At 47.1% G+C, this 280,990-nt stretch overlaps 4 protein-coding genes and 1 non-coding gene across 6 annotated transcripts; 1 reads left to right on the forward strand and 4 right to left on the reverse strand.

The window, feature by feature from the left end:
- Positions 1-21,922: 21,922 nt before the first annotated feature.
- Positions 21,923-84,627, reverse strand: TSPAN15 (tetraspanin 15). 2 transcript variants are annotated; one of them, XM_061181425.1, is made up of 8 exons: positions 84,439-84,627; positions 42,159-42,344; positions 40,813-40,887; positions 31,680-31,775; positions 28,992-29,108; positions 24,744-24,791; positions 23,114-23,230; positions 21,923-22,728 (listed from the first exon to the last, which is right to left on the reverse strand). In XM_061181425.1, the coding sequence occupies exons 1-8, from the start codon at positions 84,493-84,495 to the stop codon at positions 22,579-22,581; spliced, it is 846 nt and encodes a 281-aa protein (XP_061037408.1). In that variant the 5' UTR covers positions 84,496-84,627; the 3' UTR covers positions 21,923-22,578. The 2 variants fall into 2 exon arrangements, with proteins under 2 accessions (XP_061037408.1, XP_061037405.1); XM_061181422.1 differs by lacking the exon at positions 84,439-84,627 and adding an exon at positions 71,346-71,598.
- A 13,155-nt stretch (positions 84,628-97,782) lies between these two features.
- On the forward strand, positions 97,783-107,332 carry TACR2 (tachykinin receptor 2). Its single transcript, XM_061181417.1, is given in 6 exon segments — positions 97,783-98,174; positions 99,735-99,929; positions 103,247-103,259; positions 103,261-103,398; positions 104,012-104,208; positions 107,116-107,332. Coding segments are annotated over 6 exon segments (1,152 nt in total).
- A 2,019-nt stretch (positions 107,333-109,351) lies between these two features.
- On the reverse strand, positions 109,352-180,373 carry HK1 (hexokinase 1). Its single transcript, XM_061181432.1, has 18 exons — positions 180,168-180,373; positions 160,636-160,798; positions 149,796-149,944; positions 144,104-144,223; positions 140,425-140,520; positions 139,708-139,807; positions 139,411-139,594; positions 132,410-132,565; positions 129,771-130,004; positions 127,358-127,662; positions 125,828-125,976; positions 125,404-125,523; positions 123,953-124,048; positions 122,185-122,284; positions 117,859-118,042; positions 115,838-115,993; positions 111,897-112,130; positions 109,352-110,238 (listed from the first exon to the last, which is right to left on the reverse strand). Exons 1-18 carry the CDS (start codon positions 180,228-180,230, stop codon positions 110,094-110,096), a joined length of 2,754 nt encoding a protein of 917 aa, XP_061037415.1. The 5' UTR covers positions 180,231-180,373; the 3' UTR covers positions 109,352-110,093.
- On the reverse strand, positions 133,016-133,087 carry TRNAV-UAC (transfer RNA valine (anticodon UAC)). Its single transcript has one exon. It is a non-coding gene; the product is annotated as a tRNA-Val (tRNA).
- Positions 180,374-224,295: 43,922 nt separating the features above from the next.
- Positions 224,296-267,449, reverse strand: HKDC1 (hexokinase domain containing 1). The gene is made up of 19 exons (XM_061181436.1): positions 267,438-267,449; positions 266,643-266,823; positions 261,827-261,989; positions 256,019-256,167; positions 255,797-255,916; positions 252,045-252,140; positions 250,839-250,941; positions 248,452-248,635; positions 245,586-245,741; positions 244,234-244,467; positions 243,095-243,399; positions 241,338-241,483; positions 241,125-241,244; positions 232,357-232,452; positions 232,081-232,180; positions 230,503-230,686; positions 228,398-228,553; positions 227,661-227,894; positions 224,296-225,184 (listed from the first exon to the last, which is right to left on the reverse strand). Exons 2-19 carry the CDS (start codon positions 266,703-266,705, stop codon positions 225,037-225,039), a joined length of 2,757 nt encoding a protein of 918 aa, XP_061037419.1. The 5' UTR covers positions 266,706-266,823; positions 267,438-267,449; the 3' UTR covers positions 224,296-225,036.
- Between the last annotated feature and the right edge of the window lie 13,541 nt (positions 267,450-280,990).

Below are 280,990 nucleotides of genomic sequence, written 5' to 3' on the forward strand. Positions count from 1 at the left end.
CTTTGTTTCTCCTGGCTTGGGTGGGAGCCTAAACACACACACACACACACACACACACACACACACACACACTCCCTTCCCTTCCCTTCCCTCTCCCCCTCTTCCCCTCCCCTTCTCTCTAAGCTATGAGGCCCCTTCGGAGCCCCTTTGTAAGGTAATTGGATTTCTCCCCTTGTTAGTTTGCAATGAAAATGTCATCTATTCTGGGCCACCGCCAGGGAGGGGCGAGCTCCATTCAGCGAGCCAGCCCAGAGCTGTGAAGCTATTCAGGCCTCCCAGCCTCCAGCCGGGCAGCTGCGGTTCCCTGACAATGCACCCCTTCGCCTCTGCCCCACCAGCGTGCCCAGCTCAGAAGCGGCCTTAACAGGGCCGGGGCTGGGGGACTGGATTCTGAGGCTCCAAGATCACCACCACCCGCCCCCAGCAAGTAGGCACTGCAGGAATTTGATGTTAAGAGTATTCCCCTCACCTTGGCGGGGAGGTTCTGTAAGTTCTAAGGCTTTAGGGCCCTTACAAAGCAAACTGAGAGAGACTGCCAAGGGCAGATACTGGGACAGAAGGATGGATACCTTGACCTTCCCTAGGAGATCACTGTATGTGGTGGAGCCCACCAAAGCGGAAGCCATGGTGGAGTCTCAGAGCTACCCGAGCTCAGCTGGAACCACAGACAAGCACAAACTGCTCATCCTCACGGCTCCTAGTTAGAAAGATGAGACGGGGGGAATGGATCACAATGTATTCGGATATCCAGCAGAATACTCCCCTGGGACCATGCGAGCAAAGTGAAAAGTAGGGGGAAATGAGATGGAAAGGCAGTCACGTGAATCTGTAGCCTTGAAAGGCTTTCCCCAAAGGGAGAAAGATAAATCCCCCCATCCTTACCCTCGCTATTCAAATGTGGACACGGAACTCCAGACTGCGTTGAGTACTTGCTCAAAATTACACAGCTGACAAGTGGCCAAGAGGGGATTCCTGTGTGTCTGGATTGTTATGCTTACTGCTTCAAAGAGCAAACGCAACTTTGAATGGCATTAACATTCACACGAGGGCCAGGAGAGTGCCACAGCTGGTGCTCTGGTCACAGCCCAGCTGAACAGCAAGGATGCAAATCCCGTGTCTGCAGAACGGAGGGCTCTAGGGCACTTCCTCTCCATCTGGGGACACTGAGGGGCCACACTGGGCAGCTGGAGTCCAGTCCCCCAGAGCCTCAAGGAATAGCACAGAAGTTACCAGGAGACAGGTGAGGACTTGGATCAAGGAAGTACTTTCTGAGAAAAGATGGAACGGGTTGTCTTAGTGGGGAGCAGGGCTTGTGAATGGAGGCTGGACTACTACCAGCTGGGATTCAAAACCACTTTCGTCCAAAGTGCCATTTGGAACTCTGGAGCCAGCTAATCCCCCCTCCTGGTCCTCTCATCACCAGACACAACTGCAAGCTTCTCCATCCAGTTGGCCTCTCCCATGATCTCCCTGCACGATTTACCCTCCTCCCTCCAAAGCCTTCCTGGATAGCCTCTCCACCCTGAACTGCCCCCAGTGAGGAGTCTGCCGGGTGGAAGGGGGCACTGGCTCCTCTCGGCCCTCAGGACATTTCCAACCATCATTGCCCTTCCCCCTTTGTACGAAACCTTATCTCCCTTTGAGGCACACGGTCATCGTCATGGCCATCATGGAATGTTCTGATGACCCCATAATTTCAAGGACATCGGCATCTGGATCACACTTCCTCCCCCAACTCAAGGTCTGCCATTATTCTGGGGAACTTCAGCACCCCTTGGAATCTTCACCTGGCACCTCTGTTCCTCAGCCCAGGATGGTCACCTTTGAATCACTTTGGCCGCCCACACCCTGGAGCTTGGCATCTCCAGAGCCATCCCACTCTGAAGTTGGAGACTCACTGGCTGTAGGCTCCTGGTCTCCCAGTGCTCCCCCTGAACTTGGGACACATCCCGGTTGACCTCCTCTCATCTTCTCCAAGACCCACCCCACTCCCTCCCTCCCTCCCAGTCACAGGGCAGAAAGCAGGGAAACTGCAGATCCCAGATCCCAAGGTCCATCACTTAACATCTTTTGCCACGTGCCTAGATCCCCAGACACTTGTCCTCAGCCCACCTCAGAGCGCCCTGACCTTGAGCCAGCCATGCCCTCCAGCATGTGAACGCTGTTGGGGTAAACTCCACAGGCAGAGTGCTGCCCCTGTGGATACACGGAGCGCAGTCTCAGCCAGGCCTCCAGTGCCCCTTGGTAAGCCTCTCTCTGTCTCAAAGCAGCCTTGCTTCCCCTTCCTCTTAGAAAAGTTTAAAACCTCAAGTCCCTTGTTCAACTCTCCCACCACGTTACATAACTGGGGACCTTGTCTCGTAATTCACAGAGAGAGAGAAAAAACTAGAAGCCATCTGATTGAAATCTCCTCACTTTTATGCCCCCATGCCTATAACCAGTGGCAAAGATGACTAGCTATCCTCCCCCAAATCCATTCTCCCTTTTTCCATCTCAGGAGGATTATGAGCTATATATGTGGCCACCAGAATAAAGACTGCATTTTCTAGTCTCCCATGCAAGTAAGTGTGGCTGTATGCTAAGTTCTGGCCAATGGGAGATAAGTGAAAGTAATCTGTATGTTTCTGGGTCTCTTCCCCGGGGGTTTGACCTCTGATCCCTTCCCCTTTTTCTTACTAGCCAGAATGTGAACATGATGGCTGGAACAGTAGCAGCCATATTGGTCACGAGGTAAACTTGGGCCTGGAGGTCAGGTCATGCTGTAGATAGAAGAAATCTGGGCACCTGACCTCATTGAATCAGCCCAAAATTGATTCCCCCAGACTTCTTCAGCATGAGAGAGAGACTGTTTTGTTGAGCCCTGTTGCTTTGGATTTTCTGTTGTTTGATCTTGCGGTAGTGGCTGTGCCCTTCCTCTCCTTCACAGCTGTGCTCTGGGACATTTTCCTCCTCAAGGGTCCTCTTCTGCTGCTCATTTCTTCTCTCTCCTGTATCTTACACCCAGCTCCTTCTGGGAACAGATGCCCTTGTCTCATCCATCTTACAGGGGCTTTCAAGCTCTCCAGCCCGTGTCCCATTCTACCACCTGCCCTCCGGCTCCCTTCCTTTCAGAGCCTAGATTCAAAGAGCATCGTGCATCTTCTCCCCGCCACCCCCCCCCCATGCCCTCTTCAATCCACAGTGACAAGAATTTCTTGCTCACAACTCCTCCAGGAGGCTGAATTCACCAAGGTCACCAAGAACCTCTATTGGCTAAATTCGGGGGCCATGTTTCCGTCCTTATTTTCCTCCAAGTCTCTTCAATATTGGATGCTGTTACTCACTCCCTTCGCTGGGAGTCTCTCCCCTTCTTTGTTCTTCTACTTTCTCAGGCTAGTCGGCCTCAATCTTCTCACCGTGACTCATTTCTCTTTTCCTCCCACTGCACACTCCTGCTGGTGAGTTCACCTACTGCTACGGCTTTAACTCTCAGGCTGACCATTCTCTCCAGAAGCAGAATTCCTTTCCTCCCAGCTGCCCATGGAGCCTCTCTTGCTGCATCATCGTAATGATGATGATGATTGACGCGACTGAGTGCTTCCTGTGGTCCAGGCTGTCCTGGCCCTCTGCGTGGGCGCTTGCCCTCCATGGAATCTCCACTCCTGTGACTGAGGTACCGTCACTTCCCAGGAGGCACCGATGAGTTAAGGGACTTGCCCCAGGTCACCACAACTGGTAAGTGGGGCAGTCAGGATTCACACCCAGGCAGTCTGGCTGCACAGCCTGTGGCCAAAACCACTCAACGGCTTCAAAACAGACCTCCTGCTCCTCTGTCAGCCCTGAGCCTATTAAAGAGGCCACCATTCACCCCCTCAGAAAAGCTGGGGTCCTGGGAGTCATCCTCACCTCCCACTTCCTCCTCCTGCCCACATCCAGCCATCAGCAACCCTGTCAAGCGCCCCCCCCACCCCAGTACCTTTCAAATCCATTCTTGTTATGGACTGAATGTTCATGTCCCTCTGAAATTCATGTTGAAGTCCTAACCCCCAATAGGATGGTATTAGGAGCTGGGGCCTTTGGGAGGTAATCAGGTTTAGATGCGGTCAAGAGGGTGAGCCCTCATGATGGGATTAACGTCCTTTTAAGAAAAGGAAAGGACACCAGTGCTTCCTCTCTCAGCCATGTGAGGACACAGGGAAAAGGTGGCTTGCACTGGTGGTAGCAAGCCAGGAGGAGGGTTCCCACCAGACCTGGACCATGCTGACACCCTGCTCTCAGAGTTCCAGCCTCCAGAAATGTGAGAAATAAATCTCTGTTGTTCAAGCCACCAGGTGTGAGATGTTGTTATGGCAGCCTGAGCTAAGACAATTTGCTTCCTCCACTCCCAGGGTCCACACACCACTTTCGTAGCCTGGGCCCTCATCAGATCATGCCAGGATTACTGCCAGAGTTTCCTCTAGTGGGTTGAATTGTAATACCACTCTACAAAAAAAAATTCATATGTTGAAGTCCTAACCCCTCAGTACCTCAAAATGTGACTTTATTTGGAAATAGGGTTGTTGCAGATGCAATTAATTAAGATGAGGTTATACTGGAGCAGAGTGGGCCCCTAATCCAATATGAGTGGTATCCTTATAAAAAGGGCAGGCACGCAGGGAGAATGCATTGTGAAGATTAGAATTATGTTGCCACAAGCCAGCAACTACTAGAAGCTGGGAGCGAGACCTGGAATAGATCCTCTCCTAATGCCTTCAGAGGCAGCATGACTCCTGGATCTCAGACTTCTAGCCTCCATAACAGTGAGACAATAAACTTCTAATGTTCTAAGCTACCCATATTTGGCACTTTGTTACAGCAGCCCTGCCAAACTAATATACTTCCTAACTGGTTCCCCTGCCCACGCCTTGCTCCTACAATCCATCTCCTCACAGCTGCCAGAGGGATGGGGAGCAACATAGACCCGGCATTGTCACCCTCCTGCTTGGAAACTCATCGGTGTTCCCATCACCCTCAAGTCCCAATTCCGCAGTATGATTTAGCCCGGCCTACTGCTCCAGTGCCATCCACTGTTGGCCCCTTCCTAACATGCTGTGCCTCAGCCACCAGCTACATCCTGCATGTGCTATGGTGCTCTTCATACATCAGTGTCTACAAGGCTACAGAGCTCTCCCACTGCTGCTGGCCACTTGTTCTCCTGAAAGACACCTGCTCCTTGGTCTAGTGTCCCTCCTTTGTGAAACTTGCCAAGACTTCCCTCTCTGGACCCCACCGCAGTGTGTCTGTGCCTTTATTCCATTTATTCTACTTTTCTCTATGTCTGTTTCCTTGTCTGTAAAGTGGGCTAATAGTCGCAATCACCGCCAAGGCATTGTTGGAGGAGCCAATGGATTGGTGGTAGCTGGTCTCCGAAGACGGCTGCCAACGATCCACAGTTCTGGACAGTCCCCCCTCAGTGTTGAACCTGGGCAGGCCTGGGACTAAGAGGATGTGGAAGGAGGGTTGCTGTGCTGGTCCCAATCCCAGTCTTTAAGAGGACCAGCAGCTTCTGCTTTCCCCTCTTGGAAGGCATGGCCCTGAGCTGCCATGGAAGAAGTCCTGCTGTCCTGCTGGAGAAGAGGCCACCTGCACAGGTCACTTGAAGAGAGGCCCTGAGACGACATGGAGAGGGAACGAGGACCAGCCATCCCAACATCTGAGTGTCCCAGTCGAGCCACCAATTGACCCCAGGTCCACCTGTTATTTGATGGCAACTGCACAAGACACTCCAAGGAAGACCAGAAGAAGAACTGCCTAGCTGAACCCAGTCATCCTATGGAAGTGTATTAGGTAATTAAGCTACTAAATTTCCAGATGGTCTGTTATACAGCAAAGAATAATTAAAGCAGAGTTAAACAAGTAATATGCTTAGGACTGTACCACAGTAAACACTGAATTGCTGGTTCATTGTCAGTTGTCCTAGAATCCTTCTGGCTCCCACGTATGCCCAGCTCTCTGGGGTAGGGGCAGGAAGCCAGACAGGAGAAATCTGGAATCAGGAAAGGCTCCCTGGTGGAAGCAGTTCTTGAACAGGCTTGATTGGTGGGTTGATGCCTTGGTACTGCATACCGTGCAGCTGGGGTTTACCCTCTTCTGAAGTGGGGTAGAGGCTGGTCTCAAGGTCTCTCCCATCCTTATTGGCCACCATGATGCCCCAAGCCCCCCTCCCCAGTTGCATGCTCCTTTACTGACCCCAGCCCACCATATCCACCAGATTTGAGACTTTCTTTTCTAGGGGCCATATTCTGGGTATCTCCAGGCCTGTGGACTCTGCAGGGCATGTGCCAGCCTCCCTCAAATGCTCTGGTACCTTGGACCCAGGGCTGGTTTCTGATGGAGGCATTTTGGTTACTGAGCAAGCTAATGGGAAAAATGTTTTGTGGGGAGGAGGCCCTCAAATCACACCAGATATTCCATTTTATCAGCTGGAATAATTTTATAAAGCAATAACTCCTTTCATTTATTATTTGGTTACTCCATAGTACTAGTTATATAAGAAAAGCAGTATAAATGCTTATTTCCCTTTATTTATCAGGTTTTAAGATTGTTTCTCTGTCATCCAAAAGAGACAAATTAGTTTTGTGGAGTTTTTTCTTTTATTATCATTATGAACTCATGCATTAAACACTTGATAGATTTGAATTCATTATCATTACTATCCTCATTGAAGCTCAAATTGTCCCACTTTGGCCAGTGGAAGCCTCTTTAAGTTGGCTCCTGGGTCCATGTGACACAACTTTAGTAGCTTGATAACTTCCTCTCTATCTGGTATGAGAAGACATTCCAGATTAATCTTAGATGTTTCCTGTCCCAAACTGGAATCTTCTATTTTTCCAAAGCCCTGTTTTCCTTTCATGGGAAATGGCACTACAACATTTTAATAATCTGGGATTTTCTTAGCATTTCTCCTAGGAATACTCATTGCTGCTGGATCAGTCATTGTTTCTAGGTCTTTTCAGTGGGCAGGGATAGAAAATATAAATAAAAATATGTAAATATTTTAAGACGAAATACCTCAACAGTTCATTCTGGGTCTTCCAAATCAAGTCCAATATTACAGAGGTTTTTTTTTTTTTTAATTCTTTTTCTTCTTTTTTTGGCTGCACCACGCGGCATGGGGGATCCTAGGCATGCGGGATCCTAGTTCCCCGACCAGGGATAGAATCTGTGCCCCCTGCAGTGGAAGCGCAAATTCTTAACCACTGGACGGCCAGGGAAGCCCCTACAGAGTTTTTATGTAACCTCTAGTATATTACATCTATACCTCCTTTCTTTCAAATCGAGATTCCTGGTTACCAATACCAGGCTATGAAAAGATTAGAATACCCCATAAACACTCATTTGCTTTACCCCACTTTGTACACAAACAGTATCAGAATAGCAACACTAATACTACCACAACGGAGATAATGATTGAAAATGGTTACGCTCTCCCATTCTCCTCCAGCCCCTGTGATTTTGGGGACTGCACTATAATTACCCAGTCAGATTATATAGCCATTGCATTCTACAGATAACTATGTATTTAACATTCACCATCAGTCCTTATGCTGATCTGATGCCTCTCTGGTCATTCTGCTTGTCTGAAGCTCATTCTCTAGCAGATTCCCAGGAAGAGGTCATGGGAACAATACTCTCTGAGTTCTTGCATGTTGTTAACAGTTTGTCTCTGCTTTAATACTCTAAAGTCAGCTTTGCTGGATATAAATCCTTGGCTCACATTTTCTTTCCTCGAGTATCTTAAATATGGTACTGAATTTTCTTCTGTCCTAAAGTTTTGCTGTCTAAAGATCTGATCATAATCTAATTTTCTTTCCCTTCTAACGCACTTGATTTTTTTGCCTAGTTGACCAGATCATTTTTCTTTTTCTTCAAATCCAGTCATTTTTTTAGAGTATGTTTTGGTATAGTTCATTCTGGGTTGACACTCAGATATGTGGTGTACTCTTTCCCACACATAGCTTCTAATCTTTTTTTATTTCAAGAAAGTTTTCTTGAGTAATCGTTTTAAGTATTCTGTACCCTTATTTTGGTTTTCTTCTTCAGGGATATGTTGGATCTTCTTTTTCTGTTTCAATATTTGTCATTTCTGTTTCTCTTAACACATTATCTGTTGTGTTTATTCATTATGTTCCTTCTGTTTTAGTCTTCATTTATGAAGTGATGTTTTTCCTTTTATTTCTAATTCTTTCCTGGAGTTCTGCCATCACATTTCAGATTTCCCTAATTCTTAAGTTACTCTTTCATGTTTTATATCAGTTTCTTAATGTATTTTTTACCACTGAGATAATAGGTTACAGTTTTATACTTTTGGTATAGGTTTGTCTTTCTGCTATGCTTTCATTGATGTAGCAACAGTATTCTGCTCCTTATTCTCTCTTTTTTTCTTATAATAAATTTGAGTAAGATTTGACCTCAATATTTCTTGATTGTTTGTTTTTATGTGAACTTAGTTTTCCTGAACCTTACGAAGAAGGTATGGTTCAAGATGTTTTTACTACTGCACAAATCTCTCTTCTGTTGTTTTTACACAGTGTTAAAAATATGGTGGGTTGCTTACTCAGATTTCCTAGCTCTGTTTCCCTCACCCCATTTTTCCCTGGATCAGCTCTTTACTTCATCTCTATTGTGCCTGTCCTGAACAATTTTTATTCCACTCCAGGCCTTTATCATGTCTAGTGATAGTCTCTAACAAATGTTAGAGTTGTTATTAGGGATCACTATGGAATTTATCAGTAGTATTTTTAGCAATTATTGATCAAATTATGTGATCTTTGTCTTTTAAATTATTCTTCACTTATGTTGATAAATTTCCTAATTTTAAATTTTGTATACTCAGAATTTTTGCATCTATATTCTTAAGTGAAATTGGTCTATAGTTATGTGGTACCATATTCATCAAGTTTCATGATTAAGATCATGCTTGCTTACAAAGTGGATTGAAGGGGCTTTCGATCTTTTTCAATAATCTGGAATAGCTTGAGTAACAGAAACCTTCATTGTTTAAAAATTTGGTTAGCAAGACGGGAATAAAGACACCGACTTACTAGAGAATGGACTTGAGGATATGGGGAGGGGGAAGGGTAAGATGTGACAAAGAGAGAGAGTGGCATGGACATATATACACTACCAAAGGTAAAATAGATATCTAGTGGGAAGCAACCGCATAGCACAGGGAGATCAGCTCTGTGCTTTGTGACCACCTAGAGGTGTGGGATAGGGAGGGCAGGAGGGAGGGAGATGCAAGAGGGAAGAGATATGGGAACATATGTATATGTATAACTGATTCACTTTGTTATAAAGCAGAAACTAACACACCACTGTAAAGCAATTATACTCCAATAAAGACGTTAAAAAAAAAATACCAGTACTAAAATATCAAAAACAATACATTTGCTGAGTGAGGTTTAAGAGTTCTTTAAAGTTCTTTTTGTCCTTAGATTATGTCACATTAAGAAAAAAAAAAAAATTTGGTTAGAACTCAACATTTCTTCCTCCTGGGCCCACACTAGACCACATTTCTCAGCCTCTGTTGTTGTTAGGGTACCATGTGACTAAGTTCTGGCTAATGGAATGGGGCAAAAGCAGACCCCTTCCAGTCCTGGGCCAGAAAAACCTCCAATTTTCCATCCTCCTTGTACCATCTTCTTTTGCAATGACCTCAGAAGCTATCTATTGAAGATGGTGGAGACACAGGATGGAAGAAACATGGATTCCTGAATTACCACTGGGAAACAGCCAACAACCAATGAGGAATGCCTGTTTTGGCCTCCATGTGAGTAAAAGATAAACTTCTGTTGTGTTAAGCCCCTAAGATTTAAGGAGGGAAGTTATAGCAGTTAGTAATGCCTACTGATACCATAATCAACTGTAAAATCATCTAGACCTGATGCGTTTGTAAGTCATAGTTTTTTGTTTGTTTGTTTTTTAATTAATTTATTTATTTATTTACTTTGGGCTGCATTGGGTCTTTGTTGCTGCGCGCAAGCTTTCTCTAGTTGTGGCGAGCGGGGGCTACTCTTCGTTGCGGTGCGTGGGCTTCTCCTTGCGGTGGCTTCTCTTGTTGTGGAGCACGGGCTCTAGGCACGTGGGCTTCAGTAGTTGTGGCTCGCGGGCTCTAGAGCGCAGGCTCAGTAGTTGTGACGCACAGGCCTAGTTGCTCAGCGGCATGTGGGATCTTCCCAGACCAGGGCTCGAACCCGTGTCCCCTGCATTGGCAGGCGGATTCTTAACCACTGCGCCACCAGGGAAGTCCAGAGTCATAGTTTTTTAACAGCTTTATTGAGATATAATTCATGGACCATACGAGTCATCCATTTAAAGTGCATGATTCAATGGTTTTTAGTATATTTACAGATATGTGCAACCATCATCACAGTCACTTTAAAACATTTTTGACACCCCAAAAAGAAACCCTGTACCCTTTAGCTATCACCCCCTAACTCAAGTACCACTACCCCTAATCTTATGCAATCACTTATCTGCTTTCTGTCTCTGTAGATTTTCCTATCCTGGACATTCCATATTAATCAAATCACATAATTGCATGGTCTTCTGGGACTGGCTTCTTTCATTTAACATACTGTTTTAAAGGTTTATCCATGCTGTAGCATGTATCAGAATTTATTATTTTTTTTGACCAAATAACATCCTATTGTATGAATATAATACATTTTGTTTCTCCATTCATCTATTGATGGACATTTGGGTTGTTTCCACCTATTGGCTATTATGAATAATGCTGCCATAAATATTCATGTACAAGTTTTTGTATGGACATATGTTTTCATTTCTTCTGGGTATATACCTAGGAGTAAAATTTCTGGGTCATATGGTAACTCTATGTTTAATCATTTGAGGAATTGCCAAACTGTTTTCCAAAGTGGCTGCACCATTTTACATTCCCACCAGCAGTGAATGAGGGTTCCATTCTCCATATCCTGACCAACACTTGTTATTTTCTGACTTTTTGATTCTAGCCATCCTAGTGAGTGTGAAGTGGCATCTCATTGTGGTTTTGATTTGTATTTCCCTGATGACTAATGACATCGAGCATCTTTTCATATGCTTATTGGCCATTTATATATCTTCCCTTTGGATAAATGTCTGTTCAGATTCTTTGGTCATTTTTAAATTGGGTTGTCTTTGTATTATTGAGTTGTACTAAGTCATAGACTTTTTTTTAACATTTTTATTGGAGTATAATTGCTTTACAATGTTGTGTTAGTTTCTGATGTATAACAAAGTGAATCAGCTATCACACTTTAATCTTCACATGGTTATGGGTCTATCCAAGTTTTCTTTTCTTTTTGGATGAGTTGTGGTAATTTATACTCTTCTGAAAAATCATTCATTTCTCTAGTTCTTTAAATGTATTGCCATACAGCTACATATCATATTCATTTATAATTCTTTTCATCTCTTTCATATCTGTGGTTATATCATGTTTCTTGTTCTTAATGTACACTTCAGCTTCTTCTCGTCTACTCTCCCAATCTTATTCAGACTTGTCAGAGGTTAGCTTTTTTATCTTTTATAAAAGCTAAAGTTTGGTTTTGTTAATCTTTTTTTATCATTTTTTCTCTGTATTTATTTCAACTTTTGACTTCTTAGAAATTCCCTATGCTATCTTTTCTATTTTATTTCCTTTATTGTTCTTTATCCTAATGTAAGTTTTGATTCTGAAAAATAAAAACTTTAAGTCTATATGTTTTCTCTTGTGAAGAGTTTTAAATGTATCTGGTACGTTTTATATAATTTGTTTCCTTTGTGTTAATAATTTTAAATTTCCATTTTGATTTCCTCTTTGACTCAGTGGTTATTTTAAAAGTGTTTATTATTTTTTCAATTAGTTACAATCTTTTTAAAATAATCTTTTCACCATTCAATTATCATTCCAATGACTTATGATAAGTGAATATGGCCTAGAAAATCTCTATTTTTTGAAATTTATTAAGTTTGTCTTTTGACCAAGTGAACAATAAATTTTTGCTAGTGTTTAATATAGTTTTATATAAGACAAAATAATGTGAGATGAATATATATGTACATATAAGATGCATTTACATATATAAGATACATCTATATATGATGTTATTATTTTAATTATTCAAATCCTCCACTTCTTTGCCTATTTTTGTCTATTGAATTGTCAAAACCTGAAAGCTTTCTATTTAGATCACCCATATGATTGTGGGAGGATTTTTTAGTTCTTTATTTTTTAAGTTTTGTTTGTATTTTTGGAAGTTTTTGTTGCTGTGTAGTTTGGCAAATAAAAGTTTATGACTGGGCTTCCCTGGTGGCGTAGTGGTTGAGAATCTGCCTGCCAATGCAGGGGACACGGGTTCGAGCCCTGCTCTGGGAAGATCCCACATGCCGCGGAGCAACTAGGCCCGTGAGCCACAACTACTGAGCCTGCGCGTCTGGAGCCTGTGCTCCACAACAAGAGAGGCCGCGATAGTGAGAGGCGGGCGCACCGCGATGAAGAGTGGCCCCCGCTTGCCGCAACTAGAGAAAGCCCTCGCACAGAAATGAAGACCCAACACAGCCAAAAATAAATAAATAAATAAATAAAAAATAAAAATAAAGGAATTCCTTTAAAAAAAAAAAAGTTTATGACTGTTTTATGTTCTTTGTGAGGAAGAAGTTTTTCTTCTAGAGATGGGTATTGGATTTGATCTATTGACACAATATAACTAAATCTCCTAATACTGAACCATCAAGTGAAGCCACCCTGGCTTTGTTAATTTGTGGATAACCTTTATTTTTTACTTCTTTTCTTAGAGAATTCTTTATGACTTGCACTTAAAACCTCCACCAGGCTGTGGATTTCCTTCTTAAATTTTTGCCTAGTAAGGAGTAAATTCTGAGTCTACCCATCAGCCCTGTCCCTTTTCTTTTTTTTTTTTTGGCCATGCTGGCATGCGGAATCATAGTTCCCAGTCCAGAGAGCAAACCCACGTCCCTTGCAGTGGCAGCGTTAAGTCTTAACCACTGGACTGCCAGGGAAGTTCCCCTGTCCCTTTTCTTTTCATTCTTTCTTTCTTTTTTTTTTTTTAACATCTTTATTGGAGTATAATTGCTTTACAATGGTGTGTTAGTTTTTGCTGTATAACAAAGCGATTATACGTATACATATATCCCCATATCTCCTCCCTCTTGCGTCTCCCTCCCACCCTCCCTATCCCACCCCTCTAGGTGGTCACAAAGCACCGAGCTGATCTCCCTGGGCTATGCGGCTGCTTCCCACTAGCTATCTATTTTACATTTGGTAGTGTATATATGTCCGTGCCACTCTCTCACTTCGTCCCAGCTTACCCTTCCCCCCGCACACCGTGTCCTCAAGTCCATTCTCTACGTCTGCGTCTTTATTCCTGTCCTGTCCCTAGGTTCTTCAGAACCTTTTTTTTTTTTTTTTAGATTCCATATATATGTGTTAGCATACGGTATTTGTTTTTCTCTTTCTGACTTACTTCACTCTGTATGATAGTCTCTAGGTCCATCACCTCACTACAAATAACTCAATTTTGTTTCTTTTTATGGCTGAGTAATATTCCATTGTACACATGTGCCACATCTTCTTTATCCATTCATCTGTCGATGGACACTTAGGTCACCTTATCTTTGATAAAGGAGGCAAGAATATACAATGGAGAAAAGACAGCCTCTTCAATAAGTGGTGCTGGGAAAACTGGACAGCTACATGTAAAGGAATGATATTAGAACACTCCCTAACACTATACACAAAAATAAACTCAAAATGGATTAAAGACCTAAATGTAAGGCCAGACACCATCAAACTCTTAGAGGAAAACATAGGCAGAACACTCTATGACATAAATCACAGCAAGATCCTTTTTGACCCACCTCCTAGAGAAATGGAAATAAAAACACAAATAAACAAATGGGACCTAAGGAAACTTCAAAGCTTTTGCACAGCAAAGGAAACCATAAACAAGACGAAAAGACAACCCTCAGAATGGGAGAAAATATTTGCAAACGAATCAACGGACAAAGGATTAATCTCCAAAATATATAAACAGTTCATGCAGCTCAATATTAAAGAAACAAACAACCCAATCCAAAAATGGGCAGAAGACCTAAATAGACATTTCACCAAAGAAGACATACAGATGGCCAAGAAGCACATGAAAAGCTGCTCAACATCACTAATTATTAGAGAAATGCAAATCAAAACTACAGTGAGGTATCACCTCACACCAGTTAGAATGGGCATCATCAGAAAATCTACAAACAACAAATGCTGGAGAGGGTGTGGAGAAAAGGGAACCCTCTTGCACTGTTGGTGGGAATGTAAATTGATACAGCCACTATGGAGAACAGTATGGAGATTCCTTAAAAAACTAAAAATAGAATTACCATATGACCCAGCAATCCCACTACTGGGCATATACCCAGAGAAAACCATAATTCAAAAAGACACATGCACCCCAATGTTCATTGTAGCACTATTTACAACAGCCAGGTCATGGAAGCAACAACATAAATGCCCATCGACAGACGAATGGATAAAGAAGAGGTGGTACATATATACAATGGAATATTACTCAGCCATAAAAAGGAACGAAATTGGGCCATTTGTTGAGACGTGGATGGATCTAGAGACTGTCATACAGAGTGAAGTAAGTCAGAAAGAGAAAAACAAATATCGTATATTAACACGTGTGTGGAACCTAGAAAAATGGTACAGATGAACCGGTTTGCAGGGCAGAAGTTGAGACACAGATGTAGAGAACAAACGTATGGACACCAAGGGGGGAAAGCCGCGGGGGGGTGGGGATGGTGGTGTGATGAATTGGGCGATTGGGATTGACATGTATACACTGAAGTGTATAAAATTGATGACTAATAAGAACCTACTGTATAAAAAGGTAAATAAAAAAAAAACAATGACATCGTATTCTATGTATCATCATGCAGCTAGCTTTTCCATTCAACATTGCATTCTTAAGCTCTGATACGTAGAGCTTTGGTTCCTTCACTTGAAGTGCTGTATAATATTCCACTGGAAGAACATACCACCTGGTAGGGATTCGCTTCCTTTTGGCAAACACTCAGGCGGTTTCCCATTTTTCACTATTACAAACAGCACTGCAATGGACATCCTGGTCACCATTCCTAGCGCACCTACGTGCATGTCTAGGGCTCACCCATGTGCCATGGGTGGGCCACGGGCAGTGGAGATTCTGGTCTCCGAAGCCCAGGGCCTGGATGCCTCCTCCCTTTACCTAGAGAACTCATAAATATTATCACCTTCTCTATAAGCACTGGAGAAAGTGAAAGAAGCACCATAATTGCACATTTTTAACTTTACTGCGTCTTTTTCTTTTTTAATCAAGAATTTACTTCCTTTATAACTTTACTGCCTCTCTTTCCTTGTGTGTGTGTCTGTGTGTGTGTGTCTGTCTGTCTGTCTGGTGGGAGGCAGAGAATGCCTGTCCCTCGCATGAGGCTTCTGTGGCCCTTGTCCCTGTTTGTTCTCATAATGTTTTGTCCTTACCCTTTTCCTTTGCATCCGGGGAATGCCTCTCCATCTGGTCCTTTGTACCTCTCATTTGATTTTTGCACTTTCAGGTCTACTATTTATTGCAACCAATGCAAATTGTAACTCAGCTCCTGTATTTTTTGTTTACCATTGTCTCCTCCCATGAATTGCCCTCATTTAATAGAAGCTGTATTCTCTTGTACCTTATATAGAGCCTAAAGTACAAATATTCTAACTTTGCTGGTAAAATCTATTGCTGAGGAAGCTTATACTCTGAGTCACATATTCATTTGACATATTTATTGAGCATCTGCGTGTGTCTTGTGAGGTGCTAGAGCTACAGTGATTATAAGATACAGCCCCGGGCTTCCCTGGTGGCGCAGTGGTTGAGAATCTGCCTGCCAATGCAGGGGACACGGGTTCGAGCCCTGGACCGGGAAGATCCCACATGCCGCGGAGCAACTGGGCCTGTGAGCCACACCTACTGAGCCTGCGCATCTGGAGCCTGTGCTCCGCAACAAGAGAGGCCGCCCGCGATAGTGAGAGGCCCGCGCACCGCGATGAAGAGTGGCCCCCACTCGCTGCAGCTAGAGAAAAAGCCCTCGCACAGAAACGAAGACCCAACATAGCCATAAATAAATAAATAAATAAATAAAATTAAAAAAAAAAAAAAAAAAAGATACAGCCCCTGCCCTCTCGTCCTCCTTTCCCCTTGGCTGCATCTTTTTTCATAGGCCCATTTTTTTTTTCCTCGTGACTCTTCCTCTAATGAAGAGTTCTTTCTATGGGCCTTTGTTGGATGCATAGATTGTCCCAGCTCCCACTTAGGGCCCCCAGACCCAGATGGAATCTTCCTCACAGATCTAAGGTGGAAGACGTTGGGCTATGTGGTACCCAGCCAAGCCCTGGCCAATATTCTCCACGTGCTGGTTGCCCTTCTGGGTGTGAGACCCTGTTCTAGTTCTCCAGGCAACATGGCGCAGGAGGCTTCGGGTGGCTCTTCTCAAGCGAGTCAGTTTCTGAGACCCATCTTTGCTGCCAGCAGGGTCCAAATGATTCTAAAGGGGCCTCCACTGCCAGAGGCTCTCCAGCATCACCTTGGAGGGAGGACAGCAAAGGATAGTCATAAAAACCCCATCCGGGCCCTCACTAATGGCGTCTTAGTCTGGGTCCTTGCTAGAAGCTGCTACAAGAGCTGCCTCAAGTACAGGCTTAGTTTCTTAAGTTGATGCAGACATTTTTCTATTTGCAGCGATTTCACTGGGATTTGCCACTGGATACTGGAAGGGGGAGGGGCAGCCATGGCATGTTCACTTTGGCAGACGGAGGAGAGGAGCAGGGAGAAGGAGGGGGCGGTACAGCCATGACAGGGCAACAGGTGGCATTGCATGGCCACCCCCTGAGCCACCACACCTGGAAACCCTTAGATGCTCCTCTGAAGAGGAGGCGAGAGAGGCCCTTTGGGGGACAAAGACTTGACCAGGCTGACAGCCTGCAGAGCAGGGCAACACGCCAAACCTGGCCCTCTGGGGTTCACATGTGGGTTACAAGGGGCCCACTGAGTCCCGGAGCCCCGCCCAGCGCAGGTGCCCCGTGCTCCGGGCCACTTCCGTTCCCTCCGCCAGCAGCTGCTCACTGAGCACCCACCGCGCTCCCCCACCAGCGCCAAGTGCTGGGGAGACAGCAGTGCGCGGAGCAGGCAAAGTCCCGCCTGTCAGTGGGTCGGTGGGCGAGACTGATAACAGCAAAACCAATCAGGAAAATATTATAGATAATACGTGCGGTGGCCACTGTGTTACGGTGGTTGCTCGTCCACACGGCCTGCTCAGGCCTGCTCAGGGCCGGGGCAAGGGCTTGGGGCAGGGCTGGCTGCGGAGCCCTCACAGAGCAACAAGCGGACCTGCGTGGCTTCCTGTCAGCCCACAGCGACCCGCCGGGCAGAGGTGCTTAGCCTCCTTTCAGAGACAGACACTGCCCTCCAGGGCCCAGCTGCCCCACTGTTCCGCCACCCTCCCAGCCTCATTCGAGGCCCCTCTGCGGCTGTCCGAAGGCCGAGGCCTCCCTCTGGTGGTCGCATGATGCTGGGGGCTGAGGCTGTGCTGGCTGAGCAGGGTAGGGGGGTTTCACCCCGGGCTCCCGCTTGAGGTGGGCGAGGAGGCGGCACTGGACCAACGGGTGATCCCGATAGGATGTGGGCAGAGCGCTTCAAATCCGGGTTCTTCCCTCTGTTCCACGAACCCACCTAAGCCCCAGTTTCCTCACCCGCAAAACGGGAATAAAGCGCCTGCCTCACTGCTGTGACGACTAAAGAGGATGAAGACTAGAATGTGCTAAGCATGGTGTACCTCCGCCCCCCCCCCCCACACACACACGCACACGCACACGCACACACGCACACCACATAGCCAGCCACCTAGGGACAGTCAATAATAGTAACCTACTGTTAGTATCCAGCCTCCGTTTCCCAGTTAACGATCACTTATTGAGTGCCTACTATATGCAGATACCTATAGTATTTTAGACTCACCTTTTGGCCCGCTCCTTGGGGTACAGTCTGAAGGGCGCACTCCGGCGGCAGCCACAGCGCGAGCCCGGGCTCTGGTCGGGGTGGGGGGGCGGGGCGGGGTGGAGTTTGCGTTCTGGGCGCCAAGCCGCGGGCCGGCAGCGCCACCTAGTGGCAATATGCAGCCAGGCCAGGAGACGTGCTTTTTGCCTTCCTGGGATCTCAGGATTGCAAATCAGGCTCCCTCCAAGGGCTCAGACTGTGGGAAGCCAGCGCCGGAACCAGCAGCCCCATATTACTGTGCACGTCCCAGGCCCCAGGCGGATGGTAGGCAGGGCAGGGGCTTGGAAGGAACCAGGTTCTGGGGTTGCCGGTGGAGCCACTTGGAATACAATTTACTACTCTGGCCTCAGTTTTCTCCATCTGCAAAATAGGTAATCATAAAAATAAGTCTTTCCACACACAGAATTGAAGTGAAACTCAAAGGAGATGGGGAAAGGGAATATGGAAGAGTTGAGAGCTGGATCTTTCTCATGAGATGATAGGTAGAACCGTGCGAGCTAAGAATGAACTGGGTAAGCCCTGCTGACAGGAGCGAGGGTCACGGATGAGGCCAGAATGGTAGGTAGGACCTCCAATGCCAGGCTAGCACATGGGGGAGCAAGGGCCTTGGAGTTAGACATGTTCTCAAATCCTGGCAGTACCACTTACTAGATGGGGGACCCTAGGCACGTTCCTCAACCCTTCTGATCCCAGTTCCCTTTTCTATAACATGGTCATTATGGACAATCATTATAGGTGAAAATAGATGAGCATGGAGCTGGTGGTGCACAACAAGCATGAAAAAGGGGGGCAGCTGTTACCTGATTGATTCTGTGGGACAGTGGAGAGAGGTCACCCAAAGAAGGGGTCACCTTCTCAAAGACAGGGGTGGGGGAGGGATAAATTAGGAGGTTAGGATTAACATACACACACTACTATATATAAAATAGATAACCAACAAGGAGCTACTGTACTGCACAGGAAACTCTACCCAATATTTTGTAATAACTTATAAGGGAAAAGAATCTGAAAAGAATATATTTATATTATATTATATTACCAATATATTATCAGTTATAGATATGTAACTGTGGTGTATACCTGAAACACAACATTGTAAATCAACCATACTTCAATAAATAGAGAGATATATAGATAGATATATACACACATAGAAAAAAAAGGAAATGCAAAGTAAGACCACAACGATTTATCACCACACACCCATTAGAATGACCAAAATTTAAGAGACTGGCCATACCAAATACTGGCAGGGATGTAGAGGAACAGGGACTCTACACTACTGGTCAGGATATAAAATCATGCAACCACTTTGGAAAATACTTTGGCAGTTTCTTATCATATAAACCTAAACATACACTTACCATATGACCCAGCTATTCCACTCCTAGATATTTACCCAAGGGAAATGAAAGTATATATCTATACAAAGACAGGTACATGGATGGTCATAGCAACTTTATTTGTATTAACAACAACCAAAAACCTGGAAACAACACAAATGTCCATCAATAGGTGAACGGATAAACTATGGCAAAGCCATACAAAGGAATACTACTCAGCAATACAAAGGAATGGACTACTGATCTGGGCTAGGAAATGAATGAAACTCAAAATAATTATGTTAAGCAAAAAACGGCAGACAAAAAGAAGAGTCCATGCTGTATGAATCCACTTATATAAAATTTTGGAAAATATAATATATAGAGACAGAAAGCAGATCCATGGTCACCTGGAGATGGGTTAGCGGGTGGTGAGAAGGGCTATAAAGAAGGACTCCCCAAGGGGCAAGAGGAAATTTCTTTAGCATGGTGGGGTTGTTCATTATCTCGATCGTGATGATGGTTTGACTAGTGATATATTTGTCACGTTAAATATGTGTGGTTTATTTTAGGTTGAATATACCTCAATATACTGTTAAAATGAAGTTTGGAGAATACTGTTTGGAATTTTTATACTAACCCAGTCTTCCTTAATGCATTTTATTGTTTTGTTTTTCTTATAAATATATTAGAACCAAAAAAGTCCAAAATCAAAGCCTACAAATCTCCCCCAGCTTCACAAATATTGTGGGCTGCACTGATACCATCATTTTCTGTGTGTGCCACGGTGAGGGAAAATGACTCACTGTGAGGGTCATTCTTCCATCCTTGTGTGACAAGGGGTCAGGATGATGTAACTGCTTTTGAAGCACAAAGGGTGCAAAGCAGGGGCATCCCAACCGCAGGACTGAGAAAGGCCTCTCCATGGGTTCCGTTTGTTTTCCGGAGAGGTGAGTGGCTGAGGTTTGGAAAAAAAAAAAGAAGAGCTAAGTGTCCACGGCACTCAGCTACCTGTGGGCACCAACCTGTGATCCCTGGTGCACAGAAGCAGCAGTGGGAGGTAGAGGGGTGTTGGTGAGTGGTGGCGAGAAGAGGGAGGACAAGGTGACCAGAGGTTTCCAGGTTCCAGGGTAATGTGACTTTGGATAAGCAGCCTCAGTGCAGTCCTAACCCCTTCGGTGCCTCTGCCATCTTGCTGTCCCAAAGGCAGCTGCCACACCCTCTGAGCACAGAGAGAATCCTCAGAGAACAGCCAGAGCCAGAGTGCCACGAGGGCACCAGCCAGACACAGAGTTTGACCTGGCCTTGAATGCATTGGTCAAAATGGGGACCAGGCAGAGGCTCCAGCTGTGGCTTCAATGGCCACCCCATGGGGACAGCTACAGTAACAGCCATCCCAGGTTTTGCACGCTTAGTATCATGTGTCCATACGAGGCAACAGAATCAGTAGAAGAGAGGAGCTGCATGCCAGGGAGATTCTACCCAGGTTCACATCATGGCTTTGTCACTTACCAGCCGTGTGCTTTGGGCAAGTTACTTAACCACAATATGCCTGTTTCTCCATCAATAACATGGAGATAACAGGATTTACCACATACAGTTGTAAGGATTAAAGGAGTTAATATCTATGTTTAGACAAGTTCCTGAGACAGAGTGTGCTCACTGATGTGCTTGCTATTGTTGCATTATTCTAGCCTTTAAAAAAAAAAAAATCCCTCTTCTGCCCTTTCCTACACATCAGACAATGCAGGCTTGTACATATGGCCAACCAGGCATCCTACCTCTTGTGGGTGTGATGGGCAGTTCCTTTAACCCTCTTAAATTGAATTCTTCAGGTTTGGGGCTCATGCTGTTTATTTCTATTGCCCTGGCTACCAAGAACCTCACAGCAAATCTAGAACTCAAGTCTTGGGGCAGGAAGGCTTGGGTGGACTGATCCACGCAGGTCCTGCCGTCTCCAGCAGGGGGCGACCAGCACCAACCTTTGCTATGCAGTGAGCACCGTCCAGCCCCACCCCAGGCCCTGGAACAATGGGCTGTTTACAGTCCGAGAGTCACTCCAGTTCTATAGCCCAAAGGTCGAGGGTGGATCTGTGGGCACTGCTCCTTCCCGGACCCCTGACTTTCCTAGTTCCCATCTGCCCCACTTCCCCGAAGAGAAGACTCATGCCATTGTGGCTTGGCCTCAGTTTCCCAGTCTGTAAAATAGGTTGTCATCTCTGCCTCTTTCCCTGAGGTTTCCCGCAAGTGAATTCCTGGCAGGAAGGATGGGCACAGGAGGCTCCAGGCCCAGCCCACAAACCAAAGGATGAGAGAGGCCATTCCAAGCCGGGAACAGGCAGCCTCGGTTGATCCTCCTGGGCCTCAGTGTCCCAAACTGTCCCAAATCTTGGCCTCAGGGTGCCTCCCCTTTGATCTTTGCACCAACAAGGGGTTTCCAAGCCCAACTGGAGGTCTTCCTCACTCTCGACCCAAACAGCACAAACAAAAAACCAGCAAAAAAAAAAAACCATGTCTTTATTGTCTGATTAATAAACTGGCTTGGTGGGGGAAGAGGAATGGGGGGAACAGCTAGCTTTGATTAGTCGGAAACTCCTGTTAACTGTGTACAAAATGAATGTTATAAAAATCAGGTACAAAACAGGATCAACAAAGCAGCAGCCCTGTGGAGGGCTCAAGGTGCCCGGGAGGCTGAGAAACAGGCCCAACGTGGCCTCAGGGGTGAGGCCGAAGGACTGGGGCCTGGGGGCTGCACCCCTCCCCTCTGCTCCTTCACCTTGGGGCACACAGGCTCTCCTCCCTCCCTGATTACAAATCACTACAAAACTGCCCTCAAAGGGGCACAAACACCAAGGCCAAGGCACTACCAGAAATGAAATGGGTCCGGAGCCCCGCGCCAAGCTCCCCCTTCCCCAGCAGCCGGAGCCTGGAGGAGGGGTGCCCTGTTCCCCACGCCCAGCAGGGTGGGCTCGCACAGAATTCCGCGGCTGGGGAGGGGCTCCGCCCACCAGACAGGCGGTGGCCTGGGAGCCCTGAGCAAACACAGCTGGGGCTTTGGTCAGTGCCGAATGTGGAGAGAGGGGCCACAGTCCTATCCGGCCCCCACGACGTGGCCTGGGCAGAGCTGTCCTGTCACGGTCCTTCTGGAGCTGCCGCCCCAGGCCACGGCCCTAATTGGGGTAGCACATGCAGCACCCCGTGCCTGCTGCCTCCACGCTGGGTTTGTTGCCGGGGCCCAGGAGTCCATCGGTGACAGAGTGCTCCATGATGATGTCCTCCACCCGGGTGATGTACAGGAACGTCAGCAGCACCCCCAGGAACTGAGGAGAAAGGGCAGGGCGGGTGAGAGCCCGCTGGCCATCTGGGTGGCCCTCTCCGGCAGTCCCTAGCCCCCACTACCCCAATGGCCCCAGCCCGGGCCCTCCTCTGCCCCTGCCAGGAAATCCCAGAGACCCTCCATTCTGCGATTCCTATCCACCCCCCAGCTATGTCACTCACTTTCTAGGCCATTCACCCCCTCCTTCCAGCCCTCCAACCCTCCCAGGGTGAGCCCAGGTGGCTGGTCCAAGAGCCCTCTTCACCGCAGCCCTTTGTGCCTACTCTGCACTCTGTAATCACCAAGCCACACATCATCTGAAGCCACAGCCTGCCCACCCCATCCCCACCTCTAGCTCCCCTCCCTGGTGGAGGGGGGGACCAGCACACCTGAGGGAGCAGGATGCCTAGCAGGAGGCCCGCCATGATGGTGTAGTTGTCCATGAACCAGATGAGCACGGCGTTGGTGCAGCCCCGCACGTAGATGACATTCTGCACGCTGAGGCGCTGCCGGGGAGGAGCCTGGCTGAGCACTCGCCTGGGAGCCCTGGTCCCAACTCTGCCACTCAACCCAGGTCCAGGCGAGTCCCTCAGCCTCTCTGGGCCTCAGTTTCTCGTATACAATGCGATGAGAAGGTGGCTCTAGATCACTGGGTCTCAGCAGGCGGTACCGTTCCCTAGAGAGCACTGCGGACATTGTGGTGGCACTTCTGGTTATCACTGCGATTGGGGTTGGGGGCTGAGGGACTGTAGAGCTCAGGGCAATCCTACTCCATGGACAACTTCCCAGACTACCTGCCTCTTAGATGTCCCGTGGGCATCTGGATGGGTGAAAACCCATCCATAATTATCTGAGCCCAAAGCCTACCTCCAGGGACATAAAAACCAAAGTGTTTTCTGCATGTTTTTACTATGCACTGAATTCTGTAGAAAGAATATTAGATAAACTAAGGAATTATTATACTTTATTTTGTTTGCAACTTCATCAAGAATTGTTCACCATTTTGAAAAACCATGTCAATGGCAAAAATACGCCCATGGTAATGCAAGTGGTCCACACAACACCCCTCCCAAGTATCAGAAGCCCCTGTCAGTGTAAACACCCAACCACTTCGCTTTTTCTGTCTAGTGCCTGAGCATGTACATGTTGAAATATGGTATATGGTTGTAAATTGTTTTATCTTATTTCTCCTTTTATCTCAAATCATTATGTTACTTGTTTTGGAATTACGTGTGTAGGTAGGTTATATTATCTGTGAATTTCATTTTGGAATAATAAATAGGGCATTACCAAGTGTTTACTATAAAAACTGGCCATCGGGTTTGATGGCTGGAGAACCACTGCTAGTCTGTGGCTCTGCATGTTAAATGTGTGTCAGAATCACCTGATGGCGCCACCCCAAGAATGCCCGTTTCTAACAAGTTCCCAGGGCGGGGGGCTGGGGGGAAGGCGCTGCTGTTGCTGCTGGTCTGGGGACCTCACTTTGAGAACCACTGCTCAGAGGCACCTCAAGTCGCCATTATTTTTAGCTCCCTTCTCAGCACCACCCCAGCTTGTCTCCAAGTCCAGGAGAAATGCCCAGGAAGCTGAGCCAGGAGGGACCTTCCAGAGGCTCTCTTCCTCAAGGGACTCCTGGGTCCCAGGCTGAGGAAGCCAGTGTGTGTCGTCTGCAAATGGGCAGCTCCAAGGGCAGAGGCAGGCTGCTGCTGAGCGCGGCCAGGCACAGCGACATGCTGGGGGCACTGGCAAGGGCACGGTGGCCTCGGTGGCCTCACACTTTAGGTGCTCGGCACACCCTGGCAGCCAGCCTTTCCCAGCCTGGGGGGATTCTTGGCTCCCCGAGTCCTCCTGTTCTGGGTAGGGCAGAAAACCTGGGCAGTCCCTGGCTCCTTTTCACAGCCAGGAATGTTGGGACATCTCAGCAGCCAGGAGCCTCACCCCTGGTAGCCCCTCTGATCACCCTGGAGATGGGACAGGAAGGGCAACCTTTCTGGAGGAAAGAGATTTCAGAGACATTACCTCCTTGTCAATAGTTCTGTAGCCACACATGGTGTTGACAACTGCTGTCTGAAACAGAAATGTGTATTAGCTAACACTTACATAGTGTTTACTGTAGAAGACATGTATTCCCCCTGACCCCCATTTTATAGTGCACAGAGAGTTGCACTGTCCAGTATGGATGGAGCTGAGATTCCCATCCCGGCAGCCTGGCTCAAGTCTGCATCTTAACCTCCCGCCTCCAAGAAATGCACAGGGAGGACAGGCGGGAAGGCCAGTTCCGCGGCGCTTCGGTGGGAGGCCCACTGCCCCACCCGCGGCAGCCTAGGAACCCAGAGGAAAGGGCCCTGCCCCAGGCTCCCCCACTGCAGCTGCCCCGGAGCCCAAGCTTTGCTGATATGGTTATGCGTTGTCTGAGGTCAGGGCTGGGCCGCTCCCACTACGCTGGCTCTTATGAAAGAAAATCCCAGACCACAGCCAGGGCCCCGGCCAGCTGGGGTTTACCTGAGGGCAAAGCCAGGCCTCTGACCACACTTCCCTGCTCCTGCAGACAGCCACCCACCAGTGGAAGGGCCGCCCAACCTCCTTCCTGGGAAGAGAGCTGCTCTCAGGAACTCCCAGCGGCTGACTAATCTAGGCGCAGGGGAAGCTGTGGTCGGCCCCAGACCCAACAAATCTCTTCCCAGCAGACCTATATCACAGCACTGGCAGGGGCACTTCCCATCACTGCCTGAGCCCTTGTGTAGTTTCCTCTATTTTCTAGAAGGTGAGAGAAAGCTCGATGTCCCGGTCCCATCCCTTTACATCTAAGTGAAAGCTGCTGTGGGACCAGGGTGCCACAGGTTCCAGCAGTAATGCAGGACAGCAGTGTGGCCAGTGTGGTCTCTGGCATCACGTTACCTGGTCCAGGTCCTGCTCTGCCACTTAGGAGCTCTGTGACCAACCTTAGGTGGGTTGCTGAGGGACTGGCACATGCAGGCACTCAATAAGGATTTGTTGAATGAATGAATGAATGAATAGCTTCCCTGGTCTCTTTCATAAAGCAATGGTGATCTGAGAATGTACCCCACGGGGCTGTTTTGAATATAAAGTGAGATATACACATAAAGGGCTTATCCCAGGGCTGGGCACATGGCAGAACACAGACACGCTGGCTGGAGTGACTTTGGACACGATCCCAGCCCCTGGAAGGCAAGGAGGGCTGCCTACTCTCTTTCCAAAAGAGTGGGTTGAACCTCAGACGTCATCTAGATCAGTCTAAATGTCAGGGCCTGATGTGTGGGCAAAATAACCTTCCTCAGTCTAGACTGTCCCCCAGGCGCCCTCAGACCCCAAAACACCGAGCATCCACTTCATGTCGGTTGGCATTTGTGGCCCCTCCAGGCCAAGAACATGACCCCCAGGGAGAAGGTCAAGCCTGGGGAGCAAGTGCACGAGGGCATGATGGGAGCAGGTGCTTCCTACCTCATTTGTTCATTCATTCAGTCATTACTGAACAAATACTGAGCGCTCATTATGTACCATTCTCTGTTCTAGGTGTTGGGAATATAGAAGAACAAAAAAAGGTCCTTGCCTTCATGGAACTTTTATTCTAGGGAGGGAGATAGACAATGAACATAATACATAAGTAAACTATATGGTATGTAAGAAGGTGACAAGAATAAACTTACTCTTCAGTGTGCTTCCAGCCCTGGAGGTAGAACCACAGCTCCTGCCCCTGAGGCAACACACATGCAGCAGCAGAGGCCTCCCTAACCCTAGAGCCCAGAACTCTTCTCTAGGCCCTGGGGTGACGCACCTAGATATCTATGCAAACATTAATTCCGGGTGGTTTTTTAATGAGATTAACATTTAAATCAGTAGCCTGAGTAAAGCAGATTGCCCTCCCTAACGTGGGTGGGCCTCATCCAATCAGTCGATGGCCTGAATAGAACAAAAGGGCTGCCCTTCCCCCGAGTAAGGGAGAATTCTTCCTGCCTGACTTCAAACCTGAACCGAAACATTGGGTCTTCCTGGGCCTTGAGCCTGCCAGCCTTAAAACAGGAACTACACCATCAGCTCTCCTGGTTCTCAGGCCTGTGCACTCAGACTGGAACTAAACCATTGGCTCTCGCTTGCCGACTCACCCTGCAGATCTTGGGACTTGCCTGCCTCCATAATTCTGTGAGTCAGTTTCCTATAATAAATCTCTTTACACACACACACATCCTACTTGTTCTGTTTCTCTGCTGAACAAGCCAGCAAGTCCCTTCCGGGTGGGATACTCGTCATGTAATGCCTGGTGCATGTGGAGGTATGAAGACCTGTTCACCTTGCCCCAGTATGGGACAACTCTGAAGGATCATCCCAGGACATTCCCGGAGAGGCAGCTGAGGCCCCCATTGAGCCTGCATCATTGCTCAGCCTCTCCCTCTGCCCAGCCCAGCTTCCGTCACCTCCCTTACAGGTGTCAATCCTGAGCGCACCTCCTACTAAGCCTCCTGCTCACTAACCAGCATGTCAGAGCCCACTTCCTGGACAGCCGTAGCTGTGACACCTGGACCACTGCACTAGCCCCTAACCAGACTCCCCACGTCACCTCTGCTCCCACAGCAGACAGGGTGGTCCTGGTGAAGCCTAAGTAAGATCTGCTACTCAGCTACTAAAGGCCTGTCACTTGACTGCTTGTCACTCAAGGGAACCTAAGTCCTGACCATGGCCATCAGGGCACCCATGACCTCCCTGACTTTGTCTGCCACTCTCCTCCCCCACATTCACTCTGCTCCAGCCACACTGGTCTCTGCACTGTTTCTCAAACTCACCAGGGCAACTCCCACCTCAGGGCCTTTGCACTTGCTGTTCTGCCAGGAATTCCCATCCCCAGATACACATGGCTCACTCCCTCACTTCCTTCAGGGTTTTACTGAGAACCTACCTTCTCAGTATCTAAAATTGCAATCCTCCATGCCCCTGCTTTATTTTTCTCCTTAGCATTTATCATCTTCTAGCATACTATCTCTTTTACTTATTTATTTTGCTTGTCAGTTTTACCCACTAGAAAGAATGTCAGCTCCATGCAGGCAAAAGTTCTCTGTGTGTTTTCTGTATCCTCAGAATGTAGAACCACATCTGGCAGGTCTTCAATAAATACTTGTTGAATGAATGAATGAATACAAGTTGGGCTTCCACATCTCAACCTGGACCTTCTGGTGCCACTGCCTTGGGTGATGAAGTTCAGGGTCACCCCCCGTAGGCCTCCCTAAAAAACCCGGGCTCTTCCCCAGCACTCTGCTTGCACAGCAAGCTACCCTAAAATGGCAGCTACAATTTCCAAACAAGCCTCCCCTCCTGGCCCAGCCTTTTTAGGACTAATGCACTTGGCACTGGCTCCCTGACTCACTGGGTGAGGCCCCCACCCCTACCAGCAGCTGCTCGGTTTACAGAATCTGGAAGTGGGCACAGAATGGTGGAGCATCAGAAGAGAAATTTTCCATGACTCTTCAGGGTGTAATTGCAAAGCTCTCTGCCTCATTCCAACCCAGAAACCATGCAGTTTTTGGACACATTAGTCAAACAGAGGATTGACCAAGCCTCTCATTTATTAGCAGTGACAGCACAGGGCAGCCTCCCAAGTGGCCAAGGAGGCAATAGAGCTGCGAGGATCCCACTGGGGAGAGGCGGAGGCTGATGGTTACATCACCAGACCCCTTCCAAATGCCCTGTTGCTGATGGTCACCAGGACGTCAAGCCCAAAGTCCACCAGCAATGCCCAAAGTTCAGGCCCTGCTCTGGTCCTCTGGCTACGGCTGTCAAGCCGGCCACCCTGCTAAGCCCCCCGGCCTGGACCCTCTCTTACTCCTCGCCTGGCTTGCACAGGAGTCCAGGGAGCAGCTCCGACGATGGCTGCCTGAATTTCATCCCAGCCCCATCAACCTTGGGCAAAGCACCTAACCTTTTGGTTCCTCAATTTTCTCATCTGTACAGTGGGTGAAATAACGGTACCTACCTCACAGGGTTGTTGAAAAGACTAAATGAGTTAATACAACTAAAGAACCTAGAAAAGGCCAGCACATGGTAAGTGCTCAGTAGATGTTAACGACCGCTACTAATAAGACAAGACTTCCCCGCCCCCGCTCCCAGATTCACCCCCTTTAGTAGCCCTTGAGGCTCAGGAAGCCTCGACAATGACCACCACCTCCTGCCTGCCGCACCCAACCATCCCCACCACCCCTGTCCTGAAAGGTGAGAGAAGCGTTTGACCGGCCGGGAACCCCCAGGAGCAGTGGGTACCGTGTTTCTGAAGCAGCAGGTGTAGGGCACCCCGCAGGCCAGGGGTCCGGGGGCATTGCAGTCGTGGTACTGGTTTTTGCTCCAATCTCGGTAGTCTTCTCCGCCACAGCACTTAAACTGAGGGAGGAAGCAAGCGGGGAAGAGAGCTGCCATCACCGCCGGGGCCCCGGGCAGACGGCAGGGAGGGGCCCTGCCAGGGGATGGACGATGTGATTTATGATGGGGGTCACCCTGGTAGGGGGAGCTACAGGGAGCAAATGAGGCATCCGTTGTCGGGTCAGAGCTCGCCAAAAGCGGCATGGCTGCCCAGTAGGTAGTGAGCGCCCCGTCACTGGAGAGGCATGCAAAGCCAAGGCTGGGTAGCCTTTTGGTGGGATAGCGGGGTGGTGACTCAACACTGGAGGGATCGTCCTTCCTTGACAACTGGACTCCATCTTCACATCCCCAGGGCAGGCGCTCAACCCGAGGAGCTGGCCTTTAAGGTCCCAGAGACTAGGATTCTAGGGAAGCCCCACAACCCAGGGGTCCCTGAACCACACTGACCTTCTCCTCACCTGCCCCAGCTCTGCCTGTCCTGCCCTTAGCAAAGGGGCACACACCTCACACCCTGGCCTGGGCTCAGGACTGAAGCGATGGCACAGCTGGCATCATTTTCCCCTTAGCTTAGCCCCTCCCTGCATCTCCCCCTATACAGATGCCAACGCCTGGGGGAAGCAGTTACTCCACTGAGATGCTGGTGTGTGCCGGGCATTGTTCTGTGTGCCAGAGAGACAAGGGGGAGCAAAAGCACCACAGCCCTGCCCATATGGGACACATCTGCAGAGGGAGACAGAGAGGAATCACCGTTGTGAAAAGGGCAGTGAGGTAGTGCTGGGTACCAGGGATACGGCAAACAGGGGAAGGAGCAGGGAGCTCGGGAAAGGCCTGAGGAGATGTCATTTAATCTGAAACATGAACAACAGGAAAAAGCCAGTCAAGACATGCAAAGACCCCATGCAGAGACGAGGTAGTTATATTTCAGCAGCAGGCATGTCTGGAGCAGAGCCAGCAAGAATGGAGGACGTGAGGCCAGACCAGGAAAGCCTTGTCAGCCAGAACAAGCAGGGAGCTGGGATGGTATTCTGAGTGATGGAAGGTCACTGCAGGGTTTAACCAGGGGAGTGATATGGTCCAAGGTCTTAGTAAAAACACAAAGCAGATACCCTTTCAGAGTCCTCATAGAGATTTTTAGGTTATCAGTTTGAGGGATCTGGAAGTGCCTCTTTGGGGTACAGTGCAAAGGGCATTTGCTTTGCCATCAGACAGGCCAGAGTTCAAATCCTCACACTACCACTCCATGCTGTGTGACTTTGGGCAAGTCAGTGAGCCTCTCTGGGCCTCAGACCCTCAACTGTAAAGTAGGAAAAGCAATGCCAGCTTTTTGCACAGCTGAGCTGAGAATTACAAAGGGAAGCCATGCATGAGGCATTCAGCACCCAGCAGGGTGCCCAATGAGCATGAGTCATCCCGCCATTCCACCCTGGAAGAAATGAAAATTGCAAGCCAGCTGAAGATTGGTTCCAATAAAAGCATTTTGCTCCACTTGTTGGCCAGAGCTGGCAGGCACATCCCTGGCAAAGAAGGGCCTCCCAGAGGCTGCACCTGTTGTGACTACATCGAAGGCCTGAGCCAAGGGTGTGGCCACTACGGGTGGCCCTGGGTGTGGTGAGATGTTGGTCCCCACTGAGGGCTAGCACAGGGATCAGGCCAGCTGACGCCCCCAAGGTCATGTCCAAAGAAGCGCTGCCAGGGCTGAGTGGGCCCTCGGCCCTCAAACTCTGCTTGTCCTCACCTAGTAGGACATGAGGATGATGATCACTGCAGCTGACACTGACTTAAGTCTCATCATTTGCCTGGCACTGCTCTAACCACCTCTGAAATAGGTCAAGGCAATCTCACAATGACGCCAAGAGGAAGGGACCATTAGTATCCCCTTGAGGCAGATGAGGAAGCTGAGGCTCAGGACTAAGTGAGATTGATGTGTAGAAGCCCCCGAGGGCAGCAGCTTTCCCTGCAACTGCTATTATTATTACACCCACAGATTTGGGTGGACCTTGGGAAGAGGGATGACATCCCCAAATGACAATCATCACATTCAAAGAAGTGTCATCGAGGAAAAGGAGAAGTCTTGTTCTGTTCCCCCATGCAGGGGGAAATGGAATCGGGGAAGAGCTCTCTCCCCGTCGGGGCTGTCCTTGACTTGGCAAGGCAGTGAGCTCCCCGTCACTAAAGGGTCGGCAGAGGGAACTTTGAACTGGGTGGCTTGGAAGTCACTCCCACCTCAAAGAAGGAGGATCTTTACCCACTGGAGAGGGGCACCCTGAGACACTGCCAGGTGGCTTGTAGCTACCCCTGACCTTGTTCTTTTTTTCTCCAGGAGGGGAGGGTCCGTGTACCTGGAGAGGAACAGGTAGGGCAAGTATATTGTGGGCGAAGCACACGGGTAGAGAGCTGGTTGAGAAGGTCAGGCCCTGGCATCCCTACCCTTGGCGGCTGTCCATGGCCCACCCTTGCCTCCCAACTTGGCCAGCCACCTGCTTTGGGAATGGATAAGCCATGTGACCCTCACCCCCACCCTCTTGAGCAGGGTCCCCAGTAGGGGACAAAGGGCATGGGAGGCAGAGGTCTGACCCAAAGCGCCTGGCTCACCTCCTTCTGAACAAAGTCCATGATGTTTTTGAAGTCCAGATCGTCATAGTAGTTCTCGATTCCTCTTCGAATGTTGTCATTCAGAAAGTCGATGGTCTATTTAGACAGAGAAATTACAAAGGAAGAAGAGCACGCATCCCCAGAGTCCCACCCGAGATTTCCCAAAAGTCGGGATTGAACCAGAGTGCCCACATGCCCAGCTGGCCCCTGCCCCTACCTGCACAAAGCACCCCTTCCATGCCCCCGGTGCCCATCGGATGCAGGAATGGTGCACCCCATTACTTACAGATCAAACAACCCACCCAGGCCAGGGCTGGGACTCAGCTGCCCAGGTTCCTGGCCTGGTGCTCCTTCTACTACCAAAGACAGGCCTGTGCTGGAACCTTCCCTTTGCCCTCCAGGCCTCCTCTCCACTCTTCTCTCCTATCCAAGCTCTTGTTTTACAGATAAGGAGGCCCAGAGAGGGAGCTTGATTCTCCCCAGATCACCGAGCAGGTCTCAACTCTGGTTAGGGGCCCGGCCAGGACTGGAAACCAGGTCTCCTGACTCTCCTCCAGGCCTCTCTCTGTCACTGCAGGGAGATGACAGGGCCCACCTCCCTCTCGGGCTGGGACAATCCCCACCGGGAAGGGCGCTGGCAGGCCGCCCTCTCCCAGTCACACTGGGCCTTCTGGATCAACAGCCCGGCTGTTGTACTGGGATCCAGGAGCACAAAAGGCCCCACAGCAGGAAGGGATGGGGCGGGAGCGTGGGCAGCCCAGCTCCACACTCGCAGCGACAATCAGGGCTTTCAGAGCAGGGAGGCCCGTGTATCATCAGAGATTGTGCTGGCACAAAGGGTGCATTCTCAGCTCTGGAGCCGGACGAGTCCCAGGGGAGGCGCCCTCAGGGTACACGGGGACAACAGGGCCCTGGGTTCCAGGCCCCAGCCTGGGACTGCAGGCCCCATCACAGCTACTCCTCCTCTCTGGGCCTCAGTTTCCCACTTGTGAACCAACCCTGCAGGCCTATGTTTAAGACACCTTCGAGCTCTGAAGCTCGAAGACTAGGCTGCGAGGGGCTGTCAAGCCTCATGGTCAAGAACACTCCCTGCAGCCACGCAGGCCTCAGGCACTTCATTCAACTTCCGGGCCTCCATTTCTTCCTCTACAGAATGGGGGCTGGGGGTGGGGGAGAATCCTCTGCCTGGGAGGGGTTGGAGATTCAAATAAACTAAATCTACAAAAGTGCTCAGCAGGATGCCAGGCACATAGTAAGTCCTGCTGTTATTATGATAGGTCCTTCTTTTTCCAGGAGACACATACCCTATGGTATCACTTCATACCCATTATGTCATCAGTGGAAAATGGCTGATCCCAGAAGAAATTAAGGCCCTAAGTCTTGTCCAAGAGCTGGGCCCTAGCCTGGGACCCCTCACAAACACCCTGCAGCCCAAAGAGGTGATGTGATGTGTCCAAGGTCACCCTGCTGATCACTGGCAGAGAGATGCTGGAACCAAAGCATCAAACTCCCGGCCTGATACACTTTAAGAAGCCAAGATAAGTATCTGTAAAATTGATTCACTTTGCTTTACACCAGAAACTAACACAACATTGTAAATCAACTATATACTCCAATAAAAATTAAAAACAAAAACAAAAACTCTGTGTGGGGATAGGTTATCCAAGGTAACTCCTCTGTAAAATGAGAAACAATATTAACAATCTTAGACTCATAAAAGGTCATGTGTTACCAGTTATTAAAGTTAATATGGAAAACAGAAAAAAAAAATAGAAGCCAAGATAAGAACCCAAGGTTCAGATTGCGACCATCTCCTCAAACCATCTCCAGTATCAAAAAGAGAGGAATGAAGGATGTGACAGCCACCTTCTTCCTGAAATTCACACACTGCTCAAAGCCAGGGTGACAAAGGAGACTGGCTCAGGGAAACCTATCTCTGTGGCCAGAAGGAAAACCCTCTGCTGATGATAATCAGCCGCTCAGGAGAAGACCTGGGAGCTGCAGGCCTCGGGAGGCACAGGGCCAGCCCCCTTCCCATGTGAGAGGCTCTGCAGTCACCAGCCCTCAGCCCTGCCCAGGTCTGGCACTGGATCCCAGGGCAGGGGCTCAGTGGAAGAGCTGCTTGCTGGCCACTCGACCTGGGCAGAGCAGGAAGCTGCCTGGCCTCAGGCCACCCTTCCCAGAGGCCCCCAGGTGCTGCAGCCTTTCCGACCTTGGGTACCTGCTCCTCTGGGTGACGAAGGGACAGGCCAGCCAGCTGGAGCATGGTTGGGGGTGTCGAAGAAAACAGGACACCAGGCAGGATCAGTCTGTCACCCAGGGTAGGGCAAGGGAATGAGCTCGCAGCATTAAATGGCATGGTGTAAGGGGCCCTTGGCTGAACTGAGGTGCAGGGGCTGATGTCCAAGGTCAGGGACATGTCTAGGGCCACACTCATGGGAGGCGGGGTGGCTTCCTTCCACTCTCAAGGCACTGCAGACCGTCCCGGTCCACCTACCCCAGCCCACTGGCCACCTCCCAGCCCCTCCACCAGCTCACCCCTCAGCCCTCCCACTGCGTCACATGCTGTTAGGAAACAGGGTGGGATGAGGGCAGGAGGCCCAGGGCAGGCAGGAAGACAGGCGGCAGAGGGGACGCTCAGTGGCCCAAAGGGGAAAGGCTCTCCCTCCCTCTTTGGTGAGCAGCCCTGACCTCTCTCCCCAAACCACCTCAGTCTCTGAGCATTTTCCAAAGGCACGGACTCCAAAAGAGCCCTCATTGTGCAAATCAGGCCTTCCATCTGGTTAGCTGAACCGGGACCCTGTGGGGAAGGGAGGCCCCGCTGGAGGCCTCTCGGGATGGACAGGAGGAACAGATGGCCCCAGGCTCCACGGGCGGCAGCTGCCCCCAGTTCCCACCAGAGAGCTCTTTGGGTTGTGCTGGTTCTCGCACGTGTGCACTGCCTTCGGCACCGCGCATGTGCGTGTGCGTGTGCGTGCCCGCGCCAGGGAGGCGTGTAGAATGCTTGGGCGGTTCCTGTGGGGGTGGAGGTCGTACAGGTCATTAATTCACTCTAATTAACTGTAAAGCACGGTGCTATATCCCACGACGTTCTGAGGGACTGGGGGAGCCACTCAGAGGACGTGCCCTGTGGGAGCGTGGAAGGGAAAAGAGAATTCTGGCTTCCTCTGCTGCATCCAGAGGCCAAACGCACCCAGTGCCAGCCCCACCCTGCTCTAAACCAGGTCACACAGCAGGGGCAGCGCCAATGAGGACTAGAAAACCACCTTTCACAAATGGCTGGCATGGCCTCAGAGGCACGTGGCCCGGGCTAAATTAAGCAAAGAGTAAGCAAACATCAAAGGCCATGGGATTTTCAGAGCACATTGTTCAACCTACCAGACTCAAGCTACAAAGAACTGCCCTTTCTAGTTCTTTCTTTTAATCTAGTTTTAAAGATATCTGAAGCCTCTGCATCACTGCTCTCAGTGGAGGCACTTGGAGAGTTTTTAAATGAATGAGGAGAATAGCTAAGGGATGTCAGATTTCTTCTGGAGGTCATGAAAATGTTCTAAAATCGACAGTGGTGATGGTTGCACATATCTGAATGTACACTTTAAATGAGTGAATTGTATGGCATGTGAATAAAATATCAATAAAGCCTTTTTTTTTAGCCTAAATAAATGAGGAACTGGAGGGGTGGGGGGCGTGGGGCAGCAGCTCCCCCAGGACGGGAGGCCGAGGAGCAGAAAGGCAAGAGTGGAAGGGCTGGCAGCCGGAGCCTCCCACCAGGCCTCTGGGGACGGGGCTGTCCTAGTTTCCTACAGGCTGCCAGCCGGCTTCCATCGCTTCATGTCAGCTTCTGAGGCCCATGCTGGGGAGGCCCAATAGCTGGCAGCTCAGCTCTCATAACGCAGAGGCGGGTGCTCAGCCTAGGACTTCCCTCCTCCCTTAGTGCCTGGGCTGAGCCAGAATCTCTGGGCTCCCCTCAGTACCCCCAGAAGGTGGGGATTCATCCTCGTTGCCTCCAGACCCCAGCCTCTGCTCCAGCCCTGAGATGGGCCCCATCAGACAACCAACGGTTGAGAGGAACCCAGGGAGTGAGAAAGAAAGAGGTGCAAACTCTGCAAGGTTCTCTGGAATACCCGGCTGGAGGTCACAGGATTAATCCCCATGGTGGGGGAGGGTTATGCTTTGGTCTCCCAGGTGTTTGGGGCTCCAGCTGTCACTCCCACAGTGGGAGGCACCAGCTGTGGGAATATGTCCACATCAGTGCAGAACTTTCTCTACTTTCTTCTGGGTGGGAAGGATATATATATGCTCAGGTGCTCAGCCAAGCAGGCCATGCTATCTCCTTTCTCCCTGCCCTGACCTCATGGTCACACCCAGAGCCCACTAGTGGCAGTGCCATGATAAACAGGCTGGGTGCTGCCCATCATTCCATGGCCTGGTGTTGGGTGTGACCACAGCACCCTCTGGTCAAGCCCAGGAAAGTGGTCGCTCCCCTGACTGTTCTGGTGGTAGAGCGAAGGAGGTCGGGGATGGGTAAAGACGTACCAGCTACAGCCCAGTGCCCTCTGGGTGTCCCTACTCAGCCCTGCCTGGCCGGGAACACACGGGCAGGAGCTGCCCACCTCCAAAACCCCCGACACCCTCCAGAGAGGCTCGGGACAAGCTGGGGTGATGGCAGGTCAAGAGCGGTGAGACCCAGACAGCTGTGGCAGTCATTCAGGTTCTCCGCCCCCCACTGGGTTCAAGGTGCTGCACTTCTCCTGCTTCTAATGCCCGGGCCCTTGGGGCCACCAGCTCTGCACCCAGCTCTCCAACGCACAGTCACTCGACCCTGCACAAGCAGAAAAGCTGCTTCAGTCCAACTACTGGGTCATGCCTGGCAGCAGAAACCTCACCCAGGGGCAGCGGTTGGTGGAGAGTTTCTTCCTTACACTCGGGAGTCTGTTTATCTTTCCCTGCCTGGCAGTGGCCATGGTCTGTGCACCTTTCTGAGAACCCTGTGTGAAGTTATTAGCCTGATGACTTGTCCTCATGTGTCACCACAAGTGGATTCTTAGAGTTAAGAGGTAGCCTGCAGGGCTGGAGACTGAACTTGTTACATTGTGATTCAGAGAAATCTGTCTTCTCCTCTTGGTGAAGAAAAACTGGAGCTGGGAACTCACCTCCTCCTGGAACCTGACCTTGACTGTGCCTCACATCTTCCTCCATCGCACGCTGCCCCTTTCTGCCACCATCAACAGCCAGGCTGCTCCTTCCCTATCCTCACCATTGGCCCATTTCTCGTTTTACAAAATCGCATGGCATTACAGTTGGCAGGGACATTATTTTTCTTTATATGGTATTTTCCCCCTTGACTATAAAAAAAGAAAAAGAAAATTTGGGAGCTAGGGAAAAAAAGAGTCCCATCCCTCAGAGGAGATATGAATTAATATGTTAATATTTCTATTTCCTTCCAGATTTTTCCAGGCCTATTTTTTTCATTGTGGAGATCTTACTGCACTTAGTTTAGTATCTCATTTTTAAATTTTTTGAATTATGTATCATATGACATATGATACATAATTATGTATCATATGACAGCACAGCCCATCATGAGCCTCCAAAGAGCTGGGAGCCCTGAAGGTGAAGGTCCTTCCTGGGTTGCACACTGAGACCTTCCCCTGACAGGGCCCCATGAAGGGGACAACCCATCCAAGGGGAAGGAACACACTTCACCCCGTGGTGCCCTCAGGGTTTGGGGATAATGGAAACTCTCACCCCTGACCTCAGGCCCACAGTATCCTCAGCTGTAAGGACTAAGGGTCCCTGGAGGTTTCGTCTTAGCTCAGTTCTCTCCCTGGCAAGGAGTGGTGTCACAGCCCCTGTTGACCTACCCGGCACTGGAAAATAAGTCATCTGCCTTTGTGAAAGCACCTGGGAAACCAGAACTGCTGTTCACTTAGGGGATTGTTTATTAAACCACTGATGCTGCTAACCCTGGCCTGGACCTGGGCTCCAGTCAGTAAAGCACTCATAACTCTGGAAAGCTGTGGGCTGGCCAGGAGCCCTGCTGACTGCACAAAAAAGCATCTCCATTCGCAAATGGAATAAACATCTCTCTCCCCTCAAGGCTGCTGAAAAATGAACCAATACCCTGGAACTGCCAGTCCAGAGCAGATGGTCTGAAAAGTAGAAAAGAGAAAAAGGGAGGAACAGGTAGCAAAACTAGATTGGGAAGACAACCAATGGGACAAGGTAATCTACAGATTCAATGCAATCCCTATCAAAATTCAGATGGCATCTTTCACAGAAATAGAAAAAAAATCCTCAAATTCATATGGACCCACAACAAACCCCAATAGCCAAAGCAATCTTGAGCAAGAAGAACAAAGCTGGAGGCATCACTCTTCATGATTTCAATATTGCAAAGCTATAGTTACCAAAACAGTATGGTGCTGACATAAAAATAGACACATAGGTCAATGGAACAGAATAGAGAGCCTGGAAATAAACCCACACATATATGGTCAACTAATTTCCAGCAAAGATGCCAAGAATATACAACAGGGAAAGGACAATCTCTTTAATAAATGGTGTTGAGAAAACTGGAAATCCACATCCTAAAGAATGAAATTAGACCCTTATCTTATACCATAGACAAAAATCAACTCAAAACGAATGAAAGACTTAAATATAAGACCTGAAATTGTGGAACTCCTAGAAGAAAATATAGGGAAAAACTCCTTGACATTGGTCTTAGCAGTGATTTTTTGGATCTGACATCAAACATATAGGCAATGTCGCCTATAGCAAAAATAAATAAGTGGGACTACATCAAACAAAAAAGTTTCTGCACAGCAAAATAATCAAAAAAGTAAAAAGGCAAACTATGAAAATATTTGTAAACCATATATCTGATAAGAGGTTAATATTCAAAATATACAAGGAACCCTTACAACTGAATAGCAAAAAAAACAAATACAGTTGACCCTTGAACATTGCAGAGATTAGGGATGCCAACACCCAACACAGTTGAAAATCTGCACACTGCTATTTCTGCCTCAAAAACAAAGGAAATGATAAATAACTCACCCAAGGGCAGGAAGCTAAAACAGCTTAAATAGAATCAGGACTCAAACACTAGTTCTTTTGACTCCACATATTGTGATCTCTAACCGAACATAAACTTTTCCTCACACTTAGTTATTTAAAGATCTGTGAAATGAAATACGGGTACTATATTTATTGAAAAAAATCTGTGTATAAGTGGACATACACATTTCAAACCCATGTTGTTCAAGGGTCAACTGTAATCTGAGTAAAAAACAGGCAGAGAACCTGAATAGATATTTTTCCAGAGAAGACATACAAATGGCCAACAGGTATATGAAAAGATGCTCAACATCACTAAACATCAGGGAAATGCAAACTGAAACCACAATGAGATATTATCTCACTCCTGTTGGAATGTCTATTATCAAAAAACAAGAGACAAATGTTGGTGAGGAGAAAAGGGAACCTTTGTACACTGTTGATGGGAGTGTAAATTGGTACAATCATTATGGAAAACAGTATGATGATTCCTCAAAAAATTAAAAATAGAACTACCATATGTGGTACAATCCCACTTGCAGGTATATATCCAAAGGAAATGAAATTACTATCTCAAAGAGTTATCTGCCAGGAAAAGAACTCTCATGTTCATTGCAGTATGATTCACAATTGCCAAGATATGGAAACAACCTAAGAGTCTGTTGCCAGATGAATGGATAAAGATGTGAGATATATACATATATAGAGAGAGATACAGATATGTAGATATATATACATATATTCTCCATTGTGTGTGTGTGTGTGTGTGTGTGTGTGTGTGTATATATATATATGTATAAAATGTATATATAATGGAATATTATTCAGCCATAAAAAAAGAAGGAAAACCTGCCACTTGTGACAACATGGGTGAACCTCGAGGGTGTTATACTAGGTGAAATAAGTCAGACAGAAAGACAAACACTATATGGAGTCACTTATATGTGGAGTCTAAAAAAAAAAAAAAAAAAAAAAAAGTCAAACTCATAGAACCAGCGAGTAGAAAAGTGGTTGCCAGAGGATAGGAGGTGGGCAAAATACGGAGATGTTGGTCAATGGTACAAACTTCCAGTTATAAGATGAATAAGCTCTGAGGATCTAATGTACAGCATGCTGACTATAGTTAATAATACTGTATTATACATTTGAAATTTGCTAAGGGAACAGATCTTAAGTATTCTCACCAAAAAAAAAAAAGTTAACTATTTGAGGTGATGGATGTATTAATTAACTTGATTGTGGTAATCCTTTCACAATGTATACATATATCAAATCATCACACTGTACAGTTTAAATATATCACAATTTTATTTGTCAATTATTCCCCATAAAGCTGGGGCAGGGGAGAAAAAAAGAACTGAAAAAAAGATTGGAAAGCATCCCTGAGCTGCCTCCATCTTCCTGTGCACTCTTAGGAGGGCTTCTTAACCTCTCTGTGCCTCAATGACTCCATCAATATGATGGGAATCTCCCCTTCCATCATAAAACAGGAAGAAGACCCCTGGATTCCAAGGGTGTAGACATGCCTGTGGTTAAGGCCCACCCAGCTGGTCTCCCTACTGTCTACTCTCCATTCAGCAGCAAGTAAAATGTGAATCAGATCACATCACTTCCCAGCATAAAACTCTCCAAAGGCTTCCTACTGCCTTTAAAACAAAAATCCAAGGCCCTACCTGATCTGCCCTGGCCAGCCCTTCCAACTTCACCTTCTACCCGCTCCCCATCACTCACCTGTTTCAGCCAAGCGGCCTCCACACTGTGCACAAACCCGCCAAGCTCCCCTCTGCCTCAGTGGCTCCCTCCGCCTGGACCTCTGTTCCCTCTGAGCCTTAGCTGGTTGGCTCCTTTTCAGCAGCATCCTCCCCACCTCCACCCCAGGCACTCTGCTATCAGCCTGTTTTGTTTTCTTGTTCTCCGGTTTACCTGTTCAGTGCCCGTCGCCCCAGCCCAATGGATGTTCCACGAGGGATTATCTGCCCAGCTCTCTGCTGCACCCCCAGTTTGCAGCCCTGGGCACACACACAGTGGGTGACTAGCATACACATGGCTAATAAATGCACCAGAGGCCCACCTGGTTCCGGAAGATCAAGGCCACCACGCCACCAATAAGCTCGATTATGAGGCAAATCCCAAGGATGTACATAAACTGGAAAACAAAATTCAGAGATTCACCTAGAGGGGAAGGAGAAGTGCCATCTGCTCCGAGGTCAAGCGCAATAAGGAGAATCATCTCTCTCGGAGCTCGTATCGGCTCCTGGGCCTTTCGCCCCTTCCTCCTGTGAGGACACAGGATGTGGACAGACATTCCCGGGAAAGCCTGTCGCTGGAGCTAGTGGTCAGGAAGAGTGACTCAGCTGTCCCAGCCAGACTGTTATCAAGGTTTGTCCCCGGGGTCCTCAGCAGGGTCTAGGTGGAGAAACACGATCCCCTCCACCCACCCCCCACCACAAGCAGAGCTGGTCCTCGCTCTGGCTGACCCAGAGGGGACAGGCCTGGCTCGATGGGCAGGCTGGGCAGCATTTCCAGCTCTGCCTGCAGAGGCTCTCCACAGTGGCTTCCCAGACCCCCAGGGTGGGTGAGGGGATGCCTGAGGCTTAGAGGATACACCCCCCTTTATCACAGAAACAGGCATTGTCCAAACTGATGTCAATAACTTCCAGGCTCAGGCAGCACCGAGACTATCCTCATAGGGGCTTTTAGGGGCTTCCCGTGTGAAGGGGACAATGAGGTCAAACACACACGTGGATGCAGAGAAAACAGATCCTCCTGCCCGGCACCCCCCACTCTGGGGAGCCATCCATCTCCCGCCAGTAAGGGGGGAAGGGGGGTTGACCCCCCCTGACCCCAGGGCAGGCACTTGGACAAGCAGGCCCATCAGAGTCCTAGGACCTTGGCCAGAGTTACCAGGAAAGATTCCCCGGAATCAAGAACCATAAGGACTGTTGGCCTGAGGCTGCTGGCCACCACTGCAAAGAGAGCCTGAGAACAGCATCGGGCGTCCAGCTGGGAGGTGGCAAGAGAGAGAGCCCGAGGGTGGCGTCTAAACCCCTGACCCAGTATGGGCCTGCTGGTTACGTGAGCTACTGACTCACCAACAACAACTTTTCTTGGGTTTGCTTGCTCTCATTTGAGTGTGCTTTCTCCCACCTCCAATCAACAGTCCAGACCAACACAGGGTTTAAGTAAGAAGAACAGTATTCAAATCAGCCTTTCTACGCAGAAGTGGAGGAGGCTGGGCACTCTTGGGCCAACGTGCACAGACAGGCTGACCCAGGAAACCCTCTAAAAGAGCTGGTTTGAGGCAAGGACTGAATAACTGGGATACCCAAGGGCCCAGGGGTGCTCTCCCCAGCTCTCCTGGGGACGCCAAGGACCCCACCACCACCAGCGGCTGAGGGGTGCGTGGGGCGGACTCACCGCTTGGAGAAGGCACAGGTTGTCGCGAAGGGAAGCCAGCACGCCGATGAAGGACACGATGAACATGACAACCCCCAGGAGGATGAGGATGATGGCCGGGGCCAGAAAGGCACTTTCCAGGGTTTTGTATTTCTGCCTCTCGACCTCTGCATAGACCCCCACTGACAGGACCAGGCCCCCGATCAGCTGCAGCAAGAAAGCAAGGAGTGAGAGAGGAGAAAGACTGGCAGTCGTATGATTTTCCTACAAAGGGCTCGTCCGAGGGCTGTGGTGTCAGCCGTTAGAGGGGCTCACCTCAGGGGACTGGACGTGCGGGAACCTGTTATGGGCTGAACTGTGTCCCCCCAAATTCACATGCTGAAGCCCTAACCCCCAGTACCTCAGAATGGGACTGTACTTGGAGACTGAGGCTTTAAAGAGGTAATTACGTTAAAATGAGGTCTTATGACTAGGCCTTAATCCAATACAAATGTTGTCCTTAGAAGAAGAGGAGATTAGGACACAGACACACACAGAGAGAAGACCATGTGAAGACACAGGGAGAAGACAGCCATCTACAAATCCAAAGAGAGAGGCCTCAGAGAAAACCAACTCTGCCCACACCTTCGTCTTGGACTTCTGGCCTCCAGAACTGCAAGACAACAAATCTCTGTTGTTTAAGCCACCCAGTCTGTGGCACTTTGTTATAGCAGCCCTAGCAAACTAATACAGACCCTATTTGGAAATGCTGCTTTAGAAGAAGGTACTGGCGAGTCAGGGAAAATGCCACTGGCTAGAGGGTCAGAGAACCTGGGTTCGAGTCCCAGCTGTGCCACTTGCTAACCCTGGGCGTCGGACAGGCATTGGACCACATGAGTCTGTGTTCTCATCTGAAAAATGGCTGAAGTTTATCATTTCTGCCCTGCTCACCCCACAGGTTTTTGCAAGGCTTTTGTGAGATAAGGAAACTGGAAACACTGTTAAGTCTGAAAGCCTGGGGCCCCTGGGATGCGTATTACACAGGCAGGTCACCAAGGGAAATTTCAGAACTGCTCAGGGAGATGGGCATTTCACTCAGCACCATAAACATGGAATTTATCTTCAGAAAGACTATCGGGAAGGCCGAAAATTGGAGCAGGAGAGCTTTTCCGGGGAATTCTTCATCATCAACTTTCCTAACGGTGGAAAGGTGACCACTGTAACAACCCATCAGAAAAAACCGGGCAAAAAAAAGCCCTTGGGGGACCCCTTTTTTTGCTCTCAGCCTGAAAACTCTCATACTAAATCTTCAGGGAGACTTATCAGCTGACATCACCCCGAACCCTCAGATGAGTCTGTGGCTGCACTGCCACATTGCACTGGGATCCGCAATAGTGTTCTAACTGGCCCCCTTCACCCCGTTCTCCACACCAGAGTGACAGGCAAAACCTAATCAGGGCAGGCTGGTACTCTATGCGCCAAGAGTAAAAGCCACAACCCTAATCACAGCCTACACAGCCTGTCTGAGCTCACTTGTCACTCCCCCCACTTCCTCACTCTGCTTTAACTGCATGGGGCTCCTCACCGCTGGTCAAACACACGAAGTGTGCCACCCCAGGGCCTTTGCACAGGCTGTTCCCACTGCCTGGAATGCTCTTCCTCCTGATCTCCATATGGCTCTATGGCTCCCTCCCTCACCTCCTTCCCATCTTTGCTCAATTGTTACCTGCTCAGTGAGGCCTTTGGGGTCATCTTGTTTAAATGTAGAAAATCCCTCTCCTTGAAACTCCCGATCCCATTTTCCTGTTTTATGTTTTTCCTTTGTAATTGCAAGTATTTAACATACTACATTTTTTGTTTTATTTTTTAATTGTTTGTCTTCCCCACAAGAACATAAGCTCCATGCTAGGAGGGATTTTCGACCATTTCGGGCATCGCCAGCACCCAGAACAGTCCTGACATTTAGGAAGTACAACAGGCATTTACAATCAATGTCTGTCGAATGGATGCAAGCCAGGCTTCCCAACAGATCCCCTTGGGTTTGAGTCTGCCGCTGTCTACCCAGCCTCCTTCCCGTCCAAGGATTCTGACTTTCCGGGCCACACATTCCCGAGAGCAGATACGCTGGACTTCACAGAGCAGAAGGCAGTGTGGGAGAGGAGCTGGAAGCCATGGTGCTGTCAGCAAAGGTCTGAGTAAAGGAAATGAGGGATAATACAGACAAGATGTGGGCCAGATGTGCCATGAGCACAGCTACCCTAGAGTCAACATGCGGAACACTGAGGAGGTGTCGGCTCCTCGAGTTACTCCTGGTCTAACCCCCACCTTAAATTGGCTACAATGTGCCCTCAAAGTAGATCTCCTTGACTGCCTTCTAAAGAGCACCAAGACTGTCCTGGGTAAAGGGAAGTGCCTGCTTCTCCTAAGCTTTGACAAGTGGCGGGGATGCCAAAAGTCAAACAGACCAACCTTACTTAGAAACACTGGGTAACAGAGGATTACTGGGAAGCCATCTCCCTCGGGTCCAGGGTTCTGCTGTATTTCACAGCTAAGTGCCATTCCCCTTAGTTTGAAAGGATAATCTGGGACTACTGAGACCCACTCCCCTGGTCTAGAAGGAATGCCTTCCCAACACACATGGGCCAAAAGGTGCGAAAGGCATTGACAAACTTGGCCGTGAGCCACTTAACAAGTTGGCCATATCAGGAAAACCATGGGTGAAATGATGTCATCCAAATTACCCAGTTGGGTAAATTTTTAAATTTATAAGACAGGATACACACACACACACACACACACACACACACACACACAGCCCTCTATAGGAAAATGGGGACCACAGGAAATAAAATCTACCTTTGATAGAGAAAGATTAACCAGAGTTATTTGGTCAGTTCATGCTCCAAAACCCAGAACATGGTGAAATCATTGTTCAAGGCTGGCCTAAGCCCTGTGGGTCCCCTGAGAACAAGGGCAAGCAGCTTTAGAGAGCCAAATTCTCCCCTTCCGAATTAGTGCAATTACAAGAAATCACTCACTCAATCACCCACTCAACCCTAACCCTGAACCAGACACAGAGCCCAGAGATCCTTCCACCCCGGAGCTGGGGATGACGGTTAAAGAAGAACCCCACAAAGAGGTGACATCTTCAGAGCCCAGGCAGGAGTGCAGCCAATATGCAAGGCCATGGGGGCAACAGAGGTGGGGCTTTACCCTCTATCTTGGTGGAAAGTACGATTCTCAGGTTGTCACTGAACCAACAAGATAACATCTTAATATTTTCAGGATTGATTCCATATACTTTTGAGAGTTCTATGTTTCCTGTTGTAAAAAAAAAAAAAGCTCTTCTTGGGCAGGATGGACACAGGCCCTGACATCTTCCCAGTGCCCTAGCCTGTCCCCCTCCCTCCTTCCCGCTTGAGGCTATGCTTTTGGATTAAAGTACTGTAAACCATCTCCAAAACACCAAAGCTGTCATTGGCCTCCATTCTGAGCAGAATTGACCCCAGCCCTCTTTGTAAAGGCAGTCAGTGGCTTCTTCTATTTTTATAAGCTCCCTGGACACTCCAGAACAGCCTTGCCGGGAGGAAACAAAATTTCCTTTGGTCTGATCTCCCTCCTGTTACAAAAGATCACATTTTCCTTGCTAGTCAGCCTTGCAACATTTCCAGACCACTAAAGCCATAGGAAAGCTACTGTGGCAAACGCAGACCCAAACCTCTGGACTCCCGCACCACTGTGTACTGAGCCATCACAGGCTCGTGTCTCCTGGTCCAGCCCTCCCAGCGGCCAGCAGGCAGTCCCCAAGGCAGCTTGGCACACAGCACACGCTGATCCGGGCTCCTCGTTCAAGGGTTCCAGGGGCAGTAGGCACAGGGAGAGGCCGGCATACCCTTCCCAGGCACTTCAAGATTTCCAAATGATATTTACATCTCCAAGGACATCAGTTTATGTTTCCATGTGAGTATAAAATTAACTGTTGATGCTAGCGTGCAATCCCATCCACTCTTCTCTGCTAATTATAGTCTCTCTTCGGGGGCCAGCCACTCCAGCTCCAGCGCAGGAAGTAAATGGCCCATTTGTCAAGCAGGACAGCTTCAGCTAAACATGGCTAGGGATGAGGGGCACACGGCCATGCCCATTTGGGGCCAAAGAGGCAAAGAACATGCTGCTGGTAGCCCACGGGCCAGGACCAGAGCCCCAGACTTTGCAAGCCACATGGCATCTTCAACAGGCTGCATGGGAGCCCTGTCGCCCATTGTGAACCAGGCCCAAAGGTCCCCTCTGAGCTCTGCAGCCTGGAACCGGCTTCTTCCTCTGCAGGCTGAGGCCCAGCTTCACGCAGCTGCTGGGAAGCAGGAGGCCGTGTGAGGCATTCCAGCACCTGCGTCGTCCCCTCCTTCAGGAAGCATCTGGTCTCAGCTGGCTTACCCCCAGCTGGGGCAGGTCTGTACTTCGGAGGGGACCTGCAAGGCCTATTTTTACCCACAAAGGCACATGCCAGGCACCTATTGTGTTCCAGACCCTGGGGGTCACAAGGGGTCCCAAGACTAGACAATGGGCTAAGTCTGGAGGAGGGGAGATTAAGAGGCTAGAAATGATCTCTATGGCCTGATGGATGGAATTCAGGGGTCTTTGAACTGGGGATGGAGAAAAAAGTCAATATTTACTTTCATTAGCCTTTAACTGAAATGTTCCTGTCACGAAAAAAGAGGAAGAACCTCAGGTCTACAGGAAGCATGCTGCAATCCCTCCCATGGGGAAGGCTCTGGGAATTTGAACAAAACTGAAAGGGAGAAAGGAAACATCAGACAATCAAGGTGGGCTTCCTGGAGGAGCCAGTGTTTCCTGGAAGGCCCCAAGAACTGCTTCACTCTGAAACCATCTCATGGGTCACTCAAGACTCCAGGGTTCTGTGTGGCCCAAACAAAGCACTTTTCTGAGTTTTGAGCTTGAAAGGATGTGAGGAGTAGCTAAACTCCAAGGCCTGAGAGAGATTTTAAATAAGATGGGGCTAGCAGGTCCCCTGCATCCGGTCAAGAAACGCCGGGCTTCACATCCATCAGCTCTTCTGCCCCAGGACGAACCTGCCTGGCCCTAGGCTGAGCCCACCCTGCAGATAGCCACCTCCTACTCAGCACACTCTGTATCAGCTTCTCTCATGCACAGATTAGGGCTGGAAGGAGCAGTAGAGGCAGGATAAGAGATGGGAGTTGGCATTCTGGACCTTCATTTATTAGTTCGGTGCCCTTGGCCATGTCACTTCGCCTCTTTGACCCTCACCTTTCACCTGTAAAATAGTAAAGCCTGCCGCCAGGTACAGAGTGATTATGCTGTGCCAGCATCCTGCAAAGTGCTATACCAGCATGATCTCCCTTGACCATCACACATCCTTGCACATCTAAGAAACAGCCAATCACATTTTACAGACCAGTCTCAGTGAGGCTAAGAGTCACAAAACTTAACGAGAGGCAGAGCCAGGATGTGTGGGCAAAACCTGTCTGGCCTGCCACTAAGGCTACCAGATGGGCCTTTCACTTAGATCCGGGAGATAACTGGTCTGAAATGTCTCTGCAAAATACAAAGGTGCCAATAGCAGAGCAGTGCTCCCAAGAGAATGTTCTGTGATGACAGTAACGTCCAATATGGTAGCCACTAGCCATGTGTGGCTAGTAAGCTCTTGAAATGTGGCTTGTGTGCCTGGGGAGCTGAATTTTTAATTTTACTTCATTTAAAGTAGTTTAGATTTGATCACGTGTAGCTGGTGGCCACCGTATTGGACAGCACAGCTCCAGAGCAGCTCTCATTGGACGCTGCCCCTTACCATTCTCACCTTGCTCCTTTCTGATAGTACAGACCACCCTTATTAAAGAGTCAGGTGCCCTAACCATCCCGCCACTAGCTAGAGGAAGTTCAATTCATACTCACTGACTTCATTCAGGAGAAAGCAACCTCTTTTCCCACTTTCCCCAAGAAAGCTCAGTTCCTATTATCCCATCCCTCTTGCCCCTAAGGAAAGCAGGACACACCAGATCCAGCGCCCCCAACCCAAACTGATATAGGGCCTATTCTGTCTCCTGGGAAGGTGCCAGACCCACCTCCAGGACTACAAGGCAGTATTCTAAGCTCTGGGCCCCTGGACCCCAGCACTAAGTCCAGGCAGCCTGTGCTTGAGGAAAGGGGTTCCTCCCAACCCCAAAGGAAAGCCAGCCCTGCAGCAAACAGCAGAGACTGCCTCCTACTGCCAGCAAAAAAGCCAGCCTCTGGTCTTTGTCACTGATACTCTGCTGTCAACTCTGCCTTGACCCTGGACTTCTTTCTTTTTAAAAAACTGGACATCAATGCAGAGAACTTGGTTAACTGCAACACTTGGTCCATGACATCCTTTGACAGTCTGCTTTTGTTTGGAACGTAAGAAGCACCACATATTAACCAGTCCTCCTGTCCTCGCTGATGTGCTATGACTCTGCTGTCACACACTGACTCTCCCATCGGTCACTCAGTCCCGAAACGAACCTCCCTAGTGTAGTGACTACAGTTTTATAACACACCATGGCATCTGCTAGGCCACATCCCTCCTTCCTGTCTTCTTCAGAAGTGTCCTGGATATTCTTAGACCTTGACTCTTGTGTAGATATTTTAGAATCATTGCAACAAGTTCCATGAAAAAACCTGCTAAGGTTTAACTAGAACCGCATTGAATCTATAGATCCCTTCGGGGAGAATCGACATCTTTATCAGGTCTTCCTGCCCAAAAGCATGATTTATTCCTTCTTTATTTACATCACCTTTATTATGACCTCTCTAATAACAGTGCTCTCCACCTCCCTCAAGCCTTTCTGTGGCTGTCTAGGCAGATCTGGGGAGAGACTTGTGGAGGTCTTTCCCAGGTTGCCCCTCCAGCTAGGCCCAGGGTGGGAAACATGGCCTTTGGAAAACAAATCTCTCTAAGAAGCAAAGTGGATACACCAGTCTGTTTTGCTACCCTCCTGTCACCAACAGTTACAAACACTTGATTTAAAAGACTCCCACACGATAAATTAGGAGTTTGGGATTAACATACACACATTACTATATACAAAATAGATAATCAACAAGGACTTACTGTATAGTGCACAGAGCTCTACTCAATATTCTGTAATAACCTATAATAGAAAAAAAATCTGAAAAAGAATGGATATATGTATATGTATAGCTGAATCACTTTGCCATACACCTGAAACTAACACAACTTTGTAAATCAACTATATTCCCAAATTAAAATAAAAATTAAATTAAAAAATAAAAATAAAAGACTCCCACATGTTGTCTGTGCTCTATATTGTGAAGTTTTTTAGAGGTCTGCCTTGTCACTTTCTCTCTCACTAGATGATCGTCCACATTCCTACAGCTGGAAAAAAAAAAAAAAAAAAAAAGACTCCCACATGCACACAGCTCATTCCAGGCTGTGAAAGAGCTAAGCTGGGAGGTTTGCAAGCCCCAGCTACTCAACCCAGCTGGGGCAGAGTGGAATTTCTAATCACAAACCAGCACAAACATATGAAACACTGTGGGTAAGAGTTGACAGAGCCTGGACTCTTTTTTTTCTTCTTCTTCTTCTTTTTAAACACTTGGAGCAACTGCTCCAGACAACATTTACAAATAACTTTGTATCTTTAAATTTTATTTATTTATTTATTTATTATTTTTGGCTGTGTTGGGTCTTCATTTCTGTGCAAGGGCTTTCTCTAGTTGCGGCGAGTGGGGGCCACTCTTCATCGCGGTGCGCCGGCCTCTCACTGTCGCGGCCTCTCTTGTTGCGGAGCACAGGCTCCAGACGCGCAGGCTCAGTAATTGTGGCTCACGGGCCCAGTTGCTCCGCGGCATGTGGGATCTTCCCAGACCAGGGCTCGAACCCGTGTCCCCTGCATTGGCAGGCAGATTCTCAACCACTGCGCCACCAGGGAAGCCCCTGGACTCTCTTTAGGAAGAGTTTAGGGGCAGGCAAATAGGGAGTGGTGTAACAAACAAGTGGTAAAAATCTTCTGAGACAAGAGGCCTGGCAGTCACTTCCTCCTGGGAAATCAGAGCAGGCCCACTAGAACTGAGCCTTGGAGGATGCACAGGAGTTTGACTTCACACTACTGGACACTCCGTCAGCACAGGGACTGGCCTGATAGATCTGTCGGAGGAATGAATCTGAGAAATGCTATTGCTTCAGATGCCTATGAGCCCAAAGAAGAAACTAGTGATGCCATTCCAGAGTAGAGCCCTCTGAGGCTTAAGGATAAGATGACTTATCTGGTTAATCTGAAAACCACAGAAACAGCCAAGGGGCAAAGGAGAGTCAAGAGCATATCACCTCCACCCAACACACTCTTCTCCCTGGTTTTCTTTTCCCTTCTGTCTCTGGACCCCTTTCCTTCTCTCCACCTTCCATGTGTCTGAACCAAGAGAGTCAGAGCCCACCTCCCAGGGCTGTTTTCCCACGCTGCCTGGGTGATTATCTTCCCAGATCTCAGCCCAGGTAGGGCGCCCCTTGCTGGGGTACACTCAGCAGTACACCCTGTGCCAAACCACTGCTGGTCTCCCCTCCCTTCTTTCTCTAGCCGGGCTGGCTAAGGCTCCCTTGCTCAGAGCTGCAGGCCACGGGCGGGAGTGAGTAAGATGGCCCAGGTCTCCCCTTCCCTCAGACCCTCTAAAAGCAGACACAGGCTCACAGAGGTGACAAGGGGGCTTTGTCCTAGACAGCCTCCAGTTCAGGTCCCAGCAGCCTTTCAAAACCCTCAGCTGCCCACCAGGAACTGGGCCAGGCATCCCCCATTCCTTCCAAAGTGGCGGCAAGAGGAATTTCAGGGAAGGGGGCAGGAAGGTGGAGTCCCCCATGATCTCAACTCTCCCTGACCCTCCGGGCTGCTGAGAGAAGCCACAATAAAGAAGGGAGCTGCACAGAAGGGAACAGGAGTTTGGGGAGTAGACATGGGGGGTGCGGGGGGAGATGCAGGAAATTCCAGCCGCAGGTGCAGAAGGCAGTGAGGCCCCACAGCCAGGGCTGCCTTTTCCCCGGGGGACACCTGGCTGCGCTGGGCAGATATAAACTAAGGGCTGTCTCCACACAGTTTTGGCAATGACAGAGCTTACTGTTGTATGTTTCTTGTTTTTAATGTTAGATGTAGTTTTATAGCTAAGAAAAAATAAATCGAATTGCTATATATATATATATATATATGGCCCTTGGTTCATTCTTTGCACAAAATCCCACATCTGAACAGAGCCCTTTGTCCCTGAACGAAGGCTGGAAGGCAGAGGAGGCAATCAGACCACAAGTGTCAATGCCCGGCATGACAAAGAATATAAATTGCCCCCACTCCAAAGGCTCGAGACTCCAAAGAGGTCAAAGGGCAAAAGGGAAAAGGAGGCAGCATGACACACTGGAAGGAGAACTGCGGGGCGGGGCGGGGGGGGGGGGGCGGGGAGGATGAGAGGGGAGCCCTGAACTTTAATCCCAGCTCTGTCGCTAACTCCCATGCAACTTTGGGTAAGTCTCCCTTCCCCTCTCTGGGACTCAATTTCCCTGCTCCAAAAGGGAGATGTTTGGCCACAAGCCCTAGCATCCCTTCACTGCTCCGGGAGCCCATGGCAACTCATGCCCAGACAGCCCTTGTTAGAACCCTGGCCATGAGCAGACCGTGGGTGGTCCAAAGTCCTCTCCTCTACTGAGTCCTTCTCCATGGGTCTACCCCTGCTTTCCCACCTGGCCAGGAGACGTCACACTCCTGCATGAGAAAGGTCCTACAGGGGACAGAGATGCCCTTTCTGCCCTGATCAAGGCACACACCTCCCAGCCTCCCACAGCAGCCGTGGGAAGGAGACCAACTGTTTTTTGGAAATAACAAAGCTGAAAGAGGCTAATGCCCATCCCCCAAAGCTCAGTTCAAAGCCTCCTCCCCTGGAAAGCCTTCCTGGATCACCCCAGCTATAGAGATCTTTCTCCACTTGTGATCACCTATGAAATCACCCATGGGAAGCCCTCACTGCTACTGCTATTTACAATACTAACTATGCCCACTGAACAGATCATTCCGGGTATTTACTACCCACTGCATGCAGGGCGTGGTGGCAGGACCCAGCAACACATATACCATACCATCTCTGATCTCAACAACTTCACAGTCTGCATACATGATGCAAATGCATTAGTCCCAAAAGTTCACAGGAAGTTTAGCTTAGCTCCCAGACCACATTCTCCCCACAGAAGCCATATGGAAAGTGGTTACAGCCCAAGCCGGTTCACAGTGGCCTAATGAACCACAATGCCCCTGAAGCAAGATACCATGCAAAAGTTCCTGGCACCCAGCAGGTGCTCAATAAATGTTACTTCTCCTTTCCCAGTAAAGATGCAGTACTGTTGTAACCCTGACATTTCAAGACTCAAATCAGATGCCAGAAACCATTTCCCCTTTAGAGGCACTTTGGTCCAAGGATAAATCAGGGGAAAGAGAGTCCCTATTCTGAATTCTAAGGCAACACTCACTGATTCAGCATATATTTAGTAAGTGCCTAGTATGTACCAGGCACTGGGAATAAAAAGGTAAGACCTAGTTCCTGCCCTCAAGAAGCTCAGTCTGGTAAGACACACCTGCACACCAACAAATGCAGTGGAGTTGGGGAAACACTGGGGTAGAGGTAATTGTGCAGAGGCACTAGAGAATAGGAAACGCTAAATCATGGGCAAGGAAGGCTTCCTGGAGGAGGTGAGTTTGAACTGAGTCCATTTGATGCACGTAATGGATAAGTAAGAATTTCTGAAATGGACAAGGGGTCTCAGATGCCCATGAAGGTGCCATGGGGACAGCAGGTCAGCATAGCTAGAGCCAAGGACAGGCAGATGGGGGAGGGGAGGAGGCCAGGGAAGCTTGCAGAAGCCAGACCACCAAGGCGAGGTCTCTCAGGTTAAACCAAAAAGTTCATTCATTCATTCGACATCTCTTTACTGAGAGGTTGTGTAAGCCAGTGGTTCTCCAAGTTTTTGGTCTCAGGATTCCTTTTCACTCTTAAAAACTTTTGAGGACCCTAGAGTTTTTGTTTTGGGGGATTATATCAATTATTTACTACATAAGAAATTAAGACATATTTTAAATATTTATTAACTCATTTAGAAATAACAATAATAGATTTACATGTTAACATAAATATTTTTTGTTAAAAATTTTCCCCAAAAAATTGAGGGGGAAGAGTGGCATGGGCTTTACATTTTTGCAAATGTTAATATCTGGCTGATGAGAAGAACTGGTGGATTCTTAAATTTATTTTATTTATTTATTTTTTTGTCTGCTTTGGGTCTTTGTTGCTGTGCATGGGCTTTCTCTAGTTGCTGTGAGCAGGGGATACTCTTCGTTGCGGTGTGTGGGCTTCTCATTGTGGTGGCTTCTCTTGTTGCAGAGCACGGGCTGTAGGCATGCAGGCTTCAGTAGCTGTGGCACACGGGCTCAGCAGTTGTGGCTCATGGGCTCTAGAGCGCAGGCTCAGTAGTTGTGGTGCACGGGCTTCGTTCGTTGCTCCATGGCATGTGGGATCTTCCCGGATCAGGGCTCGAACCCGTGTCCCCTGCATTGGCAGGCGGACTCTCAACTACTGCGCCACCAGGGAAGTCCCAAACTGGTGGATTCTTGAAGCTGCTCCTCACTCAGTTTGCTGCCACATCACCATCACGAGCCCCTGAAATACTCCCTTGGGCACTCCTGACAGAATGAGAGCAGGAAAGCAAATAGTATCCTAGTATTATCATGAAAATGGTTTTGACTTCACAGACACCTCAAAAGAGTCCCCCCCTCCAAGGATCCCTGGAGCACACTTTGGGAGCAGCTGTTAGGAACGGGCTGCGGGGTGGTGAGTGGGGCCCAGCTAGCAGTGAACCAACCAAATACAAAAGTGTCAGCTTTGGTGGAGCTCACGTTCTAGTTGGGGAGAAACAAATAAATAAGAAAAGTATACGGTATGTCTTGGTTATAAGTGCTATGAAGACAAAAACAGAAAAGGAGGCCAGGGAGGCTGGTAGAGGGGGCTGTCATTTTAAATAGCACAGCCAGGGAAAGTGACACTGGAGTGAAGACTTGCAGTGGGGAGGGGTGAGCGTGGCTCTGTAGCATCCACGTGGATACACGGCCGAACATCCAAGCAGCTTCCAAGACCCTGGAATGTGCCCATGTGTTCAAGGAACAGCTGCTACAGCCTGATGGGGTGAGAGTGGAGGGGAGGAGGTGAGAGGGCAGGGGTGTGGGCTGCAGAGCAGGTGGACCCTTTGAAGCTATTGAGGGGACTCTGACTTTTGCTCTGAGTGGAAGGCACTACAAGTTTGCAGAGGAGTGATCTGATATGACTTTGATTTTTAAATGAGTTACTCTCACTGCTGTGCTGAGAACTGGGGGATGGAGGCATGGAGGTGGAATGGTCAGGAATCTACTGCAGTAACCTAGATCCTAGGTGAGAGTGGCCTGGATCAGGTGAGGGTAGCAAGAAGCAGGCAGACTGGATATATTTTGAAGTTGAAATTAGGAAAATCACTGAAATAATTTAAGCAGGGAGTCACATGCTCAGATTTGCTTTCAAAAGTTGTTTTACCAAACAGAATATGCACACAGCCCCAACTGTCATCCACGGTTTACACATTTGTTATCATAGGGAAATGCAGGCTTGCAATGGAGAGGGTTGGCGGTCAAGCTTGGCATGGTCAGCAGCCGGGAGGCTGGGCATCACGTGCCTCCTAAGGTGGCCTCCTGTACCCCCTCACCGCCTCCCCACACAGCGTTGGTGCAGGAAATGTGTGGCCTGAACCTAATTACAAGGAAACCATAAAGCAAATCCAGAACGCTGATGTTCTGCAGATCAAAGGCCTGGAGGCTTCAAAGGAATCAAAAGCAGTGAGGATAGTCTAGGTTAGAGGAGATGAAAGAGCCATGTCACAGTGAAAACAATGGATGGACCTTGATTGGATAAAATATCCACTACAAAGGACATTTGGGAAACAACTGGTGAAATCTGGATATGGACAGCATAGATGATGCTCTGTTTAATGGTGATTTGTTTTCAGATGGACAACGGCAGCCTGTGGGAGAACACCCTTTTCGGAAAGCTGGATGCTGGGGTATGTAAGGGTGAGGCCACAACGGCTACAGAAAAAAAAAAAAAGTGTTGTATTTATTGAGAGAGAAGGGCTCGGGGGAAGAAAGAGAGATTAAGGGAGAGAGATGTTAAAAAACAAAATGTTAACAACTGGTAACTCAAAGGCATGCAGGCGTTCTTTGAACTCTTCTTTCAACTTTTCTGTGGGTTTAAAAAATATTTTTTTAAGTTCATTTCCCCATCACAGCTTGATTAGGCACTACTTATTTAGTGCTCCCTGTCTTGCGTGAAAGAAGGGCCTCTGCCGCCCCCCCTTCCCCAAGGAACAAAGAGGCTCCGCCCCACACATCCCGACAAGCTGGTTGTCTGCAAACAGAGCATCTTTGAACAGATAACACCAGGGCGTGCTGGGTGTCCCCAAGCAGACCGTGGGCGGCGGGCCCCGGGTCTCGAAGCTCTTTAGAGCATCTCCCCGCATTGCCTAGCACAGGGCCCAGCACATGCCGTTGGTGACTGACAGTGGGCACTCAGGGAGTCCTGGGTCTGGCTTCCAGCCACTGAGCAGTTCTCCTTCCAATGGGAAGAGGGCTCATACAGGGTGGGAGCTCAGCAGCTCCACATGGATATCCAGGCCCAGCAAGCCTCTTCCTCTCTGCTTTCTGAATTTTCCTAAGCAACTAGAGGGCAAGACCCCAGTAGGTCTTGGTGGATCAGACAAATGCAGGCAAGTAACACATGACTGTCTTCCCTAGGACTCCAGAACCTATAACATTCAAGGCCTCAGAGGTCACCCCTCATGTTTCAGATGCACTGGGACCTTTTTCGTCAAAATGAGATCCACTGTAATGCATGAACTGTAATTCTGGATCCTGATTTTTTTTTTTTAATGCACTATGAGAAATATCTTAAGGATAACTGGAGAAGTTTTAACATGGACTTGGTATATAGTGGTGTTGTGGTTGTATCCAAGGACAATTTTGTTTAAGGAGATGCATCTGAGGATATTTGGGGTGAATTGTCATGATGTCTGCAACTTACTCTGACATGGCCAAATGTTAAAATTACTGATTCTGGTTAGTGGGCATATGGGTGTTCACTGCATCATTCTTTAACCTTTTTTATGTTTTATTTTTTATTTTTTAACAATAAAAACGTTGAAGCAGCAAGCAAGATCCAAGTTCCATTTCTTCTGAGAGGAGATCTGTTCACAGTCTGAGTCTCCCTTTGGCCTGGGAAGTCTCAGTAGCCACAGCCAGGGGCTGGCTCACCAGAGGCTCAGGGCAGGCAGCCTCCTCTGGCCTGGAATTAATGCCCTCACCAGATGTTTCACTAACTGCCAACTGGGGCTAAATATCGGCTGTGACGGGAACCTACCTATTATCCATCCAGCGAGCTCACTAGAAAACCGCACCCCGGGGGGCTGTAGGACACGCTTCTCCTTGTGCACGGGTTAGAGGCCTGGAGGAAGGGACAGAGAGGGTCACTCGTCACCTTCAATCCCATCCTTCTCTGCTTTAAGGAAATTAGGACAAGAGAAGATGCATACGACAAACCAACAATATGATAACAGCCGGTGCCAGCTGTGGGAGGAGGTAAGGCCGAGTGACCCACCGCTCCCTGAGGCTGGGCTGGTGGGACTGGCAAAGAGCACGTGCCAGCTGAGGCCCTCTGCACTTAGGAGCTGTGTGACCTTGGACAGATCACTTCCCTCTCTGAGGGTCGGCCGCCTCTGCTGTTAAACAGGAATGATAACACCCACCTAATGGTCACTCAAAGGACCTGGGGAGATGGGGAAACTCCTTTGTAAACTGTAAGGTGCTGTAACACATAATGAGAATCCCCATTCTTTCTTTAAAAGTCAGCAGATACAAAGACTGTTAAGTGCCTACACCTGACCGGGAGGTGCCACTATTTTTCTTTAAATTGACTGACTTTTCTTACTAAAATAAATATGGTCCTGGCCTAACCTAATCAACATCTATGACATCATAGATCTGAGGTATTAGTTATTTTCTTTAATACACATTACACCTAATGCACACGTATTAAATTTTAAAATGTTCCCCCAGGAACCACCTAAAATCGTCTTGTGGACCACCAGGACTAAGGAAATAGATGCTGTTCTGGCCCCACCCCCTTATTTTGCAGATGGGAATCTGAGGCCCAGAGAGAGGCAGTCACTCCCATAAGGTCACACAGTCCAGTGCTCTCTCCACTGCAAGCTGCCCTCCCTCATCGGGAACAAAGAGTTCTCACGCCCTGGCATATCCTCTCATAAAAGAAAAATAAAAAACCTGCTTCTGAAGGACGGTGATGCAGGCTCCATTTCCGCCTTCCTGCAGCTTCAGAGAGCCCGCTGGGACCTGGCCCAGGTGCCTTGTGCCACTTCAGGTCTGCTCCCGCCCTTCCACAGAGTATGACAGTCAGCCCACCTCCCTGGGGCCCTGGCCCCAGGAAGCTGGTCCCCACTCCAGGGCCCCTGCTCCTCTAGCAGCACCTCAGGGAGAACCAGAGGGCCCCCGTATGCCTGGGAAATGTTAGATGAGTGACTAAAGGACCGAACCAATGAACAAACAACCCATCCCCAAACAGCCCACCTCCCTTAAAAGCGTCCTTCTCTTAAGGACAAACACCTGGGATAGGAAGGCATCGAGAAATCCGCCAGAAGAGAGGGGATAAGGTTTTGCATTTATTTGCAAGTTCCCTAACCTCTCTGAGCCTCTCTTTACCTCAGTGTAGAATGGGGCAATAACCCTAAAACTGCCTCTGAGGGTTGCTGGAGGATTAAAGGAGAGAATGTCTAGGAGACAACTCAGTCCAGCACATAGGAAGGGCTCATTAATTGTTAGCTTTAAAAAAGACAAAGAGTCCAGTTATAAGGTCAATTAATGCTAGAGATGTAATGTACTATATGATAAATATAATTAACACTGCTGTATGTTATGTATGAAAGTTCTTTTTTTAAATATTTATTTACATTTTTGGTTGCATCGGGTCTTAGTTGCAGCAGCCGGGCTCCTTAGTTGTGGCTCGAGGGCTCCTTAGTTGCGGCTCGATGTCTCCTTAGTTGTGGCAGGCGTACTCTTAGTTGCGGCATGCGAACTCTTAGTTGCGGCATGCACATGGGATCTAGTTCCCCAACTAGGGATCAAACCCGAGCCCCCTGCATTGGGAGTGCGGGGTCTCAACCACTGCACCACCAAGGAAGTCCCTGAGAGTTCTTAAAAAGAGTAAATCCTAAGAGCTCTCATGACAAAGAAAACTTTTTCTTTTCTATTTCTTTAATGTTATATCTGTATGAGATGATGGATGTTCACTAAACTTACTGTGATAATCATTTCATGATGTAAGTCAAATCACTATGCTGTACACCTTAAGTGTATACAGTGCTGTATGTCCATTATATCTCAATAAAACTGAAAGAAAAAAATTAAAAAGACAGAAGAGGAGGAAGCAGAAGGCACAACCAGGCTAGACAGAGGGCAGCCAGGGGAGCTTTTCTAACTGGAAAGGGGAACGTTTAATTCTAAGTGAGGTGAGCACCAGAGGAGACTGCAGTGGAGAACCAAGACACAAACAAACAGGGCCGCTCCTGTCTCAGGACTGTGGGTCCCTGAACAATTCCTGTCCTCGTCTTCTTTCTGCTCTGATCCTGAGTCCACCCCCCCCTTGAAGATGGAAAGAGTCAAGTGGCTGCTGCCACCCCTGTGGGGAGCCCAGAGCCCAAGTCTCCACTGCTGACTAAGCGTCCCCACCCACCGGAGCCTCCTGGGAGCCGCTAGCCCACCCCACTCCAATCACAGAACATCTGCAGCTGTCCTGAGCACACTGCTAGGCCTCAGTGAGTGCCAGCTTCTCAAGGGACGGGGCTGGCTCATCTGTCCCCACCAACCCAGCACAGGGCCAGGCAAACAGTGCTCCCCGGTGGCACGCACAAGCGCTCCCGCTGCCTGAGTTCTTTCTGGCTCTGCAGAGAAGGCCAGTCTGTGATAAGTCACACATCAGGCCTCTGTCCCCAGGTGCAGCAGCAGGCCCGTTTACAGTAGGGACACCAATAATCCCAGCTGGAGAGCACGCCACTGGGGTGAAATCACTGAGCAGTGCCCACTGTCCCCTCTGAACGATGGAGGTATTAGAACCAGAGGCACTTGCCATGTGGTCTGGTCTCAGTTTCCTCCCCTCTGAAAGGAAGGCATTGCTGCACCAGATGCCCTCCACGGCCCTCTGAAGTTCGCCCAACTGGAACCCCACCCAACTAACTGCCCCAAGTGATGGGTGATACTCCTGTTCAGAAAGGTTGTAAGGGAATCACAGATATTTTACAGCCCCACTTAGAAAGCGGTTTCAATTTAACTCTTTTCAGAATCAGGAAGTCCTTCTTGAGAGCTAACTTATATTCCCTTCTCATGCTTTAACCTCTTTCTATCAGGCTTTCCTTGCAGAAATCAGTTGTAGAGCATAGCCTTTGACCTGTGTGGGCAGACAGTTGCTGGGAAGGGGCGGGGCCTGTGTAGGGCAGGCCGCTTGGGGCGGGGCTGCAGGAGGGGCGGGGCCACCAGCAGGGGTGGGACTGTGGGCCTTACCCTCTGCCAGCCCGGCTACTCTCCCCATCCCCACCCCTTGTCCTCTGTCTTCAGCACCCACAGAAAGGAAAGGGATACTCAGGGACCTGCTCAATTGGACCCCTCCCTAGCGAGGCAACCTGGTGAAGCAGAAAGGACTTGCACTGGTTTTCTGGGTTGCTGCAACAAATGACCACAAACGGCTTAAAATAACAGAAACATATTCTCTCAAAATTCTGGAGGCCAGAAGTCTGAAACCAAGGTGTTGCTGGACCATGCTTCTTCCAGAGGCTCTAAGGGAAAATCCTTCCTCGCCTTTTCCAGCTTCTGGTGGCTCCAGGCATTCCTTGGTTCGTCTGCCTTTGCGTTCACACGGCTCTCCCCTAGGTGTGTTTGTGTCTTCTCTTCTGTCTCAAAGCTCCCTCTGCCTTTCTCTTACAAGAATACTTGTCATTCAATTTAAGGCACGCTCAGGCGATCCAGGATGATTTCATCTCAAGATTCTGAACCTAATTATATCTGCAAAGACCCTTTTTCCAAATAAGGCCACATTCACAGGTTCTGGGACATGAACACATCTTTTTGTGGTGGGGGGGCCACCATCCAACCCACTACAGAGCTCACTGGTCAGAGTCAGAAGTCAAGTCCCCATCCTTCCACAAACTGGCCCCTAGCTCATCACTGTGACCCCAAGCAAGTTCATCACACCTACCTGGAACTCTGCTTCCCCACCACCTGCTGTACCTCCCCTACAGAGTCAGAACTGCAGGTCGCTGACACTCAATAGATCACAACCAGCTTTCCAACATGATGCCTACACATCAGCAGTTCTCAAACTGGAGACATAATTTCAGGGGGGGAAATTATCACAGCTCACCCCCTAAGTGTGTGAATCCCTGACTCAAGAAGCTCAAGTCTGGTTCTATAGAAACTTCTTCAAGTTACAAAGTTAACTACAGAGACGTGTTGCCTTTAGAGCAGATTAAAGGATGTTATAAAGATAACCAAAAGGAAAACAAACTTCTAGAACCATGGACACCCCCCAACCCCGACACATCTGGGTCCCCGGAAGAAGCCCAGCCTCCCACACGGTCACCCCCATCCCCAGGCTGGTGGTCTCCACACACCTCCGCCAGCCTAGACTAGCCCCGCCAATACCCCACCCAACACCCCCGCTCCTTCACCCCTGGCTAGCGCAGCCTCCCCTTCCAGGACGGCTCCCTCACAGTGAGCTTCTCCCAAATGTGCACAGTGACTTCCCAGCCCACGGAGACTGTCCAGATTGTCAGCGAGGTTGGGAAAAGGTTCAGCAAGGCAGTCAGGATTCAGGTAGAGAGAAAGTCAGCTTGGAAACCGGGCCACTCCCATCAGAATTCCCTCACAGACACCACCATGAGCTGCAGTTTCTACTCCAGCTGCACGTTAGATAGAATCACCCGGGGAAGTTTAAAAATTATAGGTGCCTGGGCCCCACCCTAGACCCATGCAATCAGCTCTGAAGATGGGGCTTGGACACATGCACTTGTGAAATCCTCAAGATGGGAGGCCTCAGAGGCCCAAGGCCCAGAAGGTCCTGTCTTTTGACCTCAGGAAGTGACCCAGTCTCCAAATTCGGTGCCAGCCTCAGAAGCCAGCACCCCACTCCACTCCAGCCGGGCGACTTGGCCCCGATCTGTGACGGCGCGGGCTGGGGGCTGCGTGCATCTCTGGGCCCAGTGCCCAGCCCACAAAGGGTGCACAGGAACTGACTGCCTGACCCCAAGCACCTCTGCGGCCCCCCCACACTGCACCCAGCACAGCCCATCCTCTGGTAGAGACGGAAACGGCACAAGGAGCCTTGTGACTTGTCCAAGGCCACACGCTGCATCCTGGGAGGGGCTCTCCAGCAGGAAGGGGGAGGGCTCTGAGAATGACCAGGCCAAGGTTGTTTTCCTTCTACCCTCTGGGCAAATATTTACTTCCCTGCAGGCCAAGATGCAAATGCCTCCACTGGTGCGGAAGTCTACTCTGGAAAGAATTAAACAAAACACAACAGGCACCACTTTCACAGTGAAACAGCTCTGGTCTCAGTGAAAGATGCAAATGGTGGATTGTGCCAGTCATGTCCCCCTCTCTAGGCCTCAATCTCCTCAGCTGTGAAAGGGGAAAGTGCCCAGCTCACAGGGTTGTTCTGAGGACCCAGAGAAGTGAAGCGATGTATGGTGATGCAAGTGCAAAGTGGAGGCTCCTCCCACCCTCCAGCCCTTCTCACCAACACCCAGCGAGCTGCCACCTGGCTCCCACCCAGCGATGCTTCTCCTCCCGGCATCCGATGCTTCTCCTCCCGGCATCCGCGCTGATGCTTACCGCACAAGACACCCCGCTAAGAGCCCTGGAGGCATCGCCCCATCCAAGCCTGGCCCCCTGTGAGGTACAACGATTACCCCATTTCCACAGACAAGGAAACTGAGGCACAGAGAGTTGTCCGTGACTTGTCACGTAGCCAATCAGACCTGCTCCTCAACCATCAACCAGGAAGTGCTCGTTCTCCTAACTTGCTGCGTGGTAGAGCTGGGCCTCCAGGCCTGGTCCTCTCAAAGGGTGTTTCTGACCTCAACATCCAGGCCCAACAAATATCCCATTCTGCAGTGACCCACCCTCCTCTCCCAAAGCTCATCTCCACTCCTCTCAGCCTGGCCTCCACGCCCTTCAAGCCTGGCTCCCACCTCCTGGAAGTCCTCCCCAGGGCTCCTCTGCAGTCACGGCCAGGCAGCCCCGCAGGAAACCACACGCTGCCTCCAACTGGCTGCTGCTGCCTGATTTCACCTTCCATCTCCCTCGTGGGCTGACCTCTTAGTCTTCTCTGTCTCCCCTCCCACAGGCCCAGGTGGGAAGGCCCAGCCTGGAGCTGAACAGTACACCTGTCCGACATTCCCTGGCAAGGGCAGACCCTGCCCCTGGGCTCCCAGAAGTGCTTCTCCCATCCCTCCTTCTCCAGGTGCTCTCAGAGCATTGAGGATACTTCTAGTTTGGCCTCCCTAGACCCACGTGCCCATCATGTGGCACACAGCCTCTGCTGGTACACCACTAAAGCCTAGGAACTAAAGGGTGGGAAGAACTCAGGCCCCAGAAGAGGCTGAATGCACTCCCAAGGGGTCAGACTTCTCCGCCCAAGGGCAAGGCCACAGCCACCTGCTCTAAGCAGGCAGAGACTCCCCAGCAGAAAGCAGCTTCCTCTGATAAGACAAATTCCAGAACTTCTCATCACATCTTATGTCCCAGCTTCCCCTGAGCTCTGTAAGGCTCCCCAGATAAGTCTCCATCCCCCCATGGACACCGGGCCTACAGTGTGCTGGGTGCTTCCACATCTCTCATTTAGCAGAGTCCTCCCCACAGCCCTCCGGGGTATCCGCAGAGAATCAGAGAGTTGGTCCTTCACCCAGCGTCACAGCAGAACCAGCACTTGATCCATGTCTCCAAATGGCACAGCCATCAGGTCCTGACAATTAAACCCCCCCTCTGGGCCACTCAGACCCCAAACTCCTCATATGACCAGAGTCTCTCCACCCACAATTTGGCCCTTAGGCTTCCTCATCTGCTGCAGCCATACCTGCCTATCTTGGCCCTGCGCACTTACCGCTCCCTCCGTCTGAGATGCTCTCTACAGGCCTTTTTTGTGGCTGGGTCCTTCTCAGTCTTTGACCTCCTCATAAAGGCCTTCTTTGACCACCCCATTTAAAGTAGGAACTCCCATCTCTTTCTTCCCACTTCCTCCCTAATTTCCTCCTTAGCACCTATCACAACTAGGTTTATTTCCTGGTTTGTCTGTCTTCCAGGGCTTGGACTAACCTGTCTCATTCATAGTTGTTTCCTGGTAACTATCACAGTGCCTGATATACACAGTAGGCATTAAATAACTATTCTGTTGACTGAATAAGCAAATGGTCCCCACCCTGGAGGGAATGGCAGGTCAAGACTGCAATCTCCTGCCTTCCACGAAGATGTCGATTCCAACCCACTCACATCCAGAGGTGCTCTCTGGGAAAGGTTTATCTTCTCAATCCCCTGTGTCCGGGCTTACCCAGAAGACATCTTTCCCCTGTATATGGAGCCAACTGGTATGGAAATTGCATTATCAGTCCCTAATCTGGTTGACTCTAAGCCCCACCCCAGGGTGGTGTTGTGAGTCACGGAGAGAGAAGAGGCACGGGGCAGGGGAAAGGAGAAGGGCAGGTAGTTACTCCTGCTTCTCAGGAACGAACAACCAAAGGCAGCGAGGTCCCAACCCACTCCTACAACTTAAAGCAACCCCTCTCTTACAGGAGGGGGCGGGTTCATGCACAGAAGCCTCGACTAAGCACAAAGAAACTTTCTCGGGGCCTTACTTGCTCATATGGAAAATGAGTGCATTAGAAGGTTCTCCAAATCCCTTCCGGGACTGCCTTCCTGATTCTCTGGATTTTAAAGGTCCCATGGCCAAGCTGGGGGAAGGGAGGACCTCTCTGGGCCTGAGGCCTGAGCCCAGCCCCAGATCATCTCTGACAGCCCATGGGGCATGGTAACCGCTTCTCCAGTGTGAAGGCTGCCTCACTTTCTGCTTGAGTTTCACTATTTTCTCTTTGAAATGCTTGCCTAGAACAAGAGGGAAACAGACCTGCCCAATCAATCAAACACAATAAAAAAATGTTAAATATGTACATATATGTACAAGGAGATGTCCAAATGGGTATTAACCCCAACAGTGGTTCTCTCTCAGTGGTAGAATCAAAGGTGACTTTTATTTTCGTCTGTGTACTTACCTGAATTGCTTGGAATTCTTTTTTAACTATGTGCACATATTATTTTCACACAAACAAAGCTCTTTTCAAAACTTAGAAATTCCTGCTATGGACTCCCCTGGTGGCGCAGTGGTTAAGAATCCGCCTGCCAATGGAGGGGGCACAGGTTTGATCACTGGTCCGGGAAGATCCCACATGCCACGCAGCAACTAAGCCCGTGCGCCACAACTACTGAGCCTGCGCTCTGGAGCCCGCGAGCCCCAACTACTGGAGCCCATGCACCCTAGAGCCCGCGTGCTGCAACTACTGAGCCCACGTGCTGCTACTACTGAAGCCCGCGCACCTAGAGCCCGTACTCCGCAACAAGAGAAGCCACCTCAATGAGAAGCCCGCGCACCGCAACGAAGAGTAGCCTGCGCACCGCAACAAAGAGTAGCCTCTGCTCGCCACAACTAGAGAAAGCCTGCGCACAGCAACGAAGACCCAATGCAGCCAAAAAAAAAAAAAAAGGAAATTCCTTCTGTGCTTAAGTGAGAGGCCAGGTATTTGACTCCTTCCAGAAATGCTGTCCTCCACCTACACCTTGAGCCCTGACATGTGGAGGGACTACCACGGGGTAGGGGCTGGGGGTACAATGGCTGGTAAAGGTCACAGTGACCCCATGAAGAAACTGAAGTCAGGCAACAGGGTCCTGGTCTGCGTCTGTCACTAACTTGCTGTGGGGTCTCAGATACTTGCTTCCTCTCTCCAGGCCTGTTTTCTCCTCAGTAAAACAAAAAGGTCACACTAGAGGTTCCTTCAAGGGCCCTTCTAATTCTCAGTGAGTACCAAGAAGAATAGAGAGGAAGGTTGGGAAAGAACAGCTAATCCTTAAGTAGCTGGTGTAGTGTTTATCATGTGCTAGGCATTGCTCTAAGCTCTTCCTATAATTAATCCATTTAATGGTCTCAGCAACTCTCAGGTAGGTTCTGGCGTCACCCACTTTACAGATAAGACAACTGAGGCAGATGGAGGTTAGTGCCTATGTCACTCAACCCGTAAGTGTCAGAGTTGGGATTTGAACCCAGATAGCTTGGTACAGAGTCCACACTCTTAACAATGAAACATTAGGGAAAAATAAAGCATCACAGATCAAACATGATAACGGGGCCCATCCTTGGAGAGGGCAAGAAGAGTTAATATTGCCTCCGGCATTTATAACCTTCATCACCTAACCACACCCACTTCCTTCTCAATCATCAACACCCCTCAGCCCTGACACCATTACCCAATTGAAAACCCTACCTCATTGTCAAGACAACAGGTGCTTTCTAGAGAGCCAGTGTCTCCATGATCAGTAAAGCCCACTTTGCAAATTCAAGGCGTCAGCAAACCTGACCGCTGCTGGCTACACACCCAGCTCAGCCTCTGATCCAGGTACCCATATCTCCAATCCTCGCTTCCAAGATGCAGGTTGGGACTCAACTGCCCCAATGCAACAAGCCTTCCCTGAGCACCTACTGTGTGCCCGGCCCCAAGACCAGCATTTGGAAGAGGATGTGAATGAGCTACACCCCTGACCTCCAGGAGCCCACAGTCCAGTGAGGAAAAACAGTCATGTAAACGGATCTCTAGGATACCCTGTGGTTGGTGCTATAATTAGAGGTGTGTCCCCAGTGGGCAAAGGGCACATGTATCAGAGTGATTCACCCATGTGGTGGGAAGAGGAGGCTCCAAGAGCCCCTGGGTGAGCTCATTTCTCACTGAACTGGGAATGAGGAGACGTGGGGGCTAGTGCCAGCTCTGCTCAGTGACCGTGAGACACACCCCCTCTGAGCCCCGAGGTCGCCCTCTAAAAATAAGAGGGCCCCCAAGTGTGGGACAAGAGATCACTGTAAGGGGTTCAAGGTCATATTCATATTGACTCACAGACTGAGAAGTTTTCATTGCTCATTTCCCTTCTGATCCTTCCAATCTCATCAAGGAGCAAATCTCAGCTTTGGTGTCGGTTTGTCTTTACGCCTCTCAAACACTTGCCAAACTGCTTTTGAACAACCAGGGCAAGCCTCAGGTTTGTAGCCTACAGCACCCACAGTATCAGGCTAGGATTAAATAACTTGTTTTGTTTTCCCTGCACTATATTTACTGTCATATTTACCTGCTATTTTTTTTAACATCTTTATTGGAGTATAACTGCTTTACAAAGTTTTGTTAGTGTCTGCTGTATAACAAAGTGAATCATCTATATGTATATATATATCCCCATATCCCCTCCCTCTTGCATCTCCCTCCCACCCCTCTAGGTGGTCACAAAGCACCCAGCTGATCTCCCTGTGCAATGCAGCTGCTTCCCACTAGCTATCTATTTTACATTTGGTAGTGTATATATGTCAATGCTACTCTCTCACTTCGTCCCAGCTTACCCTTCCCCCTCGCTGTGTCCTCAAGTCCATTCTCTATGTCTGCATCTTTATTCCTGTCCCGCCCCTAGGTTCGTCAGAACAATTTTTTTTTAGATTCCATATATATGTGTTAGCATACGGTATTTGTTTTTCTCTTTCTGACTTACTTCACTCTGTATGACAAGACTCTAGGTCCATCCACCTCACTACAAATAACTCACTTTCGTTTCTTTTTATGGCTGAGTAATATTCCATTGTATATATGTGCCACATCTTCTTTATCCATTCATCTGTAGATGGACACTTAGGATGCTTCCATGTCCTGGCTATTGTAAATAGTGCTGCAATGAACATTGTGGTACATGACTCTTTTTGAATTATGGTTTTCTCAGGGTATATGCCCAGTAGTGGGATTGCTAGGTCATATGGTAGTTCTAGTTTTAGTTTTTTAAGGAACCTTCATACTGTACTCCATAGTGGCTGTATCAGTTTACATTCCCACCAACAGTGCAAGAGGGTTCCCTTTTCTCCACACCCTCTCCAGCATTTATTGTTTGTAGATTTTTTTTTAAGTTTGTTTGTTTATTTATTTATTTATGGCTGTGTTGGGTCTTCATTGCTTCACGCAGGCTTTCTCTAGTTGTCGAGAGCGGGGGCTACTCTTTGTTGCGGTGCCCAGGGTTCTCATTGCGGTGGCTTCTCTTGTTGTGGAGCACAGGCTCTAGGCGTGCAGGCTTCGGTAGTTGCAGTGCGTGGGCTCAGTAGTTGTGGCTCGCGGGCTCTAGAGCGCAGGCTCAGTAGTTGTGGTGCACAGGCTTAGTTGCTCCACAGCATGTGGGATTTTCCCGGACCAGGGCTCGAACCCGTGTCCCCTAAATTAGCAGGCAGATCCTTAACCACTGTGCCACCAGGGAAGTCCCTGTTTGTAGATTTTTTGATGATGGCCATTCTGACCGGTGGTAGGTGATACCTCATTGTAGTTTTGATCTGTATTTCTACCTGCTATTTTTGATGAGGAATATTGGTTCCCCATTGGCAGTGGTGATATAAAGCCTCCTTTTAAAAATAAACTTACGTTTAAAAAGTGGATCAGCTTAAAGTAATATAATATTACATGTAAATAATATTATAATAGTTACAGCCTCTATGTATGGCTATTTTAACAACATCTATCAAAATTTTTAATGCACATACAAAAACAGGCGAAGCTGTTCTGTGCTATTAGACATCCCAATAGTGATTACTACTGGCGAGAAGGGGTAGCGACTGGCAGTGGACACAATGGGAGTTTCTGGCTTCTTCTGTCCATTCTGCTGGTTGACCTGGGGGCTGATTATACAGTGGTGTTCACTTTGTAAAAATTAATCAAGTTGTACACACTTATGGTGTGTGTATTTCTGTATGTATATTATATATTCATATACCCTTTTACCCAGCAATTCCACTTTTAGAAATTACCCTGAAGACATACACACATATGTGCAAAATGACACGTTCGAAGATGCTCACTGCGGCACTGCTTGCGGTAAGGAAAGATTGGAAACAACCTGAGTTCCCCAGCTGGAGACTGATTAAGTATATTTTGGCTTAGCCTACAGTGAATTCTATGCAGCCATCAAACAGAATGAGGCAGCCCCTAGCAAAGCTCCAAATTTTACACAGATTTAAATTTAAGTGAAAAGGTAAGGGCAGAGCTGTGTATAGTATGCTACTTTATGCAGCGGGAACAAAAAAGAATATATAACATATGCACATGTTTGTGCCTAGGACATCCTGTGCCTAGGATAGCATCTCAGAAAAGAATCATAAGAAACTCATAACAGAGGTCTCCTCTGGACAGGGCAGGCCAGGAGAGAGGGATAGGAGGAAGGCTTATCACTGATGACGACTCTTCTATACTTTTAAATTTTGTACAGTGTCCTTGCATTTCCTATTTGATAGTAAGTTTTAAAGCAAAAAGCCCTATAGAAGGTGCATGGCTATGGTAAAACATATGGCTCCTTAAATACTGAGATGAAAGTGTTGGCACTTTGGGCTTATAAAGCAAGTAACCCTTGGCCCTACTCCTCCTCCCAAGGGACGGAGATTATAGGCTCTCCTGTAATGGCTTCCAATTAACAGCAAACCCAGTCTAGGACAAATTACTTAAACTGGGCCTCCGCCCTGCAGTCAAATTCTGGCACCTGGAGTTGCCCTGGCAGGTGGCTGAGCTCTTGGCATGCATAGGGAGATGTTTAAGCACAAATACCTGCAAGGATGGGAAGTTAACGATTTGGTAAGGCAATCTCAGGTGGCTGGAAAGGAAAGATTCTGAGTTCTTGCAGATTCTGAGCACCCTGCTCCAAGAGAGACAAATATTCTGAGCACCCTGCTGCAAGAGAGACAAAGCAAAGGCCACAGAGTGGTCTTTTCTCAGGGCTGCAGGGGACAGTGACAGGACAAGGCCTTGAAAATTCGAGTTCCGTTTTAACTGTGCAACTTTCTTTTTTATAGCACTTGGTTTCCCCACATGTCACTGTTTCTCCACATCACTAACCCCAAAAACAATCCAATGAAGTGTGGGGCAGGGTATCAGTTATCCATTTTACAGATGGAAAAATGGAGGTGCGAGGAGGTTAAGAGACTGGTCAGTGATTATATATCAAGAGAAGGGGTGAAGCCAAAAAAGTAACCCCCACCTTCTGACTCCTGGTCTTCCCCTATTTTCCCACCTCCCCACCCATCAACCTTAGCCTGCTTTCTTTCAACTCTGACCTACAGAGAATGAGCTTCTGAGGCCAGACAAACAAGGAGAAGGCAACAAAAAAAACCCAGACTCAGAATCAAAGAGCCTACGAGACCATCTAACTCAGCTGTTTTTAACCCTGACCACACACTAGAATTACCTGGGGAGCTTAAATAAGTTTAAATAAATACATATGCCAGGGCCTAGGTATCTGTAGTGTTTTTAAAATTCTGTAGTTGATTCCGATGCAACTTTGAGAACCACTGAATGACAGCTCAAATCACCCCCATCCCAGTTCCACATAAAACCTTCTGCCTCCCTGGAGCCTCCATCAGTGGGTCTGTGCTCCATCCTCCGGCCCCCACACATACTGCTCTTCTCTCTTCCACGTTACATAGAGTCAGAGAATTGGACTGGGAGCTGGGCAAGTCAATTAACAGCTCCGAGGCCCCAAACATGGAAATGACTTGCCTAAGCTCTCCCAGTGATTCAAAACAGAGCAAGACTAGAATCTGGATCTCTTGACTACCAGGTAAGGTCACATCCACAGAGGGGTCACAAGGAAAGCCAGGCTTGATGGCAGATCTAACAGTTCCTGCCAGCAGAATAGACCCAGTGAGGGCTGAGGAGAAGACCAGGAGTGTACATGTGTTTTGAGGGGGAGGGGTGTCAGGTACCTGGGCAAGTCTGCCCTGTGGCATACTGGGGGTAGGGGGCTATTCTAGAGTGGCAGGGCTGGCACTGGCCTGTAGAAAGATGTCCTCATTTCTACGAGGGGGCCCAGCCTAGTCTGAAATCTCCATGAAGAAATCCAGTCTATTGGGTCAGCTTACCAGGAGGGCCCAGCTCCCTTGCCCATAATAATAATAATAAGCAATGTACTTGACCTGTTTCATTTAATTTCCACAACCATTCTGAAAGTTGAGTATAATTACTGTCTCCATTTGCAGACGGAGAAACTATGGCCTAGAGAGTTGAAGTAACTTCCCCAAGATCACCCAGCTGGAAAGTGGTAGTGGCAGGATTCGAAGCCTGGTTCGTGTCCAGCCACTACCACCCTGCCCCCAACAAGAGAGAGAGAAGGTTAAGTGCAGGGGCTTTTTTAAGTTACTGAGCACCTGGGAGCAGCCGGAGACCACACGTCTGGTGGAATCCTCCTTTTACCACAGAGGAAATCAAGGCACCTGGAAAAGCATCTTGCTCAGGGGCATCGGCAAGTAAATAGTGGGGACAGCATAAGGAGTTCAGGTCTCCCGACTCCGGACCACAAGCCTGACCACTTCTCCGCAGACGGATGGAGAGACGAACTCAGTAATACCCGGCAGGTGGGGTGAGCGCGGCCAAACGTGGTAACCACAGCCTACGGCACCAGCGGAAGCGCAGCGGACTCGCAGAACCAAACTGCTGGTCAGGTGCACACAGGTGAGCCAGGCGGAGCTCCTTCGTCGGAGCTCCTTCGTCGGAGCCGTTGCCACCAACCTCTAAGGCTCCGCACCGGGCGGCTGAAATTCAGGCTGAGCTGGAGCAACCATAATTTCCTAGTTCGCAAGGAGAGTGGGACGAGAATCCAGGAGTGCGCTTCTGCCCCTCCCTGGAGCAGACAAGCCTGGACCCAGCCCACCCCCACCGCCGGCTCAGCCTGTGGGTGAACAAGGGAGTGCCGACTCCCCCTCCCATGCCGGGGCCCGACTGGGGTCACTCACCCAGAACACCGTGGAGTAGATGACGAGCGAGAACTTGAGCCAGAGATACGAGAGGCGCGCGCAGTAGCGCACCTGCTCCGAGTCTCCGCGGGGCATCCTGGGGGGCTCCCGGGCTGGGTCCCTCGCTGCCAGCAGCCCCACCTGAGGCTGCCTGCCCGGCTCCGCGCCCCGCCACCGGCACTCACTCGGGGACTGACACCAGCGAGCCGCAATCACAGCCCCGGCCCGGGTCCACCCAGCCCCAGGGCCAATGGGCGCTCTGGGAGGGGGCGGGCCTGGGGCGGGGCAGCGGCCTGGACCCAGAGGAGGCCGAGGGAGGGGCGGGGGCAAGGGTTTTGCGAACGAGGTCGCGTGCAGCTCTGGAAGCGCCTGTGCTCAGGCACGTTGAGGGCCGTGGGAGAGTGTGTGCAGAGGGGCGCTAGGGAGACAGCTAGAGTGCTTCTTCATTCAGGGTACACAGAAATGCTCGCTTTCCACTGCTGTCAAGAGAGAAGACTATGGGAAAAGAGCAGTATTTACGGCTAATGTGTTAAAATGTGCAAATGAGTGTGCAAGGCATGAATGGAATAAGGAAGTGGAGTGCCTCAGCCTAAGGGGGTTGGGAGAGCCACATCTAGGAAGGTGCCGCAGACGAGGGTGCGGCTAGGGGCCCTCGTGGAGCTGAGGCCCGCAGTTTCCTTTTGTAACAGTTTGGAGGCTTTTCCCCAAGTCTCTGAGATTCCCCTTCTCTGCGGCCAGGTGAGATCCCAACCCTGCCCCAGTGGCCTCCTCCTATGAGAAGCCCTCACCCCCTCGCCCCAACTCAGGAGCCCCCTCCCTTGCACACACTCAGCCCAGGTCTGACCCAGCTTCTTCGCACCCAGCCTTTCCCCTGCCTGGGGTCAGAATCTGTCTTCCTGGCTGTGAGTCTGTCTCCCACAGCCCCTCCTTGACTCACTGCTATTTCCTTTCCCTGCAGGCCTAGCTCAGCCTGGGGCTTCGGAGGCCAGCAATCAGTGTTTGTGCCATTCAGGAATTAAATGTGTGGCCCAGAGGTTGTGAGCTCACAGCAGCGCTAGGTGGGGTCCCTGGTGGTGACTGCAGGAATGGCGCACTTGTCCCAGTCCCCTGCCCTGGACTCCCAAGCCTCCCAGAGAGAAATAGAGATCAGGCTGGCCCAGCCCCCAGGGCTCTGCCATAGAAAGAAGAAAGTAAGGTGGGGGTGGGGAGGGAGGCAATGCCCTGCCCAGGGAGTTAAAAAGAAGCCAGTTTCCTGGTACTAGGAAGCAAGCCTTGTAAGGTTGGGTAGAGACTTGGAACCAGGAACTGCTAAGGGTCACCTTCAAATGAATAACTGGGGGCTAAGAAGGCATCCTACCTAAAGGTTAGAAGTCATCCTTTCTGTCCTTTAAGGAGGAAGAAATTAACTCTTTACCCCTCTTTGAAGGACTACCTTCCCTCACCAGCCCCATAGAGCCAGGCTTACACCTACTCATGGAGGTGCTCATCTCCATCCCCAGGAGGGCTAGCTCAGCACCTTGCCCTCGGAGGGGTTGTCTGTCTCACTCTCCCTGGGGGTTCCCCTCCTATCCTCCTTCCCCACTCTGGTTTTCTTTCAGTTGCCCCCGCCTTAGTCCTGACCTCTCTAGCTAGCTGCACTCTCTCCTCTTTCAAATCTTCCCTAGTGACACGAACACATCTGAGTGGTCCCTCTCAGCTCTCCCTGAGCCCCTATACGATGACGCCCTGAGAGATGAGGCTGAGACCCCCCCGCAGAGGGAGCCTGGAGCTCTTTGGGGCTAGCACAGCCTTTCCCGGGCTCCTGAGCAACTTCGTTGTCCCTCCCACCCCCAACCTAACCCCAAGCACTATGGGCTGCTCCTCAGACACATCTGCAAATACTGAAATCTCAGAAGAAGTAATGACCTATTTTCAATTTTTCCCTCCTTTTGCCAGGAACTCTGGGCTGGGGGTCAGCAGGCCTGGTGCCAAGCCTGGCTTTGCCATTAACTTTGTTAGAATATGCGGCATAAATAGTATGACACAGAGGTGGGAGTGTGACCCTGGCTGCAGTTTCGAACCACGTGGTGAGCTTTAAATGTATCCTGATATCCAAGCCCCACCCCAGTCCAGTTAAGTCAGAATCTCCACCAACCGGGACCTGGGAATCAATATTGTTGTAAAGGTGCCAGGTAATTTCTAAAGTGCAGCTATGACTGAGTATCACCAAGTCTAGAGGTAGTCATGAGGGTGAGGTGGTCAGCCAGAATTTATCAGAAAGGCCACAGTCCAGAGGGCTCTAAGCTATCCAGTGGTGTGCTGGTCAATGTTTAATAACTGGCTCTCTGGTTGGTGGGATGGGCAGGGAGACCCTGTTGCCACTTTCCATACTGTAAATACTTCCACCATGTCTGAGATGTACACAGTCACACCCAATCAGCTCAGCACAGCCCTGCAGCTCTCCCTATCTCAATAATGATTAGCATAGAGAGCGCCATAATGAATGCATCAGTGAAATTCATGGCTTATTAATTAGCACAACAGGTATTAGAAATAAGCTATCTTTTGGTGAAATTACTGCCGGCATACCTTGGAGATATTGTAGGCTGGGTTCCAGACCACTACAATAAAGCCAATATCGCAATAAAGCGAGCGACATGAATTTTTGTTACCCAGTGCATATAAAAGATACGTTTATACTATACCACTGTCTACTAAGTGTGCAATAGCATTATGTCTAAAAAAGCAATGTATATACCTAATTTAAAAATACTCCACTGCTGAACTTCCTGATGGCGCAGTGGTTAAGAATCCGCCTGCCAATGCAGGGGACATGGGTTCAGTCCCTGGTCCAGGAAGATCCCACATGCCATGGAGCAACTAAGCCCACAAGCCACAACTACTGAGCCCGCGTGCTGCAACTACTGAAGCCCAAGCGCCTAGAGCCTGTGCTCCGCTACAAGAGAAGCCACTACAATGAAAAGCCCGTGCACCGCAACGAAGAATGGCCCCCGCTCGCCACAACTAGAAGACCCAGCGACGAAGACCCAACACAGCCAAGAAGTAAACTTTTAAAAAATAAAAATATAAACTTTTAAAAAAGGCTTCCCTGGTGGTGCAGCGGTTGAGAATTCGCCTGCCAATGCAGGGGACACGGGTTCGAGCCCTGGTCTGGGAAGATCCCACATGCCGCGGAACAACTGGGCCCGTGAGCCGCAACGACTGAGCCTGCGCGTTTGGAGCCTGTGCTCCGCAACAAGAGAGGCCGCGATAGTGACACGCCCGCGCACCGCGATGAAGAGTGGCCCCCACTTGCCGCGACTAGAGAAAGCCCTTGCACAGAAACGAAGACCCAACACAGCCAAAAATAAATAAATAAATTTATAAAAAAAAAAAAAGAACTTAAGCTTAAAAAAAAAAAAAGACAGGAGCTGCCCAGGAAATACCTTAAAAAAAAAAAAAAAAACTTTTAAAAAATAAATAAAAATACTTCATTGCTAAAAAATGCTAATCATCATCTGAGCCTTCGAGTCATAATCTTTTTGCAATAGTAACATCGAAGATCACTGATCACCATAACAAATATAATAATGAAAAAATTTGAAATATTGCAAGAATTACCAAAATGTGACAGAGACATGAAATGAGGCAATGCTGTTGGACTTGACACGGGGCTCCCACAAACCAATTTGTAAAAAAACGCAGTATCTTCAAAGCACAATAAAGCGAAGTGCAATAAAACAAGGTGTGCCTGTAGCATTCGAGATATGTAGATTGGCTAAAATGATGAAGGGCACCATCCATTCCTTCTTCAGAGTAAAAAAAAAAAAATCTCACTTAAGGATGATGCATTGGGCTAAATCCTTGAGGCATCCCAAATCCTGAGGGATTCTGGTTGCCTGATGTGACCATCTGTCTAGCTGAATCCTGCATCTAGAATGTTGTATCTTTCTTGAGTGGACCCTTCATGCAAGGTGACAGAGCACCTAAAAGGACAGAGGGCTGAGCCTTCACTGACTTTACAGAACAGACTGTATGAACCGGTTTTGTGGCTTCCTGCTAGTAAATGCTTGTTGTATACATATTTGTATGGGTAGCAGAATTTGTTCTGAGATCTATTATCATGATAACCTGGCAGGGAGATTGTAGGGGGAAATAACTAACCTCACCTTTAGCGGCTACTACTGCTTATGAAAAAGAAACCTACGGATTGTACACAATCAACTTGGCTCTCATAAGTTTGCATCCCTGCCTCTGCTTCCCCATCTGTGAAACCATGAGGCTGAACTGTTTTTCTTCTAGTTCTAACAATCTTAGCTACAGTCCTCACAGACAAATCAGTCAGCAAATGTACACTGAGCTTCTACTATGACTCAGGCCCTGCCCCAGGCTCTGGGGATACAGCTGTAAACAAGATAGACAAGAGCTTCTATTCTCTTCTACTGGGGCATGGGAAGGGGGAGTAGGGGGCGGGGGGGGGGCAGGGACATGCAACACGCATGACAACTACTACATGAAAAGGGTAATTTCAGGTACTGATATGTGCTAAAGATGCGGGAGAAGAGCTTCTAGTGGAAGAAGCAGCAGGTACAAAGGCCATGAGAGAAGAAGCAGCTTTGAGAGGGTCCATGTGGCTCATGCAAGGACCTCGGGAGCGTAGAACAAGGAGAGATCAGAGGCATAGGAAGAAGCCTCACAGCTTTCGTAAACAGTGTAGATTTGTTTCCAGTTTTAGTGAGGGCCACTGGTAGGTTTTAAGCAGGGACGTGATACTGAATCTGATTTAAGCTTTAGAAGATTGCAGCTGGGACTTCCCTGGTGGTCCAGTGGTTAAGACTCTGAGCTTCCACTGCAGGGGGCGCAGGTTCGATCCCTGGTCAGGGAACTAAGATCCCACATGCCGCGTGGTGGCCACAAAAAAAAATAATAAATAAATAAATAAGAAGGTTGCAGCATGGAGGACAGACAGGAGACAGGGCTGGGGGTGAGGAAGGCTGGTTAGGAAGCCCTCGCACAGTCTCAGTGCAAAAGGCTGTGGACCAGGGGTACAGCACTGGGAAGAGTGACAAGTGGCTGCATTGGGGATATATCTTGGTGATAGAACCAATAGAGCTTACTGACAGATTGGGTGTAGAATGTGAGGCAAAGAAAATCAAGATGCTCCCAAGTGCTTTTGCCTTGAGCAACTAAGTAAATGTTGCTGTCATTTACAAAGGTAAGGGAGGTCACAAAGAATGCTGCTGGGGGAAGTGGGTCAAAAAATCAATTACTGGGGACTTCCCTGGTGGCGCAGTGGATAAGAATCTGCCTGCCAATGCAGAGGACATGGGTTCGAGCCCTGGTCCGGGAAGATCCCACATGCCACGGAGCAACTAAGCCCATGCACCACAACTACTGAGCCTGTGCTCTAGAGCCCGTAAACCACAACTAGTGAGCCCACGTGCCACAATTACTGAAGTCCGCGTGCCTACAGCCTGTGCTCCACAACAAGAGAAGCCACCACAATGAGAAGCCCGCACACTGCAACGAAGAGTAGCCCCCACTGGCTGCAACTAGAGAAAGCCCGCGCGCAGCAACGAAGACCCAACGCAGCCAAAAATAAATAAATAAAATAAGTAAATTAAAAAAAAAAAATCAATTACTGGACTTCCATGGCAGCCCAGTGGTTGAGACTCCGCACTTCCACTACAGGGGGCACGGGTTCGATCCCTGGTCGGGGAACTAAGATCCCACATGCCGCATGGTGCGGCCAAAAAAAAAAGAAAAAAGCTTTCCTTTAAAAAAAAAAAATCAATTACTTTGTTTGGCCATTTAACTTTTTGAGCTGTCTTTTCAAAATCCAGGTGGAATTGTCCAGGGAACTCAGAGGTGAGGTTTAAGCTGGATGATATAAATTTGAGAGTCATCAGGTCAATTTAAATCATGGGCCTATGTGAGATCATCTAGGGAGAAAATGTAGCAAAAGTAGAGGGACAAAGACAGACCCTGGGGCCCCTTCCTCTGAGAGGAAGAGAGGCTGGCAAAGAAAACAGAAAAGGTACAGCCAGTGAGGTAGAAGGAAAGTGAGGCCAGAAAGGTGACAGGGATGCCTAGAGAAGAAAGGCCTTCAAGAAGTTAAGAGATGCTCAACAGCACTTAATGTCCTGGGAACCCCCCCTTAATATGCTGAGGCTTCAACTATGCTCTGAGAGGGCGGCGAGGGGTGGGTGGCGCAGAGCAGAGAACTGATCATCAGCTTTGCAAGATGCGGGTCACTGGTGACTTTGATAAGAGCTCTTTCAATGGAACAATAGGAACAAAATCCTGATTGGAGTGGTTGGAGGAGAGAAAGGAAGGGAAGAAATGGAGGAGGTAAGTGCAGACAACACGGGGAAGTGTACACTAGCAGGCAGGTGTACGAAGCCATTCACATGGGAGTGCATACATGGACTTCTTCCCAACCCACCAAACAGCCTCCCAGGCCAAATATGCAAGAGTTAGCACCTATGTGGAAGAGTTTCAATGGTCAGGAATTTCAGCAGCTTCTTCATCAAGAGATAGAATCTGTTTCCTTACCTCTTGAATCTATGCTGGCATTCTGACTTGCTTTCACCAACAAAATGTGACAAAAGTGAGGTTGGTTGAGTTCCAAGCCTAGGAATCAAGAGCCTTGCAGCTCCTGCTTTGGTCCCTCTTGGAATGACACTGCCATGGGAACAAGTATGAGCTAGTTGGAGAAACCACATGAGACAGAAGCAAGGTTCCTGGCTGGCAGTCCCCAACCACCAGACATGTGTGTGAAACCATCTTAGACCATCCAGCCCATCCATGCCACAGCTGACTATATCTATGTGAATGAGTCCAGGCAAAAGCAGCTGAACCCAGCCTAAATGTGCCAACTTAGAGAACCAACTTAGAGATTGTTGTTTTAAGGCACTAAATTCTGGCATGGTTTGTTATACAGCAGAAGCTAACTGGTACATTCTTAGAGCCAAAAAAATTTTTTAAACTCAAATACCCATCTCCTTTTTTCCTCTTCCTCCAATTCTTCCCCCAAAGTACTGCATTTTTGAGTCTATATATTTCTTCTTGAGGAGAGACTTTTGTTGTCCTTCAGGTTTTCCTTGACTCCTTTTAGTGCCATCTCGTGGCTCAGAATTTAGGCCACTTCTCCTTCCCATCGCATCTTAACTCTCAAGGATCTCCACTTATTCTTGACCAGTTATTTATTTAGCATCAGGCACTGAGCTGTGGGCCTTCACATAATCACCTCTTTTGTATTTTTTTATTTTTTTTTATTTTTTAGCTGTATTGGGTCTTTGTTGCTGCGTGTGGGCTTTCTCTAGTTGTGGTGAGCGGGGGCTACTCTTCGTAGCAGTGCACGGGCTTCTCATTGCGGTGGCTTCTCTTGTTGCGGAGCACGGGCTCTAGGCACGCGGGCTTCAGTAGTTGTGGCGCATGGGCTCAGTAGTTGTGGCGCACGGGCTTAGCTGCTCTGCAGCATGTGGGATCTTCCTGGACCAGGGCTCGAACCTGTGTCCCCTGCATTGGCAGGCAGATTCTTTTTTTTTTTTTTTTAACATCTTTATTAGAGTATAATTGCTTTACAATGGTGTGTTAGTTTCTGCTTTATAACAAAGTGAATCACTTATACATATACATATGTCCCCATATCTCTTCCCTCTTGCATCTCCCTCCCTCCCACCCTCCCTATCCCACCCCTCTAGGTGGTCACAAAGCACCAAGCTGATCTCCCTCTGCTATGCGGCTGCTTCCAACTAGCTATCTATTTTACGTTTGGTAGTGTATATATGTCCATGCCACTCTCTCACTTAGTCCCAGCTTACCCTTCCCCCTCCCCATATCCTCAAGTCCATTCTCTAGTAGGTCTGCATCTTTATTCCCGTCTTGCCCCTAGGTTCTTCTGACCATTTTTTTTCTTTTTTTTTTTAGATTCCATATATATGTGTTAGCATACAGTATTTGTTTTTCTCTTTCTGACTTACTTCACTCTGTATGACAGTCTCCAGGTCCATCCACCTCACTGCAAATAACTCAGTTTCGTTCCTTTTTATGGCTGAGTAATATTCCATTGTATATACGTGCCACATCTTCTTTATCCATTCATCTGTAGATGGACACTTAGGTTGCTTCCATGTCCTGGCTATTGTAAATAGAGCTGCAATGAACATTGTGGTACATGACTCTTTTTGAATTATGGTTTTCTCAGGGTATATGCCCAGTAGTGGGATTGCTGGGTCGTATGGTAGTTCTATTTTTAGTTTTGTAAGGAACCTCCATACTGTTCTCCATAGTGGCTGTATCAATTTACATTCCCACCAACAGTGCAAGAGGGTTCCCTTTTCTCCACACCCTTTCCGGCATTTATTGTTTGTAGATTTTTTGATGATGGCCATTCTGACTGGTGTGAGATGATATCTCATTGTAGTTTTGATTTGCATTTCTCTAATGATTAATGACGTTGAGCATTCTTTCATGTGTTTGTTGGCAATCTGTATATTTTCTTTGGAGAAATGTCTATTTAGGTCTTCTGCCCATTTTTGGATTGGGTTGTTTGTTTTTTTGATATTGAGCTGCATGAGTTGCTTGTATGTTTTGGAGATTAATCCTTTGTCAGTTGCTTCATTTGCAAATATTTTCTCCCATTCTGAGGGTTGTCTTTTCGTCTTGTTTATGGTTTCCTTTGCTGTGCAAAAGCTTTTAAGTTTCCTTAGGTCCCATTTGTTTATTTTTGTTTTTATTTCCATTTCTCTAGGAGGTGGGTCAAAAAGGATCTTGCTGTGATTTATGTCATAGAGTTTTCTGCCTATGTTTTCCTCTAAGAGTTTGATGGTGTCTGGCCTTACATTCAAAATCAAAATATAGAGTTTATTTTTGTGTATGGTGTTAGGGAGTGTTCTAATTTCATTCTTTTACATGTAGCTGTCCAGTTTTCCCAGCACCACTTATTGAAGAGGCTGTCTTTTCTCCACTGTATATTCTTCCCTCCTTTATCAAAGATAAGGTGACCATATGTGTGTGGGTTTATCGCTGGGCTTTCTATCCTGTTCCATTGATCTATATTTCTGTTTTTGTGCCAGTACCATACTGTCTTGATTACTGTAGCTTTGTAGTATATAGTCTGAAGTCAGGGACCCTGATTCCTCCAGCTCCATTTTTCTTTCTCAAGATTGCTTTGGCTATTCGGGGTCTTTTGTGTTTCCATACAAATTGTGAAGTTTTTTGTTCTAGTTCTGTGAAAAATGCCAGTGGTAGTTTGATAGGGATTGCATTGAATCTGTAGGTTGCTTTGGGTAGTAGAGTCATTTTCACAATGTTGATTCTTCCAATCCAAGAACATGGTATATCTCTCCATCTATTTGTATCATCTGTAATTTCTTTCATCAGTGTCTTATAATTTTCTGCATACAGGTCTTTTGTCTCCTTAGGTAGATTTATTCCTAGATATTTTATTCTTTTTGTTGCAGTGGTAAATGGGAGTGTTTTCTTAAATTCACTTTCAGATTTTTCATCATTAGTGTATAGGAATGCAAGAGATTTCTGTGCATTAATTTTGTATCCTGCTACTTTACCAAATTCATTGATTAGCTCTAGTAGTTTTCTGGTAGCACCTTTAGAATTCTCTATGTATAGTATCATGTCATCTGCAAACAGTGACAGCTTTACTTCTTCTTTTCCAATTTGGATTCCTTTCATTTCTTTTTCTTCTCTGATTGCTGTGGCTAAAACTTCCAAAACTATGTTGAATAATAGTGGTGAGAGTGGGCAACCTTGTCTTGTTCCTGATCTTAGTGGCAATGGTTTCAGTTTCTCACCATTGAGAACAATGTTGGCTGTGGGTTTGTCATATATGGCCTTTATTATGTTGAGGAAAGTTCCCTCTATGCCTACTTTCTGGAGAGATTTTATCATGCATGGGTGTTGAATTTTGTCGAAAGCTTTCTCTGCATCTATTGAGATGATCATATGGTTTTTCTCCTTCAATTTGTTAATATGGTGTAACACGTTGACTGATTTGCGTATATTGAAGAATCCTTGCATTCCTGGGATAAACCCCACTTGATCATAGTGTATGATCCTTTTAATGTGCTGTTGGATTCTGTTTGCTAGTATTTTGTTGAGGATTTTTGCATCTATGTTCATCAGTGATATTGGCCTGTACTTTTCTTTCTTTGTGACATCTTTGTCTGGTTTTGGTATCAGAGTGATGGTGGCCTCGTAGAATGAGTTTGGGAGTGTTCCTCCCTCTGGCAGGCAGATTCTTAACCACTGCGCCACCAGGGAAGTCCCTCACATAATCACCTCTTAATTCCCCACCACCCATGGAATTTGATGTGATGAATCCCACTTTACAGATGAGTAAACTGAGGTTCAGAGAAGTAAACTGACTTTTCTCCAGTGGGAAGTTCAAATACTCTGAGCCAGCAAATGATGTGCTTTCTACTGAACGCAGTTGTGGCCCCAGCTACACTAGAATGAAATGAGTTAACTATGTGCCTTAAAAAGCAACTAGAGGGCTTCCCTGGTGGCGCAGTGGTTGAGAATCTGCCTGCTAATGCAGGGGACACGGGTTCGAGCCCTGGTCTGCGAAGATCCCACATGCTGCGGAGCAACTGGGCCCGTGAGCCACAACTACTGAGCCTGCGCGTCTGGAGCCTGTGCTCCGCAACAAGAGAGGCCACGATAGTGAAGAGGCCCGCGCACCGCGATGAAGACTGGCCCCCAGTTGCCGCAACTAGAGGAAGCCCTCGCACAGAAACGAAGACCCAACACAGCCAAAAATAAATATAATAAATAAATAAATAAACAAATAAAATATTTTTAAAAAAACAAAACCAAACAAACAAAAAAGCAACTAGAAATAATACACAACAGTGCAAACATTAAGAGTTCAATACTGATCAGAGTTGAAACTTTACATAGCATTATTGTGTGTTTCTGCAAGATAGTAGTTCTATGAGCTTTTACGTGTTTCCTTAAAAAGGATCTATCAAAAAAGTCTGGGAAATGCTGCAGGACTTTTTCATATCCTTTAACATGAGAATGGATATTGTTTCTCTCCAGGAGGAAAGATGGGAGTGCAGCTTTTCCCAACTATATTTGACTGCACAATCCTATTTCCCCCAGACAACAGCTGTTAACATCTCAAGAACTAGTATCTATCAGTGGCTTGGGGCACATGGCACATTCAGTTTTAAAACTGGCACAGTCCCTAGAAACCATAACAGTTCACCTGGGACTGAGGGGTTTCCTGGGATATAGGAGTTTTGGTGCTAAAACCAGAAGAGTCCTGTGCAAAACCAGGACAAGATGGTCATCCTATTTCTTTCTACTCTTCCCATGATCTCACAGATGTTCAGAAGGGACCAGCCAGTGGTGAGAGGGCTTCAAACTGTGCCCTCAGAGGAAAAGTCAGAGAAAGAGGAAGGGAAGACTCAGGGGATAGGACCAGTGTCTTCAGCTATCTGAAGGTTATCATGGGGGAAAGAGGAAAACTCATTCTAAGGGATCCCTTGGGATAGGAGTGGGATGAAGGGGACCTGCTGAGGGTGAGTCAAGCTCCCTGAAGCAGCACAGCTTCATGAAAAACATTTGATTCACAGTCAGGGAGCAGGTTACATGCCAGACCTACCACGTGCAAGCCAACTCTGAATGAGGACACTGGGAACTTTCGTTACCCTCCTGGGACATCAATGCCATCTGTGAAATGGGACGCTTCAAGGTAACCAAATGAAATTATCAAGCACTGTACCTAGAACAAAACAGGTCCTAAAGAACTGAGTCAAATCTGCCCACAGCTGGCCCGCCTCTGTCCAGTCCAATGGGGACCAGTAGACATGGCGGGGGCCAGGCCTCGGAGACCACCAGCACCCCTTCCATCTCCTCACAGCCCAGGTGCTGGCCTTGAGCCTGGCATCCACCCTCCTAGGACATTTATCCTCTGGCTGGTTTTCTCCTTCAAAATTTTTGGAGCCACCTGCCAGCGCTGGGAGGTAGGCTGGATAGGTGTTTGTATGCCCAATTACAAATGAGAAAAGAGGGAGGTTAGGATATTTCCCCTGGCCACAGAGGGAATTAGCAGTAAATCAAGGCTGACAGTGGTGATTCAAGGAGTACCTGAGCTGAGAGGATCTTCAATTATCATTAGGTCCACCCCCCTCATAAATGGACAGAGGAACTCAAGCTAAAAAAGGCCAGAATCCTGCTCACAGTTACCTATTTATGCTTTATGCCCTTTTCTACATGTGTGCTATATTGCACAATAAATGTTTTTTAAAAAGAAAAATATTTCCTTTTATTTTGCATTTTCCTGATCATTAGTGAGGTCAAGTGTATTTTTACATGTTGATCAGCCATTGGTGGTTCTATAAATTTTCTGTTTTTATCCTTTGTACATTTTTAAATTAAGTAATAGATTCTTTTAAGTGGGCAATGCCAAGGGCTGACAGACTGAGAAAACACCATTCCCGTCTCTTCTCCTCATAAGGGAGGGGCCCTTCTGGAGGAGATTCCAGGCTGGCCTCACAGAGCTTTGACAAAGGAGAAGTCTCGGAGCCGGAGCCGGCCACCTGTAGGGGTTGGTCTCGCCGGGGCCCAGCCAGGCGTTCTGGGAAAGCAGCGTGGGAACACTGGCTGCTGGGCCAGGCCTGCGTGACTCACTGGGAGTGGTGAGTGCCAGGCATCATGGCGGCAGCAATAGCTCCACCTGTCACTCAGGAGGGCAGGGCACCTGCTTCTGGAATGCTGGGTGCTGCTTGGGGAGGGGAGCCTCAGAGGAGGTGGCTGGGTCCCCAGGGTGGTCAGAAGGTACCAGGAACAGGCCTTCGGGGACACAGAAGTGGGGTCTGGACTTGATCTTGCAGCTATTGAGGAAGGGGTGTAAGGTTTTACACTCATAAAACGTACATGGATCTGCTGGCCTATGCCAGGAAGGTTAATAGGCCACAGCATCCTGCCCTGTGCTGGTTGCTAGGGGACCCCCTTAAAGGTAGACTGCCCAGTTTACAGCTGACAAAGTGCTTTCACCCACATATTAGAACCCTCACCACCCCCCAGATTTACTTGGATATCGCCCCCCTCCCCACTGGGTTGTCGGCAGGGGCCATCTCACCACCTGGTATCTGGGGGCCTGGAGGGCGGTGCTGGGCACACGTAGCTGCTCATTAAACATGGAAGCCACAGTTCAGCTGTCCCTCGCCGTGCGGGCCGGCTCTGCCTGCAGCCCCGTTCAGACTGCAGGTTCCGTCCTCCCCCGGGCTCCCACCAGAAAGCCAGTCACACAGACATTTGAGGAAAACTTGTCCCGGGGGAAGCCAGTTCTCTTCTCCCAGAAACGCCGACTCCTTTCTCCTACTTCCGGTATTTTCCCTCAGGCCATTTCAACTTCCTCTTTCTTGTTTGCTGAGCAAATTCACATCAGCTGCAGCACCTACATTCTGTCTTACATTCGCAAGTCCCCCTCTGCCAGGCTCAGAGAAAACAAAAGGCCTTCCACTAGCAAAATGCCATTTTCTGCTACAAACATGTGTTGACTGAAATGTGGTTTTTTTCCTTTTCTGTGGGTCATCAGAATCGCTTTGTGTGGGAAACAAGACAAGGAGGATACTTCTTGCTTTACTCACAAGGAGACACAGTCTCGGAGTGTGCGCCCAAAGTCACACAGCCCTTCAGGGTCCGCGCAGGAACTCGGACCCGGGGCTAGTTTCCACCTCCTGCTCAGCCTCCTCAAGCTTCCCTCCAAACCCTGGAGCAATGCTGGCTCCCTCTCTGCCCCAGCAAATGGCCCCGAGATTTCATGAGGACTGCAGAGAAAGCAGGCTAGTCTGACTTCTGGAGGGTCAAGTAGGGGCTGGGGAAAAAACACCATGAGTTTAGGCTGCTAAATAGTAGTTAGTTCTAGTGTATCATAAATGCCATAGGAACTTGCATTTAAAGTCAGCTGGGGGCGCTTCCCTGGTGGTGCAGTGGTTAAGAATCCGCCTGCCAATGCAGGGGACACGGGTTTAAGCCCTGGTCCGGGAAGATCCCACATGCCGCGGAGCAGCTAAGCCCGTGTGCCACAACTACTGAGCCCTGTGCGCCTAGAGCCTGTGCTCCGCAACAAGAGAAGCCACCGCAATGAGAAGCCCAAGCACTGCAACGAAGAGTAGCCCCTGCTTGCCTCAACTAGAGAAAAGCATGCACGCAGCAACGAAGACCCAATGCAGCCAAAGATAAATAAAATTAAAAAAAAATTTTTTTAATAAATAAAGTCAGCTGGGGTGGAGGGAGTTATGGAATTCTTCTAGTAAAGGATCTCATCTTCCTCTAATTTTATTCTCTTGTGAAGCCAAAACAACTGTCCCCAGAACATCCTCCAATTCAACACCGCTTATACTTTTTTTTTTTTTTTTTTTTTGGCTGCGCTGCATGGCTTGTGGGATCTTAATTCCCCGACCAGGGATTGAACCCGGGCCACAGCAGTGAAAGCACGGAGTCCTAACCACTGGACCACCAGAGAATTCCCCTGCTGATACATTTTTCTTAACATGACCCAGAACTGTAGTTTACGTTACAGCCCAATGTACATACAAAACACACAACTGAGCAAAAGTTGCATGAAACAAACTCACCCTTGCCACAGGATGCGTTCTTATATTTTCTATACTGTCCCTTTTAACACTAATCATAACCCACTGTTTGAAATCACTAATTCAAACTCCTGACAAAATGCCTCCAGAGAAGCCCTACCAGGCCTGTTTTAGCAAACAGGTAAGTCGCACCTGGATTTATAACATTTGTTTGTACAGAAAGTACCCAGGTATTAAGCAAAAGCCAAACCTTTATAAACTGGGCTCAAGTGAATTCTGAGATTGCCTTGATTGAGCACTGATTGCACATCCCTTACCCCCTCCCCCTGCCTGCCACCCACTCTCTGCGTGACATAACCCGGAAGCCAGGAAGGAGCACCTGAGGCCGCAGGGAGCCCCTACATCTCCAAGGGCAAGAGCAGGTTTGGGGCTCCACCCTCCTGAGCTACAGCTGAAGGACCAGTGGTGGGAGAAGGGCCACAGCCTCCTTTCAGCACCAGGTAGAAGGGACTTTCTGGTTCCTAGAGGTCACCCGCCCCCCCCCCCACCGTGGAACCCTAACTCTTCTCAGGGAGGGGCTGCTTCTGCCTGCAGGCCGCGTGTGGTCCTGGGGGCCTGTGCCGCCCAGCTGACCACCACGGAGCGGGGGGCGGCACTTGTGGACTGATGGGTCGCAGGTGGCCAGCGAGCCTCTGGGGACGCCTAGAGTGGACAGAGGCGAAGGAGTGACTGTTTGCCAGACCTTTCCTTCGCCAAAGGCCCAGGAGAGGATAAACTGCTGTGTCTTCCACCGCTTACTGGCTTGGACCCTGTTCTAGACATGTCAACAGCCTGGCCTCTATGGGGACCAAGGGGGAAAAAATATGAGCAAGGAAAGAAAAATCACACCTATTTAAAAGGACTCAGTAAAATAAGGGAGGAAGCCCTAGGTGAGCGCGTTAAGTAGAACTAGCAAGAAAGAGAGGACTTCAAAGAAAGAAAAAAAGGTTATGGGAAGATGCAGTTGGAGGACACACAAAAAAATTCCTGCTAACTAAAAAATATGACTTTATTTTTTTTGTTTCTTTTGGCCGCGCTGTGCAGCTTGCGGGATCCTACCAGGGATTGAACCCGTGCCCTCGGCAGTGAGAGGGCACAGTCCTAACCACTGGACCGCCAGGGAATTCCCTAAAAAGTGTGACTTTCAAATATAACAATTTAATAGAGACAGTCAATGATGGGAATTGAGTCAGTCGTCTGGAAGACAAAGGGAGAGAAGTACCTCACAATTCAGAGCAAAAAATACAAAGAAGTGGAAATCAGAAGAAAAAAGATAAGAGATGCGGAGGCCAGATCCAGGATGAAGAAATGTAGCAGATGCCGCTGGCTGACTAACTGAACCCCGTGCCCAACCTCCTCCTCCCTTCTCTGACTCCACTACGGAGGCTGGACACTTATTACCAGCTTCCCTTGCTATATGACACCGTTCCAGCCCATGAGACATAAGCATCCAGAAACATTTTTGTCTTTTCTGCTATAAAATGCATATGCAATTAGTGCCGCACTTTTTTCTCCTTTCTTCCAAACTTGACTGCAAACACAGTGTCTGGAGCTGCGGCAACCGTCCTGTGACCACAAGAGAGAGGCCAAGAGAATTGAGGAGATACCAGCCCAAACCCTGACGTTGTCAAATGACAGAACCCAAGCCAGCAGCTGCCTACCCAGGGCCTTGTGAAATGAGGAAAATAAGCACCTATTTATTCAAGTCATTCTTTACTCAAATCTTCTGCTACTTATACCTGAAAACATTCTTACATAATATGAAAAGAAATAGAGAAATTATAGAAGAAAAGTTCCCTGTGAAGAAAAACCTGTGCTTTCAAACTGAAAGGACTCACTGAGTACCATATTTAAAACTGATACTCTTTCATACACAGGGTATAAATTGGCAAATTCCTGAATTCCACAGAGAAAAGAGAAAAAGCTACAGTCTTCCAGCAGAGAGAACAGGTTCCTTAAAAGAGTATCAAGCAAACATTAGATTTTTCATTTTTAGCTCTTGAATCTAGACCACAGAAAAGCAACATCGATAGATGATTGAGAGGAAATAACCATAATCTACGAATCAGCTTTAAATATGGTATTAAATATGGGGTATTTTCCATAGTCTCAAGGTCCCTCAGGAATTATTAGCTACGGCTTGGGCATTTCAAACAGAAAACAGGAAAAAACTGGCTTTAAGAGTATTAAGAACAAACATCTTTATATCTACATCCACATTTAAAGAGAAAATGCTTTTCTTTATGCTTCAAACACTGTAAACAGATAAACTGCAAAAATAAAAACCTGGGGCAATATTCAAAATCATAAGATTAATAAAACTTACCTCTCGTGTTGTTGTGAGGATTGGTTCCATTAATGTTTCCACTCAGTGAGGAAGTGGGTGGTGGTAGGGGGGGAAGGCAGACATTTGAAAAAGCAATAACAACACAGAGTGGTTAAGTGTCGAGGGGAGGAGCAGTTGCTTAGATCTGTCTGTTCCAGAAAGGCTTCCAGGAGGCAGCAATGTTAAAGAGAGGCCTGCAAGGGACTTCCCTGGTGGCACAGTGGATAAGACTCAGTGCTCCCAATGCAGGGGGCCCGGTTCGATCCCTGGTCAGGGAACTAGATCCCACATGCATGCCGCTACTGAGAGTTCACATGCCACAACTAAGGAGCTGGTGAGCCGCAACTAAGGATCCCTGGAGCCACAACTAAGGAGCCCGCCTGCCACAACTAAGGACCCACGTGCTGCAACTAAGGAGCCAGTGAGCTGCAACTAAGGAGCCCGCCTGCCACATCTAAGGACCCACGTGCTGCAACTAAGGAGCCAGCGAGCTGCAACTAAGGAGCCCGCCTGCCACAACTAAGACTCAGTGCAACCAAATAAATAAATTTTAAAAAAAGAGAGACCTGCCAGATTAAGTGGAAGCTGCCCAAGTGAAAGTGTGTGGAAGAGGGTCTCAGAACAAGGGAAGAGTACTTCCCAAACTTGGCTGCAAACTGGAACCACCTGGGGATTTCTAAAAAGCACTGATGCCTGCCTCCTACCCCCATACCTCCTGCCTTAATTAGTCTGAGGTGTGACGTGGCATCAGGCGTTTTCAAAGCTCCCCAGGTGATTCTAACATGCAGCAAAGTTTGGGAACCACAAGGCTTGAGGCAAGAGCCTGTGGCTCTCAGTACATTGAACGGGGAATTGGAGGGGGGAGGACAAACAGTGGGAATGGAGAGAAGTGGATGGGTTAAGATTTAGGATGTAGAATGGATGGGAGTAGGTGATAGTGGGGAGAGAGTGAGGGCAGAAGTTGCTGATGGTGATGCCCCAGTTTCAGGCTTGGGGAACTGGGTGGATGTGGTCAGTTTTCTGAGATGCAGAACACAGCGGGAGAAAGGGGTGTGTGTGGGAAGACCTGCTGATTAGAGATTATGCACACTTATTACAAGGAGGTTTGGCTCAATAAATCTTAACCCTGGCCATGGTTATCGTTATCATCATCATCAATCATCATTTGAGACTGAGAGGCTGCTTGAAGCCCTTGTGTTCACAAGGATTAAAGCAATGATGTTGTCCTCTAGTGTCGCCATCTGTGTATTACAGGCACTCAGGCAGCAGTTGACACACGTGCAGGGGACGGACCCAGGACCTTGGCCCAGGTAGGAACAGGGGGTGGAGGTGAAAGATCAGAGATGATCCCCCTTAGGACTCAGGCCAGGATCTCCCAGTGATCCCCATGCTCAGTCCAACTTGAATGAGGGTGTCCTTTGGATGAGCTGCTGTTTCTGCAAAGTGCTCACGTCATGGAGGGAGCCCTGAGGAAACGGCACTGCATGGGGAATTCGGAGGCTGGAGCTCCAGACACAGCTCTGTTAGTACTGGCTGGCTGACGTGGAGTGAGTGTCTTACCTGGGCATCAGTGTCCTTATCAGGACTAGGTGCCCCGGAGGGCTAAGACTGTATCTGTGTTGATGACCACAACAGTGGCCAAGACTGACATTCTCTGCCCTCCAAGGAAGAGACAAGGGGCAGCTCCCATGTCCTCCAGAAAAGCTGCCATGTGCCAGTGAGGAGTAGAGAGCAAGAATCCAGGGAGGCTTCCAGGAGGAGGCAGCATTCCATCTGGGCCCTAAAAGGATTCATACATAGTGTCTGTGGCAAGACACCCCACCCTTGGAACATTCAGGAGAAATTTGTCATCTCAGAGAAGCCCTGTGGTAGGAGAAGAAAGGGTGTGGACTCTGGAGTCAGACAGATCAGGCTTTGACTGTTGGCTCCCCCAACTGCATGACCTTGCGCAAGTTCTTTAACCCTTCTGAGCATATGTTCCCATGTGTGAAATGGGGATATAATGAAATAACAACAGCAAACTCTTATTTAGCCCTATGCACCAGGTACTGGCACAACAACAGTCCTATGAGATAGGACAACTAGTCCCATTTGACAAATGAGGAAGATGAGTCATGAAGAGGTTATATAACTTGTTCAATCACCAGGCACATGGGCACGTGGTTGGTGCACAGCTACTGCTGTGACCACAGAGATGATAGTTGATGGATTGTACTGGAACAGGTGAGCTCATTGGCAGAGCTCAGTCTCCTGGGCAGGCCAGTGTCCAGAAGAGAATTTCAAGAGATAGAAAGTAACATTCTCCAGCAAGCATTAAGAACAATGCATGATTTGTGACCACATCATGATACCCCATGGTCCCTGGGACTTCCTGAATATGGTACCACGTGGGTAAGGAAAAGCCAAGGGCTCTTAGAACTGGATTCTTCCCACCAGCCCCAGTGAGTCCCACAGTGCCAAAACCCAGTTGGGTCCTGAAGAAGGAAGACATTTCCTCTCCCAACTTCCCATGTAGCTAAGGGTGGTCATGTGACCTTGTTCTGGCCAGTAAGATATAAGGGACATCTACTGGGAGGGTCCTGGGAAAGATTTCCCTCCCTGACAAAAGAGAAAGACCTGGAAGGGGAGTTCTTTTCCTTCCTGCTCCCTTCCTGGGATGGGAATACTGTCACGTAAGGACATGATATTTGGAGCTGTTGCAGCCATCTTGAAGCCATGAGGTAAAGGCCAAGAAAAATCAAAATTCCCAAAGAGCTTTGAAACCATTGAGCTGTTTAGCATGGAATCACTGACCTCCAGACTTCTGGTTATGTGAGAAAAATAAGCCCCCATTTGTTTAAGTCACTGTTGCTTATAGCAAAAAGTATTCCTAATATTACACCCAAGCTGTTTCACTGTATTCGTTCACTTACTTAATCAGCAAATACCCTTGAGCATATACAATGTGTCCATCACAATGGGGGGAAGGGAAGATATGGCCATAATCAAGACAGACATGATTCCTGGCCTCATGAATTTCTTAGCTTGGCAGAGAAAACCCACTCTGAACAGATGTGATGGGTCAAGGTGTTAACAAGAAGGAAAGCACACAAATGCTACTGGAGTATAGAACAAAGACAGTTAACCTGAGTAAGCATCAAGGAAGTTCTTGAAGGATACTGTATTATGAAGGGTTAAGTGCTATAATAGAGCCCAACATGCAGTGCCTTAAATAAGAAAGAAGTTTGTTTTGTTTTCTTTTTCTTTTTCATGTAACAGCCCTGGGCTCTGCCAGCCATAAGACAGGGCTGCCCTCTCTGGATTCAAGACGGCAGCTCCTGTTGTTGCCATTTTCCAGCCAGTAGGAAGAGGGGAGTGGAAGTGAAAAGCAACCGGCTCCCTCTTTAAAGATGAGACCTTCAGAATGACCATCATTAAAAAGTCTACAAATAACAAATGCTGGAGAGGGTATGAAGAAAAGGGAACCCTCCTACACTGTGGGAATGTAAGTTGGTGTGGCCACTATGGAAAACAGTATGGGGGTTTCTCAGAAAACTAAAAGTAGAATTACCACATGATGCAGCAATCCCACTCCTGGGCATATATCCAGACAAAAGTATAATTCAAAAAGATACATGCACCCCTATGTTCATAGTAGCACTATTCACAATAGCCAAGACATGGAAACAAGCTAAATGTCCATCAACAGATGAATGTGGCTTCCCTGGTGGCGCAGTGGTTAAGAATCCACCTGCCAAAGCAGGGAACACGGGTTCGAGCCCTGATCTGGGAAGGTCCCACATGCCGCGGAGCAATTAAGCCCCTGCGCCACAACTACTGAGCCTGTGTTCTAGAGCCCAAAAGCCACGACTACTGAATCCCGCGCACCTAGAGCCTGTGCTCCGCAACAAGAGAAGCCACCGCAATGAGAAGCCCGCGCACCACAACAAAGAGTATCCCCCGCTCGCCGCAACTAGAGAAAGCCCGCGCGCAGCAACGAAGACCCAACACAGCCAAAAATAAATAAATAAATAAACAAATAAATTTTTAAAAAATAGCAAAAAAACAAAAAAAACCCCAGATGAATGGATAAAGAAGATGCGGTACATATACACAATGGAATACTACTCAGCCATAAAGAAGAACGAAATTATGCCATTTGCAGCAACATGGATGCAACTAGAGATTATCTTACTAAGTGAAGTCAGAAAGAGAAAGACAAATACCATATGATATCACTTATATGTGAAATCTAAAATATGACACAAATTAACCTATCTATGAAACAGAATCAGGGACATACAGAATAGACTGGTGGTTGCCAAGGGGGAGAGGGGTGGGAGAGGGATGGATTGGGAGTTTTGAATTAGCAGATGCAAATTGGTATATATAGAATGGATAAACAACAAGGTTCCTACTGTAGAGCACAGGGAACTATATTCAATATCCTGTGATAAACCATAATGTAAAAGAATATGAAAAAGAATGTATATATATATGTATAACTGAGTCACTTTGCTGTACAGCAGTAATTAACACAACATTGTAATTCAACTATACTTTAATAAAAAATAAATTAAAAAAAAAAACGAGACCTTGAAGTTGGCCGTATACACATATAAATCGCTTCTGCCCACATTCTATGGGCCAGATCTTAATCATGTGACCACACCTGGCTTGGAAGGGAGGCTTGGAAATGTAGTTGTTAGCTGGGCAGCCGGGTGACAGGTAACACCTGGGGAGGTTCTATTGCTAAAAGAAACAAGGGGAAAGTGGTCCTGAGGGAGAGTTAGCAGTCACACCTGGTAAAGGAATAGGGCTATTTTTCTCTTAACCCAGAGAGCAATGGGAAGTCATTGAAGGGTTTCAAGCAGGAAATGCATGGTCAGATTTGTGTTTTTAAAAGATCATGGTGGCAGAGGATGGAGTGGAGGGGGGACAGATAATACCGGGGGTAGTGAGTTCTCTCTGCTATTCCAGGACCCGGCTCCCCAACTTGGCTGGGAGCTTCATGAAGGTAGAGACATGACATTTTCTCCTAACTCTGGGCTGATCATCAGACCACCTGCCCAGTCGAGAGACCCACTGCAGGGCCCAGGACTCAGCCCTTTCAGTAGAAGCACTGACCCTTTGTCACCCCCCTTTCCTTACCTCATCCCCCCTTTCCTCACCACAGCACTTGCTGCCACATTTGCCAGCACCTGGGGCAGATACCAAGTCCCCTCTGCCTGCAACACCCGGGCTGCCTCTGGGATGACCCCAGTCATGCAACCAGCAAGCAGGTGTTAGGGTGTCCCCTCCTAGGGCAAGCCGCACCCAGTTCCTCCTCTGCCTGCCATAGATGGGCAGATTTTGCAGAAGCCTGATGTTGAGAAACGAACCCGTTTTGTGTTAAGAGCTTCTGAGCTCTGTGTACACCAGGACTACAGCAGATGTAAACACTCGCGGCCTCTCTTCTCCAGCTAGATAAACTTCAGGCTTTCAGGGGGAGGCACTGCCCCAGCACACTCACAGTGTTTAAAAAAGGTGTCAGCTGCAGCCCATGCTCTTGGCAGAGGGCAACTCTCCCTCTCCCAGCTGAAGTCCCAGATTCTGGGCCGCCGATGCTCAGGCCAGGGGGTGGAGGGCCCAGAGCCCATCTGCTAAAGGGGCCAGCCTGGGACCCTCTAGTCTGTGGACAAGGGGGGGCTATCTGTGAGGAATAAATCCTGGAATGCTGCGGAGATCCTAACATCCTCCAAAATCTCTGCCCGACCTACATGGACATGTTCTTTTAGTTTAAGCTTTAGATTCTGTGAAAATAAGAATGCTACTCCCATCATCCCTGACAGGGTGATGTTTTAAACTTTATTCATTATTTGTTATTCATTTATTCATCTGGCATTTATTGAGCACCTACTGTGTGCCACGCACCAGGCTTCATACTGCCCTGCCCACTCAAAGTTCCCTAAAATCCCACCATTAGCGCCAGTGCCATTAGTATAAGGCTTTCAGATATATATATTAGATATAGATAGATGATATATGTTACATATACAATTTATCATCCCTCACCCCTGAGTCATATTTTAAATTTTTTTCACCATTTTCATTCAATCAACATTTATAGTGCACCTGATATGCTGACTACTCTCCTAGACACCAGACATAAATAAGACACAATCCAGGCCCTGAGGAGCTCCCTGCCTGTGTGACAGGGAAGTAACCGGGAGGTGGCTTTGATGGGCCTCAAGCGAGCAGAGGCAGACAGGCCAGTGCAGGACGAGGGAAGCCCTCAGGAAGCGGCCCCCCTCAAGGGCCAGAGGACCCAGGGCAAGCCTTCCCCTCTCGGGGGCTCCCCCTCTCTTCTCCAAATGAGGAACTAGATCAGGGCTCCTGAGTCTCTGAATTTCATAGACCAATAAAATATCAAAAACCTAATTGAGGGAACCACACAGCTCACCAGAATGTTATTCCACTGAGTAAGAAATATTAGAGAAAAAGAAAAACCAGGAACACAGCTACCATCTGCCATCACCATTATTTCATGAAAGAAAGGACACTTTAACCCAAAAAGGAAGAAGGGCATCGTCTCAGAATGAAGGCTGAGCCTTCAAACGGGATTCATTTACCGGAATAAAAAGCTCAGTGCATCGTCCTCGTCCTCAATTTGCCCACAGCCCTGTGAACTTCGTGGTGACTAGATGACCCACAGCTGCATGTGACCCGCCGAAGCCAGGACCAAGGGCCCAAGCCCAGCCAGAGACACGGTCAGGCAACTTCCAAAGGCATCTCTGGGACACTGCTGAGGGGCACCCAGGCCACAACGCTTCCTGGAGCCCCTTTTCTCTCCCTTCCCTCATTCCTGCAGCAGCTCCCACCTCCTTCTCCTCCAAACTCCCTGAAACACAAATCACCTCCGACTCTTGTCTTCAGGATGCTCACTTCAAGACCACAATAGCACAAACCATGAGGGTAACTCTAACAGGCCATTCTAGCTCAGAGTGCCTCAACCCGGGGCTGTCCAAGGCCGCTGTCTCACCGTCACCGCTCAACTTCCTCTTCCGCCCACACCTGCTTCTTTCCCCTCCCTTCCCCAGGGGTTGATCCTATGCGCTCCTTAATAAACATCCTGCACTTTAAAGTCTGAACCAGAGTCATCTCCCAAGGGTACCCAACCTGCGCCATCACCTCAGCCCGTCCAGCCAGAACCCACGGGCAGCCTTCCCCTCCACTTCCTGGCGGAGGGAACTTCCCATATACATGCTCGAAGAGCAAACTGGAGTCTTGACGCGTCCATAGGAGCTGAAGGAATTTTGAATGTTTTTCTGATTTGACAAAGAGCAGCCTTCAAGGACATTGTTTAGCGATGAACTCAGCAGGCCAGCTCTGAGCGGCAAGGCTGATTGGTAAACCCTTTGTCCAGGGCGGGGCGGCCACCACCCTCTCCTTCCACGAGGCCACGAGCACATAGTTGGAAAGCCACAAGAGCACATGATTTAAGGGGGAAATAAAACTCTTAGATTCCACAGCTCCAAAACATAATCCTCACATACACAGTGGAGGTGGCGGGATGCTGCGGGGAGGAAGAAAGGGTACTATTTGGGGCTTCTAGGGCAGGTGACACAGCCTTGGGTGTCCCAGCCCTGCACTGTGCTTGCACCTGAAACTCAACGAATTCTGGCTGCCTGGAGTAGGAGGCAGAACTGCAAACAGAGAAGACTGCCCTGCAGTTACGTCCTTATTTCTATACATTCTACCTCCAAAACCCTGGTCAGTGGAGCATGAGACAAACAAGCCCTAAAGTTCAGTGGCTGCCGCTGCTACCACCAAAAGGCATCAAAGGCAGAAGCCCTTCAGCAAAGGGCAGACATCCAAACAGAGGCTGGTGGCCCAATCCAGACAAGGAACAGGCCTCTGCCCCACGGCCTGGCCAGGGCTGGAGCCAACTGTGTCTGAAGCTGACTCTGGGCGGGAGGAGGCCCAGGGCCCCACGGTACACATACCCACGGGAGGAGCAGGGGCCCCTGGAAGCAGCCCCTCCGCAAGGAACGGGGCTGGCTTCCCAGGAGACCAAGCACACACTTAGCACAGCAGCCCAGCAGGGCCACCAATGCTGGTGACTGAGAAGCCCTCCTCGGCTTTAATGAGGGACACGCCCTGCCCTTCTGAGCCTGCCCGGCCTTGAGGGTCCACACACCCACAGGTGTGCACAGGTGCACGAGTGTGTGTGTGCTTACACACGTCTGTCACACACACAATCACTCAGACACAGCATTGCAGCTTCAGGCAGCACCCAACACACATGCACACAGTCAACGACCAAGAGTAGTCTGTGCACAGCCCCTCGGGGTTTTCTGGAGCTCACAGAAGAGGCAGCGAGCCCTGCCCTTGTGCTAAGACAGTGGTGCTCAAAGTGAGGTCCCTGGACCAGCAGCACCGGAATCACCTGAGAACGTGTTAGAAATGCTTTGCGTTCTGCCTCGGCCGGCAGAGCCCTGGGCTGTCTGGGGGCCTCCCACAGGGCTACAACTCCTTGTCACGTTTTCTTACCTGCCAGCTCCTGTGCTAAATAGACTTTACGTACGTTATCTCATTAAAACTCACCAATATCTTGTGAGATGTGCACCGTATTGTTCCTATTTTTTTCAGATGGGAAAGTCGAAGCTGGGAAAGGTTAAAAGACTTGCCTGGAGTCCCTGGGGCTCCCAAGCCCGTGCCCCTAATCACATTCTAGATGTAGCTCCAGCCCCACTGAATGTAAACACCCTACCAAGGACTGTGCCCCCCCTGCCCGGCCCCACTGCTGCCACCTCCCATCTCCCCTGGGTCTCTCCCTGCCTCAGCAGCCAGTCCTAAATCTTTCCTCAAGAGACAAGGCCGGGCCCTCCACGCGGGGGTGGGACGAAGGGCAGGAGGCAGCCCCATCTCGTGAGCAGAAAACACCTCCGCGAAGGCCCTCACCGCCCAGCATGCCCCACCCGGAGAGCAGCAGGCGGGCAACCACGGGCTGGCAGCCCTGCCTGCACCCCAACGCCTGGAGAGAGAGCCTGCTGTGCAGTTGACCTGTAGAATCCAAAGACGGCTGCTGTGTGTGTGTCTGATCCAGAACATTCCCTGAATTGCATTAGGAGGGACCTGGGTTTGAGTCCTGGCTTTATCACCAACTTACTGTGTGACCTGGGCTGGTCCCCTCTTGGAATCTGTTTTTCCATTTCTGCAGCGAAGGGGTTGACTGATGATTTATAAGGATGTCTCTCGCTCTGAAAGCGTGTCTGGGATTCTAGATGTCCACATGACATTGGAGAAGTCTGGCCAGGACATGGGAATGTAAAATGCCAATGGCTCTGGACCCGGCTCTCTGCTCAGCCTAACTCATCTTTGCTTGAGACTTGGGAGTGCCCCCCGGCTCCCCAGATGTGCCTGGCTTTGCACAGGAGTGCTCCCCTCGCTCTCCCATACTCACGCACCAAAGAGGATTTGTCTTCTACGGCATATCCGGCAGGGCACCAGGGCCCGGAAGGAACCAAGGAGCTAGATTGTTGTCCCAGACCCAGAGGCAGCCATGGGAGCCTGTGCCATGGTGACTGACACCAACATCTCGTCTGGCCTTGAGAGCAACACCATGGGCATCACGGCCTTCTCCATTCCTGGCTGGCAGCTGGCATTGTGGGCAGCAGCCTACCCGGCCCTGGTGCTGGTGGCTGTGATGGGCAGTGCTGCGGTTATCTGGATCATCCTGGCCCATCGGAGGATGCGCACAGTCACCAACTACTTCATTGTCAACCTGGCCCTGGCCGACCTCTGCATGGCCGCCTTCAACACAGCCTTCAACTTCGTCTACGCCAGCCACAACATCTGGTACTTTGGCCGTGCCTTCTGCTACTTCCAGAACCTCTTCCCCATCACAGCCATGTTTGTCAGCATCTACTCCATGACCGCCATCGCCGCCGACAGGCAAGAGGGGGCAGCTGGGGGGAGTCGGCTCACTTTTCTGGGTTCACACAGGGCTGGTAACTTGCCCACAGTCACACAGCAAGTTAAGGGTAGAACCCAGTGAATTAATTGCCTCCTAACCTGATCATGATCCTAAACTATGCATCTGGAAGACAGGGGACTGTGGAAACGAAGCAAGTAAGGTTAAGGTTAGACACAAGGAAGAACTTTGCACTAGATGGCTGTTCAAGGCTACAGGGGAAGACCAACGGTGTTTTAGGGACCTTCTGAAGTGTTCTTCTCTGGAGTTGATCTTTGTTTTACTGAAAGGAAATTGCTTATATTGTCATCCTATTCCTAGATATATTATATGAGGGGAAATTTTAACACCACACGCAGTTACTATATAATTAAGATGGGGCCAATTACTTCCCTGATGCTGCTCTGTGGGGCTGCAGACTGTGACGTTCTGACGGGGATGGGGTGGGGGCAGGAGGGGTGGAGGGGTGGAGGAGTGATCAGTCGGCAGATCTGAAAGTCCCCTAAGACTTCCTTTTCATTCACTCGGGTATTTGAGGCACTGTTTCAGGCACTGGGGAATAAACACCAGGGGGAAAAGGGTCCCAAAATCATGGTCTCGTGGAACTTCCATTTTAAAGGCTGGGTGGAGGGTGGGTAGTACGGACTGTAGAGGGCAGGGTGGGAGCCAGGAGACCAGGCAGGAGGACACTGAGTAATAACCCAGGTGAGGGAGGATGGTGGCTCAGGTCAGGATGGTAATAATGGAGACTCGTCCATTCATTTCTTCATTCATTCTTATGTTCAATGCCTACTTATGTACAGATACTGTTCTGGGCATTGGGGGAAGAAACAGATAAAGATGCCTGCCCTAGTGAGAATTTAAATAATAAACACAAGACTAAATAAATTATATGTTGTATTTTGAGGTCATGAGTGCTATAGAAAAATATCAGGAAGTGGAAAGGGGATCCGAGGCACTAGGGTATGTGTGCTGGGGCAGGGCAGGTTGTAGTGTTAGATAGGGTGTCAGGATCAGCTTTATTGTGAGAGTGGGATTTGAGCTGCGTCCTATTGTTCTGGCCTGGTCTCACGGTTCAGATTAATCCCAGGGAGGAAGGCCCGGGGGTCATCTAGGACCAAAGCTGTTTAGGCGTATGTAAAGCAGTTCCTCCACTGCAGAAAGGTGGTGGGCAGCTGCTTTGGGCTTTGTCCAGGAGACCGTTGGGCTCTGTTAAGGTTTCTGAACAGAAGACAGGCTGTGTGGCTGGGGAACTCGGCAGGGCTGAGCTTCAGGACAAGGCCCCAAATGGACTGCCGGTGTGGCCACACCGCTCTCTTGTGGCCATCCGAGAGCACATCCGCGCTCAGAGGGAGGCCATGTGGTGGAAGGGGGTGGGGTGGGCTGGCGTTTAGGGCGCTAGTGTTCCACATGGCTGTGGGAGAGCACCAGCCCAGCTGGCTCTCTGCAGGTCATCAGCCAGGGTGCGGGGAATGGGACTAGCAGATCTGGGCTGGTCTGACGGGAGGGCACCCCCCACTCACACCGCCCTCTGCTCACAGGTACATGGCCATCGTCCACCTCTTCCAGCCACGGCTCTCGGCCCCCAGCACCAGAGCAGTAATTGCTGGCATCTGGCTGGTGGCCCTGGCCCTCGCCTTCCCCCAGGGCTTCTACTCCACCATCACCATGGACCGGGGTGCCACCAAGCGCGTGGTGGCCTGGCCCGAAGACAGCGGCGGCAAGATGCACCTTTTGTAAGGCCTGGGGGTGGGGGAGCATGGTGTGTGTGTGCGCGTGTGCATGTGTGTGCGTGCATGCACATATGTGCACGTACACATGTGCAGTGTGTATGCATGGGTGTGCACATGTGTCTGTGAGTGAACTGGGGATTATGTGAGTACAGTATCAACTAAAAGTAACACTTAGCACTTACTAAATGTCAGGTTTGGTCTAAGTACTTTACATATATGAACCCATTGGATTCTCCTAACAATATGGGTATGTATGTATTATTATTCCCATTTTTCAGATGAGGAAACTGAGGCACTAAAAAAAACCTAAGTAATGTGCCTAAGACCACACAGCTAGTAAGTGGTACATCGAAGATTTAAATCCAGGCAGTCCTGCTTCAGAGCCCAATCTCCTCACCACTCTTACTTAAATAAGGCACATGTCAGGTACCGAGACAGAAAGAAAGGGCAGGTGCCAGAGCCTGGGATGTTTTCAGGAGGAGCCTGGAGTGGACTTGAGCTGAGGCAGGCACCGTGGGCTGGGGGATGGGGGGAGAAAACAGAACTCAGGCATGGTGCAGCTGCTGGGTGACCCTGGGTAAGTCCTTTCCCTTTCTGGGAGTCAGTTTGCCCAGTTCTCACGGCGGGTGTGGCTTTGTCATCCCCAAGCACGGCGGGGGTTGGTGGTAGAGGATAAAGAATTGGTTGAGGTTCTGGAGACAGTAGTCGAGTTGGAGCCCTGCGCTGTACCCTGCTGGCCGGAGGACCCTTTGTAGTCACTTAACCTCTCTGACCCTTTGGCTCCTTCTCTCTTAAAGGGGATTAGTAAGAGAACCTTGCTCAGGGGTTGTTGTGAACACAGAAGAGAAAATGTACCTGAGGCAACTTAGCACGGTGCCTGGCACAGAACCGGAGCCCAGTAGGTGGTAGTTTAAACGGGGAACAAACGAAAACAAACCTGGCAGATTTAGTCCAAGAAAAGCCCAGCTGCCCCAAGCATGAGGATGTGCACGCTCTGAGCCCAGAGCCGCTAGATCACAGCGACAACTCAACTCCCTCTCCCGCCTCCTTTAACACTCCTCCCCCAACGCCCGCCCCTACCTGGTCTCCTCCCGTCCCGAGCACCAGCCAGAGAGCGCCACGCTGCGGCCTTCGGGGAAGGCGCCATTCCTCTGAGAAGCCTGTTCCTGGGAACTGCTGAGTTTCCCGGGAAACTGCTGCCCTGGGTCTCTGCCCTCATTCCGTAGCCCACGTTCTCGAGACTCACGGCTCCAAGGGCGGAGTCCACGTAGCGACCCGCCCCCTTCTTGGCTTTGGGAAGGGGCGGAGAGCAGAACATTTCCTGACTGGCCACTGCGGGGCGGTGTTTCTCCACCTTAACAGTGAGCTTTTCTCTCTGAGGTGGGGACCAGTAAGAACTTAAGGTACCAACCACCACCTTTCTGGGGATGGTGATTTCGGACTCTGATTCAGACAACAGGGGAAAACAGGAGGGCAGAGGTGGGCTAGGAAGGCCATACTTTGGTGCTACTTCGAATTCTGAGAGGATTTGGGGAAAAGCCTGGTTTCTCGTGTGTAAGAATATATTATTTGTTCTTGGGTTGGGGAGCTTCTGAGATTTAGACTGGGGGCTCCATCCGTACAGGCTCACATCCTGTGTGTGTAGGAATCTAGGAAAATGCACATATGCTCCCCAAACCAAAATACAAAAAAAGGCAGTCCAGGCTATGAGATTCTGGCAGGCCCTAGAAGATGGTTCCCAAAGCTCCTTGGCACTCCCTTCTGTGTGGGAACCTAGCCCAGAGTGAATTCCTATCCTGAACCGACCCAAGAAAGAATGAGGCAACAGAAAGGCGTCACTCATACTTGGGAAGGATGGTAGAGATTAACTCCTTGTTTTACAAATGGGGAAACAGACTGAGGGAGAGATCTGACTTGCCCAAGGTCACGCTTTAAATTAGAGGCTAGGCAAGAACCCAGTTCTTCTGACTCCACAGGGCTGACCCTCAGTGGAAGGGAAATCATTTGTGTGTTAAGTCCGTATAGAGCTGTTTCACAGGACACAGACTTCCTGTGCCTCTCTGAGCCTCATTTTCCTGCTCTGGATGCTGAGACAGGTGGCCCTGCTGATCCTCAAGGTCTATCTATCTCAGACACTCTGTGACCTCACAATGAAGGTAAGGTACAAGGGCCTGTCACCAGGCTGCTCCTCCCGCCTCACCTGCTCCACAGTAGGACAGATGATGATCAGGGAGTCGAGGAGCCCCCAAACCTTTTGTAATTAGCATGCTTGCCAAAAGAGCAAGCAAGCCGAATTCTAAACTCAGGCTTTAGGGAAGACATTTGCTGGAGCCACCTACTCCCCTCCCTCCAGGTGTCAGTACCTCTTGAAAGGTACCCAGCAAGGCTGGCACACGGGGAAGAAAGGAGGGGCTTGGGTACACCTCTGTTCTCCTAGAAAAAGGTCACATGACAGGGCCAGGGGTCTTGGGTCCATTCACCGGGTGCTCCTGCTTGGGCCTTGTCAGAGAGAGGCTATAGCATCGCTCAGAAACCAGAATGGGCAGCATGCATCTTTCCAAAAGGAAATGAGAAGGCCTCAACACAGCCCCGGGTGTCCTCCACGGGGACTGGATGAGCGCCATCAATGGTGTTCCGGGCCACTTGCTTACAGGTGGTGTGAAAGAGTATCTGCAGATGTGAGCCATGTTCCCAACCAAATGCTCATGGTCGGGAAGAGATGCTCCACTAGCATGTACAGTGTGGCCTGTCTCCACTGCCTCCTTCCCTGCTAGGGATGTTGGTGCAGGATAGAACCACATCGACTCTAGGAAATCTATCTGGACAGACAGATGCAGATATACAAGATATACATAATCTATCTAATACATATGTGTATATACATATACACATATATTACATGATTCTAGAAGAAATATTCCAAATCATTAACAGTGGTGTGGGTGAGATACATAATTTTACTTCCTCCTTTGTGCTTAACGGCATTTTAAATTTTAAACAAATGTATTACTTGGTTAACTTTTTCGTTCCTATTTATTTCCTTGTTTGGTAACTTGTCTGTCACTTGGAAGGACTCAGAGCTAACACAGGTGTCCTTTTTGCGTCAGGGGAAACTCTCATTGGGCACATATGCTAGCCAGTTTGCCCTTCTTTTTTTTTTACTCTTTTTTTTTTTTCAAACCAAGGCCTTGGGAGGTGGCCCAGGGTAGCCCGCCAGGAACAGCTCAGGGGCGTCAGCAAGGTCCTGGGGATTGAGTGCTGGTGGATGCTGGAGTCGCCCCCAGGTCGCCCCGTGCCCAGGCCCTTGACTCTCCTGCCAGGTACCACCTTGCGGGTGATCGCCTTCATTTACTTCCGGCCTCTCGTGGTGATGTTTCTCGCCTGCAGTGTCATCGGCCTCACGCTCTGGAGACGCACTGTCCCAGGGTACGAGGCGCATGGCGCCAACTTGCGCCACCTGCAGGCCAAGAAGGTGAACTCCGGGGGCGGGGGGCGGGGCCAAACTTCCGGCCCCGCCCCGGGATCAGCCATTCCGGGCACGTCCCCTAGAGGGCGCCGCGGAGGATAGACTCCACCTGTAACTTGCCCTTGTCCCAAGTCCCTGGCCAGAACATTCATTCTTTCTTCCCGGGCGGGAGGACTTGCTTTGGTCTTTGGGCTGTGGCGGACGCAGATTGCAGGGAGAGGGAGACCTCGGAACCCGTAGCTGGCATGGTCTCCTCTAAGGATGGGGTTAGGAACGAGAGCTCATCCACTCTCCAGGGAGGGGAGCTGCTCTGCTCTAAGAGGGATCCAAGACGCCTTTTAGAGGAGGTGGCCACCAAGCTGGGCTTTGAGGAGTGAGGACTTCAAAGGAAAGACAGCAGTGTGGACAGAGAGACCAGCCTGAGCAAAAGTCCCGAGGTGGAAGGCCCAGGAGTGTCTGGGTAGCAGAAGCTCTAGGGGCCTGAGCCTGTGGAGGTAGACAGGGCCTGCTTACTGAGGGCTTCTCAGGCTGGCATGAGAGGTGCCTCGTGCTTCCCCTCGGGAAAACTGGGGCTTGGGGCTTCCAGGCTGAGGAGTGACCTGAGTCTCTCCTGGACCAGTTTGTGAAGACCATGGTGTTGGTGGTGGTGACATTTGCCATCTGCTGGCTGCCCTACCACCTCTACTTCATCCTGGGCAGCTTCCAGGAGGACATCTACTGCCACAAGTTCATCCAGCAGGTCTACCTGGCGCTCTTCTGGCTGGCCATGAGCTCCACCATGTACAATCCCATCATTTATTGCTGCCTCAACCACAGGTGAGCCCTCACCCCAGCCCCTCTCTCAGCCTGGCTCCATCTGGACTCCCCTGCACAGCTTGAGCCTGTGCCCGTCCATCCCCGCCACCATGGGATTACCATCCTCCCAGGAAGCCCCCAACACAATCCTCCCTCGGGTCCAGGCCTAGCTTGAGCCCCACCTCCTCCCCGAAGCTTTGCCCCATTGCCCAGGCCACAGCTCTCATGTCTGCCTGCTCCTGCTCTGTCTTCTGGGGGCTGCATCTGGGACAAGGAGAAGAAAGGAGGGAGGGACAGAGAGATGGAGGGAGGGGGAGAGAGGAAGAAGGACAGCCAGAGAGGGTGGAAGGAAGGAGCCAGGTAGAGGAGGGAGGGACTGATGGTTTTAAGAGCTTCCTACACTGAGGAAGAACTGAGGACTGTCCCTGGGCGAGGAGAACAGCGCCAACCGCAGGAGAACGAAGCACTCAACCTGAGGCCCGGGGCCAAGACTAGAGGGGGAGCAGCTTGCTCCCTGGAAGATCACAGAAGGGGCTTTCAGGGCAGCTAGGAAGTGACCTTGGCAGTGACTGCCAGAAAGGAAGGAGCCAAGTTCTCACTTCCCCCCAACCCTTGTACTTCTAGAGAAGTGTAGTCCCAGAGAGGGGCTGGCATTTGCTCAGGGGCACTTGCACAGGTGAGGAGGTGCTGGGCCAGGCAGGAGCCCCAGCCCAGGAGTCCTGCTTGCAGAGCAAGTCGTTCAGCCTCAGAAAGCCTTGACGGTGGAGCCAGGTAAGAGGAGATGAGAGGTGGACACTGAGTCCTGGCCTTCACGAGGCAATGATGTGGGTGAGGTTGGCCCTGGGCATCTTTTATCACCTCCCTGCCCACATGTCCAGGCCACTCATAATGCCAGTAGGATCTTTGTTGCTCAGACATCCCACCCGGGGCAGGCCAGAAGGAAGTAACAGACTGTAATTTTTTTTTTTTTTTTTTTGACTGTTTAATGGCTGCCAGAACCCTCCATTGTCTCCTGAGAGGCAAGTATATAATGGGAGGGAGGTGTTATCCCCATTTTACAGATGAGGAAAGTGAGCCTCCAAAAGGAAGACTCTCCTAAACTCATGCAGCAGGAATTCCATGTGTCTCCAAGGCCTATAATCTCATCATTTCTCTTGCATGCAGTTGTAGGAGTGAGAACTTGGAGACAGGGACTGTCACATCAGGGAGGGGCTCCCAGCCTTCTGTGTCTGTGCATTGGTCACTCTCCTGCTACCCAAGGACACAGTCCCTGGGAGTCTGAACACCCCAGGGCTCTACAACTTCTGAATCGTTCAGTATTTGATGACACTAGATCTGAAGACTGGTATTCCTGGCGGAATTTTCATTCTTCCGGAAAATGTTCAACAGTGGCTCTGTGTGCCCGGCACTGTTCCAGGCCCTTGGGATACCCCGGTGAACAAAAACAGTGATTCCTATCCTCGGGGAGCTGACCCTCTAGTGGGGAGGTGGAGATAGACAATAAGCAAATGTAATGAGTAAATATACAGTGTGTATTAGGTGATAAATCCTATAGAAAAAAGAAAAACTAGAGCTGGGTAAGAGAGGACAGGAAGTGCTGGGGGAAGTAATGGGCATAAGGGTTGCGATTTTACAGGGTGGTCAGGGTAGGCTTTACTAAGGGGTCTTTTGAGCAAAGACTTGAGGATTGAGTGGGCCCTGTAGGTGTCTGGACAAGAATTCCAGGCAGGGGAACAGCCAAGGCAAGGGCCCTGTGGTCAAGGTAAGGACTTGGGCTGGTTCTCTGACATGAGGAGCCCTGCAGTGTTCTGAGTGGGGGAAACACATGCTCTGATTCCCTTTTAAAAGAATCAGTCTCGCAGCTGTGTTGGAACTGGACCACAGAGGGGCAAGGTGGGGGAGGCAGGGAGATGGTTAGGCAGGTGCAATAATCCAGGCGAGAGATGGTGGGTGTAGACGTGTGAGAAGTGGTCAGAGTCTGGAGATTGCTAAGGTAGAGCCAACAGAATTTGATGGAGAGGGAGTCAAGGATGACCCCAGGTTCTTGGCCTGAACTTGTGGAAGGACAGAGTGGTCAGTTGTCAGCAACTGAGACGAGGACGACTGGGGTGGTGTGGGGGGAAGAGGATGGGGATCTCGGGTTGGGACATGCTGAGTGTGGGCAAAGGCCATGAAGCTCCCATAATAAAGGCATTTATTGGGCTGCACCATGGAACCTTCAGAGCTACAGGGGGAGGAACCAAAGTCAGGCCTGCTCTTCTGAAACTCGGAACCCTGCGTCTCCTGGGAACAGACCATATGGTTCTTTCCCTCCCTCTGCATCACACAGGGTCTCATCTGTTTCTGCTTCTGACAGACCAGTGTCCTCTTTCTGCCAGCTCTTTCTCATTTCTTCCAGTCACTCGCTGCTTCCTCGGATCTCTAATTTACAGGTGGACCCTCTTTGCTGCCTTGGGGAAAGTTGTTTATTTTTTAAGCAAATGTACTAAAACTTAGTAGTTCCATGTGTATATTTTCTTTCAAAGCTGTCCCCTTGGGGGAGCATCCGTATTCTACCCAACATTGCCAAAGCCCCAAGTTTTTAAGACTCCTCTTTGCATACTCCTTTAGAAGCCAATTAACAAATCGAACAAGAAAATCTGTTGTGTCTTTATAACTGTACTTGGTTTATTTTTGTTTGTTTGTAATAGCAAACGGTCTCATTCGGCTCACTTCAGTCCTTGGACTTAGCTCCAGATTACTTCTGGTTGTTTCCAAAAACCAAATCCACTAGAGAACGTGTCTCCCCAGAGACCCTGAGCTCTTAGGAGCGAGGCAGCAACTTTCCTCTGGAGGAGAGATCGGCTCCTGGAGGTGGGAGCAGCCACAGGACAGTTCCCATAACTGTCGCCCTCACTCCGTTGCTCAAGATGACTCTCCATCCCCCAGGTTTCGCTCTGGATTCCGGCTTGCTTTCCGTTGCTGCCCATGGGTCACGCCAACTGAGAAGGACAAGATTGAGCTGACTCACACCTCATCCCTTTCCACGAGGGTCAACAGGTGTCACACTAAAGAGACTTTGTTCGTGGCTGGGGATGTGGCCCCCTCTGGGGCTGCCAATGGGCAGGCTGGAAGTCTGCAAGCTGAAGTGTCTACTGACCCCTGAACCCTTGTGCCTGGCTGCAGGGGGAGGCTTAGCACCCTGGAGAAGTAGCCAGTTGAGAGGACCACATCGGAAAGTTTGGCCCATGCCTCACCCTTCAGTACATCAATGGAAAAACAAGATGGGGCCAGGAACTCTGCAGTGGGTGCTGACTCTCCCAGCCACCCCTCTGACAATGCTTCAGGGGATCCAATAAGTCAAAGAAGACAGTGTGAGCCAACACTTATCTAATCCAGGAGTTGCAAGCTCGAATGCCTCCCTGGGGCATACAACATAATGAGTAAACTGAATCCAGTATAAAAGAAAAACTGTAGATATAATGATAAAAGGTAAGTGACTTCCAGTGTTGGGGCAAAAGGAAGGGTGGGGACTGTGGCAAACTGGAGAGCACAGGAATCCAAAGGGAACAACAGCCGATCAGCTCTGGACAGATGCTGCCATGCGGCTGGGAGCCCACTGTTGCCAGATCCTCCAAACCTTTCAAGAGAAGCCAGAAATCCAAATTTGTGAAACTTCCAGGTTTGTTAAATTGAGCTCACATTTTTCTAAATGTTGTATAAACCAAACCAAACACACCTGTCAGCAGCACCCAACCATGACACTGACCTATTATGAGGCTAAAGACACAAGGAAAGAAGCTTCTTGTTTTGCAAAGCTCCTAACCTGTGAGCCAATCCAGGGCTTCTCTGCCTTAGCATCTAAGAACCCAGATCCACCCTAGTGTAGATGGTGGTTAAAAGGAGCCTCAGCTGGGTGGCCTCAGACAAGTCACAATGACCTTCAGCTCCTTTCTCTTTCAATGGCAAAACCACCTCACAGGGATGCTGTGAAAATGATGGGAGTGATGCCTATAAACTGGCAGGCCCAACACAGGTGAAGTGCTTCATAAACAGCAGCTGTGACTTTTATTACTACCAGGGCAGCCGTTTGACCTGAATTCCGCAAGTCAGCGACACAGCCCTCACCCTTACTTCTGCTCAAGGAGGTGGCAGGCAGAGAACACCCACTGTCCCATCTCCCAGAAAGCTCCAGGCCCAGCCCAGTCCACACCTCACCCTGCTTGCTGACTCACCCTTCCCACCTCACGGCCCCTCCAGAAGAATCACGTAACACTGTAAATGCACACCTAGAGTTCAATGTTATCTGTGTTCTCCACAAGATCACTGTGTCATAGGCACCGGCAGTGACAAATAAAGGGACTCTGGTCTCACCAAACCAAGGGAGCATGCAGTCAGTCCTGGGAAAAGCCACCAGAAGTGTGGTCATGGCCTGGGAGACTCACATCGCACCTCAATCACAGGGTACAAGAATGTGGACTGATGTGGGGTCCACAGACAGGCTGGGGGAGAACCCAAAACGGCAGCCACAGAGTGGAACAGCACCCTCAAGACCGCGGTGGGGCAGGGGTGAAAGGGTCAGACAAGGGCCCACAGGAGGGGTTCGTTTATGATGGGGGTTGGGGAGAGGACGGCAACCCTGCTACCCTGGGCTGCTGCAAGGCTTCATCTGCTCAGGGCAGGGGATCTCTTCATCCTTCATCCTGGAGGTGGCAGAGAGGGTGATGAAGGCAGGACCTGCTCTAGCACAGCAGGAGGGAGGGCCAGTGTTGCCCTGTCCTCTCATGGGCTTCCAACAGCCCCCGCAAAGCCAAGCTGACTTTTGCTTTGTTCCAACTACAAGTGAGGAAGCCAGGCTATTGGAAGACGGAGGCCTTCCATCCCTTTACCTTCTGAGAGGTGTCAAGGCGGGGGCTGCAGGAGTCCCTCCCTGGGGTAGGCCCCCGGGGCTGGAGCGGGGAACTGGAAGGGCAGGTGCTAGAAGAAGGGGAGAGGCTACTTCTTGACCCTCTGCAGGGAGAGTACAGAAGTCCTCAAGCCAAAAGAAGGCTGCACGCTGAAGAACACAGCCTTCATTTCAAACTCTGCCCCTGACCCAGAAGGCCACAAAACCCCCCAGGGTTTGGTTTCTGCCACATCCCCCGATGTCCTCCCCACTCCCCAGCCATTAAGCATCACTCGGGTCTTTGAATTGGTACAAAGTTTACTAGGTCATACAACATGGCTCACAAAAGCGATGGGAAATTCCAATGAGCGTACTGTTTCTTGATTGGTTCGTTTTACCCAAACGGAGACAAGACACTTTCCCACAGGACTGCCCACCTCCCCTCCCCAAGACAGACAGAATGCAAGACTGTCACAATGTGGCTATGACCAGTTCCACAGACACACAGTTCAGTGGCATTGACACGCCCTGATGGGACACCAGACAGCAATGGGTGCGGGGCCGGGAGGAAGCGGTGGCTGAGGCACCCGTGGGAGGAGGAGTCCCGGCAGTGTCTGCTGGTGATAATACATTGCACACGGGGGACACATCCCCAAGGACGGGCTGCAGAGGCCCATAAGGCCTGTCAGATGGTGTGACTTTTCATCTTGGGCCAATAAATAACTGTTAGACGAATGCATAAGTTAGAAACGGACGCCACTAAACTTCACATGTGGGGAACGTACGACCAGGCTGAAGTCAAATCATGCAAAGTGGCAGGGCAGGTGAGGAGGGATCTGGAGGTCAGGGAGATTACCAACAGCACACACTCTATTTTGTACCCTACGTTATGCGCCAGTAGTTGGCTTCTGTTTTCCTTCCCGCGGTGGTGCTGGCGGGCTCTGGCGCCGGCGTCTCCCAGCACAGCTCGCTGGGCAGAACAGGGGGTTGCTGCTTGAAGAGAGAAGTGCTGGAAGGGCAGCAGGCTGGGGGTCCAGGACTCTTAGCTGCTTGTTTCTTGCCGGAGCCGAACGCCCACTGCCGTGATGAGGGCGGCTCCCTTGCCGCTACCGTCTTCGGATAAGAGGAAGGACACGTTACACTTTGGTGACAGTTCCTTCACGGTTTGGTGCATGATTCTGGAGAAGCTAAAAAGGACAAAAATAGAGAAGGGTAGGTAGAGGAATATGAGGAGAGACGCCAGACCCACCTGAAGATGCTGAAGCACCCTAACAAGGAGGGAAGCGAGATGGGAGGGGCTGCTTGGAAGCAGCTGCGGCTTACTGCGAATGGCTGGGAGAAAGTGGGTTTACAGCCAGTCCTGTTAACAATTTGCAGCAGGGAGGCACAACGGAGAATCCAAAACAAGCTGCTCTGTACACCTTCTGAGGGCTATGGTATGAGTAACACACCCAGACGGCTCCCATCCTCAAAGCCTGAGGCTCCGAGGGGACCGAAAACCAAGAAGGGGTGCTGGGGCCTGGTTGTGGACCACTGAGGCGGGCCAAGCTGGTCCGGCACTGGGTCAGCTCAGCAGGCTGCATGGAAACGAACATCACCGACCCCCAGCTGCAGCCCTCTGAGACCCCAGCCCAGCACCTGAAGCTAAGAGGGGGAGCCCCCCACCCCCATGAACGATAATCTCTAAATAAGAGATGACTCTGGGTTCTTGCATTTTGTGCTGAAAATGAGATAGCGCCAGGTTGAGGATGCTCAGGGCAGTGGGGCTCCTAGAGGTAATACTGACTGCCCTTTGTTGAGTACCTACTAGGTGTCCCACACTTTATATATGTAATGTCCGGCCTGCCGGTGGTCATTTTCCCATGAAGAAGAGGAGACTTGGCAGAGATGAAACCACTGAGCACAGCTCCTAAATGGTGGTACCAAGATTAAAACCAAGCGTGTCCATGTGCGGCTCCAAAGCCTAGCTCTAAACCACAGTGACAATGAGGACAGCTATGAAGCTGGAGAGACAGAGGTCGGGGTGGAGCCGAGCAGATGCTTTCATCCCAAGCCACGGCCATGACATAGGCAGGCAATGCCTACGCTGAGTTGGGTGAGGTTGCTTTTAAGTAGAGTGAATGGCCCAGTTTACTGGGGACAGTCCAGTGTGATTATTAGTAGCACTCTCTTGACTGGCAAAAGCACCTCCGTTTTCGACGATAATATGGTCACTCTATTCATAAGAGCCAAGCTTTGGGATGTGCGGTAGATCGAAGAGCGGACGGGCTCACGTCTCCTCCTCCAGCATGGGGTGTTGGACACCCAACCAAAATATCAGGGAGGTCACATCCCACCCGCCTCCCTGCTGCAAAGCCCGGGGCCAAAACCGCTCCTGCCTTCCAAGGCTCTTGACAAACTGATTTAGCAGGTGGACAAGACAGTGGGCCCTCTTCCCCTTTCCTTCACTCCCTCTTCCCGCTTACCAAACACAGCCTCCGGGCTTACCAAACACAGCCTCCGGGCCAGGCTGATGGGTAAGTCCACGCCCACCCTTACCTCCTTTCCTGCTCCCCACCTGGATAAGAGAGGCCCAGGGGGAGGGGAAAGCAGGAAATGCCAGGCCACAGGTGTGAGCTGGCCAAGTGAAGCCGCTCCTCCACCTCCCCAGGGATCCCAGGTAAACTTCAGAGCAGCTCATTTCCTCGTCCCAGACAAGCCCCACCCTGACCACACAGCCTGCAGGTTGGCTGTGTCCTGGCGAGGAATTTTCCTGGTGGGAATCACATCCTGATGTCCCATAGCCATAAAGGGGGCCTTGCCTGCCCAGGAAGCTCTGCCCATCCCCACGGGAAGCCCCACTCACTGCGGATGAAGCTTGTAGAGCGTCCCGTCCACGCCCACAGTCACGTTGAGGTGGTCCAGCCCCCTGTTCTCGCGGATCTTATCCACCACGGCAGCCATGCCCGCGCCGCACAGCTGCGCGGCCCTCTTGGACACTACCCCGCACACGGTCTTCACGAGGATGCTGTCGTCGCACGTGCTGTTCAGGCCAAGCTGCTGGAGGATGGCCCGGACCTGCAGCAGCGCTAATCGGTCGCTGTGGGGGACAAAAGCCAGGAGGCTGGATGAAGCGGGACCCACGAGAGCAGCACAGAAGCCGCCGACTCCAAAGGAGCCGGCCCCAAATCACTGCACTCATCCACGAAAAGGGGCATGGGGTTTTCTCTCCCCTTCAAAATAACATTTATTTGTCTATTTTTTTTAATGATCCCCAAAGTATTACATGTTAAGTTGTAGAAAAACTAGCAAATCTAGAAAAATAAAAAATTGGAAAATTAAAACTATCTACAATCCCAACACTGGGGAAAATACTATTAACGTTTAAATATATTTCCTTCCAATCTATTTTTCTTGGATATCATTAAACAATGTCTTTGTTCTGATATGTGAATAGGCTTGTTCTTTATTTATTTATTTTTAAATTTTTGTTTTATATTGCAGTGTAGTTGATTAACAATGTTGCGGGCTTGTCCTTTATATATGGTTTTCTTTCTTGCTTTCTTTCATGCTTCATACATCTGAGCAAGTTCCCACCTCCTTATCTGAGACCAAGATTGGTAAAAGCTGCCATAGTATTCTATTCTGGGGATGACCATAATTTATTCAGCCAGTTTAGAGAAATTTAAGTTGTTTGCAATTTTCTGCTAACATAAAGTAACACTCTGATGATGTTCCTCTTTATAAGTCTTTGTGTGCAAGTCAGATTTTTCCCTTAGGATAACACTTCTTGGTCAAAGGTTTTTTTTTTTTTTTTAATCAGTCATCAATTTTATACACATCAGTGTATACATGTCAATCCCAATCGCCCAATTCAGCGCACCACCATCCCCACCCCACCGCGGTTTTCCCCCCTTGGTGTCCATACGTTTGTTCTCTACATCTGTGTCTCAACTTCTGCCCTGCAAACCAGTTCATCTGTACCATTTTTCTAGGTTCCACATACATGCGTTAATATACGATATTTGTTTTTCTCTTTCTGACTTACTTCACTCTGTATGACAGTCTCTAGATCCATCCACGTCTCAACAAATGACTTAATTTCGTTCCTTTTTATGGCTGAGTAATATTCCATTGTATATATGGTACCACAACTTCTTTATCCATTTGTCTGTCGATGGGCATTTATCGGTCAAAGGTTTTTGATACATATTGCCAAGTGCCTTTCTGAAAGTTGTATCAATTTACTGTCTCTAACAGAGTATTTGGCCTTACTTGTCCCCAGTGGAAAGGGGCTTCCCAGGTGGCGCAGTGGTTAAGAATCTGCCTGCCAATGCAGGCAACACGGGTTCGAGCCCTGGTCAGGGAATATCCCATGAGCCACTACTGAGCCCACGTGCCACAACTACTGAAGCCCACACACCTAGATCCCGTGCTCCGCAACAAGAGAAGCCACTGCAATGAGAAGCCCGCGCACCACAACGAAGAGTAGGCCCCGCTCGCCTCAACTAGAGAAAGCCTGTGCACAGCAACGAAGACCCAACACAGCCAAAAATAAAAATAAAGTAAATTTTTTTTAAAAATTAGAAACACTGGACAATTTGGTAAGAATGGCATCACACTGGTTTAATCTGTGCTCCTCTCTATTAGTGAGGATTACTGTTTTTGTTTTTGTTTACTGGCCATATGAACTACCTTATACCAAAACTCTTGTTCTCCTGAGATATTTGTCTCCTCATTAAACTGAAAGAGTTGACAATGACTGATGATGAACACAACAGCAGTGGTAAGAGCAGTCAGCCTTTTTTGAGGACTTACTATGTGACACGTGCTTTATATACATTACCTCATTCCTCCTCCTAACAGCCAACTGATCCATGTATGATTATTCCCATTTTAAAGATGTGGAAATTGAGGCTCGGAGAGATCGAGTAACTCACCCAAAGCTCACAGCCAATGGGGTAGAGCAGGTCTCAAGACCAGACCTGCCAAAGCTCTTGCCCACCATGCCATGCTCTGCATCTTGCATATATAATGCAAATGTTTTCCTTAGTTTTCTGTTTGTCTTTTAAGCTTGATGGCTGATTTTGTTTTTAACTTATAGAAACTATGCAGCTAAATTTGGCAATTTTTTCTTTATGATCTCTCCCTTTGCTATCACACTTGAAAGGACCTTCCCCAGCACTTCACACCCATCAGGATAGCTATTATTAAAAGAAAAACAAAAACAGAAAAGAATAAGTGTTGGCGAAGATGTGGAGAAGTTGGAGCCCTTGTATATACTGCTGGTGGGATGTTAAAATGGTGCAGCCACTGTGGAAAACAGTATGGCAGTTCCTCCAAATAAATAAGTAAGTAAAATAATGATGTGATTCAGCAATTCCACTTTTGGGTATACATCCAAAAGAATTGAAAGCAGGGACTCGATCGTGTATTTGTACGCTCATGTTCATAACAGCATTATTCACAACAGACAAAAGGTGGAAGCAACCCAAGTGTCCATGGATGGATGAATGGATAAACAAAATGTAGTGTATACATACAAGGAATTATTCAGCCTTAAAAAGCAAGGAAATTCTGACACATGCTACAACATGAATACACCTTGAAGACATTATGCTAAGTGCAATAAGCCAGATGTGAAAGGACAAATGCTATATGATTCCACTTACATGAAGTCACTAGAGGAGTCAAATTCATAGACACAGAAGGTAGAAGGGTGGTTGCCAGGGGCTGGGGGGAGGGGGGAAATGGGGAGTTAGCGTTTAATGGGTACAAAATTTCAGTTCGGGATGATGAAAAAGTTCTGGAGATGGATGGTGGCGATGGCTGAACAACAGTGTGAATGTACTTAATGCCACTGAACTGTCCACTTCCAAAATGGTAACAATGGTAAATTTAATGTTATATATATCTACCACAATAAAAAAATGTTAACACGAAATATTCACTGATATTTTCTTCTCATTCTTTTCTGGCTCCTATTTTCCACACTTGGCTCTTGGGTGAACTTAGAATGAGGAGAGAAAGCAGTGGGGAACTTGGTTCCCTATCATGGTGCGCCCCCCCCTCCCTGCAGCTGTGAAATGCCATCACTCCACATGCTCAAGTCCTCCAGGGTCAGTGCCGCAGGGCCGCTGTCTGCAGCTAGCACTTCACCGCGTGGGTTCTGGTGGGCAGTGAGTTTTACCTGAAGGTTACAGACCCAGGCCTGGGCGAAAGCGAGGAGCAGACCCGAGCCGAGCCAATGTCAGTGCTGCTATCATGACCATTCTAAAATGAAGGTGGCTTTTGCACAAGCTCTTTTGCTGAGCACTTTTCCACCTCTTCTCACAGCTCACTGTGGAAGATGGCAAAGGCACAGATGAAATGTTCACTCTACATGAGAAAAACAGGAGGAAGACAGAAGCAGCTCGCTGTGGGGCACGGTGGGCGGTGAGCTATGCATCCTAGGCTGCCTTTCAGAGGAAAAGAGGGTGAGGCCAGACCAGGGGTGCTTGGCTCTTTTGGACTCAATGGTCCTTCAATACAAATATCTGTGATGCACCTTTCCTATCCTGAAATGTAACCTTACACACAGGATGATTTCAAACAAATCAATATAATGCCCTAACATACAGGATGAATAAAAGGGAATGATTTATAGTAAAATTATGGAACTTCAAAATGCAACTGCTCAGGGCCTACTACTCCAGAGGAAGAAGAAAACCCTCACAAATGGCCGAAATGTCCCCTATGTTGCCTACTGCCCCCATCACAGCCCCCTGGCCAGGTCCACCTCTAATAGGGAAGGCCCTGCCCACTCACCTCTCGATCTGAGAGAGATACTTGGTCTGAAAGATGCCCCGAGTCTTCAGCGGCTCAGAGATCTGCCCTCGGAAGAGGAATCCCCTCTTGGTGAAGTCAATCAAGATGTTGCGGACGATTTCACCCAGGTACATACCGCTGATCATCTTCTCATACCTGAAATGAGAGGAGGGGACTGGGTGTCTCTTTGAAGCCTGCGGTCTCACAGTAACCCCGGGCGCCTTACTGTGCCTCACGGTCATCACCAACCCGTGCACCCAGCCCTGTGCTCCCCGGCAGAGGCAGAGCGTGAGACCGGGAAGGACTGAGGAAGCCCCAACCCTCCCGGGATCAGACGCGAAAGTACCAGCAGAACCATCCTCTTCCTCACCTGACTCCCTGCCTTTGCCTGGCGAAACCCCACTCCAGCTCTCAGCTCTCAACTTGCCCAGCACTGCTTCAAAAGGTCTGTCCTCCCCCTGCCTATCTCAGCTCCCACGCACCCTCCCTCCTTCACAGCACACACAGGTCCTCCACCCCTTGGCACCCCTGCAGCGAAAGCCTTGAGGCGACAGAGAATGTGTGTCTTGCTCAGCTTTGAGTCCCAGGGCCCAGCACAGCTCAGCGCTGCTCTCAGTCAGGTGCTCAATCAATACCTGTAGAACCAGCAAACGGCTTAAAGGAACACGACAACACAGGGAAAGTCCCCACTAGATTTTTGGAAGGTTTTGCCAAAACCCATAGTGCTGGTCAAGTGCCCACAGAGTGATAAAGCCACACAGGCTGGAGGACCCAGGCGGCCACCACACCCCTGAGGGTCACCTGTTCTTGGGGGCTTTTAATTCCTGTCCTCTCCATGCTCAGGAGCCTCAAGAAATGACAAGGGCTTTAAATGCTTCCGTGAACACACCCCATCCCAGTGTCCCCAAGCTGGCACGACTCCACTGGAATCTGGATACTCCAGAAGACTTCGGGTGGTCCACAGGAAAAACACGAAATGGCACCACTATCATCAATTCCCGTCTAGTCCTTTTCATTCCATCAAGGAGACGTCTCCTTGGTGTTGATAAGTTTGATGCTGATATGGCTCTCACCCCTTCGAACCCCTACTGATCTCCCTTATAACAAAGGGGGTCTTCCTGTCGAGCTGTTGGTAGGCACAGTAGCTAGGATTGAAATAACGCTGTTCTTCACTATATCCATTTTATGGTAATATTGGTTTTCCTCCCTCATTAAACGTAAGAATACAAGCTGATTTAAAGAAAAACATTAAGCATAGGTGGTATTTGGAAAAGACAAAAATCTTGAGGTTAGCTGGAGAATCACTTATGTTTGGGAGGTATTACCCCCAGCTCTTCATTCTCTTCCTGGGGGCACGGCTTAGACCACCTCGTCTTGGCTATGGCAAAGGATGACCTGATCCCTGGGAGCTTGAGACAAGGGGTCATTTGTCTCTATGCTGGGAAGGGTGGACACTGCCATCTTGGGGAGGGTCCCTGACACCCGAGCTGCAAAGGTCCAAATAGCCACTAGGCGGTGCAGGAGGTCTGCCGTGGGAAAAGGAGGAATTGGCGGTGGCGGGCCTCTGCCTCACCCGCGACAGGGAGCCCCCCACTCCCACTGGCGACATCCTAATTTCCCTTGCCCCTTAACAACTGCAGGTCAAGTGTGTCCTACTAAACATGGCAAAAACCTGCCGACCAACAGATTTCTATTAGTCTGATGGGGAAGAAACATAGAGCAATGAGAAGGCCAGAATGTTCCAGGATAAACCCGGTCACTGAGAAGAGTGGTGTGGCCGCTGCTACCCTGTCCCCAGAGGCACCTGCACAGGACATCAACCCTGGGCCATCCTGTACCATGTGCTGCCGCCACCCTCCACCCCTAGGTTCTCTGCTCTCCTTGGGCCAAAAGCCAAGGTCAGGAGTGAACCTGAGGGACCACAGTCTCCAGGCTTTGTGCAAACCCCACTCCTAGAAACTTCTTCCGTTGTAACAGGCAGAATGCCCTCCCGTCCCGTCTCCTCCACCAGGTGGGATTACCTTTGCTTCCCGCCGTTTAGAGAATATTCATCCACCAGTTTGTCATAGATTGTTCTGATATCATCCAGACACCCGTTGTCCCCAAAGGCACCCCACTCCATGTTGATACACATTCGGCCCTCGTTTCCTTCTAGCGTCTCGACGTTTTTCATTTCTTCCATGTAGCAGGCATTGCTGCCCGTCCCTAAAATACATGAGGGGAGAATGAATGGCCACACCACCGTGCTTAGTGGGGAGGGGGGCTGCAGCTAGGCTTGGGGCCTGGGGCTCCACAGAGAGGGGCACGCTTTTGAGATGAACAAAGTAATAGCTTCACTTTCCCAATGTCTTCCAGGAAAATCTCAAAATATAAAGGCAAAGTCAGAGTTCAAATTGCCCAGAGCATTTGATTAACTTACTTTATACTAAGACGTCAACAGCGAGAGCCTCGTGTGTTTACCTGTCCGCACAGGGCTATGTTTATTTTAATACAAGATGGTCTTACAACAAAGGGATGTATTTTCAATAGTGGAAGTTTAGGCAGCATTCAGACTGGAAGGATATTTCCCTATTTCTCTTTCCTTCTCTCTCCACATATACGTACACACACATATACTGTATTTATACGTATATACACACATAAATATGAAATATTACATGGAGGGGTTGTCTACTATCCCACCATGCATGTCCACTTATCTTTTCTTATCAAACTTGGCCGTGGACTCTGCCTGAATAAACTCTCCTGTGTGTTCAAGAATGAGGCCCACCGTTAGTTCAGGGAAGGACAGTGTCCTGAGCATCTCAAGGGTGCCCTTCTAAAGCAAGGTCCCTCACCATTTTGGTATCACAGATCGCTTTGAAATTCTGATGATTCTCCTGAGAAAAGGGACGTTTCCCTGAGTGCACCCCTACACTGTATACACACAATCTGACAAACGGCTTCCAGGGGGTCAGGAGCCTCTGATCTCCATCCCTGACCTCCCCAGGGCAGGGCTAGTCAGACTGTGGCCCCCCCCAAGGACTAGGGCTGGACCACAAACTGTTTACTGTTCTCGACTAGGAGTAGTTAGGTACAGATGCTGAGAGGAAGCGTTCTAAAACTTTCACAGCAGATTTCATCTCCAGACATCCAAACTTGTGGTCACTGGCCTTGTCTCAGTGAATGGACGGGAAATTTAAAAACCATCAACTAACCAAGGAGTCCCTCACACAGATATTTTAACATACACCTGAATCCCCTGAGGAGCTGCTGAGATGGATTTTCTGATTCAGGACGTCTGGGGTGAGGCCTAAGACCCTGTATTTCTAACCTGCTCGCGGGTGATTCTGATGCTGCTGGCCAGGGATCACACTTGCAGCTGCAAGGCCCTCGAGCACCGTGGACCCACCCTGGGCACACCGTGGACCCATCCTGGGTGGGAGACAGAGGTCATGGATTTTCAACACCCTTAAGGGACACAAGGACACCTCTACCAGCTAGACAAGTGGGCTCTGGCTGTTTTATGCCCTTTAAAGAAACTTAAGTAGAATTCACAGATGCTTCTGACTGTGTAACTGTAAGCAGACAGGGTAGGGAGTCCCCAGAGAAAGACAAACAGGCATGACTCTCTTGATATAAGAGGAGCCATTTTGGCCTAAGCCATTTTGTGATCTAAGCCTGGCCACAAGGCTTGCTCTTGAACAGGTCTCAGTAATAATGATTTTAAGGGAACAAAAGGACAAACTGTTATCAGGCATGAGAAGTAACAATAGCAAAGATAATAAATCAGTTGTAAAGACTCCTAGTTCTGTTTCAGTGGTAAAGATTAGCCTGAAGCACTTTCCTGAGATGTTTTGCAGAATTTAAACCCCCGCTGGGCACTCAACCACCAGATCAAGTGGAACCTAAGCGATGGTGATGGTGACCTTTTCTGACCCTCGTGACTTAAATCGACTGAAGCCTGGACTCTGTCAAACTTTGCCCCAATTCTATACTGAATTCTCCTCTGCCCAAGCCCCTTCAGGAATATGCACGTACCCTTAGCTTAAAACTTCCCCAATTTTTCTGTTCGAGGAGCCATTGCTTTGGGAAAGATCCCTAGTGTTCTCTTTACTTGCTGCAAGTAATAAAGCCTTCCTTCTGATCTTTGGTTTGGTTGTGTCTTTTGGCTCGACACCCACCAAGAAGCCAAGCCAGTTTTCGGGTAACATAACTGGATTATTTTTGTTTTCTCGGCTCCCTTTCACCCAAAGTGTAAAACTGAGAGAAGAAGAGCCCCAGAAATGGAAGGGGTGCAAAGAAAGCCAAAACATGTAAATTATACTTCTTGCTCATGGGTGTTCTGAGCAGAGATCAACTGATGACAGAAGGAAAGAGTGACTTTGAAGGCAGCAGGAGAACCCCCTACCCCCCACCTCCGTCCCCCGGCATTTGTGGGCCTGACCTCTGGGCAGGAAGGTGAGGTCAGGCCCGAAGCGGAGAAGTGCTGTGTCACTCTAGCTTTGCATTTCACACCTAAGCCCATTCATAAGCAGAAGGAAGGGAGGGGCCGGGTGGAGAAAGAAAGCTTTGCTAACGAAAGGAAGAAACAAAGAGCCCCAAAGCCAGGCCCCAAACATTTACCTGGAGCTGCTCCCTAGCTTTTTAAATTTCCACAGGAGCCAAAAGTGGTTTAACAAATGAAAAGGTCTTCCTGGCACTAGGAAGGCAGCCTGCTGGGGCCTTCTCCCAATCTCCCAGGTCCACGCAGCAGGCTGCTTGCTGACTCTCTCCGTCCAGGGATGCTCTGCAGGTGTTAGCTAAGAAACCGGGCCTTTTCCCAGCATCCCTGACACTAGGAGCAGGATCAGTTAGGCAAATGTTTTTCTTGTAGCCTAAATCAAGATGCTTCTGGAATTTTGTGCTCTCAAGGCCCAGACCCCTACTGTGCTTGGATTATAAGGGAACAACCTGCAAAGCCAGATAATCCCCCTGCCTGTAACCGAGCAGGACCCTATGGGGCCTTCCCGGGACAGACCCCTCTCCCATATCCTCTACTTTAGCTCCTCTCTGAAGTACCTAGATAATAGTGTCTGATGCACATTTCCTAAGTTGTTTTACTGATGATAAAACCCCCACCAAATGGAAGATATTAGCTACTTGATGACCTTGAGAACATAGCCCCAGGCCTGCTGGAGCCTAAGGACTGATAATGTTAACCCCTGTGACACCATCCTATTACCTCACCATCAACCAATCAGAGAATTGTGCATGAGCTGATCACATACCCTGAGACGCCCCTCCCTCACCTGGCCTTTAAAAAGGCTGTGCTGGGGGCTTCCCTGGTGGCGCAGTGGTTGAGAATCTGCCTGCCAATGCAGGGGACACGGGTTCGAGCCCTGGTCTGGGAAGATCCCACATGCCGTGGAGCGACTAGGCCCGTGAGCCACAACTACTGAGCCTGCGCGTCTGGAGCCTGTGCTCCGCGACAAGAGAGGCCGCGACAGTGAAAGGCCAGTGCACCGCGATGAAGAGTGGCCCTCGCTCTCCACAACTAGAGAAAGCCCTCGCACAGAAACCCAACACAGCCATAAATAAATAAATAAATAAATAAATAAATAAATTTATTAAAAAAAAAAAAAAGGCTGTGCTGAACTGTATCGAGGAGTTCAGGCTTTCTGAGCATTGGCTGTCCTGGACTCCTTGTATGGCGCCTCACAGTAAACGCTGCCCTTTTGGTCCTGTGCTAATCTAACTCTTTGTCTATCCCCGCTCCCCCCCACCAAATACCAAAAACATAACATAACATAAAAAATGCTGCACTTTTCCTTCACCACAACCCAGTGTCAGTAGATTGGCTTTACTGTGCACAGGTGAGCAGACCCAGATTTTGGTTCAGTAATATGCCTCCCACTTCAGCAGCTGGGACCATTGGTGCTGAAGGCCAAATGGCGCCCAGACTGCCCTCTGGCCCTTCTCCACAGTCAGGAGAGGAGGAGGCTCTGCTTTCTTCCCAGCCATAGGCCCCGGCCCTGCAACACCTGCCCGGGTCCCTCCCTACAAGCCCTGCTGACCAGGCCAGCTCCAAGCACTCCCACCCTGCCCACCGGGGCGTGTGAGCCACCTGGGGGCCGCACTCCTGGAGAGCTCCGTTCCTGACAAGCTGCTCACAGTCAGCTGGAAGCCTCGTGGGCTGGGTGTTGGGAGGGGAAACCCCTGGAGAGCCCTGCAGCCTCGGGCCGTGATGAAACTCTGGAGGTCGTTAAGGGGACAGTGCTGACAGATATACTGTCTCACACCGAGGGCTGAGCTGTTGGCTCAGGGCCCCACAAAACAGGAAAACCCAGCCTACCCTGCCCCAGAAAAAGACCTTCCAGGACACCCACCTACGATGAGTCCAACCTCGCAGGTGGGCTCCTCATAAGCACAGGTCATCATGGTGCCCACCGTGTCATTGACCACAGCCACCACGTCCAGGTCAAATTCCTTTGGAAAGAAAGAGACACAGGTTTAGCTTTAGGGGAGGGACAGCGCTGCCCAGCTTGAGTTCTGCAGGGTCACTCTGCTGCCCTGCAGTCAGAAAGCTGCTGGTGCATCATCTGAAATAGTTTCCTTACCAGCCTGTGAAAGGTAATGAAATGCTTCTTCACTAAACACCTACTATTAATGATGTATCTGAAGCTTGAGCTCTGAAGAAAGGAAGTATTCTACCCATTTCACAGATGGCAATGAGTCCTAGAGAGACAGCCCAGGAGAATGGTGAAGAGACAAGGGACAATGGCCAAGTAGCTCTTTCTCTTGGCAGGTTAAAGTATTATAGCCTTTCAGAGGGCAAAATGGAAGTACCAAATCCATGTCTCAGAATCTGCTCTTCAGAGACAAACATACAGGTACACAAAGACACATACAAGGGTATTTATTGTGTGACTTATATGAGCCAGAAGGAGAAACAACCCAAATCTAGATCAAAAGGGGCATGTAAGGCCTGGTTCGGGCAAACTCTGGAATCCTGCACAGCCAAGAAAGTGAATGAGATTGGCCTCTATGTAGCGACACGAAAGACTGCTGTTTCATAGTAAGTGAAAAAAGCCAGCTGTAATATAGTATACATGGTATGACTCCCATGTTTTAAATGTGTGTTGGTATATGCATGGAAAGTACATTGGAAGAACACTGAGATTAAGAGTTGTGAAATGGGCAAAAAGAGGGCATCAGGTTTCTTTTCAATGAAATATTAGCTGTCGTCTAGCACACTCTTCCAGGAGCAATCAACCCCTCTTCCAACCCATTCATTTCAGCCTCCCTGACTGTCTGCGTACATTAATCTGCTCTTCTGAACTGGAGACACTTGAACGGACCTTTTTTTTTTTTTTAACTTCTGATTCCCTCATTAATTAATGAGTTAAATAAAAACTTCAGAATTTTTCATTTTATATTTTGTCAGTCAATGTCCTCCAGCCAAAGACCACCAGAAACATACCCACAGTGGACAAAGCTGCGCTTCCTGACTGGTTGGTTGCAACACGGGCAAACACATCCCATGGTGCGTGCCAGAAAGTGCTAGAAAGCACAGTTATAGGATCTGAGCCTGTGCTGGTGGTTTTAGGGAGGGTTCTAAGAAGTGGGGTTTTGCTCAGGACTGGATGCTGTCAGGAAGCAGGGCCATCTCTGAGCACGTGCCAAGTTCTGCCATGACGACGCAGTGCTTCCTGCTCATTTGATTCCATCGCGGTCGCAAGGGGGCTGTGATGACAGCTGTGCTCCGCGGCAGTGCCAGGCTGTGCCTCACGGTCAGGGGTTGCTTTTCCCTTTTTCGAGCTGGAGGAGAGCCATGATTTTACATTCCTTAAACTATCCTTTAATAACACAAAACTGTTCTGCTCTCTTTTATTACCATCGGTTGGGGCAACCTTAATACCCTTGTCACAGGGTTCTGTATCGTTTGAATTCTTTACAACAAGCAAGTACTTTTTTTTTTGGCTGCCGAGTGGCATGTGGGATCTTAGTTCCCCAACCAGGGATCGAACCCATGCCCCCTGCAGTGGAAGTGCAGAGTCCTAACCACTGGACTGCCAGGGAATTCCCAAGCAAGTACAATTTTTATAACCTGAAAAAAACAGGAAAGATTTTTAAAAACATCCTTTTAATAGTTACCTCTCTCCTTTTTACCGCATCCCTCAGTAAGGTCGCTACATCCTGCCCCACGCAATCAGTTGCCTTAAAACCTTTCGTCCAGGTGATCAAGATTCCCTGCAATAGGAAGGGCAATGGGAGAGTCCTGTGTCATTAATCCTTCTAGGCAGAATACAAAATCCCAACCCCTCCTTCCAGAGTAAACACCTGCTAAGAATTTACACTGAGACGATGCTGGAACATCTGAGGCACAAACCAATAAAATACAAAGAGTCCTCCACAGGCCTGCCCCTCTTACTGTCCTCACAGTGGTCTGGTTTGTAATCCCCACTTCACAGATGGAAAAACTGAGGCATAGAAAGTTAATGGTGCTGCCCGTGGTATAACCAACTAGTTCCTCTGAAGAACAGTTTGCCAAAAACATAAGTGGAGAAATGCAAATTTTTAGTAACACTGTTACTACCTAAAGTAAACTTTAGGTTTGATTGGACTGTAGTGTATACACTTGCTGGGTGTGTACTCACTATGATGACGGTATAAGTGAACTGCTTTTAAAAATCACCAGACCTTTTAAAAACTGCAAAACCAAGTTTACATGGATCCACCTGTTGAGATCCAAAAGCGTTATTAAGAGGGAAAAAGATCCGAGTCAGCACTGTGTCTGGATTAACTGGCTTCCAGAAGCAGGTGGCCCTGCCCAGCTTGCTAAGTGCTGCCAATCACGTGCCTCAAACCCTGGCCTAAGGCCCCGTGTGATGTGATGCCAACACCAGGGCCTGCTCCCTGGCCATACCTCTACCTGTGAAACACAGAGGATGGGTCTCGCCTGCATGATTCTGCACAACCGGTCCCTTCCACACAGAACATCCCCCCGGGCCTGCCAACACCCCTAATCGTGGTGCCGGTGTTGCTGGAGTAGGCTGGGATGCTCCACTAGACTGGCGGCTTCCTGAGGGCAGGAACTGTGTGCCCAGCTTGTGGTCCTCAGCAGGTGCTCAAGCCTTGACCTTGAGCCCTGGTTCATTCCATTTATTGAATAAACATTTAATAAGCATCTTCTCTGATAGCACACTGTGCTAGGGCCTGTGGGGAACGCAGGTCCTCGGCTCAAGGAGCATACGACATCGCAGAAAAGAGAGACACCAAAGATCACTAAAAACTGTGTAAGAAGTGCTATAACCAGGCAACATTAGAGGAAACAGGGAACACTCACGAGGGTGAGATTCTTTTTGCCTGGAGGACCAGAAGGCTTCCCAGAAGAGGTGAATGCTTTAAATGATAAAAGAAGAGTAGAGTCTTAAGATGTACTGGAGGGTGTGGCGTAAGGCCTGGGTCAACCCACTGTGACAGCTAAACTGTCCCAGAATCGAGGGATGACACAGAAGCTGGAGGAGGCTTCAAGAGCTGACCCACACTGGCCAAGGGACAGTCAGCGCCGCCCGGTGTCTGATGCCTGGAAAAAGGAGACTCACCGCATCCAAGCTCGTCTGCTTGCAGGGAAACGAAAACGTGAAGCCCAGAGGCATTCTGGGGCCCTTGATGCCCATGTAGTCCAGGAAGTCAGAGATGCAGGAAACGATGTGGTCAAACAGCTTTAGTAGAAAAGAAGGGCTTACTCATGTACCTTCTAGTTTCATACCTTCAGTGCATACATGCAAGTACACACACACACACACCCGCCCCTGACACATGCAGAGCAAGACCCACTCCCTAGTATCTTCCCACCCCCTGAGCATCCTAAGCCCAGCATGGCTGAATGTACCTGATGCTTTCTGGCCACACAGACACAACTGCACAGCGGCATGTATCACATGCAGGTTCTGGGGCCCAACGATGCCACTGGCCAGGTCTGTGACGCACATATGCCATGGTAGTGTAAAAGCAAAACTGTCTCACCTCTTCCCCAGTGCCCTGCATGATTTCCGTGGGAATGGCATAGATCTTGTTGTGCATTTCCACTGTTCTCTTTTTCCCACTACGAATTTTCACCAGCAAGACACGGAAATTCGTTCCTCCAAGATCCAGGGCCAAGAAATCACCGTGCTCTGTTGTGGTCAAGAACATAAAGAAGGTCAAGAAGAGTTAGTATTACCTCCTGGCAGCCAGTAACCCCAAGACTTCAGACTTTCAAGGGAGGAAGCCGCATATTAAATATAGGGGAGAAGCTGTTAAGTCTTCCCTCAGCACACAGCCCAGGCTCAGAGAGGGTGGGCACTAACTCATGACCACCGCAGCCTCTGAGCCACACTAGAAGGACAAAAGGCCCCATGGATGAACCATCTGTCACAGTAAACAAATAAATTTTACCAGGCTATTAAAAAGCCTGGCAACAATGACCTGATCTTAGGGAACCTCATATAAAAATTAATAATATATGTCAATGTGTAGAGTGTTTGCAAAAATGGCCACAGTCACTCCTCCCTGTATGCAGGCTTCTTTGCAAAGTGACTTTGCAGTTCTTCCCGTCAAAAGATGGAATCTATTTCCGCCTCCCCTTGGATATGGCCTGGCCTTATAACTTGCTTTGGCCAACAGAGTGTGGCAGAAGCGGAGCTGAGCCAGCCCCAGCCTAGGCCTCCAAGAGGCTTTGAGGTCTCCCTCTCCCTCGTGGACCCTGCTGTTACCATGTGAACAAGCCCGGCGGCCCGCTGGAGGATGAGACACGTGGCCAGGCACTCCTACACCCCAGCTGACAGACAAATGCTGGATGTGTAAGGGAGAGCCCCCCAGGGACTGCAGACGCATGAATGAAAGATCAGCCAAGCCTGGCCCAGATGAGCAACGATAAGTTGCCGACCCAGGGACCCCTGAGCAACAATAAGTGGTTGCTGTTTAAAGCCACTAAGTTTCAGGGTGGTTTATAATGCAAGAGTAAGTAGCTTACACATAGGACATACTCATATCACAAACAGTCATCAGCATCCCCCCCAGTGCTCAGCTCCAACAGGACCAGCAAGGTCAGCAGTACGGGGTTGGACGCTGAGCTCCAATCTGCCCGGGTGTAACAATCCCCAGGCCTCTGTGTGCCTCTCCACCAGGACCTAGGAAGGGGGCAGTGAGTGTTTATCCTTCTTCTGCTTTCCTGTGTTTATCAGAGGCCCTATAGCAATCTCAGTGCTTCGGGATCTGCCCAGCTCTGTTCTCTTAAGAACACTTTCTAATTCTGAACAGGGCTGTGGTTTTAGAGACAGCACCTGCCTGGGAGGCTGGACCAGGGGAAATCGACTGCCTTGAGTCACACACGCGGCAAGTCGGTGGTAAAAATGGAAGAGAGAGGTTTGAGTGAGTTTCTAGCTCTTGCCAAAATCATGCCACCCCAGTGTAAAGCATCCCCTGGAGAAGCCAACCACCCTGCAGCCCCACCGTGACTCGGCCACTGGTATGAGAAGCAGGAGGGGCGTGTCAGCCCCCAAGAGAGGTCCTCACCTGTCCCATCGGGAGTGCTCCGGACGAAGGAGGGCAGCATCTTGACGACGGCCTTGTCATGCGTCTGCTTGCCCAGCCCCAATTCCATCTCGGCCCGCATCCTCCTTTTCACCTCCAGCAGCATATCCTTGGTGAGACGGAAGTGGGCCAGGGTCTCCTCTATCTGCCGGTGCTGCTCAGCCAGGCGGTAGGCCACCGCGGTCACCATGGCAGCCCCCTTGCCGCTGCCACTCTCCGAGAGGAGGAAACGCACATCGCAGTCGGGCACCAAGCGCCTCAGAGTCTTGTGGAAACGCCGGGAATACCTGGGGTGGGGAGGCCACAATAGCCGACTGAGCCGGACTGTAGGGACCCCTTCTCTAGGACCCCTTTCTTTCTTCTTGCACACCTTAATTCCATTTTCTACACTTGCTTTCCGCATTACTCCAGTCACACAACACATCCACTGTAGAAAAGTTAGCAAATGCAGACAGGTAAAAAGGGAAAACTGAAATCACCCATAGTGACACATAAAAAGAGAGGGCTCTCATTATTACATGAATATCGAGGGACTTCCCTGGTGGTCCAGTGGTTAGGACTCTGCACTTCCACTGCAGGGGACCACTGGTTTGATCCGTGGTGAGGGAACTAAGATCCCACATGCCACGAGGCCAAAACAAACAAACAAAAAAGAATATCAAATACAGAAAATTCAGGGTCCAAAAAAATGTTGTTGTCCACCATGACAAGGAGATAATACAGCACAGTGGTCAAGAAAGAGCCAGTGTTTAAAAGTCAGACCAGGAGACAGGGTGAGTGTCCCCACGTCCATACCAGGGGACCTTGTCCTGTTACTTAGCCTTGGAGTCACTGTGGATGACAGCATCTGGCTGACAGTGATGTGGTGGGAACTCAGTGAGTTCATCAAATCATCGATGAATAACTGGCGCTGAGCAAGGGCTCAATCAAGCAAGAATTGCTCTTGTTTTCCATTTTCACTTGGCCCTTTCCCCCAGTCCCCAAGACCAGGGATATTTTTTAGTGGTTAGAAGAGGACTTTAGGACAGGACTCAGTGAGACACAGAACTTTCTCCAGGTCTGTGGTCTGTTGTAAGTACAGAAGGCTGCCTGCCATGTGAAACTGGGAAACCGGAACCTCAAAATGTTAACAGCGGTCAACTCCAGGGGATGGGATTAACAATGACTTCTATTCTCTTTGTAATTTTTTGAACTATCTGAAGTTTCTACACCAAAAATATGTTATTCCTGAAATAATCAGTATTGAATCAAAGTTATTTTTTAAAATGTGGTGTTGCAGATGACAGAGTTCTAGAGATGACTGGCGGTGATGCCTGCACAACAGTGTGAACGTACTTAAATTTACTGAACTGTACACTCAAAAAATGGCTAAGATGGTAAATTTTATATTATGTGTATTTTACCGCAAGTAGAAAATTATTTTAATGTGATGTAAATCCCTAAGCTGTCTTGTCCAAAAATTAGCCAAGAAATTTAAAAAACAAAAAAGAGAAAAAAAAAAAGATGGCTAATTGCATTATCAAGAATTTTACGAAAACTCTAAGAATATAAAGAAATAAAATCATGAACCTGGCAGATAATAGCAGCTAACTAGCTCAAACCCTATCCCCTCAGCAACACTGAACTATTTCAGTTTAAGCCGATCTTTATTTAACTGTTACTAGGACTGGGTATTAAGGCACAGTATCTGCAAGGCCACTTCACAGGCACATTATATATACAATGGGAGAAATATCTGAGATCCTGTACAAAAAAATCATGTCACAGGCAGTTATTGTTAAAACTCAGAACATAAAGACTTAGAATTCACCTTTAGCCTTTTTAAAAGATTCAGACCATGTTCTTAGTGGCCACAGAAGGCTTTTGACGCTAAGGCGTCCAATAGAGAAGAAGGCAGCATCAATGGGGACCACTTAACAACTTAATCTCCCTCTGGCTCTCAGATGCAAAGCATCAACAAGTTGCCCATTTTTAAAAAGTACTATCTGAGGGTTTGAGGGGTTTTAGAAACTCATCGGAGCTTCTAAAATAGGAATGTGGGCACTACACCTATGACCCGAGCTACAGTGAGGATGAAGGTCCCTGATGAAACACGCAGACAAGCAAGAGAATTCAAGATACAGACATATTCCACCCAGTGCTCCTGGCAGCTATAGAAATCTCTAACAAGACTTACGAAATGAGGAGAGATGACAGTGCAGTGCAGAAGTAACACCGGCAGGAATCAGCTGAGGGCTGGATACTTCCCCAGGTGGGCAACTCTGACCTTTCTGCCCAGAACTACATATTGTCTTGTCTGCCAGAAACCTTCACTGGGTGCAAAAGTCTGCCCTCTGGAGAAAGTCCTTAGCCCAGGCGGGTATTGAGTGCCAATTATAGCAAAGGGCAGACTCACTGTGGGTGCGTCTTGTAAAGAGACCCGTCGACACCAACCGTGGTCCGCAGCCTGGGCGTGCTCTTGTTATCTCGAAGACGATTCAGGATGGCGCCCAGCGTCGCAGCCACTAGGTTGGCAGAGCGGAACGAGACAATGGTGCACACGTGCTGGACCGAAATACAGTCGTCATCAGATGGCTCCACTCCCAGGCGGGTCAGGATTTCTCTGGCATTGTGGAGGCCTTCCTTATTCCTGTGAGGTCAGAGGCCAATACTTGTGAATTAAGAAGCACAGCAGGCAGTGCAAAGCACTGAGGTTTGAAGGTCCTGGAGAGGTGAACTCACCGTTCACCATGTGTGTACGACATGGGATGAAGGCAGTCATGCCTGAGAAGAGCCTGAGAAAGGGTCTCCTCCATAAGAAGTCAGGAGGCAGCAAGAGGAAAAACTGTACTAGGCTGGGTTATGACATGTCAGACAAACGGAGAGAAGTGAACAAGCCAGACCACATGGGCCCTGAACAGGTGAAGAAATAGATGCTTCCACCCCAGGGCTCAGTGCCCAGGAGGCCTGGGGGAAATCTCCTGCTCTTTGGGTCTGTGAGTTGCCCCTGCATTCTTACACATTCTTCCTTGATGTCTTCCAGTCAAATTTTAATTTGCTGCATACATACATGCTTTGTATATCTTTTGCTGGATTCACTCCAGGGTATAGTTTTATTACTATTGTAGATGGGGTCTTTTAAAAAAAAAGAAGATATACATATTCTTTATACACACACACACACACACACACACATATTTTAAATGTACCATATTAAGGTAAAATGTTAATAGTGGGGAAAACTGGGTGAGGGATATGTACTATCTTTGCAATTTTTCTGTAAGTCTAAAAATATTCTAAAATAAAAGATTTTAAAATATATACATATTTTAATTACTGTCAATAGATAGAAATATAATTAATTTTTGTATCTTATCTCCAGATATCTTCCTAACCTCTCCTGTTATTCTAATCACTTGTCTCGATATTTTTGGTGTTCCATACAAACAAATACCATCTGCAAATAATGACAGTTTTACTTCCTCTTTTTTTGATTCTTATGCCTTTAATTTCTTTTTCTTCCCTAAAAAAAATTTGGCTAAGGCTCCAGGACAGTGCTGAATAGAAACAGGTGATACTGTCTTGCTCCTGATTTTAAAGAGAATGCTTCCAACATCTGCACTGGTAAGATGTTTTTAATAGGTTTTTTTGAGATAGACTTTATTACAATATAGATGCCTTCTTGAGCTAGTTCAAGTGGGTTTTGTTTCTTGGTAACCTAAGAGCCAACACCAGAAACAGGCCCAGAGGAAGGCAGGCATTTCCTGACTTTGTCAATGATTCTGAAGACACACCATGAGCCTCTTGCTCCCTCCCCTCCTAACAGCTGACCGGGTGACTTGAGAAGAGAGACGACTGGAAACTCAGTACTGTGCCTCCCTATTGACTGTAGCTCTGTACCAACTGCTCCTAAAGGAGAGATCCTAGGACAAATGCCAGGACTCGGATGGGAAATAAGAGTAAGTTCAGATAAACCCCTCTCCACTTACATTAGCATCTTCTCCCAGGAGCCAGAGCTATGATGCTACTGGCTCTGAATTTCTAGGACCACAGCAGGGGCAGTGGTATGACCACCTCGTGTGGAAATGAAAGGGCATTTCTGGCACCAAGCTAGCCCTATCCTTAAACAGGTGGCCTTGCACGGCTACGTGGGGTCTCCTGAACCAGGAACAGAACCTGGTGGCGCACGGAACTGGCCACAGGACAGGAGCCCTTCAGATGTGGAACCGCCTGACTACACCAAACTGCCTGGCATCAAGTTCACCCAAGGCCTGCAAATAATAGTCGAGGCAGGGAAGTCTGGGTTTCTTATGTTGAGGCCAAAAGGTAGCAGCCGGGTGGCTGGCTGGACTCTGTCCTTCTATGTCTATCTGTCCTGTCTCATCTGTTAACCAATGTTTCTCAAACTTGTGCCAGGGAACACCTGTGGCGGTGAACAAGTGAGAGAATGTAGGGGCCGAGCCAGAGTGGGGAGGGAGGAGGCGGAGGGTGTTTCAGGCACAAGGGAGTTTTGGGAAATGACCAGCTAACCAAGGTGAACTGGGGTTTCTTTAATATGCTAATGAATACTGTACTTCTCTAAGTATTTTCCAATCCTATTGGTCACAGAACCCTTTTTTCAGGGAACACCTAATGATCTTGAGGTCACTGGGTTTCGCTGGAACATTGTCTGGAGAAGGTCCTGATATCCCAAAGGGGAATTAACCGGGCCCGGGCTCAGTCAGCTCCTGTTCACCACCAGGATTCTAATCAGGGGTGTGTGTGTGTGTGTGTGTGTGTGTGTGTGTGTATGTGGTGCGGAGTGAAGGAGAAGAGGCTACTTTCGTAACTAAACCATCCACAAAGCATTTGCTGCTAACTAGATGGCTCTTTAATGCCACCAGGTGCCCACAGGGAGAGCAGCCCAGGATGGGTGAGCTAAGAGAGAGGGGAGACTGGCCCAGAAAGCCCTGACACTCTTGAGAAGCCCAGCAAACCACGACTTAAGTGGTAACAAGGGACCTGTCGTTCTTCTCTGCCCCACACCCCCAGAAAGCCTTGAGGGGAGGCACCTACTTTTCAATGGCTGACACGTCACTGGTGTTAAACTTCCCTCTGGTGAGCAGCTCTGGGGTGATCCGCCCTTCAAATAAGAGGCCCTCCTTGGCCATCTTGACCAGGATCAATCGGACCAGCTCGCCCATGTACATGCCACTGACCATCTTCTCAAACCTGCAGGAGAAAAGCGCCCAGGCACTTGTCAGTCTTTCTTACGTACCCACCAGTGGGGCAGCTCTTAAAGGGTGCGAGAGACACAAAAGGAGAGGAAGGCACGGCCCCACCCCTCACAAGCTCACATTCTCACTGTCAGGCAAGACCACGCACTTGTGTGATCAAACAGCGAGCACACAGCGGGGGAACAGGGGTCATCCAGACCCCACACCCACCCCCAGGGTAGGAAACAGGAGGAGAGCACCAAGGGGAAGGGGCAGGCAGGGAAGGCTGCCTGGAGGCGGGGGAAACGTAAGGATTTAGATTGGAGCTGGCGAGAAGGCCCCCAGACAGAAATGAGCAGAATATGATCATCTCTTACAAAACTTTATGCCTTACTTTTTATTTTATTTATATTTATTTATTTATTTATATTTTTTTGGCCATTCCACACGGCTTGCAGGATCTTAGTTCCCCGGCCAGGGATCGAACCCAGGCCCCAGCAGTGTAAGCGCAGAGTCCTAACCACTGGACCACCAGGGAATTCCCAATGCTGTACTTTTTAAAGGGCTTTCATCTTCATCACCCTATCAGGGAGCTCTCCAATTCCTGTGGGAAGGTGGCCAGGAAGTATTCTCTCCATTTCCCAGCTCAGAAAGGGAAAATGTCTTCCCCGAGGGAAGATGACAGGGCTGAAATTCAGCCTTTCCCCATGGGACCTCTGTCGCTGGTCACCTCCCTGGCATCCATGATCTTCTCCAGCCAAAAGGACCAGGAATGTGCTTTGGGGAACTCACTCCTTCCCCAATGACCGGCCCCTACACTCCAGGAGAGGGCTCCAAGCAGCTTAAAACCAGTCGGCTCATGTTACTGCTCCGGCCACATTCAGCCACAGGCCAGTCACAGCGGATCCGCTCTCCTGCCTCCCCTGGGAGGTGTGGTGGGAGGTGTGGGCTCTGTGGCTGCAACAGCATTTTGAGCCCAACACTGCAGGGGAGAGGCCGCCAGGGACTGGGGCTCGATGACATATCTGAGCCAGATCCAGGTCCCGAATCCTGGCTGACCAAGGGCCAGGAGGAAGCCCTGAGCAGGACAGATCAGAGGCAGGTCCACATCCGGGCAGCCAGCCTCTCCTCTGAGGGAGCCCAGCTGGCACACCCAGAGCTGGCTGTGACACAGCAAAACAATCTGTGCCATTCAGAGCCAGGCCCAGGAGCCAGGGATGCTGCTGGGACCTGAGCACGCGGCCCTCCCTAGCCCCAAAACAAGGTGCAGAGAAACACTAGTTCTCATTGTTCTGCTCTGGACAGGACCAGACAAGACCTCCCCAGCCACAGCAGTGTTGAGGATCCCTGGCAGGAGAGCACCCTTCTGAGTCCTAGCTGCCCTGCCCAGTTGCTGCCCCAAACACCTGTGGGAACAGCCTCTGTGCAGCCTAATCTGGAGACTCAGAGCAGACAGGAGCCAGACTGCCTGGGCTTAACCCCAGCCCTGACACTTACTGTGCTACTTACCTCTCTGGGCCTCAGTTTCTTTACCTGTTTAATGGGCCTCATGGCAGGGCCTACCCTTAAGGTTGTTGTATGGAGGATAGGGATTGATATAGGTAAAGTGCTACGGTGCCTGATTAATGAGTGCTGTGGCCCTGGCTATGTGTCTCATACTTAACTAAGCACCTTATATGTATGAACTTATTTCATCCTCATTACAACCCTATGAGATAGACATTGTCATTATCCCTATTCCACAGATAAGAAAACTGAGGCATAGTAGGATGAATTGGGAGATTGGGATTGACATATATATTAATATGTATAAAATAGATAACTAATAAGAACCTGCTGTATAAAAAAATAAATTAAATAAAATTCAAAAAAAAAGTATTCATAACATGTTTACAGAAAATTTAAAAAAAAAGAAAACTGAGGCATAGAGAGGTTACATAACTTGCCCATCGTCACAGGGCTGATAAGTGGCAAATCCACATTTTTAATCCAGTTAAATCCAGCCCCAGATTCTATGCTCTAATCACTGTGCTGTTCTGCCTCTCTCATGGACCGTATCATTAAATGTTACCTGTATTACTGTCACGCTAGCAGCCACTAGCCCCACCCCTAACCCAGTCTGTGCTTGTTCACCTCCACCTCACTTCCTCTAGGTAGTCTGCCCCCCTGTTGGGCAAGTATGACAATAGGAAGGTTCTTCCCCCTTCAGATGAACAAAACTCAGCCTCCTGCCTGGCACCCCTCTACCCACTGCTTTTTGCTCTGCCATCTGGAGACACTCAGAATGATCTGCTCCCCTTTCTACACGATGGTCTCTTAGACGCACAGATACTGCCATCCCCCCTTCCAGATAAAGGAAGCCAGAGGCCAGGAGCCTGTCCTTTCTCAGTCCCCAGAGTCCCTGTCAAAGCAGCAGAACGAGGAAACAGCACTTCTCATGAGCCTCCAGTGAAACCAAGCGAGTCGTGATCTGCTTCTCAGCCGTCGGATGCCTACAACCACAGGCCGGTGGGCAGCACCACGGTGTTGCAACCTCACTGCCTGCTGGTGGGCACAGGCCTGGGGGAGACTGGGAAAGGTTGGGGGGGGACCATATTCAGACAGGAGAGCAAGGACTTGCACGCCAATCAGGAGTTCCCTTGGCAGCCAGGGTCTGCTCCGACAGGCAGCGCAGGGACAGACAAGGAGGGTGAGGTCTCTGGCCACCTAATGAGGATTAGAGCTGCTGAGAGATTCCATGGAGCAGGCAGAGCCACAGTAAGTAAGCAGATGTTTGGGGGATGACTTGAAAAGAAGTGGAGTTACTCCACCACCATTCAGGCTAAAGAATTTTCCAGACCAAACCTTCCTGCTGTTACGATCACTGCTACTGCTGTTTTGTGGGGCGGTGTCTCCTTTGTTTTGAAAGATGTGAGAAGGAATCACAAGGAAATGGGATTCAAAATTCCAGACAAAACAGAGAAAAAGAGCCAGAGGCCCAAGAAGACAGGAAGAGGAGACAGGGAATTTAAAATGAAAGAAGGTAGGGCTGACATCTACAGTAGGAGACAGGTATGGGACCAAAACAACAAAGGCCCAGGACGGCGGGCAGCAGGGAGGAAGGCCATGTCTGATCCCTTTTAGAGACAGACCTTCTAGCTTGGGGGCTAGGGTGGGGTTCCTGAATACTCAGGGCCGTTCCCCCGCGGTCCTGAAGCAGCAATCACCAATGAAGGCAGGAGCCACCCCTCCTGTCAGCCGTGTATGGTCAGTACTCAGTAAATGCAAACTTCAGTCAAAACAGATGAGGGGGTGCGTAGTGGGCTGGAGTTCACCTGGGCACAGAGCCTTTACAAAGAGCTAACACACCTATGTTTTCAACCCTGGTTAAAAACTGGAATCACTTTTAGGCTCCTGAAGACAGGCCTCAGCCCAGGCCAAATGAATCAGAATTGGGAGGGAAGGTCGGTAGGGTGGGAGGATGCCTGGGCAAAAGTATGCTTGTTAAAGGTCTCTATGAAATTCTTATTTATTATTTTATTTTATTTTTATTTTTTGGCCGCACCACGTGGCTTGTGGGATCTTAGTTCCGCGACCAGGGATTGGACCTGGGCCCTCAGCAGTGAAAGCACAGAATCCTAACCACTGGACCACCAGGGAATTCCCCTTTTTAAAAAAAATTATTTTTTTTAAGGTAATTCTAATGAAAAACATTGCTCTAGGGGACTTCCCTAGCGGTCCAGTGGTTAGGACTCCATGCTTCCACTGCCGGGGGCCGCAGGTTCAATCCCTGGTCGGGGAACTAAGATCCTGCATGCCATGTGGCACGGCCAAAAAAAAAAAAGAAAGAAAAGAAAAACATTTCTCTAAAAGGTTAATAGAATGAAAGCTCCATGAAAATGCGTTGTATGTGTGCTTTGGTTTTTGTTCCTTTCAGTCTATTTTGTCACTTCCATATCCAGTGCCTAGAGCAGAACCTTGAGGATAGTATGCCCTTGGTAAATATTTTTTTAATTAATGTCAAAGGCAGAGAAACAGATGTTGATATAGATTATTTGTTTGGGGGTTACCTTCCTATTTGAGCAGTGGTGCCATTGATCAAGATGGCTCAGGATAAACTATTTATGTAACAATAATTTGGTAATAGTTCGTCAATGCTTACCAGATACCAGGTATTGCTAAATGCTTTACATTCCTTAGATTATTTGATCCCCAAACATCCATATGATATCATTGTATTATTTCTATTCATTTTAAAGATAAATGAACTGAGGCTTAAAGGGGCTAATTAATACATCAGATGCCAAAACTAAATGTATGATAGAAACAGAATCTGAACTTACAGAGACTCACGTAGACTTTATTACATAGACCAGGACCTAAGATATACTTGGGTTACAAAATAAATAAACAAAATTATCATAAGAAGTAGAAAGCCTAAATATATAAAGAAGCATGTACTATAAGTTTTTATAATGTTAAAAAATTAAAATAAAAAAATCTATTCCTGAAAAAAAAAAGAAAGAAAGAAAGAAAAACATTCCTCTAGACCATCCTTGATGATTTTTGTTCATAAATGATGAGATGCCTCTTAGACATTCTGGAATTTCACTATGAAAAACATGTACTTTCCAACAGGACAGAAAACCCCAAACTTAACCCAGATTAAACCGCAACAAAGAGCCTTGGGCCAGCTTTGTCCTATCCCCGTATCCTAGTGCCTTAATTTCCCCATCAGTCAAATGAAGCAAACACCTTTCCCTTGTACAAGGAAAACAAAAGGGCTTTGAAGAACTTGGCATTGCACAGAAGACATAGGGAAGACGCCCCAAATCAGGCAGAAATCTAAGAGACCAGGTAAATTTACTTTGGCAAAAGACTCTCTGGCCAATAGCCTATTTCTAGGAATATATGATACAACTCAAGCATCTGTCATCTCTTTGGAACTGTTCCTACCAAGACCTGACCTATGGTAATCAGTAAGCAGGGAAGCATATTGGAGATGGACCTTACCCCACCCTTCTTACTCTTTTATCCTTTTACCTGTTTAGCCACCCACCCATTTCCCAGTCACTCAGCCACACCTCTCACCCACCATCCATCTTCCACTCCCCCATCCATCCATCCACCCATCCTTGCATCCATCCCCTATCCATCCACCATTCCAAGAATGTTTACTGCAAGCCAACTGTGAGCCCAGTTCACAGTTCAGCCTGAGGATATGGTTCAGCCCTTTAGAGAAATTCAGAACTACGTCAGAATGGAGGGCAGAGAATCCAGGTTTCCACCCAAGCCATGTAGGATCCCTACACTGAGGCTAAGGAAACAGACAAGGGCCTGGGCCATATCTGCTCAGTTATCACAGGTAACTGCCCTACCTGCTCTGCTGAGAAGGGTGACTTCTGATTAAGTGATCGATAGTAACTACAGGTACGTAATTTCTTATCTGAAACCCCTGGGGTTTTATGTGCTTGGGAACGTGGACATTTGAGGATTTTAGAGATGTAATATGTTACACATGCCGCATAGTACAGAATAACCCCAGAGGGGCCTGAGGCCGTAGTCTAATCAAGCATAGATCTCCACTGACATGTATAAACAGGCACAGTAAATAGTTTCATGTCAGCTGGGGTCAGGTTTTAGAATTGGGGGTTAGGTCAATAGATTGAGGGGAAAAAACCTTTGGCTATCAGAGCTGGGGCTCTTTATTACCAAGCTGGTTGGTGCTTCGGCATGCAAAGCAGATATTTGACGCTGGGCCTAAGAACTCAGGATTCTCTCCGTGAGAGACCTCATTTATTCACTACCACAACTCCCAGTGGAGGGGGCCTGGCCATTTATGCAATTCCATTAACTCAGGTGGAAAGCCCAATCGCCAGCCTGGGTAATAGGTAAAATAGGTTTCCAAATGACGAATCAACTCCCTGACAGTGTCTCTCCGACATAGGATAAGGGCTGTTAAGCCAACAGGGTCAGTGAACATCTCCCAGCGGGCTGACAGCATCCAACTCCAGGATAAGGCTGCTGGGAGGTCGATCAAAGAGAGCTGGCGGCACGCTAGCATCACAGAGAAATATGAGTGTGCACTTCAGGAAACAAGTAGCTCAAAGGAAGCAATGCCCACACCAGCCTGAATAATATCACTCATACTTCTGTAGCCAGAGTTCCCCAAGGCCAAAACCCACTTGCCCAAGAAGTCTGATGTGATGTTCTTTATCAGCTCTGACCCATCTGCCTATACATGACATGGAAGAAGAAGGTCTCACCAAGGTCTGCACGACTCACATGGCTCTCACCCACTCCTCTGCATGACAGGTATTTGCATGTGTGACTTCCCTCCCCAACTAGACCTTAAGTCCTAGAAGGGAAGGTGCTACTTGGTATCACTGGAGCCTAGCACAGAGCTGGCACATCCTAAGTGTTCAAGAAATGTGTGCTGAATGAACGGATGGCCTCTCCCACCCTGAACAGCAACCCTAGTGAGGACAGCATATGGAAACGCTTTTAAACCTTAGCTTTGTGCTAATGACTCTGTGCTTTTAATTTTCAAAATGTTTTACAAGGACACAATCACAGTGTAATTAAACAAAGAGAAAATCATTTAAAATATACTTTTTGATCCCTGGTCGGGGAATTAAGATCCCACAACCCACACCGTGTAGCCAAAAAAAATTAAAAAATAAAAATAAAATAAAATACGCTTTTAAAGCTGCAGACTTCACAGCTGTGTATCTCTCCAAAGAAGTGAGAGATAACACACACTTGACGGGCTTTTCCTTTTCTGATCACCTGGCTTCCTGCCCCTCCCACCTCCCACCCCAAATCTTCCGTTAAGTGTCCCCTAAGTTCTCTATATGACTAGTTAGAAAGGGTGGGACTCACAGCTGCTTCCCGGGGTTGAGTGAGCCCCGGTCAATCTCCCGGTCGAACTCGGTGCGGATGTCCTCCAGGGCCCCGTCGTCTCCGAAGGCCCCCCACTCGGTGTTGATGCACATCCTCCCTTCGTCGCCTTCCACCAGGTCGATGTGCCTCAGTTCCTCCATGTAGCACGCGTTGGTGCCCGTGCCTTGGAGAGAGAGACGAGATCAGAAGCTGTGACCGCACGCAGTCATGAGAGAGGAGGCGGTGCCTTCTGGAAACACCGGCTTCAGGAAGGGACGAGGACACGGTGGGAGTTACCAATGATGAGGCCGACTTCACACTGCTGGTCGTCGTAGCCACAGGTCATCATGGTCCCCACAGTGTCGTTCACCACAGCCACAACGTTGGCATCATAGTCCTTGGGGGAGAAAAGGGGGTGTCACCGTCCACTCACATGTGCAGCAGAGATCACAAGCTTCAAGACAGCCTGGCGGGAGGGCTCCTATTTTCACAGCTGCCACTGCCCCCGTGGGCGGTGCTGCTTTCATTACTGCTGGCACTCAAATTCACTGGATTAGAGCGCAGTGATCACGCTGTGGAGACGGCAAGGTGCCCTTCATTATCTGGCTTAAGATTCTTTTCAGAATGGATTTTACTCACAGAGCCACAGCCCTGTGCAAACCACCCCACTGCATCCATGTGCCTTCTGCACTTGATGCAACGCCGGCCTGCTGCACTCGACCATGCCAGCTCCCTGCACAGCTGCCCTCCTGTTGGAAGGAGGCCATCCCCTGCCCAAGGGCTTGGCTCTTTGGGGCAGCACCTCGGACAGCTCTGCTTTGACCCAGCCCCGACCTTCTAGACCGTGAACTCTCACCACTCATCTGCCTGGGTCTTCAAGGATTGCCCTCCCCCCGGCCATGTGATGGCTCAGGCCATGCACTACTGTCCCCTGAAAGAGCCTTGGTCACACAGCCTTCTCCCCACACTCCCCCATCTCCGGGTATTCAAGGCAAGTGGCCAGTGAGAAGTTACCCCGCGCTTTTTGATGGCTTTCTCAAGCAGCTTCACCACATCCGTTCCCTCCACTCCACTCGCTTTAAATCTCTTTGTCCAGGTGATCAGGATGGCCTGCAAAGGAGAGTAGATGGGGTTGGAAGAGGGCTGGGAGGTCCCTGGGAGGTCTGCTCAAGGACAGTGACAGAAGCGGAGGCCCAGAGGGGACAAGAGGTTCACTCCAGATCACACTCGGTAACAGAGCCAGACTCTGTCCTATCTCCTGTTTATCCGTCCACACAATGGATTTCTCTGGGGGCTGCCATGGGGAAAAACCCTGCAGCTCATGCTCAAATACAGCCAGTGGCTGGCCAGTGCCGTGGTGTCACATGGCACGCAAATCTAACTGATGTCAACTGCACAGCCAGACTTCATTTGAAAAGAGAACAAGATTGTCATACAGAGTGAAGTAAGTTAGAAAGAGAAAAACAAATACAGTATGCTAACACATATATATGGAATCTAAGGAAAAAAAAAAAAAAGGTCATGAAGAACCTAGTGGCAAGACGGGAATAAAGACACAGACCTACTAGAGAATGGACTTGAGGATATGGGGGGGGAGGGGTAAGATGTGACAGGGTGAGAGAGTGGCATGGACATATATACACTACCAAATGTAAAATAGATAGCTAGTGGGAAGCAGCCGCATAGCACAGGGAGATCAGCTCGGTGCTTTGTGAACACCTAGAGGGGTGGGATAGGGAGGGTGGGAGGGAGGGAGACGCAAGAGGGAAGAGATATGGGAACATATGTATATGTATAACTGATTCACTTTGTTATAAAGCAGAAACTAACACACCATTGTAAAGCAATTATACTCCAATAAAGATGTTAAAAAAAAAAAAAATGAAAAGGCAACCTACTGAATGGGAAAAGATATTTGCAAATGATATATCCCATAAGGGGTTAATATCCAAAATATACAAAGAACTCATACAACTGAGTATAAAAAAATCTCTCAAAACAAAAAAACTGTCTGATTAAATAATGGGCATAGGACCTGAATAGACATTTTTCCAAGGAAGACATACAGATGGCCAACAGACACATGAAAATATGCTCAATATCACTAATTATCAGGGATATGAAAATCAAAACCAAAGTGAGATATCACCTCACACCTTTCAGAATGGCTATTATCCAAAAAACAACAAATAACAATTGTTTGAGACGTCATGGAGAAAAGGAAACCCTTGTACATGTTTGTGGGCATGCATATTGGTGCAGCCACTATGGAAAACAGTATGGAGGTTCCTCAAAAAACTGAAAATAGAACTACCATACAATCCAGCATTTCCACTTCTGTGTATTTACATAAAGACAATGAAAACACTAAATCAAAGAGATATATGTACACTTGGGTTCATTGCAGCACTATTTACAAAAGCCAAGATATAGAAGCCACCTGTGTCCATCAATGAATGTATAAAGAAGATTATAAATTTTATAAATATTCAAAACCAAGCGGGACCCTATGGGGCCTTCCTAGGACAGACCTCCTAGGCCTTCCCTGAATTCCAAAGAATAAATTTAATCAGAGAAGTGGGAAAATGCAGAAACAAAGAAAAGCAGTCAAGCAAGACAAAATAATATCAGTTTAGCTATTAAACAAATTCAAGGACATTTAGTTCTTTTTCAAGGGCTATAGATAATATTCTGAGCCAAATTCTTTGATCCTTTTTGCAGATATTGAAACCACCACCAGGTGGAAGAAGTTAACTGTATGCTGCTCACAAGCACATTAGACCCAAGACTGGTTGGAACCAGAAGGTTGATGATGTTGACTCCCCATTATCTCACCACCAACCAATCAGCAGACCTTCCATGAGCTGATCACTCACCCTGCAACCCTCTTCCTCACCCTATCTTTAAAAAACCTTTCCCTAAAAGCCACTGGGGAGTGCTAGCTGCCTGGACTCCTTGCTTGGTACCCTGCAATAAATGCTGCACTTTCCTTCACCACAAAAAAAAAAAAAAAGAGAGAACAAGAGAAATGCCGTTATTACCTGATCACCTTTCTGCACTTTCAAACCAGACCTTGGTTTCCACAGCCCCAGTGAACTTTTGTCAGAGCCAAATTGGGAAGGGAAACAAAATGCTAAGATAATTTTTGGCTACTGAACTTCTAAGAGCCACATCCTGAGATTAAAGGATAACACTGACTATGTATGATTCATGCCTCTTCCCCAAGTTTGGAACTTAACCGCCATTTGTAAGCGGTGACACTGCAATTTATACAATATGATCCATCTCTGTGTGTATATTAATGGAGAAACATTAAGGACAGACATCCAATGGTTATTCGCTTGGGAATGTAGAAGGGTAGGAATTTTTACTTTTTGCTTTACACCTTTATATTATTTCAATTGTTTTACATATTGCATCTGTATTTTTTTTTTAATCAAGGATACTAGAAAAGAAAAAAAATTGTTCTACTTGACTTTTCCTCCGAATGGAGGAAGTCACTATAAACGCGGCAGGGTTGGAAGGGGCTGCTGTTCAGGCCCTGTAGCCTCCGGGGTGACACAGCGATGGGGAGCTTTTCCACACTGGGCTGCCCCGCGCTCTGAAAGCCACACAGCCTGCAGGATGCACCGGGAAGGGCAAGCAGCAGCCTGCAGCCGAGCCAGGCATTCCAAAAGCCCCTGGACACTCTGTTTTCTTCCCTTCAACCCTCAGGCCTCCAAAACCCTCGGAGAACATGGTATTGTGGAAAGAACGTGGGTTGGAAATCAGGAGATTGATCCTATTCCCACCACTTCTGCCCATTTCCTTGTGGGCAGTTTCCCCAACTCCTCTGAGGCCCACTTTGCTCATCTGTGGAAAAAGGCAGCTGGTCTAGATTTGGACAGCCTTGAAGGTCCCGGGCAGCCTTGAGGAGTGGGCACAGGCCTCCGGATGGGTAATTAGAGCCTGTGATCCACTGGCTTCCTGGCAGGAAGCATGCCCAGTTTAGGAAGCCCTCTCCGGATGGGAATCAAGGCTGGCAGGTGGGGGGCACACTTTTGGCTCCTTCTTTGCCAGGCACATCTGCCCTGCCCTGCGGGGCTTTTGTGCCCCTAAGGACGTTCCCTCTCCACTTCTGCAATGCCTCCTTCCCTGAAAGACTGCACCTCTTGGGGGCAGGCCACATCTGCGTGCAGCTCTTTCCCAGGGCCTAGCCCAGCCCACACAGGGATGGCACTCGGGCCACAGCCACTGATGAACAAGCATACAGCCAGCACTGTCGCTTCATTCCCAGGCCATCTCCCACCTCTCCTTGTGGGAGGAGGGGTGTCTCACCCTGTCACTGCCCAGGGAGTGTGGCTATCAAGCCTCAGTTCTCAAAAGCAAGGGAAACTCGTACCAGCAACAGGCCTTGTGAAAGGTCACTAAACCTACTTTGTTTTCCTTCACTTGCTTGAGTTTAAGAAATGGTTCTCTCTACCTAATGGCCACAAATACCATGATTTGTCTCCAAAAATACATATATAATTAAAGCAATTAAAAAATAAACATGATTATCATGACCTTACATTAATTTCTATAAATATTTCTAAAAAATACAAGATACACAAGCCATCCTGTAAGCAAAAGGGAAAAGTAGTCAAGAGAAAGGGTTCATTAGCATTTCCCCTATGGGGCTTCTGTGGAGCACTATAATTCCAGAATGTCTTACCTCGTCTATTTTGGATTGCCGACAAGGGAAAGAAAACGTGAATCCGACAGGTAATTTCTTGTCCTTGATTTTTTTTTTCTCCATGAAGTCTCCCAGGCACTCAGCGACATGATCAAAAAGCTGGAGGAAGCACAAGAGAGCAGTCAGGAGGGAGGAAGGGGACTTAGCATTTCAGGAAAAATGTGAACAATTCTCTGCCCCACACAGAAAGGAGCACGGCTACCCCAGCTGCCCATACCCAAGGCACCCAGTGGCCCTGCATGAAAAGCCATGCTGGGGACTTCCACTGCAGGGGGCGCAGGTTCAATCCCTGGTGGGGGAACTAAGATCCTGCATGCCTCACGGCACGGCCAAAGTAAAAAGAAAAGCCATGCTGTGTGTGACTGGCAAAGAAGAGTCCCTTGAAAAGAGCCTGCTTCATGGGCCACCACGGCTTAGGAAGCCTTTTAAAGGCTTCCCACAGAACTGGCCTCTCAGTGGTCACTAAGATGTATTATCTGGGTACTGAGGAAATGTAAAAATAAGAGAAAATCAGCTCATCCTCCATAACACACAGGCCATAGATCACCAGCAGCCACCCAGGTGGAGTGGCCATTTGGCCCCTTCTCTGTATCTCTATCTCCATCTCTATCTCCCTCGCTCTGTCAATTCCAGAAGCTCCACGTAATACATATATATTCCTAGCTTCTAGCCCACTTGCGTGATTTCAGAATCTTCAGGTTAACAAATTTTTACTTTTTACTCAAGTATAATATGCATGCAAAAAAGTGCAGACATCCTAAGTATAGGGTTCACTGGATTCTCACAAGCTGCACCCACCTGTGTCACCAGCACCCAGATCGAGAAACACAACGTTATCAGCACCCAGACACCCACCTCGTGCAGCCACTGCTGCTGCCACCCAACCCCACAAGGGCAATCGGCAGCCACTCTGACTTCCACCACCCTCGATTAGTTTTGCCTGGTTGTCTACTACGTATAAATGGAACAACAGTGTGCACTCGTTGGTGTCTGCCTTCTTTTCCTCTACACTATGTGTGTGTCATCCACGTTGTGTGTCTCTGTAGATTGTTGATTCTCACTGCCGCACAGTATTCTATGGTGTGACTATACCACAATTTATTTAGTGAATTGCAATTTAAGTTTGCCAGCTCCACAACATGTGGCCGGGATATGTATACGTATCTTAGACTCCACTAGGAAGAACCCAGAACGCTGTTTCCCTAGCCTCTGCGTGAATACTGTCAATGACGGGACACTCACCACCTCTAAGGCAACCTTTTTGGATCTCTCCAATACCTCCCCTCTTCTCTAAAATGTATCCAGAACTGAATATAATATTTTATATGTGTTCTGACCAAGAGGAAAGCTTAGTTGAACTAAGAACCTCCCTTTCCCTTGGCTCTATACCTCTATTAATGTAACCAAAGCATATATATGCTCTTTCAGCAACCATATGCCACAGACTAGGTAACCTCTCTGGTTTTTTTCACATGGCTGTCATCTAACACAGACCACTAGACCTCCCTTGTATATGGGATTGACACAGCTAATGGAGCTCCTCAAAGCCCAGAGAAGGCAGTGTTGGCAGAGCCAAACCACAGGGTCACAGGAAGCAACCCCAGCCCATGTTCCCAGACAAGGTCATCTGCCTGAAGGCTTTATTTGCAGGGTATCCTTTTTTTCCCCCCATATTAAACTTATAGTTTTATTCAGGCTCGATTTTAACAAAAGTGTCAGGGAGAGAGCCCACAGTAAAGAGTGAAGCCCATGGGGGTAGGTCGCTCCCAGATGCCTGAGGAGGGGGCAGGTCCCCTCCCCTCTCCTTCTCTTCCCTCCGCATCTAAAGGGATTTGGGGAGAAACACAGGGGAGGGGGCTGGTCCCCAGTCTGTGCGGGTATGTTTTGGATAAAGGGCTATGGAGGAATAAGGGACCAGCCCAGGGAGGAGCGGGGGAAGGGCACAAGGACCACCTGCCAGAATCCACAGCTTTCTGATTCCAGCCTGAATTCAAAAACAAAACAAAACTAGACCACAAGCAGCACCCACTCCCTCTCCCCGACCAGGGCTGTAGTTCGAGGGGAGAAGAGGACGCCTCTTCACCGAGGTCGTGGTTCACTCACTCCTGGCCAATCTGCCGGGGCTCCCTGACAGATTGAAGGGGCAGAGGAAACCAAAACAAAACGTCAGATAAATTGTATAGGAGGAGTCCAGCCAAGGGCCAGGCCAGAGCGGGGCCAGGCTGTGGGACGGGGGCCTCTGCGGGCTGGGGGATCACTGCCGCCCTCACAGCCACTGTGCAGGGTCTCCTTGAGAGACCTAGCCCCAGGTGTCCTTGACCCAGCTCTACAGTCTGACTTTCCTGCCAAGGTAAATGAAAAATTGTCAGTTTTGACTTGGGAGTCTCTGTCCCTGAGTCACTATTACTCAGGTCATGGCTACAGCGGCGACTGACTAAGGAGACACATGACCACCTTCCCAGGAGAAGCCCAGCTAAACTTCCTGCGACCTACATTTCTGAGCAACATAAACCCATTACTAAGCCCGTCAGCTCGCCCCACGTCATCTGCACTCAGAAGCTCCAGGCTCCCAGGCCCTCAAGAGAGCTGGCTGGGCGGAAGGAAGGAAGGCAGGCTGTGGGCAGGAAGAGGCAGGGAGAGCTCAGCCGCAGAAGTGGATTCACAGGGCTGGGGCGCTGGAAGCAGCCCCCCGCCCCCATTCAAGCCAAACACACCCACCCCTTAGTGCTCTGCTAAGAAGGAAATGTCCCCAACCCAGGGGCGTTCCCCTAGGCTAACCCACGTCTGTGACCAGCCAGAAAGGGAAGTTACCCAGCCTCTCCGCACGCAAAATTTTAGTGTCTAAAAAACATTTTTTTTTCTTTCCTGACAACATGTACATTTATATAATTTAAATAAATTTAAATTATTTATTTAGTATTCAAAATTCCCAAAACTAAATAAGTGATGTTTTAAGAAGGTTGCATTTATGCTTCTGAAATTATTAAAGCTTAAAATTGCACTGAAACTTTCGAGATACCTTGTGTGTCTGTGTGTGTGTGTGTGTCTGCGTGTGTGTGTGTGTGTGTGTGTGCTTGTGCAGAGAAAGAGAGAAAGAAGGATAAAGCAAATAGTTAATTGGGAAATCTGGATAAAGGGTATAAAAAGCTCTTTGTGCTTATCTTAAAGCTTTTCTGTAAGTTTCAAATTATTTTGAATAAAAGGTTTAAAAATCTAGCAAAAATTCCTGTACATTACAGAAGACGAGATCACAACCCCAAGAATTCAGCACAATTCACAGTCTATAAGTATGAGTTGCTTCATGGGCAAAATGGGGCCCTTGGTTTACTAGAATATTCAATAGGTCGATAAGAGATCTCAGAAAAATGGACCACCAATACTTATTGCTAACCTCACACCAAACTTCTGGACAAGAGGTTACGGTTTCACCCCTATTTTTCTACTGCTAACCTTCTCCCTCAATCACTTGGACCTTCCTCCTTACCCACAGCCCTCACATTTCCACACCATCAAACATTTTTCATAAAAATATAAATTAATTTTTTAATTAATTTAAAACAAAGACAAAACCTAGCCTATGAGTGTCCCATGTTGCTAAAACTGTAACATCTGGAGCCAGACTGCCTGGGTTCAAATCCCAGCCCTATCACTTAAGTGCTGTGTGACCCAAGGGGCTGGTTACTTAACATCTAAGCCTCAATTTTCTCATCTGTGAAATGGGAATAATAATAATACCCACCCCATAGGGTTGTTGTGATGATTAAATGAGTTAATCCAAATAAAGTGCTTAGATCAGTGACATACATAACAAGCTCTATGTAAGTTTTTGCTATGACAATATAACATTATCGTTATCATCATCATCATCACCATCTTTTCTCTGCAGACTGCTTGAAAGGGACAGAGGAAGAAACAGCAGGAAACAAAGTGATCCTGGGGCTGGGAAGATGGGAACAGAGGCTGGGAGAGTCAAGGTCCCAGAGGCAGCAATAAGAAGAAAGTCACGGGACTTCCCTGGCGGTCCAGTGGTTAGGACTCCGCGCTTCCACTGCAGGGGGTGTGGGTTCGATCCCTGGTTGGGGAACTAAGATCCCACATGCCCCAACGTGGCCCAAAAAAAAAAAAGAAGAAAGTCACTGTGGAAGTGACGCAGGAGTGTGCACCTGAGGTGGGAGGCATCCCTTAATTTATAAACCCTGCTCCTAAAAGGTCAGGCCAAAGCACACAGGAATGTCTGCAGCACAGGGTGTGAGTCCCAATGGTGAAGCAAGAGGCAGAGGTGGCTCGACCCAAAGACCATGGGGAACAGAGTGACAGGTCAGTACTTTTGGCAAATGGAGAGAGCAGGATGCCAACCAGAGGCTGCTGGCCACCTGCATAAAGGAACAACGCAGCAACCACTGGGCAGGACGAGGAGACCTACTTGTTGGCAGCCTTCATGCACACACTGGATGAATGAGCCAGTCTCTGAAGCCCAGTAATGGAGGGATAGGCAGGGGGACCTCCCGGCAGGGCCATCAGATGAGTGATGCACTCTTTCAGCAGCTGACTGAAAAGTGGCCCATCTGTCCTAGGGACAGTGTCCCCTTCAATGCTCACTGTGACATGGTCTAAAAAGCTCTGAACCCAACCTGCCGGCAGTAGGTTAAAGGCCGGGATTAGCCCTTTTCTCTCGTAGAAGGAAAAGGCAGAGAGCTTGCATCAGGTCCCACCCACGTTAATTTAGGAACAAAGTGGAGCCAAGAGAAGGCTCTGGGTCTCATCTCAAAGTCCAGCCCAGAACCAGTAAGTTTTTTGGAGAACTTAGTCATGAACCTTGCCGTGAACACACCCTCCTTAAAGCAAATATTTGGCAAGCTCTGAATAATACATATCCTGACAAAGGCCATGACTCAGGAGGCGAGCTTCAAATGGGAGTGGCCAGAACACCTACAGGAGAGGGTGAGGAGTAGAACAGGACCCTGAAATGACTGAAAACCTGACCGGGGGCTGCCCACACCCTGATCACAGGGTCCTCAGTGAGCCTTCGGCCCATCACCCACCACGACCAGATGGGGAAGCAGGGAGGGTGGACAGGCCCTTCTGAGCATGCCCACAGCCTCGACCAGCAAAGGAAGGCAGCCCTTCCGTTGGCAGGGGTTACGCGTGTGAGAGGAAGGGATGGTGACTTTCCAGGCAAGGCCTTGCCCTCGGTGCTTTCTGGGCCAAGGACTTGTAGAAGACTATTAAATCGGGTAGCCAGGAGCCCTTTATAATAGCCCTCAGGCTATGAGCTCAGATTCCTGCTGCCCCACAAGGTGACAGTCATAACCTATGAGGCCTGGGTCTTTGGTGAACTGGGTGAGGACGACAATGGCTTGGAAGAAGGGTTTTCCCCCAAGGCTCTGCTACCCCTCTGCTGGGGAACCAACCCCAGGATCCTTAGGGAATGGATGCATTTACCTGCTGGGCCTCCTCTTCGCACCCCTTACCTGAGAGTCCCAGCAGCCCCCTCCCATCCACCAGTTTACGCACATGGTGGGGTCTCTTCAGGCAGTCACACTCTTCCACCCAAGAGTCCTCCACTCGTGCCTATGATGGACTCCCAGTGCTTTGGGGTCTGGTTCCTGGAGGTACCCTGGGGCCTGATGCTTGGGCCACAGGGGCCGATCGGAAGGGAGCAGGGACCCACCTGGCTTCCACTGCCGTGCATGATGTTCTCCGGGGTGTCGTAAACCTCGGACTCCATATGAACAGTCTGTTTTTGCTCATGATTCACTTGCACCCGCAGAATTCGAAAGGAAGACCCGCCAAGATCCAGGGCAATGAAATCTCCCTTTTCTGTTTAGGGAGACAACAGTATCACATCAGATTCAAGTGCTCCGGGAAAGTCTCATGCTCTGCCCGCTTTTCAACAGGGTCCGGCCCCACCGCGCCGTGCTTTCGGCCAGAAGCAGGAGTCATTCAGACCCCATCGGACCACTGCCCCGCCTGGAAGAGTGGGCAAGAGAAACCCTCTCCCAGCCGGGCGTCCCTAGATAGACAGCTTCACACAGTCCTGCGCACTCCCGACTATAGGAGAATGGAACTATGGACTTAAGTACCAAGCCCTACCCATCTTTCTCTAATTTCTTACCCTTTTTCACAAATGGCTATGTTATCCATAAAGACAAAAACAGCATTTCAAGTCAGAGAAAACCCTACATCTGAGGTCCATTCCATGCCTTGGGTTCCTTCCCCATCAGCTCAGACACCAATTCCCGCTAGTCCAGAGCTCCACTGATTCCCCGGGGGATTTTTTTTTTTTTAATTGTGGTAAAATATACATATCATAAAATTTTCCACTGCAACCATTTCTAAGTGTACAGTTCACTGACACTAAATACATTCACAATGTTGTACAACCATCACCACCATTCCCAAAATTTCTCATCATCCTAAACAGAACCTCTATAACCATTAAGCATTAACTCCCCATTTCCCCTGTCCCTAGTCCCAGGCAACCACGATTCTACTTTCTATCTCTATGAATTTGCCTATTCTAGATATTTCATGTAAGCGGAATCATACAGTATTTGTCCCTTTGTGTCTGGCTTATTTCACCTTGCATAGTCTCAAAGATTCATCCATGTTATAGCCTGTATCAGTAGTTCACTCCTTTTTGAGGCTGGATGATACTCCATTGTATGTGTATCCATTCATCTGTTGCTGGACACTTGTGTTGTTTCCACCCGGGGGATGTTTTTAACAGAAGTCTCTCTTGGTCAGATAGGAGTAAACTGGCTTGATACGGTTATATTCGTGAAGACCAATGTGTGCAGTGATTGGGGTGGACCTCAGTGGGACAGAGAAAGATGACGGGACTGTATGCCAAGACCATGATACAGCACCAATGGAGGAGGCCATGATGGGCAAGATTCCAAACCATTAAGCCACTATCTAATATTCTTTACCCTAGTTACCCTCACTCATTCTCCTCCAAAATCAATTAAAATCTGTTAATTTTACTTCTGATGTTACATTCTCACTGTCTCACTATCTTTTCATTTTCTTGATGGTGACTTTTGAAGCATAAAAGGTTTTAATTTTGATGAAGTGCAACTTATCTACTTTTTTCTTCTGTTGTTAGTGCTTTTGGTGTTATTTCTAAAAATCCATTGCCAAATCCAAGGTCACAAAGATTCGCACCTATGTTTCCTTCTAAGAGTTTTATAGTTTTAGGTCATACATTTAGGTATTTGATCCATTTTGAGTTAATTTTTGTATATGATATGAGGTAGAGGTCCAACTTCATTCTTTTGCATGTGGATATCCACTGTCAAATTCCAGCACCATTTGTTGAAAAGACTACTCTTTCCCTCATTGGCACCCTTGTCAAAAATCAAGTGACTATAAATGTATGGGTATTTCTGGACTCCCCATTCTTTTTTCCCCAGTTTTATTGAGATGTAATTGACATAGTGAACTCTCAGTTTTGATCCACTGATCTATATGTCTAACCTTATGGCCGTACCACACTGTCTTGACTACTACTGCTTTGAAATTTTGAAACTGGGAAGTGAAAGTCCTCCAACTTTGTTCTTCTTTTTCAAGATTGTTTTGGCTATCCTGGGTCCCTTGAGCTCTTTAATTTTTTTCTTACGTAGTGGTTGGCTTCTTTAAAAAAACAGCTTTTCTTTTATAAAGCTGACGCCATCTTTGTATTTGATTCTACCAAGCTTTAAGCTCCGACACACTGCTCTATTTCTGGAGCTTAGAATGGTTGTTTGGCATACAGTAAGAACACAACAAATACTTGAACAAATGAGGGTGGAAAGGAATCAATGAATGAACCAAAGTCTTCTCACACTGAATTTCTGTTCTTACCCTCTCAAGCTCCTTGAGGGAAGAACCACAACTTAGGATTCTTTACATCTGCCCTTGGCACCCAGGACAGCTCAATAAGTGCTTGGTAGCTGCTTGATCACAAGGGTTGGTGGCCCATTCATTCATTCAAGGCAGCCTTGCTTGTTGTTCATAAAACAGGAAGCAGTTATACCGCAGGTTGGTTGGTATTTTTTTTTTTTAATAATAGCTTTATTGAGAAATAATTCACCTATCACATTTTAAAGTGTACACTTTGGTGGGTTTTAGTATATTTACAGAGTTGCGCAACCATCACCACTATCTAATTATAGAAATTTTCCGTCATCCCCAAAAGAAACTCCGTACCCATTTGCAGTCACTCCCCATTTCTTCCCAAACCCCCTCGTCCACCAACAACCACTAATCCATTGTCTGTTCTCTAGAGATTTCCCTATTTTGGACATTTCATATCAGTGGACTACAATATGTGGTCCCCTGTGGTTGGCTTCTTTCATCTACCATGATGTTTTCAAGGCTCACCTATGCTGTAGCATGTATCAGTACCTCATTCCTTTTTACGACTGAGTTATATTCCACTGTATAGATATACCACATGATGTCACTGTTTTTGGGGGGGTTTTTTTGGCCGCACCATGTGGCATGCAGAACCTTAGTTCCCCGGCCAGGGATCAAACCCATGCCCCCTGCAGTGGAAATGTGGAGTCCTAACCACTGGACCGCCAGGGAATTCCCCACGATGACGTTGTTTTTAAATTGCTTCTATCATGACTTCCCTGGTGGCGCAGTGGTTAAGAATCCGCCTGCCAATGCAGGGGACACAGGTTCGAGCCCTGGTCCAGGAAGATCCCACATGCCGCGGAGCAACTAAGCCCATGCGCCACAACTACTGAGCCTGCGCTCTAGAGCCCGCGAGCCACAACAACTGAAGCCCGCACGCCTAGAGCCTGTGTTCTGCAACAAGAGAAGCCACTGCAATGAGAAGCCCGCGCACCGCAACAAAGAGTAGCCCCCGCTCGCTGCAACTAGAGAAAGCCCGCGAAGACCCAACGCAGCCAAAAATAAATAAATAAGTTAATTAATTAAAACAAACAAACAAACAAAAACTGCTTCTATGGTCCAAAGGAAAGAGACCAAGGGAGAATGCTGGGAAGCAGGTGTCATAGCTTTGTAGGAAATTCTGACCCTGATGTTACAGGTTGTTCAAATCAGTTTAGGGTTTTCTTTGGGCTCCCATCAGAATCCTAACCCCTATGGTGCTTACACTACTACTCGGTTAAAAAAATGAATTTGGTATGAGGTGCTTCCTCTCAGGAGGAAGAATTACTAGAACACCAAAAGCACTTTATTTAACCATCATTCATTGAGCCTTTCTGTACTCCAGTCGCTAAGTACTTCATATGCCTCATTTTACTTTTAACCCTCTCCACCCTATGAAATAGGTACTATTATGATCCCCATTTCTACAGATGAGCAAGTAAAGGCTGGGAGGGATTAGGTAACTTGCCAAAGCACACGGCCAGTAAGTGGCAGAGCCAGAATTTGAATCCAAAGCCCAAATTCATAACCGTTGGATAAAACTGCCTCCTGGACAGACCTCGGGGACAAGGATCCTCAAGGACAGCATCAAAGTGAGACTTCAGCACATCAGGAACAGCTACATCTCTCTTTGGGGGTCTCGTCAACATCCATGATTCCTTGCAGCTTCTGACTCTGTTCTTTTGCTTTGATCTTTAATGAAGATAATGAAAACTCCTTCCGGTAAGCAACTATAAACCACTTGTGCATAGGGAAATAATAGGCACAAAAGCAAACACCGTGCTAGGATGAAAATATGGGTACTTTTTATTTTGTTAACAACATTTTAATTTAATTATTTACTGTTTTAATGGTTTTCAAAAAATAAAACCATTTATTTATTTCATGTTTTACACTGGCTTTCATCATAACTTAAAAACAATAGCTTGGGAAATTTTTCAGTTGCCAGCCCGGTCAAAAGTCTCATTTTCAGTTGAGTGAAAGGCCTAAGTAAAAGGTTCTTGTGCTCAAGTTCCAGGTGATGGTCCGGCATCTCCTGCTTATTGGTGTCAGTGTCAACACACATCGGGTAAGAGCTTTCAGCCCTTCATGCAGAAAGGGATCAGGTTTCAAGCAGCACCTTTGCAGGACCCAGGCCTGAAGTTTTCAAGCAAGATAAGTGAAAATGGTCTCAGCTGCCTCTAGGTCGGGAAGGAACCTGGCCTTAGGGTGCATGCGGCTGGCCCACACTTCTGCAGCTCTGCAAGACCCCTGTCCCACCCCAGCTCTCCACTGCTCCTTTTTTTTTTTTTTTTTTTTTTTTTTAACACAAACACAGGTCAGTAGGGTTCCAAGGAGTTAGGGTCAGAGAAGGAGCCCAGAAAGGCGGCCTTAAGATGTCAGGACAATGTTAAATACTGCATACTCCACACACCTGCTAGTGGGAGTTGATGGGTTTGAGGGGGGCCTTTCCCTGAAGGCATTTTACAAGAGGTCACTGTTAAGCCCAGCGCAGTTCCTGATCTTTCCCTGAGCAGTGACCCTGATTCCAGGGTGTGTCTGTGATTGCTAAAAGAAATGGCAGTTGGCATCTCTTCTGTAAATCACATTTGCACCTCAGGAAATGCGAGACAAATATTAACCTACCTTCTCGGTTTATGGATAAGGAAGCTCCAACCAAACCAGGTGAATGACTTGCTCATAGTCACGCCTGTGGCAAGGCCAGGGCCCTTCCCTTTCCTTAGTCACTCATGTACTTGCAAATACTGGGATGCTTCTAATTTTTTATGTATATATGTCTTACATTCCTCAGTTGGATGATAAGCAATTTGAAGGCCAGGGCAATTTAACATGCTTACTTCCCTCCCCCAGTACTGAGTCCTGCAAATCAGTATGTGTTTGCTGCTAGTTTGATAAGAACTACCTGGGTTAAATGCATGGTCTGTTCAGTCCTATCCTCTGCCAGGCAAAGGACACCAAGGAACAACTTCTGGAAAGGGCAGCAAGATTTCCAGTAAGCTTTGTTTGCTGTCTAGCATCTGTTTAGATAACTACCCTTCCTGGTTTTCACCTGAGTTGGGGGTGGGGCTGACCACCCACTCCAGCTCCAGGGGAACCAATGTGTGACCCAAGAGCACCCAGAGTCCCCCACTTTGGACATCATGATTGGTTCAGGATGGGCAAGTGATCCACGTCAGCCAATCATTACCCTCTCCAAGACCACCTCTGGGACCTCTAGTTCTTAGGTGAGGTGTCAGCTAGGGCTGCCAGGGCTGTCTCTGCCACCATAAGGGAGAGGTGGCCTACGAATGAAGCCGACATAAAGACTGAAAGAATAAGAGACAGATGAGTCCCTGTCAACAGAAGCCAACTTACAACTCCATTTCCCAGTTATGTGAACCTAGAATTCCCTTTCTTGCTTATACAACTTTGAGTTAGATTTCTTTCAGCTACAACCAGAGGCTTCTGGGTTCAATATTCTTTATTAGGCAATGAGTCCCCCAAATACCAACTTGCCTTCCATAAAGGATCTGTCCTCCCCTTTATGTCAGTTGGTTCCCCCATTCAGAGCTGTGGTGTCCAGTCACCCTGCTGCAGAGGCACCAGAGCTGCAGCCTATGGGCTCGTCCACATTATGTGGGGATATTGGGGTGGGGATGAGACAGCCTGCCTCTGCTTCCCCCTTTTTCCTGCCTCCTCCCCCTGTAACATCACAGGGATGCCAGTGAATTCTGAAAAGCTCTGACTCTTTCCTCCAGGGCTAGACCTACACATTTAGGTCTGATGGGTGGGGGTCCTTTGACTGGCTGCATCAGCTGGGAAGGGGCCTCCCAAAGAATTCTTACAAAGTCGGTTATTAAGTTACAATGATGATCAGGAGAACAATGACCCCCTGTAACTCTCAAGGTGGTTTGCAGTTTCCAAAGCACTGTCATCTGATCCTCTTGACAGCCTTGTAAGGCAGGCAGGGCAGGACCGTCACACCTATTTTACAGATGAGGAAACGGAGGCTTAGAGAGTTAAGTGACTTCTCCAAGGTCGCAGAGATAATAAGCAGCAGAGCCAGAGATGAATCCAGTGTTCTGGGTTTCTATTTTATTTTATTTTTTCCTTTAAATTCAAGTTCAGCTTCTTTTTGCAGCAGTTGGCTTCCCTCTAACTTCCTCTTCAAATCTTTGGCCTCAACCTTCCTGCCGGCCGCTGCTGAGACTTCATCCCACATTTCCCATTTCCACTGAAGCCAGAAGAACTGCTCTTCTAGAGAAGGCTCATTAAACAAAACATCTGAAGGGCCCCCGGCAACTCTCCACTTTCTAATGACAACCATTATTACCAGCAAATAATGGAAAACAAACACGGGGACAGATGTCTCTCTTGAGTCCAGACCTGCGCTGGAATACAGGGCAAACAAAAACTCTGCTTTCATGAAATGCCTACCTTTGCTCTGCTCCATGAATTAATTCTGTACATGAGACACAAAGCCTTCCCTCCTGTCTGAAATCCAGCTAGTTGATGAGAGTTTACACCCTCGTCAGAAACCCACCCAGAACGCTAGACATTCAGGAGATTTCATGGATGGAGAGAATTTCTGAGACAATCCAACCACCTTCCCAGATAAGGAAACAGGCAGAGAAAGGTAAGTGACCAGCCCAAATGCCGTGGAAAAAGGAAATATTTTCCTTCCTTTGGCTGGAAAGTAGTATATTTTAAGCCCCCAGAATTTAACTGTGACCACACTGCAAATCAAACATTTTTAACTTAACCTTTGAGCAAAGAGCCTGCTAGGAACCATGACACAGAAACAAGGAAATGTTCAACTCAATTTACCCTTGAGAAGCTTATGATCTAATTGGTATTTATGGATACAATATCCTGAGTGATAAATGACAAGAGGAGAAAAGAGGGGAGGTTTCACAAGTGAGACAAAGTGTTGGCCAGGCCTTCTGAGGGAGGCTGGACGCAGCTAGGCACCTATCCCCGAATGGGCAGCTCTGAAGAGGGGTTTCTGTTTAGCCAAGTCATCAGAGTAAAAAGGCTTCAATATCTTTCTTCTTTATATATTATTCATACCTTTCCCACTCCAGAAAGGATATGCAGCAGCTAAAAGCCACTTTAGGGTTTGTTTGTTTTTTTTTTAAACCTAGCGTGTAGATTACTGGAGAGCAATTAAAGAAAAACCACTGCCCATAAAAATCGTCAAAAGGGGAAGAAAATTAATAAAAATGGGCTGATAACATTTCCGAAAAATCAGTAGAGTTTCAAAACTCTGAGTCCAGTCATGAGGGTCAAGGTCAACGGGAAAGGAAAGGTTTGTTTCTCCCTCTGACTTGGAAGTCACATCACCACTTGATGGGCAGGGGCATCTGTCAACCTCGGTGAGTCCAAGTTATCCTTTGGTGGTTTGGGATTACCACTAATTCTGTCGCTGACTAATTATACAGTTGAAGCAGTAATTAACATTGCGAAAAGGGACTAGCACCACGGTTTACTATGAAGGAGGCCTACATTCCAGCTACCCCAGGGGACCTCCTGGTTGGCGGCACTTCCATCACAAAGGGGCAGGGGCCGGACTGGGGTCAGGGATCCAAGGCCTTGGTATCAATGTCAATGTCTGTGTGGGGCTGTAGCGACCATTCCAAGGGGAGTGTGGGCCCCTGGGCACATGACCTGAGCCCACCCATGAATATTAGGAACAGTCATAGGGAGAAGAAGTATAGGGTGTATTACAGGTTGCACAGTGGCCCCCCCCAAAAGATATGTGGAAGTCCTAACTCTGGGTACCTGTAAATGTGGCCTTATTAGGAAATAGGGTCTTTGCAGATGTAATCAAGTTAAGAGGAGGTCATGAGTGTGGGTCCTAATCTGACTGGTATTCTTATAAGAGGAAAATGCCATGTGACAATAGAGACAGAGATTGGAGAGATGCTACTACAAGCTAAGGAATGCCAAGGATTGACAGCCACCACCAGAAGCTAGCAAAAGGCAAGGAAAGATTCAACCCAGTGTCTCAGAAGGAGCGTGGCCCTGCTGACACCTTGATTTTGGACTTCTAGCTTCCAGAACTGTGAGATAATTCACTCTGATTTAAAGCTACCCAGTTCGTGGTACTTTGTTACAGCAGCGTGGGAAACTAATGCAGGGTAGAAGAAACAGTCACCAAGGAGCACAGAGGTGGGCAGGGTAGGGGAAGGCTGAGGGGCCCAGGGCCTCATGCATAGGAGGGTGGGTCCTTGTGGTTCAGGGCTTTGGTTCCTCCTCCTGCTCCTCCCCCCTCCCCCTCCCCCTCCTCTTCTTTCTGTTCTCAGCACTGTTCTGGGCTCCCAAGAGGCCCTAAACATTTGGCCCCACCTACGCCGGAGATAAGAAAGGCTCAGAAGGAGGCATGGGGCCCAGGCTGCTGGCTCCAGTTTCACAAACCCTAGGACAGTGTTTCCCAACATGGGCAAATTACCACATATGTCATCACATTTAAGATACCACTGACTGCAGACACATCATTATTTTATGTAATACGAAAAGAGAAAAAAATACTGCCAATAATAACTTAAAGATGCAACTATTGTACAATGCATTGCTGATTTCAGAGGACTCAAACAAAAAGGTGTCTCAAAATAGATGAAATATAGTAATAGATGCTGGGGGAAAGATCAAACAGGTTTGGGGAAAAGGCAGGTAGCCGGGTTAAACAGGTTTCTCTCCTGCAGGACTGCTCAGGGCCTTTAATAGGTTGGTGTCTGCTTTGAATCTCTAAGAGGGGGCTGCAGAATGTTGTCTTTCCCAAATGAGGATGAGTTTTGGGCCCTGTTTTAAAGAGTAACTAATGGGGACAAATGGCTAGATTACTAGCCATTTGTGTATGTGGATCACACTTTGAGACCCTCAACCCTGGGAATGGTGTGTGAAAGAGTGAGGGAGGGCACCTCCTGCTGACACATGGTCCTGGGAAGGGGAGCTGGCTTGCAAGCCGCGTTCAGGATGAAAGAGAAGGCATCTCTCATGGGATGTGCCAGCCCTGGGCCAGTCACACAGGATCAGGTGCCCCCCAGGCATAAGGCATCCTTCTGAGCTCTCCAAGCAAAGCCAGAGAAGGGGCCCTGGGGGGCTGCCCACCCCACCTCGCCTCCCCTTCCTCTTTTCTCAGCTGACAGCAGGCACGGCCACACCTCTCCTACAGAACTCAGCTAACCCTGTAAAGGCACAAATGCTCCTGGATGTGGATGCCATTCGGGGCTGGGAAAAAGCAGGAGCGAATTACAAAGCCAGAGGCATCAGAACAAAACCCAGGGGACACCACGGTCTGGTCACTCTGATGGCTAGAATCTCTTCAGCAGTCATAAAAAAAAAAAACCTAAACTGCTGGTCACCAAGACCTCAAGGAAAACAAAAGGATAAAAGTGGAGTAGATTTTAAAGAGTCAAGAAACATCAGAGATGTAAGTACCAGTGTGTGTGCATGAAGTAAACCCCACCTGTGGCCACAGGGCAAACAGAGCACATGCCCTTCCTAGGTGTCCCAATCTTGTTCAGGACTTTAAAGGCCGGCTGCAGGCACAGCAGGACCTTTCCACTGCAGCCAGTCCTCCAACAAGCCGTGCACTCGCCCACCTTTCATAAACATCAGCCGCAACAGCTGCAGTTTTCCTGATGTCCATTTTGTCGGCTCCATATCAGATGCCCCAAATCGCAGCTTTAAACTAGTCCCCAGAGTAGGGAAGAAACACAACAGCAGGAGTGTTGTAAGGGCCGTACTTTCAGGCTATGTACTCACAACCCTAAGAGAAACCTGACTTTCATGATCTCTCTCCCTCCCTCTCACAAAGCAGGCGAACCCCAGCCTAGAGCACAGAACACGGCTCAGAGCAGGATTCCTGTGCGTGCGCTAAGCTGGGGCAGGCACAGCACCCACCCCTGGGTCAGCCAGACAGAACGACCTCCACTGAGCAGGCCAAGGCCAGGCTGTGCCCTCCCAGCCTCCACTCTGCCAAGAGCAGGGGCTGAGGCCACTCCCTGGGGAGGGGGTACTGACAATCCTCAGGGAGCCCCCAGATCCCCACTGTGGGGCATGAGCCACACGATGCAGACCAACAGGATAATTTTTTTTTTCCAGTCCTACTCCTCTCACCATTTCTCTGCTTGAGGGGCTACCTTGACTTAGCATCTATGAAATTTGTACAAATGTGGACTTGAGTCTCCCCCCTGGGTCTGAGACCCACCTGGCCGCTAGGATCGCTACTTAACTGGGGTACTAAAAGGAGGCCTTGGTGCCCTGATGGAGAGATTCTCCTAACATGAACTCTTCATCTGTTCTGGAGCCATTCATGTTCTGAAGACATAAGAGTAACTCACACAGCATCTGTAAGATCCATAAACGCTACACTTTCTTACCATAAGTCACTAGACAGTCAGGCCGATGAAGGCAGGTCAGCATGGTCCAACCATGGTATCCCCTAGCACATGGTAGGATCTCAATGGACATACATTGGATTGATGGATGGATAGATGAATGGATGGATGGGAGAACAGATGGATGGAATGGTGAATGAATGAGTAAATGAATGAAAGATGAATGAACAAACAAATGAATGTAAGTTGGAAGGGTGGCTTCACAGAGCTTTCAGCCCTCAGAGCCCAATCTCTGGGTGAGAGACTCACCTGAACCATCAGGAATGGACCTTACAAACGTTGGCAACATCTTGACTGTGGCTGTCGGATTAAAATCCCGGGAGAGGCCATTCTTCATCTCCTTTTTGAAACGAGCCATGATATCTAACAGAGTTTCATCAGAGAGCCGCATGGCATAGAGATATTTGTCGATCTGGAAGAAGGATGAGAAGGAAAGAAAGTGAGGCCAAGGCTGAGGAAGGTCGTTTCAGCTCAGGTCTGGCTGAGGTAGGACAGGGCAGGCAGCGTGAGGTTCCCGCCTGCCTAAGACAATCCAGCTCCCGTGGGCACTGGGACACCCATGTTGGCCCATCATTCAACTGCGATCAACCATGTCACCCAGAGCACGCTTGCAAATGCTCTGAGCCCCGGTTCCCCCCCTGTAAAATGAACCAGACACCTCCAAGGTCCCTTCCAATCCTTGAATATTACATGGAAGCTGCCCTTCAATCCCCAGGTATGTGCCAAAGGTACTTTAAGCCTCCACATGACTCCTTCCCTCTGTGAGAGGTGGCTGGCTCATCCTCACATGGATGGCAGTGCCACAGAACAAGGGCTCCAGAGCCATCTACCTGGGGTTCAAATCCAAGCTGCATCACTCACCAGCTGTGTGAACTTCAGTTTCCTCAACTGAAAAACTGAGATGATAAATAGAACGTAACTCACAGAATGTTGTAAGATCAAAGGAGACAGAGAAGCACTTAGAACACAGAAAGTGCTCAGTAAACATTAGCTATTATTAGCATTGTGAGGCAGTGGTGCTGGTGGGTTTCCTTGGGCACGACTTCTAGGTAGGTGGAAATGGTGGACGAAGGGCTGGAGCCCTTCAGGACGTGGGGCTGCAGGCCCAGAGCACAGAGACCTTAACCTCACTACCCCCAGCAGGTATGGGACAGCCCAAGTTCCCACGCCCGTGTGCCAGGGCCCATGTGCCCACACTTCCTGATCAGACTGCTCCCGACCCAACAGGACTAAACCAACCCGCTCCTCTTCCTGGGCTCCCCACTCTGCTCAAGGATCCTGGGCTCCTAACCTCAGGCCCCGTTGTTGTCATTTGTTGTTCTTCATAGTATCTTCCCGCTGACTCTCTCTGTTTACTGGGCACCTACTACATGTCTGGCTCTCGGTTAGACATCTGTCCTCATGGCGCCTGACCCTGTGGAGTTCACTGGAGTCTCTCTGTCTCACCATTCATTCTTTCTGCCACTCCCTGCCTTAGGAAGCTCTGATAACCATGTGCCTGGATTCCTGAGGCCTCATGCATATTCAGTGTAATGGTTTTCAATCTTCAATTTCTCTCCCTTCCAACCCATCCTCTACACCACGGCCACGTTTCACCTTCTTTTTTTTTCTTTTTTCTTTCTTTATAAATTTATAAATTTATTTATTTATTTATTTATTTATGGCTGCATTGGGTCTTTGTTGCTGAGCGCGGGCTTTCTCTAGTTGCGGCGAGCGGGGGCTACTCTTCGTTGTGGTGCACGGGCTTCTCATTGCGGTGGCTTCTCTTGTCACGGAGCACGGGCTCTAGGCGCGCAGGCTTTAGTAGTTGTGGCTCGCAGGCTCAGTAGTTGTGGCTCGCGGGCTCAATAGTTGTGGCTCACGGGCTCTAGAGCACAGGCTCAGTAGTTGTGGCGCACGGGCTTAGTTGCTCCGCGGCATGTGGGATCTTCCCGGACCAGGGCTCGAACCCGTGTCCCCTGCACTGGCAGGTGGACTCTTAACCACTGCACCACCAGGGAAGCCCCACACATTTCACCTTCTTAAACTGGGACCCTGGTCACTTCACTCCCCTGCTCAAAACCTTGCAAAGCCTCCCACACTGGAGGCACCTACACTCTGCAGGTGTGGCTCCGGGCTCTCTGAACACCAGCCAAACCACCTCTACCATTCCTGGGAGTTGCCTGGCTCTCCTGTTGAAATGCCCTTCCTTCTCTTCCCAGCTACTCAAAGCTCACCTCCCCTTCAAGGTTCAAATTAAATGTCACCCCTCCTGCAGACGTCGAGACCCTCGGGGTGCAGATAACGCCTCCCTCAGCACTGATCTCTCTGCACGGTCCAGCCTGGATCATCACTTTCTACGCCTGTCACCTGGACAGTGTCTGTTCCATTCACCTTGACCTCCCGGTGTCTCACAAGCAGGCTCACACACGGCAAGTTTCTGGCAGATGGACAGACAGATTTATGACCCAATGCGGATGAAAAGACCTTTGACGTGATTTGCTTCTGAGAATGGCATCTCATGCTTACTTTTCAGGGTGGCTGGAAACGTCCGACTCAAGGACACAGAGTCATTTCTGCATATTTTGGTCCTGGGCAGCCTTCTCGCTCTGGACTCCATGCCTCGTGCTCCCCCAGGCCCTGCCTGTCTCCTGTCTCAGGGACAATCAGGGCACTGGCAGAAGTCTCCCAGTGTCCTCTGTGGCCAGAGACAACCCTGCCCCCACCCGCATCTCTTCTACCGCAACTACCTTTTCCTTTCCCCTTCGGGAGAAAGCAATGCAGAGAAGGGCAATCGGAAACCGCCGAGAGCTGAAAGAGAAATGGCCAGAACACAGCCCTAGGAGAAGACATGCTCTGTTCTACCCCCAAGGCTGGCAGCGCTGATCAGCAGCCCTTGCTGTCACCACGCCCACGTGCTGGTCGGGAGAGGCAGTCACACGTGCACGAGAGGCCACAGAAGCACACGGGGGCTACTAAGCACAAACTGGAGAAGGCTACTGGGAGGGGTGATGTCAGAGAGTGCGTCCAGGCACAAACAAGAGCATGTGTGAAGGCCAAAGGTGAGGGAGGGAGGGTGGTCTGCGGGATGATGGAGCACACACTGCAAGAAGTGAAGCAACTGGAAAGACTGCCCGGAGCTAAGCCTGCAGGGTCTTATCCACTGGCTGAACAAATTTAGACTCTAAATGTGACTCTACTGAGTGTTCAACAGTGAGACGTGTTTCAGGAAGCTCAAGCTGTGCGCTGGGGAGGGGACGGGCGAACAGGAGCAGAGCAGTAACAGTCACGGCGTTGCTCTGGCATTTGGACATGTTTCCACTACCACGCTCCTCACCTTACATCACGATTATCTGTCTATTGACCTGCCTATCTCCTCCGATAACATGTGAGTTCCCCAGGAAAGGAAAGACGGAAGAGACCTTTGGAACTACCCAGTTGCCTGGCACAAAAGAGGAATTCAATGAATGCCGGATGCTAGAATAATACTTTATAATTACATCAAGGTTTACCGTATATCAAGTGCTTTCACATCCAATATGTCATTTAACCTTCAAAACGACCCTGTCAGGGGGACATTCTTTTTTTTCTTTTTTAAATTTATTTATTTATTTATTTATTTTTGGCTGCGTTGGGTCTTCGTTGCTGCACGCAGGCTTTCTCTAGTTGCGGCGCACGGGCTTCTCATTGCAGTGGCTTCTCTTGCTGCGGAGCATGGGCTCTAGGCGCACGGGCTTCAGTAGTTGTGGCTCGTGGGCTCTAGAGCGCAGGCTCAGTAGGTGTGGCGCACGGGCTTAGCTGCTCCGCGGCATGTGGGATCTTCCCAGACCAGGGGTCGAACCCATGTCCCCTGCATTGGCAGGTGGATTCTTAACCACTGCACCACCAGGGAAGTCCCAGGGGGACATTCTTAATCCCCATTCTACAGTTGTAAAAACTGAGGCTCCAAGAAGCTAAGTGATTAGTTCGAAGCACACAGCCAGGGAGTCAGGTCTCATACCTGAGAGTCTAACACTCTCCCTACAACCGTCCCCATCCCTTGGAGAAGGCCAGTCCCCCTACCGTGTGGAGATCAGGTCCAAGCAAAGCTGCTGAGATTTCCCAGCTGGACAGGGAGAAACTTCTAGAAGAAGCAGGGCTCCACAGCCAGCCTGCCTCCTAACTCAAGGCGCAGCTCAGCACAGGGACAGTGAGCCCGGAAGCCAGACGTTATTAGGACAGCCAGTCACACCCGAATAGAGGCAAGAAGCTCAAACGAGAAAACAGGCTGGGGATATAGAAGACGAGCTGGCCCCCCAGCGTAGAAGGAAGGAGGGCTTTCCCCCTCTGGTTCAGGTTCATGAATCATCACGTGGTACAACTCCTCTCAGAAGAGATGTGGAAATTGGGGCCAGAAAGAGGGTACAGCTTAGGGCAGAGCTGGAACTGACTTTGAAGCCTCCTGGATCTCAAGTGCATGAGAATAAGCCAAGGGGCACCCCTCCCGATCCTCAGGAGCTCAGGAGGGGCCTTTGAACGGCATAGATCCTGGGGCTGGGCTGCAGGTACCCCCCAACGCTGCCCAGCCAGGCAGACACCTGGTGCAGGGCTCAGCAGATCCACACCATCTGGACTGTGGCCCTTTAAGCAGCCCAGGAAGCGCTGGAACAAGAGACATTTGCAGAATACTCCCAGGGGCCCAGAGTGCCCAGCACCTCACTGAACAAGGGGCCTCTTTCCTCTTATTCAGACTAGCCCTGCCTCGCAGCTGGCTGGGCTGCCCCTGTCCACCTGGGAAAGAAGCTGGGAAAGGGTGGTGGGTGGAAGGGGGTAGAAAGGAAGGGTGTCCTCCTGCCCATTTGCTCCAGAACTCTGCAAGAACCCCAGTATAAGAGCTGCTTTTCTTATAGAAGGTTGGCCCAGAAGCCCAGGAGGGGAGAGATGGGGGAGAGATGGAGGAGGGATGCAGGGCCGGAGAAGGACAACTTCGGGCTTTGGGAGGTTTGGCCAAAGTCTGTGGTCCTTTCGGCATTTCTATTTCCTTCCGTCCCCTCTCAATAGCAACTCCAGATCTTTTCCTCTCCCCTCTCTCTCTCTCCCTCTCACATTTCCACAATCCTTGCTCTTCTCTTAGGACGCTGCCTCAAACTTTGCTGCTCTGGCCAAACGCTGGTGCCCAAAGAATCCCACCTGTGCCTCCAACCCCCAGCCCTACATTTTGGTGACAGGAGGGCACAGCACCTCTTCTGGTGGGCTTTAAGCTGCAAGCCTTTGGAACATCTGTCATAGGATGTCTGTCACAGACAGAGACAGAGGCTTCCAGGAGTCTGTGATAGGAACCCCCTGGGCTCACTTTCACACATGGTGTCTGACACAAGCATTCAGGACTCGGTCAGACTGGGAAGGAAATGGGGGAGGTGCCAGGGTCCCAGACACCACATGGCGAGCTGGGTCCTGCAGACTCTCGGCTCAGACTGACGAGGCCCCTGTCCAGCCCCCAGGGCATCTTTCACCACCACCACCCCTCCCCCCAACCAGGGGAAGAGCCCTTCTCCCGAGGGTGGGAGCCAAGGCTGCTGCACAGGGCAGGCACTGGTGCCCTACTACTGTGCAAATATTGGTCCTGGGCTGTCCTTCCTGCGGACCAAGAGGGCCTGGAAGCTCTCATCGGCTCCAGAAGCAGGAACACAGCAGAGGCAGGAGGAGATGTCAGAAGAGAACGCAACCTCACCAAGCCCCGCTGGCCCAGAGCTGTCCGGCCAGTGGAAGAGCCCAGTGACCCCGCACTGGTCTAACCTCAAACATTTCTGTGCCCGACCCCAGCCCCACCTCCTGCTCCCAACAGACACGTATGAAAAAACCAATTCAAGACTGGACATGCCCAAGTAGACAGGCTGGTCATGGCAGGAGGCTCCGTAACCACTGGTGACCCGGGCACTCTGACCCCCTGTGGGAGGGGGAATAGCCATGGAAAATTTTCACTCCCTCTCTCGTCCGTTCTTCCGTGAGGATCAAGAACGAGGCAGAGCAACAGGTGTGACTGAAGTTGATCAGCACAGGCCTATGAAGTGAACGTTCCAAGTGAGACATTTTACTTGCAAAGGAAATTGGGGAGCTGGCAGTGAAGCGTTAAGAAGGGCTCTTGCTTAAGGGCAGGGCAGAGATTTCAACATCAGATTCACTTCTCTTTCTTAAGGAGACTGACTCAGGAACAAACGGGTCCAGGGGGATTAATATTATTTTAATAAGAGCTCACGTGTGCAGAGGGCTCTGCTATTTATACACACAACTTTCACATACATTATCCCACCTGGACGGCATACAAAGAGAAGCAATGAGCTCATGGATGCCAGGGGCCTGGCATGAAGCGGTGCCTAATATGTTAGTTCCCCTTCTCCCGGCACAGAAACCCAGCAAAGTAGGCGGGAGAGATATCGGCACAGAAACCCAGCAAAGTAGGCGGGAGAGATATCGTTATCTCCATCCTGTAGTCGAGGAAACTGAGACCCATGACTCACACAAAGTCACATCGTTTATAAGTGGCAGCTGGATCTACATTCCAGGTCTTCTAACCCCTCATTTTGGTCCTTTCTTACATGATGGGAAGAACACAGGGCTATGGATGAAGAGAACTGGGTTCAAATCTAGGACCTGCCATTTATTAGCTGTGTGACTTTGGACAAGTTACTTAACCTCTCTGAGTCCTGATTTCCTCACTTTTAAATGAGGATAATTATACTTTCTCCTCAGAGATCTATTCGGAGAATTTTAATTATGTGCCAAGAACTCTTCCCACACTTCCATCGAAATGACGGAAAGGGAATCCATCTCCCTCACTCCCCTGTCTAACTCATAATCACATATCCCTAATTCCTTTTACCTAAATACCTAGAGAAATGCATTGATTACCAAATATTGCTGACCCATTTTGTAGAAAAGAAAACTAAAGGTAGGTGGTCATTTGCCTGAAACCATAGCAAATAAAAGATTCTCACAAAAGTCCTCTGAAACATTTGGATTGTTTTATTACTTAAAAAAAAAAATAACAGTACATTATAGTAACAATAAGTAATATACACTCATTATTAAAAAAATTCGAACAATACCTAAATGCACAAAAGTAAAAAGTCTGAGTTCTTCCCTCAATCTCCCCAGAGAAATCCCTGCTAAAAGAGCTTTATGTTCTAGGACAGTTTTCCTACCTAAACAAACATTCATACATACAGGGCTTGGGTTTTTTTGTATCTCATTTTACAAAAAATTGGATCATATTATAAACAGTTTCTCCCTTGAAACCTTAACTCCTCCTCTATTTCCTCAGGGAACTGCCTCTAAGACTCACACTAACAGCCATACTTAGATTTTCTCAGGACCCTGCCTGGCTCAATGATGGGGCATGCACTGGGCAGTACAAACACCTGCGTCAGACTCCAGCTTTGCCATCCTGCAGGCACCTCAGTCTTTCCCTCTGTAATGTGGGTGTGTTCACCTGACTTTGACCTATGAAGGCCTCTCTACTTTGCACAGCACATTCACATGCTGGTCCTTAAACTATCCTGTCCAGAGAAGCAGGGCAGGTGCCATCACATTCAATGCCCTAAGGAAAAATTAGAGACTAGAGAGGTTATTTGAATGGCCAAGGTCAACTGGCCAAGGTCGACTGACCGCTGGTCAGCAAGAAAACCGGAGTAGACACCAAGTTCCTGGTCCTGTGGTCCTTCCTCAGTACGTTTCTTGCTCAGGCCAGGGCGAACCCAGGCCCAGGGCTTCCAAGAGCAGCGAGACGTGGGAACATGGTGGCATTAATGCCACAGCTCCATCCACTGCAGGAGCAGCACGGCTCCCTTGCCTTGCAGAAAGCACGCTGCTCCAGCCTGATTATTTTGGAAGCCTTGTTCAGCCTCCAGCAGCTACCAGGGATCTGAACTGCTCATTTCCCCTTTCACACAATCCTGGGAAGGAAGTTCAAAGGCCATAGCAAGCCCCAAGGTCCTGGCCCGATGGGACTCTCCGCCATGGTGGGTGCCATCCCAAGCCCTCCTCCTGCAGGTCCAACCCTCTTCCTGCCTGCCCAGCCCCACCTCACTGCCAAGGGTGTCGGCCCCAAGGAACCTACCTTTCTATCCTGCTTTTGGCAGCTGGTACCTGAGCAGAGAGGGCGCTGGTCACAAGGAGAGACATTTTGGACCCTGCGGGTTCCCTACCAGGATCATCTGCTCCCAGCACCCTCCTGCCTTCTGCACCCCCGACGGTCCTTCCCCGCAGATCCACCTCTATTACTCGGCTGGCTTGGCCTGTAACTGCCTCTCTGCACTACACTCCACACCCACCTCCTCCGAAGGGGGTACCATGATCCGCCCGCCCAGCACCAGCTGCCGCTCTCCTCGGCATCCCCTCAGCCCTCGTGCTACGTAGGAGCAATCTGCCCGCGCCGCAGCAACACGTGCATGGTGCACGCCTCCAGCTAGACCGTGAGTGCCAGGGGTGCAGGGGCCATGCTTCCAGGTTCCTTGTGTCCCCACCCCCTCAGGTGGCTGCTCTCCGGGAGGGCAGGAAGGCCTCTGGAGACGCCTGGCCCGGGAGGTCTTCTCGGAAGGGTCTGCTGGCTCAGATAAGGCCAGAGCCTCCTGTTCCCTGAATGACCCAGCCCTTCTCCAGCACCAGCCCCTCACTTCAGCCTCAGGGCGACCTGCGTGGAGCCAACAGCCCCTCCCTGAGCGATGGAGAGTTCCAGGCGCTCTCAGACTCCCGCTTCGCCTCACAACATCTGCACCTCAAGGCCCAAGGGGTCATATAAACGCTCTACAGATAATCAGGAGTCTCCACTCTTCAAGGCTCCCAGAGACTGTGGAATATCTGAAAGAGGAAATGCGTTTGGGAAAATAAATTCCACTTTAGAGGCGTCTCAGTGAAAGCTGTGTGTGCGAATATCCCCAAAGCATCAGGGGTCCCTTCAGCACGTTGAAACACTATAAGGGGAGGTTTCCTTTCCCCAGTCCCTTTTTCAAAATTCAGACACAGCTCTCGGTGCCTTATCTATCATTTAATTGATGCTTCTGAACTGTTAGTTCCATTGCAGTGAGCGTGGACGGAGCACCTATTAAGCACCATGGACTGTTCATACAACACTTCTGTTTAATCACAGCAAATCAGGAGGAAAACGGGATCCCCATTCTTGATGAGGAAACTGAGGTTTTGGGAGCTGAGATGTAACAGTCAGCAAGGACGGGCCCCCTGCTGGGCACTCCCACCTGCCCTGATCCAAGCGGCACACTGGCAGGGTGGGCGTTATCAGCCCTGTTTCACACGGGAGGAACCCGGGGCCGTGAAGCCAAGCGAAAGGCCCGAGCATCCAGCACCCAGGGTGGCTCTGGCTTCAGACCCCTACCCTGGTGCTCCTTCCCTGCTTCCCCAGATTCCTCTTGCCAGGAGGACCGCAGAAGGCCGTGAGGTCATGCCCAAGGTCCTCCTGGTGACCTTGGCTCCTGCTAAGAGGCACTTTCTGCTGGTGAGAGACCAAGCCCTTGCCCAGATGAGAACAAAGCTGTCACACGGAAGTAGCTAAAAATAAAGGAGGTACCCAGTCCCTCAAGGGGAACAGAACAGCCCTGGAATGTGGCGGGGCAAGAACAACAGGCGTCATCCTGGGCCTCGTGGTCAATGGCTTGGGCAGGGCCAGGCACCAGACTCACAGTTCCCAATGTGTCAGGTGCCTCCAGACGAGAGGGAAGAGAGGGTCCAAAGTACGGACAACTCTGCTTTCACTATGAGACAACCAGACCCCAGAGTCATGGCTCGCAAATACTGCAGTGATGGGAGCAGACTGGGCTGGAGAGTGAAGGACTTCAGGCCTCCTCCAGCTATACAGATTCCTTCTATAACCTTGGGCAAGTCACTTCCATCTCTGGGTTTTTCCATCAGTAAAAAAGCAACAATGAAAACTGCCCTCTTGTCTTCATATATGGTGGGCACAGGAGCTCCATGACACCATGGATTCCTCAGAACACAGGTTTTTCAGAATCCCATGGTGGCAAAGCAGAATGGTACCCAGGATCCCTGCCCTGGCTCAGGGCTCTGGCCGCCTACCCTCTGTTATCCAGGAAGCTGCACTCCCCCACCATGCCTCTGCAGGTGCCTACAGGTGTGTTCTGGGTGAACAACGATGATAACATCTGACATTTGTACAGTTCAGTACGCTTTCCAAGGGTTTCCATATCCATTCTCTGATTTGATAAATGGGCAGATAGTGAAGTAGGAATCATTTACCCCATCTGACAGATAAGGAAACTGAGCCCCAGAGAGCTTGATGTCCTCCTAACAACACTGCTCAAGCTAGAGGGATCCTTGAGAGATAAAGGATTCCAGGCTCCTGGCTTTATAGATGAGGAAACTGAGGCCCAAGGACCACAGGAACCCACTGCTTTAAATGCAGAGTGCCTCTGCCTGAACTTCTGAGCCATAAAATTCCCTGTCTAGTAGAGTGTTTCCAGCAGGAATACAATGCAAGCCACATATGTAATTTAAAATTCTCTAGTAGCCAGATTTTTTTAAAAAACAGGTGAAATTAATTTTAATAACATTTAACCCAATATATCCAAAATATTATTCCCACATGTAATTATTTTTTAAATGATCAATGAGCGATTTTATATATCTTTGTCATACAGAGTCTTCAAAATCCTGTATTTTATGTTCAACAGCACATCTCAAACCAGACTTGCTACATTTCAAGTGCTCAAGAGCCACACGTGGCTGGTGGCTACTGTTGTGGACAGCAGGGCTCTAGCACTCCAATCACATCCCCATCATCATCGCCTTGGGTGATGATTTCTGCTGGGAGCCCACTGCAATGCACTGCTTTGGAAACCTGAAGCCCTGGACCGAAGTCCTGGATCTGCATACCCAGTGAGAGCTGCCTACTAGTGTCAGACAGACCTGTGTCTTCATCCCAGCCCTCTGTTCTCTGGCCACCAAAGATCACATCACTTCCACTTCCTGAAGCTTGCCCGCCCCTCATGTAAGATGCAGAAAGAAACACCTACACCCAAGCTTACCAGAAGGACTTCACTAAATCAAGCATGTAAAAGTATTTTGAAAGTGGAACAGAACTTTGCAAATGTGAGTTGGTATCTTTGTTACAAGGATGGCCTGCAGTTTCCAACTCGACTCACCCCACCCACCCAGAAAGGGTCCCGGAAGGCACCAGGGGACATTAGAGAAATGAGATCAGACTGAATAACAAGGCTGAAGGCAAACCCCACGCGTCAATCAATCAAGGAAATCAGCTGCTTACAGTAGGGCCAGGCAGAGGCTAGGAGAGAAAGCTAGAATAATAATGCCTTATAGGGAGCATGGGGAGGTCTTGCAGGGTAAGCACTGGCCTCCCCAAGTGTCCTCTTTTAATTGCAAACAGGATGGAGGGAAGGGGACAAATGAAAAGGGTACAGAGAAAAATTTGAAAACCAGAGAAAATCCCTAACATTCACTGTAAAAGACTTTATTGGGTCAATTTCCTGCCCAAGTGGAGGGAGTTGGTCAACACTGAGCAGCTTGTGGGTGGAGGGATGGAGGGTTGGGGGTGGCAGGCACAAACCAGTGTGCTGGTGCTGGGGAGGATGGAGAGGATGGGGAGGAGGGGGAGGAGGGGGAGGAGGGGGAGGAGGGGGAGGAGGGGGAGGAGGGGGAGGAGGGGGAGGAGGGGGAGGAGGGGGAGGAGGGGGAGGAGGGGGAGGAGGGGGAGGGAGGGGAATGGGAATCGGGGGAGTTTGGAGGGTCTTGTGCCCAGCTCTGCCCTGGCCCTGGCTCTTTCCTTCCTTGAATCTGTTTCCCTCAACAGCAAAATCAGAGTTGGATGTGTTATGGTGGAAAGAACATGGGTTTCTGAGTCAGAGGACCTGGTAGTGTTTCTGTCCCTATCACTCATGAGCTGTGTGGTCAGCAAGTCACTTCACTACGTGGGGGCCTCAGTTTCCTCATTTCTAAATGGAGATGATGCCTTCCTCAGGTGGACAGAAGCAGGGGCTCTCCCAGCAATTCCACTCCTACACACATACCCAAGAGAAATGAAAGCACATGTCCACACAGGGAAAACTGTTCACATCAGCATTATCATAACAGCCGCAAAGTGGAAACAACCCAAATGTCCCTCAACTAACAAATGCATAAACAAAATATGGTATATAGACACAACTCAATATTATTCACTAATAAAAAGAACTGAAGTACTCATACATGTTATAGTATGAATGAACATTGAAAACATGCTAAGTGAAAGAAACCAGACACAAAGGTCACACATTATATAATTCCATTCATATGAAACGTCCAGAAGAAGCAAATCCATTAAAAAAAAGAAAGTAGATTAGTAGATACCAGGGTGGAGGGAGCAATGGGGAGTGACTGCTTAATGGGTATGGGGTTTCTTTTGGGGGTCATGAAAATGTTCTGGAAATAGATGGTGGTGATGGTTGTACAACCTTGTGAACGTACTAGACACCACAGACTTGCACTCTTTAAAATGGTAAGTTGGGCTTCCCTGGTGGCGCAGTGGTTAAGAATCTGCCTGCCAATGCAGGGGACACGGGTTCGAGCCCTGGTCCGGGAAGATCACACATGCCACAGAGCAACTAAGCCTGTGTACCACAGCTACTGAGCCTGCACTCTAGAGCCCACGAGCCACAACTACTGAGCCCGCGTGCCACAACTACTGAAGCCCACGTGCCTAGAGCCCGTGCTCCACAACAAGAGAAGCCACTGCAAGGAGAAGCCCATGCACCACAACGAAGAGTAGCCTCCACTCACCACAACTAGAGAAAGCCCGTGTGCAGCAACAAAGACCCAATGCAGCCAAAGATAAATGAATTTATTAAAAAAAATTTTTTTAAATGGTAAGTTTTATGGTATGTGACTTATATCTCAATTAAAAAAAAAAAAAAGCAGGGGCTCTGCCAGCAGACTTAATGCATCTGAATGCTGGCTCTTCTGTTTATATTTGAGCCTCAGGGTCCTCATCCAAAAGTGGCGATCATAAGAGTACCCACCTCACGGGGGACCTCTGAAGATGTAATGCCTTTGGTGCAGCAAATGTGAGAGGCATTATATATGTTGGGTTCGATTAGTATTGTTACTATTGATGATTAAATAAGACCCATTTTAGGAAAGAGAGGCCCCTAGTAGGCATTCAGTGCACCCTTCCCTCCAAGGCCCCCTCAAGGCCTCGGGGGTCTGCGAGCCTGTAACCAAGCATGCAATCAGATGAACGTGATCTGACATTTTCTGCCTCCCCAGGGAGGAGAAAATGCATTTGCAAAGGGCTGGGCTGCAGACTTCACACTGCAGTGTGCCGGGGGAGGGGGGGCCAGGTGGCCCACAGCCACCCTCTCCTTTTTTTTTTTTAAGGAAATACTGTGTTTATTTAATTTATTTTTTTTTTAATTTTATTTATTTATTTATTTATTTATTTATTTATGGCTGTGTTGGATCTTCGTTTCTGTGCGAGGGCTTTCTCTAGTTGTGGCAAGCAGGGGCCACTCTTCATTGCGGTGCGCGGGCCTCTCACTATCGCGGCCTCTCTTGTTGCGGAGCACAGGCTCCAGACGCGCAGGCTCAGTAATTGTGGCTCACGGGCCCTTTGGCTCCACGGCATGCGGGATCTTCCCGGACCAGGGCTCGAACCCGTGTCCGCTGCATTGGCAGGCAGATTCTCAACCACTGTGCCACCAGGGAAGCCCCACCCTCTCCTTTTACGGAAGATAGTCTGAGAGAGGCTGCCGGCTTGAGCTTTCTGTAATAGAGGAACGTTTAGGGGACAGATAAGCCAGCCCTGCCCCAGTCAGATCCACCCAGGAAGAGAGTGTGTGCAGGCAAAAGCACACTTGTTTGTTTTAATTCCCAGAAAAGTTTAACGGATTCATGCTAGAGCACAAGGGGACACAGAGCGCCCTCACAAGCCTGTCTCTGTACGCCCTACCCGGCCACCTGGGCACCGTGCTAACAGCCAATGGGGTGGGCACTGCTCACAGTGAGCTGTCAACCTCACTCAGTAATACTCGGCAGCAAGGGCTCCCCTTCATAAGGTAAACTAGGAAACGGCTAATTTTAAGCCAAGCTCAAATGTTGTATGTGAATGGAAATGGCTGGGAAGAAACAGTTTCTTTCAAAATTACCTATTAAAAAATTTAAAGGTTTTACTATAACCAAGCGTTGGCTGTGGAACCATATGAACCTGTACAAACTTCTGACTGGACTGGGACCTGACATGACCACGGAGGCAATTTGGCAAAATCTTAAAAGTGGGAAGATGCACTCACTCCTCCACCGAGCAATTTCAGCCCTAGAAACACAGCCTAGAGCAACTTACGTGTGTACAGAAGGATCACGGTGGCACTGTCTGTAATTTGAAAAATGAGAAACTCAAAGGCCTACCAAAAGATTAGATAAATTAGTTTGGTGTATTCACACAATGTAAGGGCATACGGCAGTTTAAATTGATGAAACAGAGGTATACAGATCAACATGGAAGAATGTCAAATATACAATGTTGAGCTTAAAAAAAAGCAAGGATACAAACAGAATAACACCATTTACAAAAGGTTAAAGCCATATAAAGTAACACTACATACTGTTCATAGATACATGATATGTAATAAAAATATTAAAACATGCAGGAAATGATAAACACCAAATTCAGGACAGAGGTAGGTCACTTCTGGGAGGAGAAATGAATGTGACGTGAAGACGGGCATAGAAGGGGTTTCAGTCATGTCTGTAATATAATTGTAATTGTGTCTGTTACCTCGCAAGCTGAGGAGTGGATACACAAGTGTTTGTTATGTTAACTTCAATATTTTTTACACACCTCGAATATTTCATAATAAAAAATTAACTCATATGTATTGACTTGCGGGGGAGAGAATTAAAATACAGATTCCAAGTTAAATTATTCAAATCAACAAAGATGGGTTTTTCTCCTAAAGGAAAGAAGCAGGGGGAGCAAGAATGGCCCTCTGGATCCCATTCCAGACTTTCTGAGACCTTGAGAGTCACTCATCTCCTCTGGGCCTCCAGTCAGTCCCTGTTTCTAAATGGGGAATAAAATCTCTGCCTTCTGTCCACAGCACACAAGGCAGCAGGATGTCCAGGGGAGGAGCTGCGAGGGGGAGGGAGCTGCCCTGGGAGCTCAAGGATAATACTTCCTGTCATGACATCATCACTCAGGTTTCTGAAAGATCAGATGAAAGCATACACATACACACATGCATGTTAGTGTGTCCATGTGTATTGTTAGGTATAGACAGACATATATACATATATGCACACATATAGCTACACACACAATTGATATCTGACATGGCACCCAGAAGATGTCTTGGGATGCTCAGCGATAACAACCCATTAAAAAAAAAGAGAAAGCAAAGCTACATTTTGGTAACTATCTATTCGACTCTCCCTTACGAAGTTTCTAAGCATAATATTTCCATTTGTACATTTAGAGCCTGATTTTTTTTCTTTTTTTTTCGGCCGTGCTGCACAGCTTGTGGGATCTTAGTTCCTCAACCAGGGATCGAACCCGGGCCCTTGGCAGTGAAAGTGCCAAGTCCTAACCACTGGACCACCAGAGAATTCCTTACAGGCTGGCTTTAAGCAACTCTTAGGCTAGTGATTTCCCACCCAAGATCCGACCACTGGCCCCTATAGCTCTCACAGCATTCTCTGTTCTGCACTTATCATAAGACAGCAAATAATTATTTATACTCCATGAGAATAGGGACTATTTCTACCAGGTTTATAGTCATCACCCCATCCTAGCACAATACTCTGCACATAATAAAGGACTCAAACATTTTCTGAAGAAATGACTGAGTTCCCATGATCGGATTTGATTCTAAAGGGCCTCAAATCAATAAGCAGGTGCCTGCAGTCTAGCCACGACTGCTTCCTGGACACAGAGCTATGGATGTCTCTCTATCCAGCATCTCCTCCAGGGCCTCCTCAGGCATGTTCAGAGCTGACTCCAGTGGCTAATTCTATCAGGCAGGAACCCCTGACTGCAGACACACATGGAGACAAATCAGTCCTTTTAGGAGAAAGCTGCCCATGCCTTCTCCAGAAAACAGGAGGAGTGTGGGAGGACAGCGCAGCATGGCCAGATGTGAAAGTCCTGCATACCCACCCACTTTCCCAGTTTATTCCCTCACTACAATCCCAAATTATCAAACCAAATGAAGTGCTGGGCATTTTCTTAGGGGGAGAACTCCAAGGAACATCCAAGGTAGAGGGGACAGGGATTATGAAATGAAGATTCCCCAGGGAGTGAGGCTTGTACTGGATGCTTGTATAACACCAGATCAAAAGGTGCATGAGATAGTTTTCATAATTTTCTAACTCTCGTCTCTCTCACCCCTGAGCAATAAGGAAATGGGCATTTTTTAAATGCTTGCTTTTGCCGCTGGAATACATGGGCTCCAAGGAAAAAGAACTTGGTAGCCCTTTAACTGCTAAGCATACTCTCCTCTGCCTTCCTGAGCCAACCACTCGAGGACTCTGGGTTCAGCCATTGGACAAATCACACCTGTTGCTCACCTGCTTATGGGGATTCCTTAGGGTCATGGGGATCCCTCCCAGAGAAAATCCACTGGCATTTGCTCACCATCTGTCAACCCTGGAGAAAAGGACGTCTAGTTTTTCTTTAGAGGCCAAGTTCTGACCTTGCTGGACCCATCTTCCTTTCCTAAAGGAACAGAGCACTACGTAATCCTTTACCCTCCTTCGAGCTCTTAATGGCTAACCCAAGTGGAGGAAGCAGGCAAAATGAGAGGCATGTTAAAAGTTACTTGGAGGTCAAAAGACCCAGGCTCTAGCTGCAGAATTAACAGATGTCTGGTATTCTGATGAACGGAATCTTTCACAAGCACACATGTGCATCCTTTTCCTCCTAAAAGCACTAGAAGAGTAAAAGGGAAATCTATGTTTTATACTTAACTTCAGTCTAATGCCACGACACCCTTTTCACCGCACCCCATCATCCAACACTATGCAGGTGCAGTCTGGAAAATGGGACTCCAGGCTGAGAAGCCAGATGCTTGGCCCATTTCAACCCAGGATATATTTATGAGGCTGAATTACTGATGTGTCTCATAGGCAATGGGGAGAGAAATGATACCCTTTCATGATCACTTTTGTATCCTGAGCAATCCCACAAACCTCTCCTGGCAACATCACCATCTTCCCTCTTCCTACACCCAGGCTAGAGGGCAAGTAGATGGATGAGGATTAGTGCGGGATGCCAGAGCTGTCTCCAGAGCTCCAGAGGCCACCTAGGGCTGGAGGGCTGAATCACCATGGCTGCCCACGCTGGCAGGTGCGGCGGGGTGGGGGCTGTCTTCACTGGGTCCTCATCAGGTTGCAGGTAGGGCCCAGTTCCCGCAGGAAGAACAGGGCTTGGAGTCCTGCAAGTGGAGGACTTACCTTGGAGTCCCAGGGTAAGTGGTAGGTAGGAAAAGCTGGTCTCTAAGAAGTCCTGAGTCCCAGGAGAGCAAATGGGGTCTCCCAGGATCTGCTCGAGTCAGGGCCGGGAAAACTGACTAGGCCCTCAAAACAAGTGCCCACTATGTGCTCAGGAGGCCCAGGAAGCTTCCTGAGGACCACAGTCATGGATGGCAGAGTCACACAGCCCATCATGAAGGCCAAGGTGACCCCCTGGCAGGAATCCACATACTCCTCCCATAGAAAGCAGCCTGAGAACTCCTCCATGAGGTGCAAGAAAGCCAGCCTGTTTTTAAGACTCTCCTTGACCAATAATATTATCTGGTGGAAGCTTTGGCCTCAAGACCCACCTCCAGCAAGGTTCTGACGCCAGAGGAGGGCGGGGAGGGAATTTCAGAATGCCAATCTCAGAGGAGGGACTTGAGGATCAATTGATTCAGAAGTCACACAGTCAGACGCCTACAGGAGCCTGGTGGACAGAGTGTGAATCAGGCCACCGTGAGAATGGAAGGGGCCACGCTAGATACTGCGTGCCTGATAAAATAGGTCCCACTGAGGGCAGTCCAAACCTCAACCCAGCTTGGCCCCTGGCGGCCACACAGATGTGGTGGGTGTGGATGCTGGAGGCTTACAAGGTCATTCGGCTCCCCACCTCAGTGATCTACTGTCTTGAGCTACAGAGGGCACCGTGTGCAGGGAGAGGGCAGTGAACTCATCTATGCCTTAAATCCCCCACTGTGAAATGGGAAGAACATCAAGGATACACAGCACCACTGAAGAAAACTGGTGAAATGCACATGTTGACATGCAGAGCTCCCCAAGCTCAGTGGTCAGGAGGCTCCAGGGTGCTCCATGGGAGTGAGCATGAGTCCCACGGTTTGACAACTCCATAGTCACTGCCACTTGTAGCCATGAGGGACCGTGGCAGATTCCCAGGTCTGTCTCCTAACTACCCAACTCTGGTCCCCACTCAGCGCAGGACCCAGGATCCAAGCAGCATCCCCAATGCCTTTGTCTCAGCACCTCCCCCTCAGCTGACTTCCAGGAGGAGCCTCAGTCAAGTTCCCAGTGGAGGGAGGCGGAGACCTGGGTCCCACCCTGGCTCTCCCTCTAACTCCTCGGGTGACCTTGATGAGGTCACTGCCCTTAGCAGGCCCGTTTCCTATTGTGCCAGAGGAGGGGGCTGTCTTGGGTGGTTAGGAAGAGCACTGAACATCCTGTGGCTGCAGGCCTGTGGCTCCTGCCTCTCACCTGTAGGTACAGCTCCTTTGTTTGAACTACAAAGTCAGGTTGACTTTGCTGTCCACCCCAGCTTATCCCAGCAATAATGTCACCCATTCTGGGTGTGGGTGGGTCAGGAGATCTGTCAGGCGTGGCAATGATAAAATGGGCGTCTTTCCCTACAGCTTAGGCTGTTTCTCAAAAACTTGATGCCAAAGCTGGTATAAGGGAGAGATACACCTTTAACACCTGCCAGCAGACAGTATTTTATGTTAGACAGAAGTTAAAGGCAGCAATACCTCAGGGTAGGGAAATGTGTCCTTGTGCAACTACACACATGCCACAAGCATACATGTCAAGGCCTCCATCCGACTCAAAAGACCAGTCTCTTATTTGATCTCCCTGGGCTGGCTGGAAATTACAGCTTAAGAGAGCAGAGCGGTCACGTAGAGGGATAAAAAAATTCCATTCAGACATGCCGCTCCAGACCTGAGGCCTATGAGCAAAGTTTCCGGTGGCCTCCACGCTTCTCCTTGTTCCAGGAAGCCGTGCCGGTCGCCCAAGTCTTCAGATTAAGGAGCAGCCGCAACAACTGGGAGAGCCAGGGTGACAGCTTTTCCGGGCACCCGACGCCCTCCACCGGGAACCCCAAATATGGGATACATGGCCTCCAGCCAGCACCCCCGCCTGCCGCGCGCTCACCTCCCCAGCATCTCTGTGATCACTCCTCCGCCCACGGCGCTCGGACCGTACCAAACAGGCCCTGTGGACCAACCCACCAGTCGCCACACGGTCACCCTCCCCGCATGGCCCGGGGGCCCATTTGACATCCACAGCTCGTTTCAAGGACACTGCAGCAGGCAGCCCAGTCTCGGGGGTCTCCCCCCACCCCCCAACACACACACACACACACACACACACACACACACACACGCACGCACGCATACGATCCCGGGAAGAATCAAAGGGCGAAGGCTTCCCCACCGCCCCGCGGTCCAACCAATGCTGGCCTGGGGGAGGCTGGGCGCGGGAGGATGGAGGCGGCTGCGGCGGCGAGCGGATACCGGAATGCAACGTTGCGGGCAGAGCGTCGGGCGGCGGCGCCGGCGGGGGCTCACCTTTTTGACTTGGTCATCCTTCAGTTCGGTGAAGTAATAAGCCAGGAGCTGCGCGGCGATCATGCTGGCGGTCGGGGGCTTGGGGCGGCAGGCTTGGGGCCGGCGTCTGTCCTCCGCAGCCTGGGTGAGCAGTGGTCCCCGGGCTGCAGCTCCGCGGCTCCTCCTCCTCCTCCTCCTCCTCCGGCCGCTCCTCCCCCACGACCCGGGGCGCGGCGGCGGCTCGCGCGCTCCCAGTCTCCGCGCTCCCGTCCCCGAGAGGGTGACAGCCTCCAGCCGGCCCACCTCCTCGGCGCCCATTGGCTGCCGCGCGCCTCTGCAGCGCCGGGCGGTCGCGGCCGGGCCAGGGCCGGGGGGGCTCGGTGGCTGCTCCTCCCCGCGCCGGAAAGGGGACGGGCGACGCCACGAAATCCCCCACAGCCTGGCATCTCCCAGCACGTCCCCCACGTAGGGAGCCGGCGCAGGGGCGGGAGGTTCTGTCGCGCGCGCACCGTCACGCGTGGCGGCGCCCTGCTCGGGCGGGGCGCAGGCGGGGAGGCTCGGGACGCGAGAGGAGGCACCGCCCGGCCCGGTTTGCTGCCAAACGGGGCAGCCTAGAGGGGGCGGTCCCCTTCCTTGGAAATTAGGGCTCGCCCCTGCGAGTTCCGTGGAAGGGGAGACGCCCGGAGGGGGGCTCGAAGAAGTGGGCGTGGAAAGCGAGCGGGGGCTGTGCCGGCGGAAGCGAGATCCCGGAGGCTTCGCGGTCCTCGCACCGGGTCACCACGCTAACCGGCTCTCGCTCGGCCAAGGGGCCGAGCGCCGAGCCCCACCTGGGCCCTCACCGACGGAGCTTCCTCCCACTACATCCCGCCCCACCCTGGCCCGCCCGTGCTGCGGCGCCTCCAGGCCTAATCCCCGGCTGGCGGATTTGTGTTGCTAAACCAAGAGCGACGCCCCACAGCGTCCGCCCCTGAGTCACCGGTTCTTTCGGCCGGCCCTCCCGAAGGGCGCACGCCCGCTGGGCGGGACTTGAGCTGCAGGCCCCGGCCTGTCCCCATGCCCCCCGGCCCCCTGAGCACCCCGGCTCGCTGGACTGTGGGGGACAGTTTGGGCGCCCCTCCTAGATGCCACCTTTCTCACTTCCCGGAGGAAGTTAGCCGGGCTGGGAGGAATCCCTAGAAAACCATTCGGCTTTAAAGGGGGGAAGGAAGGTGAGGAATCAGAGGTGTTTGTGCTGCTACTTGGACTGATGGCAACCATAGGATTCTTAGATTAATTGCTTCTGTGTGCCAAACACCACCAGGAGCTTTACTGCCTTACAAAAGGACATGTAATGAGCTCAAAATACAAAGAAGTGGTTACTATTCTGATTCAACGGGTAAGCATGTGGAGGCTCACTGAGGCCATGTGTCTTGCTGTACAACCAGAAAGCTGTAGATCCAGGATTAGACTTTGGGTCTGTGTGTTTTCAAAACGAGTGCTCACCCCTGGGTTTTGCAGTCCTCCCAGTCGTATGTAGCCTCTGCCTAAATAGGCCATGATACTTGAACCAAGGCTGCACACATGGTGCCCTGAGATGGCCAGTGTCCAACCCCATAACCTCTACCCCAGCCCTGGATCCTGCGGGCCCCTGGCCAGGCCTAAGAAAGGTACAGTGGAGTCAGGAGGGGGTGATTTAGGTCCAGAAGAGCCCTCAGGAACCTCAGGGGCATGGCTTTGACATCACCAACTGAAGAGGGTCTCAGTTGTGGCCCTTGAGGCCAGAGCCCTCAGTCCAGAGCACAGCCCCTGACCCCTAGCTTTATGGCTGTGGCATCCAGGGTCACCTCTCTGAGCCTGCTTCCTCATCTATAACATGGAGATACTAATGCCCACCTACCTCCCTTGGTTGCTGTGAAATACTACAAATAAAATACCTGCTTATGATATACAATTAATAAATGGTAGGTATTATCATAAGATTGACTGGGAAGCTGATGAGGTTTACACTTCAGGGCTTCTTGCTTGCATTACCCCAATTCTAGGCCCTCAGAGGGCCTATCAATTTTATATTTGTAATTTTGAATTATTTTCCAAAGAGGCTCCCCAAAATTATTTTAAGCTTTAAAGCTTCACAAAACCTGGATCTGCCCCCTGGATAGTATCATTATAGACCAGGAACAGAGAGGTTTCCTGGCATCCATCAAACACTTATACCACCTGCATGGCCATAAAGCAAAACTGGGTGAATGGGAACAATTTGGTTGTTCTCAAGTACCATTTGAGTCTTGCGAATGTGATTCTGCCAGACTTAGCAGGATCAAGAACTGTGCTTTGTTAATTGCTCTGTCTCACACTCAGCCCACAGCCTGGCACTCGAAGGTGGAATGAGCCCAGTGCAGCGATCAGGAGCACACATACCCCTTAACACAGGCCCAGCCAGTATCATCACCAAGCCCCCATTACAACTGAGATGTCTTATCTGAACTGGAGCTAGGGAGAAGCTAACCCTTCCAATGGCCAGGCTACCCGGAGATGTTCTGTTTGCAGGCAGGGAGGCTTCCAGTGCTTTCTCTTCCCTGCCTTCGAGAGAGAAACTGCTTCTTAAGGTGACTCACTCCTCCCCACCCCCTGAATGCAGCCATGTCCCAAGGCCTATCAGTATTTCCTGAGAAATATCTCTAGGCCTGCCCCACCGCCTCCTCCCAACCCTCAGTCCTCATCAGCCCATGCCAGAAATATTGCAAGAGTCTTCTAGCTGCCCTTCCTGGTTCCTGGCTTCCCGCCATCCAAGTCATTCTGAGGTGCCAGCCACATTACTCCTGCTAAAAAGCAGCCTAATCACAGCATAACCCTGCCTGAAACCCCTGGGTGGCTCCCTCCTTCCTGATGGAGTGGTTCAAACGTCTCTGCCTGGTGTCTGAGGCCCGCTGTAATCTGACTCCACTCTTCCCCACTTATCTCTTCCTCCACTGTTGGCCACAGCGAAGGCACTTCCCACTCCACGTCCATCCTGTTGGAGCCCCTGCTCATATTTCCTTGCTTGCTCGGCCTTCTCCACTCACCTCCACCTGACCAGTGTCCCTCTCGCCGAAGGCCCAGCTCTCCCACCCTCCCCATAAAGTCTTCCCTGACCACGGCTACTCACTGCAGTCTCCCAGGCCTCAGCACCTCCACAGGGCAAACTCGGACTGTGGTCAGAGCGCATCTAGATCTAGACCAAGACTCTTCTTTACAGACTAAGAATGTGAGAAGCAGCAGGTGGGCCATCCTGCCCAGCCAGTGCTCTGTCCATCCTTCCCCACCACCTCACTGCAGCCTGGTTCTCAGGTAAGTAACACCGAGTCATAACAGTCTGCCTGATATTTTTTTTTTTTTTTATAAATTTATTTATTTTGTTTATTTATTTTTGGCTGTGTTGGGTCTTTGTTGCTGCGCACGGGCTTTCTCTAGTTGCGGTGAGCGGGGGCTACTCTTCATTGCAGTGTGCGGGCTTCTCATTGCGGTGGCTTCTCTCATTGTGGAGCACGGCTCTAGGCACGCGGGCTTCAGTAGTTGCGGCACGTGGGCTCAGTAGTTGTGGCTCACGGGCTCTAGAGCACAGGCTCAGTAGTTGTGGCACACGGGCTTAGTTGCTCCGCGGCATGTGGGATCTTCCCGGACCAGGGATCGAACCCGTGTCCCCTGCCTTGGCAGGCGGATTCTCAACCACTGCGCCACCAGGGAAGCCCCTGCCTGATATTTTTGACTGTCTTCTGGGGGGTGGCCTTATCTGCCCCAATCAGACAGCTTCCTGAGGCCAGAGTCCATTCTGCACTGCTATGTCCCACACTGGGCTCAGAGCTGGGCCTGTCTCCCCTTTCTGTCATGCCAGTTATCATCCCTTGCACTTCTTTATTATTCCGCCTCTTTTTTGCTGTCACGTATCTCTTGGACCCCAGCCAAGTCCCTTTGCTGATGACTCCACAGACCCTGAGGAAAAGCAGCAAAAACCTGGACCATGGGAAATCTAGTTCCACAGGTCTCTCCTCACCCTCGAGATGGCCCTCCCCTCTCCCAGAAGTCCCCTGGGTTTCTCTGTTCATTTGCTGGGCTTCCTCCTGTATAGTTGGGATGGGAGGTGGAGGGTCAGACAGTGCTGGGCTGCCAACCCACAAAACACCCCTGCTGGTAAGAGAATGAGGGCTGCAGCTAAGTCAGAATGAAACAATTTGCATCAGACCCATGGCACTAGGAACTTTACACCAGAAATTCTCTGCAGCGGATCAAAGCTGTACCCCAGCACCTGGCAGCACACTTGTAACAGCAATCCTTGCATAATGTTGACAGTTTACAGAGTAGTTTCTCATTTATTGCCTCATTTCTCCTGATAACAGGCTGGTGAGGTTAGAAGGGCAAATATCATTATCCCCACTTAATCAGTCGATGAGGGTTATGGAATTTAAAGAGCTTGTTTAAGGTCTCAAAGAGAAAGAGAAAGCAAAAAAAGAAAAGAGTAAGGCCAGTGCCCACACCAGGGCAGCATCTTGGACTCCTGACACAGTGGGGGGCCTGTTGTGCACAGCACGTTCTGAAAAGAAGCACCAGGAAGGGACACTGACCCAGTGTTTATATTAGTTAGATCCATGGTGTTGGGAATTCCCTGGCGGTCCAGGGGTTAGGACTCAGTGCTTTCACTGCCGTGGGCCTGGGTTCGATCACTTAGGTCGGGGAACTAAGACCTCTCAAGCCGTGTGGTGTGGCCAAAAAAAAAAGAATGACCTGGAGAGCTTTTACAAATGCTGATACCCAGGTCCCAGCCCCAGAGATGATGGCTGAATTGACCTGGGGTGCAGTCCAAACATCCTTTTGAAAGTTCCCCAGGTGAGTCTTAGGGACTGCCAGGAATGATTTAGGCCCTCACTTTCTATAGGGACATCTGGAGGAAATGTCTGAAATGGATTGACTGGTAATATTTTCAGCAGTCTCTCTTGGATGCTGCCGACCAGTGGTTCCTCCAGGGTCCTAGTGGTCCTACAGATCTGGAGCACACTGGATGCAAGTTCATCGTGACTTTCTCATCAGCTTTGCACCCTTCTGCTTCCTGCGTGAGAAGGCTGGTGAGGAGTGTCTGGGGTTGGAAAATCACCTCAGCCTGCCTCCTTTCCTCTCGCATTCGCCCGAAGTGCTGCCCTTCAACAACATCACAACAGAGGTTAAAGATCGACAACCACCAGGTTAAAACATCTTATTTGGCCCACCGAGTGTTTTATGAGCCAACACTTGAAAATGACATGTCACTTTAAAATTCAGGTTTCTGGCATCTAAAGTCTAGCCACACAGAGCCCACGTTATCACTGGCAATAATCAGCTGGCACTGAGCACCACTGCCCCCTTCAGACAAGGCAGGTGTGCTGCAGCTTGCCCAGGCCCCACCCAGCCCACCTGTTCACTGGTACACACAGCTGACTGGCCCCTGTAGGCATTTCAACTTTCAACTGATAACTGGAATTTGTAGACCGAAGGCCTCAGGTATTAGGGCCGGGACTGAGAGGCCTTGCACCCTAAGCACCTCTCTTGCTTCACCCAAGTCCCAACCCTCTCAGGTTTCATTAAGGTCCCTGCCTGCCTGCCCCTTGCTCAACCCTGACCTATTTACCTGGCTCAGAAAGGGCCTGACCCTCTAGAGACACCTTGCTCAGCTTCTGTCCCAAAAAGTCTTCTATTCCCCTTTAGGGGTGACAGTCCCTCAGAGAAGCCAAAGGAAAGCCCAGTCTGGTCCTGTCAATTCCTGGACATCCCATCCTCATTCCATTGCCTCTGAACCTGACGAGCCTCCTGTGCATAAAGAATAATGGCTTGCAGGAAGAAGGGTTAACCAGACTGCTGAGGCCTGCCTGGCTTCAGCCCTGCTCCTTATCTGAGGCCAGCTCCTGCCCTAAAGGATGCCCATATCGTGTTGGAACAGAGCAATCTTAAATCACCCTGCTGGTTACCCTGAGTTTCCTGGGATAGTGCTCCCCAGTGCCCACACACAGCCACCCTCACAGGTCCAATAGAAGGTCCTCCTCAATCCTACCCCTTAGAATTAGCTCCAAAATATGGAGGGAAATGCTCACATAGGAGAGTCCGTGTCAACACCTAGGCAGGGTTCCCAGGCTATGAGATTGCACAGGCCAGCAAATTAAACATACAGACAAAACCTAGGCACTGGCTTTTCATTTTGCTAAGAAAGGATTTTTTTTCATTGTAATTTCCATCTCCCACTACCATAATTTCCTAAAGGAAGAACTATTTTAACCCAGAGAAGTAAACATAAGGGCTGGTTTTCAAACAAAATACTTTGGTTTTATAATAATACTAGTGCTTAGGTAGGACTTACTACATACCAGGTATTGTTCTAAATTCTTTACTTACATTAACTTGCTTGACCCACAGAACAACCCAATGAGGTAAAAACTAATTTTATCCCCATTTTATAGACAAGAACACCGAGTCACAGGGAGATTAAGTGACTTCTCCAAGGTCACAGGGCTACTGATGGAAGAGCTGAGATCTGAGCCCAGGCAGTCTGACTCAAGACCACCCTGCTGCTCTAACAAGGTGAAATATTCATTTTACTATATTGTCCTTATTTCTTTTATTTAACCAGGGCCAGTGACGGCTCAGTCACAGATGGGTCCAAGCACCTGAGTTGGGAAGCTTCTCCCCTAGTGTACTGCGCCATTCTTGGTTAGATTTATAAAACATGGCACGTGGATCCTGGCTCTGCAGAACCCTAATGATAGGGACAGAGTAAAGGGACAAAGCAGGTAATTAAATAGTTAATCCCACTAGGAAATTGTAAGTAAAGAAAAAAATATGGGAGACCCCTGTAAGTTAATGATCACTCAAGAAAGCAAGTTTTCTTAACCACAAAGCCAAGCAGGCTTGCTTAGCAACAAAACCATGCAACAGAAGCATGAGACATGCCCCCAAACATAAAACAATGGTGGCATGAGACCCACATCCTGCCCAGTGAGCTCAGTAAGTTAATGACCCTAGGACATGCTCTCTGCACACATAAAAAACAATAATTTATGGAAAGGTGACATTTCAAAGGGAAAGACCCTCATTGTACTGAGACCTGAAGTAATTTTTCCATAGTGCCATGACAGTCCCAGCTTGACCATGTAGGGACAAGAAAACTCCCCCACCCAACCTGGAGGAGGAGCTGATGATGGAAGCATGATGTCTACTAACGAATAAGGAAGAAGAGGATCTTCTCCCCATCCCCACTTTTCCTTTGATTATAAAACTGTAGCCCAGGGACTTCCCTGGTGGTGCAGTGGTTAAGAATCTGCCTGCCAATGCAGGGGGACACGGGTTCAAGCCCTGGTCCAGGAAGATCCCACATGCCGCGGAGCAATGAAGCCCATGCACCACAACTTCTAAGCCTGCGCTCTAGAGCCCGCGAGCCACAACTACTGAGCCCGCATGCCACAACTACTGAAGCCCATGCGCCTAGAGCCTGTGCTCCACAACAAGAGAAGCCACCGCAATGAGAAGCCCACGCACCGCAAGGAAGAGTAGCCCCCACTCGCCACAACTACAGAAAGCCCGCACGCAGCAACGAAGACCCAAGGCAGCCAAAAATAAATTAATTAATTAATTAATTAATTAATTAAAAAAAAAAACTGTAGCCCAGTAAGTTCTCAGGGTGTGGCACCCTCTCATCCACCTGCTTGTAAGCCTCACAAGCATCCTATTCTAATAAATCACCTCTTATCTATCACTTTGCCTCTCGCTGAATTCTTTCTATTCTGAGACGTAAAGGACTGGAGCTCCTTGGAGCGCCCAGAATCGCCTCCAAGCGGTTTCACTCTTACAAAGGGCATTCTCAAACCAAGTGGTGAGGCTGATCCCGTGACAGAGGGGCCTATAAGGGAGGTGTGGAAGCAGTTGCCCCTCCCAGTGCAGGGGTGGGGAGGGGGGGACGTCTAGTTTGGTGGATTCAGCTGAGCTGACTGAGTATTCCCTCCTCTCTCAGTCTTCTGCGGGTCCATCCCAACGTGCCCTACCCAAAGAATCACTTTTGTTAAGAGTTGCGGCCTCCACCTCTCTCCTGAGCTCCAGACCCATATTTCCAACTGCCTGTAAATATCAACTCCTAGATCCCATGGGCACCTGAAACTCAATTTGTCTCCCATCACAGTTATTTCTTCTTCTTAAATTTCCTTTCTTCTCGATTCCTCCCCTTGTCATTTATTCACTCAACAGATATTTCTGAAGCACTTAAGGTGCCCTGCACTTCCTAGTTCACTAGAAATGTGCAGGTGAGCAAAACAGAGTCTCTGCCCACATTCCGTGGAGAGAGACAGACAGTAAACAAATCACAAATTAAATGTACCTTATGTCAGGCGCTAGGAGGAAAAATAAAGCAGAGTGTATGTGACACAGCTGCATCCTACAATTTCCATTTCCCCTGTGTCCTAACTAATACATGCTCTAATGTTTAGGTGCCCTGGCCCCGCGCCCCAGAATAAAGGCTAGCCACCCTGCAACTAGATGTGGCCAGGGGACCAAGTTCTGGCCAGAGAGTAAAGCCGAGTCCCCCTAAAACTGAGTTCCCCTGCCGAGTTTATGATTAACCTCTCTATCCAAAACTTTATTCCCTTTCTTGTCCTGTCCCTGTTCCCCTCAGGACTGAGGAATATCAAAGAAAAGGGGGGACTGAAACTGAGCAGGCCCCTGCAGGGTCTTCCCAGGTACAAGCCCCTCCATGCTCCCTCACCCCCTTCTTGTTTGGCCTTCCCTGATTTCCAAAGAGCAGTTAATAATTAGGACAATAGTCACAGGCCTCCTAGTTCCTCCTGAAGGGATACAGATAGCATCTGAAGCATATCTTTGAGTGGTTCTGCAGAAATTAAGACCCCCCACTCAGTGGAGGGTGGTGACTTGCTGACCACAAGCACATAGACCCCAGACTGGTTGGAACCAGAAGGCTGATGAATAAGATTCCTGAAACATCCCCCTGTTACTTCACCACCAACCAATCAGAAGAATGTCTGCTAACTGATCACACACCCTGCAACCCTCACCCCTAATGCTCCCTTTAAAAAACCCTTGCCTGAAAGTCTTTCAAGCACGAGCTGCCCCTTGGTGCCCTGCAGTAAATGCTGTACACGCTGTACCTCATTCACTGCCACCCGGTGTCAGTAGACTGGCTTTGCTGTGCATCAGGAGGGAGGACGTAACAAGAGGAAAGTGAGGTCTCATGGGAGCTTCCAAGAGCCATTCCTAAGATTGTGCAGCTTTCCCTCTGCCATCCCTCCTTCTTCCCTCTTGCTGGCTGAAGTACAGACAGACAGGCTGGAGATCCAGGAACCATCTTGGATTATGAGATAACCTTGGGAATGGCAGCCATACAAAACAAAGCAACAAAATAAAATAGAAAGAGCTTGTGTCCCTGTCACCAAGGTGCCCCATATCATCCCCACACTGACTACCTCCAGATTTTTAGAACTTGAGAGAGAAAATTTAAATTACAATAGAGAACAACAGAGAATGTGAGTATCACTTTAGATAGGATGGATAAGGGAGGCTTCTCTGAGGATGTGACATTTGAGCAGAAACCAGAATAAAATGAGGGAGTACGCCATGCCTGTGCTTCCTCTTCTCTCTTGGGAAAAGAGTGTTCCAGGCAGAACCATCTCCCTGCCACCCAAGCTGGAAACCTGAATACCATCCGTGAGTTCTTTCCCCTCCCAAACACCACCCCCCCCGCCCCCCCCCCCCCCCCGCCGTCTAGTCTAATCTGATCTGTCACCAAACCCCATCAAGTCTACTTATACTTGTGTCTTGAGAACAAACACAACACAAATCAAACCTACGAACTCTCTTGAATCCATCCTCTCCTTCTGATTCGTTCTGCTACAACAGGACTGTAGTGGGTTGAAGGGCACCCCCCCCCAAAAGATATGTCCTAACCCTCACAACCTGTGAATGTGACCTTATTTGGAAAAAGAGTCTTTGCATGCGTAATTAAGTTAAGGATCTCAAGATCATCCTGGATTACTGGTGGGCCCTAAATCCAACGACTGTCCTGATTAAGAGGCAGAAGAGAAGACACAGGGAGGAAAAAAGAAACTGTCATGTGAAGGCAGAGGCAGATGCCATGTGAAGATAAGCCAAGGAACGCCTGGAGCCCCCAGATGTGGAAGAAGTGCCCTAGAGCCTGTAGTGGGAGCACAGCCCTGCTGACACCTTGATTTTGGTCTTCTGGCCTCCAGAACTGTGAGACAATACATTTCTGTTATTTTAAGCCACCAAGTTTGTGGTAGTTTGTTCTTTGGCCCTAGGAAACGAATATAATGCCTTTAGCACAATATCTACTCTCTCCTAGCCCCAGGCTACAGAACTTGTCTGTTCAGAAACCCCTGTAGTAAAAATGTTTTGATCATATATCTCGATATGTATATTAATTTACAACTATCAGTGCATACTACTGTACTAATTCGTTAGGTATGTTATAAAACATACCTAAGTGTCTATGTTCGACATGAAAATGGATGAGACAGATGGGAGTGTAAAATGGTACAACTACTTTGGAACTGTTTGGCTGTTTCTAATAAAGTACAATATACACCGACCCCATGACCCAGCAATTCCATTCCTGGGTATTTACCCAAGAAAAATTAAGGCATGTGTCCCTACAAAGATTCGTACACAAATATTCATAGCACTTTATTAGTAACAGCCAAAACTAGAAGCAACCCAAATGTCCCTGAGCAAGTGAGTGGTTAAACAAATTGTAGTACATCCATACATCATACTTCTCAGCTATAAAAAAGGAATGCTTTTCTGGGGTAACAATTTTATTGAGTATAATTCACTACCATATAATTCACCCATTTAAAGTGTAAAACTCAATGATTTTTAATACAATTGCAGAGTTGTGAGATCCTTGCCACAATCAATTTTAGAATATTTTCATCATCCCCAAAAGAAACCCATATCCATTAGCTGTCACTTCCCACCCAAACTCCCATGCTCCCTAGCCCTGGGCAACCACTAATCTGCTTTCTGTCTCTACAGATTTGCCTATTCTGGACATTTCGTATAAATGGCATCATACAGTCTTTGGTGACTGGCTTCTTTTATTTAACATAATGTTTTTAAGGTTCATTCATGTTGTAGTGCATATCTGAACTTCAGTCTTTTTTATGTCTGAATAATATTCTGTTATGTGGATATATCACAGTTGGTTTATCCACTCTTCAGTTAATAGACAGTTGGTTGTTTCCACTTTGGGGATTCTTTTGGTATTGTGTAAGTTTGCGAGGGCTGCCATAACAAAATACCACAGACTGGATGGCTTAAGCAACAGAAATTTACTTTCTCACAATTCTGGAGGCTAGAAGTCCAAGATCATGGTGTTGGCAGGTTTGGTTTCTTCTGAGGCCTCTCTCCTTGACTTGCAGATGACTGCCTTCCTGACATGTTCTTCTCTCTGTGTGCACGCATCCCTGATGTCTCGTGTATCCAAATTTCCTCTTCATAGAAATACCAGTCAGAGTGGATTAGAGTCCACCCTAAAGACCTCATTTTAGTTTAATTACCTCTTTGAAGACCCTATCTCCAAATATGATCACATTCTGAGGCTAAGACTTCAACATATGAATTTTGGGGGATACAGTCCATAACAGGTGTTGTATTAAGAAAACACTGCCAAATCCAAGGTCACAAAGATTCATACCTACGTTTTCTTATAAGAGTTTTATAATTTTAGCTATTGCATTTAGGTCTTTGATCCATTTTGAATTAATTTTTGCATATGGTATGAAGTAGGGGTTCAACTTCATTCTTTTGCATGTGGACACCTGATTGTCCCAGCACCATTTGTTGAAGAGACTATTCTTACTCCATTGAACTGTTTTGATATCCCTGTCAAAAATCAAATGATTGTAAAGTTGTAAGGGTTTATTTCTGGACATTCAATTCTATTCCATTGATTTATATGTGTATCCTTATGCCAGTACCACACTGTCTTTATAAGCTTTGAAAATAGGAAATATGAGTTCTTCAACTTTCTTATTATTACAGATGTTTTGCCACAACTACTGAGCCCTCATGCTGCAACTACTGAAGCCCGTGCGCTAGAGCCCGTGCTCCGCAACAATAGAAGCCACCACAATGAGAAGCCTGAGCACCGCAACGAAGAGTAGCCCCCGCTCGCCGCAACTAGAGAAAGCCCGTGCACAGCAACAAAGACCCAACGCAGCCAAAATAAATAAATAAATTCATTAATTAAAAGGAAAAAAAGACTCTACATGACCACCTTTGCATGAAGCAACCCACCTCAGATATACTCTGTTGCAATTTTTTTTTTTTTGGCCATGCCGGCGGCATGGCTTGCAGGATCTCAGTTCCCTGACCAGGGATTGAACCCAGGCCACAGCACTGAAAGCCCAGAATCCTAACCACTAGGCCACCAGGAAACTCCCTGTTGAATTTTAAAGACACTGTAAAGTGCCAGCTTGAGGAATGGGAGGGAGGGTTGGGAAGGCCACCACAAATGGCACAGAAAATTCTATTTTGGAACCATAAGGGAAATGCCAGTAGGGAAAATCTGAAACCTGTCCATGTTCTGGTGCAGAAGGGATGGGCGCCAATTTCCTGGCATGCCTGATCCTGCACATTGGAACAGACAAGAGAGGGGAGAGACCTTTTCAGTCCCTCCCCCAGAGTCTCTCCCATAGTCGGCGTGCCATGCAGCTCCAAGGCTGGAGAGCCCTGTGTGTAGTTCTGATGCTTAGCATTTTGCTTCTAAGAAAGGGCTAAGAAGGGAGCCTAGTAACAAAGGTCCCTCAGAAAGCCCCTGTCCTGTGGCAGTGGGCTGGGCCCAGCGGAAGCAGCTAGAGGTAAGTGCTCTTCCTCACCCCAGAATCTATTGCAGGGCTGCTCACTAAAACCATGATCAGAATTCCCAAAGAGAAGTGCCGTACAATATGTTTCTCTTACAGAAAACGTTACAGAAGAAAATGGAAAGAACATTTAGGTTTCTTACCTTACTTTGAGCGAGCGGGGGCTGAATTGGACTTTCAGTTGCTGTACCCTTCAAGACAGGACAAGATAAGGTGTTATAAAGGCATGCAACTTGCATTCACAGCATATTGGTGCTTATAATTAACCAACCACGCTCAGAAAGCAAAAGTAGTTACAATTAACATTGAAATGCCTAAGCAAATTCTACAATGATAAATGATTCTCTGGATGAAATGCAGCAGAGCTCAGAAATCTTCGATTCACAGATCTATTCACATCAGCGTTTATTAGTTAGGTACTTACAAATGTGCCAGGCACTGTGCTAGGAGGCAGAGATTCAAAGACGGAAAAACCACCGTGGCTCTGACCTCAGAGAACCCACAGTCCTCTAGAGAAGATGCATGTGCTCATCAATAATGAAAGCACAGCTGGCTGAACTGCTAGAGAGGCGTGTAGGGGAGCTATGGGAACACAGGGGTCTGTCTCTGCTGGACCTCTGGCCCTGCCCCACCGTGTCCCCAAACTTGCAGGGTGAGATGCTTCCCAGATGAACGTGGAGGGAATGTGGGCAACAAGCAGTGACCAGCTTGATGAGTTAGCATCCTTGGTGAGTTAGCACCCCACCCTTCCATAACCTTTTTACAACTTGCCCTGCCTCACAGATTTGGAGAGCTGCTGCCAATCAAGAGACAGGCCCATGTGGATTTCTTCATGATGGCAGCTGAAGGGATAAGGAGGATATAGTAAATTATTTGCAGAAAACACCCACAACAGTTCACCTCTCTGTATCTATGCTCTCATGTTGTCTCCTCCCACAGTGACTCTGGGACTGGCTGTGTGACTCGCTTTGGCCAGTAGCACAACAACAACAGGATGAAAGCGGAGGCTTGAAAAATTCCTTGTGCTGGGGCTTGCCCTCTCTTGCTGTTCTTGGGACTCTTACAAAACCACTCTCAGTGGGTGAGAAGGAGTGGAAACCAGAGTGACAGAGCACAAGAGGAAATCCCACTTTACAAGGACGGAGACTGAGGTTTCTAGAAGGTTGCATAGCAGCTCACACACATGCAACCAGTCCCTGTGAAAACCAGCGGTAAACCACGCATCCTCCCTGAAGGGCAGCCCCTATCTTTTCAGCACTTCTTGTCCTGCCTCGCATAGAATAGGTGCTCAATAAACGTTTGCTGCTCATGAACTGAAAAGCCATGCCCTCTTCTAAGCGGGCCCCAAATCAAAGAAGCTCCATAGAAATCATGATCCTAGGGAAGCTAGGAAAGCAAGAAAAGGCATAAAATGACCAGGACAATCCAGGCGAATTTTCCACATGCCCAAGGCCCAAGCAGTCTAGGCTTTATACTGATACCCCACGAGAGCAAACTTCCTGCTGAAAGGGCTCTCATGAAGCCTTGCAGATACTTACAGGCCTAGAATCAAGAGTAAGGAGACAGTGAAAAATACTGTCTGGGGCTTGGAATAGCCAGGGAACCAAGGAGAAAGAAACTGAATGGACCATATAATTTCTAGCCCTTCCTTAGATTAAGAGTGGGAATTCAATATTCAAAGCACAACATTTCTAAGCTTGGAACAACTTGAAATATAACTGTCCTAAGGAAGTTATGGTCTGAGCGGCAGGCCTCACCCTGAGCCTTGAGTTTGACGTGGAGATAGAAAGAGTACAGGCTTGGAGTCAGAGAGACCAGAGTTTATGTCCTGGATCTGCCACTGACCAGCTGTGCAAAATTAGGCAAGTAATTTAACCTCTCTAAGCCTCAGTTTCCCCATCTGTAAAATGGGAATGATACCTACTTTGTTGGGCCTTTGTGAAAATTAAAGGAGACCATGTAAAGTGAAGTGGCTGGCACGGGGTACTGCTCCTGAAATGGCAGCAGCTGCAGAAAAGATCATGGATTTATATGGAGGCACAGGGCAACAACGCCAACTTACACTGGCCTGCTTGAGGGGTCAAACCAAGCTCCAACTCATAGGTTTTCAGCTTGTGTCTGAGACCCCAGAGCCCGTGTTCCTCTCTCTGGACCCCCAAGTACCATGGAGGACCAGCCCTAGACCCACAGATTGACCCTGAACTCCAAGTGCCAGTGCCCGAGCCTGCTGACTGCCACGTGGCGCCTCTGACCCTGGCTGCTTTGTGCCACCTCTCCAAGGCTGGCCTGGCCTGCTTTAAAGGCTCGGTGGCATTCTGCCTGGGGCTGGCAAGGCCAAGCAGGGGCACAGGAAGGGTACAGTGGGGACCAGGAGATGTGGCAATGACATCCCAGACGAACCTCCTGGTGTGGAAGTGCTCCTCCTTCCCCAGAGCGGGCAAAACTTGTCTCGCCCTGGTTGTGGAGTAAAAGAGAAGAAGAGAGGGAAGAGGCATCGGAGGCCCGGGACCCACAGAGAGTCTCCCCACTATAACCAAACAGGTGCCTTGGATTCTTGAGACTGAGCTTCTACTTGGGGGTTAGAAATGGGATCGAGTCCAATTCTCTCAATGCCCTGCAAGGTAGGAAGGATGTTTCTGGGCTACACTTTGCAAAGCCCTTCTCAGAGATGATGAAGGGGGCATTTTAAACCAGTCCTGCAGGACTGAGGGAAAGTCCCCCCACCCCACCCCACCTGCTGTGTGCGCAAGCTTCTCACCTGGAGGCCAAAGCGGCTCCCTCCCGAGCTAGCACTTCCTCCCCACTTTCAGATGCTATTTGGGAACTAATTTGACATCCAAGCACTGACCTGGGGAAAGTCTTCACAAAGCAAACAGGCTGGGCCACAGCAGTGATCGAGACCCTGCTGTGAGAGAGTTCTGTCCCCAGGGCACTAGCCTTGCGTTTGTCCCTTGGGCTTAAACACCACTGTGCCTCTATTTCCCTAACTTAAAAAGGGAGCAATTGTAGTTCTTGCCCACAGGGGCATTCTGCAGCACAGGTTAATTTAAAATGAGCCAGCCACTCAGAACATAATTTGTCCTGTAAACGTTTTCCAGGGTGTGTTTCAACATCCAGAGGAGAAGCAAAGCTCTCTGTAAGAGGCAAGAATGGGCTTCAGCTTTTACATGGCAACGTAGAATCCAGCCAAGGAAGGTTTCTCTTAGAAAAAGCCACACTCTTGTTTTCATCACACATTTGTGACTTTGCAGCATGACTGTCTAAGAAGCAATTAAGCGGAGGGGTTACATGAATGATCCTCTGGGCTGCCCTTGGTCAGGACCTTTCTGGCCCTGGTGAAAATTAAACTGCAAAGAGAATTAGAGGCAGGATCTGAGGGGCTCCTGACTTGTTCCATAACCGGTCCCTGCAGTGCTCTTGGTCTGGGGCTTCCCTCCTATAAAATGGACCCTAATGTAACACCTGCCAGAGGGAGTGGGCTGAGTGGGCAGGGGTGCCTGTGACCACGTGAAGTTAGAGAAAAGCTAGAGGAGATCTTACCCATCCTCGCTGGCAGGTCTGTCCCATGGTGGGGAGGACACCTGCTGTGCCTAGGTCCTTTCTTCTCTTCCGCTCTCAGCAGCAGGGGCTGTGATGCCTGGAGAAAAGCAAAGCCCAAAGGAGGCAGTGTCGGGGGTGCACCAGCCTCGCTCCTGTTCCCCAGCTGGGAGCTAAACACCAGATACTGAGGACCAGGGGCAGAGTGCAGGCCCCTATTTCGAAAATGGTCTGTAATCCCAAGTAAACTGTCATAAGGTTTCTGGCAGGATATCATCCCAGAAGAAACCTAGTCTGCAGGTGGTGCCTCATCCCAACTACAGCCTCCTCTGCTTACACAGAGGTCTGGAATTGGGTGCTGCTCTGGGGAGGAAATCACGTAGGAATGGAAATTAGCCAAGACAACTTCCAAAGGCCAGCGTTTCAGAGGTATGATCGTCATCACGGTGTCGCTCTTTTCCCCTGTCTAATTTAAACACGGTAGGGAGTATCTCTGGGTAAAAAAGTAATTTTCTGGGCTTCCCTGGTGGCGCAGTGGTTAAGAATCCACCTGCCAATGCAGGGGACAAGCGTTCAAGCCCTGGTCCGGGAAGATCCCACATGCCGCAGAGCAACTAAGCCCGTGCGCCACAACTACTGAGCCTGCGCTCTAGAGCCCGCGAGCCACAACTACTGAAGCCCGCACGCCTAGAGCCCATGCTCCACAACAAGAGAAGCCACCACAATGAGAAGCCCGCACACCGCAACGAAGAGTAGCCCCAGCTCGTTGCAACTACAGAAAGCCTGCGCACAGCCACGAAGACCCAACACAGCCAAAAATAAAATAAATAAATTTTTTAAAAAAAGCAATGCACACTCAACACAAAAAAGCCAGAAAATATAGGCAAGTAGTTTAAAATTTTAAATCACCTTTATTCCTGTAGAAACAAGCTCTATTAATATTTTGGTACATATCCCTTCCTTATATTTCCAGATGACTACATACCAATAACAACATGGTTCCAAAAATGGAACCATGCTATAATATACTTTTTTTCTTCTTTTATTTTGGAAACAATACATTCACTCTAATATTCAAAAGGTGCAAAAAGCCACATAGTGAAAAGTCCTCCTTGAACCTTTGTTCCCAAGCCACCCAGTTGCCCTCACTGGGCAATCAATGGTATAAGTTTGTGGTATATCTTTCCAGGCATATTTTGTGCCTATACAAGCAAATCTTAATATATACTGTCCCCCTCTTGTGTGTGATAGCATATTACACACACTGTCTACAATATACTTTTAAAAACTACTTTTTTCCAAGGAATAATATATTATGAAAATCTTTTCATGTCAAATTAATCAAGATCTCATCATTTTTTATTAGTTACATTGGGTAGAGGTTTTATAATTCATATACAGAAAGGCTAATTCAAGAATCCTTATTCAATAAATGTCAAATAGCCTAACTCAAAATTCGCAGCAATTTTATTGTCTCTACATATCATGAACAGCTTACAATATTGTGTGATTTGCCTAACAATTAGTGTGCTGCAGCAAATCCAAAAGCCTCCCTACTATTTGAGGCTTTTTCAGTTCTCAGAGGGTAAGCCAAGAGTCCAAACTTCTAAACATTGGCGTAAGCTGGGCATCCAGCCACTGAATCTCAACGATTCAAAGTTTGTGAATTCTGCCAGAATTGGTCTTGGCAGGATACCTGGCACCATTGACACCCCAAAGCCTCCGTGGCCCAGCTCAGAGGCATAAACAAAATTTGTGAGGCTGCTTTGTTATTTGTTTACCTAAACAAAATCTGATTTTAAGTTTATACTTAATTCCTTCATCCCGAGAATTTCTGGATGAGAAAAGACACAGAACTTGGCTGTGGTATATCCTTCAGAGAACTTAGAAATATCAGTACTTGTCTGATATTTACTTGATAATCGCCACCCTCTCCCATCAGAGGATAAGTTCCCAGGGTGTGGGGACTTTGTGGGTCCCCAGTTCTAGGCACATAGTAGGTGTTGAACACAGCCTCGAGGTCATGCTGCTTGGTCTGGAGCCCTACTCAGCCACATAATAGCCTTGACTCTGGAAAAGTTACTTAGCCTATCTGAACCTCAGTTTCCTCAACTGTAAAATGGCGATAATAACTGTAATAACAGAGCCACATAGGAATGAGGTGTGTGTACATAAACAGAGCACTTAGAATAGTGCTTGGCATCTAGCACGTATTCAAAATATGTTAGTTAACCATCATTCGTGTTGGTTGATTAGCAAATGTACTGAAATTCAAAACAGTTGTGAAAGCAAAAGGGCTTTTACTGAGAGCATAAGTGGCTTATAATTGGAGGCACAGCCTGTTCAGAGGTGGTTTAGAACAGTGACTCCACAGGGAGAGCACAAGGCAATTTGTTGGGGTGAGGGAAGACACTATCAGAACTTTCATTTACAACTTTTTAATTCTCACTCTATAACTTTTTTAGGCTATTCTTTATAGTGTGTATATTCTTTTAGTACATTACTAAATGTATATAATTTTTTAAAAAATTGAGCTATAATTCACATACCAAAAGACTCACATTTCAAAGTATGTATATAATTCGGTGTTTTCAGTGTATTCGTAAGGTTGTGCAAACATCACCACTATCTAATTCCAGGACATTTTCATCAACCCCAAAAGAAACCCTGTAGGGAATTCCCTGACGGTCCAGTGGTTAGGACTCGTCTCTTCCACTGCAGTGGGCGAGGGTTCGATCCCTGGTTAGGGAACTAAGATCCCACAAGCTGAGTGGCGTGGCCTAAAAAAAAAAAAAAAAGAAAAGAAAGAAATCCTGTACCCATCAGCAGTCCCCAGCCCCTAGCAACCACTAATCTACTTTCTTCTCCATGGATTTGTCTATTCTGAACATTCCACATATATGGAATCATACATGTATATAATCTCAAAATAATTAAAACACATGCATTTGGGAATGTGTCTACAAAAATATTTTACTGATAGAGTGCATGACCAAAAAAGGTTTGGAGGGACCTGGCTGGGAGTGTAAAGCCTGCTTGGTTTTATCCCCAGCTCCTCTATTAGTTTGTTCCACAGACACTGACAGGAGGTAACAGTGTCCATCAACCCAGTGCTAATGAAATTCCAGTCGCTGGCACAGTCCAAAGCAGAACATGATCTAAGCATAACAAAGATTTTGCTTTGTAAATTATGATTTAACTTTGTTTTTATAAAAAGATATTCTCCTCCTAATTATGCTAGATAGGCTAACAGTTAAAATAGCAATGCAGCCTGGGACCTGGGCTCAATCCTTGCTCTGCCACTTACTGAACTTCTCTAAGTTTCCTTGTCTGTAAAGCGGGGGTAATAATAGGTGAAAATTAATAACCCTTTTCTACTTTTTTTTCTTTTTGGCCGCACGGCACGGCTTGCAGGATCTCAGTTCTCTCACCAGGGACTGAATCCCGGCCACAGCAGTGAAAGCCCGGAATCCTAACCACTAGACCACCAGGGAACTCCCCCTTTTGCATTAGAATGTGGCCTTAGGTTAGTGCTTTAGCTCTGTTCCCCTGCTTACCTGGTAAGGGTAGTATGTCAAATATATATCTGAGCAACATCTCCTAGGGTAAAGATGACCCCTAGTTGGTAGATTGCTTCTGGGTTAGAAGAACTATAAATACTAGATGGTATGCCATAGCTTTGGGCTTCCTGAGAGAGGTGGCTCTTGTCTTGTCCCCTGCAGGGACTCTGGAAGATGTCCCTATGAAGCTGCTACAAGTGAATTTGGTTCCTGTGGGGCAGGAGGCTTTTAAGTAGAGAGGAATCCTGCACCTGCCCAGTAAGATCTTGTCTCCTCCTGTCTGTGGACTGCTACACGGACTCCCTCAGGAAAGAAGTGCTCCACCTTGCCCTGCCGGCAAGCTGTGGTTCCTGTCTTACAGGCTTGCACGCAGAATGGGGCCGAGTGTGGCCTGTGGCAATCACTAAATCTGGAGGTCTAGTAGAGTCTAGAACTCTCCTGACGGGCACTGCAGATTAAGTAATGCAGAGAGCCTGGCATAACAGTAAGTACTTAATAAGCGACAACTATCAGTACTAAATAAATGGCCATTATTATTATTAATGTTTTATCTGCACTTAACAACTCACAGTGGGCCAGAGATCATTCTAACCCCAAGAAGCCCGGGTCGGGATATCAAGCTGCCAGATATATAGCCCCATTATGACGCACGAGAAAACACCTCTCTGTAATTCTCAAAAGAGAATTTATACAAATGTCCATTCACCAAGTATTTCTTTGTACTAGATATTAGGAGCACTGTAGTGGAAAAGAGGGACACGGTCCCTGCCCTTGCAGAGCTTATAACAATTAAAGAGCAATTATAGTGCATTGTGACAGGAGAAGAGTGGGGAACTATATTTTGAACGATATATATTTAGAAATCCAAGAAGACTTCTCAGAGTAAGAACACCAACCTCTGGCCCATGGCACAGAATCCTAGATTGGATAAAGACTGGAGCCCTGGCACTCACCTTCTCCCCCCATCACTGTACACATGGTAGATTGTTGCAACCATGGATAGGTCTCTCTGTAGCTGGGCCCTTGGGTAGTTCCCATCCACAAAGACCCGGGCTTGGCAAATGACTTGCTTTGGCCGACTGGCCAACAGCAACTGTGCCACAGGAAAAAACTTGAAAAGTGCCTACACATGAGGGACTTACTCTCTCTTGTTGCTCTTGGGAGCCCTGCCACTGCTGTCATGGGAAGAAGTCCCTGCTGGCCTACTGGATGATGAGAGGCTACAATGGGGCAGAAACAGTCATCCCAGGTGGGTATCTGAGGCCAGCCCCCAGCCAACCAGGGAGTTGACTGACATACAGGAGCGAGCCCGACCAAGACCAGTCACATCTGCCTCAGATCTGCAGAACCACTGTGATACTGTGATTTACAATAAGAAATATATATTTGGTCTTCAACCCTGTTCCTGTCACATAGCTCCTAAAGCCCTTGTAATTTCCTAAGTGATAAAAAATTATGGGAGAATCTTTGGTTATAATATTTGGTCTTTTGTCCTCAAACAGCTCCAATTCCTGAAACAGCTCAAGCGATAAAGGGGAGTGTCTTGTTATTCATAACAAGCCTCTTTCAACCGCACCTGAGTTTATGTTAATGAGGATGGGGCTGGTTGCCAGTGGAACCAATCCTGTGATTTGAGGGTTGGAATTTCAGCCCCCTCTCTGCCCCACCCTCAGCCCACCTATGGGGAAAGGACAGGGGCTAGAGGACAAATTAATCAGCAACGGCCAGGGATTTACTCAATCATGCCTATGTATTGAAGCCTCCTTGAACACCCGAAAGGATGGGGTTCAGAAGCTTCCAGGTTGATGAATATATGGAGGTGCTGGGAGGGAGGTGCACCCAGAGAGGGCATGGAAACTCCATGCCCCTTCCCACATACCTTGCCCTATGAATCTTTCCCGTTTGGCTGTTCCTGAGTTATATCCTTTTATAATAAACTGGTAGTCTAGTAAGTAAACTGTTTCCCTGAGTTCTGTGAGCTGCTCTAGCAAATTAATCAAACTTGAGGAGGGGAAACTCTGATCTACAGTCAACTGGTCTGAAGCACAGGTGACAACCTGGCTTTGTGACTGGCATTGAAGTGGAGGTGGGGAGACAGTCTTGTGGGACTGAGCCTTTAACCTGTGGGGTCGGTAGATGGTGTCAGAATTGAGTTAAATTAGAGGACATTCTATAATTCTGGTGTCACAGAATTGCTTGGTTTGGGAAAGAAACCCCATCCAGTTGGTGACCAGAAGTGTTCAGTGTGAGTAGGGAGAAGGAGAGACACAGGTGAAACGTCTTCCTTTACAACCACCCAGCTGAGCCCAGCTCAAATTGCTGTAGCACAGAATCATGAGCTTATTGTTTTAAGCCACAAAGTATGGGGGTGGTTTTTTAATGCAGCAATAGGTGAGTGAGCCCTCCAGGAGCAGCTGTCATAGAAGAGTCCTAAGTTAAGAGTTGGAGAGCTGGCTCGCTCTAGTCCTGGGTCCACCACCTGTTACCTAAATGGTCTCAGGGAAAATGCTTCACCCCTCTAAGCCTCAGAGTGTCACCTGGTATCAACTGCTCTCCTGTCTACCTCAGTGGGTCATTGTGAAGATCACATACAGCTACTTGGATCCCTCAAGGGAGCTATTAGCACGACCTGAATGGCAGCTGGCCATAAAGAAACTTTGTTGCCCAATAATCACTGATAATGCCATAAGAAGAAAGAGTTGCTTTTGCACTTATACATTTTCTCACTTGATCCTGGTAACACCATTACAAGGGGGATAATATGATCCTAAGTTATAAATGAAGATGCTGACATTCAGAGGGGTGCTGTAACTTGCTCAAGGTCACACAGCAGGACATGGGAAAACAAGCATGGGTGCAGCTCTCACAGACTCCAGAGCCCTCTTCCCACTCCACGAGCTGCCTCTCCTCCAGAGTCTATGTCATGTCATCCACCCCTCCTCGCGCCTCAGCATCCTGAATGCTGGGGTGGGGTGAATCACACACTCCCCAGCTCCAGGCCCTCTACAAGGAGAGCCTGCAGGAGCTGAGCTGCCCACTAGCATTCAAAGCTGCTCATCAACAAATTCCACATGCACACTTTCTGATACCAGGGCAGCTTCCCAAGTCTAGTTCAAACACTGCCCTGGGTCACCAAAGCAACCTAACAGAGAATAAACTTACCTCTTTCCCATTGGTATTTCTTTCTTAAAGACCCCATGGGTCTGTCATATGACAGAGATTATGCTCTCATCCTCTTCTTCGCTGGCTTCCTATCTGTTGTTACCCAGGAGACAGGAGTGAGGGGAAAAAGAAACCCTAGGGACTGGCCCAGGGCACTCAGTTTGAAGGTCATTCAAAGTAGCGTTGCTTTTTGTCAAAAGACTGCTTGGCCCAGAGTTCATGTAGAAATTGGTGTCATTTCCACTGGCCCACCGCCATGGTTCCTTCTGCATGCACACCCTCCTTCCTGCTGGGAGCCAGCGTTCTTCTATCACTCAATTCCCCTGGGAGCCCATCGAGCCTCTCTCTGGGACTCACACAGATCTCCCTACAACTCCCTCCGCAGAATTTAAAGCATCTGTGTAAACTGAATATTGCCCTTCCCAAAAAAGCTGGCAAAGGCACCATCACAACACAATTTCAAAACAGATGCTTCACAACATTATAAATCAACTATACTTCAATAAAAAAAAAGCTTCATTTCTTGTGTCATTTAACTGAATTTAGGGATCCTGATATCCCAGCATTTTAATAACAGAAAAATCCACTATTCACCTGCATCTACCAAGGGCTGTTGGTTTCCAGCTATGCTTTCTTTGAATCGTTTTCGGCTCTTTATCAGAGAGCAAGAACCCCCTAATCAATTGACTTCCCATCTTTCCCTTAAGCAACTCACTTGGAGGTAATTGTAACTAGCATTTATGGAGGGCATATTATTTGTCAGGCACTGCTACAGATGAGTCAAGACATTAATTCACTAGAACACATCATAAGTAATATTGTCCCATTTTACAGATGAGGAAACTGAGGCTCAAAGAGGTAAAGTAACTTCCCAATTTCACACAGCAGGTAAGTAGCAGAGCTGAGATTGGAGATCCAGCTGGCTCCAGCTCCTGCACTCTCCACCCCTGTACTACACTCTTCTTCAACAGCAGAGCATCAGCTCAGACACTGAGGTTAATAAGAAGGGCAAATGGTACTCAGGGGAGAGAGGCCTTTTACAGTCTATTAAGCTACGGTGAATACCGCTACAGCATTTACCTTTAAAAAAAAAAATCACACTGTAGATAACATTAGCCCAGTTATTTCAAACAGAAAGATCTAACTGAAGTGAGTTTGGGTCCAGCTAAAAATCACTGCGTAACCTGGCAAAGTGTTTGTCCCTCCCTCGGCCTCTTCAGTCAAGTAAGTGGGTTTAAACTCCAGGATTTACCCTTTGAGATCATGAGATTTGAGTATCTCTTTATTCATCCTGTTTTACAGAGAAAGACAGGAAGCTGCCTAATGCAAAGGTCAGGGAGGGTGTGGCTTGGGGAGGAGTGAGACCACCAGGGTTTGGCCTCCCACTCACTTGCCTTGGGATGACTTGAGACACCTCTACTGGCTCTTCACTTGGTCTCACTTTTATTTTTCCAAAAGGACAACATATGCTGCCTTGCAACCCGAGTGTAGATTCTTGGCACAAAGCAGGTGTGTGTGGGTGTTTGGCTCTTTTCTTCCTTGGGAACAATGCTCTTGGGTAACAGTTCTTTGGTTGGTTAGTTGGAGTCCTGAGAACAGAAAGGGACAAAAGATGCATTTGTCACAGTATCAAGGGTCACCAAAGGACTGGAAGGGGTGAAGCCTGCTCCAGCATCCTGTGGAAGCAAGGGTGCGGGCCTTGTTTCCAATGAAGGGGATGTTACTGCAGCCTCGTGGTCAGGGGCTGGGGCCCTTGGTGTCCTTGACATTCAGAGGCTGCTTTATGGTTATAAAGTTCTTTGTCCCAGTGGGCCCTCACAGAAGCTTTGGGTGGGGGGGACAAGAATGGTGACAATGGTGAAGAGGATGGTGAAGATGGTGATGACAACGGCAACCTGTGTGCACTGAGCCCTCATGTGTGCCAGGCACTGTGCTAAAGACTTCCTGTGTATTGACTCCAGAAGCTTCCCAACAATGTCAGGAAGTAGAAAACTATTTCCTTATGCCCAGGGAAGCTGAAGCTTAGAGAGGTTGAGTCAGGTACTCATGGAAACGCAGCAGAAGCAGAGCCGGGTTTTGAACTCGGATCTCTCCCACCTTGGGGCTTTACTTTTTCATTTTACGGGTGCAATAGCTGAGGCTTAGAGCTGGCAAGTAGCTCAGAATTAGTAAAACCAACTCAGGTTTTTATTTTTATTTAATTTTATTTATTTATTTATTTAAGTCAAGCACTTACAGTCTAAAGTATGTAGAAGGAAAACACCCTGTAAATAACAGAATTAAGCATGAGAAACACATATGTGAATATGTTTAACCGAAATTCAATACAGTATTCATTAAACAAGTTCACAAAAATTGAACTGTAAGTTTTGAAACTTGTATAAGGTTCATTCCATTTCTTTCATTTTTTTAAATTTTTTTTTCGTGGTAAAAGTTACATAATATAAGACATACTATTTTAATCCTATTTAACTGTACAGTTCAGTGGCACTTAGTACATTCACACTGTTGTGCAACTCTCACCATCATCCATCTCCCAAATTTTTCACCTTCCTAAACTGAAACTCTGTCCCCTTTAAGCACTAACTCCCCATTCCCCCTCCCCACCCCACACCCCCCGGCCCCTAGCATCTACCAATGTACTTTCTGACTCTATGAATTTGACTATTCTAGGTACCTCGTATAAGTGGAATCAAACACCAACTCAGGTTTTTAAATCTGGGGAGATATGAAATGCCCAGATTGGTGGAAAAAATAGAGAAGGTAAACCTTGTATGTTGGTGCCAGACTGAGCTGGGGTAGACCTGAGCCAAAAGTCCTAGGGACTGTCCCAGGTCACCTCCTTCCTTCCTCCTCGCATCACTAGGAGCTTCTTTCAGGACAAATACCCCTGTTCTTCCACCCTCTTCCACAGCCCTGGGGGTGATCTACCACTGTCCCTCCACCTCTTTCCTACTGTTCTTAAATCCTGCCCTCATGGAGCTTACAGTCTCTGGAGGAGAGGGAGGTTAATTAAGAAGTCACAAGAGGGGGACTTCCCTGGTGGCACAGTGGTTAAGAATCCGCCTGCCAATGCAGGGGACACGGGTTCAAGCCCTGGTCCAGGAAGACCCCACATGCCATGGAGCAACTAAGCCCGTGCGCCACAGCTACTGAGCCTGCGCTCTAGAGCCTGCGAGCCACAACTACCGAAGGCCACGCATCTAGAGCCCGTGCTCCGCAACAAGAGAAGCCGCCGCAATGAGAAGCCCACGCACCGCAACGAAGAGTAGCTCCTGCTCGCCACAACTAGAGAAAGCCCGCGTGCAGCAACAAAGACCTAATGCAGCCAAAAATAAATAAATAAATAAATAAATTTTTAAAAAAAGTCACAAGAGGGAATTCCCTGGTGGTCCAGTGGTTAGGACTCGGCGCTTTCACTGCTGAGGGCATGGGTTCAATCCCTGGTCAGGGAACTAAGATCTCGCAAGCTGCACTGTGTGGCCAAAAAAAAAAAAAAAAAAAAAAAGATTTAAAATGGCTTCCTCTGAGTGGAGTATAGCCTTTAAAAATTGTGAATCACTACTGTGTACACTTTGTACACCTGTAACTTATATAATACTGTACATCAACTATACTTTAATAGTATAGTTGTAAATAATAAATAATAAAAAAAATTAAAAAAAGAAGTCGGGACGTCCCTGGCAGTCCAGCGGTTAGGACTCAGTGCTTTCACTGCTGAGGGCCCAGGTTCAATTTCCTGGTCAGGGAACTAAGATCCCACAAGCTGTGAAGTGCAGCCAAAACATAAATAAATAAAATAAAATTAAAAGAAGTCACATGAATTATAGTTACAAACTGTGAACCGGGCGTGGTCACATCAGGAGGAAGTAAGGGGAGGCGGAAGTAAGGGGAGGCACAACACCTAATCCCGGAAGTGCATGGACAGCTTCCCAAGGGAAGTGACTTTGGGTCTGGGACGCATCAGCCTCTGTCAGAGTTTCCTTTGAGGCCCCTGAGCCAGGGAGAAGTGAGCCTTGATAAAAGAACAGGAGAGAAGAACGAAGGAATAGGATGTGCCCTAACACTTACTAATCCATCCCTCCAGATTTGGGCCTTACTGAGAGTGGGCTGGCTTGGGTCTCTAGGGCAGTGGTTCTCAAAGTCTGCTCCCTGGACCAGTGGTAGGGGCATTACCTGGGAACTTGTTAAAAATGCACATTCTCAGGCCCTGCTGCAGAACTATCTAATTGAAAACTTTGGGGATGGAGCCAACCATCGGTGTTTAACAAGCCCTCCTGGCCATTCTGCAACCTGCTGAAGTGGAGAGCCATGTTCCAGATGCCTACAGTCAAGTGGATTCACCCACTAAAAGTATGATAGGTCCTCATAGAGGAATTCATAGATGATGTTTTAAAAGTAGGCCTGATAGGGGTCTGCAGCTGTAGAGAGAAATGGACAAGTGGCTTGATGGGCCTGAGGATGGGGGATAAAATACCAACATTTTAGCAATTCAGAGATTCACTGCCCCAGGTATGAGACTCCAGGAGGTAAAAGCATAATCTTGGAGAACTGGAAAGAACCTGGCACCTCATATCCTATTCCTATCTCCATGCAAGACAAGATCTGGGTAGATGATACCTCACCCTTTAAAGTAGCCTTTTCCGTTGTTGGCTGGTCACGTCTGAGATGAAATCTGCCTCCTTCTGACTTTCTTTCATCAGCCTTAGTTCTGTGGATTCTTGCAAAAAAATCTTCTTTCCCATGACCTCCCAAGTATGATAATCATGCTTATCCAAGGTTCTTAGTGAAGACACAATCACTGACTGACCGAAATATAAGAGAAGACCCCAGACTTATGAATGCTTTTATTAAAGCAAGAGTGAACATGATAGAAACAACTTCAAGTACACGTGCCCTTCAGCTGGGCTGGTTGACAGGAGGGTGGCTTTGCGGACTGGCCCACATTCTGGAGAATGTTCAACAAAGGTTACAGGGTCTGATTCCTAACTGTGGCCCAAGCCTCCCACGCTCCCTAACTCACTGACACCTCTAGCATGTGGTTTATTTCAAGTCGTGCATTCATGACTTGGCTGGTTAGGAAGAAGTTTTTGGACTATACATTTAAACTACCAATGCTTATGTAACTACCTCACAGCCAGGATCTACTTCGTTTCTGGAAGAAACAGGCCTCAGAGCATGTTTCTTGTGTCATTCTGAGGTTCCTCATCACATCCAACCAATCGTATGTTCATTCACCCATTCATTTAACCACTCTGCACGTCCAATCCCAGCCCACCCTCCTCAGTCTACTTGCAGTTGGGCACTACACAATTTCTTCTCAAAATCGAGAAACCTAAGAAAACCCTAGGCAAGTTCTACTCCAAAGACTATGCTAACAAAAGACCCAGAGAAAACAAATTGTGGCAGAGTGTGAAAGAGCAGCTTAAATTCTCTTTTGAACTTGCACTCTCATGCTCTCCCAACATCCTTTGCAACACAAGGAAGAGGGCAGAGAGATGATTAGCCTAGGGAGAGCCAGACTGAAGCCCAGGAAGAAATACAACACAGGGACCTGCCGCTCAGCCTGGTCATCCTACCACCACTCAGCACCTCCCAGGCCTGGGAAGGCTCTCTGGACACCACTATCTGGAGATGATGTCAGTCCTTGAGTGATGATAAGAAATTTATCTTCAACCAAAATAAAACATCAAAAGAAACTTACTATGAAATGGGGCTCTGACACTTCTTGCATAAAGATGGTCTTTGGAGAATCACATCAGAGAGAAAAGCTCCCTCTTCTGAGGCTGGAATCACAGATTCTCTACGCTCTTGATGATGTCGGACAAAAATGTGACCACATGCTCTTAAACTGGCTTTCCACTGAACGCCAGAGAGACAGCTCATTTGCCCACCACCTCGTAAAAACTGGAGCCAAATCTCTGTCTCATTTTTACTGAAAAAAAAGACTCCATCCTACCACAACAGTCCATTGAATTCAAGCCTCTACACAGAGGAAGCAAAAGACTTCCTAATCTCAAGCAAAAAAATGCCAGCTATGTGCTCCCACAGGGTTCCAGTGCCCTGGAGGCGCAGGGCACCAGGGCTATCACAAGAACCTCCCAGCTGATCCACATTCAATTCTCTTTTGTGCAAAACTCCAGACACTGTCTGACCATTCAGATCCAAGCTTCAATCCCAGGACAGTCCAGCCTGTGTTCCCCCCAGAAGCATTCGCTGGCCTCACCAGCTGACTCAGAAATCGAGATAGACTAGAATCTGGGGCCCAGAGACTGACCAAGTAGCTCTAGCCCTCTTTGAGAGGAGAGACGGATTTCCAACTTCATCCAGTAAGTGCTGCCTTCTATGTACCAGGCACAAGAGGCAAAGGGCATGGGTGAGTGGTGGGGAGTGGGAGGGCAGAGTAGAACTATGAAACCCTCAAAGAACTGATAGAACACAGATTAAGCATACACATACCTAAGAAAAATGAGCCAAGCAGCCACCATGTGGGCAGTAACTGCTTTATGCCGAGTGCTTTAGGTGTCAGAGGAAATGCCGGGTGGTTCCAAGAAGATGGATTTGACCTGGGACATTGGCTAACCTGTCAGTTTCTCTGGGAAATGTCACTCTCTTTTCCTCTGCCCCCTCAGATTTATTTTTGTGCCCAGCCCTGTCCCCTGTCCCTCCACAGTTCACTATAAAACATACTGCGTTTTTATCAGCACTGGGGTACCTGGTGATTATTATTTTATTTAGGCTTATAAAGAGCTATAAAAAAAAGACATAAATTGTAACTGTGATCCACGATGTATTGTTAAGCCAAAAAACCTAGATACAGAGTAATGTGTAGAGTAGAATCCCATTTTTATTACCACTGCTACAAACAAAACAACCATATCCATGTATATCAACTGTACCATGTGAAATGTCTATTTTTATAGGTGAAAAATAGTGAAGATTAGAGAAGAGTTATTTAAAATTTGCTCCTGCCTCTCCCTGCAATATAACCTAAGACAATTGCTTCCTGCTCCTTCACTACGGGCAGGAATATCTCAGACTCCAGTACAAGGGTCCATGGAGTAAGACCAGCATATAAACCCTGCTTGGGTAAAGAGCTGGGAAAGCAGATGAGGCTTAACTAGCCTCAGGCATTTCCAATTCTAATACATTGCCCTTTCGAGAGTTAAAACAAAAATTGTTAGACCTGCCGGAAGAATGTGACAAATCCACATTTTAAGAGGAAATTTAAATATATTTCTCTTTGTTGTTAGGTCAAGCAAACAAACAAAAAATCAACAAAGATATAGAAGATCTGAACAACATAATTAACAAGTTTAATAAATATCTATAACTCTTGGGCTTCCCTGGTGGCGCAGTGGTTGAGAATCCGCCTGCCAGTTCAGGCAACATGAGTTCGAGCCCTGGGCCGGGAGGATCCCACATGCCACGGAGCAACTGAGCCCATGTGTCACAAGTACTGAGCCCGCGATCTAGAGTCCGCGCTCTGCGGCAGGAGGGGCCACCACAATGAGAAGCCCGCATGCAGCAACGAACACCCAATGCAACCAAAAATAAAAAATAAATAAATCAAATTTATAAATATATATATACATAACTCTTTATCAGAGAATATATATTCTTTTTAAGCACACATAAAATATATACAAAGCAATCCTTAATAGATTTCTGAATATAACATAAACCAGGGGTTAGCAAACTATGGCCTGCAGGTCAAATCCGGCCTGCCACCTGGTTTTGTAAATAAAGTTTTATTAGAACACAGCCACACCCATTCATTCACATATTGTCCATGGCTACTTTTGTGCTACAATGGCACAGACTATATGGCCCACAAAGCCTAAAATATTTATTATCTGGCCCTTTACAGAAAAAGTTTGCCAACCCCTGATACGGGGTTCCTTCCTTCCTTCCTTCCTTTCTTTTTATCTTTTGTCCATATTCTGTGATCAACACATAATTAAGTTAGAAGTTAATAACAAAATGATAAATTTTAAAATGATAAATTTTAAAACTTCATAGTTTTGTAAATTATGAAAGTACAAACTTAAAATCTCTTTTAAATAACTAATAAGTGAAATAAGAAATCATAACGGGAATTTAAAATATTTAGAATCGGTGGTTAGGATGTAGAAGGTAACAGCAGACCATTGTATTCACTGTAACAATTACCAAAAAAAATGGATAAACTAACAAAATCATATCTCTTTTTAGAGACACTGAAAAGCTATGGATAGAAAGAAGTCTAATGGAACTAAATTCCAGAGCAGAAAGAACTCTTCCAAGGTGAGTGGAGATGAGTGACTGCTTTTGTCTCTGAGGGCATTTGCTGAGTCTGGGCATGGGCTGATAGAGATGAGACTTGTCAGAGCAGAGGCCAACCTGCTCTGACAGGTGCACAGACATGTGCACCTGTCACAAAACATGCACAGCTGGTTTTCCCCACCTGCCAGTGTTCCTTCACAGAATATTTACTATGTGCTGGGCAGTAGAGGAGACTGCGGGCTAGAGTGGAAATTCAGAGAAAGATTTTTCTGAAATGTTATAAGTTTGGGAAAGAGAAGTCTGCCTGGAGGAGACTTGCAGGTGCCATCTTTGCACTCTCCTTCTGCCTAGTCCCAGATTTCTTTCTTTCTTTCCTTCCTTCCTTCCTTCCTTTTATCTTTTGTCCGCGCCATGCTGCGTGTGGGATCTTAGTTCCCCAACCAGGGATCAAACCCACACCCCTTCATTGGAAGCACAGAGTCTTAACCACTGGACCGCCAGTAAAGTCCCTAGCCCCAGGTTTCTGGTGTCTCCTTGAAAGGAGCTTGTGTGCACATCTGGTATCCTGGCTTTTGTGGCTGTGGCCCAGAGGAGACATCCCTTGACAGCTTGGCTCTGGTGGCCAGCAGCGCTTGTGTTCACAGGTCAACGGAACAACAGCAAACAAAGGAGCAGTTCTTAACTAGCTATCCCCCCTACCCCAGGGCTCAGCACAGAGGGAGCACAAAGAAATGCCCATCTCCCAGTCTTCCCCTGAAAGAGGTAGAGTTGCATACTTTAAAAACTGCTGCCTGGGGGTCTGGCTTCCAATCAACCTACATCTAGATGCTGACTGATATCCTCCCCTTTGAGTCACTGACAGGTCATAGCACAACCTCAACTGCTGGGGGCCACTAAGAACAAAGAAGGCTGCCTGGATAATCACAAAGGCTTGAAAGACAAACAAGAACTAAGGCAGGGTTGAAGGATAAAGTTCATCTCCTACAGGAAGCCACTCTTTCAAGATTGGGTGAGGTGGCTGTTTTATCTAATGCATAGAAACCAACACAGAAAGTCAAAGAAAATGAAGAAACAGAGGAATATGTTCCAAATGAAAGAACAAGATAAAAACCCCAGAAAAAGATCTTAATGAAATGGAGATAAGTTATTTACCTGATAAAGAGTTCTAATAATGGTCATAACGATGCTCATCAAGGTCAGGAGAACAATTCATGAACAAAGTGAGAATTTCAACAAGGAGATAGAAAATATAAGAAAGTACCAAACAGAAATCACAGAGCTGAATACAATAACTGAACTGAAAAATCCAATAGCACGGTTCTACATCAGACTAGATGAAGCAAAGAAAGGATTAGCAAACTCAAAGACAGGGGAGTGGAATTCACCCAATCAGAGGAACAAAAAGAAAAAAGAAAGAAAAAGAATGATTTAATAGACATATACAGAATATTCCATCCAAAAGCAGCAGTATACATATTCTTCTCAAGCACACAAGGAACATTCTCCAGAACAGATCATATATTAGGCCACAAAACAAGTCTTAACAAGTTTAAGAAGACTGAAATCATATCAAGCATCTTGTCCATCCACAATGGTATGAAACTAGAAATCAGTTACAAGAAGAAAACTGGAAAATTCACAAATATGTGGAGATTAAACAACATGCTACCAAGCAACCAATGGGTCAAAGAAAAAATCAAAAGACAAATCAAAAAATATCTTGAGACAAATGAAAATGGAAATTCAATATACCAAAACTTATGGGGGGACTTCCCTGGTGGCGCAGTGGTTAAGAATCTGCCTGCCAATGCAGGGGACACGGGTTCGAGCCCTGGTCCGGGAAGATCCCACATGCCGTGGAGCAACTAAGCCCGTGCACCACAACTACTGAGCCTGTACTCTAGAGCCTGCAAGCCACAACTACTGAGCCCATGTGCCACAACTACTGAAGCCCATGCACCTAGAGCCTGTGCACTGCAATGAGAAGCCCGTGCACCGTGACGAAGAGTAGCCCCTGCTCACTGCAACTAGAGAAAGCCCGTGCTCAGCAATGAAGACACAATGCAGCCAAAATAAATAAATTAATTAATTAGTTAATTTTAAAAAAATCCAGAACTTATGGGATGCAGTAAAAGCAGTTTTAAGAGGGAAGTTTATAGCAAGAAACGCCTACATTAAGATACAAGAAAGATCTCAAATAAACAACCTAACCTTACACCTCAAGGAACTAGAAAAAGAAAAACAAATGAAGCCCAAAGCTTATAGAAGGAAGGAAATAACAAGGATCAGAGCAGAAATAAATGAAACTAAAAAGACAATAGAAAAGATCAATGAAACTAAGAGCTGTGTGTTGTGTTTTTTTAAAGAGATTGGAGTTTATTTATTTATTTATTTATTTATTTTTGGCTCTGTTGGGTCTTCGTTTCTGTGCGAGGGCTTTCTCTAGTTGCAGCAAGCGGGGGCCACTCTTCATCGCGGTGCGTGGGCCTCTCACTATCGCGGCCTCTCTTGTTGCGGAGCACAGGCTCCAGACGCGCAGGCTCAGTAGTTGTGGCTCACGGGCCTAGTTGCTCTGCGGCATGTGGGATCTTCCCAGGCCAGGGCTCGAACCCGTGTCCCCTGCATTGGCAGGTAGATTCTCAACCACTGCGCCACCAGGGAAGCCCCTGTGTGTTCTTTTTTAAAGATAAACAAAATAAACAAACCTTTAGCTAGACTCACCAAGAAAAAAAGAGAGAACTCAAGTAAATAAAATCAGGAATGAGAGAGATGTTTTAACTAATACCACAGAAATACAAAGGATCATAAGATTCTACTATGAAAAACTATATGCCAACAAACTGGACAACCTAGAAGTAACAGATAAATTCCTAGAAACATAAAACTACCAGGACTAAATCATGAACAAATATAAAATTTGAACAGACCAATAAACCCACATATACATGGTCAATTAATTTACAACAAAGGAGCCAAAAGTATACAGTGGGGAAAGGACAGTCTCTTGAACAAATGCTGCTGGGAAAACTAGACAGCCACGTGCCAAAGAATGAAACTGGACCACTATCTTACACTATACACAAAATATTCAAAATGGATTAAAGATTTGAATGTAAGTTCTGAAAGTATAAAATTCCTAGAAGAAACCAGGGTATAATTTCCTTGACATTGGTCTTGGCAATGATTTTTTGGATTTGACATCAAAAGCAAAGGCAACAAAAAGCAAAGATAAACAAGTGGGACTACATCAAACTAAAAAGCTCTGTATGGTAAAGGAAAAACCATCAACAAAATGAAAAAGCAACCTATAGGATGGAGAAAGTATTTGTAAATCATATATCTGATAAGGGGTTAATATCCAAATATATAAAGAACACATACTATTCAATAGAAAAACAAATTTTTTAAATGGGCAGAGGATCTGAATAGACATTTTTCCAAAGAAGACATACAAATCAACAACAGATACATGAAAAGGTGTTCAACATCACTAATCAGGGAAATGCAAATTGAAACTACAAAACCATCTCACACCCATTAGAACGGTTATTATTAAAAAACAAAACAAAACAAAAAACCAAGAAATAACAAGTGTTGGAAGGGATATGGAGAAAAGGGAACCTTTGTGCATTGTTGATGGGAAGGTGAATAGGTTCAGCTACTAGGGAAAACAGTATGGAGATTCCTCAAAAAATTAAAAATAGAAATGCCACATGATCCAGCAATTCCACTCCTGGGTAGTTATCTGAAGGATAACTACCATTTCACTATCTTGAAAAGATAATCTGCACTTTCATGTTCATTGCAGCATTATTTACACAGTCAAGACATAGAAATTATCTAAGTACCCATCAGTGGATAAATGGATAAAGAAAATGTGGTATCTATGTGTAATGAAATATTATTCAGCCATAAAAAGAAGGAAACCCTGCCATTTGTGACAACATGGATGGACCTTGAGGGCATTATGCTAAGCTAAATAAACCAGACAGAGAAAGACAAATACCATATGATCTCAATTATGTGTAGAATCTTAAAAATTCATAGATACAGAGAAAAGATTGGTGGTTACCAAAGGTGGGGCACAAAGGGATGGGCAAAATGGGTGAAGGTGGTCAAAAGGTACAAACTTCCAGTTATAAGATAAATAACTCCTGGGGATGTAATGTACACCATGATGACTATAGTTAACAATACCATATTGTATATTTGACAGTTACTAAGAGTAAATTTTTAAAGTTCTCATCACAAGAAAAAAAACTGTTAACTAAACTTATTGTGGTAATCATTTTGCAATATATACATCTACCAAGTCATGTTGTAACCCTGAAACTAATACAGTACAATACTATATGTCAATTATATCTCAATAACAATTTTTAAAATACCAATTTGTTTTATGTTGTCATACAATATAAGACATTCTCTTTTATCACTACCCAGTAAAACTGGAAATCAATATAAAAAATAGCAAAAAACATTTTCTCTTAATCTATGCTAGTGATAATTTATTGTGCTCTCCCACTAGTCATGTCTTGTGATATGCCTTTTTCATATAGTATTTTGTGAGAGACAAAGAGAGAAAGAGAGAAAGAAAGAAAGAGAGAAAGAAAGAAAGAAAGAAACGGGAGGAAAGAAAGAAAAACGAATTCATTGGGTAGGCTTAAGGCAAATTAGGTAAAACTCATAGAAGAAAACATAAGGGTAAATCTTCTTGGCCTTGAGTTAGGCAGTGGTTTTCTAGATATAACACCAAAAGCACAAACAGAAGAAATAATAAATCAGACTTTGTGAAAATTATAACTTATATGCTTCAAAGGACACTATCAAGGAAATGAAAAGACAACCCACCAAAATGGGAGAAATTATTTGTAAACCATACATCTGAAAACGGTCTAGAATTCAGAATATATAAAGAACACTTAAAACTCAACAATAAAAAGAGGATAACCAATTTTTTAAAATGTGCTAAGGGTTTTAGTAGACATGTCTCCAAAGAAGATACACAAATAGCCAACGAGCACATAATAAGATGCTCAATATCATTAGTCACTAGGGAAATGAAAATCTAAACCATAGTGAGATATTACTTCATACCAACTAGGATGCTATAATCAAAAAGACTGATACTAACAAGCGTTGGTGAGGATGTGGTGGTGTGATGCCACACCACACACACACACACATACACACACACACACACACACACACACACACACACTGCTATAGTGGGAATGTAAAATGATACAGCCACTTTGGGAAACAATTTGAAAGTTCCTCAAAAAGTTAAAACTTAGAATTACCATTTGGCTTAGCAATTGCATCCCTAGATATACATCCAAGAGAATCAAAATTATATGTTCACACAAGAACTTATTAAAAAAATTCATAGTAGCATTATTCATAATAGCCAAATGTAGAAGCAAGCATATGTCCATCGACTTATGAATGGATAAACAAAATGTTGTATATACATACAATGGAATTATTTGGCATTTAACAGGAATGAGTTCTGATACATGCTACGACATGAATGAATACCTTGAAAACATTATGCTAAGTGAGAGAAGTCAGACCCAAGAGGGCACATATTGTGTGATTCCATGACATGAAAATTTCAAAATAGGCAAATCCATAGAGTCAGAAAGTTGATTAGTTGTTCCCAAGGGCTGGGGGTTAGAAGAAATGGGAGTCACCTGCTAATGGGTATGGAGTTTTTAGGATGATGAAAATGTTCTGGGATTATACACTGGTGATGGTTGCACAACTTAACGCTCTAAAACCCACTGAATTTTATACTTTAAAATGGTGCATGTTATGTTACATGAATTATATATAAATCTAAAAAATTTATGCAAATATATTTTTAAAAGAAGACAAAATGGATAAATTCTGGGAAAAATACAATCTACCAACTTGATTAAGAAAAAATGGAAAGCCTGGATAATCTGATTATTCAAAAAAATTGAAGCAGTAATTAAAAATCTTACCCCAAAGAAAATAAAAGGCCCAAATGGTTTTATAGGTGAGTTCCACAAAATTTTCAATGAATTCTTCCAGAGAATAAAAACTCATTCTATGAGGCTAGTATAACCCTACAAAAACAAGACAATGACAGTACAAAAAAGAAAGTTTATAAGCTCATTCCACTTATAAAGATGCAGAAGTTCTAAATAAAATATTAGCAAATCAAATCTAACAGTTATAAAAACAGTAATGAACCACAACCAAGATGGGTCTATCTCAGGGCTGCAGGGATGGTTTAATATTATTAAACTAATAGATAGTACTCATTATTGTAAGCAATTGAGAAAAAATTAAGATATATCAATAGACATAGTAAAATAATTTGATAAATTTCAATACTTGATCATGGAAAAAGAAAGTCTTCATAAACTATGATCGAAAGAGAACTTATTTACTCTGATAAAAGTTACTCCTAAGAAAATACACAAAAATTATTCTAAATGAGGAAATGTTTGGGTATACCCTATAAAAATCAGGCATAAGACAAAGATGCTCACTACCATCACTTCACTTCGACATTGCACTGTATGATTTAGATGGCGTAAATAAGACAAGAAGAATATTAAAAGTGAAAAGAGTAGAAAGGAAGAAATAAAACTGATATTATTTGTGGAATATATGATTGTCAATACATAAAATTCAAAATAATCTAAATAATTAGAAATAATAAGATATTCCTAAATTTGATAATTGCACTGTGGTTTTGTAAGAGATTGTCGTTGTTCCCAATAAATACATGATGACTTTTTTCGGGGTAAAGGGTCATGATCTTTGCAATTTACTCTTAAAGTCAATTGCATTTCTTTGCATCAGCAACCAAACTATTAGGAACTAAAACATTTTTTAAAGGACTTAATTTATAATCACAACAAAACTACAAACTACCTAAAATTAAACCTAAGATAAAAAAAAAGAGTGCAAGACCTATATAGGAAATTACAAAGCTTTTTGGAAAACATCAGGGAAGACAGAATCAAAAAAGAGACATCCCATGTTAATGACCAGCAAGAATTAACAGTTTAAAGAGATCATTCTCAAAAAAAAAAAAAAAGAGATCATTCTCCCCAAATTGATCTGCAGATGCAATACAACATCAATACAATTACCAGAACAGCTCTTTCTTAACATCAGTCCTAAGAGACTGACAACCTACTAAGGTACTTTTAAGAAATCAACATTCTAAGCCAGACAATGACAAATACTGTATGATTTCATTTATGAGTGGAGCTTAAAAAAACAAAATGGTTCAGCTACTTTGGAAAATAATCTGGCTTTTGCCTAAAAATTTAACCAAATGACCTAGCTTTTCCATTCTGAGGTATTTACCCAAGAGAAATGAAAGTATATATCCATAAAAAGACTTGTATGTATACAATGTTCATAGCTGTTTTATTTTTTATTTTTTATTTTTTATTTTTTTTTAATTTATTTATTTATGGCTGTGCTGGGTCTTCGTTTCTGCGCAAGGGCTCTCTCTAGTTGTGGCAAGTGGGGGCCACTCCTCATCGCGGTGCGCGGGCCTCTCACTATCACGGCCTCTCTTGTTGCGGAGCACAGGCTCCAGACGCGCAGGCTCAGTAATTGTGGCTCACGGGCTCAGCTGCTCCGCGGCATGTGGGATCTTCCCAGACCAGGGCTCGAACCCGCGTCCCCTGCATTGGCAGGCAGACTCTCAACCACTGCGCCACCAGGGAAGCCCAGCTGTTTTATTTTTAATAGCCAAAAATATGTATACAATGTTCATAGCTGTTTTATTTTTAATAGTATTTGTTATTGGAAACAACCCAAATACCCATGAAAAGGTGAATGGATAAACAAACTGTGGTATATTAACACAATGGAATACTCAGCAAAAAAAGGAATGGACACCTCGTACTTGCAACAGCATGAGTGAGTCTCAAAATAAGCATGCTGAGTGAAAGAAGCTAGATCAAAAAAGTGTACCAATGTATGCTTCCATTTATATAAAATTCTAAAAAATGCAAAAGAAATTATATTAAAAACAAAGCAAATCAGTAGTTACCCAAGTATGAAGGAGGAAGAGAGGGGCAGGAAGGAGGGATTACAAAGGGTCACAAGGAAACTTTTGGCGGTTAATGTTCATTATCTTGATTGTGGTAATGATGTCATCAAACTGTATCAAATTATACACTTTAAATATACGCAATTTACTATATGTCAAGGAAAAATGCTTGTTGTGCCTTGACTCTAAGAGAACAGAATAATTCCTTTTAGAGAGAAAATCCTTCTTTTTCTCTCAAAGGTGTTCATCCAAACACCTCAACAGGCCTTTTTGTTTGGGAAAGGTGTGGTCCCTTGGGCTGCCCTAGGAGTGGATTGAGACCATAGGAGAATCACTTACTCTGTAAAATAAAACTATAGGAAGTTTTCATTTTATGGAGGAGTCCATAATTCACAGAAGAGGAGAAAGAAGTCTCCAGAGAAAGTGGGAAGAATCCATAAAACATGTAGCCAGCAGAGCCTATGGAGAAAGACGGCCAGTGAGAAGTTCTTTGGGGCAGGGATGGTCATAGAACTTTTTTTTTTTTTTGGTCATAAAACTTTGATATCTAGTATTTCATATTTAAGTTTTTTCCTGGGAATTCCCTGGTGGTCCAGTGGTTAGGACTTGGCGCTCTCACTGCCGGGGCCCGGGTTCAATCCCCGATCGGGGAACTAAGATCCCCGTAAGCCGCGTGGCACGGCCAAAAAAAAATTAAAAATTAAAAAAGTAAAATAGTTTCCTATTGTGTGACGTAGTCCCCCTCCACAATCCCCAAACCTTTAGCTAAGTCTGCTCCTGCCACTGGCCTTGAGTTAACAGTGTTTTGGGGAATCAAAAAGAGACAGTTCCACATAGCCGGCAAAACAGAGAGAGAGGAAGTAGCTGCAGGAATTGTGGGATCCATTGAGATGGGTGGAAGCAAACTGGTGACAGGAATTAGAGGAGTAACGGGAAGATATAAGCATTCCCTCCAGGAATTGCTGAAATACTAGGGTGGGAGACAGACCTCTCTGTAGTATGTGGGATGGAGAAATAAGCCATCTTATTTAAGTATTAAAGGAAAGGGTGACTGACTCCAGGAACTGGTGAACTTGGGAACATCCAGTTGAACTTTGAACATACTTTGTGAAAGGCCACTTTAGACCATGCTAGCTACCACAGAGGTGACTTGTTAGGAACTGGGCCACAAACAGGCCATGATGTGAATGGCAGACGCTGGAATTGTCCTTTGTGCTGTTAGTCCAACCCTGTCCTTTAGGTCAATCCCTCAAGCCGTTCTGATTCCAAGTTGTCAATAACCTACCTTTCTCCCTATCTCTTTCCTTCTCATTAGGAAAAACAAAAACAAAACAAAAAAAAAAAACTTGGAAGATTTTTTAGTATTTTCACTTTCTCCCCAGCTTCATTCTTTCCCTGGCTGGACCAGAAAAGAATCCAACTCTTCTACTCTAATCGCCTCTCCTATTTCACCCCAGATATGAGCTACCAGATTCCCCTGTTATTACCCAACCTCTCCCAAGTCCCCTCCTTTCTCTAATAAAATATGGTTCATCAGGAATTTTAACTGTGAAATGGCAAGAGAGGGAATATCAAGATGTCAGAGGTGGAAGGAAGGGGTTGTGAGAAATGCATTTCCCCCAGTTGCCAGTCATTAGCCAGCCATATGTTCGGACAATAGGCTTGGAGGGACCTTAATATTGATCATACCCATGACAAGACGGGCCCCCAACAACGGTTACCGACCTTAACACACCACCTCACACGTGTACAAACGGCTCATAGCTTATCCACATGTCCACAGTTTAGCTTGTGTTGTTCGCATAACCATGTTAGGCTGTTATAAAGTCTCCTTTTGCACATGAGGAAATTGAAGCTCAGGAAGGTTAAATAGCACACCTAGTTCTTCTGAATCCAAGCATACTGCCTCTCTGCCATCTAAGATGCTATCCCTAACTGTGCCAGTTCTAGTAGGACATTTTGATCAGAGATGATTAACCTGGGCCCCATGGTGAGGGGGGGGGCAGGGGGGGACTCTCAAAGCGAGAAGTTCATAAACTTCTCTGGGAAAGAGTTTCAACTTTACTTCAATCACCTCTAATTGAAATTTAGCCTCTCCTTCCATTATGAATGTGGGCAGCAAACCACAGTAGTTTTAGCAGCACCTGTAACTTTGTCTCCAGTGGGAACCATGGAAGTTTTCATATATGTGCTGTTGTTACAAATGTCTCAAAATACTGTTTACACTCATCAGGAAAATTATGCTTGTTATTAGGTTCCTGCTGGAACTTGTCATAGGATGCATTAACAAATAAGCACATCTATTACCATACTACCACTTTAATATTCTAATAACTGTAATTCACTACCACTGACTTCCTTTGTAATCCTAGGTATTTAATGCATTTAAAAACATTGAGAAAGGATCCATAGGTTTCACATGATTGCCAAAGGGGTTTATGGTGCACACGCGTACACACACACAAAGATTGAGAGTTCCCGATCTAAAGGATGCAGGACGTGGTCACAAATTGTGTGTTCTTCTTGTTCCTGTTTACCATACTGTACTGCATATATTTATATGTCTTTCCTTCCCTGTTAGCCTGTGAGTTCTCACAAAGCAGGAATGGTACCTTACATTTCATTGGGTCCTCAGGGCCTAGAACAGGGCTTAGCATTTGTTGAACTATCATTTATAGAGTGTCTACTGTGTATAAGGCTCAAGTGCCACTGGGTGAGATAGAAGAATGGAGTGATTCAAAGGAGAGCAATCATTCATTCACGTGCTTGTTTTAGCATTTATTCATTCATTCATTTAGAGAATTGTTCAGTGGCTACTCAATGCCAGCCACTGTGGTAGGCTCTGGGCACAACAGGAAAAATGAGACCCAAGTCCTTATTCTCATGGAGTGCCCATTCCAGCTAATGGAAAGAAGAGGAAACAAGATTTCTGAAGACAGACAAGTGGGAATGAGGTCATTTGTTCTGAAGAGTCAGAATCATGGGGAAAATATAGTTCTTAAATCTATATTCATCAGCTCTTTCTAGCCAAAAGGTTACTGGCAGAGAGTCACCACAGGGGTAGAAAATGTAGATGATCACGAAGCCCTTCCTAAGAGGATGTCTGTGGGACTCGCACGAGGACAGTTTACCTGGTTGCATGGTTGCTGGTCTTGCCTAGTAAACTCTGAGGAGAAGTTAGCCCTCCATTGCCCCGGGTGTTTCAGGGGCTGGCCTGTCCAAACACAGCAAAATGGATGTCTGCCCTCTCTGCAGTTCCGTTCTGGTTCAAGGATTCTATGATGCTATCAATTAGTCAGAATGTACAAGATTGCCTAGATACCTTGGGGCTTCTCTTTCTTGTAAGAGACCAAAACTGAAAAACAAGTAGGCCAGGTGACCTTGAACCTACCAAACATGTGCTGAAAGACCAGGTTGTAGGAGAATGTGGTGGTGCAACTCCCTGAATCTCTGGGCCAGATCATCCATCCAGGTAGGATGGCAAAGGGAGAGACCCCCCAGCAGAACCAGGAGAGAGAGGGACTTGGAGCTGGGGGTGTCTTACCAAGGAATAGGAGAACTGGGGAAAGATAACAAGGGCAACAAGGTTTGGGGTTGACTAAGACAAAATCTGTTAAGGTGAAACATTTCCCCAAGGAAGCATAACCTCAAAATACAAAAAGATAATTTTAACAAATCCACACAACATCTCTGCAGAGAGGTATAACTCTAAAATACAAAATAGTTCATTTTGGTAAATCTAGAACCTGTCCACAACAGTATCTCCATACCTGTTTCATAAATGCAAGAAAAAATATTTCCTAGGGAACCTCAGCCCCCTCATCTGTCCCCAGCCTCAGCTGGCCTCTCTTACCCTCCTCCAGCCTCCTCCATTCTGTCTGTCTGAACATCCTGCTTCAGCGAGTGGTGACAATTAGCACTAGGAATAAGTACATAAATCAGAATAAATCAACCTGGATGATCTAGAATATTATTCTTTTCAGTTTGTTTCTCATGATAATGGTCTCCACTTTTTCTAAGAAAAATTTCTTGGAACACTTTATTTCAATCATGCCTCCATCCAGTAAGTATTTAATAAGAATGGCACAGCACTGAGTTCACTGGGGCAAAACAAAAATGTATCTAACAAAGAGCTTATAATCTACTAGGCCAGATAAGAAATGCATACAGATAACTCTGTGACAAGGTAGAAAGTTATGGGTGGTTCAGATAAAGGGTGGAGAGGTGTGGGGTAGGTGATGAAATGAAGAGAAAGAGAGAGAGGATGTCCACTGGGAAAATGGTCAGGAACAGGCCAATTCCTCTTAGTTCTGGAGGGTAGAATGGAGACTGATGGGGCATGTGGGAGGGGCCGAGTTCCAGAGAGGCAGAGGTTAGTTTGGAGGGTGAAAGGACTTCTGGTCAACTCCAGCTGTTCAAAAGCAAGAGCTGTAGGATCATGTGGTAAATGCCCAGTCACAGGAAGTATTCATTTAAATGAAATTCGGATAATCTGTCAAAGATATTATAGAAGATATTCCATATATTTTTCCCCTGTTGGTAAGAAGTTTGAACTAGAGAGATGCTGTCAGCAACTTCTGACTCTATGGGTCCCTCATTCCACCAACAGACCATGAAGTTACCAAGCGAGCCTCCCAGATAAAGTATTAAAACCTCATGCAAAGATTCTTGGGAAATCAAATATTTTTATTCATTTACTGGATTTCATATACCTAACAGTCCTTAAAACAACTATCATCAGCAGTGACAAAAACCACATGTAAAATGATAACAGGTGCCCCAAACAGCACCCTCCCCATCACACATGTTTACTGAGAGACAAAATCCTACAGGGTGCTGATATAACTCACTTTAAGCATGAAAAGTTTCCTACAGGGCTCCCTGGCAATCAACGCTTCTTCATCCTGGGGCTGAATACTCCAAAGTTTTTGTTCTCTCTTCACGCTTGAAGTCAACGTGACAAGTTAATGACAAGTTAGATTAGATCTCCAGTTGATTAAGCCCCTATCCCTCTCAAATGTGCATCCACAAGTAGATGGCTCAATCTACTACAAGCAATGGCTGAAGCATCCCACTGGGGAATTCAGCCAGCCAGGCCACATGGGCAGATTGTGTATTTGTTTCCGAGCCCAGCAGCCACAGGACCCAAAGCCATAGAGGACTAACAGCTCAGGTCTCAACTGAAAGACTTGCTGAAAGGGGATCTCTTGGGCCCAATGCTTTGATTTTATAAGTTGGCCCATCTTTGGTCCAAACATGCCAAATAGAGATGTCATTTAATGCCCTTGAAAACCAGTAACAAAATGCTAAGAGTACCCAAGAACCTGGGGTTCTCTTCTGGCTATCCAGAAGGTGAAGTCAGCCAGAAGCTTGCCTGTTGGTCTCTGACCAACTCATCTGCCAGAGGAAAGGCTGCTCAGTATCCAAGGCACATGCGGCCCAACCCCAAGGGGTTCCTAGTTCTCCCTCCGTGCCTGCTGTAACCTCTTGGCCACAGCAGTGATCAGAGCTGCTCCCTTTCCACTCCCATCTTCTGACAACATGAATGTCACATCGCATCGAGGAGCTAGTTCTTTCACAGTTTCCTGCAATATCCGAGAAAAGCTATAAAAAAGAAAAAGAGAAACATCATCAGCACTTAGTTGTAGCATGTATCAGTACTTCCTTCCTTTTTATGAGTAATATTCCATTGCATAGATGGAAAATAGATTGCTTATCCATTCATCAGTTGATGGTGAGAATGTAAATTGGTGCAGCCATTATGGAAAACAGCATGGAGGTTTCTCAAAAAATTAAAAATAGAACTACCATATGATCCACTAATTCCACTCCTGGGTATTCATCCAAAGAAAACAAAAACACTAATTAGAAAAGATATATGCATTCCTATGTTCACGGCAGCATTACTTACAATAGCCAAGATATGGAAGCAACCCAAGTGCCCATCAATACATGAATGGATAAAGAAGATATGGTATATATATATACAATGGAGTATTACTCAGCCATAAAAAGAATGAAATCTTGCCATTTGCAAAAACATGGATGGACCTAGAGGGTATTATGCTAAGTGAAACAAGTCAGACAGAGAAAGGCAAATACTACATGATTTCATTTATATGTGAAATCTAAAATACAAAACAAATGAACAAACAAAACAGAAACAGAGTTACAGTTACAGAGAACAAACTACTGGTGATTGTCACAAGGGAGGAGACTAGAGGGTTGGGCAAAATAGATGAAGGGTATTAAGAGGCACAAACTTCCAGTTATAAAATAAGTAAGTCAGGGGATATAATGTACTGCATAGAGAACATAGTCAATAATACTGCTATAACTTTATACAGTGACAGATGGTTACTAGACTTATTGTGGTGATCAATTTGTAATGTATATAAATGTCAAATAACTATGTTGTATACCTAAAACTAATATAATATTGCATGTCAACTATACTTCAATTAGAAAAAAAAGATTTGGGAAGTTGCTCTCTTTACAATGTTAAGTCTTCCAATCCACTAGCATGGGATATTTTTCCATTTATTTGGGTAGGTTTTCTTTATTTCAACAATGTTTTGTAGTTTTCAATGTACAAGCCTTACACTTCTTTTATTAAATTTATTACTAAGTATTTTATTCTTTTTGATGCTATTTTCTTAATTTCATTTTCAGATTATTCATTGTTAATGCATAGAAATGCAAATGATTTTTGTATACTGATCTTGCATCCTGAAACCTTGCTGAATTTGTTTCTCAGTTCCTTCCAATAGTTTTTTGTGGATTCCTTAGGATTTCTATGTACAAAATCATGCCATCTGCAAAGATAGTTTTAGTTTTGCCTTTCCAATATAGATGTCTTTTATTTCTTTTTCTTGCCTAACTGCCTTGTGTAGACTCACTCCTGATTTTCTGCTTGAGGTCACATATTTTTGGTCTGGTTCCTATAAGCCTCTCCCTTGAATCAAAACTTGACTGAAAGACAAAACCACACAACCATCTGGAGGCAGTGCTAGAAGCAGTACAGTGTTGAACAGCAGTGGCAAGAGTGGACATCCCTGTCTTGTTCCTAATTTTAAGAGAAAAGCATCCAGTGTCTCGCCAGTAAGTATGATGTCAGCTGTGGGTTTTTCATAGATGCTTTTATCAGATTAAAGAAGCTCCCTTATTCCTAGTTTGTTGAGTGCTCTTATCATGAAAGGTGCTAGATTTTATCAACTGCTTTGTCTGCACCTATTGAAATGATCATGTGGTTTCTGTCCCTTGGTCAGGTCTTGGTTCAAAGGAAGAGGCTTGTAGGAACCACACCAAAAATATGTGACCCCCAAGGGAAAACCAAGAAAAGATATCAGTCTGTTATTCTGGATAATTAGTCAGCATCATAGGAAGGGCTAAGGATCAAGGATTGCAGTAATAATATGTTTATGTATACATTTCAGCATGATTGGTAATTTTTATAAGCTTGCTAATACCTTTCTTCATCGCCAAAACAAAATGTAAAACGTTAAATAAAAATAAAAGCTTTCATTGCCATCTTTTTGATGTGCCATGTAGTCTACAGACACTATTTGACTTAATTCTCCTGACAACCTATGAGGTAGGTATGATTTTTGTCACCATTTTAGAGATAAAGAATTAGGGTCAAAGGGGGTAAGAAACTGGCCCTGGGCCCCACAGCTTCTAAGTGGTGGAGCCAGGATCCAAACTCACTCTTAATCCTTCTGCCTCCTGACTCTGAGCTCATCCTTGTCACATGCTCTATACTGTGCAAAACAGTCAGTTCTAATTGCTCCCTGTGAGGTCAGGTGAGACTGTGTTGATAATAATCACTTGTATTTACTGAGCACTGTGTAAAGCACTGTTCATGTAGGAACTCACTCAACCCTGATGCAGGCCTAGGAGGTAGAGATTATTACTGCCTGCCTGTTACAGATGTGGAGCCTGGGCTTCAGAGAGGGTGGTGAACACCCCACATCATAGCACTAGGAAGCAGAGCCCCCAGGGCCTGCACTTTATCTGTCAGATTCACCAGGGTCCACACTCAGCCTCAGCATCCCCACCCCTGCCTCTCTGGAGCACTCACTGCGGGTGCAGCTTGTACAGGGTGCCATCCACACCCACGGTGATCTTCAGGTGCTCAAACCCCTGGTCTTCCCTCCTTTTCTCCACGACGGCGGCCAGGCCGGCACCGTAGAGCTCGGCCGCCCGCCGGGACACAGCTCCGCACACCTCCTTCACCACGATGCTGTCCTCACACGTGCTGTCCAGGCCAAGCTGCTGCAGGATCCTCCTGACCTGGAGGAGGGCCAGCCGATCGCTGCAGGCAAGCAGAGCAGGATGTCAGGACCTATTCCTGGGGTCCTAGAACCTGCTCCGCAGGGCTCATGGGCCCCCATCCCTAGATGCTCAAGCGGGAGGGAGAAGAAAATGATCCAAGCCATGGTAAGATTGGAGCAGGATGCCTTAGAAGCTGAGATTCAAGAAGGTCTGCCACCCCCGGGAAGTTCCATTATCTTTAAAGAATAAACTGTGAGCACATCATCTTTTCAGGATCAAAAGAGGATCATTTTTTAGCCTAAGCTAACTCCTGTGTAACCATTTAGGAACCTCGGGGCCCAGACAGGCTGCTGGACCCTCAGCTGGGTGCTGTGGTCCTGATACAGCTGGCGAGAGGGAGAAACCCCAGGAGGCAACCCTCTGCCCAGCCAGGCCCTTACTCTTTTTATTTTTAAATTTCAAATCTGCCGGAACCTGGTGTGACAGCAGCACATCCAACATAGGGTCTTTCACATCGAGCAGGTGAAATTGATCACGAGTCACCTTTCAATTTGAGACAAGAACTTGGTTTCAAAGATGCCCCTGGTCCGGAGACGCTCTGAAATCTGCCCTCGGAAGAGGAGACCCTGCTTGGTCAAGTCAATCAGGATCTGCCGCACGATCTCCCCCAGGTACATCCCACTGGTCATTTTCTCGTATCTGTTTAGAGAAGAGGGATAAGGTTGGCGAGAGCAGGAAAATCAGTGCTGGTGAGTGGTTCGCGAAAGGATCACAAGTCAGAGCATGGAAGGCATGCCACTGGCATCCACCAGCTGCCTGGGTTGCAGTGGGTCAGAGTGGGCAGCAGGCCCAGAGAAGTGCATGCAGGAGACAGTATGATGTGGGAAGGCCAGGCTTTGGAGCCATATTGAGCAAGAACTACGTCCCAGCTCTGCCACACATTAGCTGTATGACCTGAGCAAGCACTTTAAACCATCATCTATAAAACAGGGAGCAAAACCCTGACCCCACAAGACTCTTGGGAGGCAACCGTCTGGTGCACAGTAGACACTAAGCTAAAGCGAGTGAGTCCCTTTCCTGGCCCCAGAGCTAGTTCTCCTTGGCTTTGTATTTGAAGAAATCTGTTCCGCTAGAGCTTCCGCTCCATGAGATAACACATTTAAACTGTATGCACACACCAAGGGTGGTCCAAAACGTTAGCCCCCTTCCCCCTTTCTATCAGGCTGTGAGCTCCAAGGCGGAAGGTGCAAGAGAAAAAGGAGCTTTGCAACCAACAGGCACTGATCAGACACGCTGCCCAGGTAGGTGTGACAGTATTAATAACAATGATGCAGAGCTGGACTGCCCCTGCCTGCAGGGTCAAAAGGAAATCTGAGTGTGCCTGAGACTTACGTGCTGGACTTGTGTTCTCTTAACTGCTCAGGACCTCATCAGTCTAAAGAACTGACACTTAGACAAATAATGGTGACAGCAGGTGAATTCAAGTATGTTGCCCCCTTAAACTCTCACTCCAAAAACATGAGTTTCCAGTGGATTCAGACACAAAACTTGGATGCCCCAACTTGGGATTTAGAGATAAGGCCCTTTGTTAAGGTCCCTTCTGTTTTGGTCCCTGGTTCAGCTGGGCTTACCACAATTCACCTGCCTCCCACCTACAAAGACTAGTGCCAAAGGAAGATGAGGGACCACCAGGGCTGGTCTTGGTCTTGTCAAGCCTCTTCCTATTGAGTTTTCTCAGTTCAACAGTCAGCGAGGCATCTGTGGCCCAGGCATCCCATTACATTTCCTATCTGCTCAACTTTTCCACTTGGATATCGTCCATCAGGATAAATCTACACTTTCATCTTATTTTATATAGTAAGACACTGGGTTTAGTTGTGACAAAGACCATATGGCCTGACAGTAAAACATTTACTATCTGGTCCTTTACAGAAAAAGTTTGCCAACCCCTGTCGTAATGGATGGGCTCAGGCTAATGATCAATCCACCACAGGCTAGCTCTATCCCTGTCTACCCCTTTCTCTCCTATTCAAGAAAGTATATAAGAATGCAAGTGAAAATGTACTCTGTTTTGTGTTTTTTTTAAAACCATCATTATTTTCAGTATTTTGAGTATGGTTATCAATTGGAATACACCTCACAAAGTGATTGTGACCCATGCTGGAACACAACGTCATGGCTAAGAACCAGGACTCCCATCCATCACCTGCAGCCACTTCCCCACCCCCAGAACAACAGAGATCACCAACCTGGCAGCTTGCTCTTGAAAGACTAAGGATGTTGACCTCTAAACTGGACCTACTAGAAGCCCATCTTGAGAGGGCCCACTAAGTCACCGTGTCCCAGCTCTGTGACACCCAGTCCACAGTGAATGGACTTTTTGACAACCTCTGCCTCACTTCCAAAGCCACCACTAGACCTTATAGTACATTGTGGTAATTAGAAAAAGGCTCACCTTCTTTCTCTCTGTTGGAAACTTGTCATAACTTTATGCTTTTGTTCAAATAAGACATTTCACTAACATCTGATGGAGAGTTGTCATAAATATACAAACTATGGTGTCTGTAACATGAAAATGGTGCCCCTTTAGATCTGCTGAAGTCGTACACTGCACAACCTGCATGAACGCACACATCTGCCCTCCTCACCTCTGTTTGCCAGGATTCAAGGACCCCTCGTCCACCTCCTTGTCGTACTGGGTTCGGATGTCATCTAGGCAGCCATTATCTCCAAATCCTCCCCACTCTGTGTTTATGCACATCTTCCCTTCATCCCCTTCCACCAGTTCAATGTTCCTCATCTCCTCCATGTAGCACATGTTGCTGCCTGTTCCTAAAAGGTCAAGATGGGACTTTAGTCTTCAAAAGACACCACTACGTCTTAAAGAGCCAGCAGGGTACAGTAGATAGGAATTTAGGTTTGGAGTCAGATACAACTGGGTGTGGACTTTAGCTTTACACTCATAGCTGGGTGACCCTAGACAAGTATCTCATCTTTCAGAGATCCAATTACTTCATCTGTAAAAAGGAAATAATACCTGCTTTATAGATTTGTTATAAAGAAAAAAAAAAAATGAGACGATGTTCGTAAGTTTCCTCCACATAGAATTGGTACCTGTGATATCATTATCCTTCTCCTCCTCCTCCTCATGATTACTGATAAGCCACAGGCACACAAAGTAAGCTCCAAGTAGTCACAGAATTAGCAGTCAGAGCTGGAAGGGACCATGAGGAATCATCTAGTCTTGGATAAGTAGACACTTGGCATCTGAAAGCCACCCTCTTCTCCTTTGTCCATGACCTGGTCTCAGAACTATTCTCAACACAACAGTCCAGGCAACTATTATCATCAAGCAAACAAATCTTACCTCTTTGTCCTCCTAGATCTAGCCCAGCCCTTCCCACAGATGAGGAAACTCAAGTCCAGACAGAATAAGCAACCTGCCCAAGGTCATAAAGTAGGTAAGTGTTGGAGTGAGATGAAACCTCTTAGTTGGCATTGAAGACATCTCAATATATCCCCATCTCCTGTTCTATGTACTACTTAAACTCAGGAAGCCCAGACAACCAGCTGGGACAACTTTCCCAGATTCCGTGATTACTTAACCTGTGCCTGTCACTTAGAATGCCCATCACCCCTGTCTCCACCTGTTCAAATGCCACCTGTCCCCTCACCTCTTAAAGTATCCCCCTGGTATCCACCCTTGCCCTTAATCACTGACAGACTTTTCCAAAAGACCCTTAAAAGGCCTATATCATACCTCAGACCACTCCCTTCTTCTCTCCTAGGTTTCTTTCCAACTCTTCCCCATCCTGTGCATCCTGACAGCCAGAAGAGGTCAGAGAACAGAGGAGGTGCAAGTTGGAGCCAACATGAAAATCTAGCTCCCTCAGCCCCATGCCAAACTGATCCAAATGTGGTCTCCTTCCTCCCAGGATAATCTGCCCCAAGGCGCTAATTTGAAAGTCCCCTCTTTCTATGTTATTCTCCTTCCTCAACAGAAAGGAAAACCTTGGCTTAGGACCCTTAGGGAAAAAGATGTTAAGTAAAGACTTGGGAATTAGGAGACCTGGAATTCCAATCTTAACTTTGTCTCTACTTTGGACAAAGCTGGCTTCAGAATCTCTACATAATGGAACAATGGCCCCCTGCCCTTCACTATGTTAAAAGGGAACCTCTAAAAGATCAGATGGGAGTAGGCCAATGGGACATGCCTGATCACTTACCTGCAATCAGGCCAACCTCACAATTACGATCTTCATAGCCACAGGTCATCATGGTCCCCACTGTGTCATTCACAACTGCGACTATGTCCAGGTCAAACTCCTGCAAAGGAAGCAGCTCTACTATAAGTAGGATGTGCAAGCCAAACAGGCTCAGGAGGGGCACATCAGCCTGATGTGGGCAGAGGCCAGAGTCACAGGGCTGGGTATAGGATGGCAGAGCAGAGGGGCCTTGGGGAAGGGGCAAGGTCAGGCATGAGCCTCAACACCATAACGTACATTTCTCCTCTTGATGGCTTCCCTGAGCATGTCCACCACATCTTCCCCTTCACAGTCAGTAGCCTTGAAGCCTTTGGTCCACTCAATGAGTGTTCCCTGAAAGAAAGGAGAGCAAATTCATTTGAACAATAGTTTGCTGGGACCACTGCACAATCTCAGCATCAAACAGATGCAAGGCACTATAGCTGACGGGTAGTCAAATGCTTTTGACTGTGCTTCCATCTGTAGCCCTAACACTGGGCCCAGAGGTGCCACGGAGCGTGATGCTCAGACAAGGTCTACTGCTGAGGAATAATGGCAGCAATTCATATTTATCAAGGGTCAACTAATGCTCCCTGGCCATGACTTCACAGAACAAAGGCCACTTCTAATTTACCCAATCAATCACATCTTTGTGATTAAAGCTGCAAAATGTTCATCAAAGCATTGTTTCACAGGAAAAACTAGAGGCATCCTGTCATTCCAACAATATGAATCTATCATCTTGTACATCAATATAGGAAATGCTCTACACCCATAAAAACATAATGCTTTAAGAGACGTTAGATGTTAGAGAAAGATGTTCACCATACACTGTTAAGTGAACTCACATTAAATAAATACAGATGGTGAATTATTCTATTATTATTTTAAAACTCACACACACTCAAATCTGGAAAAAGGCCTGGAACAAGGCATACACCAGGTGGTTGACAGTGGTTCCCTCTGGGTACAAGATTACTGGTACCTTTTAGTCTCTCCTTTTTGTTTGCCTATATTTTCTAATTTTCCTAAAATTAGCATGTATAATTTTTAAAATACCAAGAAAAAGTATTTCTAATTTTTTTTTGAATTTTATTTTTTTAATACAGCAGGTTCTTATTAGTTACCTATTTTATACATATTAGTGTATATATGTCAATCCCAATGTCCCAATTCATCCCCCTCCACCACTTCCCCCCCCTTGGTGTCCATACGTTTGTTCTCTACATCTATGTCTCTATTTCTGCCTTGCAAACCAGTTCATTCTAGATTCCACATATATGCGTTAATGTATGATATTTGTTTTTCTCTTTCTACTTACTTCACTCTGTATGACAGTCTCCATGTCTACCCACATCTCTGCAAATGACCCAATTTCATTCTTTTTTATGGCTGAGTAATATTCCATTGTATATATGTACCACACCTATGTCTCTCTTTTTGGAACTAGTGGTTACCAGAAGGGCGAGGGGTGAGGAGAGGGGCAAAATAGGTGAAAGGGATTAAGAGGTACAAACTACTAGATATAAAATAAATAAGTTACAAGGATGTAATATACAGCACAGAGAATATAGTCAATATTTTATAATAACCTTGTATGGAGTATAAGCTATAAAAATAGCTTATAGTATATGTTGTATACCTGAAACTAATATAATATTGTAAATCAACTATACTTCAATTTTTAAGTCTCTCTTTTTTCTCCCCAGTCATCAGTGGCTTTGCTCCCAGCTGTCCATTGGTCTCCCCTCCTTCTTAGCTGTGTCTTCATGAACCTGTCAGAACTGCTGGGAGAGAGGCCTGAAGGCCCAGTGTCCTGGGTCAGGAGGTGCAGCTGTGCCCTGGATCATTCAGAACCATGGACAGCTGCACACGGCTCCCCCTTCCCATGTGTATTAATTTTTTTTTCAATATCTTTATTGGAGTATAATTGCTCTACAAGGGTGCATTAGCTTCTGCTGTATAACAAAGTGAATCAGCTATATGTATACATATATCCCCATATCCCCTCCCTCTTGCATCTCCCTCCCACCCTCCCTATCTCACCCCTCTAGGCGGTCACAAAGCACCGAGCTGATCTCCCTGTGTTATGCAGCTTCTTCCCACCAGCCATCCATTCTATATCTGGTAGTGTATATATGTCCATGCCACTTTCTAATCTCGTCCCAGCCCACCCCTCCCCCTCCCCATGTCTTCAAGTCCACTCTCCACATCTGCGTCTTTATGCCTGTCCTGCCCCTAGGTTCTTCAGAACCTTTTTTTTTTTTAAGACTCCATATATATGTGTTAGCATACGGTATTTGTTTTTCTGTCTGACTTACTTCACTCTGTATGACAGACTCTAGGTCCATCCACCTCACTACAAATAACTCAATTCTGTTTCTTTTTATGGCTGAGTAATATTCCATTGTATATATGTGCCACATCTTCTTTATCCATTCATCTGTCAATGGACACTTAGGTTGTTTCCATGTCCTGGCTATTGTAAATAGTGCTGCAATGAACATCGTGGTACATGACTCTTTGAATTATGGTTTTCTCAGGGTATATGCCCAGTAGTGGGATTGCTGGGTCGTATGGTAGTTCTATTTTTAGTTTTTTAAGGAACCTCCATACTGTTCTCCATAGTGGCTGTATCAATTTACATTCCCACCAACAGTGCAAGAGGGTTCCCTTTTCTCCACACCCTCTCCAGCATTTATTGTTTGTAGATTTTTTGATGATGGCCATTCTGACCGGTGTGAGGTGATATCTCACTGCAGTTTTGATTTGCATTACTCTAATGATTAGTGATGTTGAGCATTCTTTCATGTGTTTGTTGGCAATCTGTATTTCTTTGGAGAAATGTCTATTTAGGTCTTCTGCCCATTTTTGGATTGGGTTGTTTGTTTTTTTAATATTGAGCTGCATGAGCTGCTTATAAATTTTGGAGATTAATCCTTTGTCAGTTGCTTCATTTGCAAATATTTTCTCTCATTCTGAGGGTTGTCTTTTCGTCTTGTTTATGGTTTCCTTTGCTGTACAAAAGATTTTGTTTCATTAGGTCCCATTTGTTTGTGTTTTTATTTCCATTTCTCTAGGAGGTGGGTCAAAAAGGATCTTGCTGTGATTTATGTCATAGAGTGTTCTGCCTATGTTTTCCTCTAAGAGTTTGATAGTGTCTGGCCTTACATTTAGGTCTTTAATCCATTTTGAGTTTATTTTTGTGTATGGTGTTAGGAAGTGTTCTAATTTCATTCTTTTACATATAGCTGTCCAGTTTTCCCAGCACCACTTATTGAAGAGGCTGTCTTTTCTCCATTGTATATTCTTGCCTCCTTTATCAAAGATAAGGTGACCATATGTGTGTGGGTTTATCTCTGGGCTTTCTACCCTGTTCCATTGATCTATGTTTCTGTTTTTGTGCCAGTATCATACTGTCTTGATTACTGTAGCTTTATAATATAGTCTGAAGTCAGGGAGCCTGATTCCTCCAGCTCCGTTTTTCTTTCTCAAGATTGCTTTGGCTATTCGGGGTCTTTTGTGCTTCCATACAAGTTGTGAAATTTTTTGTTCTAGTTCTGTGAAAAATGCCATTGATAGTTTGACAGGGAATGCACTGAATCTGTAGATTGCTTTGGGTAGTATAGTCATTTTCACAATGTTGATTCTTCCAATCCAAGAACATGGTATATCTCTCCATCTATTTGGATCATCTTTAATTTCTTTCATCAGTGTCTTATAGTTTTCTGCATATAGGTCTTTTGTCTCCCTAGGTAGGTTTATTCCTAGGTATTTGATTCTTTTTGTTGCAGTGGTAAATGGGAGTGTTTCCTTAATTTCTCTTTCAGATTTTTCATCATTAGTGTAGAGGAATACTAGAGATTTCTGTGCATTAATTTTGTATCCTGCTACTTTACCAAATTCATTGATTAGCTCTAGTAGTTTTCTGGTAACATCTTTAGGATTCTCTATGTATAGCATCATGTCATCTGCAAACAGTGACAGTTTTACTTCTTCTTTTCCGATTTGGATTCTTTTTACTTCTTTTTCTTCTCTGATTGCTGTGGCTAAAACTTCCAAAACTATGTTGAATAACAGTGGTGACAGTGGGCAACCCTGTATTGTTCCTGATCTTAGTGGAAATGGTTTCAGTTTTTCACCACTGAGAACAATGTTGGCTGTGGGTTTGTCATATATGGCCTTTATTATGTTGAGGTAAGATCCCTCTATGCCTACTTTCCGGAGGGTTTTTATCATAAATGGGTGTTGAATTTTGTCAAAAGTTTTTTCTGCATCTATTGAGATGATCATGTGGCTTTTATCCTTCAATTTGTTAATATGGTGTATCACATTGATTGATTTGTGTATATTGAAGAATCCTTGCATTCCTGGGATAAACCCCACTTGATCATGGTGTATGATCCTTTTAATGTGCTGTTGGATTCTGTTTGCTAGTATTTTGTTGAGGATTTTTGCATCTATGTTCATCAGTGATATTGGCCTATAGTTTTCTTTTTCTGTGACTTCTTTGTCTGGCTTTGGTATCTGGGTGATGGTGGCCTCGTAGAATGAGTTTGGGAGTGTTCCTCCCTCTGCTATATTTTGGAAGAGTTTGAGAAAGATAGGTGTTAGCTCTTCTCTAAATGTTTGATAGAATTCGACTGTGAAGCCTTCTAGTCCTGGGCTTTTGTTTGTTGGAAGATTTTTAATCACAGTTTCAACTTCAGTGCTTGTGATTGGTCTGTTTATATTTTCTATTTCTTCCTGGTTCAGTCTCACAAGGTTGTGCTTTTCTAAGAATGTGTCCATTTCTTCCAGGTTGTCCATTTTATTGGCATATAGTTGCTTGTAGTAATCTCTCATGATCCTTTGTATTTCTGCAGTGTCAGTTGTTACTTCTCCTTTTTCATTCCTAATTCTATTGATTTGAGTCTTCTCCCTTTTTTTCTTGATGAGTCTGGCTAATGGTTTATCAATTTTGTTTATCTTCTCAAAGAACCAGCTTTTAGTTTTATTGATCTTTGCTATCGTTTCCTTCATTTCTTTTTCATTTATTTCTGATCTGATCTTTATGATTTCTTTCCTTCTGCTAACTTTGGGGTTTTTTTTGTTCTTCTTTCTCTAATTGCTTTAGGTGTAAGCTTAGGTTGTTTATTTGAGATGTTTCTTGCTTTTTGAGGTAGGATTGTATTGCTATAAACTTCCCTCTTAGAACTGCTTTTGCTGCATCCCATAGGTTTTGGGTCGTGTTTTCATTGTTATTTGTTTCTAGGTATTTTTTGATTTCCTCTTTGATTTCTTAAGTGATCTCTTGGTTATTTAGTAGTGTATTGTTTAGCCTCCATGTGTTTGTATTTTTTACAGTTTTTCTCCTGTAATTGATATCTAGTCTTATAGCGTTATGGTCAGAAAAGATACTTGATTCGATTTCAATTTTTGTAAATTTACCAAGGCTTGATTTGTGACCCAAGATGTGATCTATCCTGGAGAATGTTCCATGTGCACTTGAGAAGAAAGTGTATTCTGTTGTTTTTGGATGGAATGTCCTATAAAATCAATTAAGTCCATCTTGTTTAATGTGTCATTTAAAGCTTGTGTTTCCTTATTTATTTTCATTTTGGATGATCTGTCCATTGGTGAAAGTGGGGTGTTAAAGTGTCCTACTATGATTGTGTTACTGTCGATTTCCCCTTTTATGGCTGTTAGCATTTGCCTTATGTATTGAAGTGCTCCTCTGTTGGGTGCATAAATATTTACAATTGTAATATCTTCTTCTTGAATTGATCCCTTGATCATTATGTAGTGTCCTTCTTTGTCTTTTGTAATAGTCTTTATTTTAAAGTCTATTAGTTCTGATATGAGTATTGCTACTCCAGCTTTCTTTTGATTTCCATTTGCATGGAATATCTTTTTCCATCCCCTCACTAGCAGTCTGTATGTGTCCCTAGGTCTGAAGTGTCTCTCTTGCAGACAACATATATATGGGTCTTGTTTATGTATCCATTCAGCGAGCCTGTGTCTTTTGGTTGGAGCATTTAATCCATTTACATTTAAGGTAATTATCGATATATATGTTCCTATTCCTATTTTCTTAATTGTTTTAGGTTTGTTAGTGTAGGTCTTTTCCTTCTCTTGTGTTTCCTGCCTAGAGAAGTTCCTTTAGCATTTGTTGTAAAGCTGGTTTGGTGGTGCTGAATTCTCTTAGCTTTTGCTTGTCTGTAAAGGTTTTAATTTCTCTGTCGAATCTGAATGAGATCCTTGCTGGGTAGAGTAATCTGGTTGTAGGTTTTTCCCTTTCATCACTTTAAATATGTCCCACCATACCCTTCTTGGCTTGCAGAGTTTCTGCTGAAAGATCAGCTGTTAACCTTACGGGGATTCCTGTATTACTTTTTAATAGCAGCAGTAATACAGGAATGCATTACCTTTGTAAAACATTAAAGTGTTATTGATAAGGACAAAGTCCACTTTAATTCCCCATCCCCCCAAACCTGAGAGGTAACCTCTATTATCAGTTTGATACGAATCCTTTCAGACCTTTTTCTCTCTGCTTACATGTATTTTCAAATAAATTCATACTGTGTGTGGACTACTGCAATATGTTTCTCTCACTCAATAATATATCTTTTAGACCATTCCAGGTCAGTTAATATGGAAAATATTCCTCAAATATAATTGCACAGAAAATTTAAAAAAAAAACAACAACAAAAAAACTATAAGACAAGTACTATTTTAATCGCCATTTTTCAAATGAGGAAGCCAAAGGTGCAGAGGTTAAATAATTTGCCCGAAGTCACACAGCCAGTAAGTGAAGAAGCCAAGATTCAACCTGAGGCAATGTGGTTCCAGACCCATGCTCTTAACTACTGCACACTCTTGCCTTCCGACTAGGTAGTAATACCTGTGAAGCATTTAGAACGGTGTCTGGCACTGAGCAAACACTATGTATGTGTTTGTTAAATAAAAATCAAGTAATTCTGTATGATTGAAATACCATAGTTTATTTAGTCATTCTCCATTGCCAGACATTTGGGTTATTCCTAATTTTTCATTATTAAAAAGTGATGCTGTAGTGAACATCCTTATTCATCCCTCCTTAGGCACATTTTAAGAGATGGAACCTTGAGCAATGGATCTTATGGCTCTTAGCATTCTGGTATTTTTAATTTTGAGAGATCTAGCCATATTACCAGATAATTTTGCCTTTTGAACTCCTCTCTCCCTGTTCTCTGAATGACTGGGGGGCAGTGGGGGGTAGGCCTGGTGAAGAGTGTTTTCATAGCATTCTACGAGCCCTGCAGAGCTCTGTTTCAGTTCTGATTTTGCAGCTACCGATTGGATAAGACTGCATGCCTCAATTTCCTCATACGAAAAGTGAAATAGGGAATTCCCTGGTGGTGGTCCAGTGGTTAGGACTCAGCGCTCTCACTGCTGGGGCCCCCGACTTCGATCCCTGGTCAGAGCACTAAGATCCCACAAGCCGTGTGGCACAGCCAAAAATAAATAAATACATAAATAGGATAGAAAATAGAGTATAATGCACAAAATAAGGGTAGGTACAATTTTTGGATTTTTAAATTTTGACTATATATATGTAAGTGTACTGTGCATTATACCCAAAATGGTCCAAAAACACTGGGCTCCAGGTCCTGATCCCGAGGGTAGAGTGCAAGAACCTGGGCTCTCAGGGCAGTGTCCTGGAATAACTCCTCTACCACTGTTTACAGATGTGGTAACCTGGACAACTAAACCTCTTTGTGCCTCCGTTTTTCTTAACTACAAAATGGTGATTAAAAATAGTGTGTATACATACAATAAAATATCACTCAGCTTTAAAAAGGAAGGAAATTCTACATGGATGACCCTTGAGAACATTATGCTAAGTGAAATAAGCCAGTCACAAAATAACAAATACTGTTATGATTCTACTTATATGAGGTACCTAGAATAGTCAAATTTATAGAGACAGTAAAGTAAAGGTTACTAGGGGCTGGGAGAGGGGCAAATGAAGAGTTATTGTTTAATGGGTATAGAGTTTCAGTTTGGGAAGATGAAAGAGTTCGGAAGATGGATAGTGGTGATAGTTTCATAACAATGTGAGTGTACTTAATGCCACAGTACACTTGTACTTTTTAAGTGTACCAGTGTTCACTTAAAAACAGTCAAAGTGGTAAATGTTATATCTATTTTACCACAATAAAAAATGGTAAAATAAACAAAGCAAAAATATTGTGTACATCATGGGGACATTGACTGGATTAGACAAAATCTTAACAAATCTTTGGTGTCATTCTTATTATTGTCATGAGCTCTCTGGCTGACTTGCTGTGCTGACCAGAGTTCTCTCTATAAATTGAGGAGTGGTGTTCTGCTTTTATGCCAGTCCTGTAAGCTTGGTTGACATAAGCCTATCAGAGAGCAAGAGAGAGTGCTCTGTTCTCCATAAGCTGGTGAATGGTGCTTTTATCCAAGAAATCCAAGAAAAATCTTGTGATGTACATTTCTAAATTATTATGAATAATTTATTAAAATCATTATCCATGATGTTCTTCAATGTCAACTAGGTGTCTATGTGATAAACTCCTGAAATTCTAATATCAGGAAAGAAATGCATTTCTTCTGATGCACTGGTATGCTTTTGTTCATCAGACAATAAAAACCCTACGACCTATTGCATTTCCCTGTTTACACAGGAAGACCCAGGTAATATTGTAGACTAAGAGTTATAACTGGCCTTAACCGGTCATTACCTCTTCTTATCTCTCGATAATATGATTTGACCTCTCTTTTAACAGTAGCCTTATCCATGTGTCCCTTTATTGTATACTACACTAAATTATTTTGTAAACTTCAATCAAAGAAACAATAATAATGAAAAGGGAACACAGTAAATAGAAAAAAATTAAATGGTCCAAATTCTCGATCATGTCTCCCCAGCTGCCCTGAACCTGAGACCCCGAAATAAAATGAACAGTGACTCAGAGCTGTCTCGAGATTCCCCGGGTGTAGGAGGGAATGGGCCCACCAGGCTGGGCCGTCTTACCTTGTCAATGCTCGCCTGCCTGCAGGGAAATGAGAATGTGAAGCCCAAAGGCAGCTGGGCTCCCTTGAGGCCCATGTAGTCCAGGAAGTCAGCGATGCACTGCACGATGTGGTCAAACAGCTGCAGGGAGAGAGCGGCAGTCATGCCAGGCCTGCACTGTACGGGGTGGCAGGCTGGCACCTCGGAGGGCGGAACCCCCTGCCTGGCATTTACCTCCTCGCCGGTGCCCTGCATGATCTCCAGGGGGATGGCGAAGATCTTGTTGTACATTCGCACCGACCTCCGTCCGCTTCTGATCTTCACCAGGAGGACCCGGAAGTTGGTTCCCCCCAGATCCAGGGCGAGGAACTTGCCTCTCTCTGTGGTGGAGAAAGTGGGGGCTGCATTCCACCGGCACGCACCAAGCAGGGCCTTGTGTGCGGGCATTGGGAGGAAGAGGTGATGCTGAAAGTGAGCAGATCCAGAGCCTGCCCGCCTGGGGCTCACGGGCCAAAGGGGCGTGGTGGTCACCAAGCACGGTGTCAGAGCACTGGGCAGGCACCCTGAGCCCATCTGAGGCCAGCCTGCTTTTCTTGCTGTCTGGTAAAGGCCACACATGATACTTATGCTCAGGGAGCCTCTGAGGGTGAATCCAGGCCAGGCTACCTGACTACAATGGACTCGGGAAGGTGCTTCCATCCTGTCTATATGGCCTAGAGGAACTGTTCATCCTGAGCATGAAATGATTCTTCTGTCCTGCTCTCCCCTTCCCTGGATTCTCACACCCCCCACCTGACTAATAAGAAACTGTATCGAGTCTGACGCCCATCACCGTCCAGGGCCCCCCAGTGCAGTGCCTCTCGGTTCTCTGACATTGCAGAGTGTGTCAGTCTGTTCTGTGTGATTCCTCACCTCTCTCCCTGCCTCATTCACTCTGTCCTAGCCACACCGGTCATTTTGCTGTTCCTTGAATTTGCCAAAGACCTCACTCTCAGCCAGTTCTCTTACCCCTGATGGTGGTCTATTTTTCTTCATAGCCCTGTCATTACATGGCATCACCTGGCATTTATTTGTTTACTGTCTGCCAGCCCAACAGAACTTAGGCTCCATAAGGGTAGGGACTGTGTTTTCTTCACTGCTCTGTTACCGTGCCTACGACAGAGCCTGACAAGTAGCACATGCTTAATGAAACTTTGAGGAATAAAGGCAAAACGATAAAAGTGATGAAAGAATAAATAGTTGAATAGTGTCTTTTACTGCTGTTATTCTTTTCCCCCCCAAGTAGACTCGAACAATACTGGCTCTGGAAAAGATCTTTGTTGTTGAGAGATTCCAAGTACAACTGTGTGACCTTGAGTATGTCACCTAACCTCTCTGAGTCTCAGTTTTGGCATCCATAAAATGGGAATCATTCTCTTTATATAACATACAGAGTAGTTGTGAGCACAAAATGAAATTAAATGTTCAAAAGCAAATTAAGGATATGAAGCATTTTACAAAGGTCATTAATATCTGGGTGAGACTCATGAGATTCAAAGAGGTGGAGTAACCTGTCTAAAGAACTGACCTCACTGTTTTGTGGCTCCCGTCAGACGAGCACAGAGGACCAGGAGAAGGATCAAGTATCGGAAAAGTCAGGGGCAGAAAGTGAAGAGAGGGGAGAGGAAGAGAGCCAAGCCCCAGGAGAGAAGAGAGCCAGAGAAGAGGGTGGAAGACAAGCCAGACACTCCAAGTGTCCAGATGGTAGCCCCTGGGAACAGCAACTGGGTCTTCACACACATGGAACCTAACTTAGGTATTCTTCACTGCCAGTGCCGTGGATCAACCAAAGCAAATAGATTCAGCAGAGTACTAACCTTCTACCCCAACCCTCCTCCCTCCATTCTAGACATGAACCCAAGGCTCTTGAAACAAAAGACCTAACTGGATTTAAGGAGTTTTGATACGAGCTCTGGGTGGCCCATCAGAGAAGGGAGCTGTGCACGGCCCACCTGTGCCATCTGGCATCCCGCAGACGTAGGTGGGCAGCATCTTGACCGTGGCCAGCAGGTGGGTGTCCTTCTTCAGCCCGTACTCGAGCTCAACCCGCATCTTGTCCCGAACGCCCACGAGTTGCTCTCGGGTCAGCTGGAACAAAGCCAGCACCTTGTCAATCTGCTTCCGCTGGGCCTGCACGCGGGAGGCCACTGCGGTCACCATGGCGGCCCCCTTGGTGCTGCCACTCTCCGACAGGAGGAAGCGGACGTCACAGTTCGGGACCAGTTTCCTCACCACCTTGTGCAGGCGCTTTGGGTATCTGGAGGCGGAGGGGGGATGGCAAAATATGTAAAAATCATAAAGGCCCGGGCCCAGCCAATAGGAACAGACACAGGTGTAGCAGAGGAATGGGTTCCTGGGGAGCCCTGCTGGGCCAAGGCTCACCCCTTTAGTTGCTGGATGGAAGGGGAAGACGGGGGTGACTGGGGGTAGGGACCAGGGCAGCTGGGACAGTGGAAGGGACACTTGAAAGGCTCAAAGAAGTGGTTATTTTATCACTAATATTATAAGCAGTAGGGCATGTCCACACATAATGTATTGGCTGAACATCACCTCTGCCCAAAGGGGAAGGGTTCTTTCCCCAGCTCTTCCCAGGTGTACGCACCTGACTTCCAGTAACACCTCTGTTAGTCAGAGGGACTTTCGTGCTCCCTCCTTCTGGGAAATTCTCATTTCCCTGTGTCTTCCTACTGGTATCTTTCATGTGGACTTGGCAACCCCTGCCATCCTGAGTTTTCCCCATTTATAACTAGGTGTATCTTCCTTTCCAATCTTACCACATAGCAAGTATTCAATAATAATGGATAGATAGATGAATAGATGGATAGACAGATGGATAAACACATGGCTTTGCTAGTCAGGCAATTGGTTTTAGCAGAATATTCCTTTAAGAATGATCCCCTAAAGCAACCCAGCCAGCTAGATGAATGTAATCTCTGAATTCACCCCTTCCCCTGTAATCTCAGAACCACAGAAGACAGTTGGGTCCAGCAACCCAGAGAAGCAGCGTAGTTTAGAGACGAAACTGGACTCGGTTCCAAGCAGACAGACTGGACTCATTCGCAGGGGGTGTGGGCGGGCGGCCAGCACTCACTGGGGGTGGATCTTGTAGAGTGTGCCATCCATGCCCACGGTGGTCCGGAGCCGCACCAGCTTCTTGTTCTCCCGCAGGCGTGTTAGGATGGCTGCCAGGGCCGCTGCACAGAGATTGGCTGAGCGGAAGGAAACGATGGTGCAGACGTGCTGGACCGCGACGCAGTCAGCCTCTGAAGGCTCCAGGCCCAGATCCGTCAGGATCTCTCTTGTATTAGCCAGGCCTTCTTTATACCTGGCCAGGGGACAGGAATGAGAGGACCACACTTCTCCATCCCGTGGGAGTCCCCCTCAGAGAGCCAGCATTCCCACCTCTCAGGACTGTGAAAATAAACAGGCTGGCACATAGTCATATGATAATAATGACGATTTCAACAATGATCACGGTAGCCACCATTTATCGCACACTATGTGCCAGCTGCTTGTCTAAGGACTTGACATGTGTTAACTCAGCCCTCACAACAGTCCTGGGGGGAGTACTGTCATTATCCTATTGTACAGAAGAGGGATCTGAGGCACAGACAGGGTAGGTAACCTGTCCACAGGCACACAGCTGGTAAGTGCAAGGGGCAGGATTTGAACTCAGGCAGTTCGATTACAGAGTCCACCCTTTTAAGCATCCTGTGCTATACTGCCTTTTACAGAAACTCAGTCTCTGCCAAGCTCTGCATAAACACAGACTCTGGGAGTCAGATGTCACCCTGTTGAACTCAGAATCCAAGCTGATCGCAAAGCTCAGGGCAATGCCAGGGTTTCTAAGCCTGAGGAACAGGATCCTGGGTCGACTGGGGCCAGCCACCATCACCAGTCAGCTCCCCACCGCACACCTTTGTGTGAGCCCCCTAATCACCAAAGCCAAAGCCAAAGCCAAAGCCAAAGCCAGTCCCTGACAGCACCAGGTAGAGAAGGTTATTGCTATAGCAGGAATTCTTAACTTGGATTCCATGCTTGGGTTTTAACGAGTCCAAGGATGCCCTGATATTATAAGCAAAATGGTGTGCAAATGTGCATTTTGGGGGTAAAGGGTCCAGAACTTAAATCAGGTTCTCAAAGGGGTCTGTGACCCTAAAAAAGTTATGTCACCACTTCAGTGAGGAAAAAGGTAACAAAACATGAGGAGGGTGCAGACCTCCGACAGCAGAATCCCTGGTTGCTGAAACCAACAAGAAGCCACATGTGAGGCGTGGCAGGCATTGCTAATCCACCTGAAGCTGTGCCCAGGTATGAAATCGCCCTGCGAAGAAGGAAGATCTGGTTCCTTCTGTGCACCACCACCATGAGCACACCACTCCTTGGTTGCCCACCCTAACCCTCCGCAGAGTCAAGGTGGAAGCGACCCTGCCAGCAGCTTACTTCTCCATGGCAGCCACATGCCGTGTTTCAATCTTGCCCTTAATGTGGAGAGCGGAGGATTTCTCGCCGCCAAACAGGAGGCCTGCCTTGGCCATCTTCAGCAAGATGAGCCTGACGAGTTCACCTAAGTACAGGCCGCTGATCATCTTCTCAAACCTACAATTTGGTGAACAGATCAGTGGCAGCAATGCCTTTGGTTATGCAGCATCCCTTCCCAAAGCCCATGAGCCACAGCCCATGGTTTGGAGCATGAGTAGTGGAAGGGCCTCTTTACAGGTCAGGAGGCCTCAGTCCCTGTCCCAGCTTGGGGTGCCCTTGGGAACCCACTCATCCTCTCTGAGCTACATCCTCCTCACCTATAAAAGGGGAGGACTAAACTAGAGGAAACCTAAGATTCTTTCCTGATCACAAAGTGCTTGATTCCAAAAATCTTTATCTCAAATCACCCTTGGCCATGGGGGTGCCATTCTCATATTAGGCAAAAGGAATCTCAACTTCAGAGACTTCAGGTGTTTCCCCAGGATCACCAACCATAGCATGACAAATCCAAATTTCAAATGTTTCCAACTCCTACACATGTTTCTGCCCAAGAGAGAAACATGTTGTGTCTGTGAGATGGGCTTGGATAGCTCCAGAGAGGTTCTACAATAATATGGATGAAATATCCCCACCAGGCTACCTACACCTGGACTCTCAGTCTGCATACAACAAGCAATTACTTACTGTTTCCCAAGTAAACTATTAAATATAATTTTTATTCTGCAAACATAAGGTACAAAATCAAGGACAACCTGTTTCCTAACCAACTTTATCTATTTCATATAAAGTCTTAGAACATTGCAGAAACAAGACAGTCAAAAGAAATCCAGGTTGGGTTTGGGGGAGTGGAATTTATTTTAAGTGAAATGGATAGGACGAGGATGATAAAGTCCCCAAAATGGCACCACTTCCTTGGGCTGTGGCTGCTCTGTGTCACCAGTGAAATGGGTGTGTGCTGGGGACCAGGTGCATCCAAAGCAGAAATTTGCTCCCCAGGTATGCACTTCTAGTGTTGAGTGGTTTCTAGGAGGTACTTAAAATATTTATTCACCAGGGCTTCTTGGGAAAATGGTTGATTCCAGGGCTGGGGCTGGGAAAGTGCATGGTGAGCCTAGAGCATCTTACTGTGCCAGAAAATAAGGAAGTACTTAAAGAGTGATGGAATCATGTCAAAAGGACACAGGGACTAGCTTGAAGGAGCTTCCACTGGCTAAATCTGAAAAGAATTTGAATAGCAAAAGAAATATAATAGGAAGGAATTATAACCCATTAAATTAAAAAAGAATCCATATTAGTATAAGTAGATAAATGGAGGAGATAGGAAAGCTCTTACTTATAGTAGAATAACAACTAATAACCTAGAGGGAATGATGGATCTAGAAATTCATCAATGGATGCTAAAACTAGAGAGTGAAAGTTTAATGAGAAACAGGGTATTTACATAGTCTCAAAGTATCTCTTCACCAGATACTTATTCATTATAGAGGGAATAATAATAACCTTATGGTGCAGAAACCTCTTTCATATCCCCTTAACCAAGTGATCTGAGTTAGCATCCCCAGTAACGGAACAAACAACATGTGCTTCCAGATCCGATGCCCACGGGAGGACACACACCACTTGTGTGACAGTCCTGCCAAAAATACATCGCCTGAATCTAATCATGAGGAAACGTCAGACAAATCCAAGTTGAGGGACATTCTGTGAAATAAATGGCTTGCATGCTTGAAGATCATGAAAACCAAACAGATATTACAGAAGATTAAAGGAGGCTAAAGAGACACGGCAGCCAACATGTAATGTGTGATCCTGGACCTGGACCAGGACAATTTTTTTTTTTTATAAAGGACATTAGTGGGGCAGCAGGTGAGTTTTGAATAAGATCTGTAAATTAGAGATTAGAACTCATTAAGTGTTAATTTCCTAATTTTGATAATTATACTTTAATTATATAAGAGAATGTAATTCTTTTCAGATAATACACTCTGAAGTATTTAGGGGTGAAGAGATATTATGTTTGCGATTTTAGTCTCAAATGTTCAGAAAAATAATTTTATATAGACATGTGTATTTTATGTATATGTGTATTTTATGTGTCTGTGTATATACATATACACAGAGAGAGAATGTTACTATTAGGGAATTTGAGTGAAGGGGAATTTTATACTATTTTCACTACCTTTTTGTAAGTCTGAAATTATTTTTTAAAATTGTAAGCGTTTTTTCATTCAACACTTTTTTTTTTTAACAAACTTAATGAGCTGCAATAATATGTAAGACCCTATGTGTAGAAAGGAAAGGAAAATCACAGGTGTAGCCACCTTCAGGGAGCTCAGCATACAGGCAGAGCTGAGGCAGACCCTGAACACTTATACTACAGGTGAGTGTGGGATGAGAGCAGAGAAAGGCTCAGCAAGACCTGAGACTGAGGGTCACACCAGGTGCTGCATGATTAGGCCTCGGAGCAGGAGGGGGCGGGGCGGAAGGGGAACACAAATGAGGAGGGTGTGCTTCCTCAGTCTGCACTGGTTTGTTCTGTGACCACTCATCCAAATGCGCCAAGAAGCCAGGACACCTAGTTCACAGCCGTATCCCCCCTACCTCCGGACTGAATTTGAATCAGGGATGTGACCTACGGGAAATCACTCAATTTCCTTGGCTTTCACTTTCCTCATCTGTCCGGTGAAACTGAAATACAAGCCTTGACTCATAAACTCCCTGTGATGGATAACGAGTCACAGCTAAGAAGCCTCCCAGGTGTAAAGCGTACCTGAGTAAGTGGACATTTCCCGGTGCCGATGCCCAGATTACAGCGCAGGGTACTCACAGCTGCTTCCCAGGGTTGAGAGAGCCGAGGTCCAGCTCCCGGTCGAACTCGGTGCGGATGTCCTCCAGGGCCCCGTCGTCCCCGAAGGCCCCCCACTCGGTGTTGATGCACATCCTCCCCTCATCACCTTCCACCAGCTCGATGTTGCTCATGTCCTCCATGTAGCACGCGTTGGTGCCGGTGCCTGGACGAGGGATCAGGGAGAAAACAGAGACGTGAGGGCTCCCAGCTGGACAAAGACAGAGGGGACTCTCAACTGCCCAAGAGTCCTCTGAACGCATCACAAAGTGCTTTTGATCCACTCCGGGGGCTGGTTCTCGCTGAGGGAAGCAGCTTTTGGCGAGCCGGGGAGTTCATGAGGAATAAAGCTGACATGTCAAGTCTACACTTGTCAGGGTGTTAATGGTTTGCTGTTATCAATGGAGTCAATTGTGAAGAAGTCCCTGATGAATATGTATGAAAGCTGACAGTGTATTTACTAAGAGGAGGATGAGTTAACCAAACTTTGTAAATATGTTTTAAAAAAAAATCACCGACCCAGAGTAATATTTTTAATCCTTTCCCTATGCTACTTAGCTTCTTCTCTATTTGATACTAAAAATATTCCTTACTCATAGCCTGCCACAAATTGTTCCTAGCATAAGCTACATCCTTATCTTTGACAGTGATTAGCTATCACATAAGAAAGCAACATGCCATTATTCAAACACAAACTCACTCCAAGGAAATACCTCAAACACTTGAGTAGTGGTGAGTGGCTGCAGATAGGCACAATCTGCAGCCAATAGGTTTGGGACCTATTGGGATAATGGAAATGTGCTAATTGGATTGTGGTGATGGTTACAAAACTCTATAAATTCACTAAAAATCATTGAATTATACAACTAAATGAGAGGATTTTATGCCTCAGTAAAGCTGTTTTTGTTTTTGTTTTTGGCCACATCGCGTGGCTTATGGGATCTTAGTTCCCCGACCAGAATCGAACCCAGGTCCCCAGCAGTGGAAACAGGGAGTCTTAACCACTGGACTGCCAGGAAATTCCCCAATAAAGCTGTTTAAAAAATTATTTTTTTTAAAGTATCTTCCCCTGGCTGATACTCTGGTGTCAGAATTTTAAAGCCAACATGAGAAATAAGAGATGTAGAGAATCAGAGTGTAATAGAATATTTGGAAAAAGCTTTTCTCAGAAAAGCACAGACACTGTTTAGGCATGGCACCCAATTGGCAGGTTACCAGACACAGTCGCTAAGACAGACACAGTGGGCAGTAGCAGATGCCATGACAGACAAGCGCCAGGCCCATCCAGAGGTGTGGGGCTCCAGAAACAGGAAGGCAGATCAAGCCCCTCTGCTGTAAAGATCCTGCCCTTTGGGAAAGTCAGGCTGAGGAGAGTGAGTTAGAAATTAAGAAAAAGCAATTCAGAAAACTTCCCCCAATAGTGGTAAAGGAAAAGGGAAGCTGCAGGGATGTTTGAGAACAGCCTATAAACCCGGTCCATTTGGCCTTACTGTCCCCTGCACAGCCTTCTCATGGACCCCTCCAGGAGAGTCCCTCCCAGCTCAGGTGTTGAGACCACCCACCAGACCCCCACACTGTGCTGCGGCCTCCCTGGTCCAGGCCCACACGCAGCAACGAAGGCCCAATGCAGCCAAAAAATAAATAAATTTATAATTAAAAAAAAAAAAAAAGCACACCCCACTTATCCATCCGCCACCCAAAGTCCTCCCATGCCCTGCCTACCCTGGGGTAAAAGCCAAAGGCCTTCCAGTGACTGTGCTCCGTGTCCTAGGCCACCTGCCCAGTCCTGTCCACTCTCTCACGTGAAAGGCCTTCTACCCTCAGCCTCACTCGCTTTGATTCAGCCTTTTAGAGTTTCTCGAGCACCCCAGACTCATTCCCATCTCAGAGGCCACAGGGACTCTCTTCCTCACCAGCTCTGCTTTGCTCCCTCCTCCTCATCACTGAGGTCCCTGCTCAAATGTCACCTCTCAGCAAGGCCCGGCCTGACCACCCCACCACACTCACTCTCAGTCACATCACCCTGCTTTATATTCCTTATCATACTAACCACCACCTGAATTTATATTACTTGTTTAGGCCTTTTCGGTCTCTCACCCACCTCCGCGCTGAAAGCTTCATGAGTACAGGAACCTTTGGGACTCTCACCACTGAGAATCTGATGCAGAGCACAAGGCCTGGCACACAACGGGCACTCAGTAAACACTTGTTGAATGAATGCATATATTAATTTTCCATCTCCCTATGTTGCTTCTTCTAAGTAGAAAGTGCCAATAACCTTCCCACAGAATTTACTCAGAGTTCCCCGAAACTAAGCCCCAAACCAACCCCTTTCACCCTCCTCCAAAAAGCAAGTCAAATTGAGTTACCAATGATGACACCAACTTCACAGTAGGGATCATCATAGGCGCACGTCATCATGGTCCCCACGGTGTCATTGACCAAAGCCAGGATGTCCACATCTAAATCCTGCTGGAACACAAGTCCCAGAGGGCATCAGTGGGTGGGAGGGAGGTGTTATCCCTTTATGTTTCCCCACAGAGGAAGCAAAAGCAGTGAAGGTGCCTGGTTGAGACAATCTCTAGATCTTGCCTTCTGGGCCTGTGTGTAAGGAATAAGGCCCTTGTCAAGGTTCAGGGGAGAGAAAGAGCAGTTGGGAGCTAAAGAGTGAAACTCACGCTCCTGCTCGGTGGGTGAAAGCCTCTGAGCAATGAAAATACGAGGGACCGATCACCAGGACTCCAGCCCATGTTTGAGGGACCCTGAGAAAAGCATGTTTATCCTAGGAGCAATAGCGTTTCCAGGAGAAAACACCAAAGTCCTTGCCCATGGGGACATCTTAACCAGTCTCAGCCAAGTCCTCTCCGTGGGCACCACCATGGGTTTCCCGTTCTACCAAGTCAACGTGGGTTACTACACCATGGTTCCACAAGGTTTGGGGGAGCATTTTAAAGTGAAATGAAAACAATAAGACAAAAACAAAGGATACAAAAGAACATGAGAGCAACTTTAAAGAGAAAAAAGACTGGAAGGGTATACATCAATATATTCCTCATGCTGTCAGGGTAGCAAGTCATTTGGGTTTATTTGTGTACTTCTCAGCTCTGCAAGGAGCATGTCTTGCTTTTATAGTTCTTCAAATTATCATAAAATGTATTCAACAAACAGAGATACTCAATGAGTAGAGAGTGGAGAGTGGGATTGAGAGCCAGACAGGAAAGAAAGTGACCTTTTAAGCCTCAGAGAGGAAAGGTGGCAGTTGGAGCATCACACACAGCATCAGGTCTAACCAAGACCCCCAGGGGCTGTGGCAGCTGGGGAGGCCCCAGGGAAGTGCGGGTCACCCTTCAACAGTGATCGGAACACTCTCCACATGCCAAGGCCCACAGGTGGGTTTATCCAAATCGGCAGCATCTGTGCTACAGTGAGACCTTCCCTAAGATCAAATCCGTCTCTGATTCTCCTTCGAGGGCAGGCATGTAGCAGACAACCCTCCCCCACATTCTCCCCTTACCCCCTGCAAGAGAAAGGGGCTAGAACTGGGAGACCTCCCCACGCAGAGGTGGATTCCTTACCTTGTGTTTTCTTATAGCATTGGTCAGAGAGCTCACTACGTCTGTGCCCTGAACTCCCCGCGCCTTAAACTTCTTTGTCCATGAAAGCAGGACACCCTGGGGGAAGATTTCAGATCCAGACAAAATGAGGAAGGCACTCAGTTCTGAAAATGAGCTGCAGAAATTTCATGCTTAAAGTGTATCCCCCTGTGGCCTTCTCTTCTTTAAGCTGAATCACACCAATCCTTTCAACATTTCTCCAGAGGCCTTTTCTAATAATTTCGACATGTTTATTACTCTCATCTGAGCAGTTTAAAACATAATACATAGGGGCAGAAAGAACAATGGCTGCAGAGTCAGAACACTTAGATTCATAAGACATTGTCCAAGTCATTTAACCTCTCTGAGCCTCAGTTTACTCATCTGTAAGATGGAAACATCACTTCCCTGCCTCTGTCACAGGACTGCTCTGATAGAAGTACCGGCATACGGTAGATGCATGATGTGTGCAGAATGCCTGGTTGCCAGGTCCACAAAGCAGAACTGACATGTTACCTTCTAAGACTCCCTCAGGGACTTCATTTCAACTTAGAAAAATAGTTCTCAATTTGCATTATCAATTATCTGCTTACAATTGGTGTTTCTCAAGAGTTTCTGTCTAACATAGCAAATAATCACAGAATTTTTCATACTGGACGAGAACTTGGAGATTAAGAGACTTGCCCAAGGTCACATAGTCAAGAGGAGCTGAGCCCAAACTTACTAACTCCCTGACCATCCCCACCCCCTCAGTTTATGGATAAAGCAGCCAAGCTTTAGAGAGGAAGGAAGCTGTTCCAGGTGTCACAGTGAGTGAAGGACAGAGCCCAACTGGAACACAGGTCTCTGACGCCCCCCTTCAGTGACCAGATTTTTCCCTGCACCACAGCGCTGCTTAGTGGTAGCTCTAAATTCTGCCCTCATGGGCTATGGTAACATCCCTGCCCTACCAGACAGAGGAGTGAGAGATTGTAGGGTGGTGTCCCCCCAAAACGGATGCTAGGGACAATGTGGGACCTGTTGGGGGGAGTATATATGGGGCAGTGGGGAATAAATGCATGTTATATACTGTTAAGTGAAAAAAAAGCTGTACATACAACTACATATTTTAAAATTACACATACAGTATAACACCAGTATTTAATATAGATATGACTGGAAGGAAAACCCAACAATTCTAGTAGGGCATATCTCTGAAGGTTGGGATTAGAGGAGATTTCTATTTTCTTCTTTAAACTTTTCAATTCCTACCCTCTTTCCTCTCTCTTCTTTTTCCTACCTTGAAAAAGTATTACCATTTTATCATCAGAAACACACACATACACACACACAAAGAAATTTCTCTTTGGCTAAGACTTTTCCGTTCCCTCACTTAAACAAACAAAACAACAGCAACAACAAAGTGACATCCTCCTTTAATTCCAATGCCCTGATCTTCTTTCATCATTTTTTAGTTTTACAAAGAATCCCCCTTAGCCATACCTCCTCCTAAGAAGTCTTCCCCTTCCCACCTCCTTCTGCACTTACATGGCTCATCAGACTCCACCTTCTCCAAAGCCCTTATTTTCATGTCACAAATCTACATCTGCAGCAGAATCACGGTTAAACAGCTATGCCCACTCTCGGTTATTATTACTAACGCATTTCCTTGTGGCTGAAGCTTTTCTACTTTAGACTTCACTGAAAGGCAGCTTGGGAGGAAATTTTATAAAATGCAGGTAATTCAACTAGACTTTGAAGAGAAAAAGGTTTTCCCTTCCTCGATATAATCAAGCCACCCTTGCCTCGTTTAAATGTCGTCTGAAAACCCTCATTGGGATACAACACAAAATGGGTTAAAATGCTTTCAGGCACCTGCTGGCATTTTAAACAACATTCTAGACCTGTGTCTTTTTGGAAAGTCAGTGTGGTCAGGGAGTTTGTGAGCTTGGGCTGAGCCATTCTTGGCTGTGTGGCCTTGGGTAAGTCTCTTAACCTCTCTGAACTGCATTTTCTCAAATATAAAGTGGAAATAATTATATCTCCCTCATATGATTGCTTTGGGACTTAAATGAGGTTATACACATAAAGAGTTCATCATAGTGCAAGACACAGTGTCAAAATCTGAGATACAGTCTATCATCATCACCATCATCATCATCATCATCATCATCATCATCTTCCTTCTTCTTGAGGTCTCTGTTCCTAAGCTCAAGTAAGAGGTGTTTAACTATTTGGTGAATTGAGGCCTGATTCCTGACTCCTCCCACTTCTCCTACTGACTCGGGGGAACTCTGCTCTTCCAGCCTGCAAACACAAGCGAAGCTCTACCTGGCCTCTTCTAACATTCCCTGAAACCTTCTTCACACTATTTTTTTCCAATTCTTTCTCAAGAAAATAATTAAAAAGTAAACCTCAGCCCATCTCCCATATAGATAGATGATGGCAAATTCCCATTCAACGGAATCCAATAAATGATTGATTGCACCTTTCAATTGTCAGATAGTTATCAAATAACTATTAAATATAAGACATTGTGCTAGAGACCCTGGGGATGGAGAGGAAGAACAATATAAAATAGTGCCTGCCCTCCAGAAACATCTGTGGAATTGGGCGACAAGGTACAAAAGAATGAAGAGACAAGTTGTATAGGGACAATTGTCAAAACCTTGCAGCTACCATTGATCCACCAGGCACAGTGCTCAGCGCATTACAGATGCTTCGTCTAAGCTTCACCTCAGCCCAGCAAGTAGATATTATCCTTGTTTTACAGATAAGAAAACAAGGGACCCAAGAAGTTAAGTAACTTGCCCAGGGGACACAACTTGTTCTGAGCCAGGATTCGAAGCCAGGTCTGTGGAATGTGAAAACCCATTCCCTTTCCACTATCCCATTATCAATAAGCGGCTCAAGCCAACAATATCAAACACATCCCAAGTCAAGGTGGTCCATGAATTGACTGTGAGCTGGGTGTCATGACCAGTCTGTGCAGCAGGAGCTCACAGACCACCACCCCAGGCAGGAGTGGCCTGGGGAGACCTGACTTGTGACAATAACCCCCTGGCCCCAGAAAGCTCATTGTCCTTTTATATGGCCCCCCGTTTATTGTCACAGATTCACATAAGATAAGCTTTGCCTTCTCCCTGTTTACAAATTGAAAATCTGAGGCACACAGAGATGGATTACCGGAGACTCCTGCTGGCTAGTGGCACAGCTGAGACTATACATCCCAGGCGCTGGGTCTGCTCAGTAACACTGTCACTCCAATGACCCCACCTCAGTCCTCCTCCTAAGCGCTCACTGTAGAGGGAGACTCCCCAAGTCTTCCCCCTCTTATTCTAGTTAGCTGTGTCAATGCTTCTGAGAGTGGTCACCAGACCAGCAGCATTCGTTATCACCCGGTAACCTATTAGAAATACAAACCTAAGGCCCCACTGATTAAGAAACTCCTGCATGGGGCCCAGCAATCTGTGTTTAACAAACCCTCCAGGGATTCCGACGCAACCAAGGTCTGAGAACCACTGAGCTTGGTGGTGAAAACCATTTCATTCCCTGTGCTGTGCCCCTAGGCAAGGCGGCCATGTTAACATATTCCCTGCCTCACAATTCCACCTCACTGTTTAAAAAAAAAGAAAAAACAAACAAGAAAACTCCTGCTGATCTCTCCTGTTCCCAGCCTGACCCCTGCACATGCCATTCTCCAGCCCCAAACCCAAATCCTATCCAGCTCCTTCCCTCCCTTGCACCAGCCTTACCTCTTCTAATTTAGTCTGTTTGCAGGGAAAAGAAAAGGTTAGGCCAAGAGGTAATTTCTTCTGCATCAGCTCTTTGGTTTTCATGAAATCTGCCAGACAGTCAGCTACGTATTCAAACAGCTGCAGAGAAGAGAAAGCACAGGACACGGGGCTAAGGCACAGTCACCCAGCAACTTGATGCCAAGGCCTTCCCCCACCTTCACAGAGCCCCTGCCCTGCTACCTCTGTGCCATTCCCTCGGATAATTTCATTGGGTGTTGGGTAGAACTGACTCTCCATCTGGACATTTCGTTTCCCCTCTTCGGAGACTTGCACCTTCAAGACTCGAAACTTAGATCCTCCAAGATCCAGGGAAAGAAACTCCCCGTTTTCTATTAAAAAACAAAGCCAAAAAAGTTATCATTTATTGAGGGTCTGCTAAATAGCAAGCTCTGCATTCAAAGTTGGAACTGTAATAAATGTCATGAAGTCTCACAACCAACCCACAAGCCAGGTATCATTATGCCCACGCGCCAAGACTCCAGAAGTGTGGCCGTTGATTTGTGCCCTCCAAAGGGCAAAGCTGGGGTGTGACCCAAGTCTGCCTGCCTCTGCAGCCTCAGCCCTGCCCACTGGGCCGTCCCGTAGGGAATAAACGCGTTCATCTGGAGAGGGCAAACATGAACTCCCTTCACGCAGGTGGTGTTAGAAATGGGCCTTGACGGTGGAGCTTATTCTAGCCCGCCACAACCCCGGCAACCGGGAGGAGAGAGCTGATACTCCGGGAAACGGGCATACGGCAGAAAAGGCAGGGGGAGTGCAGGGAGGAGAAAGCAGCCCCATATGAGCCTCAGTCTTATGAGCAGAGAGGAGACACTCCAGGAAGGAAAGGAGACAAGAACCAAATGCTGGTCCTTAAGGAGCCAAGGATGCTTAATATTTTGGGCCAGAGCCACTCCAAAAGGAGAAAATGTAACCTGACCGAGTCCAGTATAAGACAGATGCTATTAATAAAAAGGTGGAAATGACACATGTGTTGGGGTGAGGCAGCCCACCCTGATGACTTCAACTTAGATTCCAGCCAGAGCTCCTGCCTAGGACCCTGCCAGTATCTTCAGCATCAGCCAGATATGGGATGGGAACTCATGTGTGCAAACCCCTGAACCAACAAGTCTTTGTATAGAATTATCTGTGCTGGAAAAGTGGCTGCATGTACCAGGCACGCTTCATGACATATGGCCAAGGCACGTGTAAGTGAAACTCTGTGACCACAAATCTGGTCACCCAAGTGGCCTTTCTTTGGTACCATGTGACCCTAAACACAGCTGCATGAATCTAAGGAACCAGCTGGCCATTCAGATTCACTCCTTGTGAAATGTGAAAAACATAGAGGGAAATTGCTAGTAAGTGGTAAAAACTGAAGTGGAAGCATCCCAAACATCAGAGGTCAGCTGGGTAGCCAAGGTGGCCACATGTATGTAGGCTGAAACCGTGGAGGAAAATTCCTAAGTTCCAGTTCCCTTGAAGCCTGAGTGTACCACAGTTCCTGCCCTCAGATTCCCACAAGGTCCTGTGTGTCTCCCTTTTGGGTTTATGTGTCCTTGTACTACAAGCCTCCTTTCCTGACCTGCCTTGACTGGGTTTCTCTGTTCCTAGCAATCAAGGAACTAGTGGCAAGCCCTCCCAATGGCGTGGAGCACCGCTCTTCAAACTTTAATGTGCATGTAAATCGCCCAAGAGTTTTGTTAACATGCAGATGATGATTCAGTGGAGGTGGGGCCTGAGATTTTACATTTCTAAACAAGCTGCTGCTGCAGGTCCGTGGAACAAAGTTTAGAGTCCTCATTTATAGACCCAGCCAGCTGGATATTTTGCTTTTGTGGAGATTTCTGGAAAGCAAGATTCTTATCTCCCTAGATCAGCCCTGCAAGGAACGTGATGGAGCCATTTATTCAGGGAGGGACTCCAAGGACCTAATCCTGTGCAACTTTATTAGCACTCATCATGTACCAAGCCAGAGATGATTTCACAGGTGTTATCACAGGTGTTGCACAGGAAAGAGGGTAGATCACACCATCCATGTACGTATGAACATTTACTGAGCACTGACTTTGTGGCAAGTGACATGCCAGGTGCTAGGGATGCAAAGACGAAAGACTGTGGGCCCCCTGGGAAGCCCATCAGAAATACAGGCAAGTAAATAAACCATTTCCACACAGTAGGGCACGTGCTCTGATTGTGGGAAGCACAGGGAGCAGTGTCTAAATCAGAGCAGGAGTCAACACCCCAGAGGAAGTGATACAGAGCTGAGTGATGACGAGAGCGAGTCAGCCAGCCAGACAGAGGCGAGCAGGGGTCCAGGGAGAGGAGGCCATGAGCAAAGGAATGAGTTTGCCTGGGGCGGGAAAGGTCTGCGCTTTTGAGCAGGAGGGACGTGTGACAGAAATCAGACTGGCAGGCAGTCTCGGGTTAAATTAGGAAGGATTTGGAAAAGCCACCCCACCTCCAAGAAATTTGGGATTTATCCAGAAGGTGAGGGGGAGCCACAGAAAGATTTTAACCAAGACCTGATTGAGATTTTGGGAAAACGCCTCTGACACCAACCAGGATAGATTGGAGGATTTTAATAAAAACCACACGGTGTGATCCCTTCTGTGATTCTGACATAGAGAAAGGACTCATTGGACCCCAGGGAAAGGAGGACCTGCCTAGAAGAAGAGGGCAACAGCTGCAGGGGGGCCATCAGGATCTTTACGGTGATTATTAAGATCATTATGACCTCTCATCATGGGGCTGTAATGTACAGCTTGGTGACCATAGTTAATAATACTGTATTGCATATTGGAAAGTTGCTAAGAGAGATCTTAAAAGTTCTCATCACAAGAAAAAAAATTTGTAACCGTGTGTGTTGATGGATGTAACTCGACTTTCTGTTGTGATCTTTTCGTAATATATACAAATATTGATTAGTATGTTGTACACCTGAAACTAATGTTATATGTCAATTATGTCACAATTTTAAAAAATAAAAAGAATACTAATTTTTAAAAAAAGAAATGATCTTTCAAGGAGGTGAGGTGTCCTTGAGAATCCACCAGCTGTAGACGATCCTCCAGTGACCTTTCAGGGGCTCCAGGCAGCCGTGGACGCCAGGGGTTTCCTTCTCCTAAGCCATTGCCAGGGCTTGTGCTCCGGCTCCTTCCCCACTCCCTAGTGCAGCATCTCCCAAAGGCACGGGAGGACTGAACGTGTATATTCCTGGAGATTCACCATCTCCAGGGGGAGAGGCCTGAGAAGCCATATGTTTAGGAATCGTCCCAGGTGAGTCTTATGCTCAGGCAAGTGCGGGACCCCTGTCCTAATGCAGACCCCTGGGCCCATCAGCTGACAACATTGGGGCTCCTGGGCTCAACCTGCAAGGCTCACCCTCCGGGAGGCCTAGGAGGCTGCCTGGAGACAGAGGCCAAGAAGAGAGGCAGCTGGGATGGGGCCTAAAGAACCACTGTCACCTTCAAATCACAAGATGGGCACTTCCTGTCCCCCTTCCCTGGTGACTGGTAGAAGAGAAGGCACAAACGATAACCATGCTTTTAAGGCACTTGTAAGAACAGTCAACTGCTGCTCCCTGACTGACAGGCTGGGAGGTAACTAAGGCTCAATCAGGTTACCCCCTCTCTCAGGGAGGTTCAGATGAAAGGAGGGGAAACTAGAGAGTAGGCAAACTCAAAAGGATTTCTCTGGAAATTGAATACATTTCTGAAATGGAGGCCCCAAGAGACTAGGACATAATTATGAAATCATACCACCAGCTCCCAGGAGCTCTGTAGGACTTGGGACATTTTGAATAGTTGAGAGCATTCCTTCCACATGACCTCATCTGATCCTAACGACCCTACAAGTTGGTGGGACAAACTGCCCATGTCCCTTTTACTAATGAGGACAGGAGTACAGTGGTTCTGGGACTTAACAAGGTCACCTGGCTCCACAGGGACTCTGGGCCCAGGGACCTCACTGCAGCAGGATCACTGGTGAGATTTATTGTGTGATGAGAGGCTCTAAGGAGACAGTGAAGAAAGGAGGTGGTGTCTCCTGGCCTGAGGAGGACGCAATTTCTAAAACTTGGTCGGTTTCACTTCCAAACCTTCCTGAAGCAGCCGGGGTTGGGAAGGCACACCTGGCCAGCAGCCTCACACCATCAAAGTCCACTTTCCCTTGCTTCTGGGGACACACCTCTACAAGAGGAACCAAAGCACCAAAAGCCAGGAGGACTCTGACCTGGGGCTCCCTCCCTCACACACCTCATGATTCAGGTGCTTCCTCGGAATGCCCCAGATGATCTGTCAAGGACACAGTCCCCACAGCATTCTCAAAGAGCAGTGTCAGAACTCAGCAGAGATTTCAAAGCAGGACTGTCTCCCTCCACAGCCTGTGTTCCTTCATGGTGGTACACCGCCCACTACACAACCGCCACCAGCAAGGGAACGGGTCTTTCCCATCACAGTTCCCAGTTCTCAAACAGCAGAGCCAAGCTACTTGGGCCCAGGCATTGTCCCAGAGCGGCCCAAAGCCCCCTAATCCGATCAAAGGTCCCTGCTCCTTCAAGAGCCCCAAAGCCCCTGCTGGAGCTTGGTTGCAGAACTGGGGCCCTGACATTGAGGAAGCCCCTTGGTCCTCACTGCGCTCATCTGACCTGAGGATAAGAGTTACACCATGGGGTTCTTATGGGGATTGTATGAGACAGTGAGTCCCTAGCACCGCATGACCATAATAGGTGCCTGGTAGATACCAGTTCCTTTCCCTCCTATGGCTTTACCCAGAGGCTGAGAGTAAAGGAGTTTGATGGAACCTCATAGATTCCCTCTAGAGGTCTCTAGGCTGTGGTAAGCAAAATAATGGCTCCCCCAAGATGTTTACATTGTAATCCCCAGATCCTATGGATATGTTAGGTTATGTAACAAAGGGGAATTAAGGTTACAGATAGAATCAGAATTGTTCATGAGTTGACCTTGAGGTTGGGAGATTATGCTGGATTATCTGAGTGGGCATATGTAATCACAGGGTTTTTAAATGTGGAAGAGGGAGGCAGAAGGGTCAGAGTCAGAGATTTGAAAATGCTATACTGGGGCTTGAAGATGGAAAGGGGCATGAGCCAAGGAATGCAGGTGGCCTCTAGAAGCTGGAAAAGGCAAGGAAACAGGTTCTTCCCCAGAGCCTCCAGAAGGAATGCAGCTCTGCCAACACCTTGATTATAGCTCAGGGAGACCCACTGCAAACTTCTGACCTCCAGAGTTGTAAGAAAATTAATTTGTGTTGTTTAAAGCTGCTAAGTTTGTGCTAACTTATTACAGCAGCAGTAGAAAGCACATTTTACAGATAGAAAAATTAAGGCTAAACATTTTGCCAAAGGTCACTGAGATATGACAGAGCTGGGCCTAGAACCTAGGTTTCTTCAATTATTATTTAATATTTTTGCCACTATGTCATACTATCTTCCACTACTTCCTATCTATAGCCTAGAATCTAGATACCTAGGAGTGAAATGCCATTTACTATCCATTCTACAAATATTTCAGGCCTAGTATGCATCAAGCACTATGCAACGCCCAGAGCGCTGTGGTGAAGAAGACACAGACCCTGCCCTCAGGGAGTGTTGGTCCAGTGGTGAGACTCTCACACACAGCGGGGTGACAGGCGCTCTGATAAGAACCTAATCCAGCATGGGGATGCTTCCCAGATGGAGGCAGTAACCTCTACACTGAGATGGAAAAGCCAAGCTGGTGTTCATAAGGGGAAGAGTGTTGGGATTCTCCAACAGGAGAGGGAACAGAGTGTGTAGGGCTAAGGCAGGCAGGGAAGAAACAAGATGCATTTGAACTTTGGCTCAAAACTTTTGGTACCAAGCATGACTGAAGCATACAGAGTCGGGGGGAGGGGGGATGGGGAGAGAGGGCTGGAGAGGTAAGCCAGGAAACAGGAGCAAACTTCAATTACCCATCAGCCAAGAGGGAACCAGGGGGATCAGGGTCCCTGGCAGCCCCCAGCCCCACTCACCTGAGCCATCTGGAATGGCCCTGACAAAGGTGGGCAGCATCTTCACTGATGCTGTGGGGTTGGTGTCCTTCCCCAGGCCCTTCTGCATCTCAGCCTGGAACCGAGCCATGATGTCCAAAAGGGTCTCATCGGAGAGCCGCATGTGATACAGGAACCTGTCCACCTGGAACAGATAGCAGAGTGATCAGGGTTGGCTGCTGGGGACACCTGCCCTCCATTCAAGGCTGTAAATTCCCACTCCAGGCATGAAGCTGCATTCCTGACTCAGGACAGCTTCTTGATGTGGATTCCCAAAGGTCCCTTGCCTGACCACTCATCAAGCTGGGGAGTTAGAACAGAATGGAATGGAAAGCCAGGGAGGTGGGGACTTATTCCTCTGAAAAACAAGCTCTGAGAAAAAAATGATTCCCCCATTTTTCTGATGGGACAATGGAGGGGGCAAAAATGAAGAAGGATTCAATTTCTAATTCCCGGTTCAAGGCCCTCACCGTTGTCCTATTGCCTCTCCTCTGGAAAAGACTAGCTATAGCTTGAACCTCAAATTCCTAAACATGGAAGCCTTCTTTTGTGCAATGATAACAATATATATTCACACGTTTCCCCTTGTTTATGGGTCGCTAGGAAGATCAGAGCTAAATTCAGTTTCCAAGTGCAACCTCTAAAGTCCAGTGCTTTTAAATTTCCATTTTGTTTTTAACTGAGGTTGTTTTAACTAAGATGAAGTTTAATTTTTAAAGCCAGATCAAATTGCTATTGGAAATGAGTGCATGTCACTCAAGTAACCAGAAAATTGGAACAAAGGGCCGCTACCCCAGTGGAGGGAAGATGTAAAAATTACTATTGCTGGGCACAGTCCATTTGAAGGTAGTAAGTCACATCATATTACCTTCCTCCCCATGCTAACGCTAATCACTTGGTGGTGGCAGCCTAGATTCCCAGGGCTCGCTGGGATGGAGTATCAGGAGGAGGGACAGTGGCATAGGTGCCCTGTATTGCCACCCTGCTTTACCTACTGAACAGCCTCTCTACTCATCCAGGTCACAAGGAGGCTTCATCTTGGCACATTCCTGCAGGAATTGCTCTCCCACACTTTTGTCTAAGGCTAAGAACATTTGTTGCAGTATACAAAGTGCTTTCATGTATGTCACCTCATCTAACCTCCAAGACATCCATTTGAGGCAGTCAGGTAAGGCCAAATTATTGCTCCTAATTGAGAGGTGGGGACTCCAAGGCTCAGAGCCATTAAGCAGCATTAGGAGGAGAGCCATAGGTAAGTGGCAGCCCTGGGACTATAATGCAGTCTCCATATTCCTCGCTCCATGGCCTGGTTTTGCTTCACAGCTTTGTGCAGGACCCACAAGCCAAACAGACAAGTTATACCAAAGTCCAGGGGTCACATGACCTTTATCATAAGACAGGTACCCAGTCATCAGCCAGGCCTAGAGGGCAGGCATCCCAGTTCAGTCCAGGGCCAGTATGGAGTCCTAAGCCAGTGAAGTGGTCCATGGCTCCAGGGGCTTGGGGGCCAGCAAGAGGCCAGAAAACCATCAGAGAGCCATTAACAAAAGAGGACAATTGGGCTTTCAGCATATTTGAGAAGATAGGATGGAACCAGGTCATGCTTCATTAAGGGCTTTCTGTTCACCCCGAGTCTGTTTATGACTAATTGGTTGGCACAGCAACACACAAGGAGAAAACCGACAGAAGGGACGTGACCCAAGTAATTGGGGCTTGGGGAAGGGTGAGATGTACTACACGGAACCTGAACTTGCTTCTTTGTCACCCCAAGGTCCTTCAGACAGTGCCCCTGAACGTACTGCTCATTTCTGCTCAGCCTCAGAGTATAAAGACCTCCTCCAGGTAACCCCATAGCATCATCCTTTGTATGTAAGTAGTGGTTTTGAGGCCCTTTGGGGGTAGTTTGCCAGCTGAAGTTTAACAGTCATTCAGGACTTTGGGTCACTACTCCTGCTTTTTCAGTAAGTTAAAGTTATGACAGACAATTGTCAACTTAGCGTCAGTTTCTTGTTTATTCTTTGTATCTTCCACAGCACCTGGTACAGTAGTTAGAAGGGAAGAATGAAACATACGTTGGGACAAAAAGGCTGTATTTTAAATCTAAACAGGTGATTTGAGGCCTGTATAAGCAGGCCCACACGTCGCAGGCACCAAGGAAGGGTACTTGAGTTCAGAAAACCAAGCCCACTCTTGGAGTGACTCACAAACCATGTGACACGGGATATCTTCTAAACAAAAGAGCCAACAAGCATCACATTTAACGTACGAAGAGCAAATTCAAAAATGCAAGCTCAGAGCTGCTGAATTACAGGATGTGGGAGCCGGAAGGGACTTTACAGATCACTTAGTCCAAAGATCCTGTATTATGAATCGAGAGTCATAAAATGGTTCAACTCTTGAACCCAGTGATGTCACTTCTGGGAATCTATCCTTAGGAAACAATCCTAAATATGGAGAACATTAAATACACACCAATGTTTATCATAGCAATATTTTATTTGTTAAAAAAATGTTTATGAAAGTGGCTGAATGTCCAACAAGAGGGAAAAGGTTAAATTATGGCATATCCAACTTGACTGAATATTAGGAAGATAATTATGGAGAAATGTACTTAAGTGGTTACGTTATAACAGTAAGTGAACTATACAGATCCACAGTGGTATACTCAATATAACTGTAAAAACATCCACTGTGAAAAAAGACAACAAGGGCTTCCACGTGGCAAATATGACAGTGTTTGTGAGAAGGGTGGGATTAAAGGTAACATTTCCACTTTTCGTAATGTTGACTTACTAAACTGTAAAAAGTACACAGGGAAAAACCTAACCAGTTCTTCTCTTATGAATGAACAATCTGCAGGTCAGTGACCAGACCCAGTCCAATGTTATCAATAGGTCAAATAATGTCACTACATCGAATTGGAAAAGATCTCCTCTCCTCTCCCCTCCCCTCCCCCCCTTCCCTTCCCCTCCCCTCTCCTCCCCTCTTCCTTTCTTCCTTTCTTTTTCTTTCTCTTCCTTCTTTCCTTCCTTTCTCTTTCTCTTCCTTCTTTCCTTCCTTCTTTCTTCCCCTTCCTTCCTGTTTTGTTTTGGTTTAATTTTAATGTTGGTATAAGGAAATTTTAAAAAATTGTTCCAGGGTCTGAATAGTAACCCTCGTAGGCAAGTAGCACCCAGGATCTTGACAACTCTAGAAGCAGGAAGCACAGAAACTATGGAGGGGACTGGCTACCTGACCGGGACGCAGAAAGAGCCCGTGCCTTTTGACCAGGGGTGTTGTCACCACGAGGAGGAGTGAATGAGTTGGTGTTCTCAGAACCTGTGACTCAATGCAGCAACTCATAAACCAGCCACCTTTGCTACCCCAGACACCTGCTGGCTCACTCATCAAGGTGGCTGGAAAGTGCTCCTGACTATCCCTGCTCAGCTCACTCTCAGCTATCTTGCCTTCCCCTGGGAGAGAGAGAGGGGTCAACCCCAGGCCTTGACAAATGCTGACCCTCCTCCCAGAAGCACCTGGAACAGATCATTGGAGGCTGCAATCCCGCCTCCTGGGCCTGCACCTGGGCTGGCGGACAAACATGTCTAGCCTGATTCTTGGGTGTAACTAAAGGTTAACCACCACAAAGGGGCCCAAGGAAACGCAACTAATTTGCTAGAACCAGAGGTATAAAGGTCCAAAGACTCCCCTTGAGGGCTGGAGAGACACCATGCAGGTTACATCTTTACTAAGAGGTCGTAACAGAAAATGAATTCTTAAGCAGTGCTGTACAGGACTTTTCCACCTCCTTAAGAAGCTAGTAGAGAGCTCCGTGAATCTAATCAATAAATGAAAATTAAGTAAATCTGATTGATTTACAATATTTTAAGATTTGCTATAACCTGCAACCCAACTCCCTAATGAACAGAATGTAGTGGGAGATTATCCCACCCAGCACAGGAGGGCTGCCAGGTGCCATGCTTTCTTTCTTTCAGTTTGAAAAGCCAGGAGGCATCATGACACAATGGAAAGAATGCTGAAGGAGGATTCAGAGGTTTGGTTTAATCCTCACTCCACCTTAAATACCTGGGTAATCTTGGCTAAATCCACCTGCTGGGAGGACTTCTGTTATCTATAAATTGAGAGATGCTTGTGCCCAGAGCCCTGCCACTGGCAGCTGGTGTGGCTAGAGGGGCAGGCTGGGCTCATTCTAGGCTGCCAGGAGAGACCGCTGGTGGCTGGCTCCCATTTGAGCCTTGGCAACTTTTAACCAGCCGACCTTGGAATCAATTTTGTAGACAGGTTTCTTGGGCAAAGTGGCAAAATAATGCACATCATTAATAGCACACCACTGGCCAACAGCACGTGCCAACAATACATATTTTGATTACTGTACGCAAAAAACTCACACCCCTCTTGGTATCCGTATTTATATCCTTTCAAGCATGTGAAGAATCATGTGAATTACTTTGAGTTCTCAAATTTTCTTTAAAAATGACTCTCCTTTGTAGCCTTTCCCCCAAACATTCCTCACATCAAACACAATTGTCTTCAAGCTTTCTAAAGACTTTCTCCTCATCCCCTTCCCGTCTGGCATCTGCCAGGAAGTCCGAGTGAAATTGAAGGCTCAGGACAGTATGCAATGTGCAGCCCATGGGAGATTTACTTCCTCTTCCCCTTCTGTGAGTTTTTACTGCCTCTGTGCACCGTGTACCTTTTCTAATAAGCTCTCTTAAATCTCTTCACATGTAGGCACGGGATCGATTAACTCTGTCAGGGAAGACTGAACCAGGTATCTCTCAGCTCTGTGAGTCCTTACCTTCTTGATCTGATCCTCCTTCAGCTTGGTGAAGTAAAATGCCATCAAGTGTACCGCAAACATTTTCCCCAAGTTTGGTTTCTCCTGAGGTGGGCAGATATTTCCGTGCGGCGTTCACTCCCACGTCTCTGGAGCGCTGCCCACTTCCAGTCCTGGCTGGATCCCTCCGGGGAACTAGGTGCTACAGATTAAATACTTCCAGTCTGCTTAGTTCAATGATTAAACTTTGCCCCCTGTCTCTGGTCCCTCCCTCCAGCACACACTTGATTGTCTAATAGGAGGCTGAGGATGGTAGCTGAGGGTTGGTGGAGGGCAGGCAGGGGATGGGTTGCTTGACTCTTTGAGAATCGGGTCCCACAAAATCTCGTTGCTAAGCAACACTCTCAAGCTAATGTCCCACCAAGCCCACTCAGCCGAGGAAAATCTTCTGAGAAGTTGGGCATTAAACAAAGCCAACTCTCAACCAGCTGAGCTGCTCTGCAAATGTCTAGTCTCAGGCTTTTCTCTTTAGTCCTTTTCTTCTCAGCACAGGAATATATCTCCTAACTCTCTGCTCCTCAAGAGCGCTATCTTAATTAAGACTAAGTATTGCCCTGGTCAGAGAGGTTTCAAGAATGTTGGGGCAAATTCCTTCATTTGTGACCAATCAAATCTCTTAGCTTACAGCCCTTGGTAATGGAAAAAAATCAATAACGGTTTATCTATTCACAATGGTAAGCCAGAAAACCTTGATATCCCAGCTAAGGAACCAGAAAAAAATTATCCATGAGAAAGAATGAAGTCACCCATACTCACTGGGAAGCTGCTGCTGGAGAGAAAAACTGAAGTCACAGACGGGAAATGTCTCAGACCACCAGGATATTTGGTTCACTCACTTATCTCCCTCCATCATACTTGATGTGAGAAGGACCCAGAAAGGGGTCAATGTATGGGTACAACAGACCTTGCACTCTTCCCACAGTCATTGGTCAGCTGATGAAATCAACAACAACAATGCTGTTAACAACAGCAGCTAATATGGATGGAGCACTTACTATTTCCATTTTATAAATGAGAAAATTGAGGCCCAGAAAGGTTAATTTGCTCAAAATCACAAAGCCTGTAAATAGTACAGTGAGGAATGAAACCCAGGAGTTTCATTTCAGTGCCCAGCTCTTAAACAATACATAATATTGCCTTTCTTCCTTTTCCATGCAATAGATACTCAGTTAATAGCTACTACTAGCAGCAGCATTCTGTCGGGTTACTGTCAAGAATTCCAACCACAGTTAACCCTTGAACGACACAGGCTTGAACTGCATGGGTCCACTTACATAAGGATTCTTTTCAATAGTAAATATACAGTACTACATGAGCCAGGGTTGGTTGAATCTGCCTGTAGATGTGGAATCACAGATACGGGGGGACCACTTGTACAGAGGGCCGGCTATTAATTATAAGTAAATTTTTGACTGTGTGGAAGGTCCAGCGTCCCTAACCTCTGAGTTGTTCAAGGGTCAATAGTACTTGGAAAACTAAACACAGAGATATCACTTCAACAGGATCTTCCCAGTGGGGGAAAATGGCAAATGAAGAAATTCCTGACCATAACATCCCAAATACTAATCAAATGTTTACTAAACTTAGCAACTGATCTGATGTTAATGAAGGTCAGCTGGGCACCCCAGTGTTTCTCTGCTCCTATAGGCACCTGCTCTACAATACAAAGGGAAAAAAATGAGTTTTCCTGGTCAGCTTAGCAGCCTCAGCTTTGTTTGCTTTGCAACTGCATAATCTCATTAATCAAGACAATTGCCAGACAATTGCCTGGCGAGAACCTTCAACAGCTGCCTCTTCAGAAGCCACTGATTCTCCAATCAGTGCTCTTTATCCATCCATCATGTGGATAAGCCATTGGAAGTCTAGCCTAAGCCCAGGGTGTTTGATTAAAATTACTCAGATGCTTTTCTCAGACTGATATAAAACCGTCTCCCAGAATGAGAAACACTATCCTTTACAGTGTGTTTACCCCTCAGACTATGAACTCTTCTAGCTCCTTTACTTTGTCGTTTCTACAAACAAGCAAAGGCTAGTTGTTGACACTATTCAATTCCCCATGTGGAACTGGTATTCTGAAACAGACGTGCTGTCCCTGAGTCTGCACTGGATGAGGATAACATCCTGGGCAGGTCACCTGCCTACAGGTGATAACAGTATTGTCTTAATTCCTTCATTTAAAAAGTAACCTCTGAGGTGCAGTACGGCACCAAGGTCATTGACTTATTCAACATAGGGATAAGGGGTTACAATGGCTCGTGGACAAAAGGACACAAAGCTATAACCAAAGATCTCTGCAATCTAGTGGTTGCTTTTATGTGCCAGATAGGCAGCTTTTGAGATTTTAATTAGGCAAATGACACCAGAGGATTTTCAGCTATTACATCATTCCATTTTTTAATCTAAGCACATTAGCATCTACATTCCAGGTCTGAGCTAGCTGACTAAACCAAGAAGCTTAATGATTATAAAGATCACATGTATTTGAAGTCATCTAGCTCAGCCCCCTCACTTTAGAAAGACAAAATAATTAGATTATTTTACCATTCCTCATCTGATTATTTCAGTTCAACCACTGGAATTTTTCACCCTTATTAAAGCTCTACGTAGCTATTCAACGATATACAAGTCTTATAAGCACTTAGATTTTGCTTAAGAACACCATTTGAGGGTTAGCGCTGCTAAGTGACATTTTAGTTAAAACGTATTACCTGTCTGACCCAAACCTTCCATGTAAGAAGGAACTCTCTCACATCTATACACATTTCTGTTTCCACAGAGCTGGCCCTTATGGGAAGACCTAAAGACAATATCTGCTTTCCTTTAAGTACTGAGCACAGTAGGAGGACAAGAAGTGCAACACAATTTACCTATAATTTAGTAAACACTTGTATTGATATAATGTTTACTAGGTGTTTTACAATATTAATTCCCACCACAACTATCATTCTCTCCATTTTACAGATAGAGAAACTGAGGCAGAGATCCCAAGTGGTACATGGTAGAATAGATATTTGAATGCAGGCAGCGTGGCTTCAGAGTCCATGCTTACCCACTGTGCTACACTGGCTCTCATTAACCTGGAAGCAAAGCACGGGGGAAATACAGGACCTAAGCTAGGGAAACTGGCCCAGTGGAAAGTGCACATGCCCTGACTTCCCACTTTGGCTCTGCCCTGGCTGAAGACAAAGGCTCCAAGTTCATATCTGTAAAGGGTTCATAGCTCCCTTGTGGTCATTTGCAGAATAAAAGTAAATGAGATCACATAAGAGAAGCCATGCATCCCATAGTGGGCACACTAAATGCATCTCTTTCATCTAAGCCTTCACCTAGCTCAGTACCCTTTCTTAAAATTGCTATTTCATCTCATCCCATTTAATCCCTTAGGATAAAAAAAATGCATGCAGCCCTTTCAGTACATTCAGTAAAACATAAAACATATATTACTTATATATGGAATCTGAAAAATAAATTAGTGAATATAACAAAAAAGAAACAGACTCACAGATATAGAGAATAAACTAGTGGTTACCAGTGGGGAGAGGGAAGGGAGGAGGGGCAAGATAGGGGTGGGGGAGTAAAAGGTACAGACTACTATGTATGAAATAAATGAGCTACAAGGATATACTGTACAACACAGGGAATGTAGCCAATATTTTATAAAAACTACAAGTGGAATATAACCTTTAAAAATTGTGAATCACTAGGTTGTACACCTGAAATTTATATAATATTGTGCATCAACTATACCTCAATAATAAGCAAATAAATAAACTTGAATAAACTTTAAAAAAAACCATAACTGTAAACCATTAGAAGGTACCAGTTCCATTTATTGGAATTATAGAAACAATTAGGAATTTTATAAATATTTTATTCCTGTTACTAAAGAAAACAGATCTTGAATTCTGTCCCCTATCTTTTTAATGATATGTCCAAAGTTAAGTTGTCCATAATATAAAACAGTCTGCCCTGCTGGTATTCCACATGCTGCAAAAGAATAAGAAAGAGAGTGTGTGAAAGAGCAAACTGCCATAAAAGAAAGTCAAAGTAGAAACTTTCAAACCCTGCCAGCAGTTACAGTTACTATGGTGTTGCCATGGGAGCAACCACAAATGAAGCAGAAATGTTAACTTCAGCAAGTTTCAAAAGAATACTACTGATAGTTTTTTATAGGTTTATTCCTGACCCAAGAGCAGTCAGGGAATGCTCATGAAGAAATGAGCATGTATGTTAACTACAGTTCAATAAAAATCAATTAATTAATTAATCTTTAATAATTTAAAAAATGTGTGCATATTATTATGTATGTAAATAATACCTAAATAAATTTGATTTTTAAAAAAGGGGGGAAAAAAAGAAAGAAATCAACCGCACACAATTATTTTTTATCACAACTGTACATTAAGAGCTGTATTTGCAAAATACATAAGTGCGGCATAAACCCACAAGGACAAGAGAGCTTAACATAATTTTGGAAGACAGAAAGCTGACAGAGAAGTAACAGCTTAGCAGAGGAAACACTGACACCTCAGTGCCTGCAAAGAGTGACTGCACCAAGAAACGAGCAATGACATCTGTAACTCTAGAAATGCTCAGGAATTGAAGGCCTTGATACTTCAGAAAAGCAAGAGGCTGAAAAAAAGAGAGATTGGCTAAAAGTGTATATAAAAAAGCAATTAGGCCCCAGGTGTGCCCTCTGCCTAGAGCAATGAGTGACCACTCCACCCCCACCCCTAGAGGAGAACAGGTGTTTATTCTTTGGAGAGAGTGAACCTAACAGCCTCTGGACTTGGGACCATCAGGCACCCAAGTGGGAGTGAGGCACAAGACAGAAAACAGGGCCACCAAATGAAACCCTCAAATTCAACAGTGAGACCCCAAACCACTTTTTTCTGTCCAATTTTCACCAGCAAACATCTATCTGTATACACCCCTTTCTTCCCTCATTGGGAGGAGTTGGGGGATCCAGTTTTTCCTCTGGTAAAACTATATGGCCTCAGATAAGGAAAAGGCAAAACAACAGGGACAGTAAACAGATCAGTGGTTGCCAGGGGTTTGGAAAGGAGGGCTGAGTAAGTGAAGCACCGAGAAGTTTTTAGGGCAGTGAAACTATTCTGTATGATGCTGTAACAGTGAATATATGACAATACATTTGTCAAAACCCATACAACTTTATAGCACAAAGAATGAATTTAATGTATGTGAATTTAAGAAAATATTCAGGATATCATGGATGCAATGGGAATGACAATATAACAGTATTACAAATGTATGAAATAGCCTCACTGAAGGGGATGGGAAGAAAAGATGCTGACCTGAGTAACTTTGGAAATGAGTGAGTACTCTGGGTGATAAAGCTGTTTTTCCCAAGAGCATGGCTTAATAATTCTGAAATCACTGTAAGTGTACAGTCATCTCTCAGTATCTGTGGGGGATTGGTTCCTGGAACCCCTGCAGATACCCAAATCCGCATATGCTCAAGTCCCTTATGTAAAAAAGTGTAGTACAATGAATATAGTTGGCCCTGTGTATGCGCAGCTTTCAAGTCTGCAGATACAGAGGGCCGAATGTATACTGGAATTAGACAATCAAGTAAATGGAGGGTGGATGGCGGGAGGTAGTTTTCTCACTGCTAGAGTGGGAGACCACAGACAAGCGAGTAGAGAAGGCTAGAATGATCCAGGTTCTGGATTAGAGTTGAGGCCATCAGTATAAACTCACGATTAGCTTAATGTAAATACAGATGGCTAGATATATTGTATATATACACACACATACAATATATATATATACATAAATACTTGTAGATATGTATATGTACATAAGTTGGTATACTGATATATATTTCCTTGCTCTGTGAGCTGAGAGACCCTGGAAGCAATGATACCCAGCAGCAACAAGAATACCTAGCACTCAGATCTTGGTTTCTAGTATCATTCACCACACCCCACCCCCTGCAAAAAAAAAAAAGAACCAGGGCTCCTTGGAGAAATGTCTGATTCTAGAACTAGGCAGAGTATATACAAGATGAGTCTTGGGCATCTTGTAGTGCCAAAAAAAATAAGAATGCTAAAAAAACAAAACACAGTAACAACAACAAAAACAAATGATGAGGATATATCAAAGGGACACAAGACCAACTGAAAGAGCTTGCAATAACCAAAGCTAGAACAATTTGAGCAACAAGATGAAGTATTATTGGATTATAACCCAAAGTATAAAATAAATACCCATCAAGCCATACTAATATAAATAAATTGAATGAATAAATAAATATGGGAGAAAAGACAAATTTCCCACGCAGAATAACTCCAAATAATTTATGTAGATACCTCCCCCCACCTCCAAGGAGGTGGAGCACACACCCCTCACTCCTGAAGTGTGGGCTATGCACAGTGACTTCTTTCCAAAGCATACGGCATGGAAAGGCGGTGGGGAGGGGCCGCGGAGAGTACTTTACAGTGGAGAAACCTGATAAACACTACCTCAGCCAGATGATCAAGGTTAACATCAACAGGGAGGTCATGTTGATAGTATGTACCTTTGACATGGTGTGATAAGAATAGCACTTTACCTCTGTGGTCTTCCTCTCAAAAACCCGTAACTCCAGTCTAATCCTAAGAAAAACATCAGACAAATCCCAATTGAGGGACATTCTGTAGAATACATGACTAGTCCTCCTCAAAGCTGTCAAAGCCATCAAAAGCACGGAAAGCCTGAGAAACTGTCACAGTCAAAGAGTCCAAGGAGACGTGACAACTGAATGTAATGAAGTATCCTGGATAGGACTCTGGAACAGAAAAAGGACATTAGGTTAAAAACTAAGGAAGTCTAAATGGTCTGTGGACTTTAGTTAATAATAATGTATCAGTCTTGGTTCATTAATTATAACAAATGTACCACACTAATGTAAGATGTTAACAATAGGGGGAACTGGGTGTGGGGTATATAAGAACTCTTTTGTATTATCTTTGCAAACATAAAACTACTCTAAAATTTTTTTAAGTTTATTTTCAAAAAACCCTACAGATGCTGATATTTGGGGCATACACTAAAAAAGTCAGCTTATACCCCATTTAGCCAAAGCAATCAAGAGAAAGAAAAACAAAGCTGGAGGCATTACAATACCTGCTTTCAAGCAGTATTACAAAGCTAGCAATCACAACAGTATGGTAGGGGCTTCCCTGATGGCGCAGTGGTTAAGAATCTGCCTGCCAATGCAGGGGACATGGGTTCAAGCCCTGGTCCAGGAAGATCCCACATGCTGCGGAGCAACTAAGCCCGTGCGCCACAACTACTGAGCCTGTGCTCTAGAGACCGCAAGCCACAACTACTGAGCCCGCGTGCCACAACTACTGAAGCCCGCGTGCCTAGAGCCCGTGCTCCGCGACAAGAGAAGCCACCGCAACGAGAAGTCTGCACACCACAACGAAGAGTAGCCCCCACTCGCCACAACTAGAGAAAGCCCACGCACAGCAACGAAGACCCATTGCAGCCAAAAATAAATAAATAAAATAAATTTATTTTAAAAAAAAACAACAGTATAGTACTGGCATAAAAACAGGCACATAGCAGTGGAACAGAATAGAGAGTCCAAACATAAACCCCCATATATATAGTCAGCTAATTTTTGACAAGGGTGCCAAGAATACACAATGGGGAAAGGACAGTTTCTTCAATAAATGGTGCTAGGAAAACTAGATATCCACGTGCAAAAGAATGAAACTTACCCTACACCATTCACAAAAATTAACTCAAAATCAATCAAAGATTCAAATGTAAGACCTGAAGCCATAAAACTCCCAGAAGAAAACATAGGGGAAAAGATCCTTGACATTGGTCCAGGCAGTGATTTCCTAGATAAGTCACCAAAACACAGGAAACAAAAACTAAAATAAACAAGTGGGACTACATTAAACTAAAGAGCTTCTGCATAGCAAAGGAAACCATCAATAAATTGAATAGACAATCTACAGAATGGGAGAATTCGCAAACCATGTATCTGATAAAGGTCTAATATTTAAAATATATAAAGAACTCATACAACTCAGCAGCAAAAAAAGAAAATAATCCAATTAAAAATGGGCAAAGGACCTGAATAGACATTTTTCCAAAGAAGACATATAAATGGCCAACAAATATATGAAAAGATGGTCAACATCACTAATCATCAGGGATATGCAAATCAAAACCACAGTGAGATTTCACCTCACACCTGTTAGGATGGCTTTTATCAAGAAGACAAGAGATAACAATATTGGTGAGGATATGGAGAAAAGGAGACCCTTGTGCACAGTTGGTGGGATTGTAAATTGAGATGACCATTACGGAAAACAATATGGCAGTTCCTCAAAAAATTAAAAATTGAAGTACCATATGATCCAACAATCCCACTCCTGGGTATACATCCGAAGGAATTGAAATCAGTATCTCAAAGCAATATCTGCATACCCATGTTCATTGCATCTTTATTCACAATAGCCAAGATATGGAAACAACCTAAGTGTCTGTCAACAGCTGAATGGATAAAGAAGATGTGGTGTATATATATATATACAACGGAATATTATTTAACCATGAGAAAGAAGGAAATCCTGCCATTTGGAACAACATAGATGGACTTTAAAGGCATTATGCTAAGTGAGATAAGTCAGAGAAGGACAAATACTGTATGATCTCACTTATATGTGGAATCTAAGAAAACTGAACTTGTAAAAACAGAGAGTAGAATGTGGTTACCAAGGGCTGGGGATGGGGGAATTGGGGCGATACTAAAGGTACAAACTTGTAACTAGTAAATAAATAAGTTCTGGAGATCTAAGGTACAATATAGTGATTATAGTCAATAATACTGTGTTATAAACTTTAAAGTTACTAAGAGACTAAATCTTACCGACTGTTAACATAAAAAGAAATGATAAATATGTGACATGATAAAGGTATTAGCTAATGCTCCTGAAGTAATCATATTACAATATATAAACACACTGCATACCTTAAAATTACAGTGTTATATGTCAATTATTTCTCAATTAAAAAAAAAGCCAGCTTATGATCCAATCAACCTACATCAAAACCCAAAAGCCTTACCCATGTAAACAGAGCTTCCCATTAGCTTAATTCCTCACTTTTTTTTTTTTTTGACCACACTGCAAGGCATGTGGGATCTTAGTTCCCCAACCAGGGATTGAACCCGTGCCCCCTGCAGTGGAAGCATGGAGTCTTAACCACTGGACCACCAGGGAAGTCCCATAATTCCTCACTTTTAAATATGAACATAGCCAAAGACTACTAGACACTAAAGAAAAGTTTCCAATGGTAAAAGCAAAAACCAAACAAGAAAAAAAAAAATGTAGGAAACAGAAAAAAACTTAAAACAAAAACTATAATATCTTTAGGGAAATAAGATATTGATTGTATCCATGAAACAAGAACAAGAGGATAACTAAAAACAAGGGTGGGAGCAGGGGGGAGGGAGAGGAACTATATGACACTTCAAAAAAAAATTCAGTACTTTTTTCCTAGCAAGAGTTTTAAGCTCAAAAAGAAAAATTTAACTTTGAGCCATAACTGATAAAAAACTTATATGAATCTATAGGGAACGTCCTAATAAAACTTCTGGGAATAATTTAAAGGTGTATTCTCTAACACATTTTCCAATATTTTTTGATTGTATTAAACATTCATATTCTCTGGTTACATTTTACAGCACTCTTAATTAGCTTTGAGTGGTTTAAATTCTACTAATAAGATAATGGCCTCTGAGAAATACATACAGTTGTACTAGGATTGTCTGTAAATGAATAAGGATAATACACACATGCACACATTGTAAACTTTGCTGTAACAATACAATATGATGTATTAAGTTGGTAAGGGAAGAAGAGCATTAGCTGAGGAAAATAAGAGAAGCTAAAAAGTTTTAAGATCAAGGCAAGATTTATAGTTAAAAGAATATGTGAAAATATATGAGTTCTAATATTACTAAAAATTAAATAACAGGAGTCAGAATTGATAATTCAGCTGGAAATCATTTATGTGAATTTGCACATATAATTGAGTAAAAAGTCACAGTATATGGACCAGGTGGTGACGAAATTAAATCACTGTGCAGAACTTAGGAGACTAAATCATGGGAGGTTTTTCTTCTATCATCTCACGGTAGACTCTTCTAGTGGCTGAAAGCCTCCAAGAAAAGGCCAGCGCTGAAAGCATCTACTTTCTGAGAACTCAGGACTGCCAGCTGTTAGAATGTCAATATTCTCAAAGGAACCCTCCTACACTGTTGGTAGGAAATGTAAATTGGTACAGCCACTATGGAGAACAGTATGGAGGTTCCTTAAAAAACTATAAACAGAATTACCATATGATCCAGGGATCCCACTCTGGGGCATATATCTGGAGAAAACTATAATTTGAAAAGATACATGCATCCCAATGTTCACTGCAGCACTGTTCACAATAGTCAAGACATGGAAGCAACCTAAGTGTCCACTGACAGATGAATGGATGAAGAAGATGTGGTAAATACATACAATGGAATATTACTCAGCCATAAAAAAGAATGAAATAATGCCATTTGCAGCAACATGGATGGACCTAGAGATTATCATACTAAGTGAAGTAAGCCAGAGAAAGACAAATCATATGATATCGCTTATATGTAGAATCTAAAAAAAAATGTTACAAATGCACTTAAGTACGAAACAGAAATAGACCCATAGACACAGAAAACAAACTTATGGTTACCAAAGGGGAAAGGAGGGGGGGAGGGATAAATTAGGAGTTTGGGATTAACATATACACACTACTATACACAAAATAGATAACCAACAAGGACCTACTGTATAGCATAAGGAACTATACCCAATATTTTATAATAACCTATAAGGGAAATGAATCTGAAAAAGAATATACACAGGCACACACACATATATATACATAACTGAATCACTTTGCTGTACACCTGAAACTAACACAACATTGTAAATCAACTATACTTCAATTAAATAAAAAAAAAGAGAGAATGCCAACATTCTCATAATAAGCAACAAAAGTCTTACCTTCTTTCTCCCACATTGCCATACTCCCCTTTATTCTTCTGAATTCTGTAACTCTCTTTCTTTTCAAATGTGTATCTGAATCTCTTCTCAGATGTAGACATTACACTGTTTATTGTTACTCCTCTTATTTTCAAAATGAAAAAAGGAACTATCAAGTAATGAGCTCTAAGAAATGAAAACTAACAGAGAAAATTAAATTTTCAATAGGTTAGAAGATAAAGTTGGAGAAATTGCGTAGAAAGTAGCAGAAAAGTCATGAGTATAATTTTAAAATACTGATTTAACAACCACAAAAAGGAATAATAGCTATATCAAAAGAGAAGTGGAGAAAAGGAATGATTTAAGAAAGGAGTGATTTTTTTTTTTATGAAAGGAGTGATTTAAGAAAGCTAAATCCTCACCTACTATAACAGGAAATCAGTAGCTAATGCTTTAAAATGATGACTCAAGAGACAGCAGGAGATGTATATTATGCAGAGTCAATGAGGTAAATATTAGAAGAAATAGATAATAGAGTTGAAAATGCTTGTTTCTGGTTTTTAAAGCTATGTATATATTCCTTTGACAAAAATTAATTTTTAAAACACAGCTTACGCTTACTTGGCTTATGTATATAGAGTTAGAGGTAAGTTAATGTGCAGAAGTGTGGCTTAGGGGAAAGTTCTTATTTCCAAGTGAGCTTTGTTTTGAATTTATATTATATACTACTTTTAAATACATGTGATCAACATCTATTTATCAGTTTTTAAAGAATAACAATGAGTGATAAACATGCTAAGAAAATGAAAATGCAGCTGTTAAGAGGAAAGAATAAGTCAATTTGTGAACATTACAAATTACTTAAGGAACTTTTAAAAATATATATGATCTCGACCTAATTACAAGCACTTGAAAAAGAACGATCTCCCAGCAGGGAATTATCAATTTCACTGTACTTTACAGGTGTGTCAAATAGCAGTTCAAAGTAGTCACTGACGGGAATAGAGACACAGACCTACCAGAGAATGGACTTGAGGACACGGGGAGGGGGAAGGGTAAGCTGGGACGAAGTGAGAGAGTGGCATGGACATATATACACTACCAAATGTAAAATAGCTAGCTAGTGGGAAGCAGCCGCATAGCACAGGGAGATCAGCTCGGTGCTTTGTGACCACCTAGAGGGGTAGGATAGGGAGGGTGGGTGGGAGGGAGGGAGATGCAAGAGGGAAGAGATATGGGGATATATGTATATGTATAACTGATTCACTTTGTTATAAAGCAGAAACTAACACACCATTGTAAAGCAATTATACTCCAATAAAGATGTTAAAACAACAACAACAACAACAAAGTAGTCACTGAGGTTACAAGCCTTTCCCAAGCCTCTATAAGCACCAAGGGCTTTTCAAAGGCCTGGACTGGTTAAGGAGCACATGATATTGAATCTCTGGGCAGATTCTAAGAGTATAGCTTTAAAGGACTTCAAAAACGCCTCCTCAACCCAAATTTGCCAAAAGTAGCTTCTTAAATTCAGTCTTCAAAACCCGATCCTATTTCAAAAGCTTTTTTCCCCTTCTCCAGCATCTTTCTGCCCATTAAGACAACTACTGTTTATCACCTCTGTTGGAACTGTCCTACTATGTTGAGTGACAAACTTTTAGATAATAGTGCTCAGAAGCATGTTTATAAACATTGTTATCTCTGTTCAAGTTTATGTATTTTACAACCTTTGAAAATAGAGGAGGGAAACAGCCTAATTCATTTATCCATTTGCTTCTCTTATCAAACCACAACTTTTCATTATATCCTCATAGGTTTGTTTTCAACTGGACACACAAAGAATGACTGCATCATAATTACAGACTCCCAGGTCTGAGGTGTAAGAATTTTTGATTTGTGATGACAGTTTTGTTTGTGATTCACAATAAGTCATTTTTCAAAAGACCCAATTCCATTTTGTATACTCACACTCGTCCATAAACAATGTACAAAGCATTACAAGTCATTGGTTATTATTGTTAACCACTTATGTACTAACCACATTTTACTAAATTACGCAGATCTGTACTGATGGAACTGAGGTCGGCATCTAAGCCTCAGTCCATACCCAATGCTGATTTTCAGCTGAATCCACAATAGTCCAAGGAGGGTTTTCAGGCAAGTATTTCAAAACCTGTTAGAAAACTGCAAGAAAAAAAAGAAGTTTTGGAAAGATTGAAAACATGACCTTAGTGAAATGTATGCCTTGAACTTAGCTTGCCCCATAAGCCCACAAAGAAAGATAAGTGACATGTCAAACTTGTAGCAGAGAAGGAAGACCTGATTTCACAGTGACAATTTTAAACACACTGCAGAGAGTTATTCAGGGTCACTCCAATTATATTTTTCCTTTTTTGTTTCACCTGATTTTATCTTTCTTTTAATCTCTTCTTCTGCCTAACCACAGAGCTCTCCCTCCCCCACAAAGACGGGAAAGGTGAAAAGTAAACTATCACTAGTACTTATAAACACTCTGTAGCTCAATGTTCAAGCAGCCCTTCTCTGACAGCACCCCACCCCCACTCCTCTTATCTGAGGCTTCACTAACATTTAACTTGCAAGTGTCTTGCCTAAGTGTCTTCTCTGACTTACCAATTCTAGCTTCCAAACTGGAGAAAGTGAGAGAATTAATAACCCTCTAAGGGCTTCCCCTGGTGGCACAGTGGTTAAGAATCCGCCTGCCAATGCAGGGGACATGGGTTCAAGCCCTGGTCCGGGAAGGTCCCACATGCCGCGGAGCAACTAAGCCCGTGTGCCACAACTACTGAAGCCCGTGCTCCTAGAGCCCGTGCTCCGCAACAAAAGAAGCCACTGCAGTGAGAAGCCCGCGCACCGCAACGAAGAGTAGCCCCCGCTCGCCGCCAACTAGAGAAAGCCTGCGAGCAGCAATGAAGACCCGACGCAGCCAAAAATAAAATAAATTTATGAAAAAAAATAATAACCCTCGTAAGTGACGTATCTCATCACGTAAATACGAGACCAAACCCGTTATCCAGTTCAGTTCATGGGTATTTCTTGAGACCATCTGGGCAAGAATAGACTATGTCTGCCATGACGTAACTCACAGCAGAAAGCAAGTCCTAGAAGTTAAAGTTGCTCAAACGCAAAATATCAAAAGAAATATGCCCTTCCAGGCATTTCACTAGTGATTATCCACAAGTAAGGGAGATATACAGTCAGTGCTGCCTGTTCAGCCTTTATTTTTATGAAGGCAAAGGTTAGAAGAAT

Source organism: Eubalaena glacialis, chromosome 1, assembly GCF_028564815.1.
Source record: "Eubalaena glacialis isolate mEubGla1 chromosome 1, mEubGla1.1.hap2.+ XY, whole genome shotgun sequence".
In the NCBI taxonomy this organism is placed as follows: domain Eukaryota; kingdom Metazoa; phylum Chordata; class Mammalia; order Artiodactyla; family Balaenidae; genus Eubalaena; species Eubalaena glacialis.

Coding starts and splice junctions, on each gene's coding strand:
- TSPAN15 (XM_061181422.1), bottom strand. CDS start 71,441: ATGCCCCGCGGAGACTCGGAGCAGGTGCGCTACTGCGCGCGCCTCTCG. Junction 42,345..71,345: donor TCTACTCCACGGTGTTCTGG/GTGAGTGACCCC, acceptor TTCTTGCTGCAG/CTGATCGGGGGCCTGGTCCT. Junction 23,231..24,743: donor ACAGAACTATTGACAAGGAG/GTAATGTCTCTG, acceptor CCTCCCCGGCAG/CGCCTCAGCGTGCAGAATGT.
- HK1 (XM_061181432.1), bottom strand. CDS start 180,230: ATGATCGCCGCGCAGCTCCTGGCTTATTACTTCACCGAACTGAAGGAT. Junction 140,521..144,103: donor GGCAATCCAAAATAGACGAG/GTAAGACATTCT, acceptor TCTCCTTTGCAG/GCCATCCTGATCACCTGGAC. Junction 125,977..127,357: donor GAGCACTCCCGATGGGACAG/GTGAGGACCTCT, acceptor TGACCACAACAG/AGCACGGTGATTTCTTGGCC.
- HKDC1 (XM_061181436.1), bottom strand. CDS start 266,705: ATGTTTGCGGTACACTTGATGGCATTTTACTTCACCAAGCTGAAGGAG. Junction 255,917..256,018: donor TCCGAGGGAATGGCACAGAG/GTAGCAGGGCAG, acceptor TCTTCTCTGCAG/CTGTTTGAATACGTAGCTGA. Junction 252,141..255,796: donor AACAGACTAAATTAGAAGAG/GTAAGGCTGGTG, acceptor ATCTTCCCCCAG/GGTGTCCTGCTTTCATGGAC.